General features: G+C 41.7%; 23 protein-coding genes and 5 pseudogenes across 28 annotated transcripts in view; 14 read left to right on the top strand and 14 right to left on the bottom strand.

Annotated features, from left to right (window-relative positions):
* The window catches only part of LOC117263078 (uncharacterized), an 11154-nt gene extending 1096 nt beyond the window's left edge, over positions 1-10058 (top strand). The window contains exons 2-6 of one of the 3 annotated variants that reach the window (XM_078168214.1): positions 3949-4062; positions 5077-5192; positions 6107-6631; positions 7050-7366; positions 9446-10058. In XM_078168214.1, coding sequence (XP_078024340.1) covers positions 5078-5192; positions 6107-6631; positions 7050-7366 — 957 coding nt within the window. In that variant the 5' untranslated portion in view covers positions 3949-4062; position 5077 and the 3' untranslated portion in view covers positions 9446-10058. Of the gene's footprint in view, positions 1-3948; positions 4063-5076; positions 5193-5820; positions 6632-7049; positions 7367-9445 lie in introns of all 3 variants that reach the window. The other 2 variants (XM_078168212.1, XM_078168213.1) reach the window with 2 other exon arrangements.
* An 11461-nt stretch (positions 10059-21519) lies between these two features.
* Positions 21520-22560, top strand: LOC144463581 (histone H2B 1/2-like). Its single transcript, XM_078168325.1, has 2 exons — positions 21520-21711; positions 22411-22560. Exons 1-2 carry the CDS (start codon positions 21520-21522, stop codon positions 22558-22560), a joined length of 342 nt encoding a protein of 113 aa, XP_078024451.1.
* A 2235-nt stretch (positions 22561-24795) lies between these two features.
* LOC117259228 (histone H2B 1/2-like) lies at positions 24796-25751 on the bottom strand. The gene has a single exon (XM_033630477.2). It carries the CDS (start codon positions 25730-25732, stop codon positions 25358-25360), a length of 375 nt encoding a protein of 124 aa, XP_033486368.2. The 5' UTR covers positions 25733-25751; the 3' UTR covers positions 24796-25357.
* A 7007-nt stretch (positions 25752-32758) lies between these two features.
* LOC144463529 (histone H3-like) lies at positions 32759-33557 on the bottom strand. Its single transcript, XM_078168218.1, has one exon. The coding sequence runs from the start codon at positions 33551-33553 to the stop codon at positions 33143-33145; it is 411 nt and encodes a 136-aa protein (XP_078024344.1). The 5' UTR covers positions 33554-33557; the 3' UTR covers positions 32759-33142.
* A 188-nt stretch (positions 33558-33745) lies between these two features.
* On the top strand, positions 33746-34308 carry LOC144463533 (histone H2A). Its single transcript, XM_078168222.1, has one exon. It carries the CDS (start codon positions 33922-33924, stop codon positions 34306-34308), a length of 387 nt encoding a protein of 128 aa, XP_078024348.1. The 5' UTR covers positions 33746-33921.
* Positions 34309-37448: 3140 nt separating this feature from the next.
* On the top strand, positions 37449-38173 carry LOC144463524 (histone H1 pseudogene; annotated as a pseudogene).
* A 2723-nt stretch (positions 38174-40896) lies between these two features.
* Positions 40897-41424, bottom strand: LOC117262527 (histone H4). Its single transcript, XM_078168230.1, has one exon. It carries the CDS (start codon positions 41247-41249, stop codon positions 40938-40940), a length of 312 nt encoding a protein of 103 aa, XP_078024356.1. The 5' UTR covers positions 41250-41424; the 3' UTR covers positions 40897-40937.
* A 1652-nt stretch (positions 41425-43076) lies between these two features.
* LOC144463536 (histone H2B 1/2-like) lies at positions 43077-43595 on the bottom strand. The gene has a single exon (XM_078168225.1). The coding sequence runs from the start codon at positions 43578-43580 to the stop codon at positions 43206-43208; it is 375 nt and encodes a 124-aa protein (XP_078024351.1). The 5' UTR covers positions 43581-43595; the 3' UTR covers positions 43077-43205.
* Positions 43596-45380: 1785 nt separating this feature from the next.
* Positions 45381-47400, bottom strand: LOC144463523 (histone H1 pseudogene; annotated as a pseudogene).
* A 44874-nt stretch (positions 47401-92274) lies between these two features.
* On the top strand, positions 92275-97378 carry LOC144463580 (histone H2A-like). Its single transcript, XM_078168324.1, has 3 exons — positions 92275-92307; positions 93201-93316; positions 96959-97378. Exons 1-3 carry the CDS (start codon positions 92275-92277, stop codon positions 97356-97358), a joined length of 549 nt encoding a protein of 182 aa, XP_078024450.1. The 3' UTR covers positions 97359-97378.
* A 3328-nt stretch (positions 97379-100706) lies between these two features.
* LOC144463525 (histone H1 pseudogene) lies at positions 100707-101469 on the top strand (annotated as a pseudogene).
* Positions 101470-101794: 325 nt separating this feature from the next.
* On the bottom strand, positions 101795-102284 carry LOC144463539 (histone H4). Its single transcript, XM_078168228.1, has one exon. It carries the CDS (start codon positions 102201-102203, stop codon positions 101892-101894), a length of 312 nt encoding a protein of 103 aa, XP_078024354.1. The 5' UTR covers positions 102204-102284; the 3' UTR covers positions 101795-101891.
* Positions 102285-103863: 1579 nt separating this feature from the next.
* LOC144463535 (histone H2B 1/2-like) lies at positions 103864-104541 on the bottom strand. Its single transcript, XM_078168224.1, has one exon. The coding sequence runs from the start codon at positions 104523-104525 to the stop codon at positions 104151-104153; it is 375 nt and encodes a 124-aa protein (XP_078024350.1). The 5' UTR covers positions 104526-104541; the 3' UTR covers positions 103864-104150.
* A 5674-nt stretch (positions 104542-110215) lies between these two features.
* On the bottom strand, positions 110216-110737 carry LOC144463528 (histone H3-like). Its single transcript, XM_078168217.1, has one exon. It carries the CDS (start codon positions 110724-110726, stop codon positions 110316-110318), a length of 411 nt encoding a protein of 136 aa, XP_078024343.1. The 5' UTR covers positions 110727-110737; the 3' UTR covers positions 110216-110315.
* A 336-nt stretch (positions 110738-111073) lies between these two features.
* Positions 111074-111510, top strand: LOC144463531 (histone H2A). The gene has a single exon (XM_078168220.1). The coding sequence runs from the start codon at positions 111098-111100 to the stop codon at positions 111482-111484; it is 387 nt and encodes a 128-aa protein (XP_078024346.1). The 5' UTR covers positions 111074-111097; the 3' UTR covers positions 111485-111510.
* A 3191-nt stretch (positions 111511-114701) lies between these two features.
* Positions 114702-115665, top strand: LOC144463526 (histone H1 pseudogene; annotated as a pseudogene).
* A 797-nt stretch (positions 115666-116462) lies between these two features.
* LOC144463540 (histone H4) lies at positions 116463-116792 on the bottom strand. Its single transcript, XM_078168229.1, has one exon. It carries the CDS (start codon positions 116790-116792, stop codon positions 116481-116483), a length of 312 nt encoding a protein of 103 aa, XP_078024355.1. The 3' UTR covers positions 116463-116480.
* Positions 116793-118734: 1942 nt separating this feature from the next.
* On the bottom strand, positions 118735-119144 carry LOC144463537 (histone H2B 1/2). Its single transcript, XM_078168226.1, has one exon. The coding sequence runs from the start codon at positions 119132-119134 to the stop codon at positions 118760-118762; it is 375 nt and encodes a 124-aa protein (XP_078024352.1). The 5' UTR covers positions 119135-119144; the 3' UTR covers positions 118735-118759.
* Positions 119145-123153: 4009 nt separating this feature from the next.
* On the bottom strand, positions 123154-123675 carry LOC144463538 (histone H4). The gene has a single exon (XM_078168227.1). It carries the CDS (start codon positions 123657-123659, stop codon positions 123348-123350), a length of 312 nt encoding a protein of 103 aa, XP_078024353.1. The 5' UTR covers positions 123660-123675; the 3' UTR covers positions 123154-123347.
* Positions 123676-127108: 3433 nt separating this feature from the next.
* On the bottom strand, positions 127109-127714 carry LOC144463534 (histone H2A-like). The gene has a single exon (XM_078168223.1). The coding sequence runs from the start codon at positions 127525-127527 to the stop codon at positions 127141-127143; it is 387 nt and encodes a 128-aa protein (XP_078024349.1). The 5' UTR covers positions 127528-127714; the 3' UTR covers positions 127109-127140.
* A 170-nt stretch (positions 127715-127884) lies between these two features.
* LOC117262528 (histone H3-like) lies at positions 127885-128749 on the top strand. The gene has a single exon (XM_033635534.2). It carries the CDS (start codon positions 127899-127901, stop codon positions 128307-128309), a length of 411 nt encoding a protein of 136 aa, XP_033491425.2. The 5' UTR covers positions 127885-127898; the 3' UTR covers positions 128310-128749.
* Positions 128750-144125: 15376 nt separating this feature from the next.
* Positions 144126-202956, bottom strand: nlrc5 (NLR family, CARD domain containing 5). Of its 3 annotated transcripts, none has more exons than XM_033635812.2 (54): positions 202857-202956; positions 200646-200974; positions 197548-197637; positions 196218-196403; positions 195786-195940; positions 192735-192866; positions 191861-192176; positions 183043-183520; positions 181686-181827; positions 180400-180530; positions 177535-177766; positions 177184-177425; positions 174994-175077; positions 174187-174270; positions 173922-174005; positions 173716-173805; positions 173334-173384; positions 173164-173193; positions 172871-172954; positions 172353-172436; positions 172012-172101; positions 171289-171369; positions 170131-170214; positions 169705-169788; positions 169246-169335; positions 168114-168161; positions 167985-168014; positions 167771-167854; positions 167605-167688; positions 164688-164777; positions 164487-164546; positions 163859-163942; positions 163643-163726; positions 163317-163406; positions 163095-163160; positions 161660-161743; positions 161150-161233; positions 160645-160731; positions 160434-160493; positions 160195-160278; positions 160007-160090; positions 159843-159926; positions 159608-159682; positions 158581-158664; positions 158331-158414; positions 157574-157672; positions 157388-157471; positions 154586-154669; positions 151742-151825; positions 151562-151645; positions 151381-151458; positions 147517-147600; positions 147175-147258; positions 144126-145797 (listed from the first exon to the last, which is right to left on the bottom strand). In XM_033635812.2, the coding sequence occupies exons 2-54, from the start codon at positions 200956-200958 to the stop codon at positions 145716-145718; spliced, it is 5730 nt and encodes a 1909-aa protein (XP_033491703.2). In that variant the 5' UTR covers positions 200959-200974; positions 202857-202956; the 3' UTR covers positions 144126-145715. The 3 variants fall into 3 exon arrangements, with proteins under 3 accessions (XP_033491703.2, XP_078024336.1, XP_078024337.1); XM_078168210.1 differs by lacking the exon at positions 202857-202956 and adding an exon at positions 202697-202827; XM_078168211.1 differs by lacking the exons at positions 144126-145797; positions 147175-147258; positions 147517-147600 and adding an exon at positions 147616-148193.
* Positions 202957-206233: 3277 nt separating this feature from the next.
* Positions 206234-217954, top strand: LOC117262772 (myosin heavy chain, fast skeletal muscle-like). The gene is made up of 41 exons (XM_078168208.1): positions 206234-206297; positions 206549-206591; positions 207238-207459; positions 207534-207677; positions 207770-207926; positions 208012-208039; positions 208127-208226; positions 208336-208428; positions 208519-208582; positions 208655-208753; positions 208849-208952; positions 209078-209216; positions 209329-209447; positions 209735-209884; positions 209985-210155; positions 210247-210547; positions 210679-210752; positions 210848-210935; positions 211057-211174; positions 211258-211381; positions 211998-212134; positions 212221-212476; positions 212565-212807; positions 212892-213068; positions 213149-213294; positions 213386-213476; positions 213581-213970; positions 214067-214193; positions 214281-214399; positions 214485-214681; positions 215005-215188; positions 215300-215465; positions 215576-215700; positions 215803-216111; positions 216198-216401; positions 216507-216632; positions 216716-216886; positions 216971-217075; positions 217175-217270; positions 217508-217639; positions 217849-217954. Exons 3-41 carry the CDS (start codon positions 207253-207255, stop codon positions 217867-217869), a joined length of 5802 nt encoding a protein of 1933 aa, XP_078024334.1. The 5' UTR covers positions 206234-206297; positions 206549-206591; positions 207238-207252; the 3' UTR covers positions 217870-217954.
* Positions 217955-221445: 3491 nt separating this feature from the next.
* Positions 221446-233998, top strand: LOC144458320 (myosin heavy chain, fast skeletal muscle-like). The gene is made up of 41 exons (XM_078168209.1): positions 221446-221473; positions 221624-221664; positions 221977-222198; positions 222273-222416; positions 222509-222665; positions 222751-222778; positions 222867-222966; positions 223076-223168; positions 223257-223320; positions 223395-223493; positions 224847-224950; positions 225076-225214; positions 225317-225435; positions 225768-225917; positions 226017-226187; positions 226279-226579; positions 226711-226784; positions 226880-226967; positions 227105-227222; positions 227306-227429; positions 227759-227895; positions 227979-228234; positions 228322-228564; positions 228649-228825; positions 228906-229051; positions 229143-229233; positions 229338-229727; positions 229844-229970; positions 230059-230177; positions 230263-230459; positions 230842-231025; positions 231310-231475; positions 231585-231709; positions 231815-232123; positions 232210-232413; positions 232647-232772; positions 232856-233026; positions 233111-233215; positions 233319-233414; positions 233538-233669; positions 233893-233998. The coding sequence occupies exons 3-41, from the start codon at positions 221992-221994 to the stop codon at positions 233911-233913; spliced, it is 5802 nt and encodes a 1933-aa protein (XP_078024335.1). The 5' UTR covers positions 221446-221473; positions 221624-221664; positions 221977-221991; the 3' UTR covers positions 233914-233998.
* Positions 233999-236721: 2723 nt separating this feature from the next.
* On the top strand, positions 236722-250944 carry LOC144463521 (myosin heavy chain, fast skeletal muscle-like). The gene is made up of 39 exons (XM_078168204.1): positions 236722-236943; positions 237018-237161; positions 237254-237410; positions 237496-237523; positions 237612-237711; positions 237818-237910; positions 237999-238062; positions 238137-238235; positions 239587-239690; positions 239816-239954; positions 240057-240175; positions 240508-240657; positions 240757-240927; positions 241019-241319; positions 241455-241525; positions 241614-241701; positions 241839-241956; positions 242040-242163; positions 242493-242629; positions 242713-242968; positions 243053-243295; positions 243380-243556; positions 243637-243782; positions 243879-243969; positions 244074-244463; positions 244580-244706; positions 244795-244913; positions 244999-245195; positions 246769-246952; positions 247064-247229; positions 247339-247463; positions 247569-247877; positions 247964-248167; positions 248401-248526; positions 248612-248782; positions 248867-248971; positions 249076-249171; positions 249295-249426; positions 250844-250944. The coding sequence occupies exons 1-39, from the start codon at positions 236737-236739 to the stop codon at positions 250862-250864; spliced, it is 5799 nt and encodes a 1932-aa protein (XP_078024330.1). The 5' UTR covers positions 236722-236736; the 3' UTR covers positions 250865-250944.
* Positions 250945-253788: 2844 nt separating this feature from the next.
* LOC117250901 (myosin heavy chain, fast skeletal muscle-like) lies at positions 253789-264722 on the top strand. Its single transcript, XM_078168207.1, has 41 exons — positions 253789-253818; positions 253939-253972; positions 254295-254516; positions 254591-254734; positions 254827-254983; positions 255069-255096; positions 255185-255296; positions 255391-255483; positions 255571-255634; positions 255709-255807; positions 255902-256005; positions 256131-256269; positions 256372-256490; positions 256791-256940; positions 257040-257210; positions 257302-257602; positions 257738-257808; positions 257897-257984; positions 258122-258239; positions 258323-258446; positions 258778-258914; positions 258998-259253; positions 259343-259585; positions 259670-259846; positions 259927-260072; positions 260169-260259; positions 260364-260753; positions 260870-260996; positions 261084-261202; positions 261288-261484; positions 261860-262043; positions 262155-262320; positions 262430-262554; positions 262662-262970; positions 263057-263260; positions 263367-263492; positions 263577-263747; positions 263832-263936; positions 264041-264136; positions 264260-264391; positions 264619-264722. The coding sequence occupies exons 3-41, from the start codon at positions 254310-254312 to the stop codon at positions 264637-264639; spliced, it is 5811 nt and encodes a 1936-aa protein (XP_078024333.1). The 5' UTR covers positions 253789-253818; positions 253939-253972; positions 254295-254309; the 3' UTR covers positions 264640-264722.
* A 1703-nt stretch (positions 264723-266425) lies between these two features.
* LOC144463522 (uncharacterized) lies at positions 266426-271471 on the bottom strand. The gene is made up of 2 exons (XM_078168205.1): positions 271037-271471; positions 266426-266727 (listed from the first exon to the last, which is right to left on the bottom strand). Exons 1-2 carry the CDS (start codon positions 271322-271324, stop codon positions 266671-266673), a joined length of 345 nt encoding a protein of 114 aa, XP_078024331.1. The 5' UTR covers positions 271325-271471; the 3' UTR covers positions 266426-266670.
* A 563-nt stretch (positions 271472-272034) lies between these two features.
* Positions 272035-283454, top strand: LOC117262529 (myosin heavy chain, fast skeletal muscle-like; annotated as a pseudogene). The gene is made up of 34 exons (XR_013491644.1): positions 272035-272058; positions 272167-272259; positions 272348-272409; positions 272484-272582; positions 272677-272780; positions 272906-273049; positions 273084-273188; positions 273520-273669; positions 273769-273939; positions 274030-274330; positions 274466-274536; positions 274625-274712; positions 274834-274951; positions 275035-275158; positions 278156-278292; positions 278376-278631; positions 278722-278964; positions 279049-279225; positions 279306-279451; positions 279548-279638; positions 279743-280132; positions 280249-280375; positions 280464-280582; positions 280668-280853; positions 280966-281131; positions 281241-281365; positions 281469-281777; positions 281864-282065; positions 282171-282298; positions 282382-282552; positions 282637-282741; positions 282844-282939; positions 283063-283194; positions 283419-283454. The product of XR_013491644.1 is annotated as a myosin heavy chain, fast skeletal muscle-like (transcript).
* The last annotated feature ends 310 nt before the right edge of the window (positions 283455-283764 follow it).

Genomic DNA, 283764 nt, shown 5'->3' with positions numbered 1-283764 from the left:
ATTAAGATTATAGTCAAGGCTGCAGAGAGGTTCCTGGGAGTAAGAGGACTAGGTCTGGAAAATATAGAGAACATGCTGGGGACTGGGAGTAGTCAATCTCAGTCATGGGGTGAGGGGTCTCCATGGTCTTAAAGATCCTTCAGTGGAATGCCAGAAGCCTTATCTCAAATGGTCAAGAATTTAAACATTTTATATCAACAAAATGTGATAAGCCTGACTTGTTATGTGTCCAGGAAACGTGGCTGAGGCCTGAGTGGGACTTTGTGTTACAGGGATATGCAGCTGTCAGGAGAGATCGAGCAGAGGGCAGAGGTGGGGGTGTTGGAATATTTGTACGTACGGGGGTGAAATATAGTGTTATGAACTTAGGGAAGGAACAAGAGTCAATCAGGGTGAAAGTATGGACAGAGGAGGACGAGGTAACAATTATTAATTATTATAATCCGTGCCAGAAATTAAGTCTGGATGTATTAAATCAGATTGGTGGGGAGATGCGGGGCAAGCAGATATGGTGTGGGGATTTTAATGGTCACAGCACACTATGGGGAAGTGAAAATACTGATGCTAATGGTACCTGCATAAAGGAGTTTATAGACAAGGAAAGGCTAGTGTGTATTAATAATGGGAGCGGTACAAGGTATAACAGTGTAAGGAACACAGAAAGTGCAATTGATTTAACGTTAGTCTCACCTGAGCTAGCAAGTGTCACAGAATGGGAGGTGCTTAACATAGTAACAGTGGGCAGTGATCATTATCCGATAATGATTCGAGTAGGAATGAAACTGGGACAGGAAGAAGTGGGAGGTGTTCGGCGATGGAAATTTGGTAGTGCTAACTGGGATGAGTTTCAGAAGGTATGTAAGGCCAGGTGTGGGGAAATATCCAGAGAAAGTATGGAGGATGTGGACAAATTTAATGCGGAGCTTGTAACAGCAATCATACAGTCAGCAGAGGAGACAATCCCAAAGTGTGGTGGGAGTAGGAAGAGAAGGGCTGTTCCATGGTGGGATGAGAGCTGTGGGGAGGCGGTAAAGGAGAGAAATAGAGCATTCAGGCGTCTGAAGACACTCCACTCGATGGAGACGTTAATACAGTATAAACGGGCCCAGGCAGGAGTTAGGAGAACAATAAGAACAGCAAAAAGGGCATACTGGAGAAAGTATTGTGGCAGTATAGGTAGAGAGACCAAGTTACCAGATATTTGGGGAATGATAAGAAGAATGAATGGCATTCGTGGGTATCATGAGATTCCAGTACTTCAGGGTGATGGAGCAGTAGCAGTAAGTAGTGCTGAGAAAGCAGAGTTGCTGGCCCAAACTCTGGTGAAAGTGCACGGTTCAGAGAACCTGTCAGATTTAGCAAAGCAACAGAGAGAATCAACACTAGCGAGTAATCCTAACGTTATGGTGAGGAAGGTAGCAACAGCTGACAGCTCAGACAGTAAGTTTAGTTTGTTTGAACTAAAGAAAGCCATCTCAAGTGCCAGACAATCTGCTCCAGGGAAAGATAGTGTATGTTATAGCATGCTGGTGCATATGGATGATGCCTCGCTGATGGTGGTGCTGAAGCTGTTCAATCTGATATGGGTTGAGGGCAGAATTCCAAAAGCCTGGAAAGAGTCTGTTATTGTGCCTATATTAAAACCAGGGAAAGATCCCTCAGAGGCATCTAGTTATAGGCCCATAGCGTTAACATCTCACTTAGGGAAGACAATGGAGAGGATGGTAACGGAGAGACTGAGTTATATAATGGAAAGCAGAGAGTTGTTCTCTCCATATCAGAGTGGTTTTCGCAAAGGGAGGAATACTATGGACTCTATTTTGTGTTTGGAGTCAGAAATTAGAAAGGCTCAGACAAACAAAGAAATGGTTATCGCAGCTATGTTTGATATTGAAAAAGCGTATGATATGTTATGGAAAGAAGGTTTGCTGATAAAACTGGAGGCGATGGGTATAGAGGGCAGGATGTTCAATTGGATTATGGACTTTTTTCAGGGAAGAGTGGTGGAGGTTAAGGTAAAGGAATATCACTCCAGGATGTACCCAGTGGAGAATGGAACCCCACAGGGCAGTGTCTGTAGCCCTATATTGTTTAATATTATGATTAATGATGTGTTTGCGCAGGTTGATCGGAGCATAGGGAAGTCCCTTTATGCAGATGACGGGGCCCTCTGGGTCAGAGGCCGGAATTTGGCATACATGCAAGGGAAAATGCAAAAAGCAATCCAGGCGGTGGAACAGTGGGCAAATAAGTGGGGCTTCAAGATGTCAGTGGCCAAGACTCAGGTAATATGCTTCTCTAAGAGGCATAAGCCAGTATCACTAAAACTGCATGATCAGATCCTAGAACAAGTAAGCGTAGTCCGATTCCTTGGCGTCTGGTTTGATGAAAAACTGACGTGGGGTCAGCATATAGGGAAAGTCAAAACAAAATGTAAAAAGATAAATAATCTGCTGAGATGTCTCTCAGGGCAGGACTGGGGGGCGTCCAGAACAGCCTTACGCAACATCTACTGGGCTCTTATGAGGGCAGCACTGGATTATGGGTGTTTAGCGTACATGTCTGCTGCTGAGTGTCACCTGAGGAAGCTGGAGGTGGAACAAGCCATGGCCTTAAGAATATGCTGTGGAGCCTTCAGAACCTCTCCAACAGCTGCAGTACAGGTAGAGATGGGTGAGATGCCTCTGCGTCTCAGAAGGATTAAGTTAATGCTATCGTACTGGGTCAGTCTGCAAGGACATAATGATATGCATCCAGGAAAGGCGGTCTTGCTTGACTGTGCAGAACACACAAAATCAAATTTTATGAGTTTTGGGTGGGTATGCAACAACAGGGCAAAGAGTGCAGGCCTGCAAAATATCCAGTACTGTCTTAGGGGCACATATACATTCCCACCCTGGTCGGTCGTTCCAACGGAGGTGGATATGAGATTGCAGGGGGAAATTGAAAAGAGACCGAGGCAGGTGTCCGTGCCATTTGTAGTGCAGAGGTATCTGGAGAGGAAATGTGTAAATAAAGTAATGGTGTTTACTGATGGGTCCAAGGATCCCAAAACTGGGCGAACGGGCGCTGCGGTTTATATCCCAGAGGAGAGGGTCACTATTAAAAAGAGGACTACAGACGAACTGGCAGTGTACACCACAGAGCTGATAGCCATCATGGTTAGTTTGGAATGGGTTAAAACGAATGGGCGCCGGAGCTCTGTGGTGGCATCAGATAGTATGGCAGCACTGGCCAGCATCAAATCTGGGAAGTCCTGCAGACAAGACATTCTTTGCAGAATATACAGTATTATTTATGAACTAGACCGGGAGGATATTCAGGTCAGCTTCATCTGGGTCCCAGCACATATGGGTGTGGATGGTAATGAGGGCGCCGATGCATTGGCAAAACAGGCTCTCAAGTCGCAGTATATACAACTAGATGTGGCGTTGAGCAAATTGGAGGCAAAAAGTATAATTAAGAACCATATGCATATAACATGGTAGGAGGTGTGGGATTTTTTAGACACAGGTAGGCATCTGTACAACATCCAAAAACAGGTGAGCGGTGGGAGGAGAGTCAGTAGGAGGAGGAGAGAAGAGGCGATTATTACTCGGTTGAGAATAGGGCATACAGGACTAAACAAGACGTTGAATATGATAGGCAAGCATCAAACAGGAAAGTGTGAGTGTTGTGGGGAATTGGAATCTGTAGAACATGTGTTATTGTTGTGTCCAGCATATGAGGAGGAGAGGAAGAAAATAAAGGAGGCAGCAAAGCAAGCAAGAGTATGTTTTTCCTTAGAGAGTATCCTCAATGAATCATCCAAGATGTATGGAAGGGTATTGGTATTTTTAAGAGAGACAGGGCTGGAACGAAGGATTTAAATGGTTTTTTTTTGTTTGTTTTTTTTTTGTTTGTTTTTTTTTTATTTTGTTTCCTGTTACTCTCCTGTTCACACTCCAGTCCAGAGGGTGGCGGTAATGCTCCAGTAAGTTGGTTGCCAACCGCCGTAAAACCAAACAGAAGAAGAAGAAGAAGAAGGAATGGTGCAAGAAACGTCACAGGACGAAAAAGAAGGTAAGCTACATGTTTGTCAAACGTTATATGGGTAAAACTTTGCAACATTTAGATGGTGAGTACTTATATTGGTTCTGATACTTTCTGAAGGAACTGGTCGGCATATGTGGCAAATAGTTAAGCTGGCTAGCGAGGCTATAAGCCAGGACCACATGTGGCTCTGAACTTGTTATGGCGCGTGTGTGTGTGTCCACGAAGCGCCAGCGTCCTCTTTCAGTTGTTACCAGTGAGCAGAGAGCTATGCCTCTCTTTTCAGAGCGCTCTGAGTGCTTCTAGTTGAAGATACGTCGTGAACTCTTCAGAAAGGCGCTGGTGTCTTCACTGCTACTCTTGCGACTTGTCACCATGGTAACCAAATGCCCCCACCTAAATGCCCACTTTATGTAAATAACATGCAGTTTGGGAAAAAGGATGTAATTTTTTCATTTGGTAGGAATATGTGTTTGTTTCTTTCGCCTATTCTAGAAAGGTGTATTTGATTATTTCTACACACAGCCGGCCCTAAACTGTCCTGCAGTTACATAAATCATATATGACTGGAAAGCTTAGGCTCTTGTTGTTCCAGGGAGCCAAAAGTGTATGTGATGAGCTTATCTCCCATAGTAGCTATTGCATTGTAGTGAGACCATTAAGACCATTTCCTCTAGATTCATGCAGCTAACATATATAAACTTGAGATCTAGGGCATTGAGAAAGTGAATCTGTCCAAGTTATGTTATCAATAAGCAGGAGTTTCTGAGCAATGTCCAGAACAGAAGAGCTCAGCAACTTTTCCCAGTAAAATGCAGTTTTAACAGAAATCTCAAAAACATCAAATGTCACAGCCTGGATTTTAGATTGAGTGTTTCAGTTCTTGAGTGGTCTGATTATGGCTAAATTAGCACGATCTGTGTATCCAAAGGTATCAACAAGTTGCTGTACCAAATTATGTCATATGACATAATGACACGATAAAACAGTAAAAGTAAGAAGTTGAACCACCTTTTTAAATAAAATTGTACTTTTATTTAACAGAATGGATGACCCAGCAGGAAATACTAAAAAAGAGATGCCCAAAAGAGCGCGAAACCCACCGAAGAAGATAAGATGTTATGAACCAGACCCTGGCTCACCCAGAGATGACCCGGATGGTAGTTGAGTTATTATTTTACTACACGGCTTAGCTATTTTTAAAGATATTGTTATTTTTAACTTACTTTAGGTGATACTATAATAATCAAAATCTTTGACAGTCTCTAGTCTCTTATCCCCGGGATTATTATTATCAATATATTGGCAGCTTCAGGCACAAACACTGATTTACAGGAATTCGGAAAAGTGAGAGTAATCCTCGCTTGAAACTGTGCACATTTTACTGACAGAATTTTGCAGCTCTGTAGGTCAATTTATCACTACACTTGGGGCTGGAAGATTGATCTCAAGTTGTTGATACCTGCAGAGACTCTGTTGCCACTTGATTGCTGTTTTTAGGATTTAATTGTTTCAAATGTATTGACAATTTACTGAACAGTTTCAGCAGCCCAACATTAATAAAAAAAAAAAAAAAAAAAAAACGCAATTTGAGACAAGGTGACAAAAACAGAAGAACATGAAGAACAAAAATAGAGATAAGAAAGATATATTTTTAGTTGTGCTAAGGTCTAAGAGGATTAGAATTGAGACCAATAAGATATAGTGGCATGTTTAAGTAAGATTATGATTTTTAGCCTGTACTGGTTTACTCAAAATTTCCATTATTTACTCTGTGTTCATTTTCAGGATGTTTCGTATTTTTGACATTTGAAGATGGATACACAACAAAGATTTTTAATGCCTGTGATATACTAAGCAAAAATGATAAACCCATTGCTTGCTTCAGAGATCTGAAGCCAGGAGAAGAAGTACTTGCAAGATGGTCTGACAGCAAGTTCTACAATGCCACAGTGGACTTCGTTGGAACAGCTGACAAGACAGTGGATGTCAAGAATAGCACAAAGAAGGACATGGAAAAAAAGAGATGCAGCTGCTCAGAGATTCTTCAACCTTCCATTTCTGTCTCAAGCAGGTCAGTCCACCTCTGCACAGCATCACCCAAATACTGTGGACCACAGTGTCATCCAGCCTCCAACTGCCTGGCCAGTGTACCAACCTCCACCTACCAAGTCATCTCCACCTACCCAGCCACATCACTGGCCTCCACCTATCCAGTCATCTCCACCTACTAAGCCACAGCACCGGCCTGTAACTGCCTGGCCACTGTACCAGCTTCCAGTTACCCAGTCATTGCCACATACCCATCCATATTACCAGCATCCACCCATCCAACCTCTCCACACCAATACACACAAAAACCCTGCTGTTCTTGGGGACCAGAGCCAGGTTAGTAGGTCTAAACTTGAGAATTCTTCAAGCTCAACTGCAGATACTATAATCATCGAGCGTGATCCAATACCAGATTATGGAGAACCAATTCTCAGACCGCCTGAATCAACAGAAGACAGATCATGGAAGCCATGCGGGGCATGCAAGGCAGAGGTGGCAAAATTAATGGAGGAGAAGGACAAACTGCAGGATGTGCTGTGTGTTATCAGTAAGTACATTTTGTCTCTCTGTTGCAAATTTACGCAATTTCAGGATTTCATTGTTCCTTTAACACTGTTCATTTTTTCTCTCACTATTTTCCTAAGGTAAGCTATTCAGTACACACAAGCACTGTAAAATGAGTTATAATGCAAAGAGTGTGGGCAATAATCAAGTGTCACTGATTGTGGAACATTAAATTCTAATTATGTTTAATATTGATAAATGTAAAGTTCTACTAAATTTTGTTACTTTGGACATTTGGGAGTTATTGGGTGCTTAAGCTCAAACTTAAAAGCTTTAACTTGTTTGGTAAAAATCTTAGCCCATGATGAAATCTTTGGATTTTTTAAAACTTGTCCCCTCCTTTTCTTGACTTTATGAATGCTGCTGTGTCCCTGTAAAGTAATTGATCTTTTGTGTCACAGGTGGTGACCACATCAAGGCGTTAAAAAGCTTTCTGGACAAAGTGGAACAGATCCAACCTCAGACTGGTGTTTGGGCTCTAAAAAAAACAGATGTGGGAAGCAAGAGCTGTATCCAGAAAGTGGCCTCTTCCTCACCTCTACCCGCCTGGCTGCAATCCGTGCGGAAGCAAGGAAGGACTGCCTTTGCTTATTCCATCTTCTTTTCGGTGAATTCTTTAATGCAGAGGAGTGCCAAAATGCTGTGGCGTTTGGGAAACACGGAAAGGTGCCAGATGGTAAGACGGTGCTGGATAAGTCCAAAGTCGTTGGGATTCTAAGTAAGTACATTACTCATTTGAGAGTTAAAAAAATTTATGGAAATGTAATGGAAAAGTTTTGGAAATTCATTGGTAAAAATGTGTGGCAACCCAATATAGAGAGCCAAAGCCACACCCACGGTGGATCCCTTGGGACCTTATTTTGGAAAAAAAAATACGTATGCAGTGTTTCCCACAGGATTTTGGGAAACTATGGGGGGGGACATAGTTTCGTTAATTAATGGGAAACACTGTGTATGGCAGTGAACGGCAAGAGACAACTAATCTTTTGATCCTGTTTGAATTGTGTCATGAATTACACATATGATGTTTGTCAATTTACAGTATAACTTTACAACTCTAAAAGTCACAGTTTGTTGACAAACTGTATAACATTGTGAAAATATGTAATTAGACTACACACTACACAGTTGCATAAGTTTCATCATGCTACCCAGAGCTGCTGAAGCTAGCGTTAACACAATGCCTGCATGTTTAGTTCCAGCATGTAGTCAGACATAGATTGGGTCTTGCTTGTTCTTTGGTACCCCAGCTGAAAAGGAACAGGAGTCACTGGATAAAACACATCAGGCAAGATACATTTGTGTGTGTAACAGGTAAGTTGATGCTATTGACGTATACATTCATGCTTATTTTTATGCTTTTTTTTTATATCAGGTAACATTAGAATATTGATTAATATAAAATGACAAACATCATATGTGTAATTCATGACGCAATTCATGGGATCAGAAATCAAGTTGTCTCTTGCCATTCACTGCCATACATATTAGGGGTGTCATGATTCTCCAAGTCCTCAATTCGATTTGATTTTCGATTTTAAGGTCACAATTCAGTTCGATTCTCAATCTCTTTTTCTGTTTTTGCACAAATGGTATGCCACTTTAAGACTAGTCTAATCTGGGATCTTGGTTTTATGCCATGATAACTCATTTAATTTTTAATTCTTATTTCAAAAGATGGTCTACATGGTGTCATGAGTGATATAATCTCCATTATTTGTTTGCAGTGTACCACACTATGGCCTTTTTGTCAGATTTAAATAATTTATTAACAATATAATGTAAGAATAAGTTGTTTCACCAGTCAGTTGGGAAATAACTAAAAGGTTTTATTGCTGACAACACTAACGACAACCTGAGCCTCTAACCCAAAGCGGTGCTAGAGTTCTATATTTGGCCTTAAAGAAGCAGGAACAAGAGATTTTTTTCCACAAAAATTCTACTTGTTTAATTTTAATTAACAACTAATCAACCAATAGTTACAGCTCTAGAAAATCAGTTTTAACATCAATTTAAGTGTTTTTGTTTGTTTGTCTTCAACGACCTCAAGTACTGCTTGAAGGTAGGATCTGGAGGATTTTCAAACAAAACAAAATATAGACATATACAAATGAAATCCTGCTTAATCATCACCTATGGGCTTCTACTCATGTGTGGTGGTGACTCTGTCAGAGCTCCTGCCCTTTAACTGTATTTTGATGTTTTTGTGAGCTCGGACCGCTTCTGGGCGGAGATTTCCCCAGCCAATGAGAGAGCGCAGGTGCCGTGCCCGAGCGTGTCTGAGCGTGCACCAGCGCGAGCGTGCCTGAACCTCTCCTGTGAAGCCTTCTTTCGTACCTCCGGGCTCCGTACACCCGGGAGAGTTGAGCCTGATAGGAGAGGCCAAATTTGAATGTGTGTTTACAAACAGCAACTGGAAAATCCTCCAGACCCTACCTTTAACATGCATCCAACCATCAACTTTTTCAACCTAAAGAAGTGCAAATCATTTTCAAAAATGAAGTTGTCCTAATTCTAGTTTTTATTTCTAGTTTGTTTTCCCTCTTTCTTCTGCCCGTTCTCCTCACATTCAACACCATCTCTGGCCAAATTTGTATCACGTAGCTACATTTAATTTTGTGATTGTTCCAGTGTCCTCACAGTTTTACTGAATTTCCTCATGTGTGAATCATAGAGATATTACAATATGACTTTTGTGATATCAGGATAAAAAAAAATCTCAATACTGTTGTGGTAACTGCTGTTACATTATGCAGTTTGTAATTTGTGCTTTCTTTTCTTTCTTTTATTCTTGCAGCTTACATCATGCGCTGTAGTACACTGGATGGATGGACACCAGTTGAGAAAAGTAAGATCAAAAAAGCTTTCATAAACAAATGCCGCATGAGGGGCACAAACACTGTAAATTCTTGAATGTGGTATACTGGAGTGATGGACATTTGTTGAGGTGACCCTGTTCAAGAAAGCCCTGTATACAAATTCTGCATGAGGGCCTTAAAGACTGCAAGTTGTTGAATGTTGTGCATTGTTGTAAAGCTGTGCTGATACTGCTCAAAATACTGTTAGAAACACTGTTACACTATTTTTAAAAACATAGCTTTACTGAGAAGAGGCACATTTATGTTCAGATTTTATAATGATGACAATGTTGGAGTAGCTTTTGCTTTCTTTAAAGTGTTAACATGTTATTACAGCTACCTTTAATACTCAATTGTGATTGATTAGTAAGTTAAAAGTGCAGTTTTTGATCATTTGAAAAAGCTAGCACCTTATATTCCATACTAGAGTGATGGACATTTGCTGAGGTGACCCTGTTCAAGAAACGTTGGTTACGTACTGTAACCCCAGATTCTATGAGTACAGGCGCAGCCCTCTAAGAGCTGTCGCTATTGGGTTTATCCCCCCGCGCATGCGCAGTCGTGAAGATTTTCTTTCGCGCCACTGTGCCCTGCACAGTTGCCTCTCTCAGGTCCGCATACAGGGTATAAAATACCTGCGTGACCAGAGATCTGCTCCCTAATAAGCCAGCTTTTTCTTCAGCTGACGTTGGTGGGGCAGTGGGGCCTGGGTCTTAGAGGGCTGCGCCTATACTCATAGAATCTGGGGTTACTGTACGTAACCAACGTTCTATTTCGTATAGGCTTCGCCCTCTAAGAGCTGTCGCTATTGGGTTAAGGGCGAAGCTGATGTGGTCAGTGCCCCACTGTGCCACCACAGTCCACAAGCACTTAAACACACACCAGTTCACAACCCATCAGTGCAGAGCACAATAAAAATACAAGGACATAAAACCATGCTGTGTTTCCCCTCTGTTCTCGCCCTGAGTGAATGGTCAAGTGAAAAGCATCACACTCAATCACCTGGCACACCTGCTGCTGTGGAGAGTGAGGACGATAATTACGCACTGTAAAAAGTCCCACACGTGAGCAGAGCAGGTGATGAGAGGGCGAAACGGCTCACTAATCCATGATGACGTGAGTGGAGTAGGGTACACATGGCGCGCGTAGTTGCGCACAAAGAGCGCATACAAGCGCATCTAACACACAGCGAACTTATGTTGGGTTAACATGTGAAATGGTCTCTTCATTATGGATTTGTTGAAGAGAGAGAGGTCGAGAATCGGTCTCATTCCGCCTGTTTTCTTCGGCACTAGGAAGTAACGAGAGTAATAACCCTCGTTCTCCTGGCCTGAGGGAACCCAGGAAATAGCCCCTTTTTCCAGGTTCTCCAACAGCTCTGTCATCAGAGCAGCTATCTCTGTCCGGGATGACATGATAGTCTCCAACACTCTGTTGAACGGAGGGGGGGGGGTCTGGCGAACTGGAGAGTGTAACCCCTCGTAATTAATCTTTCCATCCACTCATTCACGGAAAGCAGATTTCGCCACACTGAGCAGCGCTCTGAAAGTGGGCGTGCAAATGTCTGTGGAGCCTCTGTGGACATTACTGACAGCCACCGTAACGCCCTCACCGCCGCTGTGTGAAATGAGTGACCGCTCGACACAGCCCATGGGAGGGCAGGGATGAAAGGGCTGCGAGGGGGGACGTGTGACAGTGTGTGGGTCGACATCCACACACTGTCACAGACTCTGAGTCTGTTTCACGCCATGGCGAAAAACCTCCACTAACTCGCACCGATGGGTGTGAGGTAGGGAGGCCGCAGAGAGGCGGAGAGCGTGTGTAGGCTGTTGTGCACACTTGGGAAGAGGAATGATACTCCCTCATAAAAACGTGAGAGAGGGACAGGACTGCATCAGCGACTGACGCACTGTGTGTGTGCGCAGCGGAGGTAGCATTTGTGTGGGGGACGTGTGTCTCGGTGTAAACAGGCGCTGAATGCTCAGTGGAGACAAAAGCGGACTGTTCGAAAAGAAACTGCTCTTCAGTGACAGGTGAGTGGCTCTTAGAAGAGCCGTTGTGTCCGGCAGTTCCCTGAGAGAAACACACTTCTCCCGCGTCCCGTCAGTACCACGGCTGCTTGCGAGGAGGCTCAGCCGGCGGGTTGGACCAGGTGCAGGCAGCGCGCCGGCCCCTGGCAGCATGACGGCGTGGGGGAGCCGTGGCTGGAGGAGGGTGCCGAGGAGGAGGAGGTGGTGGTAGTGGAGGAACGGGAGCGGACCGAGACGCAGCTGCAGCACTGGCTGTGGGGCGCCTCTGTCTGGGGCGTGCATCCCGGCGATCACGCCCAGAGCCTTGAGATTGCTGAGGGCGTGGCGCTGCTCTGCTCCACGAGGTGTGTCTCCTCACTCTGTCCGCTTCCTCAGACGCATTCTGCAGGTGGGTGGTGGCGCTCTGGAGGAACGGCCCAAACAGCCCATCGGAGCTGATGGGACCGCCCAGCAGCTCCCCTCTGATCTGTGCCGGGAGCTGGGACATGTGGAGCCACATGTTTCGCTGCAGCATTGTCTGCCACGCCATTATACGAGCCTGTGCCACCGTCGTTGCTGTGGAAAGGGTCAAAATGGCAGACATGGCCTTCCCGATCTCTGTCGCCATCTCGGGAGGGAGCGTGCCGGGCTGTGTAGCTACAGCGGAGACAGCAGAGGCGAGCAGAGCGACGTTATTCACCGCCGCCACCGACTGTGCAGCACACCGGTGCGCACGGTCGGAGAGGCGGACGGTAACCTGATCCCTGGGAGAAGGTGGCGTTGGTTTCCGCCTGCCGAAGAAAGTGGCCGTCGGCAGCAAAATAGTGGCCAGGCTCTCCTCCAGCTGTGGGACGGTGGGGAAACCATGTTCCATGTCTCCGTTCACCCTGGTGAAGGGGTCATAGCGGGCCACCGGCGCTTTGAGTTTTCCGGGCTCGGAAAAGGCAGCGTCGATGAACGGCTGTAGCTCCGTGACGCGAGGCCACACAGGGAAATGCTTGGGCGCTGGCTCCAGTGCATAGATGTCACCTCCCAGAACGCTGTGAACAGGCGCAGGTGGATCGGCTGGCACAGGAACACTCTTTAGATCAGCCGCCCACCTGATAATGCCTGGAAGATCCTGTAGGAGCGCTTTGGCAGGAAGATGGCCGGCAGGCTGCGGAGAGGTGGGAGATGGCCGCATGAGTGGGGCTCTCCTCTCATCCACATCGTCGTCTATTCCAGGTCTCCCAGCGGGGAGAGGGGAGAGCCGGGGGGGGGCAGCGATGGAGGGAGCTGAGTCATCGGACCCGTGCCCAGCACCGTGGACCCCTCCCGGGCCGGAGCGATCGAAAAACTGTACAGCTTCTTCAACCGTGAAGCTAGCATGGTCGGCCCAACTGTCGTCTCCATCACCATCTGGCATCAGCGCTGCGAAGGCATCCGCTCGTCTCTGTAGCTCTTCCATGGGCAAGCGAGTGCAGAAGGCACACGCGGCCCAGGTGGTGAGAGCTATCCCTGCGTGCTCGGGACCGAGACACGTCTCGCAGCAGGGATGGCATGATGTAACCGACCTGGCAGCTGGGGCACAGACGGACCGCTCCGGCGGGGCGCTGAGTCTCGCTTGAAGACATGGTTCTTCCGTACTGCATGCAGACGCTGAAGAAAAATGGGGAGCAGATCTCTGGTCACGCAGGTATTATATACCCTGTATGCGGACCTGAGAGAGGCAACTGTGCAGGGCACAGTGGCGCGAAAGAAAATCTTCACGACTGGGCATGTGCGCGGAGATAAACCCAATAGCGACAGCTCTTAGAGGGCGAAGCCTATACGAAATAGAAGCCCTGTATACAAATGCTGCATGAGGGCCTTAAAGACTGTAAGTTGTTGAATGTTGTGCATTGTTGTAAAGCTGTGCTGATACTGCTCAAAACACTGTTAAGAGACACTGTTACACTGTTTTAAAAACATAGCTTTACTGAGAACAGGCACATTTATGTTCAGATTTTATAATGATGACAATGTTGGAGTAGCTTTTGCTGTCTTTAAAGTGTTAACATGTTATTAAAGCTACATATTGCCAACAAATTGACCCCTACACAAAACTCCAAATCTTACCAAGTACATTTATCTAATTTCTTGTCAAAGTTTCTGATGAGACACAATCACCAAAGTCATTGAGATACAGTGGCAGAGACAATGCCGACAATGCACCTTAGTGAAAGCAAATTTTACTTCTTCTTTTTTTTTTTTTTTTTTTGTATAAAGTATTTTTAAATTAAGTGTATTCTTTGACAAGAAATTAGACAAATATGCTTGGTTAAGATTTTTGGTTTTTGCAGTGTAGGTAGTCATTGTACTTGTACATTGTACAAATTGACTACTGCTCAATAAAGACATATTTGCTCCAGAATTTGTAAGTATTGTGTGTGTGTGTGTGTGAGGCTTACATATTGCTCCATAGTAGCTCCAGTATTGCTCATTTTCTTTTCCAAAGGAGAAACAAAGGAGCCATTAAAAACACTGAATCGAGATTAGCAAGGTATCTCTCTTAAGTCTCAAGTATGACTCCCTCTCATTATTCTGTCTCACCTGTTTCTCCTAGTGAATTTTAGGAGAAACATATGAGAAACATTTCAGACAAAATAGAAACTAAAATGAGGCTGAGATGAGAATCTCAAATTTGTCTCCCGAGCTGTAGAAGAGCAAGCTTTGGGCAGTAAAATTTTCCTCTGGGTGTTCTTTACTTATGAAGGGACTGTTCTTTACTTGTATTTATTTTATTTTGATCCCCCCTATGTTAATCACTTATTGATGCTGTTTTTGAAGTATGAATAAGTCAGTTGAAATATCATTGATGTATTATAGAAAAGTGATTTATCTTTTTATAAATGACAAAAGGCACATCTGCCTCATTCTTGCTGTGGTATCGTGATACTACTCAGAACCGTGATACTTTCACTGTTATCGTACCGTGGGTCCCAATTTTGGTACCGTGACAACACTAGATGTCACAACCATTCTATTCGGAGTTGCGCAGTGAGGCGGCTCGGGTGCCGCTTAAAAGTGTTCCCCTACTTCTAATTTTACAAATTAAGCACTGCCTGGTGTGATAGGGAGCACTGATGGAACCCACATTCCCACCATTGCTCCCTCACAAAATAAAGGAGACTATGTGAATAGGAAGTCCATTCACAGCATTAATGTGTAGGTAGATTGACTGTCTCAAAATGTCAGACTGCATCACACTGCAAAAACTCCAAACCATACCAAGAATATTTGTCTTATTTCTAGTCAATATGTCTCATTTCTAGTCAAAACAAATCACACCTAAAAGTAACTTGTTTTTAGACAATTTTCACTTGTTTCAAGCACATTTTCACTTGAAAAATAATTAGAAAAATCTGTCAGTGGAGCAAGTTTGTTATTTCTACTTATTTCAATTGAAAATGTGCTTGAAACAAGTGAAAACTGTCTAAAAATAAGTTACTTTTTAGGTGATGTGTCTTAAGTGTAAAGCCATTTGATTTGATTAAATATGAGAAATGTAGACTAGCAACTAACATCTTTCATTCTCTGCACTGTCAAGATCATATGTGATGCAGCCCACATTATCACTAATGTGGAGGCCAAGTGGCCTGGGTCGGTACCCCGATTATTATGCTGAAGTCTTACCTGTTTGAAAGGTGTTTTTATATTTCATCTTGAGCTGCTTTCACGTTCTTTTTTGCCGGTGGGATTGCATCTAAGTGAACTAAATTTTAGCTTTAAAACCATTCCATCTGTTTGCATGTGTAGCCTAATATTATTGTGATTGCATAAATGTATCCACCTTATTTTCAAACACGGAAGTAAATAGTGATCAACTTCCGTTTTTTTGTGCGTGACTTCCGGTCAGCCGCTTTCCCTCATGCTTTCCCTTACCGGAGCTAACGGTGCAAGCTAATTTTTTTTCAATTTTCAATTGTTTATGTTAGTCAATCGGTTAGTTAGTTAGTTAGTCTGTGTATTTTGTATAACGTTAGATAACTGTGCCCACGTTTCCATTATAACGGAAATTTATTCCCTCTAAACACGAATAAATCGCACGTCAATCATAAACTATGAACCAAAAAAGCACAATCTATCCCGAGTGAGACAAACTGCTTGATCCCCGTCTCCAGTGTACCAGCAGAGAACTTGCAGAACCGAATCAGCGAAAAAACACACTGGGCTACACAGCCTCTCTACCTGAGCAGCTGAAGCTGCGGCTCGCACCCTCGACACACAGACACACAGATGGTGCTTCTGCATGCCAGCCAAACGTGTGCGCAACTGTGAGAAATAAATACAGTACAGGCCAAAAGTTTGGACACACCTTCTCATTCAATGCGTTTTCTTTATTTTCATGACTATTTACATTGTAGATTCTCACTGAAGGCATCAAAACTATGAATGAACACATGTGGAGTTATGTACTTAACAAAAAAAGGTGAAATAACTGAAAACATGTTTTATATTCTAGTTTCTTCAAAATAGCCACCCTTTGCTCTGATTACTGCTTTGCACACTCTTGGCATTCTCTCCATGAGCTTCAAGAGGTAGTCACCTGAAATGGTTTTCCAACAGTCTTGAAGGAGTTCCCAGAGGTGTTTAGCACTTGTTGGCCCCTTTGCCTTCACTCTGCGGTCCAGCTCACCCCAAACCATCTCGATTGGGTTCAGGTCCGGTGACTGTGGAGGCCAGGTCATCTGCCGCAGCACTCCATCACTCTCCTTCTTGGTCAAATAGCCCTTACACAGCCTGGAGGTGTGTTTGGGGTCATTGTCCTGTTGAAAAATAAATGATGGTCCAACTAAACGCAAACCGGATGGGATGGCATGTCGCTGCAGGATGCTGTGGTAGCCATGCTGGTTCAGTGTGCCTTCAATTTTGAATAAATCCCCAACAGTGTCACCAGCAAAACACCCCCACACCATCACACCTCCTCCTCCATGCTTCACAGTGGGAACCAGGCATGTGGAATCCATCCGTTCACCTTTTCTGCGTCTCACAAAGACACGGCGGTTGGAACCAAAGATCTCAAATTTGGACTCATCAGACCAAAGCACAGATTTCCACTGGTCTGATGTCCATTCCTTGTGTTTCTTGGCCCAAACAAATATCTTCTGCTTGTTGCCTCTCCTTAGCAGTGGTTTCCTAGCAGCTATTTGACCATGAAGGCCTGATTGGCGCAGTCTCCTCTTAACAGTTGTTCTAGAGATGGGTCTGCTGCTAGAACTCTGTGTGGCATTCATCTGGTCTCTGATCTGAGCTGCTGTTAACTTGCGATTTCTGAGGCTGGTGACTCGGATGAACTTATCCTCAGAAGCAGAGGTGACTCTTGGTCTTCCTTTCCTGGGTCGGTCCTCATGTGTGCTAGTTTCATTGTAGCGCTTGATGGTTTTTGCGACTCCACTTGGGGACACATTTAAAGTTTTTGCAATTTTCCGGACTGACTGACCTTCATTTCTTAAAGTAATGATGGCCACTCGTTTTTCTTTAGTTAGCTGATTGGTTCTTGCCATAATATGAATTTTAACAGTTGTCCAATAGGGCTGTCGGCTGTGTATTAACCTGACTTCTGCACAACACAACTGATGGTCCCAACCCCATTGATAAAGCAAGAAATTCCACTAATTAACCCTGATAAGGCACACCTGTGAAGTGGAAACCATTTCAGGTGACTACCTCTTGAAGCTCATGGAGAGAATGCCAAGAGTGTGCAAAGCAGTAATCAGAGCAAAGGGTGGCTATTTTGAAGAAACTAGAATATAAAACATGTTTTCAGTTATTTCACCTTTTTTTGTTAAGTACATAACTCCACATGTGTTCATTCATAGTTTTGATGCCTTCAGTGAGAATCTACAATGTAAATAGTCATGAAAATAAAGAAAACGCATTGAATGAGAAGGTGTGTCCAAACTTTTGGCCTGTACTGTATGTGAGGTGTACGCTGCTTTTCTATCTTTTTTTCCCTTTTCTTTCTTTCTTTCTGTCAGCGACATACGCTCCTAACACAGGACGGGTTGTTTTAATTGACTGAGTTGATCGTTAAGCCATAGTGATGCGCGGATCGGCTCTGATAGCACCTGAATCAGCATGTACGCATCAACCATCCAGCCATTACAACATGATTGAGCTAGCAAAGCAGTTTTGTGTTGCTATGTGTGGTATTTATTCAGTTTTGGGAAATCACGATATCTAGAAAGCATCAGTGGCTGCAGCTGACAGGGACAGCTAACGTTAACACTAGCAGCAAAGCTAACATCAGGATCGTCATCCGTTAAAAGCCTCCCGTTGTCGGATACGACATGAAACTACTCCAATTAGCTCAATAATGTTGTAACTAAGACATCCGCTGGAGAAAATATTTTTTTCATGGGCCACTTTGTGAGTTTAGTGAGTTATTACAGACACGGCTAACGGCTAACAGCTAATGGTTAGCCCAGCTAATCTACGATAACCATGTTATTAATTACACACAGAGAAAATACTAATGTTTGTTCAGTCATTGTGTTTATAGACTGTAATGCAGTAATTTTCTCCCACGCCGACTTCCTTCGCTGCTGCAGCTGTGTTACTCTTCTCCCTGAAAACAACTTAAAATTCGCTGTGTGAGTGCATTAAAATAACCAACTCCAGAGGAGTAAAAAATGCAGACCTTTTCTTGTCGCTTGTTGCCATGGTGAATCGTGGTATCGGGGCTCCATTGATGACGGCTTTTTAAAGTCGTGGTGCACGTGCTTAACTCAGAGTGAACAAACTCTGTGTAGATTGAACCGATTGAAATCACCTGTTCTGAAACCCGTAACCCAGAGTTTCCCATCTCAGAGTTACTCAACTCAGAGTTCAGGGTTAAGCTCAGAGTTTGTTGAACCTCCTTTCTGAAACGGACCCCTTGGGTCCGTTGTGTGGTTTCCTGGCCATCAGGTTCATTGTGATACAAACGGCCAAGAGAGAACGAAAAACTCTCATGTAACGTAACCTCTGGTACACATTTGTATCACAGTTTACAAGGGACATAAAGATGTTTCATTAAAAAAAAAAAAAAAAAACCTGTTTCAACGTCATTTAATTCCTCGTTTAACTATCATTGAATGAGCACAAATTCAATAATATGCATTTATGAAACAACCTTTAAAATAACCCTTCACATGTAAATCATGTTTACATTAAATTACATTACATTAAATGACTGATGAATGAACGGTATTCTTTGGTCACTAACAGGCTGACCGTGGTCCGAGTCCGGACCCAGATGCCGTCCTATATGGACCCTGACCTATAACGAGAAAATTATTAAGGGATTTTAAATTTTCAATCAATCGATCAATTCAGTCAATTTTGACGTGAGGTTTAAATTTAAACCGGCGCAACTTTTATAGTCTTTACGGCACCGGTTTAGCTGATTTGGAAATGCACAGGACATTGCATGCAAGTTAAGCCATCCCATGTGATGCCACCCAGCAAATCAAATCTCTACATTCCAGTCAATTACCATTGCGACTCTGCATACAGACAGATGAGAGAGGTGAGAGGCGAGTGACTAGCAGAAAGAGGATAGAAAAATAGAAATATAGAAATAGAAAGAAAGTGATACAGGAAGAGAAGATGGACAGACGAGTGAGCGAGAGACTGGGAGAGAAGACGGAGAGGAAGGGGTGAGTGAGCGAGAGACAGGGAGAGAAACAGAAGAAGCTTTCACAGGTCTGAGGAAAGCAGCCCTGTATGTCTTAACCTTGTTTGGCACCAAAAACAGCTGCGATGCAGCTTTCCCCACAATGAACATTATAAAAACTAAATATTGTTCCAGGCTCACTAATGAGCACCTGCACATGTGTATGAGAGTGGCCCTGACACCATTCCAGCCCAGATTTAAAATCCTAGCAAGACAAACTTGAGCTCAGTTCTCTCACTGAACAACAAAAAGTGGGGAGAGTGAGGAAAGAGAGAAAGAAAGAGAAACTGTAAAACTGTTCAGTTGTTATTCATTTATTGAAAAATTGGTTGAGACTGTTAAGACAAGATGTGAAACAGTTAACAAAGAAAAAGGAAAATTCAAGCTGTTGCTACACTTAATTTTATTTTTTCTAAAATTACGCACTGTATTTTAAGGTGCCCAATTTTTTTAAACTACTTCATTTATTTTCTACATTTTATTTTTTAAATGTATATCTGTATAGTTCAATGTCAAGTGACAATAAATAATGTCAAAATCGTACTTTCTTTATTTGATTTGACAGTCAGATGTTGATTACATGCAGACGTTGATACAACTACGAGGCTACTTCAGTATGTATCACACGAAATCATATCGCAAGTTAGACATTATGATGTTCCGGACCTTTGCTTTAGGAAATTTTCTCTAACCGGACCTCTTTAACTTTTAGTTGAATACCTGACCTAGTATGTCAAAATATTTAGAAATTACATTAAGTGATTATTTTACAAAAGTTTCAGATTTAAAAAAAAAGAAATAAATACCAGCACGATATTAAAGGAGCTATATGTAAGAAATCTAAAGCAAACAGTTGTAAATTCATCCTAATATGTCACAGAGACTAAGGAATAATGTTCATATAACATACTGATCTCACCAACAACAATAGTACAGCCAGAAAATTTGCATTTAAAAAACATTTTTACAGTCCGCAAATCATGTTTATGTTTTGAATTTGTGTTTTGGCCTGTTGCGCCACCCACCGCCGTCTACCAGTCACACAGTCAGTAGAGTCTCAGCATCAGTTACAGTTACGACTGAGCTACAGCAGCACGGCAAGCAGCGTTAGCAGTGTCCCGGTACATAGCATTAGCAGCCGGTTCTCCTCCGCTGTATCCCGGCAGCAGCGTTAACAGCAGAGAAGCCGGACTTGCTCGAAGGGTCCGCTGGAAAACCGAAGATCATGGACGCGGCAACACGGCCCTGCCACGGCAGCCGCCCGTGGGCAAACAAATCAGTCTCCAGCATGCCGCTGTCCAGCAACCTCGAATCTGTAGGGGAGGGGGGGCGGACACGACTCGCGGCAGTATTTTGAATTTGAGTGCAGTAACCGTTTTGGCCGCATTCTTACATACAGCGCCTTAAGATACCAAAACATATTTACAAAAAAGTGTCTCATTATTTTGAGATGTCATTAATTTTTAGATATTTTTATAACAAGTGACATAATATATAAGCTGATGTTGTCATCTGGAGGTAGAGGATGGTGGATGGCAGGACACTTCAGCAAGACTTCTATCAAGCTAAGGACCACTGTCAAACAACAAACTAACAAACCGACACCAGTTGTCTTTTTGGCGACAGGTAGCATCATACCCACCAGTGTTTGTGGCAGCAGTCCTAATTGTTGTAGTGACACATCACAGCGTTTCCCAGCTGCATTTGAACCACCAAACCTAGGGCTGGGCTAACCTGAATCGGGGTGTATTTCACTGACCCTTCCCTCCTTTTCCTGCAGCTTTTGCTCCATCAAATGAGAGCATTTTAGGCCAAAACATGATCTTTCCTGACCATAACCAAGTGGCTTTTGTGCCTAAACCTTATTTAGATATTTAAGATTAAGTTTCTAAAAGCCTCTTTTTATCATCACCCCCACACAAGCACACAGGACAGAGGCTTTCATTACTAAGTGATCAGAATAATCAGTCACTACTGTAACATATTCAGTCTATCAAATGTGAGAAGATATGTTTATTCTAGTTTTTGTTTTAGAGTCCGAACACCTTGGATGGATGATGTGAGGATTTAAAATCCTGTACAGATCAGAAAGAGAAGCTTTTGAACAGATTTGATCTAATAATTTCCTTCTTGTGTAATTTGAACTTTTTAAATGTCTGGATTTCCTGTCCCCACCCACTGTATTGTCCCCCTGCTACAGAAGCTGACCAATCCTGTGCGGGCAACAGCACAGTGGTATTTGCATCACATCAGGTGAATAAGAAGACACCGCTCTGTGGTAAGAGACATCATCAGTTTCTTGGAAAACACGTCCAGTGTATAGACCATGCCTGAAACCACCGTGAAAGCGCCCAAGAAGGGCTCAAAGAAAGCCGTGTCTAAGAGCGTCAGCAAGAGCGGCAAGAAGAGGAGGAGGACCAGGAAGGAGAGCTACGCCATCTACGTTTACAAGGTGCTGAAGCAGGTCCACCCCGATACCGGCATCTCGTCCAAGGCCATGGGCATCATGAACTCGTTTGTGAGCAACATCTCTCTCTCTCTCTCATATTCTATTACTGCATCTTGCTAACTCGGCCATTCTGGATGTCACTAACTCGGCTTCTTCTCCGGAGCCTTTGTGCTCCACTGTCTCTCAGATTAACTCATATTGCAGCGGTGCCTGGACAGCATGACGTGTGTGGTTGTGCTGCTGCTGTGGTCCTGCCAGATGCCTCCTGCTGCTGCTGCCATCATTAGTCATTAGTCATACTTCTACTGTTATTATACACATATGACTATTGTCACACATGTATACTGCCAGATATTAATACATACTTTCAACATATTGTACCACAGTAGCCAGAACTATAACTATAATATTATTACTTTCAATAATGTTGTTGTAAGCTACTGTCATTTCCTGCATCTCTCTCTCTCGCTCTCTGTCTCATTGTGTCATACGGATTACTGTTAATTTATTATGCTGATCTGTTCTGTACGACATCTATTGCACGTCTGTCCATCCTGGAAGAGGGATCCCTCCTCAGTTGCTCTTCCTGAGGTTTCTACTGTTTTTTTTCCCCGTTAAAGGGGTTTTTTGGGGAGTTTTTCCTTATCCGCTGCGAGGGTCATAAGGACAGAGGGATGTCGTATGCTGTAAAGCCCTGTGAGGCAAATTGTGATTTGTGATATTGGGCTAATAAATAAAATTGACTGATTGATTGAAATCGCCGGTGAGGCCTCTCGTCTGGCTCACTACAACAAGCGCTCCACCATCACTTCCAGGGAGATCCAGACCGCCGTCCGCCTGCTGCTGCCCAGTGAGCTGGCCAAGCACGCTGTGTCTGAGGGCACCAAGGCCGTCACCAAATACACCAGCTCCAAGTAAACAGTCTTGTTCCCTCTGAGTCTAAACCAACAGCTCTTTTAAGAGCCACCCACTTTATCTGAAGACTTTTCCAAAATGTTTATATTATTCGATCAATCTGTCTCTGAACATTTGAGATTAAATCAATATTCAAACAATACTGAGTAAGTGCTTGTTCTATTTCACTGGAAGATCTCTCAAGTACTCAATTCTATATTGTTAAAGGGAGAGAAATCCAAAGCTTAATTAAATCAACATTAAACACCCACCTAGTTTCTCATCATGTGAACATCAGAATATTTCAGGGTTTTGTTGAATCATCTAATGGAGTTCAGTCCTCATTATCCACCTCTCCCAAATCACACATGACACAATCTGTTTTCCTCCTGATTATACTTTGATTAACCAACAGTTAACATCTCACTGTTTCTGGAGAATTCGAGTTTGTTAAAATAACTGTTAGACTCTCTGACCGGGAGTCAGCAGGTCGGAGAACTCAGAGCTCGGGCTTTCGCTGGCGCTCTCGAAGCTGCTTTCGTCACTGCTTTCTTCAACATCAATATCGGTATCAATTACTAAGCCAGTGTTGTTCTCACCTGATGAGGTGGGAGATTCATCGGGGGCGGAGCTGCAGAGTGGCGGCTGACTGAGGAGCCGACTGTTGCTGCTGATTAACAGGCTTTGGTCTGGGTTATTGATGCTGGGCAGGTTGGGTTAAAACCTGCTGCAGCTGGCCTCCAGGATCAGATCCGCGCTGCTGCTGCTGCTGCTGCTGCTGCTGCTACGGTGCTGAAGGCTGGCTGTGGGGTCTCCGCTGAACCTCAGGCTTGGCATGGGGCTTCTGCTGCTGTGCAGGGGGCAGGCTGCAATGTCACCAATGGTTCACGGGCTCGAGGGCCAGGATCTGCTGCCGTCTGTGCTGCTGTTCAGCAGAGGGATGTCCACCAGGGCCAAGCTGCTTTCTCTGCTAATGACGCTTAGCTGGAGGTAAGTTTAGGGGCTGCTGGAAGGTGGGCTGCTGCTGATGCTGCTGGTCAATCGGGCCGGTCTGTCTCAGCTGCTGGTCGCAGGGCTCAGGCTGCTGCTGATCTCCGGAGCCACGTTGTAGCTGGGCAGGGCCAGGCTGCTGCTGGGAAGTGGAGCTGGGCTGCTGTTGGGCCGAGGAGCCACGCTGCTGTTGGTTCGTGGAGCTGGAGCCAGGCTGCTGCTGGGTAGAGGAGCCACGCTGCTGCTGGGAAGTGGAGCTGGAGCCAGGCTGCTGCTGGGCAGTGGTGCCGGGCTGATGGTGGGCTCTGGCCTGGTTGGTGTATGAGTGTGGGCAGTTGAAGAAGATGTGGCCATTTTGACCACACAAATTGCATAGACTCTCCGAAGTGCAGGTCGTAGCTTTGTGGACGAGGCCGCCACATTTCCAACACTTCTCCGTTGGGCACTGCTTTACTTGATGGTCAGGGGAACCACATATGAAGCAACATGTGGTCTGCCCCAGGTATATAATACGCCTGTTGTAAGGGCCCATGGAGATGCAGTTAGGAATCTGTTTAACTTGGCCACCAGTGTCTTTGTGCAATTTGACTTTATATTTTCTCACTCCATACCAGATGCCGTGTTTATCTAGTGGTTTGTTTATTTGGAGGATGTCACAGAAACGTGATAGGTAAAGTTCAACATCATTATCTGGCACCCTTCCAGTCCAGAATTTCACCACCAGATTGACAATATCGAGCTGGGTGGCTGACTCTACCATCCATTCTCGCCACTTTGGCTCACCTTGTTTAGTAGAGTAGACATCCAGGAAACGTCTCATAGGAGCCTCTTGAAGGAAGATGAGCTGGAAGTCGTGTTTGTTTGGTAATGCTATGAATGAATAGACATCAGACGTGTTTATCCAACATAAGTCAAATATCAGTTCATCACCGACATAATCGCGGGTAGGAAGCTCTCTGGTGCCTATATACTTTAGGCGAACCAAGAATTTTCCATGCCTGGAGGCATACGTTGGCATTCTGCCGAGGGGAACCATTGCGGTTTGCTGCCCAGCCGGGCGCAGGGGAGAGGGGGAGACAAAACAACTATTTTTCTCCCTTGCTTTTTTTTTTCTTTGCAATATGGTGACAGCCAATGTCTTCTCCAGTTTCTTCTTTTAGACCTCCAGAAAAAAACTTGTCTCTTGGTGCAGTTTCATGCTTTCTTTGAAAAAATAAATAAATAAATAAAATCAGTGAATATTCTTATTGTAACACTTTATTAGCTTAATTCCATCAAACATCAGTAAACACCATGTTATATTAATCTAATATCTCAAATGGTTTTTCATAAATTGAGTTAAAACATTGAGAAAAGCATGAGTCAAAGAAATTAAGTCTCTGAAAGATACTGGAAAAACTGTATAGACAAACTGTTCATTGTTTCTCTTTGGAACCATTTATTAAAGGATACATTTGTTTCTGAAATAGTGAAATTTTAAGTGTAGAAAATAGGACTTATCACTAAATGATTCAACAAAACCAAAAAGTAATATGTTCACATGATAAAACACTACAATCTGTCAATACACCAAATGTAAATGGTTAGATATAAAGAATATGTGCTGCTTACTGTAGTTTACTTCTGATTCTTTCAAAAGAGTAAATTTATCTGTATTAGAGAAGAGATAGTGTTAAATTAAAATTCACATTTAGCATGTGTGTACAGTTGGCCATACATTGTAAATACATCATTAACATAGCAACACTAAATACAAAGGGAACTGATCTTCAGATAAAGTGGGTGGCTCTTAAAAGAGCCGTTGGTTTAGTCTCAGAGGGAACAAGACTGTCTACTTGGAGCTGGTGTACTTGGTGACGGCCTTGGTGCCCTCAGACACAGCGTGCTTGGCCAGCTCACCGGGCAGCAGCAGGCGGACGGCGGTCTGGATCTCCCTGGAAGTGATGGTGGAGCGCTTGTTGTAGTGAGCCAGACGGGAGGCCTCACCGGCGATGCGCTCAAAGATGTCGCTCACAAACGAGTTCATGATGCCCATGGCCTTGGACGAGATACCGGTGTCGGGGTGGACCTGCTTCAGCACCTTGTACACGTAGATGGCGTAGCTCTCCTTCCTGGTCCTTCTCTTTTTCTTGCCGGTCTTGCTGACGCTTTTAGACACGGCTTTCTTTGAGCCCTTCTTGGGCGCTTTCACGGTGGTCTCAGGCATGATCAGGACGGTAAGCTTCTTCTCAAACGTATGAAGTCTCTTACTGCAGAACCGCGTATTTGTATGCATCTGATGCAAATACCACTGTGCTGTTGCTCGCACAGGATTGGTCAGCTTCTGAGGCTGGGGAGCAATACACCGGGTGGTTGGGGGGAGGAAGACGAAAGAAAATACAGTTATTTAAAAAGAGAAAAAAAAAACAGTTACTGTTGGGTTTGATATAATACTATGTTACGATTTCAGTACATTCACTGATATTTTCCACTATATTCACTGACACAGTGTTAAGAATATGGGGGGAGAGTGTAGCAGTCCTCTATTGTTTGGTACCTACTATTAAAACCATTTCTCTGTTCATTCTGGCCGAATATCACAGCTCCCCGGAGTTGAATGGAGGGTAATTCAGGTCACCTATTGTGCAGGGTGTGAGTACTGACTCCTGATTAAAAATTAGAGCTGCTTTGTGCTTTTCAACACCAACCATCAAGGTGTGACGATGCCCTTCCTAAGGCTAAAGAGAGCTGAGGAAACACACACCCAGGAAATTATGACCCTTCCTCAATCAAATACTGATGCCATGTTAGCAAACATTGTCAAACACAAACTCTGGTCTCTAGGCCCATTCAAAAATTCAGTGATGTCTTTTGCTGAGCTGTTGGAGGGTGATTTTGAGCATCTTAAAACTTAAGTGGAGGGAATATTAAAGAATCCCTTTACTCTAGGTCACCTGCATCTGAGCTGTTTTTGAGCAAAAAGTTTAATTTGCCAAATGCTCACTTAACACCTGCAGGCCTTAAATAGTGATTTTATTTATGGTTTTATTTCACTGAGACACAACATAACCCCTGGCCCATATATAAACACATATGTTCCTTATCAAAGAGGATCAGAACCTTAGATTTGGATCCTTACATTAAAAAAATAATAATAATATAAGCTTTGTTTTGTTGATGTTTACTAAACAATTTACTAAACAATTGCTGAATATTCAAAAGGAGCTTGGAAGCATGTAAACGTGTATCTAATGTAGAGTGTGTCCAGATAACACAAAAGGTCAAAGACAAAATCTTGTCTGAAAACCTCTGTGACACAATGTGGCTGAAAACACAGGATGTGAAAATCAGTGTGGAGTTTAAAATCAACTTTTTCTTGCCTAAATCTACAAGACTACAAACCTGTCTCACTCCTTCACAACCAGAGTTGTTGAAGAGGAGGTCACATGACAGCTGGATTGAGGAGCAGAGAGGAGCACACTCCCTGGAAGCAGCCACAGGTGTGCTAACTGAGCATCTGACACAGGTGCATTGAGTATGCTGACTGAGTTCATTCATTGTGTGCTGAAAGTCAAAACCCCTCAACATCCAACTACCCTGTCTGAAGGAAATAACTGCTTTAAAGTCAGTCTGCTGACTGCTTCTCCATCCTCACTCATATCAGTTAAGTCAGCTCAGCTGCTTCTCCTCAACTAAATGATCCTTCCAGCCAGAGTTATAAATTAAGTCTTTGATGATGGGAACAACTTTAACCAAGCCACTATGCAGGCCCCTGGTCTGCCCATGGCTCACTCTCACCAGAAGTCTGGAGCAGTGACACAGACCGACCATTCAGGAGCCAGGCTAAAACTAACACCATCCTGAAGCAGTAGAGTGCAGCAACAAAGGCGTCCACCAGTCAACCTCAAAGACTACATCACTATGCCATCTTGCGGAGCTGAACAGAACCCAAGGCTATTCAAAGAAGGCTGGGACACACTGTTTAACCCCATGGCAGCTGGGGAGTATGACACATGTGAAGAGTAACTGGAACTGTGATGTTGGAGGGCCAGGCTGCAGCTCATGCTTTGTTGTCGTATAAAGCAGGGCAGGTGAAAATTTTGGATGAGCCAGGCCTGCACAGATTCAATCACCGGTGATCACTGTAAGATTGTTTAGATGTTCTTGCACCCTTCCATCTGGCCTCCACAGAGATGTCAGTCGAAAAGCATGTTTCTGCCTCAAAAGTTATTCCACTTATTAGAATGGTACAGCACAAACTGGCTGTAAAGGCATCAGCCATTAAACACCAAACATCTTTTAAAACAACTGCAGTATGTGCTGGTCAAATGATGCAAAATTGAAAATGTTAGCATTCTGGCCTTAGCCACCATCTTGGACCCACAATTTAAAACATTAGCTTTTGGCAGTGAAACACATGCACAAGAGACCATGTCAAAATTGACTGCAGAATGCGCTGGGGCCGTGAGGGCTGGGAGAGAAATGCTGTCAACATCACAGGTAGTGTACCATTTATTATTATTATTATTATTATTATTATTATTATTATTATTACGGTGTTTTCCACACCTTTCTAGTAACATGTATAAAATGTTATCAATTCCATCGGTCAGCTGCCAAGGAAGAACATGGGCCATCAGCAAAGGACAACTTGTGGGATCTTTAGGACAACAGAGTTGGTTTGTATTATGGCCTGTTATTACTGTTTGCATATTTTTTCTTTTTATGAAAGATGGCTAATTTCCCTTTTCTTTTTGTTTAGGTAAAACACAACAATCTCAAAGTGCAACAGCAGATGCTACAGTGGAGGTTCAAACATATGTGTCTGAGCCTTACCTCTCCAGAGGAGAAGACCCACTTACTTACTGGGCATCACGCGAAAGAAGAATATACCCGAACCTCTTCAAGATGGCCAAAAAGTATCTCCCCATGCCAGCAACATCTGTGCCATGTGAGCGGGTCTTCTCCAAAGCTGGAGAGGTTGTCAGCCACAAAAGCAGCAGACTGAAACCACACACTGTAGAAATGCTTTTTTTTGTTTGTTTGTTTTGTGTTTTTTTCTCCCTGGTTTACTTTTTTTTGCAAGACAGAATTTATCAGCATACAAATTAGATAAGGCAATACAATACATGACAACAACACAACCAAAAGGATGGGAAGTGTCCTTTAGTCAGAGTTATAGATCCAAGATGTGCCAGGGGAGGCACTTAGATTTGTCCTCCGGAGGTCTGTGAGTACCTGCCTCACGACCATGTTGCTGTCTATGACAGTCTGATGTAGAGTCATGGCACATCTTGTTTTCCATATTTTAACACAAACTACACTGATGATCATTTGAAACAGCTCTTTGTGTTTCGGGGGCATCTTCTCATCCAAGAGTCCATACATAACAGATTTGTAGCATATTTTAAAATTCACACCCAGACCTTTTAAAATGCTCCACACCTCTTGTGCTCTGTAACAGTTCATTAGCAGATGTTCTTGAGTTTCAGGCTCGGAGCAGTTGATCATTGGACATATTTTGGTGGTAACGTAACAACTCCATGAAACAACTGCTCTCACTGGGAGTCTGCCCACTGATGTCAGCCATCTGTTGTCTCTAATGCTCTCTGACATGGTTTTATTTTTTAATATATTTATCACTTCATTGCTATAATTATCAGATATGTGTTTATATTTTATAAGGCCTCCGTATTTATAATTATTAATTGTATTAAAAATATGTTTGCTGGATGAACTACTCCAATCAATATTTAAATGTTAGTGTTCCATTAGATAAACAGCATATAATAATTTATAATATGGGCCAGTTCTGTCTCTCCCTCTCCTTTTTCTCCACAGTGATCTGTTCCCTATCCAGAGAGCATTTCTGAGGAATGCAGCAGACACATTTCTAACAAAAGCGACCTTTAATTTAATGCCCAGGTCTACAGTCCCCAAAGCCCCATATTCCTTACCTTTAAACATTATTTCTCTTTTAGTGACCTCTCTGGTTGTACCCCACACTAGATTAACACACTGTTTAATTTCATAATCATTTTCTCTGACGGAGGAAAGATGTTAGCCAGAAAGAGGAGGTTGGACAGGATGAAAGTTTTAATGATGTTGATTCTGGTTTTATAACTGGTACCTTTGTTCTCCCATTTTTTTACTTCTTCTTTGGTGTCAGTCAATTTTTGCTCCCAGTTTCTTTCACTACAATCATTACTACAGAATGTTATACCCAAAATTTTTATTTCATGATTAATTTGAACATTAATGTTAGGTTTGTCCCTCTCGTCTCCGATCCAAACTCCCTCTGTTTTACTATGATTCAACTTAGCACCAGATGCTAGTTCATACAGATTTAAATGATTAGTTAGAACGTCCATTTCCAATTGTTTTTTTTATAATAACAGTGACGTCATCAGCGTAAGCCATTGCTGTAAACTTGGGCATGTGACCCACACATATACCAGAGATTAAACTTTCAGAGTTGATTATTTTGATTAAAGGGCTTATGGCCAGAATGTACAAAGCAGCACTAAGAGGGCAGCCCTGTTTGACCCCTCTCTGGACCTCAAAGGGCTCAGATAAAACACCATTTACATTAACACAGACACTTGACTTCACATACAGACACTTATCTACGTGAATAAAGTCACCAGGGAAACCATAAGCCTTCATAACAGCCCAGAGATAATCTCTGGAAATGTAATCAAAGGCTTTCTTTTGATCCAGCCCAATGATAAAGAATCCTTTGTCTGGTTTGTACACAGTTTCTCTAAGGATGCTCAGGTTATCCCACATTAATCTACCTTTAATTACACAGGTTTGTTCTTTTTCTATAATTTTATGTAATATATCATGTAATCTATTCATAATTATTTTAGCAAGTATCTTATAATCTGTATTCATAATAGTTATATGTCTGTAGTTATCTATGTCAGTGTCATCACCTTTTTTATACAACAAACATAAAACTCCTTGATAAAATGAGTCCCCCATACAGCCGCTGTTTAAACCTTTGTTAAACATCGCAGTGAGGAGGTTAATTACATCATCGATATATACAGTACAGGCCAAAAGTTTGGACACACCTTCTCATTCAATGCGTTTTCTTTATTTTCATGACTATTTACATTGTAGATTCTCACTGAAGGCATCAGAACTATGAATGAACACATGTGGAGTTATGTACTTAACAAAAAAAGGTGAAATAACTGAAAACATGTTTTATATTCTAGTTTCTTCAAAATAGCCACCCTTTGCTCTGATTACTGCTTTGCACACTCTTGGCATTCTCTCCATGAGCTTCAAGAGGTAGTCACCTGAAATGGTTTCCACTTCACAGGTGTGCCTTATCAGGGTTAATTAGTGGAATTTCTTGCTTTATCAATGGGGTTGGGACCATCAGTTGTGTTGTGCAGAAGTCAGGTTAATACACAGCCGACAGCCCTATTGGACAACTGTTAAAATTCATATTATGGCAAGAACCGATCAGCTAACTAAAGAAAAACCAGTGGCCATCATTACTTTAAGAAATGAAGGTCAGTCAGTCCGGAAAATTGCAAAAACTTTAAATGTGTCCCCAAGTGGAGTTGCAAAAACCATCAAGCGCTACAACGAAACTGGCACACATGAGGACCGACCCAGGAAAGGAAGACCAAGAGTCACCTCTGCTTCTGAGGATAAGTTCATCCGAGTCACCAGCCTCAGAAATCGCAAGTTAACAGCAGCTCAGATCAGAGACCAGATGAATGCCACACAGAGTTCTAGCAGCAGACCCATCTCTAGAACAACTGTTAAGAGGAGACTACGCGAATCAGGCCTTCATGGTCAAATAGCTGCTAGGAAACCACTGCTAAGGAGAGGCAACAAGCAGAAGAGATTTGTTTGGGCCAAGAAACACAAGGAATGGACATTAGACCAGTGGAAATCTGTGCTTTGGTCTGATGAGTCCAAATTTGAGATCTTTGGTTCCAACCGCCGTGTCTTTGTGAGACGCAGAAAAGGTGAACGGATGGATTCCACATGCCTGGTTCCCACTGTGAAGCATGGAGGAGGAGGTGTGATGGTGTGGGGGTGTTTTGCTGGTGACACTGTTGGGGATTTATTCAAAATTGAAGGCACACTGAACCAGCATGGCTACCACAGCATCCTGCAGCGACATGCCATCCCATCCGGTTTGCGTTTAGTTGGACCATCATTTATTTTTCAACAGGACAATGACCCCAAACACACCTCCAGGCTGTGTAAGGGCTATTTGACCAAGAAGGAGAGTGATGGAGTGCTGCAGCAGATGACCTGGCCTCCACAGTCACCGGACCTGAACCCAATCGAGATGGTTTGGGGTGAGCTGGACCGCAGAGTGAAGGCAAAGGGGCCAACAAGTGCTAAACACCTCTGGGAACTCCTTCAAGACTGTTGGAAAACCATTTCAGGTGACTACCTCTTGAAGCTCATGGAGAGAATGCCAAGAGTGTGCAAAGCAGTAATCAGAGCAAAGGGTGGCTATTTTGAAGAAACTAGAATATAAAACATGTTTTCAGTTATTTCACCTTTTTTTGTTAAGTACATAACTCCACATGTGTTCATTCATAGTTTTGATGCCTTCAGTGAGAATCTACAATGTAAATAGTCATGAAAATAAAGAAAACGCATTGAATGAGAAGGTGTGTCCAAACTTTTGGCCTGTACTGTAACTGATAAAACTCAGTGGGCACTCCATCCTGACCAGGACTTTTACTAGAGTTTAATTGTTGAATAGCATTCACCACTTCATCTTTTCGGATATTACAGTGAGTTCAGTGAAGGTCAGAGAGCTGTATAAATGGACATGTTTTAACAAAATATTTACACAGTCAGTGTCTATTTCTATTTTTTTATATGCATCAGCACAAAGGTCTCTGATCACTTCTCTTTTCTGCTTTTCACCATGGACAGTATCTATGTATCTATATCCTAAATTATTTTTAATGGATTTAATAAATTTATCCCTGGTTTACCAGTGCACCCCATTTATATTACCACAATGGCAGAGGCACTAGCATTAACTTCTAAATCACATAACACTTGTGTATTATACAAAGTAGCACGAGCACATTACTTTCCCCTGCTCCCTCACGCTATATAGATATACACTGTTTTTAAAACATTTGTTAAATACCAGTACAAAGCAGTATGTGACAGGCAGTCTGAGGGTTCAGGTCTTCCACCTAGATGCAGTTCTGAAACAGCCAGCAGATGTCGCTCTTCTGACTGTATGAAATGCTTCGCAGCTGTTGTGTCAAAGTGGTTCACTGCTTTATCAAGCTTCGATTTCCAACCTTAAGTTAGAGGCCTCCAAAGGTTCACAAGGTCAATCTGAGGCATCTGACATAATAACTGGGAGAGAAGAGATGATGAGATAATAAATATCAGTGTTATAAAAATGTATATTTTTTTTCCCTTTGTTTTAATTTATAGGGGCATTGGACTGTACATATAGTTGAGGCTGTGGGAAATCACTTTAATTTGACATGAACAAAAAAAAAAAAAAAAGTCTGTTAGATTTAATAGTGAACCGTGTGTTGTGAGTAGAGGAGTGAGCTCTTGAGTGAGGAGTGAGGTGGCTCTTAAAAGAGCCGTTGTGGTTTGTGGAGCAGCAGCAGAGAGTTTAAGCTCTCTCTCCGCGGATGCGACGGGCCAGCTGGATGTCTTTGGGCATGATGGTGACTCTCTTGGCGTGGATGGCACACAGGTTGGTGTCCTCAAACAAGCCCACCAGGTAAGCCTCACTGGACTCCTGCAGAGCCATGACAGCGGAGCTCTGGAAGCGCAGGTCGGTCTTGAAATCCTGAGCGATTTCTCGGACCAGGCGCTGGAAGGGCAGCTTGCGGATCAGCAACTCCGTGGATTTCTGGTAGCGACGGATCTCTCTGAGAGCCACGGTACCGGGCCTGTAACGGTGAGGCTTCTTCACGCCGCCGGTGGCCGGGGCGCTCTTACGGGCAGCCTTGGTGGCCAGCTGCTTCCTCGGAGCTTTGCCTCCGGTGGATTTACGAGCGGTCTGCTTGGTTCTTGCCATGACTTCTTTCTCTGTGAAAGAGAATGATACGGTGAAACGAGGTGATGCGCTGCTCTTAAACTCTGAGAGCGGCTGTGAGATGGTGACGCTGCTTCAAACCTCCGGCTCCTGATTGGTGAGGGACTCCTACGGAGCTCAGCACCGCCTGAAGGAGCGACCCACCGCCCGAGACTCCGCTGCTTATTGGCTGGAAATCCTTTCAAAAGGTCCGCCAAAATTCAGGCTGGGCCGCCCTCTGCTGCTCTGCTGAAGCCTCTTTTCTGGTTGGTCTGGCAGGAACCGTCCCGCGCTCCGTGGATATATAGAGGAGGGTTTCAGCTGCTGAGAGAACACTTCTCTTTGTCCCGACTTTAGAGAGCATCTGAAAAATGAGTGGCCGCGGAAAAACCGGTGGCAAAGCCAGAGCCAAGGCAAAGACCCGCTCCTCCCGTGCTGGGCTCCAGTTCCCAGTCGGCCGTGTCCACAGGCTGCTGCGCAAAGGAAACTATGCGGAGCGTGTCGGTGCCGGCGCCCCCGTCTACCTGGCGGCTGTGCTGGAGTACCTGACCGCTGAGATCCTGGAGTTGGCTGGAAACGCTGCCCGCGACAACAAGAAGACCCGTATCATCCCTCGTCACCTGCAGCTGGCTGTCCGCAACGACGAGGAGCTCAACAAGCTGCTGGGCGGAGTGACCATCGCTCAGGGCGGCGTGCTGCCCAACATCCAGGCTGTTCTGCTGCCCAAGAAGACCGAGAAGGCCGTCAAGTCCAAGTAAACCTGGACACTCTGACTGCTGGAAACTGGCCCCCAAAACGGCTCTTTTAAGAGCCACACAATCACCTCAAGGAGCTCTGATTCTCATGTCGCACATGTAAATAACCCATTAAGTCAATATTCTGCTGTTTGTATGATCTTTGACAATGGAAAAACACAATGATCATAGATGTGTTGAAAAAGCAGTCTTTTGATAATAGTATCAGTAAGTGATTCATACTGATTAGTAATACCAAAGGCAAAGACATTAAACTGCTCCTTTTAAACATCAGAGTTCTTACAGAACTGGTCGATTAGGACAACTTTCATAAAGCAACTAAACTATAAACTTATGAAGTTTAGTTGTTAATCATTGTCCTGTTGTTGTCAGTCAATAAATCACCTCACACCTCTGTTTCTACAGTAAATACATCTGATCACAGGTGACATATTTTGCACATGCTCAGTCTCACTCAGAAGAAACCCAGGTGAGCAGGTTGAAAAAGTAAATTGCTTACTAACCCAAAGGAGATAAACGCTTGCTTCAGGGACTTCTACAAGAAATTGTATTCCAGTAGAGTAAATGCCTCTGAAGCTGATTTTTCAAACGTTTTGCCAATCTAAAGCTTCCTCAATTAGAAAGTGCATCACGAGATGATGGATGCTCCAATTTCTAGAAGTGATGTCTTGAATGCTATTCAGGCCTTCCCCTCTGGAAAAGCAGCTGGCCCAGAAGGCTTTGGCTGTGAATTTTACAAAGCATTTCATGAAAAACTTGTCCCTTTCATGCTTAGGATGGTGAATGACTCCATGAGAAATAAGAGGCTCCTCAGCTCATTGTATGAAGCAAATATTTGTTTGCTTCTAAAAAAGAGAAAGGAAGAGTCTGACCCTGCAAGTTATAGGCCTGTTGCTCTTAAATTGTGATCAGAAAGTAATAAGTTAATTTCTAGCTAAAAGATTGGGTAATCATATTTCAACAATTGGTGAAATACTTCACGGGGTGAAGTTTGTTGATCTTGAATATATACACGGATGATTTACTGATCTGTTTATCGGACCCAGTAGTCTCTGTTCCCGACCTCCTGACCTACATTAAATCATTAAGCAGACTGTCAGGATTACAATCAACTGGGAAACATGTGAGTTTATGCCTTTGAAGAATAATTTGTCCTGTAGTCTTGAAATCTTTGCCATTTAAATTACTCATTACCCACATTAACTATCTTGGACTTAAGATTCATAGAAAAGCCAAATCTTTATTCCAATTGACTTTTTTGGATATGATGGACAAGCTAAGAGCTAATATGAGGAACTGGAGGTTGCTTCCCCTTTCAATGATTGGTTGCATCAATGCTATTAAGGTGGTTGCACTTCCAAGGTTCTTAAATCTTTTTCAAAACCTTCCTATCTGTTGACCAGTGTCTTTCTCTAAATAACTCCCCACTTAATTAATATGTGTTTTGTCTGTGGGTGTGAACATGGTGACTTTGTCTCAATCCATTTTCTTTTCTGTAAATCCATGTGATCATCGATTGATGACCCAGGTCTATTTCAAAGTCATGAAATCAACCAGACTTGATGTTGTTCGCTCGCAGTAGCTCCAAACAGCTTTATGACACAGATTCTGATTCAGTCTGTTTGGTTAATTCAAGACAGGCTGTTTATAATAAGACCTGCTTTTCTGAGTCACCTCAGAGGAATACCAGCACAGTATTGTAATTCAGGAAGAGATCAAATGTACAAATACAGTAGAGTTCTGTGACGAAGCTGTGATGCACGAATTATGCTGCTATTAAAAAATGGGCTGTATATGTGGGACATCCCACACAGAACTTTAGAGTGTGAAGCACAGATCTGTTTTTAAAGCACCAAAGAGCAGCTCAGTCGCTGTCCAAGGTCCTGTTTCATGACATCATCACTGAGTGTTTGTTTCTCATCATGGTTGTTTGAGTTGACAGTGAGCTGTGATGCTGCCACCAGGCTGCAGTCTTTGTATTGGACCACAGACACTGACACATAACATGTGGAGCAAAGGGAAATAAGAAACAGAGATGTCTTCACCTCAGGATGATCAATAAAGTCCACACAACATGTGCTCTGGATTTACTCTTTTTCCAAAAAAGGGAAAAACACTGTGACAGGCTGTGACAAATTCAGGGTAGAAACAGACTGAAGGACAGGGAGTCAGAAATGAGAGGTCAGATTATATAAAGGTTTGTTGGAGAACAGGGCTGTGCAGGGTGCTTGTGCACACTGAGTGACTCCTACATATATATATATATATATATATATATATATGTACACCTTTCCACATCAGAGCCTCTTATAAATCCACTCAACATGTGTGTCCTTCAAACTGGTTTCTATGGCAGGCAGTTTATCTGAGCTGCTGTTACTCTGTGAGTTTTGAAGGAAGTCCAAATCTAAATTTCAGTCAGTCCTTAGGCTACTTTGAACCGCAGCAGAAAACACTGAACACACTCAATAACTGTTGTGTTACACTTAACGAAGTCTTTTAATATTCATGACCGATCTATGTATCAGTGAAACAGTGTCAGTGTAACATTTAAAGTCACTTACTACTTCCACAGACAGATGACATGTATTTGTCCGTGTGTTTGATCATTAATAGTACAGTCTGGCTGAACTGCACCATGAGCCTCGCCCATCATCAGTGTGTTTGCTGCGACCAGAATAACTTCAGTTTATTCCGAAGTCATCAACAGCTGATGGTTGTTTTTACACCGAGTCCCTGAACAAACATGTGGGCTGCTGGAAAACGGCTTTGGTGGAGCTGTGGTGCATTTGAAGTCATTTTAGGAGACAAATGAGTGGGAAAAGCCGCTGAGCAGTGCTGGCCACGGCGGTGAATAGGTGAGGTTTGGAGGCTCCACAGACAAAATGCAGAGAGCATCAGAGCTCTACATGACTTGAATATGAAGAGACACAAGTCCGCTATCGGCTCCCTTCACTGTCAGCCTTCAGCACTTGTCCCACATTTAGTTTTTCACCTTTTCTCAGTCAAGAGAAAACACAAGTGCTCCAGCTTTCACACTGCACAGAGGAGCCACGGGCTGGGTTGAGTCTCCACGGTTCTCATGCTGTGTTTATGTACAGCCTTCTACTCGGAACTTTCAACAGTCCAGTCAGACACTCCCGTGTGTAACTGAGCAAGAGTAACATTACTACAGAATATGGCAGAAGTAGCTCCAGCTCCAGCCGCCGCGCCGGCCAAAGCAGCCAAGAAGAAGGTTACCAAACCGAGGAAGGCCGGTCCCAGCGTCAGCGAGCTCATCCTGAAAACTGTGGCCGCATCCAAGGAGCGGAGCGGCGTGTCTGCGGCCGCCCTCAAGAAGGCTCTGGCTGCCGGAGGCTACGATGTGGACAAGAACAAGTCCCGCGTCAGGACCGCCATCAAGGCCCTGGTGGCTAAGGGCTCTCTGGTCCAGACCAAAGGGACCGGGGCCTCCGGCTCCTTCAAGATGAGCAAGAAGACTGCCGAACCTAAGAAGGTCAAGAAGCCGGCCAAGAAAGCCGCTCCTAAAGCCAAGAAGCCCGCGGCGGCCAAAAAGCCCAAGACAGCGGCAGCGAAGAAGCCAGCAGCCGCTAAGAAGTCTCCCAAGAAGGCCAAGAAACCCGCAGCGGCCAAGAAAGCAGCCAAGAGCCCCAAGAAGGCTGCAAAGAGCCCGAAAAAGGCCACCAAGAGCCCCAAGAAGGTGGCCAAAAAGGCCCCTGCAGCCAAGAAAGCCCCCGCAAAGAAGGCAGCCAAGCCCAAAGTCAAGAAAGCAGCAGCCAAGAAGAAGTGAGCTGTCATCAGTCTCATCAACAAACTACTCACTAAAAGGCTCTTTTAAGAGCCACCCACACCATCTTTAAAGAGCATTCTTCTGTTAATACTAGGACCCTAACTTCTCCAGCTATAATGGGGGTAAATTAATCATTAATTAATAGGCTATGAGTATTTTCATATTATAGGCTATTTCTGCATCTCTTTACTCCATTACATTTATCTGACAGCTTTAGTTACTTTGAAGATTTAAATGACTTATACAACATATCAACAAATAAATGATGAGGTATTATCAAACTACCCATATGATATAATTAAAATGTACATCTTGTCCAACTAGACAAACGATCAAGAAGGCCAGCTCTGTCCTCGGTTACTCTGTGCAGGTGGTGGGAGACAGATAACAGCTCGGCTGTCATCCTCCTGAGGACTAACACTCCCATCCCCTGCATGAGGAGATCAAAACTCTGGAGAGTTCCTTCAGCGATAGACTGATTCACCCAAAGTGTGTGAAGGAACGTTATCGCAGGTCCTTCATGCCTGCTGCTGTCAGACTACTAACCAGCACTGCTGACAATCAGCTGCACCATGGACACTTTAGAAACACCATTATATTTTATATATATATTACTGTCCCCCTTGTTGTTGTTTTTTGCACATACAATCACTTTGCACTAGATATGCTCTCTTTAATCCATTGCTCATTATTATTATTAATTGCAGTTTCTTATGTATTCATATTTTTGTACTTTTTTTGCATGCCTTGTTAAGTTTTGAATTTTTGATATTTTTTTATCTGATTCTTTCTCCTTGGCCACTGTAACTTCTGAATTGTGGGATCAATAAAGGTGTATCTTATCTTATCGCTACAGCAGATAAAATGATTAACATTAATGCGCCAGTAATTGCAGACTAATAATTTTATAAATAATTTTCGGAATTGGTAATTCTGCATCATGAGAGGGTTAACTTTTACTTTTTGTATTTTCAGTAGTGATGCTAATAAGTGAGGGAAAAATATGAATGTCGGACTTGCAACAATATATTTTCACTCTGACTACATAAGATGGTACTATGGAGACTTTCCCCTTAATCAATATGGACTCAGGGGAAACTGCGTAAATTTGGGAACATACAGTACAGGCCAAAAGTTTGGACACACCTTCTCATTCAATGCGTTTTCTTTATTTTCATGACTATTTACATTGTAGATTCTCACTGAAGGCATCAAAACTATGAATGAACACATGTGGAGTTATGTACTTAACAAAAAAAGGTGAAATAACTGAAAACATGTTTTTTATTCTAGTTTCTTCAAAATAGCCACCCTTTGCTCTGATTACTGCTTTGCACACTCTTGGCATTCTCTCCATGAGCTTCAAGAGGTAGTCACCTGAAATGGTTTTCCAACAGTCTTGAAGGAGTTCCCAGAGGTGTTTAGCACTTGTTGGCCCCTTTGCCTTCACTCTGCGGTCCAGCTCACCCCAAACCATCTCGATTGGGTTCAGGTCCGGTGACTGTGGAGGCCAGGTCATCTGCCGCAGCACTCCATCACTCTCCTTCTTGGTCAAATAGCCCTTACACAGCCTGGAGGTGTGTTTGGGGTCATTGTCCTGTTGAAAAATAAATGATGGTCCAACTAAACGCAAACCGGATGGGATGGCATGTCGCTGCAGGATGCTGTGGTAGCCATGCTGGTTCAGTGTGCCTTCAATTTTGAATAAATCCCCAACAGTGTCACCAGCAAAACACCCCCACACCATCACACCTCCTCCTCCATGCTTCACAGTGGGAACCAGGCATGTGGAATCCATCCGTTCACCTTTTCTGCGTCTCACAAAGACACGGCGGTTGGAACCAAAGATCTCAAATTTGGACTCATCAGACCAAAGCACAGATTTCCACTGGTCTAATGTCCATTCCTTGTGTTTCTTGGCCCAAACAAATCTCTTCTGCTTGTTGCCTCTCCTTAGCAGTGGTTTCCTAGCAGCTATTTGACCATGAAGGCCTGATTCGCGCAGTCTCCTCTTAACAGTTGTTCTAGAGATGGGTCTGCTGCTAGAACTCTGTGTGGCATTCATCTGGTCTCTGATCTGAGCTGCTGTTAACTTACGATTTCTGAGGCTGGTGACTCGGATGAACTTATCCTCAGAAGCAGAGGTGACTCTTGGTCTTCCTTTCCTGGGTCGGTCCTCATGTGTGCCAGTTTCGTTGTAGCGCTTGATGGTTTTTGCGACTCCACTTGGGGACACAGTTAAAGTTTTTGCAATTTTCCGGACTGACTGACCTTCATTTCTTAAAGCTAATGATGGCCACTCGTTTTTCTTTAGTTAGCTGATTGGTTCTTGCCATAATATGAATTTTAACAGTTGTCCAATAGGGCTGTCGGCTGTGTATTAACCTGACTTCTGCACAACACAACTGATGGTCCCAACCCCATTGATAAAGCAAGAAATTCCACTAATTAACCCTGATAAGGCACACCTGTGAAGTGGAAACCATTTCAGGTGACTACCTCTTAAAGCTCATCGAGAGAATGCCAAGAGTGTGCAAAGCAGTAATCAGAGCAAAGGGTGGCTATTTTGAAGAAACTAGAATATAAAACATGTTTTCAGTTATTTCACCTTTTTTTGTTAAGTACATAACTCCACATGTGTTCATTCATAGTTTTGATGCCTTCAGTGAGAATCTACAATGTAAATAGTCATGAAAATAAAGAAAACGCATTGAATGAGAAGGTGTGTCCAAACTTTTGGCCTGTACTGTACAACAATATTAAATCAACAGAAAGGAGCTCTTGAGATGTTGTGGGTGGCTCTTAAAAGAGCCGTTGTGTTGCAGTGAGATGAGACGGTGATTTAACCTCCGAAGCCGTACAGAGTGCGACCCTGCCTCTTCAGAGCATACACCACATCCATGGCGGTCACAGTCTTCCTCTTGGCGTGCTCGGTGTAGGTGACGGCATCACGGATCACATTCTCCAGAAACACCTTCAACACACCGCGGGTCTCCTCGTAAATCAGACCGGAAATACGCTTCACTCCACCACGGCGAGCCAGACGGCGGATAGCGGGTTTGGTGATTCCCTGGATGTTATCACGGAGAACTTTACGGTGACGCTTAGCGCCTCCTTTACCGAGTCCTTTTCCTCCCTTGCCGCGACCACTCATTTTTTCAGAGTTTAGATTTTTCCGATGTAAAACTGAAGGTTAGAAACTGTGAACGTGGATATTTACATCCTCTCTGCGGACGTAGTTGAGCTCTGCTGGGCGGAGACATTTGTTCTAACAATAGAAACTAGGACACTGATGAACCCTTCACCTTCACAGTAGAGGCGGGAAATTACTATTCTACTGTGAATCACTCATCTATAAACCGCCTTTTTTTGAACATATACAAAACATCAGGTAGTTAATAACAGCACATGTAAAAATATAAAACCAAAAAGTGTTCCATAATTATTTATAAAACATATGAATTCAGATTCATATTCAGAATACTTTATTAATCCCCAGGGGGGAATTGTTTTTTGTTCCAATGCTCTGTGCAAAGTAGAAATAGAAATACAGCATGAATGGAAACAAGAGATAAAGATGAAGATATCAATAAAATACTAAAATAGACAATGAAATAAATAAAATAAAATATTAAAGTAGACATTAAAATAGAATAAAATAAAATATTAAATTAGACAATAAAATAAAATAAATAATAAAATAGTAAAGAATAGTAAAGAATAACAGTGTTTCAAGACGATTGCGTAAAAATAACACAAACAAAAGAGACAAGAAGATGCAAAGACGTTTTTAGGAACCAAAGAATAACTGAGTGACTTGAGAAGAGTCTTGAATTTTATGACAAAAGCTAAAAATTCACTAAAATTCATTGACTTAAATAAAGTGTTCTTGTAAGTAAAAAGTTGAGCATTTAGAAAAAACAATATCAATGAGATTCAAGAGCGCCTTTCTCTGGATTATCACAATAACAAAAATGTCCCTGAGGTTCAAAGAGAAATATTTTCTATATTATTTTTACAAAAGGAGCAGGAGGCATTATGGTCTGTAACTTTGGCAATAAGATAATTGGCATGGTAGTTTTTGTGTAAAATTCTGAGGTGTACGTCTTAAGCCTTATTTAAGATGCATTACTCATAAGGTAACAGCCGAGGTCTTCTCCAGTTTATGTTCTTAATTTTAGACCTTCAGAAAAATTTGTCTCTTGGTGCACTTTCATCACTTTCTTTGATCAGTGAATTTTCTTATTGTTACACTTTTTATCTGTTATCTTAATTCTATCCAACGTCAGTAAAGGCCGTGTTATATTACTCTCATCATATCTTAGATGGTTTTTCATAAGTTGAGTTAACACATTTAGAAAAGCAAGAGTCAAAGAAATTAATTATCTGAAAGGAACTGGAAAAACTGTGTATAGACAAACTATTCATTGTTCATGCCAAATTCATCAAAGAAATAATTTATCTCTTTGGAACCATGTATGAAAGGATAAATATTTGTTTCTGATAAGTTCATCACAGTTGTTCCAGAGAGAAGTTTTATGTCCAATCTGCCTGATGTAGGAATTGTGTCAAAATAAAACACAAACGAAAACCAATACTGACGATGGATGCTCCTTAGTTGGTAAACAACATTCTTGTTTGGTATCAAATCTCCATTAGCAGGATATGCAACTCTATATTTAATCTGAGGCTTTATGTCCTAGTCGCCTTCATCTCTCATACTTGACAACCACCTATCCAGAAATTGTGAGATTTGAACAGTTTGGAAAAGGAGGACTGAATTTACCATTAAATGAATCAACTAAACCTAAACATAATATATTGTAATATTCACACTATTAATGGTTAAGTTTTGTTTAAGTTTGTTGGATTTGTTTAAAAATCAGATGGATTATTAAGAACAACAAAACAGTTGATGGGTGAAACAATGTGTCAATACAGAAATCGAGTATTGAGTCTGTACACCATTAAAATTGTATTTGGCATGTATAGAATTGGCCTGGTGTAAGTTTTTCATAACTGTATCACCACGACAACAGGATTGATCTTCAGATAAAGTGGGTGGCTCTTAAAAGAGCCGTTGGTTTAGTCTCAGAGACAACAAGACTGTTTACTTGGAGCTGGTGTATTTGGTGACGGCCTTGGTGCCCTCAGACACAGCGTGCTTGGCCAGCTCACCGGGCAGCAGCAGGCGGACGGCGGTCTGGATCTCCCTGGAAGTGATGGTGGAGCGCTTGTTGTAGTGAGCCAGACGGGAGGCCTCACCGGCGATGCGCTCAAAGATGTCGCTCACAAACGAGTTCATGATGCCCATGGCCTTGGACGAGATACCGGTGTCGGGGTGGACCTGCTTCAGCACCTTGTACACGTAGATGGCGTAGCTCTCCTTCCTGGTCCTTCTCTTCTTCTTGCCGCTCTTACTAACGCTCTTAGACACGGCTTTCTTTGAGCCCTTCTTGGGCGCTTTCACGGTGGTTTCAGGCATGGTCGGAACAGCAAATTTCTCCTGTAACGCATGGCGTCACTGTCCCCAGGGGGGTCATTTTATATCCGCCTGATGCAAATATCACTGTGCTATTGCTCACACAGGATTGGTCAGATTCTGAAACAATAGAGTGGGTAGTTGAGGGGGAGAAAGAAGAAAGAAAATCCTGTTATTTAAAAAGTTAAAAGAAACAGTCGGTGTTGGGTTAAACATAAAATTATTAAGTTATTTCAATAATAAATGATATATGGGTGATTCTTTAACTAAGGTACTTTTTCTCTCCCCAGGGTATAGATTTTCAAGAAAAAAATTGTTAGGATTAGGTTGTTGTCAATGAAAAAAATAATTGTGTCTCAATGATGACATTTTAATACTTTTTCAGTGTGTTGAAAATTCAAATGTGCCAGAGTTCACTGTTGGGCTTGTCCCCAACCCAGACTTTTTGACATCCCCTCTAAAATAAAGTAATAAAAAGTGTTAAATTCATTAAAACTTTACTTTACATTTCATCATAACAACTTAAAAAGACATTTTTCAAATTCATTTAGTTCATGTTCAATTTTCAATTTTTTAATAGTAAAATATTGCTGTCCCTCATACATCTGTCATTACCATCACACCCAGCATTTTAGAGAGCAATAAAGTTTCTACAAGCAGTTACTTACATTGTTGCATGCAAACTACATGTACCAGAAGAACATTCCCAGTCATGAGGCAGAAGCCTGACTTTTTCATGCCCACAAATGTAAGTAATTTGAAGTTTTATACATCCTGGTCTGAGAGTATGTTTATTAGGCGTCATTACCAAACAAGTTACTATTTGAGTATTTTAATTCAGTAATGGGGAATTTCACTTTATTTACATATATTCAGTGTGCAGTGTATGCTAGCTAACCAGTTAGCTTAGCTAGGTCTAAAACCTAGCCAACTTTTGGCTCCAAAAAGTGATAATTGTCATTACCATCACACAAGTGGCTGTGATGCTAATGACAATCAGTGATGGTAATGACAACTTATCTGTTTATTATCTTATAACTAGAATACATTAGCATAATTTACCATTGGACACCCTAACAATTTTTTCTTGAAAATCTACCCTGGGGAGAGAAGAAGTCCCTTAATTGAAGAATCACCCATATATCATTATTATTGAAATAGCTTAATGATACCTTATTAAACAGTGACCAACTGTAATTTACATAATTTTTTATTTGACATTGTTAACATCGCCCCAGCTAAACCAGCTCAACGGTCAAAAAAATACAGAGACAAAATCAAGGAAGATCCTGAGAAATATCAGCAGTATCTTGAAGGAGAAAAAGAGAGATACAAAAAAACACTACATAGCCTATGTCTCAGAAATGCTGAGGAAAGCCTAGGGCTGCTGATTTCATCTGTTGCTGTGCATTGATAAAAGTGCTACACATTTAGCCTATTTGTGAGTGCTAACGACTTTATTTTCTATTTTTGCTCATCATACTATAGGACATTTGAGTTGAGCATGCCAATTCTTTTTTTATCGCTATGCTTTTTTATTGTTTGAACCTTTTTTATGTCTCAAACAAGCCAGCTGGCCATAAGAAGATAGTTACGTAAGAAATACTGTGTTAGTTTACCAAGTGATTTATTTGAAAGGAGGGTTAAGTGTTGAAAGGTGTTGTTTTTAAAAGGTAGTATTTTCTTTATCTTTTGTTTGTCATAAAAAAAAAGAAAAACACCAGTGTTAATTTTTATGGCATTACCAAAACATGTTGTCATTACCATCACAATACATTTTTTGATCGATAGAAAAGGTTGTTTTTTGTTATCTTGGGTCTTATCTCAACCATCGTGGTAATGTTAAAAAGTCTAAATTTGCATTTTCTGAAAAGATGTACATTGCAAATCAAATATTTTGATTAGTACACAACATTTCATTGTTGAGACAAGGTTCAAGTTTTATTAATGTCCCAAAGGGCAATTTAGGTTGCAGCAGCAGGAGGTACAAATACACAAGACATACAAGAGAAACAGACAGGTAGCATGCGCACAGACTACTGACACAGACACAATCACCGAGCAGTAAGCAACAGGACTAAAGCAGGACTAAAATAGCTAAATTAAATTCTGGGCACACAGTGTGCAATAAAGTGCGTGAGTGACAGTAAATTGCACATGTCCCATAAATGCAATCAATCTAAAGGGAGATAAAGTGCGCAAGTGACACATTAACTGCACAAAAAAGTACAAGGCAATATATTAAAATGTTAGAGAGAACATGTTGTTAAAATGTATTTTAAATGTACTTACAAATATTTAGAACATACTTCTTAAAGAGCATGTGTTGTATTTACTGGAATGATTGTGAAAACTTTGCTTGTCATATCATTTTGTATTAAAATCAGTGTTTTGTGATGGTATGACATTTTGCTGTGACAATTTTGAAAAAAAAAGCATCATAATATCAAAAGTATCATGAAGTATGATCAAAGCTATGTTAAGATCGTTGTTCCAGACTAATTAATAAACCTGTTGAAACACTTTAAAAAGTTTAAAGAATATTATTTTTTCAAAATTCCAAGAGTGCCCTGAATTGAAGAGTCTCCCATATACCCTGATATAAATAGTATTTGTATTATCCACTTGGTAAGAAAAAATGCCCGAGTGATAGAGTCGAAAATACGCTTTTTTCTTTTGTTTGTTTCGTCTCATCTTTTGATGTAAGGAAAACCTTTCCTGTGACGTTGATTGTAAGGTCTTACTTTCAAAAAAATAAAAATTTTACAATAAATAACAGAATGCTCTTTAAAGATGGTGTGGGTGGCTCTTAAAAGAGCCTTTTAGTGAGTAGTTTGTTGATGAGACTGATGACAGCTCACTTCTTCTTGGCTGCTGCTTTCTTGACTTTGGGCTTGGCTGCCTTCTTTGCGGGGGCTTTCTTGGCTGCAGGGGCCTTTTTGGCCACCTTCTTGGGGCTCTTGGTGGCCTTTTTCGGGCTCTTTGCAGCCTTCTTGGGGCTCTTGGCTGTTTTCTTGGCCGCTGCGGGTTTCTTGGCCTTCTTGGGAGACTTCTTAGCGGCTGCTGGCTTCTTCGCTGCCGCAGTCTTGGGCTTTTTGGCCGCCGCGGGCTTCTTGGCTTTAGGAGCGGCTTTCTTGGCCGGCTTCTTGACCTTCTTAGGTTCGGCAGCCTTCTTGCTCATCTTGAAGGAGCCGGAGGCCCCGGTCCCTTTGGTCTGGACCAGAGAGCCCTTAGCCACCAGGGCCTTGATGGCGGTCCTGACGCGGGACTTGTTCTTGTCCACATCGTAGCCTCCGGCAGCCAGAACCTTCTTGAGGGCGGCCGCAGACACGCCGCTCCGCTCCTTGGATGCGGCCACAGTTTTCAGGATGAGCTCGCTGACGCTGGGACCGGCCTTCCTCGGTTTGGTAACCTTCTTCTTGGCTGCTTTGGCCGGCGCGGCGGCTGGAGCTGGAGCTACTTCTGCCATATTCTGTAGTAATGTTACTCTTGCTCAGTTACACACGGGAGTGTCTGACTGGACTGTTAAAAGCTCCGAGCAGGAGGCTGTCCTTAAACACACCGTGAGAACCGTGGAGACTCAACCCAGCCCGTGGCTCCTCTGTGCAGTGTGAAAGCTGGAGCACTTGTGTTTTCTCTTGACTGAGAAAAGGTGAAAAACTAAATGTGGGACAAGTGCTGAAGGCTGACAGTGAAGGGAGCCGATAGCGGACTTGTGTCTCTTCATATTCAAGTCATGTAGAGCTCTGATGCTCTCTGCATTTTGTCTGTGGAGCCTCCAAACCTCACCTATTCACCGCCGTGGCCAGCACTGCTCAGCGGCTTTTCCCACTCATTTCTCTCCTAAAATGACTTCAAATGCATCACAGCTCCATCAAAGCCGTTTCCCAGCAGCCCACATGTTTGTTCAGGGACTCAGTGTAAAAACAACCATCTGCTGTTGATGACTTTGTAATAAACTGAAGTTATCCTGGTCGCAGCAAACACACTGATGATGGCTGCAGTTCAATCAGACTTGTATCAGAGCTGCTGTGACCGTGAACATGTCCTCTGCTGAGGACTACTATTTATTAAAATGATCATTAGTTTTCCTTTTTGTGATCAAATACATTTACATAGGACATAGGAAACATAGGAGGCTTTAAATGTTAAAGTTACACTGTTTTACTGATATAATTCCAGAATACTAGAAAACCTAATAAAGTGTCAATTATTATTATTATTATTATTATTATTATTATTATTATTATTATTATTATTATTATTATTAATATCATCATCATTAGATTTGAAAGGACTCACAGGCTGTGTAACAGAACAGAAATGTGTTTAATAATAGAAATAAATGAATACATTTATGGTAGCAGAAATGCCTCCTGTCTGTGTGCACAAGCACCCTGGATAGCTTCCTCATACAGAGGGCCATGTACTGTGTGTGTGATTATATGTCAAATACATGCTCTCATCCCCATTCCTCTTTGTCCACTTGTGGTGCAGTGTCTGCAGTCGGACACATTTTGGGTTTGAATTGTTGCAGTCTGAGCTGGCTGATTCACTGTAACCAAAAAAAAACAAAATTCAACATGTTGTGTGCATTTTATTTACCATACTGAGGCGAAGGAGTATCTGTATTTTTGATATACTAATGTTACACATGCACCCATGACCCAGTGATGCACTGAAATATCCTTAGTGACCAAAATCAGTGCAATAAACAAAACAAAACACCTCTCTCCAGTGTGTTACAGGTAAGCTGCAACCCCAGCGTCATCAATGACACGATAAGTCAAAAATGATTATAATAATAACAAACTTAAGTTTTCTGTCAGTTGGATTATGTTACTTTTCTCTGCAAGTGATACAACAGCCCCAAGATGGTGAAAATTCAGTTTAAATACCTCCACATTGCTGTCTGTTCTGAATGTGTCATGAATGGATTTCTGGCTGTCTTTTATTGTTTGTTTTGTTTTTAAACTTAATTTACAGAGACAGAAATTGTTTATTAATGAGGCAACATCCAAATGTTTACCAGCTTTGTACTAACTGTAGTGGATTTTAAAGTACACATGTTGAGTGAAATACTCTATAAATATTTTAGAGTTAAATAAGATGAGCTCAGATTTTAACCATGTGTTGAAGTGCATCATGTGTGATGTACTGCAATCTGACTAATTTTCACAGTGCAGCAGTAAAGACAAACCTTCAGGAAGGAACCTTTGACAGAACACAGTGTCTGTCAGGTCGACCTGTTGTTATTTCAGTCTACCTGAATCAGTGTGCATGATATTTCCTCCTTCATCTCACTGCCAAACAGTGTTTCTGTCAGGAGGCTCCTCTCTGTTACACAAATCTTCTTCTCTAAAACTAACTTTAGATTTTGGACAGGCAGGATCTCAGATTGGGATATTAAGTTGTTTTTAAAAAATAAATAAACTTAATAATTTAATTATATTTATTGATTCACTTTCTGGGACATTTTTATATTTAATAATTCCACCATATTTATAATTATTTATTTTATTAAATATTGTTTTTCCCTGAGTCACTAGTCCAGTTCATTTGTAGGTTAATATATTCAGTTACAAAATCAGCATAGATTAATTTATAATAAGGGCCTTGTCTTGCCCTGCCATGTTTTTTGTCCCAATTTTTGGTGTTTCCAACCCAGAGAGCTCATCTAGAGATACCAGCTGACACATTTTTAATAAAGGCAACAATTAACTGAATACTTAGGTCGACAGCACCCAGACCACCATGCTCTCTGCCTTTAAATAAGAGCTCATGTTTTGTGACCTCTCTAGTAGTGCCCCAGACCAAGTTTACACACTGTTTATTTAGTTTTCTAACAATGGTGGGGGGAGGAGGAAAGATATTTGCTAGAAATAGGAGTTTGGATAGGATATGCGTTTTAATAATGTTGATTCTTGATTTATAATTAGTGTTTTTATTTTGCCACTTTTTGACTTCTTATTTTACTATAGTCAGTTTATCATTCCAGTTATGTTCACTACAGTTATTGTTACAAAAAGTTATACCAAGTATTTTAATTTCTTGTTTTATTTGAATATTTAAATCAGGTTTTTTGATTTCAGATCCGATCCAAACTCCCTCAGTCTTCCTGTGATTTAACTTGGCACCAGAGGCCAATTCATACAAACTCAAATGGTTTCATAATACATCCATTTCTAACTGATTTTTAATTATGACCGTGACGTCATCCGCATATGCCATGGCTTTAACATTAAGGTTGTTATTTACATATTTGCCCGCTATTAGCGGATCAGAGTTAATAGATTTAATTAACGAGCTTATTGCCAAAACATATAAAGCAGCACTCAGTGGACAGCCTTGTTTTACCCCTCTTTCCACTTTAAAGGGTTCAGTTAAAATACCATTTAAGTTTATACACACATTTGATTTTAAATACAAACACATGATCACATGAATAAATGCATTTGGGAAACCATAAACTTTCATCACAGACCACAAATACTCTCTACATACATAGTCAAAGGCTTTCTTTTGATCTAAACCTATGATATAAAAGTCACTCTTGTGTAAGAGCTCCCTCAAAGTGCACAGGTTATCCCACATAAAGCGTCCTTTGATTGCACATGTTTGTTCTTTTTCAATAATAACATCCATTTAGTCTATTCATTATTATCTTAGCTAATATTTTATAGTCTGTATTCATAATAGTTAAGTGTCGGTAATTATTTATATCAGTCTCATCCCCTTTCTTATATAATAAACATAGCACACCTTCATAAAAAGAGTCACCAAATACACCACTGTGTAAACCTTCATTGAACATAGATGTGAAGAGATCTAACACGTCATCTAAGTATAACTGATAAAATTCAGTAGGGAGACCATCAAGTCTGGGGCTCTTTCCAACATTGAGTTGCTGGATAGCCTGAACTACCTCGTCCCTTTTTACTTCTCCTATTAAAACATCAGGGTTAACTGAGGAGAACCTGGGTACGGACTCCAATAGTAATTTAACACATCCTGAATTGATGTGGATGTTTTTATAGGACTTTGCACATAATTCTCTAACCACCTCTCTTTTCTTTTTTTCATCATGAAATACATCTCCATCTTGGTTTTTTTTATAGCTTTAATAAATTTACTTTGAGTTTGTTTTTGTCCTGAATTGAGTGCATATATTAAATTCCTTCTATTTTCTATTTCAGTATCTTTACATATATTATACAACAATTCATTATTTAACTTATCAATATCAGTTTTTAAGACAGATAAAGTGTCATCTTCTATTGAGTTTCTTTGTTTTTTCTATTTTAAGTGTATGTAGCGTATTGTTTAACTAATGAATCATATTTTACATTTTTAAGCTGATTTAATTCCCTACATTTAAATTTGAAGAAGTCTTTTAATCTATGTTTTAATATTTCCCATAGTTTAATATTAGATTTGGTTATGATATTTAATTGAGTTATTTTATGTATTTCACTTTTCAATTCTTCTACAATATGATTATGTTTTAAAAACGGTGTGTTTAGTTTCCAGAAACCTCTGTTTACTGAGGGTTCAGAAAACACAGATGTTCTAACAAGGAGGTGGTCAGAGAAGTTATTAAGGATAGTTGAGTAATGATTAACTTTAAAATTCGATGAGACATAAATTCTGTCGATATGCGTTTTTTGTTTTGGAGTCGAATCTGGTAAATTCAAATCCTGATGGATTAAGTGATTGACATACATCTATTAATTTAAAATCCTCAGTTATCTGAACCCGGAATCCGGAAAGGTGCCAGAGGTGGAACGGCAACACAGAGCACTACGCCCGAGACCGGGACCTGATGATCCAGCGAGGCCGTACATTGTCCGCATGCTCAAGTGGATTGATAGACAGCGCATCCTGACAGCAGCGAAGGCGAAAAAAGCTTTGAAGTGACACGGGAAACCTTTCCACGTATTTCAAGACCTTGGAGATACAACAGCAACGCGCCGCTTACACAGATGTGAAAAAAGCCCTCAGGGGTGCAAATATTCGCTTCGGGATGCTTTATCCTTCCAGACTGCTGGTCACGCTGCAAGGGGAGAAATTAATCTACAAAACCCCCGAGGAAGCGCGTCAAGATCTGCGTAAACGGGTCCCATCGGCCTTTGGCTAAGAAACGGGACCAAGACAGGTTAGTGAACTAACCATCAAGCAACATAATGACACTCTTTTTGTTTACGGGATGTTGTTTAAATAAGTGAACTCTGTTGCATCTTTATTTATCCAGGCTACCGTGGGTTGTTATTATTATGGGTTAAACATGACATTTAAAGTGTAAGAAAGGTCTGGAACACTAGACTGATACGCACATGTTTGGTTCATGGACGAGGGACAGACATTTTGTCCCTGTGTTATTTGTGGGATAACCACCCATTGTGATGGTCTTTTTTTTCCCCCCTTCCTACCCGCTATCATGGTTGCAGTGCCTTTTTTTTCATACATTCAGCGCATTACGCGCATGTATATATCCGCTCACACATACACACACACGTACACATGCGCTCATGCGCTCGCTCACACACACACACACACACACACACACACACACACATATGGACATACAAACCCCTAATGTGTGTAAACTTTGTTAGCAAGAAGTTATGTCTACTTTAAGGTTGATAAGTTGGAATGTTAAGGGGATTTCTAATAAAACAAAGAGATATAAGATGATTACACATCTGAAATCCCTAGAATGTGATGTAGCAATGTTGCAGGAGACTCATTTGAAGGATGCTGAGTGTGTTAAACTGAGACAGAGATGGGATGGCCAGATCTACTCGGCACCAGGTTCTGGAGCCTCTAGGGGTGTTTGCATTCTAATATCAAAGTGGGTGTCATTCAAACTCTCCCAAATAGTCACCGATAAGGAAGGTAGATTTGTTATCATCTCAGGTTATTTACAAAATGTAAAATGCACATTAGTCAATGCTTACGCCCGAATATAGGTCAAGCTGAATTTTTATCCAAGCTGAACTTGGTTTTGTCTCAATTTTCATCAGATCCAATATTAATGGGAGCAGATCTTAATCTTGTTAATGACCCCTTGGTGGACAGATCAGGCCGCCCTCTGCCTTCAGATGCCTCACTATCAGCAGGACTGAAAGAGTTTCAAGCCTCTCTGGCAGTGTCTGACATCTGGCGTATAGTAAACCCATCTGCCCGCGAATACACGTTTTATTCCAACGCTCATAACTCCTATTCTAGGATTGATTATTTGCTGTTATCACAAGCTATGGTAGAAAATGTTAGACAGTAAAATACACAATATCATTATATCCGATCATGCCCCGCTGTCAGTCTTGTTTGTCTTGTCTGTAAATGATCATAAATGTAAACTATGGAGATTTAATAATTCCTTGCTGAATGAAGAGATGTTTGTATCCACATTAAGGGGAAAAATAAGTGAGTTCATAAACTTTAATTTGAACTCTGTGTCATCAATACAGACAGTGTGGGAGGCATTTAAAGTAACTTGCAGGGGTTGGATAGTTAGTTATGCCACGATGAGAAAGAAGGAAAGGGTATTAAAGAAAAATAGACTAATTTTGGAGCACAAACATTGGAATCCCAGCATATGCTGGACCCCAATAATGTAAGACTTAAAAATGCAATGCTGATTGCCAAAACAGAACTGCAATCACTTATTCATGAGGAGACATCTTTTGCATTATTCAGACACCGTAGAAAACATTTTGAATCAGGTGATAAAGCAGGAAAAATGCTGGCACTAAGATTAAAACAACTGGAAAACCAACAATCAATACCTTTTATTTGTGATGATTCAGGATCAGCTATTTTTGAGCAAACTCAAATCAATAAAGCCTTTAGAGAATACTATATTAAACTTTACCAGTCAGAGGGCTCTATTGAAGAGAAGGACATGGACATCTTTTTCAAGGACATTTCCCTACCAAGTCTAAAAGAGGAAGAGAGAGATAGTCTGGAGTCACCAGTTAGTGAATATGAGATTATTTCTGCCTTAAAATCACTCCCAACAGGGAAGTCACCAGGCAACGATGGCTACACTAGTGAATTTTACATGTGCTCAACAAGATTTAGCCCCCCTTCTTAAATTGTTATTTGATGATATGATAGCTAACAACTCTATGCCACATAGTATGTCCCAAGCTTTAATTTCATTACTGCCTAAACCAGGAAAGGACCATTCACAAATGAGCAGTTTTCGTCCTATAAGTTTATTAAATAATGATTATAAGTTGTTTGCCAAAATTCTTGCAAGGCGTTTGGAGTCTGTAATTCCCTCATTGATACAACTGTCCCACGCTCCATGGATATATAGAGGAGGGTTTCAGCTGCTGAGGGAACACTTCTCTTTGTCCCGACTTTAGAGAGCATCTGAAAAATGATTGGCCGCGGAAAAAACGGTGGATAGTGGTCTTTCTCTACCCCGCGTGCCTCACGCCTGACTGGGCAGTGAGTCAGCATGGCTCCTCTTGGCAAGACGCCTCCATATGCCTCCAAACATGGACATACTGGGCTCGGCTGAGATTTGTCGGCAATGGTGAGCCTCCAACACGTGATTATGTCAGTGACAAACTACTGTTTGATTCCTGCTGGATAAATGTCACGGATGTACAGTACAGGCCAAAAGTTTGGACACACCTTCTCATTCAATGCGTTTTCTTTATTTTCATGACTATTTACATTGTAGATTCTCACTGAAGGCATCAAAACTATGAATGAACACATGTGGAGTTATGTACTTAACAAAAAAAGGTGAAATAACTGTAAACATGCTTTATATTCTAGTTTCTTCAAAATAGCCACCCTTTGCTCTGATTACTGCTTTGCACACTCTTGGCATTCTCTCCATGAGCTTCAAGAGGTAGTCACCTGAAATGGTTTCCACTTCACAGGTGTGCCTTATCAGGGTTAATTAGTGGAATTTCTTGCTTTATCAATAGGGTTGGGACCATCAGTTGTGTTGTGCAGAAGTCAGGTTAATACACAGCCGACAGCCCTATTGGACAACTGTTAAAATTCATATTATGGCAAGAACCAATCAGCTAACTAAAGAAAAACGAGTGGCCATCATTACTTTAAGAAATGAAGGTCAGTCAGTCCGGAAAATTGCAAAAACTTTAAATGTGTCCCCAAGTGGAGTCGCAAAAACCATCAAGCGCTACAACGAAACTGGCACACATGAGGACCGACCCAGGAAAGGAAGACCAAGAGTCACCTCTGCTTCTGAGGATAAGTTCATCCGAGTCACCAGCCTCAGAAATCGCAAGTTAACAGCAGCTCAGATCAGAGACCAGATGAATGCCACACAGAGTTCTAGCAGCAGACCCATCTCTAGAACAACAAGCAGAAGATATTTGTTTGGGCCAAGAAACACAAGGAATGGACATTAGACCAGTGGAAATCTGTGCTTTGGTCTGATGAGTCCAAATTTGAGATCTTTGGTTCCAACCGCCGTGTCTTTGTGAGACGCAGAAAAGGTGAACGGATGGATTCCACATGCCTGGTTCCCACTGTGAAGCATGGAGGAGGAGGTGTGATGGTGTGGGGGTGTTTTGCTGGTGACACTGTTGGGGATTTATTCAAAATTGAAGGCACACTGAACCAGCATGGCTACCACAGCATCCTGCAGCGACATGCCATCCCATCCGGTTTGTGTTTAGTTGGACGATCATTTATTTTTCAACAGGACAATGACCCCAAACACACCTCCAGGCTGCGTAAGGGCTATTTGACCAAGAAGGAGAGTGATGGAGTGCTGCGGCAGATGACCTGGCCTCCACAGTCACCGGACCTGAACCCAATCGAGATGGTTTGGGGTGAGCTGGACCGCAGAGTGAAGGCAAAGGGGCCAACAAGTGCTAAACACCTCTGGGAACTCCTTCAAGACTGTTGGAAAACCATTTCAGGTGACTACCTTTTGAAGCTCATGGAGAGAATGCCAAGAGTGTGCAAAGCAGTAATCAGAGCAAAGGGTGGCTATTTTGAAGAAACTAGAATATAAAACATGTTTTCAGTTATTTCACCTTTTTTTGTTAAGTACATAACTCCACATGTGTTCATTCATAGTTTCGATGCCTTCAGTGAGAATCTACAATGTAAATAGTCATGAAAATAAAGAAAACGCATTGAATGAGAAGGTGTGTCCAAACTTTTGGCCTGTACTGTATACTCGTTCATATCTCTGCCAAACAAAAGAGATTTCGAGTTAACATTTTTCCAAGAGGCTCTTTTAAAACGTTTCCTGGAGGTTTACACCTCCAAACAAGGTGAGCCTAAGTGGAAAGAGTGGACAATGGAGTCCTCCACTCAGCTGGATGTCATAAATGTTGTTGTCAAGTTCTGGACTGGCAGGGTGCCAGATAGTGATATTGACTTGTTCCTGAAGCGGTATTGTAACATCATACAGGTCATTAAGCCACTGGACAAGTATGGCATCTGGTATGGTGTTCGAAAATACAAGATTAAACTGCACAAAACTTCTAACGGGCAATATAAACAACTTCCCAACAGTATTTTTCTCGGCCCATATAACGGGCGCATTATTATTAGGGACAAACCACCACCTGCTTCATCTGTGGCTCGGATGACCACCAGGTGAAGCAGTGTTTGACGGTTAAATGCTGGAGATGTGGCAAGCTTGGCCACAAAGCAAAATCATGCACCCTGGAAGGCTTCTGTAACCTGTGTGGACAAAATGGCCATATTTTTTTTTCCTGTCCAAAATCATATTCCAACCGAGTCAGATCTCAGAAGCAGCAGCCTGGTTCCTCTGAGCAGCCCCCTGACGAACAACATCGGCAGCAGCAGCTTCTTCAGCAGCAACAGAAGCAGCCTGGATCAATCATCCTGCCCTCTGTTGACCAGCTGCAGCTCTAGCGGCCTGGAACCACAGTCCAGCCCTCTGATGATCTGCAGCAGCAGCTCCATCCTTCTCCTGCTCAGCAGCAGCAGCAGACCCAGCAGCCCCCTGGTGGTCAGCAGCAGCAGCAGCAACAGCAGCAGCTCCATCCTCCAGTCCAGCAGCGGCAACAGAACCAGCAGCTCCCTGGTGGTCACCACCCATCTGGTCGACAGGAGCAACAGGGCCCCAAGGCAGCGGATCATCGGCGCACTCACAGCCAACCGCCACCTCAGCAGCTGAAGCCCGGCTCCGATTCTGCGACTCTGCGACGGTCCCACAGCCAGCCTCCGTCTCCAAAGCTGCAGCCCAGCTCCAAGAATGTGCCTCACTCTTCCACCCAGAGTCCACATCAGCAGCGTGATCCAGCAGACCAGCAGCCCTGCAGCCGGCGAGCAGGTCCCAAGCCCGCAGCTCTACAGCCTCATCCTGGCCCCAGTTCAACTGAGCCCCGCAACAACTTCTCCCCAAATTCTCCCCTCCATTCTCAGGTGAGACCAGTCCTGAACTCGTAATAAATACTGACGTTGAATGTAGTGGTGATGATGATGATGAAGATGAGTACAGCTATGAGAGTGCCAGTGAGTCTCCGATCTCTGATCTCTCTGACCCACTAACAGCTGGTCAGAGAGTCAGTAGTACTCCCCTTCTTTCACCTCTCGCTGAGCTCATCCCCCCCATCAGTAAGCTGGACTCTTTTTCCACCACACCTGAGTTTTCTGCTCCCTTGAGTGAAACTGAAGAACATTTTCAACTTGTTAAAAAAAAAAGAAAATCACGTTTTGTGAAAAAAAAAAAAAAAAATAGTAAACGGCATGACAACAAACCCACACCTTAGACTTTTATGTTATGTGCTTTCTTAATGTCGCTACCTTGAATGTACGTGGCATAAAATCCAATGTTTTCAGACAGCAAAAAATTGATTATTTGTTGAATACCAACTTTGACATATTATGTACTCAGGAATTGCGTTTGACAACCGATGAAGATGTTAAGAATGTGTGTGATATGTGGTCTAAAGGTAAAAGTGTTATTTCAATTGGTGAAAGTAGTGCAGATGGGGTAGGAATTTTCTTTAACACTCAAGAGGTTAATATCATTAGGACAAGAGACATAATTCCAGGTAGGCTTCTCATGATAGATTGTTTTTATAGAAAAGATAAATATCGAATTATTGATGTATACACTTCACCCGAAAGAACTAAAAAAAAAAACAACTTTTTAAAAGACTTAGAGAACTCCTCTCAATAGGATATAATACCATTTTATGTGGGGATTTTAATACAGTTACATCAGAAAATGACAGGCATAGTGCTGTACCTTTTACCTTGACATCTGAAGGTAAAGTATTAAAAGAAATATGTGAGGAGTTTAAATTAATTGATGTGTATAGATCTTTGAATCCTTCTGGGTTTGACTTCACTAGATTTGATGCAAAAACAAAAACACGCATAGACAGAGTATACGTATCATCTAATTTTAAAGTAAATAATTATTCAACTGTTCTGAACAATTTTTCTGATCATCTTCTTGTCAAAGCATCAGTGTCTTCCGAAACCTCTGTTCAAAGAGGCTTCTGGAAACTGAATACACAGTGTTTGAAATATAACGATATAGTAATTGATTTAAAATCTGAAATTAATAAAATATCTCAATTAAGCATTATAACCAAATCAAACATTAAACTGTGGGAAATATTAAAATCCAGGGTGAAAGATTTTTTCAAATTCAAAAGTAAAGAATTAAATAAACTTAAAAATATGAGATATGATTCACTAGTTAAACAATATATAAACTTAAAGCAAATGAAACAAAGATCATCATTTGAAGAAGAAATCATGTCCAATTTAAAATCAGAAATAGATAGCATGAATAATGAACTGTTGTTTAATATTTATAAACAAACAGAAATAAACAACAGAGGTAATGTATTATATGCACTGAAATCAGGACAAAAGCAAATTCACGATAAATTTATTAAATCTATAAAAAATCAGTCTGGTGATGTTTTTCTCGAAGAAAAACAGAAAAGGGAGGTGATCAGAAATTTATGTGAAGAATCGTATAAAAAGATTGATATTGATTCTGGTTGTGTTAGTTTATTATTCGATTCTGTTCCCAGAAGCACTGCACTTAACGATAATTTTCTGTTAGGAGAAGTTAAAAAAGAGGAGGTGATTCAGGCTATCCAACAGTTAAATGTAGATGAAAGTCCTGGTCCCGACGGTCTTCCTACTGAGTTTTATCAATTACATATAGATGATATGTTAAATCTCCTCACACATATGTTTAATGAAGGTCTGCACTCTGGTACTTTTGGTAACTCTTTTTATGAAGGCGTGTTGCACTTATTATATAAAAAAGGAGACAAGACAGTGAAGTGTCAAAAATCGGTGCCTGGAAGTGGGCCTGTAGGCTCCCGACCTTGAACCTCTTGTCTCTTATCAGGTGTCCTCAGATGTCGTATTGGTACCTTAGGCTCAGCTGGCAAATACTTAAAGAAACACTGGAAACAGGCAAAGTCCGACGCAATCAAGTTTAATGTGTCAACAGGCTTTAACACATACAACTTAGCGAGTCAGACTCCGGAGTGTGACTGAAAACCTGCTCTCAGAACCCTGGCTTATATGCTGGTGGAGATTCAAATGAGTCTCCACCTCTTTTTGCTAATCTTTCCCTCTTAAGACCAATTCTATTGGTGGAAAACCTTTCTTTGTGTCCAATTCTGATTGGGCCCATTTTTAATGGTGTAATGCAGCCTGGAATTTCCCAAGTTTTCTTCCCTTAGGTCTGGTTTCGCTTTCACTCTATTTTTAAAAAACATGTGTATTTTGGGGACTTTCTATACAGACCTCAGTGCTCTCAGTCTTATGCAAGGTGAACCTTTAGAGTGCAATCTGTGAATGTGTATATGTATTACAGCATTTGAGTATGTGTTTCATCGTTCAGCAAGATACAGTGTGTTCTTTCAGTAGGTGCATACAACATGATTACATAGTCTGGTGCTATGGTGCTATGAGTACTTTGACACATACCGTAATGTTTTATCATATTTAAATGTAGATCAAAGAACTTTATAATGCCTTATACATAAAAACATGATTATATGAGTTTCTTAATCGATTTATACATCTTAACCTTACTGTTTGATCTGTTGGCACAAACTTTTACACTACATTCCCCCCTTTGGGGCTACAATAGTCCCATATAATACTTTAATCACAGAGGGAGAGAAAAATATATATTCCCCCCTTTGGGACTTTATAGTCCCATAACTCATGATTAAGATTAAGTATTACCATACTTGAATCATCTTCAGTGATTAGCAATAAGGTTAACACATAAATCAGATTTCATCAATTATCATTTTGTCACACATATCTGTATTGGTGAATAACACACGTCATATATCTTCTTATGAAAGAGCAAGCATAATCATCAGTACCTTTAGGTTTCATCATCAGTCATTATTACTTATTATCCAATCATCATGGCATTAACATGCATAAACTCCCTTTTGTCGATTCATCATGTCCATATCAGTCCTTGTGACTTAAGAAGTGTTGAACCGCCACCTTCCCTCTCAGCAAAGAGACCTCCGCCATGAGGGTGTCTCGGGACTCAGTCATTTCTTTGAGCTGGGCCCGCAGCTTCAGCAGCTCCTTGGCGGTGTGCTGCTGCTGCTGTCGGCTCAACACATGATTCTCACCCTTTCTGATTTCATAGGTGTCACGGCGAATCCTGCGCATTTTTTCACGCAGTACTGGGGGAAGACTGCGCATCAACATGCGATAAGGTCCTTGGCCAACTGCGTGAAACTGGTTATGCAGTACAGCCTCAATTTCACGATCTTGCTTAGTTTTGGCCTTCCCCTCAGGCAATAGCCACAGATTGGCCTCAACGAATTCTGGGACTATGTCATACTCATCCTGTAGCCTGTTGCGCATATAGGTGTGCAGTGGTTGTACTGGCGCGGGACCTAGCAGTCTGCCCCGTGCACTCCTTTGTTGTTTAGCTGGCTCTGGGGGGGGGGTCAGGAGTAGTAGGTGAGTAACTTAGTGACTCGGTATCCTCGTCCGTTACATCACACCCACGGTATTGGCAAGGAAGACATCCACTCTGACATGGCATTTGTGGGGAGGTGGGAGTTTGGACCTCTCTAGCACCTGCTCGTGAGGTGGAAGGCCCTTGGGCCCCCGCGACATTCTGCATGAACTCTAACTGGGAGTATGGCGGGTTTGGGTTCTTTGGAATGGGATGAACTGGGGCCTGGCCTCCCCAAGTGGAGGATTCTGCTTCTGGATTGGCACCTTCTTGGGGATTGTCGGCATGACTGGGGACTATTGGTGACATCAGCAGCTGGCGAATGGTACGTGCAGGTGCAGGGTCATCCAAGACTGCAGTGAAGACCTGTTGCGGCGTCATCATGTAGGGGTTGGAACTGCGTCGTCCGCCCGTCTGGACACCTTCACCGGGGTTGCAAAGGGGCACCAGGCGACTGCCCACGGGGTAGGGTGGCGGAGGTGGACGAGGAGGTCCCATCACGCCTGGCGCCTGCTGTTGATACTGGAATACGGGCTGGTCCTCTGGGTTCTGCTGGTATGGATGTGGGGTTCTCCAAGGCTCAGCCATGGTTTATATCTATCTTAAAAGTTTGTAAAGGACATCTTTAATGTGCTATCCCTTCTTTGTTAGTACGGTGTCTGTCCCTACAGCATTTGATATTGTGTACAAGCCATGCAAGCAAAATCACTGCGTCTAATGGTTAAATATTAGTGGGGTTGGTGACAGCAAGACTCCTAGGTGTTCTTACATTATCTCCTCGTACTCTCCCTCGACTGACCCCCATTTCTGATCATCAGGGCCTAGTATCTCATCTGACGTCATCATTTCATATTGGTTTCCCTCGTTCAACCCTGTGCTCTGGTGGAAATCGTTAAGCTCTTTCCCTTCAGGGCCACCCATGTCTTTATATAATTCTGTGATTGTCTTGGGATGGGAGCCTTGATCTATTATAATAAATTGTCCGGCAACACTTGCCATCGTTCTTCTGATGAGGAGTTGTACCAAGGGAAGAATACAACAGGCTAGTACAAAAAGGGCCAGTACTACAAATCCCAACAACATCCCCATCATGTGTAAAATCTTTTCAGGGGATAACTTTGATAACCAGTCCCAAATTGAGGAGATTTTAGTGTTCCAATTTGAGTGCTGTACGTGTTGTTCTCGCAGGGTACGTATGCTATTTAGAGCTTTAGTTAAATTGCCATCCTCCCCGGTGTGCATGGGGATGACGGTACAACAATGTTCTCCAACTACATCACAGATCCCTTGGTCTTGAGCGAGCATAGTCTCGATGATGAACCTGTTTTGCAGTGTCATCAGGGATGTAGCATGTAACTGCTCGCTCACCCCTTGTAAGGCTTCTATAGTCCAATTCACAAATCTTTGTTGGTTATACCATAAGTAATTTATCCAACGGCTATTACGAGCTATATACTGGGCATTAGCTATGGCTCCCCAGATCGGCCAGGAGCCTAACACTCTACCTGTCTCTATCCATTCATCTGATATAGCCTGTGTGTCCCTGGGAACCCCTTGTGGCACCTGATCCCATGTGATGTACACACTAGCATCCTCCTCCCAGGAGAGAGTTGGAGAATTGGTAGACCTGCGAGACCGTGAGTGATTATTGTTATTTTGGCTGTTATTCAGACTCATGATTGTGATTTGTCCTGTTAACATTACTGGGGTACAGATTCCTGTCCAATTCTCTGGCAGCACAGTTTTCACCTGAAGATCATTTTCACACATCCAAAATATATCTGCCAGTGGCACTGTACCATTAGTTAGGTTAAGTGTCAAAATCCAGGTGGTATCGTTATAATTTCGTCCCATAACCATTGAATCGTTCCCACCATTGACCACCTGATGGCACTGAATTTTAGCCTCTTGAGTTGTGTTACATACTTTCTGTACCCCCGTGAGCTGTACCCTACCCGCTGATGAAGATACGTTTCCCACAATCTCCTCATACCGACATTGGATCAGTCTCTCTGCCTCCTGGGAAGAGTTAGTAGAAGTAACATTATTTAACCAATGTTCTATATTATCTCCCCATGCCACACAAAAGGGGAACACAAGATCTGGTGCCAAATGTACTACTGGGGGCACGTGAAACTCTTGCTGGAATTTGTCAGAGGCATTTTTAAGATTTCCCGGACAAATAGCAGTTGTGTTGGTCCACCTGTCTCATCCTGCCGCCATCCACATGACACATGCAGCAAAACATGTACTGTGCTCCCAGCACTTATCTATGTTTGGGAGAGGCTTAACTGTGGGTATGCCCCTCCTTCTATGGCATGCTACGCACGTGATGTTAGTTACCTGTTTTGCGGAGTATTCTAACCACTGGTAGAACATGTTAGACGTCCAAGTAGTTGTTCTGATTATCTCAACCTTTTGCATTACCACGTCTCTTGGCTTTCTTTGGGACCTTGAGTCCAATCTTAGCCATTTACGGGCCACTTTCACAGATAAGGTAAGCCCTGTTTCTATATTGGTACAACCTCTCATGTTACACCAAACTCTTGCCGTCATCATTCCCTCTGCAGTACAGTGTGGACTTATGGACTGACCATGCAACCTGATGTTTCCTGGACCCTCCACCAAGATGTCATCATAAGCATGTGATTTATAGTAGGTTAGTTGTATCATTTCCCTGTGTGGTATCTGTCCCTGTTTTGCAGCCATAGTTCCTAATGCCACTAAGCAGTCACTTGTCTGCATCTGATGTCGATTGCCCAGTTCTGCTCCTGCACTCTGCCTCACTTTCAGAATAAGTAAGAGGGTTAGTAGCACTGCACCTATCACTCCCACATTAGCTCCTCCTTGCCTGATCTTCAGACCCTCCTGCTTGCCGGGGGGCTGTTCCTTCTTCAGGGTCTGATTCTCTTGTGTCTGTGTCTCTCGAGTCTGAGTCTGAGCCTGAGTCTGAACCTGTGCCTGTGTCTGGTGCTGGGCCTGTGTCTGAGCCTGATGCTGGGCCTGTGCCTGAGCCTGACGCTGGGCCTGTGCCTGAGTCTGATGCTGAGCTCTCTTCTCCTTCTTCTCCCTCCGTCTCTGTTCCCTCTCTCTCCTGTCCTTCTGCCTCTGCAGCCACCTCTCTCTCTGCACTTGTCCTCTCATGATCTTCCCTATCTCTAGCAGATGATGACTCATGAGGTTGAGATTGGCTGCCAGTCCTGGAGGCTGAGGAGCTCCTCTCTGATGAGCTCCCTGCCACTGTTGATACCCTCTCTGGTAGCGACCCGCTGCTCTCACTCTGGGTTGAACTGCTGCCATCGCCCTGGGTTGCCTCTGCCCTGCGTCTCTGTGCAACGCGTGCTGACCTTCTTGTCCCCTGTTCCTGTGGGGAGGCGTCGCCATCCCCTTCTGGTTGATCTCTCTCTGCCCTTGGGGCGGCCTCGCCGTCCCCTTGTGGATCTGGGGGAACTGCTCTCTGCCTGCGTCTGGGCCGGGGTATGGGTGGTCTCTCTGGGACTTGTGGGTTAGCTCTGCAGCAGTGGTTAAGGTGGAACCAAACGTCCTTACCTTCAACTTTCAAGGCAGTTGGTGTGGCAAGTATCACCTTGTATGGACCTTCCCTTCGTGGCTGGTCCCACTTTCTTTTGAACACCTTGACGTACACCAGCTCTCCTGGACGTATTCTTTGGAGGTCTCTTGGGATGTCGACCCCTCTGTTCTCAGTGGCACCCTTCACCTGCTGGAACACAGCCCTGTGGATACGAGTTAGACTTCGTAAGTATTCAAACATTTCGCCTTGTAGTTGTTCCAGGGACGGTCCCTCATGGGGACCTCTTAAGTATGGTAGCGGCATGGGCCGGCCCGTAAGCATTTCATGCGGTGTTAGATGCGTGACTCGGCTGGCTTGTGAACGCATGGACATTAGTGCAAGCGGTAAAGCATCCACCCAGTTAAGCTTATTTCCACTGTCTGCTACTATTTTAGCTATTTTGGTTTTCAAAATACCATTCGCCCTTTCTACAGCTCCCTGTGATTGGGGATGGTATACGCAGCCAAATTTTTGTTTGATCCCTAATTGTTTCAGTGTCTCCTGTATGACGTTAGACACAAAATGGCTACCGTTGTCTGATGATATGGTATCTGGCATTCCAAATCTTGGGAATACTTCTTGACACAAAAATTTTGCAACTGTTCTGTGGTCTGATTTTGCTGTAGCTTTTGCCTCCACCCATCTACTGAATCTACATATGACCACCAAAACGTATCTCATTCCCCTAGCTCTTGACTGTGGTCCCATGTCTATGTAGTCTAACATGATGTGTCTAAAGGGACCGTCTGGGGGTGGTATGCGTGCCAATGGAGCTGAAAAAACTTTCCTGATGTTGTGTTGTGCACAGATGTCACATTCATTTAGTACCCTATCCACTGTAGCTGCCATAAATGGTGACCACCATACTGCTTGTAGTTTCCTTAGTATCTCCCCCCTTGCGCAATGGTCACTACCATGCGCCCAAATTATGGCATGTCTCAATAATAAGGTTGGTAGTACAAAGCGGCCATGGGCATCTAGCCAAACTCTGTGCAATGGCCCTGGTCTCATGTTTTTTACAGCACCCCTTTTTATCCATAAACGTTTTTCAGCCTCCTCCACTCTATCCTGAGTGGCTTTAAGCGAGGGCAAGGAAGTGAGGGATTCACAATCTTGTATGGTAAGTATAGGTGCCATTACTGCACCTATTGCTGCCCGTTTAGCCGCCTCATCTGCCAGATTATTACCTTTTGCTATCAATGTATCAGTTTTTTGGTGTGCTGGACATTTAATTACAGCTAGAGCTTTGGGAAGCAACATGGCTTCTAAAAGGTCAAGAATGGCAGCTCCATGGGTTACCGGAGTGCCGTCTGCTCTACGAAACCCTCTTTGTTTCCAGATGTTAGCATGAACATGGCATACGCCATAGGCATATGCTGAGTCCGTGTAAACATTCAATGATTTCCCCTTTGCCAATTGACATGCCGCTGTTAAGGCTTTTATTTCTGCGAGTTGGGCCGAGCAGGGCTGAGCAAGGCTACAGGATTGCAGTGTGACAAAACTTTGATCAGTGTTATTGAGCTGAACAATACCATATCCTGCGTGGCTGCCAGTGCCATCTCGAAAACAAGAACCGTCAACAAACAGTGTGAGATCTGCAGGAATTGGTTGGTTATGTAAGTCTTCCCTGGCGCGCATGAAATTGTCTGTCTCATGAATGCAATTATGTGGTGCACCTTCTGTTGGTAACATCAGCTTTGTGGCGGGATTAACAATGGTGCAACGCTGTATATTAAGTTCAGGGGCTGACAAAACAACTTCATAGCCCGTACGTCTGGCTTGCGTCAGAACGAAACGTGGACTTGTTAGTAACGCATGGATTTGATGAGAAGTGTACAGTGTCACAGGATGTCCCATGGTCAGCGATGATGCTTTCTGAAAGGCAAAAGCAGCTGCCGCCAATCCCTGGTAGCAGGGTGGCAACCCAGCCTCTATGTTGTCAAGTTTGGTGCTGTAATAGGCTAGTGGTTGTTTACCTGTGGGTGTGTCTTGCATCAGGACAGCACACGCAAAGCCAGATTTTTCTGCAACATAGAGGTGAAAAGGTTTAGCATAATTAGGAGTCCCTAACGCAGGGGCAGATTGCACGTCACTCTTTAAGGCTTGGAACGCTCCCTCCGCCTCATCTGTCCACTGCAACTGTGCTGCGTTGTTCATTTGTCCTGCTGCCCTAATCAGAGCCCTGAGGGGAGCAGTTTTTATGGCATAGTCACAAATCCAAGGTCTGCTGTAACCTGTCATACCCAGAAAAGACAGCATCTGGCCAACCGTTTGCGGTTGAGGGGCCTTGATTACTGCTTCCAATTGCGAGGGTGCAATAAACCTTTTATCCCCACATAATTGTCTCCCCAAATACTCTACTGACTGCTGGCAGAATTGCAGTTTGTTTTTACTGACTTTATGTCCTCCTTCTGCCAAGGCTGTAAGTACAGCAATGGAGTCTTTTTCACACTGTTCTTTGGTTGCACTACAGATAAGCAAATCATCCACATACTGCAACACAGTGCTTGGCACATTCAAACTTGCCAAGTCCTGTGTCAGCGCACGGTTGAAGAGCGAAGGTGACTCGGATAGGCCCTGCGGGAGGCGCTTATATGTAAATTGCCGACCTTCATACGTGAAGGCAAACAAATACTGAGAATCTGGGTGTAGTGGTACACTGAAAAAAGCTGAACACAGATCAATGACTGTGTACCACTGGGTGTCTGGTGGAATATTTGAAAGCAACGTATGTGGGTCTGGAACGTGTGGTATTTCCCCGTCTATTACTGCGTTTACAGCTCGTAAGTCGTGGACCAAACGGTAGTCTGTTGAATTTGGTTTTCTTATGGGGAAGATAGGTGTGTTACAGGGGCTTCTAGTCTCAACCAATACCCCTGCCTCTACCAACCCCTTAATTGTTGGTCTGATACCATCAATGGCATGTTGCTTGAGAGGATACTGTTTTTGATATGGTAAGTTAACGTGTGGTTTTAGCTTAATGTGAACTGGCTGAGCTGATTTAATTAAACCCACGTCTGTTTTGTGAGCTGTCCACAGTTGTGATGGGACTTGATTTAACATCTCCTCATGTTCTGTTGCAATTGCCATTTGGGTGGATGTGGCTACATCTACCACTACCTTGTCTGCTAGTGCCTCATCACCTACTTTAAGTGAGATTCTGATGAACTGTTTGTCCTTAGAAATATGAATGTATTTGCTTTGTGTAGGTATCCACTCTTGCACCTGCATGGCACGCTTGACCATGGGACCAAGATGATGAGACTCATAATTTTCTGCCACCAACAATGTGACATGTGGCGTGGAGTTTGGTACCTGAAACCACCCACACACGATCTTAGCCTTCAAGGGACATAAAATGTCTCTTCCTAACAAATTTACTGGGGTGTAGGCTCAATATAGCAAAGGAGCACAAATGACTCTTCCTGCAATGAGCATTGGAACGGGCTCTGTCAATGGTATGACTTGTGATTTCCCAGAGAAGCCTATTGTTTTTATTGATGATGTAGAGAGGGGGAGCCTTGAGCCTTCTTTCCCAATGCATGAATATGTGGCTCCTGTGTCTACCATGAAAGGATACTCACGGTCCTGGATGACAACAGGTATGATGGGTTCGTCATGTGACTGGAGTGATATAGCTGGTAACATTGTTTCCCCCTCAGGCTCCTCTGGGCACCCCTACCAGGGGCGTGGCTGTTCTGTACAGGGCCAATTCTGTGCCGGACCTTCCCATGGATTGCTAGGGCACTGAGCTCGTATGTGACCTGGCTGTCCACACCCCCAACAGAGGTTATCAGGTGGAGCCTGATTGGTTCCTGGTTGTTGATTGAACTGCTCCTGATAACCCTGCTGGTTGCTTGGTGTGTAATTTCTGCCTCCTCTCCATCCCCGGTTTCCTCCTCGGCCCCTCCCTCTGGGGGGTCGTTGGCCGCCACCACCTCTTGGTGTTTGTGACTGATAATAATGATGGTGATGTGTGGCATTGACTGCAGTGTCTTTGCTTGCTGCGTTGGAATCAGCAAGGGCTGGCTGTGGAGAAGCTTGGGGTTGGCCGCCCTGTGGTACTGCTTGGGTGGCCATTACCATGGGGGCTTGAACCTTGGCTTTCTCTTTTTCTTTTTTCACCTGTTTGCTCAACTCACCCAGCTGTAGCTGAGTCAGTTTGCTGGCCAATTGTTTATCATCTTCCTCCTTTTTCTTTTTGTCCTTCTTATAGAGTTCTACATGATGAACGATGTGCTCTGTAAACAGTGGCCATTCCATCTTCATCAATCCTACCACACCCTCTAGGCGTCGCTGTACCTCCTCAGGCATGGCCTTTTTTACCATCATCTTAAAGAGGCTCTGGGTGGTTTTGTTTGCGTTCCATGCCTCTCCCGTTTCTTCCTTCCATCTTTTCTGGAAATTGTGCAGGAATTTTGAGGGACACTCATCCTCCCCCATGGTTTCTCCTTCCAGTTTGGATGGGTCTCTTTTTGCTGGGTAATGTTTTCTTAGCTGTTCCCACACACGAGCGCGATGGCGCCCAAATTCCGCTCCGTCATTAATATTGGTCCCAAACGCTGCATTCAGTCCAGCGTCTGTAAATATCTCCTTGGTGGTCTGCTTTCCTGCCACATACATGAGGATGGCTTTGATGTCTCCTATCGCCAACCGTATGCCAGCTGTGGTCTCTTCTAGGGCCAATATCCACTTATCAGCGCCATCTGTGAGTGTTGGTAGACGTTCTGCCAGGCCTATCATGTCCATGAATGGCCAAGGTTCGTACTGCAATCTTCCACTGGTTTTTGTTATGATAGGGCACATGGGGGATTCCTCGCCATCCTCACTCTCTTCTTCCGCCATTTTGAGTACTTTTAGGACTCTCCCATTTCTTAGTGTCATACCTGCTGGACTCAGACCGCTGCTGTGTGCTGCGCCGTTGTATGACGTCAACTCGTTGTCTGTATCCTGTATGTCCTCTGTTCGTGCCTTGTCAGTTTCCAGAGTGCCCTGAAGTCGTATAGTGACATGTTCTTTGGTGGATTTGGTGCTAGGTTCTTTGTGTCCTTGCCTGGGGCCTTGGGGTTGTCTAATTCCTTCCTCTAAGGCCTCTATTTCTTTGGACATGTGGTCCAGTTTTTCGTTAGTTTTGTCAATTAATCCTTGCATTTGTTGAACCATATCCCCATAGCCACTCTCCACATTGGGACTCTGGCTGCTCCTGTTGGCCTGCATGGTACTCACCCCGTTATTTAGGTCAGGTGGTGGGCTAAAGGCAGCCTGTCGCCTGCGCCACTCCTCTTCGAGGTGTTCCATCTCTTGTTTCATTAATATCTCTATTTCCGGGGTGCTCCGGTGTCTCAGCAGCTGCTCCTGCTTTGCTTTTTGTGGGTGTCTAATCTCTCCAGTAAGGAGATCATAGCAGCTTGAGTGGTGGGGCTTGGTGTCTCTCACCTTTGGTTGTCTGCGTCTCTGCTCTTCATGTCGTCTCATAGGTGGGACTTGTTCTTCACTGGGAGGAGCTTCCCCTTGGCTGACAAGTCCTGTCAGTTCCATGTCTGTGGTCCAAGCGCTATCACTGCTTCTCCTGTTGTGAGGTGCTTGTCGGCGCAGATCTGTCTCTGGGACCCCAGCCTCTTCATCCTCTTCATCAGCTATTGACCCATCAGTACTTTCTGTGTCTGAGAGGAGAGCTTTCTCCATTGGTAGCCGTTTTCTCGGAGCTAATGGTTTTCTCCGTTTGGGTTCTTTCTTAGCATTCTTGGTTAAAGTTACTGTAAAAGTCCCTTCCATTTGACCTCCCAGTTCTGTGGTTTCTAACAATGCATACTGTCCCATTGTTGGTTGCGTCGGCTCTTGTGGGTATGGGGGTGGTGGTGGTGTGGGTAGGGGCGGGGCTGTAGGCATTGTAGGGGTTGTGGGCGTCACCTGTTCTTTTGTCTGCTCTTTGTCTTTTTCTTCCAATTGCACCATCATTCTTGACCCTGTTTGTTTGAACCATCCCAAAACCTCTCTCTCCTTTGCACGCTTGTTTTTTAGTGTGTAACTTGCCTTAATGTCGCGAGCCTCAACGTGTCTTAATTCTGACTCCACCTCATCACAGCATGCCAGGTTGAAGGTACCCTCCATAGGCCAACGATGCCTGCCTGATGTTCTTTTCTGCCATTTGGCTACACACCGTCGGATTCTTTTAGCTCGAGTTGGATGTTGTCTTATTACTACCTCTATGGGGGTTAAAGCCCCTTTCTCCATTTTATCCTGTCTGGCTCCCATGAAGCCTTGTTTGGCTTCACTGTTTCTGGAGATCTCTGGTTGTTCGTCTGTTTCTGTAGTGCGTATCAGCACCACTATCTTGCCTACTGTTATAGCAGGTTTGTATCGTGTTCCCCCAACTGGGTTATATTCTAATTTATGCGACCCGTCCCCCTGTGGAACTTGTACTATGCACCCAAATTTTCCTGTCTCCCACTCAACTTTTCTGGGTACTACAGTAATCTGCAGCCGTGGATGATATATCTCTCCAGTTCTACTCTGTATTCTTATCTGTTGCAGAGGCAGTGAGGCTACTGGTGCACCTTCATAATTTTCACACAAGTATTGCAATAGTGTGTGTAATGAAAAAGGATTCCACAATTTGCGCAAAATCGCTTCCCACGAGGCACCTGGAAACAGTTCTTTTACTCTTTTCAAATTTACAAATTTAGTGATTTGCCAAAGCTTCTGCTTAATTTCTTGCTCGTCTTGCCAGTGCTCGACCCCCTCGCTGTCGTAGTATGATCTCTCTATCCAAAAATGTGTTCGTATTCCCCTATATTCTATCGGGCCCTCGTTTAAACAGTGTTCTTCTCCCCAAATCTCGTCTTCAACAATTTCTCCCCCATCCATCTATTTTTAGCTGCTTAATGTTTTGTCCTTCAGAGCTCACCTCCCTACTGCAACAGGTTGATTTATTAGTTTAATTTCTTTTCTGTTGGCTCTACTCCATCCAGCTCTCAACAGCTTGATTTCAACCTCTCTTTTCTCTATTTACTTTATTTTGTCATAAACTAAGACTCTTTATCATCTATAATGTACAATTTTCTTATTTTAAACTATACTTGTCACTTATTTTTGTTTTTCTCACAATAACAAATATCTTTTTTCTAATCTCCCCTTAACAGCCAACCAGTTTGTATGGAATTCACCCGAGCAACTGGTCCAATCAGTGAAACACGTGGACTTTTGTTGGCACCGTTAGGTTACCCTTATTTGGTTTTGTTTCACTGAGACACTGTTAATAACTACCTCATGTAACAAAGCTTTGATGAAACAAATCACATAAAACAAACACACATATACCCAAAATGTCTATTTTCCTTTGTGATGACTTTTTAGCCCAATAGAGGTCAGAATCAAAATATCAATTTTAACAAAGCTCTATTTGCGTAAGCCTTTTTTGTTGGCTACGTTCCTTACTCTATACTGGCTGTATTTCTCATCCCCTCCTTTTGTGCTCTCTGCTTAGTCAGTCTCCCAATGATTTGCCAGTCTTTTTCCTTTTTTCCTGCTACATTTTATTTGACACTCTACTGTATTTACAACACTTTATACAATGCTTCATGCATTACCTTGAATAGATTTTATTGTGTTTACTCTAACTTACTGCTAAATATATGTACAGCAACTTTATAGCTTACAGTTAGATTTTTACAGTTTTTACACTTTTGATCGATCTGTTAACTGTTTTGACTTGTTTTTGTCTTTTTTTTTTTTTTTTTTACTTTTCCTTTATCTCTTTGGTTGCAACTTTTTAAGCGTTCTGCCCGTGTCAGACCTGTTCTGTCTACGGTGACTCCCCTCCTTCTTGGCCGGGAGGTCACTTTCCTCAAAACAGCGGTATCCACAGAAGCTTTTTACTTTAGGCCTTTCCTTAATCTCTATTTTCTAAGCTCCCCGTCTAAGCAGTCCCAGCGGTTGACTCACACACACCTGCCCCTACAGGCTTAAAGGTGTGCGTGGCAAGTCGCTAGCGGTATCCACGGGTTCGCTTTTGAGTACCTCTGACTCTCTTATTTTTGCATTCCGCCCGAGCAGCCTATTGGTTGGCTCAACGCCCCTGCCTTTACAGATTTAAAGGGTACGTTGGTCAAGTCAATAGCGGTAACCACGGATATGCTTTTACATCTCTTTACTCTTTTACCGGTTTTACTTCTTATTTTCTCAATACTTTAAATACTTTAACTATCTTTTCTACTTTTGTTACCTCTCACATTCACACACACATGCACTCTTCCCGCACCAAGATCACATATATTGCATCAAACTTAGCCGTTTCCCAGTGATGTTAGTTGTGACTCAGTAATGTTCTTGATAATTCAACCAATTCAGTGACACTTTTAGCAATTCAATTAATTAAATCGTTATAACTAGGTTCTTTAGAGGAGGAACAATGCCAAATACCTTCGACCTGGGCGGCTCCAGCACTGCACCCCAGACACACCCGGTTTAGGCAGAAAAAGACTCTGCTTACCTTAGTTTGGTGGCCACCTGTGTGTCTGGCGTACAGCCCAGTGCTCCTGGTCTCCGGCCCCGACACGTCCTTCTCTCCTGGCTGGCAAATCGCCACTTGAAGTGTCAAAAATCGGTGCCTGGAAGTGGGCCTGTAGGCTCCCGACCTTGAACCTCTTGTCTCTTATCAGGTGTCCTCAGATGTCGTATTGGTACCTTAGGCTCAGCTGGCAAATACTTAAAGAAACACTGGAAACAGGCAAAGTCCGACGCAATCAAGTTTAATGTGTCAACAGGCTTTAACACATACAACTTAGCGAGTCAGACTCCGGAGTGTGACTGAAAACCTGCTCTCAGAACCCTGGCTTATATGCTGGTGGAGATTCAAATGAGTCTCCACCTCTTTTTGCTAATCTTTCCCTCTTAAGACCAATTCTATTGGTGGAAAACCTTTCTTTGTGTCCAATTCTGATTGGGCCCATTTTTAATGGTGTAATGCAGCCTGGAATTTCCCAAGTTTTCTTCCCTTAGGTCTGGTTTCGCTTTCACTCTATTTTTAAAAAACATGTGTATTTTGGGGACTTTCTATACAGACCTCAGTGCTCTCAGTCTTATGCAAGGTGAACCTTTAGAGTGCAATCTGTGAATGTGTATATGTATTACAGCATTTGAGTATGTGTTTCATCGTTCAGCAAGATACAGTGTGTTCTTTCAGTAGGTGCATACAACATGATTACATAGTCTGGTGCTATGGTGCTATGAGTACTTTGACACATACCGTAATGTTTTATCATATTTAAATGTAGATCAAAGAACTTTATAATGCCTTATACATAAAAACATGATTATATGAGTTTCTTAATCGATTTATACATCTTAACCTTACTGTTTGATCTGTTGGCACAAACTTTTACACTACATTCCCCCCTTTGGGGCTACAATAGTCCCATATAATACTTTAATCACAGAGGGAGAGAAAAATATATATTCCCCCCTTTGGGACTTTATAGTCCCATAACTCATGATTAAGATTAAGTATTACCATACTTGAATCATCTTCAGTGATTAGCAATAAGGTTAACACATAAATCAGATTTCATCAATTATCATTTTGTCACACATATCTGTATTGGTGAATAACACACGTCATATATCTTCTTATGAAAGAGCAAGCATAATCATCAGTACCTTTAGGTTTCATCATCAGTCATTATTACTTATTATCCAATCATCATGGCATTAACATGCATAAACTCCCTTTTGTCGATTCATCATGTCCATATCAGTCCTTGTGACTTAAGAAGTGTTGAACCGCCACCTTCCCTCTCAGCAAAGAGACCTCCGCCATGAGGGTGTCTCGGGACTCAGTCATTTCTTTGAGCTGGGCCCGCAGCTTCAGCAGCTCCTTGGCGGTGTGCTGCTGCTGCTGTCGGCTCAACACATGATTCTCACCCTTTCTGATTTCATAGGTGTCACGGCGAATCCTGCGCATTTTTTCACGCAGTACTGGGGGAAGACTGCGCATCAACATGCGATAAGGTCCTTGGCCAACTGCGTGAAACTGGTTATGCAGTACAGCCTCAATTTCACGATCTTGCTTAGTTTTGGCCTTCCCCTCAGGCAATAGCCACAGATTGGCCTCAACGAATTCTGGGACTATGTCATACTCATCCTGTAGCCTGTTGCGCATATAGGTGTGCAGTGGTTGTACTGGCGCGGGACCTAGCAGTCTGCCCCGTGCACTCCTTTGTTGTTTAGCTGGCTCTGGGGGGGGGGTCAGGAGTAGTAGGTGAGTAACTTAGTGACTCGGTATCCTCGTCCGTTACATCACACCCACGGTATTGGCAAGGAAGACATCCACTCTGACATGGCATTTGTGGGGAGGTGGGAGTTTGGACCTCTCTAGCACCTGCTCGTGAGGTGGAAGGCCCTTGGGCCCCCGCGACATTCTGCATGAACTCTAACTGGGAGTATGGCGGGTTTGGGTTCTTTGGAATGGGATGAACTGGGGCCTGGCCTCCCCAAGTGGAGGATTCTGCTTCTGGATTGGCACCTTCTTGGGGATTGTCGGCATGACTGGGGACTATTGGTGACATCAGCAGCTGGCGAATGGTACGTGCAGGTGCAGGGTCATCCAAGACTGCAGTGAAGACCTGTTGCGGCGTCATCATGTAGGGGTTGGAACTGCGTCGTCCGCCCGTCTGGACACCTTCACCGGGGTTGCAAAGGGGCACCAGGCGACTGCCCACGGGGTAGGGTGGCGGAGGTGGACGAGGAGGTCCCATCACGCCTGGCGCCTGCTGTTGATACTGGAATACGGGCTGGTCCTCTGGGTTCTGCTGGTATGGATGTGGGGTTCTCCAAGGCTCAGCCATGGTTTATATCTATCTTAAAAGTTTGTAAAGGACATCTTTAATGTGCTATCCCTTCTTTGTTAGTACGGTGTCTGTCCCTACAGCATTTGATATTGTGTACAAGCCATGCAAGCAAAATCACTGCGTCTAATGGTTAAATATTAGTGGGGTTGGTGACAGCAAGACTCCTAGGTGTTCTTACATTATCTCCTCGTACTCTCCCTCGACTGACCCCCATTTCTGATCATCAGGGCCTAGTATCTCATCTGACGTCATCATTTCATATTGGTTTCCCTCGTTCAACCCTGTGCTCTGGTGGAAATCGTTAAGCTCTTTCCCTTCAGGGCCACCCATGTCTTTATATAATTCTGTGATTGTCTTGGGATGGGAGCCTTGATCTATTATAATAAATTGTCCGGCAACACTTGCCATCGTTCTTCTGATGAGGAGTTGTACCAAGGGAAGAATACAACAGGCTAGTACAAAAAGGGCCAGTACTACAAATCCCAACAACATCCCCATCATGTGTAAAATCTTTTCAGGGGATAACTTTGATAACCAGTCCCAAATTGAGGAGATTTTAGTGTTCCAATTTGAGTGCTGTACGTGTTGTTCTCGCAGGGTACGTATGCTATTTAGAGCTTTAGTTAAATTGCCATCCTCCCCGGTGTGCATGGGGATGACGGTACAACAATGTTCTCCAACTACATCACAGATCCCTTGGTCTTGAGCGAGCATAGTCTCGATGATGAACCTGTTTTGCAGTGTCATCAGGGATGTAGCATGTAACTGCTCGCTCACCCCTTGTAAGGCTTCTATAGTCCAATTCACAAATCTTTGTTGGTTATACCATAAGTAATTTATCCAACGGCTATTACGAGCTATATACTGGGCATTAGCTATGGCTCCCCAGATCGGCCAGGAGCCTAACACTCTACCTGTCTCTATCCATTCATCTGATATAGCCTGTGTGTCCCTGGGAACCCCTTGTGGCACCTGATCCCATGTGATGTACACACTAGCATCCTCCTCCCAGGAGAGAGTTGGAGAATTGGTAGACCTGCGAGACCGTGAGTGATTATTGTTATTTTGGCTGTTATTCAGACTCATGATTGTGATTTGTCCTGTTAACATTACTGGGGTACAGATTCCTGTCCAATTCTCTGGCAGCACAGTTTTCACCTGAAGATCATTTTCACACATCCAAAATATATCTGCCAGTGGCACTGTACCATTAGTTAGGTTAAGTGTCAAAATCCAGGTGGTATCGTTATAATTTCGTCCCATAACCATTGAATCGTTCCCACCATTGACCACCTGATGGCACTGAATTTTAGCCTCTTGAGTTGTGTTACATACTTTCTGTACCCCCGTGAGCTGTACCCTACCCGCTGATGAAGATACGTTTCCCACAATCTCCTCATACCGACATTGGATCAGTCTCTCTGCCTCCTGGGAAGAGTTAGTAGAAGTAACATTATTTAACCAATGTTCTATATTATCTCCCCATGCCACACAAAAGGGGAACACAAGATCTGGTGCCAAATGTACTACTGGGGGCACGTGAAACTCTTGCTGGAATTTGTCAGAGGCATTTTTAAGATTTCCCGGACAAATAGCAGTTGTGTTGGTCCACCTGTCTCATCCTGCCGCCATCCACATGACACATGCAGCAAAACATGTACTGTGCTCCCAGCACTTATCTATGTTTGGGAGAGGCTTAACTGTGGGTATGCCCCTCCTTCTATGGCATGCTACGCACGTGATGTTAGTTACCTGTTTTGCGGAGTATTCTAACCACTGGTAGAACATGTTAGACGTCCAAGTAGTTGTTCTGATTATCTCAACCTTTTGCATTACCACGTCTCTTGGCTTTCTTTGGGACCTTGAGTCCAATCTTAGCCATTTACGGGCCACTTTCACAGATAAGGTAAGCCCTGTTTCTATATTGGTACAACCTCTCATGTTACACCAAACTCTTGCCGTCATCATTCCCTCTGCAGTACAGTGTGGACTTATGGACTGACCATGCAACCTGATGTTTCCTGGACCCTCCACCAAGATGTCATCATAAGCATGTGATTTATAGTAGGTTAGTTGTATCATTTCCCTGTGTGGTATCTGTCCCTGTTTTGCAGCCATAGTTCCTAATGCCACTAAGCAGTCACTTGTCTGCATCTGATGTCGATTGCCCAGTTCTGCTCCTGCACTCTGCCTCACTTTCAGAATAAGTAAGAGGGTTAGTAGCACTGCACCTATCACTCCCACATTAGCTCCTCCTTGCCTGATCTTCAGACCCTCCTGCTTGCCGGGGGGCTGTTCCTTCTTCAGGGTCTGATTCTCTTGTGTCTGTGTCTCTCGAGTCTGAGTCTGAGCCTGAGTCTGAACCTGTGCCTGTGTCTGGTGCTGGGCCTGTGTCTGAGCCTGATGCTGGGCCTGTGCCTGAGCCTGACGCTGGGCCTGTGCCTGAGTCTGATGCTGAGCTCTCTTCTCCTTCTTCTCCCTCCGTCTCTGTTCCCTCTCTCTCCTGTCCTTCTGCCTCTGCAGCCACCTCTCTCTCTGCACTTGTCCTCTCATGATCTTCCCTATCTCTAGCAGATGATGACTCATGAGGTTGAGATTGGCTGCCAGTCCTGGAGGCTGAGGAGCTCCTCTCTGATGAGCTCCCTGCCACTGTTGATACCCTCTCTGGTAGCGACCCGCTGCTCTCACTCTGAGTTGAACTGCTGCCATCGCCCTGGGTTGCCTCTGCCCTGCGTCTCTGTGCAACGCGTGCTGACCTTCTTGTCCCCTGTTCCTGTGGGGAGGCGTCGCCATCCCCTTCTGGTTGATCTCTCTCTGCCCTTGGGGCGGCCTCGCCGTCCCCTTGTGGATCTGGGGGAACTGCTCTCTGCCTGCGTCTGGGCCGGGGTATGGGTGGTCTCTCTGGGACTTGTGGGTTAGCTCTGCAGCAGTGGTTAAGGTGGAACCAAACGTCCTTACCTTCAACTTTCAAGGCAGTTGGTGTGGCAAGTATCACCTTGTATGGACCTTCCCTTCGTGGCTGGTCCCACTTTCTTTTGAACACCTTGACGTACACCAGCTCTCCTGGACGTATTCTTTGGAGGTCTCTTGGGATGTCGACCCCTCTGTTCTCAGTGGCACCCTTCACCTGCTGGAACACAGCCCTGTGGATACGAGTTAGACTTCGTAAGTATTCAAACATTTCGCCTTGTAGTTGTTCCAGGGACGGTCCCTCATGGGGACCTCTTAAGTATGGTAGCGGCATGGGCCGGCCCGTAAGCATTTCATGCGGTGTTAGATGCGTGACTCGGCTGGCTTGTGAACGCATGGACATTAGTGCAAGCGGTAAAGCATCCACCCAGTTAAGCTTATTTCCACTGTCTGCTACTATTTTAGCTATTTTGGTTTTCAAAATACCATTCGCCCTTTCTACAGCTCCCTGTGATTGGGGATGGTATACGCAGCCAAATTTTTGTTTGATCCCTAATTGTTTCAGTGTCTCCTGTATGACGTTAGACACAAAATGGCTACCGTTGTCTGATGATATGGTATCTGGCATTCCAAATCTTGGGAATACTTCTTGACACAAAAATTTTGCAACTGTTCTGTGGTCTGATTTTGCTGTAGCTTTTGCCTCCACCCATCTACTGAATCTACATATGACCACCAAAACGTATCTCATTCCCCTAGCTCTTGACTGTGGTCCCATGTCTATGTAGTCTAACATGATGTGTCTAAAGGGACCGTCTGGGGGTGGTATGTGTGCCAATGGAGCTGAAAAAACTTTCCTGATGTTGTGTTGTGCACAGATGTCACATTCATTTAGTACCCTATCCACTGTAGCTGCCATAAATGGTGACCACCATACTGCTTGTAGTTTCCTTAGTATCTCCCCCCTTGCGCAATGGTCACTACCATGCGCCCAAATTATGGCATGTCTCAATAATAAGGTTGGTAGTACAAAGCGGCCATGGGCATCTAGCCAAACTCTGTGCAATGGCCCTGGTCTCATGTTTTTTACAGCACCCCTTTTTATCCATAAACGTTTTTCAGCCTCCTCCACTCTATCCTGAGTGGCTTTAAGCGAGGGCAAGGAAGTGAGGGATTCACAATCTTGTATGGTAAGTATAGGTGCCATTACTGCACCTATTGCTGCCCGTTTAGCCGCCTCATCTGCCAGATTATTACCTTTTGCTATCAATGTATCAGTTTTTTGGTGTGCTGGACATTTAATTACAGCTAGAGCTTTGGGAAGCAACATGGCTTCTAAAAGGTCAAGAATGGCAGCTCCATGGGTTACCGGAGTGCCGTCTGCTCTACGAAACCCTCTTTGTTTCCAGATGTTAGCATGAACATGGCATACGCCATAGGCATATGCTGAGTCCGTGTAAACATTCAATGATTTCCCCTTTGCCAATTGACATGCCGCTGTTAAGGCTTTTATTTCTGCGAGTTGGGCCGAGCAGGGCTGAGCAAGGCTACAGGATTGCAGTGTGACAAAACTTTGATCAGTGTTATTGAGCTGAACAATACCATATCCTGCGTGGCTGCCAGTGCCATCTCGAAAACAAGAACCGTCAACAAACAGTGTGAGATCTGCAGGAATTGGTTGGTTATGTAAGTCTTCCCTGGCGCGCATGAAATTGTCTGTCTCATGAATGCAATTATGTGGTGCACCTTCTGTTGGTAACATCAGCTTTGTGGCGGGATTAACAATGGTGCAACGCTGTATATTAAGTTCAGGGGCTGACAAAACAACTTCATAGCCCGTACGTCTGGCTTGCGTCAGAACGAAACGTGGACTTGTTAGTAACGCATGGATTTGATGAGAAGTGTACAGTGTCACAGGATGTCCCATGGTCAGCGATGATGCTTTCTGAAAGGCAAAAGCAGCTGCCGCCAATCCCTGGTAGCAGGGTGGCAACCCAGCCTCTATGTTGTCAAGTTTGGTGCTGTAATAGGCTAGTGGTTGTTTACCTGTGGGTGTGTCTTGCATCAGGACAGCACACGCAAAGCCAGATTTTTCTGCAACATAGAGGTGAAAAGGTTTAGCATAATTAGGAGTCCCTAACGCAGGGGCAGATTGCACGTCACTCTTTAAGGCTTGGAACGCTCCCTCCGCCTCATCTGTCCACTGCAACTGTGCTGCGTTGTTCATTTGTCCTGCTGCCCTAATCAGAGCCCTGAGGGGAGCAGTTTTTATGGCATAGTCACAAATCCAAGGTCTGCTGTAACCTGTCATACCCAGAAAAGACAGCATCTGGCCAACCGTTTGCGGTTGAGGGGCCTTGATTACTGCTTCCAATTGCGAGGGTGCAATAAACCTTTTATCCCCACATAATTGTCTCCCCAAATACTCTACTGACTGCTGGCAGAATTGCAGTTTGTTTTTACTGACTTTATGTCCTCCTTCTGCCAAGGCTGTAAGTACAGCAATGGAGTCTTTTTCACACTGTTCTTTGGTTGCACTACAGATAAGCAAATCATCCACATACTGCAACACAGTGCTTGGCACATTCAAACTTGCCAAGTCCTGTGTCAGCGCACGGTTGAAGAGCGAAGGTGACTCGGATAGGCCCTGCGGGAGGCGCTTATATGTAAATTGCCGACCTTCATACGTGAAGGCAAACAAATACTGAGAATCTGGGTGTAGTGGTACACTGAAAAAAGCTGAACACAGATCAATGACTGTGTACCACTGGGTGTCTGGTGGAATATTTGAAAGCAACGTATGTGGGTCTGGAACGTGTGGTATTTCCCCGTCTATTACTGCGTTTACAGCTCGTAAGTCGTGGACCAAACGGTAGTCTGTTGAATTTGGTTTTCTTATGGGGAAGATAGGTGTGTTACAGGGGCTTCTAGTCTCAACCAATACCCCTGCCTCTACCAACCCCTTAATTGTTGGTCTGATACCATCAATGGCATGTTGCTTGAGAGGATACTGTTTTTGATATGGTAAGTTAACGTGTGGTTTTAGCTTAATGTGAACTGGCTGAGCTGATTTAATTAAACCCACGTCTGTTTTGTGAGCTGTCCACAGTTGTGATGGGACTTGATTTAACATCTCCTCATGTTCTGTTGCAATTGCCATTTGGGTGGATGTGGCTACATCTACCACTACCTTGTCTGCTAGTGCCTCATCACCTACTTTAAGTGAGATTCTGATGAACTGTTTGTCCTTAGAAATATGAATGTATTTGCTTTGTGTAGGTATCCACTCTTGCACCTGCATGGCACGCTTGACCATGGGACCAAGATGATGAGACTCATAATTTTCTGCCACCAACAATGTGACATGTGGCGTGGAGTTTGGTACCTGAAACCACCCACACACGATCTTAGCCTTCAAGGGACATAAAATGTCTCTTCCTAACAAATTTACTGGGGTGTAGGCTCAATATAGCAAAGGAGCACAAATGACTCTTCCTGCAATGAGCATTGGAACGGGCTCTGTCAATGGTATGACTTGTGATTTCCCAGAGAAGCCTATTGTTTTTATTGATGATGTAGAGAGGGGGAGCCTTGAGCCTTCTTTCCCAATGCATGAATATGTGGCTCCTGTGTCTACCATGAAAGGATACTCACGGTCCTGGATGACAACAGGTATGATGGGTTCGTCATGTGACTGGAGTGATATAGCTGGTAACATTGTTTCCCCCTCAGGCTCCTCTGGGCACCCCTACCAGGGGCGTGGCTGTTCTGTACAGGGCCAATTCTGTGCCGGACCTTCCCATGGATTGCTAGGGCACTGAGCTCGTATGTGACCTGGCTGTCCACACCCCCAACAGAGGTTATCAGGTGGAGCCTGATTGGTTCCTGGTTGTTGATTGAACTGCTCCTGATAACCCTGCTGGTTGCTTGGTGTGTAATTTCTGCCTCCTCTCCATCCCCGGTTTCCTCCTCGGCCCCTCCCTCTGGGGGGTCGTTGGCCGCCACCACCTCTTGGTGTTTGTGACTGATAATAATGATGGTGATGTGTGGCATTGACTGCAGTGTCTTTGCTTGCTGCGTTGGAATCAGCAAGGGCTGGCTGTGGAGAAGCTTGGGGTTGGCCGCCCTGTGGTACTGCTTGGGTGGCCATTACCATGGGGGCTTGAACCTTGGCTTTCTCTTTTTCTTTTTTCACCTGTTTGCTCAACTCACCCAGCTGTAGCTGAGTCAGTTTGCTGGCCAATTGTTTATCATCTTCCTCCTTTTTCTTTTTGTCCTTCTTATAGAGTTCTACATGATGAACGATGTGCTCTGTAAACAGTGGCCATTCCATCTTCATCAATCCTACCACACCCTCTAGGCGTCGCTGTACCTCCTCAGGCATGGCCTTTTTTACCATCATCTTAAAGAGGCTCTGGGTGGTTTTGTTTGCGTTCCATGCCTCTCCCGTTTCTTCCTTCCATCTTTTCTGGAAATTGTGCAGGAATTTTGAGGGACACTCATCCTCCCCCATGGTTTCTCCTTCCAGTTTGGATGGGTCTCTTTTTGCTGGGTAATGTTTTCTTAGCTGTTCCCACACACGAGCGCGATGGCGCCCAAATTCCGCTCCGTCATTAATATTGGTCCCAAACGCTGCATTCAGTCCAGCGTCTGTAAATATCTCCTTGGTGGTCTGCTTTCCTGCCACATACATGAGGATGGCTTTGATGTCTCCTATCGCCAACCGTATGCCAGCTGTGGTCTCTTCTAGGGCCAATATCCACTTATCAGCGCCATCTGTGAGTGTTGGTAGACGTTCTGCCAGGCCTATCATGTCCATGAATGGCCAAGGTTCGTACTGCAATCTTCCACTGGTTTTTGTTATGATAGGGCACATGGGGGATTCCTCGCCATCCTCACTCTCTTCTTCCGCCATTTTGAGTACTTTTAGGACTCTCCCATTTCTTAGTGTCATACCTGCTGGACTCAGACCGCTGCTGTGTGCTGCGCCGTTGTATGACGTCAACTCGTTGTCTGTATCCTGTATGTCCTCTGTTCGTGCCTTGTCAGTTTCCAGAGTGCCCTGAAGTCGTATAGTGACATGTTCTTTGGTGGATTTGGTGCTAGGTTCTTTGTGTCCTTGCCTGGGGCCTTGGGGTTGTCTAATTCCTTCCTCTAAGGCCTCTATTTCTTTGGACATGTGGTCCAGTTTTTCGTTAGTTTTGTCAATTAATCCTTGCATTTGTTGAACCATATCCCCATAGCCACTCTCCACATTGGGACTCTGGCTGCTCCTGTTGGCCTGCATGGTACTCACCCCGTTATTTAGGTCAGGTGGTGGGCTAAAGGCAGCCTGTCGCCTGCGCCACTCCTCTTCGAGGTGTTCCATCTCTTGTTTCATTAATATCTCTATTTCCGGGGTGCTCCGGTGTCTCAGCAGCTGCTCCTGCTTTGCTTTTTGTGGGTGTCTAATCTCTCCAGTAAGGAGATCATAGCAGCTTGAGTGGTGGGGCTTGGTGTCTCTCACCTTTGGTTGTCTGCGTCTCTGCTCTTCATGTCGTCTCATAGGTGGGACTTGTTCTTCACTGGGAGGAGCTTCCCCTTGGCTGACAAGTCCTGTCAGTTCCATGTCTGTGGTCCAAGCGCTATCACTGCTTCTCCTGTTGTGAGGTGCTTGTCGGCGCAGATCTGTCTCTGGGACCCCAGCCTCTTCATCCTCTTCATCAGCTATTGACCCATCAGTACTTTCTGTGTCTGAGAGGAGAGCTTTCTCCATTGGTAGCCGTTTTCTCGGAGCTAATGGTTTTCTCCGTTTGGGTTCTTTCTTAGCATTCTTGGTTAAAGTTACTGTAAAAGTCCCTTCCATTTGACCTCCCAGTTCTGTGGTTTCTAACAATGCATACTGTCCCATTGTTGGTTGCGTCGGCTCTTGTGGGTATGGGGGTGGTGGTGGTGTGGGTAGGGGCGGGGCTGTAGGCATTGTAGGGGTTGTGGGCGTCACCTGTTCTTTTGTCTGCTCTTTGTCTTTTTCTTCCAATTGCACCATCATTCTTGACCCTGTTTGTTTGAACCATCCCAAAACCTCTCTCTCCTTTGCACGCTTGTTTTTTAGTGTGTAACTTGCCTTAATGTCGCGAGCCTCAACGTGTCTTAATTCTGACTCCACCTCATCACAGCATGCCAGGTTGAAGGTACCCTCCATAGGCCAACGATGCCTGCCTGATGTTCTTTTCTGCCATTTGGCTACACACCGTCGGATTCTTTTAGCTCGAGTTGGATGTTGTCTTATTACTACCTCTATGGGGGTTAAAGCCCCTTTCTCCATTTTATCCTGTCTGGCTCCCATGAAGCCTTGTTTGGCTTCACTGTTTCTGGAGATCTCTGGTTGTTCGTCTGTTTCTGTAGTGCGTATCAGCACCACTATCTTGCCTACTGTTATAGCAGGTTTGTATCGTGTTCCCCCAACTGGGTTATATTCTAATTTATGCGACCCGTCCCCCTGTGGAACTTGTACTATGCACCCAAATTTTCCTGTCTCCCACTCAACTTTTCTGGGTACTACAGTAATCTGCAGCCGTGGATGATATATCTCTCCAGTTCTACTCTGTATTCTTATCTGTTGCAGAGGCAGTGAGGCTACTGGTGCACCTTCATAATTTTCACACAAGTATTGCAATAGTGTGTGTAATGAAAAAGGATTCCACAATTTGCGCAAAATCGCTTCCCACGAGGCACCTGGAAACAGTTCTTTTACTCTTTTCAAATTTACAAATTTAGTGATTTGCCAAAGCTTCTGCTTAATTTCTTGCTCGTCTTGCCAGTGCTCGACCCCCTCGCTGTCGTAGTATGATCTCTCTATCCAAAAATGTGTTCGTATTCCCCTATATTCTATCGGGCCCTCGTTTAAACAGTGTTCTTCTCCCCAAATCTCGTCTTCAACAATTTCTCCCCCATCCATCTATTTTTAGCTGCTTAATGTTTTGTCCTTCAGAGCTCACCTCCCTACTGCAACAGGTTGATTTATTAGTTTAATTTCTTTTCTGTTGGCTCTACTCCATCCAGCTCTCAACAGCTTGATTTCAACCTCTCTTTTCTCTATTTACTTTATTTTGTCATAAACTAAGACTCTTTATCATCTATAATGTACAATTTTCTTATTTTAAACTATACTTGTCACTTATTTTTGTTTTTCTCACAATAACAAATATCTTTTTTCTAATCTCCCCTTAACAGCCAACCAGTTTGTATGGAATTCACCCGAGCAACTGGTCCAATCAGTGAAACACGTGGACTTTTGTTGGCACCGTTAGGTTACCCTTATTTGGTTTTGTTTCACTGAGACACTGTTAATAACTACCTCATGTAACAAAGCTTTGATGAAACAAATCACATAAAACAAACACACATATACCCAAAATGTCTATTTTCCTTTGTGATGACTTTTTAGCCCAATAGAGGTCAGAATCAAAATATCAATTTTAACAAAGCTCTATTTGCGTAAGCCTTTTTTGTTGGCTACGTTCCTTACTCTATACTGGCTGTATTTCTCATCCCCTCCTTTTGTGCTCTCTGCTTAGTCAGTCTCCCGATGATTTGCCAGTCTTTTTCCTTTTTTCCTGCTACATTTTATTTGACACTCTACTGTATTTACAACACTTTATACAATGCTTCATGCATTACCTTGAATAGATTTTATTGTGTTTACTCTAACTTACTGCTAAATATATGTACAGCAACTTTATAGCTTACAGTTAGATTTTTACAGTTTTTACACTTTTGATCGATCTGTTAACTGTTTTGACTTGTTTTTGTCTTTTTTTTTTTTTTTTTTTACTTTTCCTTTATCTCTTTGGTTGCAACTTTTTAAGCGTTCTGCCCGTGTCAGACCTGTTCTGTCTACGGTGACTCCCCTCCTTCTTGGCCGGGAGGTCACTTTCCTCAAAACAGCGGTATCCACAGAAGCTTTTTACTTTAGGCCTTTCCTTAATCTCTATTTTCTAAGCTCCCCGTCTAAGCAGTCCCAGCGGTTGACTCACACACACCTGCCCCTACAGGCTTAAAGGTGTGCGTGGCAAGTCGCTAGCGGTATCCACGGGTTCGCTTTTGAGTACCTCTGACTCTCTTATTTTTGCATTCCGCCCGAGCAGCCTATTGGTTGGCTCAACGCCCCTGCCTTTACAGATTTAAAGGGTACGTTGGTCAAGTCAATAGCGGTAACCACGGATATGCTTTTACATCTCTTTACTCTTTTACCGGTTTTACTTCTTATTTTCTCAATACTTTAAATACTTTAACTATCTTTTCTACTTTTGTTACCTCTCACATTCACACACACATGCACTCTTCCCGCACCAAGATCACATATATTGCATCAAACTTAGCCGTTTCCCAGTGATGTTAGTTGTGACTCAGTAATGTTCTTGATAATTCAACCAATTCAGTGACACTTTTAGCAATTCAATTAATTAAATCGTTATAACTAGGTTCTTTAGAGGAGGAACAATGCCAAATACCTTCGACCTGGGCGGCTCCAGCACTGCACCCCAGACACACCCGGTTTAGGCAGAAAAAGACTCTGCTTACCTTAGTTTGGTGGCCACCTGTGTGTCTGGCGTACAGCCCAGTGCTCCTGGTCTCCGGCCCCGACACGTCCTTCTCTCCTGGCTGGCAAATCGCCACTTGAAGTGTCAAAAATCGGTGCCTGGAAGTGGGCCTGTAGGCTCCCGACCTTGAACCTCTTGTCTCTTATCAGGTGTCCTCAGATGTCGTATTGGTACCTTAGGCTCAGCTGGCAAATACTTAAAGAAACACTGGAAACAGGCAAAGTCCGACGCAATCAAGTTTAATGTGTCAACAGGCTTTAACACATACAACTTAGCGAGTCAGACTCCGGAGTGTGACTGAAAACCTGCTCTCAGAACCCTGGCTTATATGCTGGTGGAGATTCAAATGAGTCTCCACCTCTTTTTGCTAATCTTTCCCTCTTAAGACCAATTCTATTGGTGGAAAACCTTTCTTTGTGTCCAATTCTGATTGGGCCCATTTTTAATGGTGTAATGCAGCCTGGAATTTCCCAAGTTTTCTTCCCTTAGGTCTGGTTTCGCTTTCACTCTATTTTTAAAAAACATGTGTATTTTGGGGACTTTCTATACAGACCTCAGTGCTCTCAGTCTTATGCAAGGTGAACCTTTAGAGTGCAATCTGTGAATGTGTATATGTATTACAGCATTTGAGTATGTGTTTCATCGTTCAGCAAGATACAGTGTGTTCTTTCAGTAGGTGCATACAACATGATTACATAGTCTGGTGCTATGGTGCTATGAGTACTTTGACACATACCGTAATGTTTTATCATATTTAAATGTAGATCAAAGAACTTTATAATGCCTTATACATAAAAACATGATTATATGAGTTTCTTAATCAATTTATACATCTTAACCTTACTGTTTGATCTGTTGGCACAAACTTTTACACTACAACAGATATAAATAATTACAGACACCTGACTATAATGAATACAGATTATAAAATATTAGCTAAAATAATAATGAATAGATTAAATGATACTCTAGATGATATTATAGAAAAAGAACAAACATGTGCAATTAAAGGACGACTGATGTGGGACAACTTGTGCACATTGAGAGAGACTCTACAAAAACGAGACTTTTTCATAATCGGGCTGGATCAAAAGAAAGCCTTTGATTATGTCTCTAGAGACTACCTGTGGTCTGTGTTGGAAGCATATGGCTTCCCTAATGACTTTATTCATATGTGTTGTGTGACTATCAGAACCAAATTAGTCACTGAGAGGAGAAAGCAGGGCTCTGTCTGACACGCTGAGTCCAAGAATGAAACTTGAAGCCATTACTGCAGTTTCGGGGGTGTTTATTCTAACCCTTTCAATAAACATACATTTTATGCAGATGGACTGAATGGACTAGACTGTGAAGGAGAAATAGCCTTTGCGGTCAACAGAAATATCGGCACCCTACCTCACCCTGTCTCTGTACCAAGCAAACAGATTCACAGGCAGGTGCAGGTGATATTCATTTGGCAATCAATCAGCCTCACACACATAACTCTGCCCACACACATAACTCCGCCCACATACACACACAGCCACACCCACTACCCCAGGTGACGAGTGAGAAACACATCCCTGCCTCTACATTCCGGCCCCTAATTATTATAACATAATAATTACTGAACAATAGAAGCAGCACAGAAAAATTCAATGCAAAATACATCAAATCAAATAAGTTGATCATTAAATTTTTTTCCTCTTTTTTTTTGCAAATATAAGAATAGTTCGTTTTCAATGTCCTTGGATGAGCAGATTCTTCACATGTCTTCAAGTGTCCCTAGGCCAGAGGTTCCAGAACTTTCAGAGCCTAGACAGAGTGTAATATGTGTCAAAAATCATATTCAAAGTCAAGTCATGTAAAAACAAGTCATGTCAACAAGTAATCCTATCAGGTGTCCTCGGCCTCCTGAAGCAGACACATCTTGGTGACAGGCCTGTCCAGACAGCTTGTCCTGGTCTTGATCTTGGCTTGTCGAACGAGTCCTCTTTTATCTTGGACAACTTTGACAACTCTCCCCATAATCCAAGAGTTGCGGGGTGCAGAATCATCCACAACAAGCTCAATGTCTCCTGGAACAAAGTTGCGCTTGATCTTGTTCCATTTTTGGCGCTCCTGAAGCTGCGGTAAGTATTCCTTTGTCCATCTTTTCCAGAACAGGTTGGACATATACTGTATTTGTTTCCATCTACGCACAGCATACAAGTCGTCCTTTTGGAAAACACCAGGTGGAAGAGATGGCTGACCCTTGAGGAGGAGAAGATGGTTGGGAGTCAGAGCCTCTAGGTCATTAGGATCTGTGGATGCTTTTGTTATTGGTCTGCTATTGAGAATAGCTTCAATTTCGCACAGCACAGTGTGGAGGCCATCTTCATCCAGAGTTTGTACTCTCAAGGTAGAGTTGAGGACTTTCCTGATTGAACGAATTAATCTCTCCCAGGCTCCCCCATGATGGGAACCACTTGGAGGATTAAACCTCCACTTTATTCCTTTCTGTAGGAGTTCATCTTGGATCTGAGTCTGATTCCACTGTTCCAAAGATCTTTTCAACTCTCTATCAGTGCCAACAAAGTTGGTTCCATTGTCTGAGCAGAGTTCCTTGACTTGGCCTCGTCTTGCTATGAAGCGACGTAGGGTGTTGATGAAGGAATCAGTCTCCAATGACACAGCTACTTCGATATACACAGCCCTTAGACCTAAGCAGGTGAATATCACTCCATATCTTTTCACCTTTGATCTTCCATGTTTCACCTCAAATGGACCAAAACAATCAACCCCACTAAGGTGAATGGTGGTTCATCTGGAGAAATCCTGTTAAGCGGCAAATCTGGCTGGCACTGCCAGAACCCATTGGCAGACAACACACTTGGCCAAGATTTTTCGTATGGCCACACTGGCCCCAGTAATCTAGTATTTCTGGCGTAGCCTTGCCAACATGTGGGTTCTTCCACCATGGCCGACTTCTGTGTGTACGTGTCTTAGAATGAGGTCCGAAATATGTAGGTCTTTGGCCAATATGACTGGATGCTTTGATTCTTCAGGCATTGCTGCCCTACTGAGCCTCCCACCGACTCTCAAAATGCCATTATCAAGTACTGGGTGTAGTTTGTATATGTGACTTGTCTGTTTCACAGTCTGATTCTTTAGGAGGCTGGACACCTCCTCTGGGAATCTTTTTCGTTGGCAAGATCCAATTATCTCCAACTCTGCCTCTCTTAACTCCTCCACAGTGAGAGAAACATGAAAAGAGTCTCTAACACTCTGCAGCTCTTTGCTCAGAACATCCTTTTGCTCCCTCTCATCTGTCTTTAAGTGTGACAGAAGCGCCTTGACCTCCTTCCTCTTCTTCCAGAGACTCAAGAGTCTGTTTTTGAATCTTAAGACCCAACCCATCACTCTTTTCAGACGGATCCAAGATGAGGTACGGTCAATCAGTTGAGACACTGAGTCAACTTCTTCTTTGGCTGAAACAGCATTAGCAACAATGCTGATTTTGACCTCAGGATCATCTAGCTCTGATGGTTCTTCTGAACAGTCTGGGTTTGTAGGCCACTGCTCCTCTGATAGTAGCAGAAATTGTGGGCCACACATCCACTGTTCATCCTTGAGGAACGACTTCACTCCAAGTCCTCTGGAAGCAAGATCTGCTGGATTGGACAAGGTGCTCACATATCTCCACTGAGCTGCATGAGACGCTTTAAGGATCTCCGAGACCCTGTTGGCCACAAATGTTCTAAATCTGGAGGTCTCATTCTTGACGTACTTTAGCACTGAGGTGCTATCAGTCCAAAAGACAGAGTCAGGCAATGGCATCTGCAGCTCCCTTCTCCACAATATGTCCATACGTGCTGCAACTACTGCTGCTGTTAGCTCCAGTCTGGGAATGGTAATTGGTTTTAAAGGAACCACCCTAGACTTTCCCATGACAAGGGTGCTGCACGGCTTTCCATTGGCGTTGCACAGCAGCAGGTAGGTAGCTGTTCCATAACCCACCTCACTTGCATCTGAAAAATGATGTAATTGGGCAGAAGCTACAGTGCCAAAGTCCGCAGGCTTGAAACATTTGCTGACCTTGAAATCCTCCAGTAGGTGGAGCTCCTGTATCCAATTTGTCCACTCCTGTGCAATGGGTTCAGGTACAAGATCATCCCACCCAAGACCTCTCCTACACAGATCCCGCAAGATCAGTTTGGCCTTTAGCACCACTGGCACAAGCACTCCAAGTGGGTCGTAAATGGAACTGACCACAGATAAGATCCCTCTACGGATCAAAGGTCGATCTTGGATTGAAATCCTGAACTTGAATGCATCTGATTGCACACACCATTGCACTCCCAGAACTCTCTCAACAGGAAGTGTGTCATGGTCCAGATCCATCTCCTTTACATCCACTGCCCTCTGCTCTTCAGGAATTGCAGCCAACACATTTCGACTGTTATTTATCCACTTCTTTAGTGGAAAGCCACCTCTGGCACAAATGGCTCGAAGATTGTGATAGAGAGCAACAGCCTCGGACTCAGAGGGCACAGAGACAAGACAGTCATCTACATAGAAGCTGTGCATGATGGTGTCCACCACCTGCTGACTGAAGGAGTTGCTGTTATCCTCCGCACACTTTCGCAAAGCAAAATTCGCACAGCTTGGTGATGACGTTGCCCCAAAGAGATGGACACACATCCTGTACTCCTCCATAGGTTGAGAGAAATCCCCACCTGGCCACCAGAGAAACCTCAGCAAGTCACAGTCTTCAGCTGGCACACGCGCCTGGGGATACATGGTCTCAATATCTGCCATCAAAACAATGGGTTCTTTCCTGAATCTGGTTATGACTCTAATCAATGAACTAGTAAGATCGGGTCCCTGCAGCAGCTGTGTGTTCAATGATGTACCTTGGAATGATGCAGCACAATCAAAGACCACTCTGATCTTCTTCTTTTGCGGATGGTATACACCATAATGTGGAATATACCAGGTTTTGCCATGGTTACATTCCAGATCTTTAACAGGCACCTTTTCGGCATAACCACAGGAAATGATGTTGTGCATAAATGTGGTGTAGTCTGCATGGAATAAGGCATCCTTTTGGAACCTTCTTTTCAAACTCAAGGCACGTTGCTCTGCTAGCTTGTGGTTATCAGGCATGCACACATTTCCTCTTTTCAAAGGCAAACCAATGGTGTAGTGACCATCCACCAGCTTAACAGAGCTTTTCACCATTTCCATAAACTGGCCATCTTCTCTTGATGGCCCCAGTTGCTCTTCATGGCTGCGTTCAGGGAAGTCGAGTTGAAACTGCTGCTTCCACAGTTCATCCAGTTTCACCACAGAGATGCGGTTAGCAGTGATGCTGGGTTGTTCCAGGTCTGCTTCACCAAACATTGGCCCATTGACAGTCCATCCCAATGTGGTCTGAACAGCGTACGGCCCTCCGTCTTCGCTTGGAATCACCTTTATAGGTTCCAGAGCTTTAGGTGCATTTAAGCCGATCAACAGCTCAATGTCTGCATCAATTTCAGGTAGGTGTACCCCACACAAATATGGCCATCTGACCAAATCCTGCTCCCGTGGTATGTTGCTCCTGCACACAGGCATTTTCTTCTGTGTAAAGACATCTGGCAAGTCACAGTAGAGATCATTTTCCAGACCAGCTACCTCCAGATCTGACACAATGCAACATCCCACAAGCTTTTCCTGACCCATAGTACGTAAGAGAATTTTAGTTCCTCTTCCTGAAACATTCAGCTTGTTCATCAGACTTGACGTACAAAAGGAGCCAGAACTGTCTTGGTCCAGAAAGGCATAAGTTTCCACAACTTTGTGACCCTTTTTGGACTTGACCTTGACTGGCACGATGGAGAGCTTACAGCCATGGTCACCGGCCCCAGTGAGACCACTACTTTGCACCGCTACCACAGAGCTGCCCATTGCTGTGTTTGTATCTGCTGCAACTGCTAGATCTTTCTCTTGCTCCTTGTTCTTCGAATGAATATGAAGCATGCTAGGGTGTTTAGCTCCACATGTTTTACATGACAGTCACCTCCTGCAGTCGTTACTTATGTGCCCTATGCACAGACAGCCAAAGCAGACTCCATGTTCTTTCAAAAAAGTGATCTTGTCATTATGCGCCCTCTTTCCCAGTAGAGAGCACAACTCCAATGCATGTTCACCCTTGCAGTATAAGCAGGTCCTTTTGTCCAGTGGGGCTCCTTCCTTTTTCACATGGGCCTTTCCATTAACTGATGTTACTGTAGTAGCAAAACTTCCTTGGTTTTTTGTGTGACGCTGACAGCCGCCTTTGCTGCCATTTTTGGTTTGCATTGTCTTTGGAGTGTCCTGTATATTTCCAAATACAGGGTCTGCTGCAATTCTTACCTGACGTTCAATGAAACTGACAATGTCAGGGAAAGTAGCTCTTCGACAACGGGTCTCTTGAATATCACAAGCTACTGTCCTCCATTTGTCTCTCAGCTTATACGGTAACTTCTTGATCACTATCATCATGTTCGCAGGCATGTTAAGCTCAGACATGTACTGTATGTCATCCATTGCATTACAACATCCTCTTAAGAAGAGACCATATGCTTGGAGAGATTTAGCATCCTCTGCTTTAACCACAGGCCATGAGAGTGCTTTGTCCAAATAAGCAGAAGCAATCTTTTGCTCATTCCCAAAATGTTCTTCCAACAAAGCCTTAGCCTTTTGATATGCTCTGTTTGGAGGCATTTGCTGACAGCTTTGAACAAGCTCTTGTGGTTGTCCCCTTGTGTATTGTGCCAGGAAGTCCAAGCAGTCTCCAGCATCACCTGTCCTTTCTTGAACATTGTGCTCAAAGGCTCTCATAAAGGCATGATAGTGAAGAGGATCTCCATCAAACACCTGGATCTCTCTCCTTGGCAAATGAGAGATGTTCTGTTGTCGCGCCAGCAGAGCAGAAATTTCATTTTGCCTTGCCATAATGGATAGCAAATTGTTACCGTCATCAATGACTGGCATCTGAGCATGTGGACTGGCTGCAAACTGAGAAGCTGAAACATTACTATTCACATTAGGAGCCATTGGGAGTCCAGGCGGCCTCTGCTGGACTATTTGAGAGCCAACATCAACAGTAACTTTCCTTTCATTCGGCTTTGTTAAATGAAATTTAGATGTACTTTGACTGTCATACACTCCATGGCCACCAGGCACAAATGAATCAGCCTCAGCATTAAGAGCAGCATGGGCCCCTTTGGCCAGAAAAGATTCCATACCATCTGATTTTTTATGTCTGGTGCCTTTCACACTCTTCCTGAGACTCTTAGGACCTCCATCCGAGCCTGAGCGGCTGCTATCTCCACTTCAAGCTTAAATCTCTCTTTCCTCTTCCTTATTTCCTCCTCGTGCTGATCCAGCTCTTGCTTTTGTTTGAGTAATTTTTGACGAGCGAGAAGAGCAGCCATTTCAGCTTCTGCTTTGACACGAGAGGAGGAAGTAGAGGAGCTTGAAGTCCTTGAAGTCCCAGTTTTTGATCCATGTTTTTTGCTTCCAGCATTTGAGATGCTGTCCTCTGGCTGAATGTCATCATGCACTAATTCAAATGTGGCATTCTCCTCCACATTGTCATTTGTTGCATGTCCTGAGACTGGTCTCTTAGTTTCAGAGAGCCACTGTGTCACATCCTCAATAAATCCTTTGTTGTATTTATTGATACTCGCAAACCACATTTTTTGTTTATCCTTTTCCACCTCTGGTACTATTTCCACCAGTGACTCATGCAGGGAAGTTGTCTCCTCGTGTAATTGCACCAAAATGTCCAGTTGAGTTTTCACCCGTGAAACATTATCATCATTCTCCATGAGCTCCTTTAAAGCAATGATGATACCTTTCATTTTATTCACTCTTGCTTGGCGGTCTTTTTGAAGCATCTCCATTTTGCACCCCAAGGCTTTTTCAGTGAGAATGATTTTTCTTCTGACAGTTTCATTGTTATCAGTTTCATTTGCATTTGAACCAGCTTTTGATCCATTCACTTGTGAACCAACTTTTGATCCACTCATCATGACATCCAGCGATGTGTGCACCACGAACGTTCAGAAAGCATATGTCACAATCCACACTTCATCATGAATCCACATTCAACCTTGTTGCTTAGTTTTGGCAGAAATATGACTCCATACATGAACAATCCAATGTTGCTTCCAAATCCACATCCAACATCACTCCTTTAATGTGCACAAAACAAGCAATCCACTTTTAAACAGGTTAATTCAATCTTGAGCAGTAATCAAAATGACAGCCACAGCATCCATGTGCATCCAATATGCAGCAGTAAGCAGCATCAACTGTGTCCAGGCAAGTATAAACTTCACAGTATGAATGAACTGAGTTTCACATACCATGGGTTGTGCTGCGCTCCTTCATTTCATTCAAATTTACTCACGGTCACCATCCAAAGTGGTTGAGTGGTCCAAAGTGCACAAATCCAGCAAAGCATCAGAAGGTAAGTGTCGAGTCTGTAGCCTTTTTCTGTTGACAATGTTGTGTGACTATCAGAACCAAATTAGTCACTGAGAGGAGAAAGCAGGGCTCTGTCTGACACGCTGAGTCCAAGAATGAAACATGAAGCCATTACTGCAGTTTCGGGGGTGTTTATTCTAACCCTTTCAATAAACATACATTTTATGCAGATGGACTGAATGGACTAGACTGTGAAGGAGAAATAGCCTTTGCGGTCAACAGAAATATCGGCACCCTACCTCACCCTGTCTCTGTATCAAGCAAACAGATTCACAGGCAGGTGCAGGTGATATTCATTTGGCAATCAATCAGCCTCACACACACAACTCTGCCCACACACATAACTCCGCCCACATACACACACAGCCACACCCACTACCCCAGGTGACGAGTGAGAAACACACCCTGCCTCTACAATATGATCAAATGTCTGTATAGAAAGTCATGTGTCCGTATAAATGTGAATGGTGTACTTACTGATTCTTTTAATGTAGAAAGAGGTGTAAAACAAGGCTGTCCATTGAGTGCTGCTTTATATATCTTAGCGATCAGCCCTTTAATCAAAATAATAAATGCTGACCCTTTGATATCCGGTAAACTTATAAATAACAGTTGCAATGTTAAAGCAATGGCATATGCCGATGATGTTACCGTCATCATAAAGAATCAGTTAGAAATGGATATTTTAATTAATCATTTGTGTCTTTATGAACTGGCGTCTGGTGCTAAATTAAATCATGAAAAGACTGAAGGAGTTTGGATAGGAACAGAGAGTAAAAAACCTCACTTAAATATTCAAATAAAAGAAGAAATTAAAATTCTTGGTTTGACCCTCTGTAATAATGATTGTGGTCAACGAAATTGGAATGAAAAACTGAATATTGTTAAAGAAGAAATCAATAAATGGAGAAATAAAGATACTAATTATAAATCTAGAATAAATATAATGAAAACATACATTCTATCCAAACTCCTCTTTCTTGCCAATATATTTCCGCCAACTCCCAGCATATTAAAACAACTAAATAAACAATGTGTGAACCTGGTCTGGGGAACCACCAGAGAAGTCACTAAACGTGACCTTTTGTTTAAAAGCAGAGAGTATGGAGGCCTTGGCGCCGTTGATTTGAGCGTTAGAGTGATGATTGCTTTTGTTAAAAATGTGTCAGCGGCCATCTCAAGAAAAGCACCCTGGGTCAGTCTTGTTAAAAACTGGGGAAAAAAAGGGGCAGTGCAAGACAACACCCTTATTATAAATTATTATATTCAGATTTCTTACACGAACATAGATGTATACAAATAAACTGGGTAAGTGATACAAGTAAAATAATTTTTAATAAAATAAATGACGTTAAATATGGTGGTGTAATTAAATATAAAAATATCTTGGAGAGAGATTATATGAAAGTAATCAAAATAATAAATGACAAGAGATACTCAGAGAGCATCAGGGACGTCCGCTGGCTCATTTCAGTCTCCAGGCTCCCTGTACGTGCTATTGTTTCATGGAGCTGTTATGTCACAACCACAGAATGTCCGATGATTTATTGTAATGAACAAGAGACACAACAACATCTGTTAATTGACTGTTATAGATCTCAGCAAGTGTGGAACATTTTACAAGGACTTGGTCTATCCTGTGACATCAATTACAACTCAGTAACTTACGGACTCATAACAGAAAACATCCCACAGAAACACAAAGAACTGTATCAACTGGTCATTATCATCACTACATACAAACTTTGGAAAACCAGATGTGCCATGTCCCTCCAACAGACTGTTATAGATGGAGACATGGTAATAAAACACATCCAGGCTGACCTCCGGAGGAGAAAGACATTAGATAAGAATCAAACTCTTCCGTGGAACATTTTGCTCCTTTAATGCACTTTATTACATGCACCTTGTTGCCTACTTGCACTTTATTATTGTAAATTGTATTTCATTGTGAGTCAGGGGTGTTTGTCATGTCTGATTCTCTGTGTTTTGGTACATGATTTGGTTGTTGCAGTGTAATTTTTGAATGGAACTCAATGAAGTATTTTGGTTTTTTTAAAAAAAAAAAGAAAAACCGGTGGAAAAGCCAGAGCCAAGGCAAAGACCCGCTCCTCCCGTGCTGGGCTCCAGTTCCCAGTCGGCCGTGTCCACAGGCTGCTGCGCAAAGGAAACTATGCGGAGCGTGTCGGTGCCGGCGCCCCCGTCTACCTGGCGGCTGTGCTGGAGTACCTGACCGCTGAGATCCTGGAGTTGGCTGGAAACGCTGCCCGCGACAACAAGAAGACCCGTATCATCCCTCGTCACCTGCAGCTGGCTGTCCGCAACGACGAGGAGCTCAACAAGCTGCTGGGCGGAGTGACCATCGCTCAGGGCGGCGTGCTGCCCAACATCCAGGCTGTTCTGCTGCCCAAGAAGACCGAGAAGGCCGCCAAGTCCAAGTAAACCTGGACACTCTGACTGCTGGAAACTGGCCCCCAAAACGGCTCTTTTAAGAGCCAAACAATCACCTCATGAAGAGCTCTGATTCTCATGTCGTAAATGTAAATAACCAATTAAGTCATATTTCTATCTAATGTTCTGCTGTTTGTATGATCTTTGACAATGGAAAAACACAATGATCACAGATGTGTTGAAAAAGCAGTCCTTTGATAATAGTATCAAAGTAAGAATTAACTAACGACTAAAGAGGTTAATAGAGGGGCATAGAATGCTTCAAAAATAGTTAATCTTTCTGAAATAATCGCCAGAGGATCTGAATAATTTTAAATGATTCATACTGATTAGTAATACCAAAGGCAAAGACATTAAACTGCTCCTTTTAAACATCAGAGTTCTTACAGAACTGGTCGATTAGGACAACTTTCATAAAGCAACTAAACTATAAACTTATGAAGTTTAGTTGTTAATCATTGTTGTCCTGTTCTTGTCAGTCAATAAATCACCTCACACCTCTGTTTCTACAGTAAATACATCTGATCACAGGTGACATATTTTGCACATGCTCAGTCTCACTCAGAAGAAACCGAGGTGAGCAGGTTGAGAAAGTAAATTGCTTACTAACCCAAAGGAGATAAACGCTTGCTTCAGGGACTTCTACAAGAAATTGTATTCCAGTAGAGTAAATGCCACTGAAGCTGATTTTTCAAACGTTTTGCCAATCTAAAGCTTCCTCAATTAGAAAGTGCATCACGAGATGATGGATGCTCCAATTTCTAAAAGTGATGTCTTGAATGCTATTCAGGCCTTCCCCTCTGGAAAAGCAGCTGGCCCAGAAGGCTTTGGCTGTGAATTTTACAAAGCATTTCATGAAAAACTTGTCCCTTTCATGCTTAGGATGGTGAATGACTCCATGAGAAATAAGAGGCTCCTCAGCTCATTGTATGAAGCAAATATTTGTTTGCTTCTAAAAAAGAGAAAGGAAGAGTCTGACCCTGCAAGTTATAGGCCTGTTGCTCTTAAATTGTGATCAGAAAGTAATAAGTTAATTTCTAGCTAAAAGATTGGGTAATCATATTTCAACAATTGGTGAAATACTTCACGATGTGAAGTTTGGTGATCTTGAATATATACACGGATGATTTACTGATCTGTTTATCGGACCCAGTAGTCTCTGTTCCCGACCTCCTGACCTACATTAAATCATTAAGCAGACTGTCAGGATTACAATCAACTGGGAAACATGTGAGTTTATGCCTTTGAAGAATAATTTGTGTCCTGTAGTCTTGAAATCTTTGCCATTTAAATTACTCACTACCCACATTAACTATCTTGGACTTAAGATTCATAGAAAAGCCAAATTTTTATTCAAATTGACTTTTTTGGATATGATGGACAAGCTAAGAGCTAATATGAGGAACTGGAGGTTGCTTCCCCTTTCAATGATTGGTTGCATCAATGCTATTAAGATGGTTGCACTTCCAAGGTTCTTAAATCTTTTTCAAAACCTTCCTATCTGTTGACCAGTGTCTTTCTCTAAATAACTCCCCACTTAATTAATATGTGTTTTGTCTGTGGGTGTGAACATGGTGACTTTGTCTCAATCCATTTTCTTCCCTGTAAATCCATGTGATCATTGATTGATGACCCAGGTCTATTTCAAAGTCATGAAATCAACCAGACTTGATATTGTTCGCTCGCAGTAGCTCCAAACAGCTTTATGACACAGATTCTGATTCAGTCTGTTTGGTTAATTCAAGACAGGCTGTTTATAATAAGACCTGCTTTTCTGAGTCACCTCAGAGGAATACCAGCACAGTATTGTAATTCAGGAAGAGATCAGGGAAACACATTTGGGCACTAAAGATACGTCAGTGCCTCATCGGGTCATTTGTACAAATACAGTAGAGTTCTGTGACGAAGCTGTGATGCACGAATTATGCTGCTATTAAAAAATGGGCTGTATATGTGGGACATCCCACACAGAACTTTAGAGCGTGAAGCACAGATCTGTTTTTAAAGCATCAAAGAGCAGCTCAGTCGCTGTCCAAGGTCCTGTTTCATGACATCATCACTGAGTGTTTGTTTCACATCATGGTTGTTTGAGTTGACAGTGAGCTGTGATGCTGCCACCAGGCTGCAGTCTTTGTATTGGACCACAGACACTGACACATAACATGTGGAGCAAAGGGAAATAAGAAACAGAGATGTCTTCACCTCAGGATGATCAATAACATGCGCACAACATGTGCTCTGGATTTAATCTTCTTCCAAAAAAGGGAAAAACACTGTGACAGGCTGTGACAAATTCAGGGTAGAAACAGACTGAAGGACAGGGAGTCAGAAATGAGAGGACAGATTATATAAAGGTTTGTTGGAGAACAGGGCTGTGCAGGGTGCTTGTGCACACTGAGTGACTCCTACATATATATATATATATATATATATATATATATATATATATATATATACACACACACACACACCTTTCCACATCAGAGCCTCTTATTAATCCACTCAACATATGTGTCCTTCAAACTGGTTTCTATTCAGAACAATGACAGACAGTTTATCTGAGCTGCTGTTACTCTGTGAGTTTTGAAGGAAGTCCAAATCTAAATTTCAGTCAGTCCTTAGGCTACTTTGAACCACAGCAGAAAACACTGAAAAACACTCAATAACTGTTGTGTTACACTTAATGAAGTCTTTGAATATTCATGACCGATCTATGTATCAGTGAAACAGTGTCAGTGTAACATTTAAAGTCACTTACTGCTTCCACAGACAGATGACATGTATTTGTCCGTGTGTTTGATCATTAATAGTACAGTCTGGCTGAACTGCACCATGAGCCTCGGCCATCATCAGTGTGTTTGCTGCGACCAGAATAACTTCAGTTTATTCCGAAGTCATCAACAGCTGGTGGTTGTTTTTACACTGAGTCCCTGAACAAACATGTGGGCTGCTGGAAAACGGCTTTGGTGGAGCTGTGGTGCATTTGAAGTCATTTTAGGAGACAAATGAGTGGGAAATGCCGCTGAGCAGTGCTGGCCACGGCGGTGAATAGGTGAGGTTTGGAGGCTCCACAGACAAAATGCAGAGAGCATCAGAGCTCTACATGACTTGAATATGAAGAGACACAAGTCCGCTATCGGCTCCCTTCACTGTCAGCCTTCAGCACTTGTCCCACATTTAGTTTTTCACCTTTTCTCAGTCAAGAGAAAACACAAGTGCTCCAGCTTTCACACTGCACAGAGGAGCCACGGGCTGGGTTGAGTCTCCACGGTTCTCACGATGTGTTTAAGGACAGCCTCCTGCTCGGAGCTTTTAACAGTCCAGTCAGACACTCCCGTGTGTAACTGAGCAAGAGTAACATTACTACAGAATATGGCAGAAGTAGCTCCAGCTCCAGCCGCCGCGCCGGCCAAAGCAGCCAAGAAGAAGGTTACCAAACCGAAGAAGGCCGGTCCCAGCGTCAGCGAGCTCATCCTGAAAACTGTGGCCGCATCCAAGGAGCGGAGCGGCGTGTCTGCGGCCGCCCTCAAGAAGGCTCTGGCTGCCGGAGGCTACGATGTGGACAAGAACAAGTCCCGCGTCAGGACCGCCATCAAGGCCCTGGTGGCTAAGGGCTCTCTGGTCCAGACCAAAGGGACCGGGGCCTCCGGCTCCTTCAAGATGAGCAAGAAGGCTGCCGAACCTAAGAAGGTCAAGAAGCCGGCCAAGAAAGCCGCTCCTAAAGCCAAGAAGCCCGCAGCACCCAAAAAGCCCAAGACAGCGGCAGCGAAGAAGCCAACAGCCGCTAAGAAGTCTCCCAAGAAGGCCAAGAAACCCGCAGCGGCCAAGAAAACAGCCAAGAGCCCCAAGAAGGCTACAAAGAGCCCGAAAAAGGCCACCAAGAGCCCCAAGAAGGTGGCCAAAAAGGCCCCTGCCGCCAAGAAAGCCCCCGCAAAGAAGGCAGCCAAGCCCAAAGTCAAGAAAGCAGCAGCCAAGAAGAAGTGAGCTGTCATCAGTCTCATCAACAAACTACTCACTAAAAGGCTCTTTTAAGAGCCACCCACACCATCTTTAAAGAGCAGCCTGTCATTCATTCATTAAGTAATTAATAGTATTTCTTTATTTTTTGACCGTATCACTCGTGCTTTGTTTTTGCTATAGTGAGCAATACAAAATAGAGACATCTGACAGCTAGTTACTTGAAGATTTAAATGACTTGTACAACATGTCGACAGTAAATGAAGAATACCCATATATTTAAGTCATCGCACTTTTCAGACACAGTCCACGCAATGAGGTGTGTTTAAAGCCCGTTTGTGACACCCTACGATCAGTCCAGGCCTGCTCTCAAATAATATGTAGGCTATCAATATTGTTACTGGCATTAGGAATGTCATATAGAGGGCACTATAGACACCTTTCTCTTAATCAATATGGACTCTGGGGAAACCACGTCAAATAGAAATATTAACTGAAAGGAGCTCTTGAGATGTTGTGGGTGGCTCTTAAAAGAGCCGTTGTGTTGCAGTGAGATGAGACGGTGATTTAACCTCCGAAGCCGTACAGAGTGCGACCCTGCCTCTTCAGAGCATACACCACATCCATGGCGGTCACAGTCTTCCTCTTGGCGTGCTCGGTGTAGGTGACGGCATCACGGATGACATTCTCCAGGAACACCTTCAACACACCGCGGGTCTCCTCGTAGATCAGACCGGAAATACGCTTCACTCCACCACGGCGAGCCAGACGGCGGATAGCGGGTTTGGTGATTCCCTGGATGTTATCACGGAGAACTTTACGGTGACGCTTAGCGCCTCCTTTACCGAGTCCTTTTCCTCCCTTGCCGCGACCACTCATTTTTTTTCAGAGTTTAGGTTGTTCCGATGTAAACCTGAAGGTTAGAGATCGTGAACGTGGATATTTACATCCTCTCTGCGGACGTAGTTGAGCTCTGCTGGGCGGAGACATTTGTTCTAACAATAGAAACTAGGACACTGATGAACCCTTCACCTTCACAGTAGAGGCGGGAAATTACTATTCTACTGTGAATCACTCATCTATAAACCGCCTTTTTTTGAACATATACAAAACATCAGGTAGTTAATAACAGCACATGTAAAAATATAAAACCAAAAAGTGTTCCATAATTATTTATAAAACATATGAATTCAGGTTCATATTCAGAATACTTTATTAATCCCCAGGGGGGAATTGTTTTTTGTTCCAATGCTCAGTGCAAAGTAGAAACAGAAATACAGCATGAATGGAAACAAGAGATAAAGATGAAGATATCAATAAAATACTAAAATAGACAATGAAATAAATAAAATAAAATATTAAAGTAGACATTAAAATAAAATAAAATATTAAAGTAGACAATAAAATAAAATAAATAATAAAATAGTAAAGAATAGTAAAGAATAACAGTGTTTCAAGACGACTGTGTAAAAATAACACAAACAAAAGAGACAAGAAGATGCAAGGATGTTTTTAGGAACCAAAGAATAACTGAGTGACTTGAGAAGAGTCTTGAATTTTATGACAACAGCTAAAAATTCACTAAAATTCATTGACTAGTAGAAAAAAGTTTAGCATTTAGAAAAAACAATATCAATGAGATTCAAGAGCGCCTTTCTCTGGATTATCACAATAACAAAAAATGTCTCTGAGGTTCAAAGAGAAATATTTTCTATATTATTTTTAAAAAAGGAGCAGGAGGCATTATGGTCTGTAACTTTGGCAATAAGATAATTGGCATGGTAGTTTTTGTGTAAAATTCTGAGGTGTACGTCTTAAGCCTTATTTAAGATGCATTACTCATAAGGTAACAGCCGAGGTCTTCTCCAGTTTATGTTCTTAATTTTAGACCTTCAGAAAAATTTGTCTCTTGGTGCACTTTCATCACTTTCTTTGATCAGTGAATTTTCTTATTGTTACACTTTTTATCTGTTATCTTAATTCTATCCAGCGTCAGTAAAGGCCGTGTTATATTACTCTCATCATATCTTAGATGGTTTTTCATAAGTTGAGTTAACACATTTAGAAAAGCAAGAGTCAAAGAAATGAATTATCTGAAAGGAACTGGAAAAACTGTGTATAGACAAACTATTCATTGTTCATGCCAAATTCATCAAAGAAATAATTTATCTCTTTGGAACCATGTATGAAAGGATAAATATTTGTTTCTGATAAGTTCATCACAGTTGTTCCAGAGAGAAGTTTTATGTCCCATCTGCCTGATGTAGGAATTTGTGTCAAAATAAAACAGACGAAAACCAATACTGACGATGCTTCTTAGTTGGTAAACAGCAATTTTGTTTGGTATCAAATCTCCATTAGCAGGATATGTAACTTTACATTTAATCTGAGGCTTTATGTCCTAGTCGCCTTCATCTCTCATACTTGACAACCACCTATCCAGAAATTGTGAGATTGTAACAGTTTGGAAAACAAGGACTGAATTTACCATTAAATGATTCAATTAAACCTAAACACAATATATTATAATATTCGCACTATTAATGGTTAAGTTCAGTTTAAGTTTGTTGGATTTGTTTAAAGATCAGATGGATTATTAAGAACAAAACCGTTCTGTCTTAGGTTTTGTTGATGGGTGAAACAATGTGTCAATACAGAAATCGAGTATTGAGTCTGTACATCATAAAAATCGTATTTGGCATGTATAGAATTGGCCTGGTGTAAGTTTTTCATAACTGTATCACCACGACAACAGGATTGATCTTCAGATAAAGTGGGTGGCTCTTAAAAGAGCCGTTGGTTTAGTCTCAGAGGCAACAAGACTGTCTACTTGGAGCTGGTGTATTTGGTGACGGCCTTGGTGCCCTCAGACACAGCGTGCTTGGCCAGCTCACCGGGCAGCAGCAGGCGGACGGCGGTCTGGATCTCCCTGGAAGTGATGGTGGAGCGCTTGTTGTAGTGAGCCAGACGGGAGGCCTCACCGGCGATGCGCTCAAAGATGTCGCTCACAAACGAGTTCATGATGCCCATGGCCTTGGACGAGATACCGGTGTCGGGGTGGACCTGCTTCAGCACCTTGTACACGTAGATGGCGTAGCTCTCCTTCCTGGTCCTCCTCTTTTTCTTGCCGCTCTTACTGACGCTCTTAGACACGGCTTTCTTTGAGCCCTTCTTGGGCGCTTTCACGGTGGTTTCAGGCATGATCAGGACGGTAAGCTTCTTCTCAAACGTATAAAGCCTTTTACTGCAGAACGACGTATTTGTATGCATCTGATGCAAATACCACTGTGCTGTTGCTCGCACAGGATTGGTCAGCTTCTGAGGCTGGGGCGCAATACACCGGGTGGTTGGGGGGAGGAAGACGAAAGAAAATATAGTTATTTAAAAAGAGAAAAAAACAGTTACTGTTGGGTTTGATATAATACTATGTTACGATTTCAGTACATTCACTGATATTTTCCACTATATTCACTGACACAGTGTTAATCATACCAAACCATTTCTCTGTTCATTCTGGCCGAATATCACAGCTCCCCGGAGTTGAATGGAGGGTAATTCAGGTCACCTATTGTGCAGGGTGTGAGTACTGACTCCTGATTAAAAATTAGAGCTGCTTTGTGCTTTTCAACACCAACCATCAAGGTGTGACGATGCCCTTCCTAAGGCTAAAGAGAGCTGAGGAAACACACACCCAGGAAATTATGACCCTTCCTCAATCAAATACTGATGCCATGTTAGCAAACATTGTCAAACACAAACTCTGGTCTCTAGGCCCATTCAAAAATTCAGTGATGTCTTTTGCTGAGCTGTTGGAGGGTGATTTTGAGCATCTTAAAACTTAAGTGGAGGGAATATTAAAGAATCCCTTTACTCTAGGTCACCTGCATCTGAGCTGTTTTTGAGCAAAAAGTTTAATTTGCCAAATGCTCACTTAACACCTGCAGGCCTTAAATAGTGATTTTATTTATGGTTTTATTTCACTGAGACCCAACATAACCCCTGGCCCATATATAAACACATATGTTCCTTATCAAAGAGGATCAGAACCTTAGATTTGGATCCTTACATTAAAAAAATAATAATAATATAAGCTTTGTTTTGTTGATGTTTACTAAACAATTTACTAAACAATTGCTGAATATTCAAAAGGAGCTTGGAAGCATGTAAACGTGTATCTAATGTAGAGTGTGTCCAGATAACACAAAAGGTCAAAGACAAAATCTTGTCTGAAAACCTCTGTGACACAATGTGGCTGAAAACACAGGATGTGAAAATCAGTGTGGAGTTTAAAATCAACTTTTTCTTGCCTAAATCTACAAGACTACAAACCTGTCTCACTCCTTCACAACCAGAGTTGTTGAAGAGGAGGTCACATGACAGCTGGATTGAGGAGCAGAGAGGAGCACACTCCCTGGAAGCAGCCACAGGTGTGCTAACTGAGCATCTGACACAGGTGCATTGAGTATGCTGACTGAGTTCATTCATTGTGTGCTGAAAGTCAAAACCCCTCAACATCCAACTACCCTGTCTGAAGGAAATAACTGCTTTAAAGTCAGTCTGCTGACTGCTTCTCCATCCTCACTCATATCAGTTAAGTCAGCTCAGCTGCTTCTCCTCAACTAAATGATCCTTCCAGCCAGAGTTATAAATTAAGTCTTTGATGATGGGAACAACTTTAACCAAGCCACTATGCAGGCCCCTGGTCTGCCCATGGCTCACTCTCACCAGAAGTCTGGAGCAGTGACACAGACCGACCATTCAGGAGCCAGGCTAAAACTAACACCATCCTGAAGCAGTAGAGTGCAGCAACAAAGGCGTCCACCAGTCAACCTCAAAGACTACATCACTATGCCATCTTGCGGAGCTGAACAGAACCCAAGGCTATTCAAAGAAGGCTGGGACACACTGTTTAACCCCATGGCAACTGGGGAGTATGACATATGTGAAGAGTAACTGGAACTGTGATGTTGGAGGGCCAGGCTGCAGCTCATGCTTTGTTGTTGTCGTATAAAGCAGGGCAGGTGAAAATAGGCTCGTTTTGGATGAGCCAGGCCTGCACAGATTCAATCACCGGTGATCACTGTAAGATTGTTTAGATGTTCTTGCACCCTTCCATCTGGCCTCCACAGAGATGTCAGTCGAAAAGCATGTTTCTGCCTCAAAAGTTATTCCACTTATTAGAATGGTACAGCACAAACTGGCTGTAAAGGCATCAGCCATTAAACACCAAACATCTTTTAAAACAACTGCAGTATGTGCTGGTCAAATGATGCAAAATTGAAAATGTTAGCATTCTGGCCTTAGCCACCATCTTGGACCCACGATTTAAAACATTAGCTTTGGGCAGTGAAACACATGCACAAGAGACCATGTCAAAATTGACTGCAGAATGCGCTGGGGCCGTGAGGGCTGGGAGAGAAATGCTGTCAACATCACAGGTAGTGTACCATTTATTATTATTATTATTATTATTATTATTATTATTATTATTATTATTATTATTATTATTATTATTATTATTATTACGGTGTTTTCCACACCTTTCTAGTAACATGTATAAAATGTTATCAATTCCATCGGTCAGCTGCCAAGGAAGAACATGGGCCATCAGCAAAGGACAACTTGTGGGATCTTTAGGACAACAGAGTTGGTTTGTATTATGGCCTGTTATTACTGTTTGCATATTTTTTCTTTTTATGAAAGATGGCTAATTTCCCTTTTCTTTTTGTTTAGGTAAAACACAACAATCTCAAAGTGCAACAGCAGATGCTACAGTGGAGGTTCAAACATATGTGTCTGAGCCTTACCTCTCCAGAGGAGAAGACCCACTTACTTACTGGGCATCACGCGAAAGAAGAATATACCCGAACCTCTTCAAGATGGCCAAAAAGTATCTCCCCATGCCAGCAACATCTGTGCCATGTGAGCGGGTCTTCTCCAAAGCTGGAGAGGTTGTCAGCCACAAAAGCAGCAGACTGAAACCACACACTGTAGAAATGCTTTTTTTTGTTTGTTTGTTTTGTGTTTTTTTCTCCCTGGTTTACTTTTTTTTGCAAGACAGAATTTATCAGCATACAAATTAGATAAGACAATACAATACATGACAACAACACAACCAAAAGGATGGGAAGTGTCCTTTAGTCAGAGTTATAGATCCAAGATGTGCCAGGGGAGGCACTTAGATTTGTCCATTGTTTTCCTCCTCCGGAGGTCTGTGAGTACCTGCCTCACGACCATGTTGCTGTCTATGACAGTCTGATGTAGAGTCATGGCACATCTTGTTTTCCATATTTTAACACAAACTACACTGATGATCATTTGAAACAGCTCTTTGTGTTTCGGGGGCATCTTCTCATCCAAGAGTCCATACATAACAGATTTGTAGCACATTTTAAAATTCACACCCAGACCTTTTAAAATGCTCCACACCTCTTGTGCTCTGTAACAGTTCATTAGCAGATGTTCTTGAGTTTCAGGCTCGGAGCAGTTGATCATTGGACATATTTTGGTGGTAACGTAACAACTCCATGAAACAACTGCTCTCACTGGGAGTCTGCCCACTGATGTCAGCCATCTGTTGTCTCTAATGCTCTCTGACATGGATTTATTTTTTAATATATTTATCACTTCATTGCTATAATTATCAGATATGTGTTTATATTTTATAAGGCCTCCATATTTATAATTATTAATTGTATTAAAAATATGTTTGCTGGATGAACTACTCCAATCAATATTTAAATGTTAGTGTTCCATTAGATAATCAGCATATAATAATTTATAATATGGGCCAGTTCGGTCTCTCCCTCTCCTTTTTCTCCACAGTGATCTGTTCCCTATCCAGAGAGCATTTCTGAGGAATGCAGCAGACACATTTCTAACAAAAGCGACCTTTAATTTAATGCCCAGGTCTACAGCCCCCAAAGCCCCATATTCCTTACCTTTAAACATTATTTCTCTTTTAGTGACCTCTCTGGTTGTACCCCACACTAGATTAACACACTGTTTAATTTCATAATCATTTTCTCTGACGGAGGAAAGATGTTAGCCAGAAAGAGGAGTTTGGACAGGATGAAAGTTTTAATGATGTTGAATCTGGTTTTATAACTGGTACCTTTGTTCTCCCATTTTTTTACTTCTTCTTTGGTGTCAGTCAATTTTTGCTCCCAGTTTCTTTCACTACAATCATTACTACAGAATGTTATACCCAAAATTTTTATTTCATGATTAATTTGAACATTAATGTTAGGTTTGTCCCTCTCGTCTCCGATCCAAACTCCCTCTGTTTTACTATGGTTCAACTTAGCACCAGATGCTAGTTCATACAGATTTAAATGATTAGTTAGAACGTCCATTTCCAATTGTTTTTTTTTATAATAACAGTGACGTCATCAGCGTAGGGAATTGCTGTAAACTTGGGCATGTGACCCACACATATACCAGAGATTAAACTTTCAGAGTTGATTATTTTGATTAAAGGGCTTATGGCCAGAATGTACAAAGCAGCACTAAGAGGGCAGCCCTGTTTGACCCCTCTCTCGACCTCAAAGGGCTCAGATAAAACACCATTTACATTAACACAGACACTTGACTTCACATACAGACACTTAACTACGTGAATAAAGTCACCAGGGAAACCATGAACCTTCATAACAGCCCAGAGATAATCTCTGGAAATGTAATCAAAGGCTTTCTTTTGATCCAGCCCAATGATAAAGAATCCTTTGTCTGGTTTGTACACAGTTTCTCTAAGGATGCTCAGGTTATCCCACATTAATCTACCTTTAATTACACAGGTTTGTTCTTTTTCTATAATTTTATGTAATATATCATGTAATCTATTCATAATTATTTTAGCAAGTATCTTATAATCTGTATTCATAATAGTTATATGTCTGTAGTTATCTATGTCAGTGTCATCACCTTTTTTATACAACAAACATAAAACTCCTTGATAAAATGAGTCCCCCATACAGCCGCTGTTTAAACCTTCGTTAAACATCGCAGTGAGGAGGTTAATTACATCATCGATATATAACTGATAAAACTCAGTGGGCAGTCCATCTGGACCAGGACTTTTACTAGAGTTCAGTTGTTGAATAGCATTCACCACTTCATCTTTTCGAATATTACCAGTTAGTTCAGTGAAGGTCAGAGAGCTGTATAAATGGACATGTTTTAACAAAATATTTACACAGTCAGTGTCTATTTCTATTTTTTTATATGCATCAGCACAAAGGTCTCTGATCACTTCTCTTTTCTGCTTTTCACCATGGACAGTATCTATGTATCTATATCCTAAATTATTTTTAATAGATTTAATAAATTTATCCCTGGTTTACCAGTGCACCCCATTTATATTACCACAATGGCAGAGGCACTAGCATTAACTTCTAAATCACATAACACTTGTGTATTATACAAAGTAGCACGAGCACATTACTTTCCCCTGCTCCCTCACGCTATATAGATATACACTGTTTTTAAAACATTTGTTAAATACCAGTACAAAGCAGTATGTGACAGGCAGTCTGAGGGTTCAGGTCTTCCACCTAGATGCAGTTCTGAAACAGCCAGCAGATGTCGCTCTTCTGACTGTATGAAATGCTTCGCAGCTGTTGTGTCAAAGTGGTTCACTGCTTCATCAAGCTTCGATTTCCAACCTTAAGTTAGAGGCCTCCAAAGGTTCACAAGGTCAATATGAGGCATCTGACATAATAACTGGGAGAGAAGAGATGATGAGATAATAAATATCAGTGTTATAAAAATGTATATTTTTTTCCCTTTGTTTTAATTTATAGGGGCATTGGACTGTACATATAGTTGAGGCTGTGGGAAATCACTTTAATTTGACATGAACAAAAAAAAAAAAAAAAGTCTGTTAGATTTAATAGTGAACCGTGTGTTGTGAGTAGAGGAGTGAGCTCTTGAGTGAGGAGTGAGGTGGCTCTTAAAAGAGCCGTTGTGGTTTGTGGAGCAGCAGCAGAGAGTTTAAGCTCTCTCTCCGCGGATGCGACGGGCCAGCTGGATGTCTTTGGGCATGATGGTGACTCTCTTGGCGTGGATGGCGCACAGGTTGGTGTCCTCAAACAGGCCCACCAGGTAAGCCTCACTGGACTCCTGCAGAGCCATGACAGCGGAGCTCTGGAAGCGCAGGTCGGTCTTGAAATCCTGAGCGATTTCTCGGACCAGGCGCTGGAAGGGCAGCTTGCGGATCAGCAACTCCGTGGATTTCTGGTAGCGACGGATCTCTCTCAGAGCCACGGTACCGGGCCTGTAACGGTGAGGCTTCTTCACGCCGCCCGTGGCCGGGGCGCTCTTACGGGCAGCCTTGGTGGCCAGCTGCTTCCTCGGGGCTTTGCCTCCGGTGGATTTACGAGCGGTCTGCTTAGTTCTTGCCATGACTTCTTCTTTCTCTGTGAAGGAGAATGATACGGTGAAACGAGGTGATGCGCTGCTCTTAAACTTTGAGAGCGGCTGTGAGATGGTGACGCTGTTTCAAACCTCCGGCTCCTGATTGGTGAGGGGCTCCTACGGAGCTCAGCACCGCCTGAAGGAGCGACCCACCGCCCGAGACTCCGTTGCTTATTGGCTGGAAATCCTTTCAAAAGGTCCGCCAAAATTCAGGCTGGGCCGCCCTCTGCTGCGCTGCTGCAGCCTCTTTTCTGGTTGGTCTGGCAGGAACCGTCCCGCGCTCCGTGGATATATAGAGGAGGGTTTCAGCTGCTGAGAGAACACTTCTCTTTGTCCCGACTTTAGAGAGCATCTGAAAAATGAGTGGCCGCGGAAAAACCGGTGGAAAAGCCAGAGCCAAGGCAAAGACCCGCTCCTCCCGTGCTGGGCTCCAGTTCCCAGTCGGCCGTGTCCACAGGCTGCTGCGCAAAGGAAACTATGCGGAGCGTGTCGGTGCCGGCGCCCCCGTCTACCTGGCGGCTGTGCTGGAGTACCTGACCGCTGAGATCCTGGAGTTGGCTGGAAACGCTGCCCGCGACAACAAGAAGACCCGTATCATCCCTCGTCACCTGCAGCTGGCTGTCCGCAACGACGAGGAGCTCAACAAGCTGCTGGGCGGAGTGACCATCGCTCAGGGCGGCGTGCTGCCCAACATCCAGGCTGTTCTGCTGCCCAAGAAGACCGAGAAGGCCGTCAAGTCCAAGTAAACCTGGACACTCTGACTGCTGGAAACTGGCCCCCAAAACGGCTCTTTTAAGAGCCACACAATCACCTCAAGGAGCTCTGATTCTCATGTCGCACATGTAAATAACCCATTAAGTCAATATTCTGCTGTTTGTATGATCTTTGACAATGGAAAAACACAATGATCATAGATGTGTTGAAAAAGCAGTCTTTTGATAATAGTATCAGTAAGTGATTCATACTGATTAGTAATACCAAAGGCAAAGACATTAAACTGCTCCTTTTAAACATCAGAGTTCTTACAGAACTGGTCAATTAGGACAACTTTCATAAAGCAACTAAACTATAAACTTATGAAGTTTAGTTGTTAATCATTGTTGTCCTGTTCTTGTCAGTCAATAAATCACCTCACACCTCTGTTTCTACAGTAAATACATCTGATCACAGGTGACATATTTTGCACATGCTCAGTCTCACTCAGAAGAAACCGAGGTGAGCAGGTTGAGAAAGTAAATTGCTTACTAACCCAAAGGAGATAAACGCTTGCTTCAGGGACTTCTACAAGAAATTGTATTCCAGTAGAGTAAATGCCTCTGAAGCTGATTTTTCAAACGTTTTGCCAATCTAAAGCTTCCTCAATTAGAAAGTGCATCACGAGATGATGGATGCTCCAATTTCTAAAAGTGATGTCTTGAATGCTATTCAGGCCTTCCCCTCTGGAAAAGCAGCTGGCCCAGAAGGCTTTGGCTGTGAATTTTACAAAGCATTTCATGAAAAACTTGTCCCTTTCATGCTTAGGATGGTGAATGACTCCATGAGAAATAAGAGGCTCCTCAGCTCATTGTATGCAGCAAATATTTGTTTGCTTCTAAAGAAGAGAAAGGAAGAGTCTGACCCTGCAAGTTATAGGCCTATTGCTCTTAAATTGTGATCAGAAAGTAATAAGTTAATTTCTAGCTAAAAGATTGGTTAATCATATTTCAACAATTGGTGAAATACTTCACGATGTGAAGTTTGGTGATCTTGAATATATACACGGATGATTTACTGATCTGTTTATCGGACCCAGTAGTCTCTGTTCCCGACCTCCTGACCTACATTAAATCATTAAGCAGACTGTCAGGATTACAATCAACTGGGAAACATGTGAGTTTATGCCTTTGAAGAATAATTTGTCCTGTAGTCTTGAAATCTTTGCCATTTAAATTACTCACTACCCACATTAACTATCTTGGACTTAAGATTCCTAGAAAAGCCAAATCTTTATTCCAATTGACTTTTTTGGATATGATGGACAAGCTAAGAGCTAATATGAGGAACTGGAGGTTGCTTCCCCTTTCAATGATTGGTTGCATCAATGCTATTAAGATGGTTGCACTTCCAAGGTTCTTAAATCTTTTTCAAAACCTTCCTATCTGTTGACCAGTGTCTTTCTCTAAATAACTCCCCACTTAATTAATATGTGTTTTGTCTGTGGGTGTGAACATGATGACTTTGTCTCAATCCATTTTCTTTTCTGTAAATCCATGTGATCATTGATTGATGACCCAGGTCTATTTCAAAGTCATGAAATCAACCATACTTGATGTTGTTCGCTCGCAGTAGCTCCAAACAGCTTTATGACACAGATTCTGATTCAGTCTGTTTGGTTAATTCAAGACAGGCTGTTTATAATAAGACCTGCTTTTCTGAGTCACCTCAGAGGAATACCAGCACAGTATTGTAATTCAGGAAGAGATCAGGGAAACACATTTGGGCACTAAAGATACGTCAGTGCCTCATCGGGTCATTTGTACAAATACAGTAGAGTTCTGTGATGAAGCTATGATGCACGAATTATGCTGCTATTAAAAAATGGGCTGTATATGTGGGACATCCCACACAGAGCTTTAGAGTGTGAAGCACAGATCTGTTTTTAAAGCACCAAAGAGCAGCTCAGTCGCTGTCCAAGGTCCTGTTTCATGACATCATCACTGAGTGTTTGTTTCTCATCATGGTTGTTTGAGTTGACAGTGAGCTGTGATGCTGCCACCAGGCTGCAGTCTTTGTATTGGACCACAGACACTGACACATAACATGTGGAGCAAAGGGAAATAAGAAACAGAGATGTCTTCACCTCAGGATGATCAATAAAGTCCACACAACATGTGCTCTGGATTTACTCTTTTTCCAAAAAAGGGAAAAACACTGTGACAGGCTGTGACAAATTCAGGGTAGAAACAGACTGAAGGACAGGGAGTCAGAAATGAGAGGACAGATTATATAAAGGTTTGTTGGAGAACAGGGCTGTGCAGGGTGCTTGTGCACACTGAGTGACTCCTACATATATATATATATATATATATATATATATATGTACACCTTTCCACATCAGAGCCTCTTATAAATCCACTCAACATGTGTGTCCTTCAAACTGGTTTCTATGGCAGGCAGTTTATCTGAGCTGCTGTTACTCTGTGAGTTTTGAAGGAAGTCCAAATCTAAATTTCAGTCAGTCCTTAGGCTACTTTGAACCGCAGCAGAAAACACTGAAAAACACTCAATAACTGTTGTGTTACACTTAACGAAGTCTTTTAATATTCATGACCGATCTATGTATCAGTGAAACAGTGTCAGTGTAACATTTAAAGTCACTTACTGCTTCCACAGACAGATGACATGTATTTGTCCGTGTGTTTGATCATTAATAGTACAGTCTGGCTGAACTGCACCATGAGCCTCGGCCATCATCAGTGTGTTTGCTGCGACCAGAATAACTTCAGTTTATTCCGAAGTCATCAACAGCTGATGGTTGTTTTTACACTGAGTCCCTGAACAAACATGTGGGCTGCTGGAAAACGGCTTTGGTGGAGCTGTGATGCATTTGAAGTCATTTTAGGAGACAAATGAGTGGGAAAAGCCGCTGAGCAGTGCTGGCCACGGCGGTGAATAGGTGAGGTTTGGAGGCTCCACAGACAAAATGCAGAGAGCATCAGAGCTCTACATGACTTGAATATGAAGAGACACAAGTCCGCTATCGGCTCCCTTCACTGTCAGCCTTCAGCACTTGTCCCACATTTAGTCTTTCACCTTTTCTCAGTCAAGAGAAAACACAAGTGCTCCAGCTTTCACACTGCACAGAGGAGCCACGGGCTGGGTTGAGTCTCCACGGTTCTCATGCTGTGTTTATGTACAGCCTTCTACTCGGAACTTTCAACAGTCCAGTCAGACACTCCCGTGTGTAACTGAGCAAGAGTAACATTACTACAGAATATGGCAGAAGTAGCTCCAGCTCCAGCCGCCGCGCCGGCCAAAGCAGCCAAGAAGAAGGTTACCAAACCGAGGAAGACCGGTCCCAGCGTCAGCGAGCTCATCCTGAAAACTGTGGCCGCATCCAAGGAGCGGAGCGGCGTGTCTGCGGCCGCCCTCAAGAAGGCTCTGGCTGCCGGAGGCTACGATGTGGACAAGAACAAGTCCCGCGTCAGGACCGCCATCAAGGCCCTGGTGGCTAAGGGCTCTCTGGTTCAGACCAAAGGGACCGGGGCCTCCGGCTCCTTCAAGATGAGCAAGAAGGCTGCCGAACCTAAGAAGGTCAAGAAGCCGGCCAAGAAAGCCGCTCCTAAAGCCAAGAAGCCCGCAGCACCCAAAAAGCCCAAGACAGCGGCAGCGAAGAAGCCAGCAGCCGCTAAGAAGTCTCCCAAGAAGGCCAAGAAACCCGCAGCGGCCAAGAAAACAGCCAAGAGCCCCAAGAAGGCTGCAAAGAGCCCGAAAAAGGCCACCAAGAGCCCCAAGAAGGTGGCCAAAAAGGCCCCTGCCGCCAAGAAAGCCCCCGCAAAGAAGGCAGCCAAGCCCAAAGTCAAGAAAGCAGCAGCCAAGAAGAAGTGAGCTGTCATCAGTCTCATCAACAAACTACTCACTAAAAGGCTCTTTTAAGAGCCACCCACACCATCTTTAAAGAGCATTCTTCTGTTAATACTAGGACCCTAACTTCTCCAGCTATAATGGGGGTAAATTAATCATTAATTAATAGGCTATGAGTATTTTCATATTATAGGCTATTTCTGCATCTCTTTACTCCATTACATTTATCTGACAGCTTTAGTTACTTTGAAGATTTAAATGACTTATACAACATATCAACAAATAAATGATGAGGTATTATCAAACCACCCATATGATATAATTAAAATGTACATCTTGTCCATCTAGACAAACGATCAAGAAGGCCAGCTCTGTCCTCGGTTACTCTGTGCAGGTGGTGGGAGACAGATAACAGCTCGGCTGTCATCCTCCTGAGGACTAACACTCCCATCCCCTGCATGAGGAGATCAAAACTCTGGAGAGCTCCTTCAGCGATAGACTGATTCACCCAAAGTGTGTGAAGGAACGTTATCGCAGGTCCTTCCTGCCTGCTGCTGTCAGACTACTAACCAACACTGCTGACAATCAGCTGCACCATGGACACTTTAGAAACACCATTATATTTTATATATATATTACTGTCCCCCTTGTTGTTGTTTTTTGCACATACAATCACTTTGCACTAGATATGCTCTCTTTAATCCATTGCTCATTATTATTATTAATTGCAGTTTCTTATGTATTCATATTTTTGTACTTTTTTTGCATGCCTTGTTAAGTTTTGAATTTTTGATATTTTTTTATCTGATTCTTTCTCCTTGGCCACTGTAACTTCTGAATTGTGGGATCAATAAAGGTGTATCTTATCTTATCGCTACAGCAGATAAAATGATTAACATTAATGCGCCAGTAATTGCAGACTAATAATTTTATAAATAATTTTCGGAATTGGTAATTCTGCATCATGAGAGGGTTAACTTTTACTTTTTGTATTTTAAGTAGTGATGCTAATAAGTGAGGGAAAAATATGAATGTCGGACTTGCAACAATATATTTTCACACTCAAACCACGTAAATTTGGGAACATACAACAATATTAAATCAACAGAAAGGAGCTCTTGAGATGTTGTGGGTGGCTCTTAAAAGAGCCGTTGTGTTGCAGTGAGATGAGACGGTGATTTAACCTCCAAAGCCGTACAGAGTGCGACCCTGCCTCTTCAGAGCATACACCACATCCATGGCGGTCACAGTCTTCCTCTTGGCGTGCTCGGTGTAGGTGACGGCATCACGGATGACATTCTCCAGGAACACCTTCAACACACCGCGGGTCTCCTCGTAGATCAGACCGGAAATACGCTTCACTCCACCACGGCGAGCCAGACGGCGGATAGCGGGTTTGGTGATTCCCTGGATGTTATCACGGAGAACTTTACGGTGACGCTTAGCGCCTCCTTTACCGAGTCCTTTTCCTCCCTTGCCGCGACCACTCATTTTTTTTCAGAGTTTAGGTTTTTCCGATGTAAACCTGAAGGTTAGAGATCGTGAACGTGGATATTTACATCCTCTCTGCGGACGTAGTTGAGCTCTGCTGGGCGGAGACATTTGTTCTAACAATAGAAACTAGGACACTGATGAACCCTTCACCTTCACAGTAGAGGCGGGAAATTACTATTCTACTGTGATTGACTCATCTTTAAACCGCCTTTTTTTGAACATATACAAAACATCAGGTAGTTAATAACAGCACATGTAAAAATATAAAACCAAAAAGTGTTCCATAATTATTTATAAAACATATGAATTCAGGTTCATATTCAGAATACTTTATTAATCCCCAGGGGGGAATTGTTTTTTGTTCCAATGCTCAGTGCAAAGTAGAAACAGAAATACAGCATGAATGGAAACAAGAGACAAAGATGAAGATATCAATAAAATACTAAAATAGACAATGAAATAAATAAAATAAAATATTAAAGTAGACATTAAAATAGAATAAAATAAAATATTAAATTAGACAATAAAATAAAATAAATAATAAAATAGTAAAGAATAGTAAAGAATAACAGTGTTTCAAGATGATTGTGTAAAAATAACACAAACAAAAGAGACAAGAAGATGCAAGGATGTTTTTAGGAACCAAAGAATAACTGAGTGACTTGAGAAGAGTCTTGAATTTTATGACAAAAGCTAAAAATTCACTAAAATTCATTGACTTAAATAACGTGTTCTTGTAAGTAAAAAGTTGAGCATTTAGAAAAAACAATATCAATGAGATTCAAGAGCGCCTTTCTCTGGATTATCACAATAACAAAAATGTCCCTGAGGTTCAAAGAGAAATATTTTCTATATTATTTTTACAAAAGGAGCAGGAGGCATTATGGTCTGTAACTTTGGCAATAAGATAATTGGCATGGTAGTTTTTGTGTAAAATTCTGAGGTGTACGTCTTAAGCCTTATTTAAGATGCATTACTCATAAGGTAACAGCCGAGGTCTTCTCCAGTTTATGTTCTTAATTTTAGACCTTCAGAAAAATTTGTCTCTTGGTGCACTTTCATCACTTTCTTTGATCAGTGAATTTTCTTATTGTTACACTTTTTATCTGTTATCTTAATTCTATCCAGCGTCAGTAAAGGCCGTGTTATATTACTCTCATCATATCTTAGATGGTTTTTCATAAGTTGAGTTAACACATTTAGAAAAGCAAGAGTCAAAGAAATGAATTATCTGAAAGGAACTGGAAAAACTGTATAGACAAACTATTCATTGTTCATGCCAAATTCATCAAAGAAATAATTTATCTCTTTGGAACCATGTATGAAAGGATAAATATTTGTTTCTGATAAGTTCATCACAGTTGTTCCAGAGAGAAGTTTTATGTCCCATCTGCCTGATATAGGAATTTGTGTCAAAATAAAACACAGACGAAAACCAATACTGACGATGCTTCTTAGTTGGTAAACAGCATTTTTGTTTGGTATCAAATCTCCATTAGCAGGATATGCAACTGTACATTTAATCTGAGGCTTTATGTCCTAGTCGCCTTCATCTCTCATACTTGACAACCACCTATCCAGAAATTGTGAGATTGTAACAGTTTGGAAAACAAGGACTGAATTTACCATTAAATGATTCAATTAAACCTAAACACAATATATTATAATATTCGCACTATTAATGGTTAAGTTCAGTTTAAGTTTGTTGGATTTGTTTAAAGATCAGATGGATTATTAAGAACAGAACCGTTCTGTCTTAGGTTTTGTTGATGGGTGAAACAATGTGTCAATACAGAAATCGAGTATTGAGTCTGTACATCATAAAAGTCGTATTTGGCATGTATAGAATTGGCCTGGTGTAAGTTTTTCATAACTGTATCACCACGACAACAGGATTGATCTTCAAATAAAGTGGGTGGCTCTTAAAAGAGCCGTTGGTTTGTTATTTAAGACAGCAGGACTGTCTACTTGGAGCTGGTGTACTTGGTGACGGCCTTGGTGCCCTCAGACACAGCGTGCTTGGCCAGCTCACCAGGCAGCAGCAGGCGGACGGCGGTCTGGATCTCCCTGGAAGTGATGGTGGAGCGCTTGTTGTAGTGAGCCAGACGAGAGGCCTCACCGGCGATGCGCTCAAAGATGTCGCTCACAAACGAGTTCATGATGCCCATAGCCTTGGACGAGATACCGGTGTCGGGGTGGACCTGCTTCAGCACCTTGTACACGTAGATTGCGTAGCTCTCCTTCCTGGTCCTCCTCCTCTTCTTGCCGCTCTTACTAACGCTCTTAGACACGGCTTTCTTTGAGCCCTTCTTGGGCGCTTTCACGGTGGTTTCAGGCATGATCGGAACAGCAAATTTCTCCTGTAACGCATGGCGTCACTGTCCCCAGGGGGGTCATTTTATATCCGCCTGATGCAAATATCACTGTGCTATTGCTCACACAGGATTGGTCAGATTCTGAAACAATAGAGTGGGTAGTTGAGGGGGAGAAAGAAGAAAGAAAATCCTGTTATTTAAAAAGTTAAAAGAAATAGTCAGTGTTGGGTTAAACATAAAATTATTAAGTTATTTCAATAATAAATGATATATGGGTGATTCTTTAACTAAGGTACTTTTTCTCTCCCCAGGGTATAGATTTTCAAGAAAAAAATTGTTAGGATTAGGTTGTTGTCAATGAAAAAAATAATTGTGTCTCAATGATGACATTTTAATACTTTTTCAGTGTGTTGAAAATTCAAATGTGCCAGAGTTCACTGTTGGGCTTGTCCCCAACCCAGACTTTTTGACATCCCCTCTAAAATAAAGTAATATAAAGTGTTAAATTCATTAAAACTTTACTTTACATTTCATCATAACAACTTAAAAAGACATTTTTCAAATTCATTTAGTTCATGTTCAATTTTCAATTTTTTAATAGTAAAATATTGCTGTCCCTCATACATCTGTCATTACCATCACACCCAGCATTTTAGAGAGCAATAAAGTTTCTACAAGCAGTTACTTACATTGTTGCATGCAAACTACATGTACCAGAAGAACATTCCCAGTCATGAGGCAGAAGCCTGACTTTTTCATGCCCACAAATGTAAGTAATTTGAAGTTTTATACATCCTGGTCTGAGAGTATGTTTATTAGGCGTCATTACCAAACAAGTTACTATTTGAGTATTTTAATTCAGTAATGGGGAATTTCACTTTATTTACATATATTCAGTGTGCAGTGTATGCTAGCTAACCAGTTAGCTTAGCTAGGTCTAAAACCTAGCCAACTTTTGGCTCCAAAAAGTGATAATTGTCATTACCATCACACAAGTGGCTGTGATGCTAATGACAATCAGTGATGGTAATGACAACTTATCTGTTTATTATCTTATAACTAGAATACATTAGCATAATTTACCATTGGACACCCTAACAATTTTTTCTTGAAAATCTACCCTGGGGAGAGAAGAAGTCCCTTAATTGAAGAATCACCCATATATCATTATTATTGAAATAGCTTAATGATACCTTATTAAACAGTGACCAACTGTAATTTACATAATTTTTTGTTTGACATTGTTAACATCGCCCCAGCTAAACCAGCTCAACGGTCAAAACAATACAGAGACAAAATCAAGGAAGATCCTGAGAAATATCAGCAGTATCTTGAAGGAGAAAAAGAGAGATACAAAAAAACACTACATAGCCTGTGTCTCAGAAATGCTGAGGAAAGCCTAGGGCTGCTGATTTCATCTGTTGCTGTGCATTGATAAAAGTGCTACACATTTAGCCTATTTGTGAGTGCTAACGACTTTATTTTCTATTTTTGCTCATCATACTATAGGACATTTGAGTTGAGCATGCCAATTCTTTTTTTATCGCTATGCTTTTTTATTGTTTGAACCTTTTTTATGTCTCAAACAAGCCAGCTGGCCATAAGAAGATAGTTACGTAAGAAATACTGTGTTAGTTTACCAAGTGATTTATTTGAAAGGAGGGTTAAGTGTTGAAAGGTGTTGTTTTTAAAAGATAGTATTTTCTTTATCTTTTGTTTGTCATAAAAAAAAAAGAAAAACACCAGTGTTAATTTTTATGGCATTACCAAAACATGTTGTCATTACCATCACAATACATTTTTTGATCGATAGAAAAGGTTGTTTTTTGTTATCTGGGGTCTTATCTCAACCATTGTGGTAATGTTAAAAAGTCTAAATTTGCATTTTCTGAAAAGATGTACATTGCAAATCAAATATTTTGATTAGTACACAACATTTCATTGTTGAGACAAGGTTCAAGTTTTATTAATGTCCCAAAGGGCAATTTAGGTTGCAGCAGCAGGAGGTACAAATACACAAGACATACAAGAGAAACAGACAGGTAGCATGCGCACAGACTACTGACACAGACACAATCACCGAGCAGTAAGCAACAGGACTAAAGCAGGACTAAAATAGCTAAATTAAATTCTGGGCACACAGTGTGCAATAAAGTGCGCGAGTGACAGTAAATTGCACATGTCCCATAAATGCAATCAATCTAAAGGGAGATAAAGTGCGCAAGTGACACATTAACTGCACAAAAAAGTACAAGGCAATATATTAAAATGTTAGAGAGAACATGTTGTTAAAATGTATTTTAAATGTACTTACAAATATTTAAGATCGTTGTTCCAGACTAATTAATAAACCTGTTGAAACACTTTATTAAAAAGTTTAAAGAATATTATTTTTTCAAAATTCCAAGAGTGCCCTGAATTGAAGAGTCTCCCATATACCCTGATACAAATGGTATTTGTGTTATCCACTTGGTAAGAAAAAATGCCCGAGTGATAGAGTCGAAAATACGCTTTTTTCTTTTGTTTGTTTCGTCTCGTCTTTTGATGTAAGGAAAACCTTTCCTGTGACGTTGATTGTAAGGTCTTACTTTCAAAAAAATAAAAATTTTACAATAAATAACAGAATGCTCTTTAAAGATGGTGTGGGTGGCTCTTAAAAGAGCCTTTTAGTGAGTAGTTTGTTGATGAGACTGATGACAGCTCACTTCTTCTTGGCTGCTGCTTTCTTGACTTTGGGCTTGGCTGCCTTCTTTGCGGGGGCTTTCTTGGCGGCAGGGGCCTTTTTGGCCACCTTCTTGGGGCTCTTGGTGGCCTTTTTCGGGCTCTTTGTAGCCTTCTTGGGGCTCTTGGCTGTTTTCTTGGCCGCTGCGGGTTTCTTGGCCTTCTTGGGAGACTTCTTAGCGGCTGTTGGCTTCTTCGCTGCCGCTGTCTTGGGCTTTTTGGGTGCTGCGGGCTTCTTGGCTTTAGGAGCGGCTTTCTTGGCCGGCTTCTTGACCTTCTTAGGTTCGGCAGCCTTCTTGCTCATCTTGAAGGAGCCGGAGGCCCCGGTCCCTTTGGTCTGGACCAGAGAGCCCTTAGCCACCAGGGCCCTAATACTGGTCTATTTAAGAGTTAAATAAGATGAGCTCAGATTTTAACCATGTGTTGAAGTGCATCATGTGTGATGTACTGCAATCTGACTAATTTTCACAGTGCAGCAGTAAAGACAAACCTTCAGGGAGGAACCTTTGACAGAACACAGTGTCTGTCAGGTCGACCTGTTGTTATTTCAGTCTACCTGAATCAGTGTGCATGATATTTCCTCCTTCATCTCACTGCCAAACAGTGTTTCTGTCAGGAGGCTCCTCTTTGTTACACAAATCTTCTTCTCTAAAACTAACTTTAGATTTTGGACAGGCAGGATCTCAGATTGGGATATTAAGTTGTATTTAAAAATAAATAAACTCTGCAACAACCTACCATTAAACCTTTCCATGTGTATACTAAGAAGTCTGCACACACATTTTTTTTAAATTGCATCTATTTTTAATGTAATTTTTCTATTTGATATTTATGTTCTTGACTCTCACTGAACTTTGCCTTTTTCAAATTTCCTCTTATTGTAAGCACCAAACACCAAGACAAATTTCTTCTAAGTAAAATAAACAAATGTGGCAATGAGCCTTATTCTGATGACAACCTTCATTACTTATGGGTCTCCCTACTCGAACAACACTTCTGGTATAAATTTACACAGAACTCCTCAATTCTTAGCTGCAGCATTCCTGTCTCCTCATTGTTCATATGAAGTTCGCCTAGAAGCCACAACCCTCCAGTTATCAAACAGACCATCCTCACTAACATAAATCTGGACAAACCCTGGTTCAGTCTTTTGAGATCATGCAGGGGTGGGACACACAAACACACACTGTTAATTATTGTTATGTTAATTGCTCTCACCGTAACGTGCTATATGTTAACGTCAGTTTGTCTACGTTGTATTTATGACTGCCCACATTTTCACTCACACACACACACACACGAGTACCAACCTCTCTTCTCTCTTCATAGCATTGTTTTATTTTTAATTCAGATTACATTGCATCAAAGGAAAACATAATTGTGATGGGAACGACTGTATATACTCTATTATTTTACAAAAGGTAACAGTATTTTATCACGAGAGAGTCGCTCTCTAAAGAAGTACGTGGGTGGCCCTTAAAAGGGCCCTTGGTTTCCAATAACGAACAGTTAGTGTTTAACCTCCGAAGCCGTACAGAGTGCGACCCTGCCTCTTCAGAGCATACACCACATCCATGGCGGTCACAGTCTTCCTCTTGGCGTGCTCGGTGTAGGTGACGGCATCACGGATGACATTCTCCAGGAACACCTTCAACACACCGCGGGTCTCCTCGTAGATCAGACCGGAAATACGCTTCACTCCACCACGGCGAGCCAGACGGCGGATAGCGGGTTTGGTGATTCCCTGGATGTTATCACGGAGAACTTTACGGTGACGCTTAGCGCCTCCTTTACCGAGTCCTTTTCCTCCCTTGCCGCGACCACTCATCTTGTCACAGTCTAGTTTGTTCTGAATAAAACTGAAGGTTTGCGACTGTGAACGTGGCTATTTACATCCTCTCTGCGGACGTAGTTGAGCTCTGCTGGGCGGAGACGTTTGTTCTGACAATAGAAACTAGGACACTGATGAACCCTTCACCTTCACAGTAGAGGCGGGAAATTACTATTCTACTGTGAATCACTCATCTATCCACCTTATTTTCAAACACGGAAGTAAAAAGTGATCAACTTCCGTTTTTTTGTGCGTGACTTTCGGTCAGCCGCTTTCCCTCATGCTTTCCCTTACCGCAGCTAACGGTGGGCTCGCCAGGCTCGTGGGCTGCCTGCTAGGCTAAAACATCGCTCTCACTCACGGAGAAGAGGAGGAACGTTAGTGTTAGCTCCCAGTGTTAGCACTAGCCGGGTCGGCTCGCGGGCTGCTCAAGCTCCAGACATTAACCCATCCCGGTGTTTCCTCCGCAGCCTCCACTTCACCCAGCTTCACTCAGCTGCCCGATAAACCTGCTGCTTCTTCCTACTTTAACCTGAAACGATGTTTTAGCCTAGTGGGCAGCCCGCGAGCCAGCTGCCCGCAAAACATCGCTCTCACTCACGGAGAAGAGGAGGAACGTTAGAGTTAGCTCCCGGTGTTAGCACTAGCCAAGTCGGCTGCCACCGGCTACTGGAGTAACTTACAGCTATGGAGTGCTTCTATCAGCTCTTCTAGTCACTGAGCCTCGCCTCCATCTCAGCAAATATATCACAGGCTACATTTTACAATGCTAATTGAAAATGTTAGCTGGGCTGCCGGGCTAACTTACTCACTTAACACAACCGTAACGCCTGACCCATTGCTGGGACCGAGCCACTAATAACTCAAGCTCCAGACATTAACCCATCCCAGTGTTTCCTCTGCAGCCTCCACTTCACCCAGCTTCACTCAGCTGCCCGATAAACCCGCTGCTTCTTCCCACATTAACCTGAAAAACAAACCAATCAATCAATCGATCAATCAATTTTATTTACAAAGCCCAATATCACAAATCACAATTTGCCTCACAGGGCTTTACAGCATAAGACATCCCTCTGTCCTTACGACCCTCGCAGCGGATAAGGAAAAACTCCCCCAAAAAAAACCCTTTAACAGGGGAAAAAAACGGTAGAAACCTCAGGAAGAGCAACTGAGGAGGGATCCCTCTTCCAGGACGGACAGACGTGCAATAGATGTCGTACAGAACAGATCAGCATAATAAATTAACAGTAATAGAGAAAAAGAGACAGAGACAACACGCGTCAAGTGCCGCGTCAACCGGATTTCTATTGCACACTCCAGTCCGCTAGGCTGGGAAGTACAAAATAGCGTTTTTTCAAGGGCGGCCACGCTGGAAAAATAGGACAATAGCGTAAAGTGCCACGACGCGGCAGGTCAACTTGCATCGAGCCGCCGCCAGTATGGGTCTGTAAATAGAAAATAATGGGGGCGGCTGTTTTGACGCGCGTAGTATACAATATACACAATACAAAACATAGTATAGCATATTATGTATAGCACACCTTTGTGCACATATTCACTTTTCCACCAGCTGTGCTGCAAATATCCCCTGCTGCTCATCCTTCTGTATCTTTTTTCAAATTATCTTGACCACAGTCCCATTTTCATAGTTATAATACCAATACCAAAATTAATTTCAGTGTTTATGTAAATACTGAAAATGTTTTTTTACTACTTTAGAGGGATCACAGCAGTCAGTGTAACAAGAATAAGAACAACTTTATTAATCCCCGAAAAGAAAATTTCAAAGAAGTCTGTAAGATCATCTATTTAACAAACAATTATTAAGTCTGGTGGCTGTGGGTATAAAAGAGAGTGGGTGTGTGTGAGAAATAAACTCAATCAACAATAGAGCTTTTTCTTTATTAAAATATATTAATAAATTTATTAATATGCTATACTATGTTTTGTATTGTGTATATTGTGTGTATATTGTGTTTATACAGTATATACAGTATAGCCTATATATATATATGTGTGTGTGTGTATCTATCTATATATCTATCTATTTATATATATATATATATAGATAGATACATATATCTATATATTTATACATATAGATAGATAGATAGATTGATAGATAGATAGATAGTTGAAAATTCAGTGAGTTATTCTATTTTACTTGTGCATTCAATAGAAGTGAATGCACTGTGGAGGCGAAGCGAGACCCATCCAAGATGGCGGCTGGCGAGGACGCGCTCAGGCAGTCGATGCGGCGTCTATTTCATTTAATTTTAAATGGGAATCGTTAATTTGTTAATGTGTTTATATGATTTAATCTCGACTACTACTATATGCTTAGGAATTGTTTGTTGCAATTAAAAACGATTTTGACTAGCCTACTATTTGGATGTTGATTATTTGAAACAAATTTCCTTGGGCCTATAAATGAACGCCACTGAATCATGAAAGTAATATCTCAAGGGTTTTTTTGCACATCATCCTCTGACCACCAGAGTCTGTAACACACAAGCGGTAAGAAGAGCACTGGCTTTCTGAAATAATCATCTTCTGAATAATATCACGTAGCCTAACATTTAGCCATCATCTCACTTCCCTTCACTGATCAGAGTCGCTATGCTCTCTACACTGCGGCCACAGCGGGTTTCCATGGCAACGCCTGTGAACTACAGAGATTAAATAGTCCGCTCAGCTGTGGCTTGTGAAAAACTCATGATTTTAACTGTAAAACACATTAAAGCATAAATAATTGATTTCATATTCATTTCTTTGGTAAGTGACCATGGTATAAGCGGGTTAACGCCCTTCGAGGTATCCATTATCAGGAATTAATGGACTTCGCGGAAGCAACCGTCCGACGCGAGGTTCATGCCTCCACATCGTCCATTAATTCCTGATAGTGGACACCTCATCGGGCATTAACCCTTACGTAGCTAATTATTCATGTGTAAATCACAAATGAGAATTGCTGCTGTTTCAGGTGGAGGTAATATATAATATATAAAGATTATTAAACCGGGAAACGTAGAGTTACTGATTAAAAATTATGATGTTTGGGAGGTGTTGATATAGCCTAGCTACATTTGTCCCCACTCCGTTTATATCCGCCAAGAATCATAGGAATAGCTGTCTGTATGCGTGGAGTAGCAGCTGAGTGTAGCTGCTGTATATTCCTCAGATCAGAACTAATTAGGCCGTTTAGTTTATTCCTGACTTGGTGACCAATTGAAATTAATTGATAAATCAAATGTGATAAAATAGCCTGTTTTGCTTCCATTATACTTTAAACTTGACATTTTTGATGTTTCATGCCTTCATTTCTGCAGGTCTTCAATTTCGCTCGTGCTTCCAAGGGTACCTTTTTATAAATGTATTAATGAGACACGAGAATCAGAGCTCTTTATGAGGGGAGTGTGTGGCTCTTAAAAGAGCCGTTTTGGGGGGCTGGTTTCCAGCAGTCAGAGAGTGTCCAGGTTTATTTGGCCTTGCCGGCCTTCTCGGTCTTCTTGGGCAGCAGAACAGCCTGGATGTTGGGCAGCACGCCGCCCTGAGCGATGGTCACTCCGCCCAGCAGCTTGTTGAGCTCCTCGTCGTTGCGGACAGCCAGCTGCAAGTGACGAGGGATGATACGGGTCTTCTTGTTGTCGCGGGCAGCGTTTCCAGCCAACTCCAGGATCTCAGCGGTCAGGTACTCCAGCACAGCCGCCAGGTAGACGGGGGCGCCGGCACCGACACGCTCCGCATAGTTTCCTTTGCGCAGCAGCCTGTGGACACGGCCGACTGGGAACTGGAGCCCAGCACGGGAGGAGCGGGTCTTTGCCTTGGCTCTGGCTTTGCCACCGGTTTTTCCGCGGCCACTCATTTTTCAGATGCTCTCTAAAGTCGGGACAAAGAGAAGTGTTCTCTCAGCAGCTGAAACCCTCCTCTATATATCCACGGAGCGCGGGACGGTTCCTGCCAGACCAACCAGAAAAGAGGCTTCAGCAGAGCAGCAGAGGGCGGCCCAGCCTGAATTTTGGCGGACCTTTTGAAAGGATTTCCAGCCAATAAGCAGCGGAGATGTGGGCGGTGGGTCGCTCCTTCAGGCGGTGCTGAGCTCCGTAGGAGCCCCTCACCAATCAGGAGCCGGAGGTTTGAAACAGCGTCACCATCTCACAGCCGGTCCCGCAGTTTAAGAGCAGCGGGTCTTTACATGTTACCATATCGTTCTCCTTCACAGAGAAAGAAGAAGTCATGGCAAGAACCAAACAGACCGCTCGTAAATCCACCGGAGGCAAAGCTCCGAGGAAGCAGCTGGCCACCAAGGCTGCCCGTAAGAGCGCCCCGGCCACGGGCGGCGTGAAGAAGCCTCACCGTTACAGGCCCGGTACCGTGGCTCTCAGAGAGATCCGTCGCTACCAGAAATCCACGGAGCTGCTGATCCGCAAGCTGCCCTTCCAGCGCCTGGTCCGCGAAATCGCTCAGGATTTCAAGACCGACCTGCGCTTCCAGAGCTCCGCTGTCATGGCTCTGCAGGAGTCCAGTGAGGCTTACCTGGTGGGCCTGTTTGAGGACACCAACCTGTGCGCCATCCACGCCAAGAGAGTCACCATCATGCCCAAAGACATCCAGCTGGCCCGTCGTATCCGCGGAGAAAGAGCTTAAACTCTCTGCTGCTGCTCCACAAACCACAACGGCTCTTTTAAGAGCCACCTCACTCCTCACTCAAGAGCTCACTCCTCTACTCACAACACACGGTTCATCTACATAACAGGTCGATTATAAGAGACATGTAAAAATAGAAATCATTAAATATAAAGTAAAAAGTGTTTATTTTTTAACACTGTTTTCCTGAATATTGGAACATTTCAATAAGTGTCAAGCATTATCATTTTGTAATAATAGTTACCATCATTAAATTTAAAAAACAAATATTTCCAAACCTAGAATAGCTTTATTGCCTTGCACAGGAACAAAAGGATGCTATGTAGACAACGAAAATGCGGGGGCCACTTCTAAGGTGCAAGTACAGATAATTAGCGTTTGCAAGGCAAACAACGTTTATGCAACAAAATTGTTGCATAACACACATTAAGACAATAAATAACAATGGAAAATAAGTAGCATCTGTTGTGTCTGTGCACACTTGAATGCACACTACAATACCCTGGGCCATACAGTGTGGGCAGCAGTCCAAAACAATACAATTCAAGAGACACTGATCTGGGGCCTGTATTACGACACGAGATCAACCTTTCCTGGGTTACTTTTTTTTTTTATAAACTTTATTTAATTTCAAATACAAGTACAGACGGAATTTATCAGCATACAAATTAGATAACGCAATACATGACAGCAATACAACCAAAAGGACTGGAAGTGTCCTTTAGTCAGAGTTATAGATCCAAGATGTGCCAGGGGAGGCACTTAGATTTGTCCATTGTTTTCCTCCTCCGGAGGTCTGTGAGTACCTGCCTCACGACCATGTTGCTGTCTATGACAGTCTGATGTAGAGTCATGGCACATCTTGTTTTCCATATTTTAACACAAACTACACTGATGATCATTTGAAACAGCTCTTTGTGTTTCGGGGGCATCTTCTCATCCAAGAGTCCATACATAACAGATTTGTAGCACATTTTAAAATTCACACCCAGACCTTTTAAAATGCTCCACACTCTTGTGCTCTGTAACAGTTCATTAGCAGATGTTCTTGAGTTTCAGGCTCGGAGCAGTTGATCATTGGACATATTTTGGTGGTAACGTAACAACTCCATGAAACAGCTGCTCTCACTGGGAGTCTGCCCACTGATGTCAGCCATCTGTTGTCTCTAATGCTCTCTGACATGGATTTATTTTTTAATATATTTATCACTTCATTGCTATAATTATCAGATATGTATTTATATTTTATAAGGCCTCCATATTTATAATTATTAATTGTATTAAAAATATGTTTGCTGGATGAACTACTCCAATCAATATTTAAATGTTAGTGTTCCATTAGATAATCAGCATATAATAATTTATAATATGGGCCAGTTCGGTCTCTCCCTCTCCTTTTTCTCCACAGTGATCTGTTCCCTATCCAGAGAGCATTTCTGAGGAATGCAGCAGACACATTTCTAACAAAAGCCACCTTAAATTTAATGCCCAGGTCTACAGCCCCCAAACCCCCGTATTCCTTACCTTTAAACATTATTTCTCTTTTAGTGACCTCTCTGGTTGTACCCCACACTAGATTAACACACTGTTCATTTAATTTCATAATCATTTTCTCTGACGGAGGAAAGATGTTAGCCAGAAAGAGGAGTTTGGACAGGATGAAAGTTTTAATGATGTTGAATCTGGTTTTATAACTGGTACCTTTGTTCTCCCATTTTTTTACTTCTTCTTTGGTGTCAGTCAATTTTTGCTCCCAGTTTCTTTCACTACAATCATTACTACAGAATGTTATACCCAAAATTTTTATTTCATGATTAATTTGAACATTAATGTTAGGTTTGTCCCTCTCGTCTCCGATCCAAACTCCCTCTGTTTTACTATGGTTCAACTTAGCACCAGATGCTAGTTCATACAGATTTAAATGATTAGTTAGAACGTCCATTTCCAGTTGTTTTTTTATAATAACAGTGACATCATCAGCGTAAGCAATTCCAGGGTTACCCAGACCTATCCTGGGTTGACTAACCCTAACAATGGCAATCAGGTTAATCGGTATCACGACGCTGGATATCAACTCGGTAACTCAACCCAGGGTTGCTTTATCAAAAGCCGTGAACGCGCACGCAGTGGACCAATCACAATCATGAGAGAAGCGCAGCGTCACTGAGCGTCCTCACAGAGCGCCGTATGTGAGGGGAAAAACGTATTTCACGTGAGGATCAGAGATTAATTCTACTAAAATATGAGGAGGAGAAAAGCAACATTAGAGAAAAGACCAACACCGTGGCAGCTGCAGGAGGAGGAAACATGTGTGGCAACGCATAACAGGATGAATAATGTTTAGTTTTAGTTTAGATTAGTTTATTTGCACATAATGTTAAAAATAAGATTTACAAGATTAAAAAAAAGAAAAGTGCCGGAGAGGTTAGAAGCCACTAAAAGCTTATCAAAGAAATTCCCCTGTCAAAACATCAATGAAATCACATGATAGAGAAGAAAAAAAACGGGTGAGGAAAGAAGAAATAGAGGAGGAGAGAGGGAAAAAATCAAGACAAAACAAGGTAGCAAATAAAATGATGTGTAGGTTAAATTACTCATCACTGGTTCAAGTAGCTACAGTACCTGTACCTGTACATCTGACACTGATCACACCCTTGAATCCCATGAAATCAATGCTGCGCAGATGAATTGCGTGTATTACAATTATCGTCTAACATCATTGCGTCTGATAAATTGGTCTTCTTTGTCATAACGTTATATATGCTACAATAAAGCTTAAAGCTGACGCCACAATGAAATCATATCAACACCAAACTGATAGTCTGAATAAAATCATCCTGATATTGAGCTGTGTAAGAAATTAACAGCTGCGCAAAAATATACCTCTCCCTCTTTAAAAAACAAAAAGGAAAATCCCTCAAACACCATGAAGTGTAGACATGATAGGCTACTTTCCACATTTCCAGCAGCAAAGCTGTCAATTAGGCCCATTATCTTTAACAGGGATCATTTCCTCCAACAAAACAAAATGTTGGCACTAATTAATGGTGCTATTAAGTGTCCGCAAATGATCAGTTTCTTTCTTATGAAGGGGTGGGATGAAAGTTCGAATTCTTTCCACTCCTTTTTGAACAATCTTTTCATTGTCTGTTGTTGTTGCTTTCTTTTCTTTTTTAATGTTCAAAATAAACTTTCAAATCAAAATCAATCAAATGAATTAAACTTCCCGTCATGACTGGGCTGCATTTCTGTCAGCGGAGTCATTTTTTTCTGAACAGCTGATTGGCCAGTGGGTGGTGATTTTTATAGGATCAGATTCAACCCTGAACTTACCCTGCTCTGGAGAAGGACAGCCGTTCAGACTAAGTTACCATGGTGATCTACCCCGATAAGAACTGAACCGGCTTCGTGAGACCGAAAACCCAGGGTTAACCCTGAAGTTACCTCGCTAAGACAAAATCCTGCTTCGTGATACAGGCCCCTGGAAAGGTAGGCTATAGTTTTGATTGTTTTCTTTCTCCCTGTTACACAGGCTATGTAACAGAACAAAAATGTGTTTAATAATAGAAATAAATGAATACATTTATGGTAGCAGAAATGCCTCCTCTCTGTGTGCACAAGCACCCTGGACAGCTTCCTCATACAGAGGGCCATGTACTGTGTGTGATTATATGTTACAGTTTTTCTCAATCGCTTTGGTGCATTTCTCAAATCACTATTAACATTTGCACAAGAGTTAGTGCATTTCTCAAAACAATTAGTGCAATCTGCAAAACCTAGTTGATAACCTGCAAAACTGTGTCACTTGCTCAAAATGGATAGTTCATTCCTCAAAAGCAAGTATTCATGTCAATGAAAGTGTCAGTGTCATCAAAATAAAAAGTCCTGACACCACTGTTTATGAACAAGAGTCAAATGGCTTTGTCATGTTTTCATTATGACAGTTTACTCTGTAAGTGTTTTTCAATGCAAAAAAATCAGATCTTGGCGACACTACCTGAAAATACTCAAGACAGCACTATACACTATTCGCACAGTCATTTGAAAACTACAGTAAAGTAACAAATTACTGTATTTAGTGAGGTAACAGAGTACAAGACACTGAATATGTATGTTTCACATTTTTACTGCAATTCTCATTTGTTCACAGCATTGTGCAAAAGTAAAATACAAACTTACTTATTGACAACAAACATAAGAAACACCCTTTGGGTAGAGCTGTGCATAAACAATATTGCAGTACATATGGGAAAATACAACATACACAGTATCATTCACGCACATCCAGACGTTCCTGTCTGTCTGGCCACATATTCTCGTCTATATCACACCGAATATCATCTCTTGCAATGCAGTGAGGAAAGTATCTCCTGGAGTGGCGAATCCACTCTCTGCGGGACTCTGCTGTGATGTCTTCACATGCTGCATCCATGGCCGCTAGCAGGGCCATTTGGGCATGTGGATGCCGGTCATATACCTTCAACCTCCAGGCAGAGAAAAACTCCTCTATCGGATTCAGAAATGGGGAGTAGGGAGAGAGATATTCCACCAGCATCCTGTCATGTGCCACAAACCACTGTCTGACCAGATCTGAGTGGTGAAAACCCACATTATCACAAACAACACCACACTTATTCAGAAAAGAGTGTCTAAAAAGGTCAGCAGATGTTGTGTGTTGTATGGACCGAGATGGGGGGATATGGGTGAGGACGCCGTTTTCTGAGATGCCTGCACACATTGTAATATTCCCTCCTTGCTGGCCTGGGGCATCAATAGTTGCTCTCTGTCCAGTGCGATTTCTTCCACGCCTTCTACCTTTTGCCAGATTGAAACCTGCCTCATCAAGGTATATGAATGTGTACAGCGGTTCCCTGGCCTCCAGCTCCAGTACACGCTTTATCCCAGGAGAGAGAGAGAAAAAAACTATAACAACTTTTCCTGTGTAACATAATGCATTTTGGACAACATATTGTACAGTATGTACTGTGAATACACATACACAGAACTGTCATGTAAGTGTACTGCATGGCACTACACAAAGTAAACAGTTTACAGCACTGAACATCAGAGTATGCATAGAACACATACATGTTTTACCTGTACATACTGGTGATGGATCTCTTTCACTCTGACGCTGTTCCGTTCAAATGGCACATTGTACAATTGTTTCATGCGCATTTCATTTCTCCTGAGCACTCGGTCAATCGTGGCGATTGAAACAGATTCAATATTCCCAAAGATATTGTCATCCTTTGTAACAGCGCTTTGTATCTCTCTCAACCTTATGGCATTGTTTGCAGTTACCATTGCACAAACAGCTTCCTCTTGTTCCAGAGTAAAAAGGGGCCTTCTTCCACCTCTGCGAGGTTGTCTTGCAATCCTATGTGGTGCAGAGTAAAATTACAGTAATGTACAGTAAACATGAGATACACTGCATTAACCCATAATACTTTAGTGTACAATAACAGTGCTTCCCACTTGTAAAATGCTGCAGTACAGTTCCATACTGTAAATATGGCAAATCTTTACTGTAACACTACTGTACACTATAATACAGTAATTCTTTGCTGCAGTAAAGCCGTAAGTCTAAATGTAAAATGTAAAAAGTGACAAGTTCTTGTCCCACTGTAAGTTTCACGTATAACACAATGACAGTAGTGCAGTGCAGATTGTTTAGTGCTGATTTACTTTCCAATATACACACCTGTTCTCCCGACGAAATGTTTGAATAATTGAATTTACAGTGGTTCTCCCAACATTTGGCTGCACCCTTCGACCAGCCTCAGCCATTGTGAGGCCGTGATTGACAACGTGATTAGTTTTATAGGGAATGACTATTCAGCATTCATAAGTATAGTTCATTTTGACTGACATGACATGGGCAAATGATAATGTTATAAAACAGCAGAGAATTGTATGAAAGCAATTGATGCATGTCCAAAACCATTTGCAATTTGTTGGAAGGAATGAGAAACTGCTATTATGATGTGCACAAATGACTAAATGTTGTGGAGGCTGAACTAACAGTTATGAGAATTTTAATTCTGATCAGAGAAATGCACTAAAGCAACTGAGAAAAACTGTAAATACATGCTCTCATCCCCATTCCTCTTTGTCCACTTGTGGTGCAGTGTTTGCAGTTTGAGCTGGTTAATACACTGTAACTGGATAAAAAATATTCAACATGTTGTGCACATTTTATTTACCATACTGAGGTGAAGAAGTATCTGTATTTTGATTTTAATTTGAATATACTAATGTTACACATGCAATGTGTCAGTGTCTGTGGACCATTACGAAGATTATATATAACCTGGTGGCTTCATCACATCAAAGATTCTTCAAAAATTCAGATTTATTTTCCATTATGTGTTATTTATTGCCAAGCAGCATCAAGTTTTAATGATTATTCAACAACATGTTTAAATAGCCTCTGCTGCTATTATCAGACACAGCAGATACTTTATCAGTTTCAACTGTGTGTCAAGAAAGTAAGGAAAAAAGAGAATGGCAAGCACTTGGACTGCAGATGAAACACAAGCCCTGCTTGCCTTATGGAGTGAGAAGACCATGCAGGGTGATTTGGTGCAGCAGGCATTTTAAGCAAGCTGGAGGAGATGGGGATCCTGTGTACATTTGTGCAATGCAGGGAGAAAAATAAAAAATCTGCGACAAAAGTAGGAAATAATTGTTGACCATAATAACACCAGCAGGGCGGACAGAAAAATATTCTGCTGGTTCAACACAATGGACACGGTGCTGAGAGGATGGCCTGGAACATATGGAGGCCAAAGGTCACAGTCTGCACATGTCCTTCTAAACTTGATTTGTGGCGAGACAGAAGAGACTGGTAAGTTTCAAGATCAATATTAACAAAATGCTGTGTTTCGATAAATAGTTTGGGGGAAACTCCAAAAATGCTGTGGTTGAGTAACAAAGGCTAACGTTACCATGTAGCTTTACAGCCATCATATGAACAAAAGCTGAAGGACGTCTGAAGGGGAGGACCTCACCTGTGCCAACCCCTCACCAGAGCTGCTGTTTGATTTTGTTCTGTCTCTGCCCACCCAACATACTGTTCAACTTCTCAGCAGCAGACTTCACCCCACTTCATAAATAAGCAACCTACCATATTTAACATTCATATTGGTAATCTGTTTTTGGCATTGTATGTGTTGTATTTATTGAATTGCACCTTGTTTGCACCTTACTGTTATCTCATTTTTATGTTTTGCAACTTAAGCACCTTTCCCACTGCACAAAAAACCCACTGACACCTGCAAACATCCTGCTTGTGTATGTAATAAGAAAGCTCACAGTCAGCATTCACGCCTTGGTCATATGACTCTGCAGTAGTCACGTGGGTATTTATTGGCTCCAGTTATGATTGGCAGCAATGGAAACACAACACCCAGGTAAACATGCTAATGCTAGCCCATTTACCAGCGAGATTTAATGACACACCGCCAAAAAGTACAGTCCCCACCCAAGCAGTGCTCAAACAACGACCCAAATTACATTGCACAGAGTTTGAAAGGGAGAGTAATTAAGTAACCAACATATAATTTTTTTTTAATTTTTTTTTTATTTTTTTAAAGTAACCACCATAACATTTTTACTGGCCTTCGTTCTTCTTTCTATTGTTTACTAACCTAAAGGCAGGCTCCTGTGCAGCAGAGCTGTGTGCACAATGTAGTCTACTGGCAATGAGAAAGGAGTCTACAGCCTGTTTTTAGTGGGGTTTCCCATGTTTACAAAAGCCCATGTACATACACTCATTTTGGTGGAAAAGGGGTGTTAGTATTGCAACCACTACACACCAAGTTCTCTTTGGGTAAATAAAGTTCCATCTTATCTGACAGGTCCTGACCTGGGAGATGATAATGTATAAAAGGAGAGTAACTGAGATGCATACAGGTAGGTAGGTAGGTAGATGAAAAACCTGAAACCCGTCTCTTCACATTGAACAAATACAGTTCATCACATTTTGTATATAGATCAAATTTGCTTTTAGCACCTTGCAAACACACACTGTCTGTTTTATTTGTTTTACACATTTAAACCACTGAATATTAAATTGATGAGTTTCAGTCGTGGTTAACACATTAGAATAATGACACTATTAATTACTGAGGTCATATCACACAGAGTTGGTTATCATTCATGTGCATTATTTGGAAATCACTGTGAAAGTTAAAGGTTAAAAAGTATATGAGCAATTCTCAGTAGGCATGACATTAATAGAAACTGGATTTAGTTTGCTTCCTCATGAAGAGTTGTGGCCGTGTTTTTAACTCTGTTTACTATTAACTATTGATTTTGATGCACATTTAGCAATAAACTTTGGGTAAGAAGTATAAATTGAATATATGTAGTTTGCAAATAATTTGGAAAAACTTCACTGGATGATAACTCAAACAAGGGCACACAGCCCAGCAAACAGGAGCATACCTATGTATTAACACACACATGTTAATGTGGTTACAAGAAAGAGGTTCCTGCTTTTCCTCTGGAATTGTCCACCATCAGTATGCTAAGGAAATACATGGAGGTGGTAATCATGTACATTGTGACACAAACGGCCAAGAGAGAATGGTAATGTTTCATGTAAATTAAGCTCTTTAAAAGCTTGTGTCACAATGAGCCTAATGGCCATTCTGTGGTTTCCTGGCCATCAGGTTCATTGTGATACAAATGGACAAGGTGAGAATGAAGAACTTTCATGTAAAGTAACCTCTGGTACACATTTGTATCACAATTAACAAGGGATACACCAAAACTGTTTTTAAAGGGTGGATCAATGCACTTCTCCCTGTGTGGTGTCAGCTGGAGCTTTCTTTGATACCATGGCTTTTGGCGTGGAGGCTGATCTATGGAGCGCCATCAATGCAAAATATTTCTTTGACTCTTTACTAATTTAACTTCACTAGAAACCCATTACACTGTGTTTTAAAGGAGAAGTGTGTGAGTGTAGAGGGGTAGGGGGATTTAGTGGCATCTAGTGGTGAGGATTGCAGATTGCAACCAGCAGGAACCTAAGTCCTTCAGTGTTTATTGCTCAGGAGGTTTTTACCCTGAGCTGAGTTATCTGCAGAGGTGTCTTCCTCTCCAAAACAAATTGATGATTTAAACTATTAAAAAAACTGAATAAAGCAGTTCCATGTTACAAATCACTGTTCCTCCTATGAATAATGCATTTTCATATTTAAAAATCTCTGTGGATGAGGACCCGCTCCATATGCAGCTATAAAGGTCTTTTTTAAGGTAATGAAAACACATTCTTATTTTCAGGTAATTATACTCTGAAGAAGTCGTATTCATTATTCCATTTCAATGCCACTATCTCCCTAAATCCTACACACTGGACCTTTAAACAAAACTCAGTGCATTTGTTTCTGTGCATTATAACACAAGACTGTACCACACATACCTTAAGCAAGCATACCTTGCATTCAAGTTGTTGTATACAGCAGTCTTGAGGTCCTTATTGCTGCGGAGTCGTGCATGATACTGCTCATCTCCTCCATCAGCAATGAGTACAGAGGCTTAATGATGGAGAGAGTTGGGAACTTTTCCTCAGACATTACCACTGTGGCTGCCCTCAGTGGCTTTAGAGCTTTCACCACATCTTCTGCGACCGTATTTCAACATCTGTCAGAGTGCAGAAATTGCTTTCATTCCTGTGCACTTCAGCTGACAGCAGAGCTGCCAAAATCACTGGTTCCTGCTCCAGGGAGCATTCCAGCATTTCCAGAGTGCTGTTCCACCATGTCACTGCATCAATCATCAGCTTTTGTGCAGGCGGCTCCAGTATCCGTTCCTTTTCTTTGAGCTTGTGGCTTGCCTTAGTACTTCCAAGTGATGCAATGCGCCCCAGTCATCTTTGATGACTGAGAAGTAATTGTCAGGTATAAATTTGTTGTTCTAGATGTCCAGCTGACACAAGCAATTCTCTCTATTGACTTCAGTGAACCTTATGTTTCACATCTACATACAGGTTTGTGATGACCACTTCAGTCAAATGTTTGAGTGTTTGTAATACGTAGCGTGTTTCTAGTGTATTCATGAGGCATCAGAAGCTATCATTTTCAACAATGCTGGAGGGGCATATATCCTTGCACAGAAAAATTGTTATCTGGTTTCTGAGGTTTGTGGTATTTCCACAATATTTCGCTTTAGTTCTGCAGATTTTACATATCCACCTTATTTTTCACGAAAACACGGAGGCAAAACAGAACGCAGTCAGCTTCCAGTTTTTTGTGCGACGCTTTCGATCCAGCACTCTTGAACACTGTGTAAATGGGAATTGTCATGTTGTTTACCTGCTGAGTTTAGCTAGGCCTATATATACATATATATATATACATATATATATATATGTCATGTTTTTCACGTCACTATATCACCGTTTAGACTAATCTTATGTTTGTAAAGTCTATAAACACAATGATTGAACAAACATTAGTATTTCTGTGTGTGTAATTAATAACATGGTTATCGTAGATTAGCTGGGCTAACCGTTAGCTATTAGCTGTTAGCCGTTAGCAGTGTTGTGTGTAATGCGTTACAGTAACATAACTACTTTTATTGGGTAAAAAGTAGTGTAACGCGTTACTACTGAAAATATGGTAACAGAACGTAGTTACTTTGTCAGTTGGGCACAACGTTACTTTTTCCGGCTACAGATTTGACAGTGACACTGCCTGTTTGCCTCAGCTGCGCACTAGGCAGGAACTGTGACAGTTGCAATGTCAACAGTACAGACAGGAGCGCCAAACTCAAGAATCCTATGAGGAACATGGAAGATACACACGCCTCCTCGGATTATTTTAACGGTTTGTCAACCGAAGACAGGTTAACTTATTGTAATAAGCTAACAATTAGCAACGGAGTGAGGTTCCCTGACCTCCTGGGAGAAACCCAGCGTTTATACGCATGAAAAACTCAAGGCATATAAATCCCTTGATGTGTATAATTTTGTACTTTGCGGTCAGGTCCAAGATATTGAATACCAGGATTTATCTGATGGTTTTTGTGCTCTACGGACCGAAGTACTGCCGAGCCAGCGACAAGGACACAAAACAGTAACGTTAACTAATGTGCAAGACCTGGGCGATTCTGAACAAGTCGACCAACTATATACTGACAGCGAACTGCACTTGTATGGCTGGGTAAGTGTTGTTTAATGTAACGTTAACCTCGCTAGTCAGACCTCAGACATGGGCAACATACGACCCCGGAACCTCAAAGGAAATCAAAACAACCCCCAAAACATTGATAAAATGCAGCATTGTGTTAACAGAAAACAGAACAATCATAACCTGCCTACCTTCCTGGCGCTGTGTGAACGGCAGCCTGTTGCAGCAGCTCCTATTTTGTGTATTTTAAATTGCTGCTGTGACATTGAAATTTCCCCCCGAGGGGTTAATAAAGTACCTACCATACCATACCAGAAGAGAAAATGAATTAATTTATTCGTGCAGGTCTGTAGCTTACTGCAAAGTATGAGTCTGTTACACAAACACAGTCTCACAGTTACACACGTAATAACAGAACAGAAAATGATTTATTCATGAATATGACACTATTTGTTCAAAGATAGTGTCTGTGAATATTAATATTTTCCTCATTCAGTGATGCAGCAGGTCTGGCAAATAGGCTATTAGTAGTAGTAATCTGTCATGTAACAAATTCATGTAGCCTAGTCAACACAAATTAACTCTCACTCTTTAATCTTTATTTTATCACCAAAGTGGTAAATACCAGTGGGAAACTCGGATTTTTTCACATTTAGGAAATGAGATTGGGTTCTACCCAAAGTCAAGCACCATAAAAGTAACTTAAAAGTAACGAGTAACGTAAAAAGTTACTTTTCACAGAGGGTAACTAAGTAAAGTAAGGGATTACTTTTTTTAAGAAGTAACAAGTAACGAGCAAACACTACTTTTTAAAAGTAACTTCCCCAGCACTGGCCGTTAGTGGTGTCTGTAATAACTCAATAAACGGTCGTTGAAAAAAATATCTTCTCCAGCGGATGTCTTAGTTACAACATGATTGAGCTAATTGGAGTAGTTTCATGTCGTATCCGACAACGGGAGGCTTTTAACAGATGACGTCCTGATGTTAGCTTTGCTGCTAGTGTTAACGTTAGCTGTCCCTGTCAGCTGCAGCCACTGATGCTTTCTAGACATCGTGATTTCCCAAAACTGAATAAATACCACACATAGCAACACAAAACTGCTTTGCTAGCTCAATCATGTTGTAACGGCTGGATGGTTGATGCGTACATGCTGATTCGGGTGCTATCAGAGCCGATCCGCGCATCACTATGGCTTAATAATCAACTCAGTCAATTAAAACAACCCGTCCTGTGTTAGGAGCGTATGTCGCTGACAGAAAGAAAGAAAGAAAGAAAGAAAGAAAGAAAAGGGGAAAAAAAGATAGAAAAGCAGCGTAAACCTCACATATTTATTTCTCACAGTTGCGCACACGTTTGGCTGGCATGCAGAAGCACCGTCTGTGTGTCTGTGTGTCGAGGGTGCGAGCCGCAGCTTCAGCTGCTCAGGTAGAGAGGCTGTGTAGCCCGGTGTGTTTTTCGCTGATTCGGTTCTGCAGGTTCTTTGCTGGTACACTGGAGACGGGGATCAAGCAGTTTGTCTCACTCGGGATAGATTGTGCTTTTTTGGTTCATAGTTTTTGATTGACATGCGATTTATTCGCGTTTAAAGGGAATTATTTTTACCGGCAATTACCAAATAATGGAAACGTGGGCACAGTTATCTATATAAAATACACAGACAAACTAACTAACTAACTGATTGACTAACAAAAACAATTGAAAATTGAAAAAAAAATAGCTTGCACCGTTAGCTCCGGTTAGGGAAAGCACGAGGGAAAGCCGGAAGTCACGCACAAAAACACGGAAGTTGATCACTATTTACTTCCTTGTTTGAAAAAAAGGTGGATAGCTTTGCTTTTGTCCAATTCTTTCTCTTCATAGGTTTAAATTTGAATTGCAACCAGACATGTGATGTTTAAGTTCACTTCTCTCCAGATCTCAGTGCAAGAAGAACCAAAGGCTGGTCACACACAACTTACTGTATTAAAGCTTCACAGATTAAGATAAAAGGCAAATATTAAAAATTGCAACCATGAATGAAATAATTTATCATTTTGATAATAACAATCATTCTCCCACCAAGCAACATGATTCTTCAGCCACATTTAGTTGAGTGGTTGCCAAGCAACTTACAGATGCAGTGGAAAGTGCCAGCTGCTTTACAAATTTGTAGCAACTTGAAGCCAACAAAGCTCACTCCCATGGGCTCTAGCAAACCTAACATTAGGAGAAAGACAAATAAGTTCTCATCATGTCGCAGTTACATTATGACAACATATGTATCTACCATCAGCAACTCACCTTCATCCAGCCATTGTCACTTGTTAGCGATGTCATTTTTGTTACAGTGTAGCTTGCTTAATTGCTGAGTAACCAAGTTAACATGTCACTGTACAAAAAAAAATGCTAATGCTAGCAACTTACAACATAGCCAGAGAAAAGTGAGTATAATAGTCTATAAATAAAAGCATGCAATCTATTTTCAGTTACATCATTAACTCACATAGATCATTGCTGTAATTTGTCCACTTTGAAATATGGCAAAAGGCTGATGGATTGCGCAGTAGCAACAACGGGTAATATTCTAACAAAGCGAAAGGGCACAGTATGTTCCCTGGCAACTCAAACATAAACCCCTGTGGTCTTGGATCACATGCATTTTTTGTAAAGTCTTAACTGTAACTAGTACCTACAGCTGTCAAATATTGATTTATTTAGAGTTACAAGACCCTGCCAAGAATAGCAGCATCACAGAGTTCCAACAATTAACAAAAAAACATACATAAAATATAGTGGAGTCATGGTCGTAAATGTAGATGGTGCAGGCAGTGCTTGCAAGTGATTCAACTTGCCACCTCAGAAATACACCTGTGGTCAAAAAAAAAAACGCTAAAACTTAAATGCTGTTATCTGCCATATATGCCCTTGAGAAGGCAAACCCATCTCTGTCAGTTGCTTTTTTTCTTTTGTTAAATAGTAAGTAAGTAAGTAAAACTTTATTTATATAGCACCTTTTTTAACACAGGTTATAAAGTGCTTTACACTGACATTGGGACACAAAGAAAAGAGGACACAAAAACCATAAAAGACACATTCAAGAACACATGCAGACATCACACGCATACAATACGAGCACAGCAAGCATACAGTCATCACCCAGAGCACACACTTGAATTTATCAAATGTTATGAGAAAGCCATTCTAAAAAAGTAGGTTTTTAGGTGTTTTTTTGAAACAGTCAACAGACTCAGCTGATCTGATGGAAGTGGGGAGATTGTTCCAAAGTCTGGGTGCCAGGACAGCAAAAGCACAGTCACCTTTGGTTTTTAGTTTGGCACATGGTATGGCCAACAGGTTTTGGTTAGAAGACCTAAGTGACCGCTCGGTAGTATACAGGCTTAGTAGCTCGGACATATAGGCAGGAGCTAAACCATGTAAGGCCTTATAAGAGATTAAAAGAATCTTGAAATCAATCCTGAGCTTCACTGGCAGCCAGTGCAGTGAGGCTAAAGCAGGAGTGATGTGGGATCTATGGCCAGTCCTAGTTAATAGCCTAGGTGCTGCATTTTGTACAAGCTGAAGACGTGACAGATCAGCTTGGCTAAAGCAAGTGAAAAGAGAGTTGCAGTAATCGAGACTGGAAAAAATGAAGGCATGAATGATATGTTCTAAGTCAGAAGCTGACAATAATGGTCGGATTTTTGCAATGTTCCTGAGTTGAAAAAAAGCATGATCGAACCATTTTATTGACACGTTCAAATTTCAATTTAGGGTCAAATATAACACCAAGATTCCTGGTGTTAGTTTTGACATAGGGGGCAAGTGGGCCAATATGCTGAATGATGCCTTTAGCAGTATTTTCAGGGCCAAAAATGAGAAGCTCAGTTTTGTCAGAATTTAGTTGAAGAAAGTTGACAGACATCCAGTCCTTTATTGCAGCTAAACAGCTGTGAAGAGTGTTAAGGTTGCTAAAATCATCTGGTTTTACTGAAAAATATAGCTGAGTGTCATCCACATCGTCATTTGAACTCTGTTTTTAGCCTCATTGTAGCCTGCAGCTCTAACTGCCTCTCTGTACACCGTGCTCACGTGTGCGCGCCATGTCTCACAGTCTCGCGCAAGTACGCACACGTGAGCACGGGATACACAGGACTCTATAACTTCACCTGAGCCTCCCTTTTCATTTTTGGGTGCACTATCCCTTTAATACAGCAGAGGGGCAGAAATGGCACCACATTTGCACCACCTGTCCCAACCACCAGAGAGTGCCAGATTAACATACTGTAAATAAAGGAATGGGAGTCCTGTGAATGTGTTTGGCCAAAGAACATGACTGACAAGGACAGCTGTCATTTCAGCTGCTCTTGTTGGAATTAGTCCAAAGGAATTAGTCCAAAGGAAAACACTGGTTCATAAAACACACTTTGTGGAATGTGTGGGGAGAAACTGACTTGTGTACTCCAGAAACTAGGTCATATTGACATGTCATCTGAGGTAAGAAATAACAAAACAAAGGAGAAAATAAACAGCAAAATGTATATCAGTTGATAATTAACTCTTAGTTAGGTAAACACAATATGTATCTATAAAAACAAAAAAGTAGGAAGAAAGCAAGTAGAGAGAAATAAAGAAAAAGAAAGAAAGAAAGAAAGAAAGAAAGAAAGAAAGAAAGAAAAAGGAAGAACAATTGTAAAGTGTAAATAATGGCCAATGCTGTTTTTTTTGTATGTTTGTTTAATGTCAGCTGACATTTCAGTGCAAGTCAGAATGAATTAATGTCAGGGACAGAGGCAATTTGTCATGTGAGAAGTAAAATCTTAACACAAACTATAAAATAAAACCATTTTTAACAGATGAGCTACAGCACCACACGTCATTCCTGTCTGTGCTCATTGGCATGTTGTGTTTTTCTCAAGATCATAATGGAACTGTTACATCTGTTACTCTTAGTGTGTGGTGTTTCACACTTCTTGTTCAATCTAATTATCATCTCATATGAACATAAAAGTTTGAATTACATAAATAACTTCCCATGATAACATCGGAAATAAATACGCAAACTGGATAGTGACCACAACCTAAAATGACCATAAGAGCAGAGAACAGGGGGGAGGGGTCCTCCCTTTCAGCTCTTTCTTTACTGTGAGTTCATGAGTTATTGTGTTTTTACTAATGTGGCCTCTAATTATTGTAAACACATTACAGTGCAAAGTGACTCAGTGTATCAGAGTCTGCATACATATGATTATAAATTATTATATAATTTTATCAAATGAAAAACCAAGGAATTCTTTACGTCATGGCCTCTAGGTTCATGGCAGTGTTGGATGGTGTGAAGTCTGACAGTAATGAGACTGAAAAGGTGGGGCTGATCCAAATTAATAAATTTTGTGGGTTGTCCCTCCATCAGCTATCTCAGACAGTGAGATCATACCCTATCACAGTTTTACATCACTTTGACATCTGTATAATTTCAGTTCAACAGCTGAAAACACACAGTTCATTGTTAGAAAATAAAACAACGGGTCATACAACCTCAAATTTGTATTTTGTTCCTTAGGTAGCTTATGTAACCAAATCCATTTCCATGTTCAAACAAATAAACAGTAAGCGCTGACTGTAAATATATTGGATATATTGGAAATATATTGTAAATAATATTCTACCAATATTCCTTTTTACATGCAGTTTACATGTTACACCCGTATCAAATTCGAAATATTGTCATATTCAGAATAATAGTGGAATATTAGTGTGCATGTAAACGTAACCATTGCCACACTGGCAGCTGATTACACCTGTTTACTACTGTGAAACTAGAGGCCAATAAGTGCACTCATACATTTAAATAGTCTCAAAAATAGATGCTTTTCTCAAAAATAATACCTTAGAAACATTCAGCAGTACAACTGTACTTATTCACATCATTCCCCAGTGAGACTTTTAACATTATAAACACCAATATATTTTGGGGAAATACCAAAAGGGATGAGAACTCTTTCATACAGTAAAAAGAAAATAGTAGACCACATAGTAGTCACACCATTACAGACACCAATTGCTGCAGTCATCGGACACACAAATGATTAAGGGTTTTTAAACGTAAAATGTTACACTGAGATTTTATAACATCACTCTTCATGCTTTTCTGATGGTCATACTGCAGGGAAAACGCATTTTAACTTCTGTGTGGCTGAAGCGGTTGCAGTGATTCACCTCTGCATGTTTTGATGAAGTGGAATGTTTCTTCTTCCTGCCGCCGCCACCGTCCAACGATACACATCATGTTAGGTGGGTGAGAAATTTAGCCTCCTGTCCTTCAGACTGAGCCTCTGGGCTTCACTGGACAGGACATTGTTCCTCCACAGCCTGAAAAACCAAGCAGTGTAACATTTAATATCCTCAGTGTTTAAGTATATAATACATAAAGCTGATTTTAAACATGTAATGGGCAGTAACAAGACATCATAAGCTGTAGTGAAAACAAGCAAAGAGCAGAATGTGCTCTCGGCATATAGTGAAGGTTACAAACAATGGCCGCGTTTCCCAGATCACTCTTAGCGCTAAGAGCTTCTTAAGAACACTCTTAAGCCTCCCGTGAAAGAAAAACACGTTTCCCAGATCGCTCTTAGCTTAAGAAGATCTTTCACTAAGAAGGAGTTGTAAGATCGAGCTGACCCACTCTTGACAGTCTTCTTAGCGACCAAACGCTCACAGATCCAGCCACAGCAAGCACATTAATATTACACTAAGCAAGAACACGTTAAAACAGTGCGCACAGTATATATTTTGATCTATTTTATACTTTAGATTTATATTGTTTAGCATTAATTGGTGACAGAAAAGAACAAATTTCATTCTGCAGGGAAAAACGTGTCCTTACTGTGTGTATGACAATAAACACTTTAAATCTTGAATCTATATGCTTTATTAAGACCCTATGTGCGCTCAAAGCTGTGGCACAAGTTACGCACTGAAATCTGGCTGCAGAAAAATAATAATAAGACGAAAAATAAGTATGAGCAATAACAAGTGTGTTCCTGTATGTGCTGTGCACATCAGGCACACAAATAAAATGAATCATCATGACAATCATTTATCATAATTTGTCCGCACATATCCCACATCTGACAGAAACACATCCACCCTCCAAACCTGTGACATTTCACAGTTATCAGGCAACTGACAGGTGTAATTGAGCTCTTTTTACGCAGTGGGGAGCTTCCTGGAGGTGGTGGGAGACAGTACCGCCTTCAGCAAGGCGTCTGTGTTTTTTTGTTTAAATATAATACATTTCCTTATGATTCTCTTACCAAGACTGCTTCTTATTTAGTTGTAGTCTTGTTTTTGTCATGAAAATAGGTCAATAACAAATATTTATCGTCTTCGTTTTTCATTAGAATTATTAGAACACACATACACACGAGCAGCAGGGAATTAGTGCGTTAGGCAGCAGCGCTGTGTGTGACTTATGCACTGATGAAGTGGGTGATCGATGTGTCTGACATCGATTGATCGCGGTAGTGGCCAGCTCCTGTTAAGAGCGTCTAAAAGAGCGATCGTAAGAGCGATCCTAAGAAGGGCATTAAGAAGGCATCTGGGAAACACTCTTATCTTAGTGACCCTTCTTAGCTAGGACGTTCTTAACTGTGCTCTTAAGTCTTAAGATCGCTCTTAACTAGGAAACGCAGCCAATATCTACAGGTGCCTGTATGAGCCAAACTTTGCCTGAGACTATAAGTTTACCTGATGAGCTGTACGGCAGGACACAACTGTAAGGCTCTACACAGGGCCTCCGCTCCAAAAACACTCACAGCGTTTGACTCCAAACTAAGAGAAATAAACACACACATACATACTCATTTTTATTCCATTGAGCATGTGGTTGACAAGTCAGTTAGCTAAAGGAGGTACTGAATTTAAACTGAATTGCAGTAAAGACAAAAAAAATTGATTACCAAACAAACTCAAATGAAAGATAGATAAAGTAATACAGAAATGGTAAAGCTATCTGTGAGACTGCAGGAAAACTAAAAAGAACTCTGTGTGTGCGTATGTGCGTGTGTGCGTGCGTGTTCACAAACTCACTCTATTCTGGTCAGCTTCTGACAGACAGGCATAACTTTGGCCAGCTCCACAGCCACTTTATCTCCACAATTATTCCATCCCAGGCTAGAGACAGAGAGAGAGATGCAGTTTTATGGTCTTTAAAAAAAACAGTCCATTCAACATTCAGATCAGGGCTGACAAACCTCACATTTGGAGTCAGAATCAATCGTGTTTATGTGTAACATGTATATGTGGCTTAACCATATGGGCCCTAGGCGTTTTTGGGGTATTTTTACTGCCTTTACTTTTAAGCTCATATCACAGTCATTATAAAGGCTACATACACATGCTATATCTTGTTTTGTTTTTTTCAGGACAATCTGGGCTATCCAGATTTGCCATCATTTCATGTCCTTCTATGTGCCTGCATTTTATATTAATTTTTATATCAATGAAAAAAACAAATCCGTGTGACTAAATTCTTACATTTTTACATGTATCTCACCATAGCAAGTTGGAAGTTGACATATTCTGCCATATATGAAGAGGGGAGACTCTCTGGAATCTGGCAATATGAGAACCATGATGCTGGGACATTCTGTCACTTCACAGCTGTCCAAAACATGTGGTTTGTGCCATGCAGACATGATTGCCAGTATTTTTTCATTATTGCAAAAATTCCATTGACTCATTCACAAGTCAAAAATGTGTTTTATCTGAAAGAAACATGCAATATTTACATCTAAGATCATAGAAAAATAGTCAACCAAGTGCAATGAAGATAATATTTGCCACTTTGTTTGCAGTAAACAAAGTTTGTTGTTGTTTTTCAGTTTCAGTTATATATTGGGGGGCATTTTGGGCACTGGGGGGCACATGTCCCCCTCAATGTATATGGTGACTATGGCCCTGTCATGCATGCATAATTAGGCCTCAGTTGTCTGGGTGGGCAAAGGTGAAGTGGCTGATCTTGTCATACAAAGTTTGATGGAGTGTCAACTGGACAATATGGAGATATTTGCATCTTGAAAGCCGGACTACAAATGTGGATAGACAGGGAGAAGCACGCACAAGCCTAAGATGTGGTAAGATATGATATTCCTCACTATTTGAAGTGACTGATAACAAAATCTGTACAATGGATTGTAAAGAAATTCGTCAGGTTTTTATTTTGTAGACAATTAATCTGGATTTATAGCATGATCGGATGACAGCACAATGATGTGTGTGGTATCACTGGAAAGCTCTGCTCCTGCGCTTTCATGTGATATGCGTGGCATTTCTGTGCGAGCCTGCAATCGTGAGTAATCCATCCAAGAGTAATGTGTGTGCAAAGCTGTATGAAAGCTCTGTTATACATAATTTTTATTATAATTTTTTTTCGCTGTGAAAACATTGGACTACCGACTTGGTCTTGTCGGAAAGCTACAATTCCGCTGTTTCACGTGATGTGCGTGGCTTCTCACTATGACGCACGGTCGCGGAGAAAAACTATAGAGAAGAACAGGTGTGAATTTGCGTCGTTCGGGCCCATAGGGTTAAAGCTGCTTTTGAGCCGTCACAACAGAGAGTGAAGAGAAATGCAGTCGCATGGTTATAGAGCTGTTTCATCTGTCGGAGACCCCTCAGTCGACTGAGATTCTTCAAGTTGAGTAGTTGTTTATTTATTTTTTGTTGCTGTTGTGATGGGTTTTTTTTATTTGCTTGTTTTATTGGTGTTGTTGTATGTCAGTGTGCAGTTTACTTCTGGGTGTGTTTCGGTCCCGAAATGTAGCATCAGAGTCAGTGCTCCTTGCTTTCACACTGCTCCCTTGTACAGGAAGCTGCTGACCCAGATCCAGGGCGAGTCTGAGGCCCTGTCTATATGCATACAGATATTTTTGTAAACGCATAGTTTCCTCTACATTTAGACCTTTGGCTAGACACAAACTCAGCTTAAGGTTACAGAAGCCAAAATTTTGTGGCGCCGCAGCAGCAAAGCTGTCTGTGTGAACACTGCATGCATGCAAACATGTAGAGTTGTTTTTGTGTTCTATTGTGGAATCTAGATATTTTGTAAAACGAAGAGCGTGTGGACAATTATTTTTTAAAACAGAGAAAATACCCGTTTTCAAAAACATCTGTATACGTGTAGACAGGGGCTGAACGAGATGGAAGCAGCTGCCCAGGGAAGGAGAGGCTTTGCACGGACTCCAACATAACATTATCCTCTGCCTTCTCCTCATAGAGGTGGTGAATTTACAGCACACAGCAATTTAATACAATACAGTCTCTGGTAGGGGTGGGGGAAAAAAACATTTTTAGATGCATCAAGATTCTGTCTTGAACGATGCGAGCATCGATGTGGAAAACTGATAATCGATTTTTTTAAATTTATAATATCTTTACAACCGACGCTGTCGCCCACGACAGGAAATGACATGCATTTTTCAAATTACCGTAGCTCCTCGACCATTCAAGCTATCGACATAATTCTGAAAGCTGAGAAGCGGAGCTTTCCAGATACATTACGGTAGTGACGTCATTACCTGGGGAGGAGGGGAGGGAAGTGAGCACAGTAGGAGTGACAGCTGACAAGGAGTATTTTAGCAGCGTTTTCTTTGTAAATAATATTTAGTGTTGTAAATAATAGTATTTGTGTTTTTTTGAAAGCTTTTGAGTTTTTTTTGCTGTGTTTTTGTCGTGTTTTCACTATAGGTCATAGTTTTGCCATCGTTCGTCTTTTTGCAATAGTTTGTGTTTTTATAGCTCATAGATAGTTATAGTTAGTTATAGTTCTGTAAATACTGGAGGTGAAATGTCGAGGAGGTCGACGAGGGACGGGGGAGTTTTTCCTTATCTGCTGCGAGGACAGAGAGATGCAGTATGCTGTAAAGCTCTGTGAGGCAAATTGTGATTTGTGATACTGGGCTTTATAAATAAAATTGATTGAATTGATTGATTCAGGAGAGTCCCGTTGAAATTTGTGGATGAGGAGGATGGACCGGAGAATGATGGAGCGTCGTCATTTCAACCACAGTAAGTAATACAGTTTGTATGCACTGGATATGTATTCCCAGCTTTATTACAATAATGTTTTTCAATATCTAGTGTAAATTTTATTATTGGCTCATTTTAGAATCAAGAATCGTTTTAAAATCGAAATCGTTGTCCTCGGAATCAGAATTGAATCGAATCGTGAGGTGCCTAGAGATTCCCACCCCTAGACACTGGCTTTGTTTGATTTACCGTGTGGGCAAAAAATGTTGTTACACATTTCTGATCCATCATTAGCATAGTTGGCATGCATTAGCTCGGATGGCTAACTTGACTTATTTACTATATTACATGAATGTCACTGTCACACTGAACGTCTCGCTGAACCCTGTTCAAACTCTCAAACTCTACAAGGAAAAAAAAGAACCAACAGCTGAATATTTTCATTGAACAGCCAAATCTGATTCCACTGACGTAACTCTGAGTCGGGTATGGCCGTCCTTTTTTTGTAATTATATGCAGTAATGACAGCGAGCTACCTTTCTGGATCTAAAAACAAAGCTTTACCAGAGAATCAGTGTATGAAACCGTTGTTGCAAAAACAACAGCCTTCTTTATTTTGCACCCCACGGTGTCACTGCCCCCGAAGAGATCAACACTGTTAACACAGTTTGCTAGTGATCATTAGTGCAAATGTATATGTTAAAGTGCCCTGGTTATACTCACAGTAAATAGCCTACTTTGCTGCCTCTGATTGATTCCATGAGGGCAAGAGGAACGTGTTGCATGTTATTTGATGCCAGTAAACTGCACATAGCCCACTCATGTTGTTCTGTGAGCATTTAAGGAGGTACCTAAGTGATGCCTGTAAAAATTGTCTTAATCATAATGCCCTGACAATGTATGATATGATCATTTATATCTTACCCCACATCCTGTATGAGGGGACAGCAGGCCAGACTGGCAGCTACAGCACACAGCTCTGAAGTCCCAACAGAGGTCAGACTGACAGACCACAAAAGAAACAGAAACATGTTAAGTTAATAATCAGCCATCATCCACCCGGGCTGTGATTCCTTAAACAGCAGGAGGAGCTTAAGAGTCTTACTGAATCTTGGTGAGGTTCTTCATGTGCATCATTGCTTTGGACAGATTCACTGACCCCTCATGTCCAACACTGTTGTCTGAAAGACTAGAGGAGACACAAGTGCATAAAATACATAAACTGCAGGACAAGTGTGACAATTGTAATAAATGTCAGTAAGAAATTTGAATGTGTGTGACTTACTCCAAGACAGTGATGTGTGTCAGAGACGGCAGAACAAGGGCCATCCTGGCAGCAGTGAGATCACCAAGGCTGTTACTACACAGACTGTAAGAAAGCACAAAGTAATGTTTATATTCTGTTCTTATATAAATATGCAAACATTTATGTTCTTCTCTTTAACAAAAATACACACAATACAACAATACACTGAAAAAAATGCAATTAAACACAACACTTTTGGTTTTGCTCCCATCTTTCAGAGGTTTAAGTTAAAGATCTAAGACTTTTTCATGCATTCAAAATAAATATTTATCTCAAATTTTGGTTGTAAATTTGTAAAAATTCATGTTAGTGATCCCTTCTCCTTTTCCACAATAATCCATCTATCTGACAGGTGTGACATATCAAGATTCAAGATTCAAGACCTTTATTTGTCCCCGAGGGGCAATTGATTCTGCCGCAGTAGCAATAAAAACAACAACAACAAACAATGACAACAACAAGGTTGACACACACAAGGCAACAGTCACATAAAATCAGTCGTAACTAAATAAATAAAAACGCATACTTGTATAAAATGTGAACTAATGATGATGCTACCTGTACTGTACAGAGTTAAGCAGTGAGATGGCAGAGGGTATGAAGGAGAATTTGTATTTGTTAGTTTTGGCTAATGGTTGTCTGAGGCGGGAACCAGAGGGCAGGAACTTAAATTCTGAATGCATGGGGTGAGTGCTGTCGGACATGATGGATTTTGCCTCCTTTGATAGCTGGTTATTGTACAGTTCTGAAAGGGTTTTTTTGCTGAGTGCCAATGATTTTACTGCTGACTTTTGTTATCTTGGTTAATGAGTTTTTCTGTTTCAGATTGAGTGATGCAAACCAGCAAATAAAAAAAAGGTGACAACAGACTCAATAAAAGATCTATAAAACACTGTCATCAGGGATTTGCCTGGAACTTGACCTGGAACTTTGCCAACTTCCTTAGACAAAACAGACGCTGCTGGCTTTTCTTGATCAGCATGTCGGTGTTTTCCTCAAAAGTCAGTTTATCGTCAATTATGATGCCCAGGTACTTGTACGAATCGACAATCTCCACAATTTCTCCATTTACAGTGGCGTTTACAGGGGCAGGGTGGTTGTGTCTAAAATCAATGCACATGTCCTTTTTTGTGACATTCAGTTCCAAAAAGGCTTCAGTGCACCACTTTAAAAACTCATTTAAAACAGGACCATGTGACATTTCAGTGTCATTTAACAGGCTCACAATAACTGTGTCATCTGCAAATTTAACATTATGATGGTTGTCAAATTTACTACGGCAGTTGTTTGTGTACATGATATAAAGGAGAGGAGAGAGAACACAGCCTTGTGGGGATCCAGTTGATGTTTTTGATAGTGTTGATATGTGCTCATTTATTCTAACCCTCTGAGAACTGTCAGTGAGAAAGTCCAAGATCCAACCCACAATGTTACAGTCCAACCTGAAATGTTCGGTGAGCTTTTCCACCAGCAGGTGGGGCTGAATCGTATTGAACGCTGAGGAAAAGTCTACAAACCAAAGTCTGGCATGGTTTTTGCTGCCCTCTAAATGCTTGTGTATGAGGTTAAGAAGAGTGATGGTGGCATCCTGCACCCCCCTGTGGGTGCGATATGCAAATTGCAGAGGGTCCAGAAGATGTTCAATTTTGCCTAAAAGTTCCTTTTTTATGAGTTTTTCCAGTGATTTTGTTATTAGTGAGGTCAGGGCAACTGGTCTGTAATCATTCAGGGATTTAGGGCGGCCCAGTTGGTAGGCACAGTGCATCAGCAAACAGCTGCCAATATTGTCAGGGCCAGGGCTTGTGTTCATTTTGCAGTGCTTAAAAGTATTCACAAGGTCCTGAACAGAAAAGGAGGGAGTAAAATCACTGGAGCTCAGAAAAGTTCTTTTAAAAACACTACACTACTAAAATCATGGATATCAAGAAACAGCATCATTACTACACAGGTGTGTGTTAGGATAGGTACAGTTAAAGGCCACTCTAAAGTGTACCATTTAATCACCCTCAAAAACTTTTGAGGGGGCATACTGCCTGACTGCAAGAATGTCCATCAGAGCTGCTGCCTGTGAACTCGATGTTCATTTCACTACCATAGTCATCTCCAATGTCGTTTCCGTTATTTTCGCAGTACATCCAACCAGCCTTACATATGGAGGTCCCAAGGTGCTGTGGCTACATGTGGTCTGTGGTTGTGAGAGGATGTACTGCTAAATTAATGGAAACGTCTTATGGTAGTGAATGAACATTTAGCTCACAGGCAACAGCTTGTTGCAAACTTGTGACCAAAATTTTAGAGAAATATACCTACTGAGTGCATCAAAAAAACCTTAAAACTTAAACCTGTGAAAAATGGGAGCAAAAAAAAAAAAAGGTTTTGCATTTAAATTTTTGTTCGGTATGTATAACACAAAATATAGCTGAAATGTTTATATGGAAAACTAAACTTCTCCCAGCAAAGAACACTACTCTGAGGACTAATAGTCTTTACATGTTGTAATAAAAAAAGTGTTTATTATACCAAAATGTTATATAGCTTAAAACAGAGTTTGGATGAATTAGGTGTTTCTCATTTCCTGGATAGCAAAATGGGGACTGGAGCACACTAACTGATTTTGCGCTAATAATAATGTAAACAGATTTTCAACACTACTGTCTTAATCAGTCCCCTTTGTTTTCTTTGAATGCTACATACCGCACAAGCAGTGCAAATGTAAAATGAATGCATGACAGAATTTTCACTTCTGACAAGCTGTTTCATTGTTTTTCCACAACACTATCTACTAGAATGAGGTGCATATAAAAAATGCCATCATGTCCTTACTGGAGCTCCTCCAGGTGACTGCAGATGTTCAAAGCTTCCAGTAGCTTGTCTCCTGATTGGTCGCTGATAAGGTTCTTTGACAGACTGGAAGACAGAGACATTCGCACATACACAACATTAAATGTAAAATAAGCATTCTTTCAATAATTCATCACAGGCAGACTGCTCCTAAAGTGTCTTCTTTAATATTACCACTAGATGGTGCTACACATATAGTGATGTTTTCAGGAACCATGAAGCAATTTGCAGCCAAAACACACTATAAAAGATATGCATGCACCACAACAACACGTCAGGAGTAAATACATACAGCAACACCTGATGATGGCCACACTCTGAGGCTGTGAGTCCTACACTTGAATAAGAGAAATCTGCTGCTAACGGAAACAGCTGGTCCCCATAAACAAGGTGATGACAGTCCAATAAAAGGGCTGATATGTTACAAGTGGGTGTCGCTTCACACATGCAGATCAAAGTTATGCCTATGATCTTCATGTACAGCATATCTCACACATGCATGATCAAAGTTATGCCTATGATCTTTATGTACAGCATATCTGTACTCTTGAGGTCATCTAAAAACACCTAAGCAGCAGATTATTTTATCATTTCAAACATTTAGAAAAGTAAATAGCAATTATTTGTTTTTGCTTAATGAATACATGACTTTTATCTTTTTTTATCTTTTTTCACTTATATTGTCTTGTAGATGACTGCTGCATGAATAGTTTGCAGTGGACACAAAGAAAAGTGTGCTCACGGGACCTAAGACATTCTTTTTGAAAACTAAACAAAGTCTTTGTTGTCATCAAGAACCATACAATTGCGATCTGCAGGATTAAAATAACATGGATGAGGTATATGTCCGTAAAATAAAGTTGAGAGAGTAATAACAGATCTAACATTACAGAGAAATAAGTAAATAATATTATATATATTTAATTTCAATAGACTACAGTTACCACCTCAGGGTTGTATGCCTCTGCAAAACAGTCATGTTGTAGTTACAGTTAAATCCATGTCTGTCCAAACTCACATGTAGCCATGACAGCAGAAAACAGTTAGACGCAACAAATTCTAAAACATGGACGCTTCACACACATCTTAAACCCAGCAGCACAGAAGAGCCACACTCTGGGACTTCAACTGGGGGTCCAGGGCCCTTAGGGTGTCCTCTGAGTTGCCATGGGGAGGCCACCCATTTCTATTTTTATTTTCATATTAGAATATGTATGAAAATACTCATTAACATGAATACAACATATTATTAGCAAAGATACATTGGTCATAGATGTATAATAATGCCTAGATACCAGATCCCAACATGGCATCTATTCATTCCATTCAATGGAGTAGCTCGCCTTGAGCATACACCAAAAATAAAATGGCTGCAAAGATGAACTGTGTTGCTAAGGGCCTGTATACAGTATACAAAACTGATGACAGGCAAGCTTGATCCATGTACAATTATGAGTTAGCTAATGCTAAATCAGTGTGCAGCACCCGTGCTAACAGTTATGTACTATTGAAACATATTGGCCGATTAGCTGTATTATTACTCCAAGTGTATGGACATTCTTGTGAGCCATAATGTAAAGTCTGACATACTGTCTACCTCAGAGACAAACATGGTGTATATGACTCTGTCAGTAATTATTATTTTAATAGCTTCATATTCTATGCACCATAAATGGGAATGTTTTTACATAACGCTTTAGGCCACCCGACATGTTACTATAGGCCAGGGTGGCCAGCTTACACTTTCAGGCTCTGTCTCATGCTCTCATGACACCAAGGCAAATCTCACGCCAGAACACTGCGACAGTAACAGAGCTGAACAATCTTGTATTGTCAGGGCTGCAAATTCTCACATGCTGACAGTGACACTCATGTAATTGACACTTGTCACATGTTGCACCCCACACATGCATTTTCTCACACAGGGAAAAACAAATGTGTGTAATCCCCGATGTGATCGCCGATCACACAGCTGATCGATCGATCAGAGCAGAATGACAGCGCAGTGCGAGAGGCAGATAAAGAGCAGAGCTTTTCCTCACAGCACCAAAGTGTCTGAATTAACAAACGGTCAAATGTTCAGCAGTGGAACAATTTTATACAATACATATAGTTAAAGGTCCCTCTCTTTCAGCTTAGTGGTCCTTGGCCTGACAAACATTAAAGACCCCTGATCTACATAACAGCACAGTTTCAAGGCTGGCACCAAAGATTAGTGCCACCACTTCAGTATCAGACCAGATGTCTCCCCTTCTGTTCCTGAGTTATAGCAGTGAATAATGGCCAGAAAACATTAGTGAAGTGAAGTTGACCTTTGACCTTTTGGATAAAAAAATATAAAAAAATATATATCTTACGCTAGTAGACATTTCTGTGAAATTTTGTCATAATTACTGTATAAATTCTTGAATTATGGCTAAAAAACATTTTTTGTGAGGTCACAGTGACCTTTGACCACCAAATTTCACCAAATCAGTTCATCCCTGAATCCAAGTGCCACATTTGTGCCAAATTTGAGGAAATTCCCTCAAGGCATTTTTCATATTTTGCTGGAAAGACAGACAAACCGAAAACATAATGCCTCTAGCCAGGACTGTCACCAGCATAGAGGTATAGTATTATCAGAATATGCATAGCGACACACCAGACGGACAAGATGGGTATCCAAAAGTTTTAAACATGACACATAAATCACAATCTGTTGATAAAAGAAAATACAGTACTGTTAAGTGTCTACCATGGGGTTCATCTACCCTTTTTTGCCAATACCATCTTCCTGCCTACCTGATCTTCTTGAGCTCCTTCCAGATAGGAAGCAGTCTGGTCAGCTGCTCTATTCCTCTATCAGCCATCCTCCAGCCCTCCAACCTGGAACAAGAGAAAGAACACATCCAACAACACTGATGACAGCTGTCTTCCATGAAGACGGACATGAGGTCAACCACAACTGCTTATGTGCAGCATGCTCACTCTATCTCCTCCATTTGTCTGAGTCCCTCTGTAGCAGCCAGGAGATCTAGCAAACCATTTGCTCCTAATGGTCCCATCACTGTGGCAATCTTATTCAGCCTGGCACACACACACACACACACACACACACACACACACACACACACACACAATGAAAAAACAGAGTCACTTTTAGTGTTCAGCTAAGCAATCTGATCCTCTGTGAAAGTTTTATTGGTGCCAGCCTAGAAGTGGATGTCTCCGAAAGTATGATATGTATTTATATACTGTGTAAACAGCATTGACATCAGCAGTCTAAGTTCTGACCTTGCAGCTCATCACTGAGTCAGACTTTACAACTTAGCACTATGAGCAAACAGGGAATGGTAATTTCTTCCGATGGGGGGTGTGTGGGATCAGACCTCCTTCATGTATGTGAAGTTCATGTGCAGCTGATGACAAGCTGGTATGAAGAGCAGCGGCAACAGTGGCTGCAATGTGAGCAGTGGCTTTGGCAGTGATGGTGAGAACGAATCATAAATAGACCAGATTATTAGAATGGCACTGGCTATGTCTGAGTAGAGTGCATGTGTATGACTGGAGCAGTAGATAGAAAGACTGCTTGGAATAGCTTGGCAGGCTTAGCTTCATATTAAATAAATACAGATACTTAATGAGCAGTTATAAAGAGGCCAGATTATACTTGTTAGTCTTAAGAATTATTTGGAAAGGTCAGAAGTGATAAAATGGCTACAGCAGAACAGATCATGTTTCTTACTTGAGACTGCGGATAGAGTTGATATTCCTTAGTGCCTGTGCCAGGTACATCGTGCTCTCCTCATTCAATTTCAAGGAGTCCAGACTTGGGGTGCACGTGGAAACACAAACACACAAATCCACACAGACACATGAAGGGACAAGACACGTGGGCCTTCTTAGAACTTCAAGACATGATCGAAGCCACTTTATCTGTAGTTAGACATTATTGTACAGATGTTCATGCGTATGCATGTGTGTGCATGTCTTACCAAAGGCCCTCCAGAACGTCACACTCTCCCAGATTTTGAACGAGCTGCAGCCCTCCCGCCACTGACCACACACAATGAGACAGACTAGAGAAGACAAATGAAATGGTAACATTGTCTAATATTTACACATTTTTACACAATCTCATAAAGGTCCGGAGTGGAGAATTTAGGGGGATATACTGGCAGAATTGGAATATAATTTAATACAATAAGTATGTTTCCTTTAGTGATTTATCACCTGTAAAAAATAATTATTGTGTTTGCTTTACCTTAGAATGAGACATTCATATCTACATAGGGACTCGTTTACAGAGTTCACCATGTTACACTGTCATGTTTCTACAGTAGCCCCGAATGAACAAACCAAACACTGGTTCTAGATAGGGCCATTTGCATTTTTGCGTTTTTGTAGTTAGCAGCCCTTGCGGAACAAACTGCATTGGAAAAACACTGACTTTTTTGAACATGAAACTACTTTATTCAGTGTTTCTATTCATTTAAATCACTGGGTTAGTTCATTTTGGAGAGGACTAAACCTCTGCAGATAATTCAGCTCCCAGTAAAAACCTTTTTAACACCTGGATCTTAAATTATAAGAGAAAAAAAGGTGAGCACACGTTAGCATGTACTGGGCTTGTTAGAGAAGCACCGATTTGTCATGTGGAACTGCTTTATTCAGTATTTTACTGGTTTGAATCACCAAGTCTGTTTGCTTTGGAGAGAAAGAGACCTCTGCAGATAATTTGGCTCCCAGTGAAAACCTCCTGAACAATTAACACTGAAGGAAATCTAACCAATAGAAGTCTCAGCAGGTTGAAATGTGTAATCCTCACAGCGAGATGCCCCAAAATCCCCATTACACACTGTTCCTTTAAGTATGTACAACATTATAAGCACTTTATATCTATATCTATATATATCTATCTATATATATATATATATTATAGTGGTGACTGATCTGTGAAAATAATAAACACTTCAAACTACTCTACAAAAATATTAATCTGCTGGATGTTAAAATGCTTACTTGAGTGATCTCAGACGGGGCAACATTCTGGTCATAATCAGAGCTGCTGTGTCACTAATCACATGACCTGATAGACTGGGAGAGAGAAAAAAATTCATTATAATTTATGAACATAAGATAAAAAAGTGCTAGCTATCTGTAAAATTTAACCCTGTCATGCAGTGCTACAGTTTTTTTTCCAAAATGAAAACACACCCAACAAATAATGAAATGTGTTTGTGTATGTGTTGCTTACTTTAGGCACTCAATGGCTGTAGCCTGCAGCAAGGCCTCAGAGAGCTTTTCAACCACAGTCACACAAGCCTCTTTGGACCCAATACTACAGAAGACAAATTAGCTGCTTATCACTCTAGAACTTTAAAACAGGCAAGAGTGACAAATGTGGAAAAAAGCTCTCACCTGAGAGCAGTGAGATGTGGCAGTGAGGGCAGGACACAACAGAGAAACTCAGCTCCCTCTATACCCAGGCTGTTGTGGGAGAAACTGTGAACAATTAAGAGAAACACTGTTTATATTTTCTTAGTTTCTTTTTTGTCTTTCTATCTCCATATATGCAATGCAGGGAAAACTAAATAGAGAGTACTAACTCCAGCTCTGTCAGTAAAGGACACCGCAGGATGATGCTCTTCAAAGATTCAAGCTGGTACCCCTCTACTGCACAGTCCACGAGGCTGGAGGAGAGGAGAATGTTTCCACATCATTCAACTGGCTTCAAAACAAGTTGTGATGTCAAAAAATCCCGCTGTTTTAAGTTTAGATTAAAGTGAAGCACATATAAACTTCCCCACAATAAAAGATGAATGTATTATAGTGTCAATGTATTTACCTGACTGAGGTCAGTTCAGTGGACCTCATCAAAGACAGGTGTAGTGTGGTGTGGTGAACCCTGCAAAGTAAATGTGTATAGCACTGTAAGACATAACAACATACATGTGGTGCTGTGGGACATTCTTCAGTGAGTTTGAATATGTGTTCACTACAAAGAGTGTACAGTCTTCCAATGTGTGTGTTCATTTGCATGCATTTGCGTATCTCACCTGATAGTCTGTATGTTCCTGCTGACGTCCAGACAACGACACACCAACCTGACAGCTTCCTCAGCTCTGATCCAACGTTCATCAATACTGACAAGACAGAGAGAGTGTGATACAGGTCAGTATTTCAGCAATATAATTCAGCAGTTCAACACATTTTATAAGCTTTTTAAACAGAAACAGAGATGTGTTTAGCCAAGACTAAGAAACAATATGGATTGTATGCTGAGAAAAAGCAAACCTAAGAGCTCCATCACTGAAAATTTAAGAGGGAATACTGACACAACTTACTTTTAGATTAGTAAGTCAATAGCGTTGAAGTGGAAGAAACACAGAATGATTCCCACACAACGACACAGGCTTTACAGTGGCGTGAAAAAGTCTTTAATTTAGTGCCTTTTGGAAATCAGGTCATCTTTAACTTGCTTTGCTATTCACGGTAAAGGAAATGTTGACGAGGGGTGTCCAAACTTCTGCAAGCAACCAAATCTACTGCAGTCCTTCTTACCTGACACTGAATCCTTTCTGACTGCTGTTAAACAGTTTCACAAAGTCTTCAATCCAGTCTGACTGCAGGGAATTGTTCTTGAAACTGTGGACCAAGCACAGAGTAATAAAATAAACACTGGACATTCTGACACACCAGTAGATGTCCTTCTGATCAGTTTCTATAAGCTCAGTACTCATTACATTTGTCAAGAAAGACATCAATAATGCTAATAATAAGTCACTTGAATGAAAGACAAACACCTTAGGTCTCATTGTTTAGACCTTGTTTAAAAGGGTAATTCTTCAGTCAAGTTTTATTTGTATAGCCCAGTAACATATATCACAAATTTGCATCAAGGGGCTTTACAATCAGAGGGTTTTGAGAGGCTTTCATAATACAAAGAGTTTTCATTAAAGCAATTACATAAAAATATGATATCTGTTTTCCTTCAATTCCTCAAAAGCTGAAGTTGTAAAGTTGTAAATAAACTACAGTATAAAGTGGTCTTGAAGACAGAGGTGTACTTACTCCAGTTTGGTCAGACTGGGGCAGGTAGACACGATCTCTGCTAATCTGACCAGATGATCACGTTCCAAACTGCTCTCTCTGACACTGGCAGACAGGCAGAAAAGTTTGGAGGAAGAAGAACAAACAAATAACAACTCAAAACATGAGGAGGTAGGTCAAAGGTACATACTGCCTAACTGATAAATGCCATGTGCACTGAAACTTTTAAATTACTTTGATAGACAACAAGAAGAGAGATGTATAAATGTAAAAAATCAAACAGCAGTGTTGCTCTGACTTATTGTAACATTAATAGTGGCACCGTGTGATGATGACATATGGTGACATTTTGTGCTTGTCTTGGCTGATTGTTCTGGTCTGGTTCCATCTGTCAATGTTTGCTACTGTGGGAGCAGGCAACATGCTTTTAGGGCAGATCAAGGAAAGGAAACCTGACACCTCTAATGTGTCCTGTGCTGAAATATAAATTATTGAGGTTTAAACTGTGTAGAAATTTCACAGAAGAATGTGTGCAGTTATAACTGTATTTAGGTCATCACAATGAGTTTAGTGAAAGGAATATTTTACCCCCCCAAATGACCATTGGCATATCAGTTACTCACCTCATGTTACATTGAATTAGCAAAGAAAACTTTGTTTTTCTTGCATTCCTCCAAAGTGAATGAGGAATCCAAAAATGGAGAAAACTCATGATGAGTTTAAGTCATAGATGACCAAACACAGCAAAGCTATATCAGGAAATATCAGTTACCAAGCTCTCATACAATTCATGCAGTATAATCAGAGTCTCGTTTATCAAGTTGTGTGTTCGGTACTTCCTAAACAAACAGCGCTTTCCGACAGGGAACTTAACAAAAGTGAAACTTGTCTATGCTGTCTTCAAAGCCAGACTCCATTGACAAAAACTGCAGGTCTTCTGCCTCGATCAGTTAGTTTTTGCCTGCTATTGAGTAACTTTGGAGTTTTAAAGGGTTTGCTCAGATTTACAGAAGTCACACAGTAACACAAACAAACCACAGTGCAAGGCAGAAGTAGACTAGGTGACTCGGTAAAGTAAATTTACTGTTTTTGTCCATAGAGTCTGGCTTTGAAGAGAGCCTAAATAAGTTTCACTTTCAGTTCAGTTACCCGTTTGAAAGGGCTGTCTGTTCGGGAAGTACCAAGCATACTGCTTGATAAATGAGACTTGGATCACACTGCATGAGCTGTGTGAACATTTGTCAACGGATGTTTTGATAATAGTTTTGCTTTCGTTAAATACAGACCTCTATGACTTAAACTGATCGAGATTTGTTTCAGTTTTTGGAATCTTTCTCCACATGCAAGTAAAACAAAGCTTTCTTCACAAATGCATTTGGGGGGTGAAGTATTTTTTAAGTGGGGTGCTACCTGTGCTAGTAACTTGTATTATCAGAATTTTGGATTTTTGTCCTACCTCAGCGTTTTTACACAACCTTCATATTGTGTAAACCAGATGAGACACCTCTCCTCTTCCTCCAAACTACCAGCAGACATCAGAAAGTGGAGGCCATGGACAAAAAGACAGACAGGGAGGAATACTTTGTTAATTCTGCAGTTTTTCATGCTTTCATGAATTAATTTAATTGATTTCTTTCTTGGCTCTTTGTTCATCGATATCCACACTGCACAAACTCACCTGACTTCCACACTGCAGACGTTGTTAGAGGTGCACAGTGTGCTGGCCACTTCCAACAGCCCCTGCTGGGTCAGGCCATTGTTGCTCAAACTGTGGATAAAGACACATTGAAGACCAGGAAAGTGTTTTCATTTTTTATATCTAACCTATTTACTATTATATGTTCTAGATTACTGCCAACTTTTCTCCATCTACATACTGTGAGTGACCTTTGTTGTTCATTCCCATATTGATGTTTGAGAGTAATAGAAAAACATCTGATAACTATGTATTGGCTTTCTCTATATAGAACTGAAAATTGCAAACATCAGTATTTCATATCTTACTTTGCGTAGCTGGTGATTTTAAGCTCTTGTAGAGAATCCAAGAAACGCTTGACTCCTTCATCTCCCAGTTTGTTACTTGACAAACTGCAGTCAAAGGAAAGCATCCAAACCAACAGTGTGTAAAAAAGTACTGATGCCAGTAGATATGCATAGTATGTGGGTGTACGCTAATGCATGAGACTTGGTTTGTGTGTGAGTTTTGTGGGTTACACATACTCCAGGTCAGACAGCTGAGGACCCTGCTGTAGGATCTCGAGCAGTTTCTCCAGGTTGTCACTGTTGAGGCTACAATGAGTTAACCTGTGTGTAAACAGTCAGTCAGTCAGACAGAGAGACAGACAGGGCATTAAGGTGCGGTTAATGGTGTGGTCACGCTTGTCTTTTCTTTTTCTTTTGCTGAAAAAGCACTTCTTTGTTTTCTGCTGATCAAGAAAAATATGCCACACAACATGCAGAGTAAACAGCTCCACCAAATGAACTTCGAACTGACACTTCATAATAAGAGAATCAGTCACTCATCTGTAAACGATCATGACCTGCTTCTTATGTGCCATAAAATCTTTGGGGTTTTTTTGTTTTGTGGTGGTTAACATGATGTGTGCTGCCCGTTTAGCAGTTCAGGCAGCAAAAAAAGGCAGCAGAATTTGCCATTTTTGCCTCCGTTCTCCATTTTCAGTTGTTGTAGACGGCAGAGTTTTATGATCATACTGAACCACACACACTGACAGTCAAACGGAAACAGAGACTAGAAGAATCTACACAGTCTGTTGAAGCAAACACCCACACATTTTTTTTGTTATATGAGAAGACAGTGCACTTAAGATGTTGATTGCTGATCACAGACCTGCAGCTGGCTTGCTCTGATTTCACACTGTCAAAATGGATGAAAGCTTCAGTCTCAGGCCTGAAGAAGATTTTGAAACGGTGTTTAACAAAAACATTATCAGTGACAGATATTAATTAATAACAAAGTGAGGAGAATTACTCCTTTTTATTGCACTACAACAAAACAGACTGCCATGATACAACAAAAAAACAGTAATACCTGAGCTCCACAGATGTGACTCGCTGACTGACAGTCAAACATTTGACCAACATCAGTGCTTCAGTTGTGGATGTGACGCTGTGGCTGACACTGAAGAGGAGAAGAGGATAGGGTTGATTTAAATGAAACTAGAAGCTGGTAATTAATAATAATACACCAAATAAATGCTAGGTTCAAGATCTTTTAAAGTCATTGTTTTAAATTAACACTATTAGTACTGTTTTGTGATATTTCTCCTAAGCATACCAGTTTGAAATCAAACTGTGTGGTGAAGTTGATACTCGACTCAGCACAATCAGAAATTAGAATTACCCCCCTGTGGTTGTTTGTCTCCATGAACCAGTCAAGTTGAACTAACAGTTTACATCCATGTCTGTGGAAACATGGATGCTTCACGCACATCAGTTCACTATCTGACCAAATGTCTCCCCTTCTGTTCCAGAGATATGACGCTAAGTAATGGCCAGACAAGATCTTCTGCAGAACATTATGATGTCACAGTGAAGTTGACCTTTGACCTTTTGGATATAAAATGTCATCGCTTTATAATTTTATCCTTTTAGACATGTGAGTGAAATTCTGTCATAATCAGTGTATGAATTTTTGAGTGATGTCCAAAATGTTTTGTGAGGTCAGTGTGACCTTGACCTTTGATCTTGACCACCAATTTCTAATCAGTTCATTTGTGAGTCCAAGTGAAAATTAGTGAAAAATTTAAGAAAAATCCCTCAAGGCCTTCTTGAGATTTTGCATTCACGAGAATGACACAGACCCAAGGTCTCTGTGACCTTGACCTTTAAACATTATATTCTAATCAGTTCATTGTTGAGTCCAAGAGAACGTTTGCGCACAATTTGAAAAGGTTCCCCCGAGGTGACACCCAGGAGGCTGCAGGAGAGTGGTTGATGAGTTTATACTGGGCCACCACTTTTAAAGGTGTGTGTGTTTTGTAATGCCTCACGCCGGATTTCCACTGGATGCGTGTCCGTTGCGGAACGGCAGCACTGGTTATCCGCTGCATGCTCCGCCGTCCGTCAATACCCACCGGCTGCATTTGCTGTGCGGAGCGGTGCAGCTTCGCCGGAAGACATCTTGGTGCACTGCCATGATGAATATCTCCTCGTCCATGGTGTTCGCGGGGTGAAATGACGTCTGAAAACCTCTGACCTGTTGACTTCAGGCCTGCCTCTGCCCATTATGTAGTTTTCAAGGTGTAGTACAGGGAAATATGATCCGCGTGAACACTGTGTATTTTATTTTGAAAATTAACCGGATGTTTTATTGTGTTTCTGTGCACGACTTCCTGCCCCGCACGATCTGCTCTGTGCTGAATTGCTGCGTTGTGCTCCGGCGTCAGGCAAAAATAGAAGTCCTGCGTATCTGTTGTGGAGGGCTCCGGAGTGCCGGAGCTGAGACGGAGCCGGAACACAGCACAGCCGCAGCCGGTGGAAACACACACATTGACTAGAATTGAATCCTATCGGCTCCGCTGCCATGCCGGAGCGCAGACGCAACCAACACGCATCTGGTGGAAATAGGCCTTCAGCGCCAGCGATAGCTTTGGCCGGAGGCATTATGTTCTTGGGCTGTCAGTAAGTCTGTCCCATCCTTGTAACCGTGGTATCTCAAGAACACCTCAAAGGAATTTCTTCAAATTTAGCATAAATGTCTACTTGGACTCAACAATGAACTGGTTAGTTTTTGGTGGTCATAGGTCAAAGGTCACTATGACCTTGTCTATTTGATTCTCGTGAATGCAATATCTCAAGAACTCCTTGAGGGAATTTCTTCAAATATAGCACCAAGGCTGACTTGGACTTGAGGATGAACTACTTAGATTTGGATGATCAAAGGTCAAAGGTCAAAGGTCGAGGTCACCATGACCTTGCATCAATCTTATTCTTGTGAACATGATATCTCAAGAACACCTTAATGGAATTTTTTTTAATTTGACACAAACTTGGACCCACTTAGACTGAAGTATAAACTGATTAGAATTTTGTGGTCAGAGGTCAAAGGTCAGAGTCAGTGTGATGTGACAAGATATTTTTTTGGCCATAGCTCAAAAATTCATATGCTAATTATGACAAAATTTCACACAAATGTCAAATGGGACAAAATGATCAAATCATTACATTTTATATCCAAAAGGTCTGTGACATCATAATGTTCTGCATAAAACCCTTTTCTGGCCATTAACCAATGTAAAATACATAATCAACTCAGGAAAAGAAGGGGAAACATTTGGTCAGATCCTAAACTGGTGACACTAATCTTGAAACTGTGCTGATTGTATAAATGTTATGTGGTGCCAGGGGGAAAATATGTGTGAAATACCATGGTATCATTAAAACTTAATACTTAACACTGGTCAAGTGGCACATTGCTAAGTCACATTGCTTGCTTGTCTACATTGTTTCTTTCTTAAACTTCTAAATTTCTAGACTCATTTCTGTGTATATATGTTACTTGTATCATAAAACATTTGTATAATTTCTGGACAGTGCCATCATCTACATATGTTTGCCATCTTGATATCTGACATTCATGTCAGGACAGTTTTAAATATTCATACAGTGAACATGGTTTTACAATCTCTCTATACAATTCCTCCATCTGTTGAACTGACTGATGATGAACTCCTGAGCTCTGGAGCTGCACTCTTTGTCACTCACACCGCACTTGTACACTGTTTCTACTATCTGTTTAAAGCTGAATATTTTTGTGCATGTAAACGTATTCACTGTTGGACAGCTCCACTGGGATTGCTGTGCAGATAACAAATAAAGACTTCAAACTTGTTAATGCCCCCAACAGCAATTATTAAAGGTTCACATTAAAAAATCTGGATCCAACTAGAGAAATCTTTACTCCCACACAAAACCACCCACACTAATAATTCATGCATGTGTCTTACTTGATTCTCTGCAGTGACGCCATCTTTGGAAGGACTTTCAGCAGATTCTCAATGGCCTTGTCTGTTAATGAGCTGTGAGACAAACTGACACAACATCAAAGTATATTACTGTCTTCCTGTTTGGTCATAATCATGAAATATGTGGATGTACAATGATCAAACTTACTCTAACTCCAAATGGGAGTGACACTGGACCAGTCTTTTACAGAGTGTGGTTATATCGGATGGCATGAGGTGGCTGTTGTTTATCCTACAGCATTAAAGAAATTAACTGTAAAGTAACGACTGATGGTAGACTGTTTGTATTTTAAAGAAAACTCAAGGTAGGAAGCATGTCAAATGTGTATTTTATCCTCAAACTCTTCTTCGGCTTACTGTACCTGAACATCTTTAGCTGCTGTTTGTCATGCCTCAAAGAAGAGCACAGAATTAGCCTATTAGCTGACACATGAAAATACAGACAGTGGTATCAAGATGTGTGGAGGAATTCACAGAGGCAGCTTTTCTACCTTTTGTCAGGGCAGAACTTCAAGATCACCCGCTCTCTGCCTCCATCACTGTAAATCCAACGGGACACAACGGATTAACACCATTCATTTTTTTGCAAATTTCTATGGCATATATATACTTTATTTTAGAAACAGACAAAACTAAGCGTAATAGGGATACTTTGCCAAATTTCAACTAGCTTTGTGTCATCAGAATGTGGGTAGTATGTGTAAATGAACTGTGGTAAGCTTCCCTCCATCTTGCATGCCCCCATATCTCCCTGCTTGTTTGCTAACGGTAATCCAATTTTAGCTGTTGCTTCAACTATAGATTGTACCTCTTACTCTTTTGTATGTCCACTACCACCTAGGGCTGGGCAATTAATCTGACTTATTTTCAGTAACAATTCTGGCTTCCATTGATTTTCAAAACAAGATAACTGAGATAAAACAATTTTGTGCCACTTAACAAGTCTACCAATGTGGCCATGGATTTTGTAAATGAAGCCCCTTCCCAGCGGATGTGCTTGGCCCCTCCCCCCAGAGTCCAAACAGAAGTTTCAGCATGAGTTGACAACAGTGAATCACGACTCATCGCCTCTCTGGTTGCTTTGAAACTTTGTTGGTAGAGCTTGTGAGATGGCAGACAGAAAGCCGCTAGTCGAGAAGAAAGGAAAAGCAAACTCTGGTATGGAAACACTTTGGTTTCACTGAGTCAGACTTGGAACAAACTACAATCATGTGCAAGATGTGTTACACGGTCGTAGCTGCACCACAAAGCAACACCACCATTTTTTTCCAGAAATTGAAGTCTACTCATTAAGTGATGTATTACCAAGTAATAAAAGGACAAAAAGCATCAAAAAGTAAAGGCCCCATTACTCCTGCCACTGCATCAGTCTCATCACAGACATTCCAACACTGACATTACAGTAGCACTGCAATTTTTGTTTTGTTTTTGCATCTTTCTACTGCGTAGACAGCCCAGTTTTGTGAATAGACCATGTTTTCAGTAGTGAAATATTTCTTTAAGCAGCATTCATCAGCTGTTGTAGTTCTAACTGACAGCATGCCACACTGGTGAAACAGGTGTTCACTCAGTTCCTGCTTTTATATAACAATTACTTGCCAAAAAATGTCAGACAAAGAGTACCTGATGTGAATTTGTGTTAAGTTGTCATGGGAGCACAAAGCACCAGCCAGCATCACCACTCCCTCCATGCCAATCCCATTGTTACTGGCACTGAAAAACACACAGACACAAAATAACAATGAGCCATGGGAAGGACATTATCTAGCTCTGAGTGAGCCATTCACACTGAATAACACCCTGGGGTAAACCTAGCAGCTGTCAGCACTGAATCTGTTTTATTTTTGGAACCTGTTTGGTGACAAACTAACAGCTCTGCTTTTGCCAAATATTTTAGATTAGATCAACACAGACTCTAATGTTTCATTTAAAACACCTCCTCCACTCATTCTCATCAAATACATATCATACATCCTTATATTGTTGGCTTGCTATAAAGATCACCAGTAAAGTTTCAGATGTTTTCTTTTTTTCTACAGTTTTGTATTTATCTTTTGTTACCATTATATATGTGAGTCTTACATTACTTCCTGGATGCTACTAAGACGAGGAAGGACATCCAACAGTTTCCTCAGACCTCTGTTGCCCAAACAGTTACTGGACAGACTGACAGACAAGAATGTGGGATTAAAATAATAACAAAGACAAGAAAGGGCACAGCATAGGTAGCTGCTAAAATAAAAGACAAACAAATATAAACACAGGGCAAAGATCATAAATATAACATTGCATTACGACTTAGGCCAAATCTGTATTTACCATCCAGGCACATGATGACTGTTAATGAGGTACAACATGCCATTATAGGTTAAACAAGTCATCATCATTACATATAACTATAGACTATAAATGCATATGTTTGTTTTTCATAGCAGATTTTCATATATGGTGCATAAAGATTCACTGACAGGTAAGTGTTTTCTGATTATGTTTTTTTGTGTATCTTACTCCAGCAAAGTGAGATCAGACGAGGTTCCCAGACTCCTCAACACTCTCTCCAGATGTGTCGGCAGCAGAGCACAGCAGCTGAGACTGACGGAGGAAACAGCTTGAGAATCACCGTCATCTTCATCATCATCACCAGTGATAGTAATATTCAGTAATACATACAGTTATAAAATGAAGTTCCCCTCCGCTCAAACAATGTTTTGCTTGTTGCTGCTTCACCTGGATGTTTGAGCTTCACTGTGCAGTGATGCATGTGCAGAGTTTGACACAATAACATATTCATCTGTTACAGTGGGTAGGTTTCTCTCTGCTCACCTTTAACTAAGTTTAACAACCTGAAACCTACAGTGCACATACACTGAGTGAGAACTGACTTATCAGTGAAGGAGAAGACAACTTTTGTCTTGCTGTTAAACTTTTAATTAAACTTTTTGTGGGAAAACTATATGAAACATAAATCATTATTCCAAGCAGATTATTTTTTAATGTCTTTAAACATGTCTTCTCTTCCTGATAATGCATTATTTAACTGAGTGATCGCTATATATTCTGTTGCAACAGGATGCATCCAAATTTCCGTAATAAACTGTTACAGTGTGTCACAACCTGATTCTAGTTCCACATTTTCTATCTGCTTGCCATATACCAACTCTCCTGTCATTTCAGATCCTGCCACTCCCTCCTGCCCTGCAGTAACCTCTGTGTTACCACCATTTCCCATTCCCTGACCTCCCCTGCCCACCTGTTCGCACTTACCCCTTACCAGCCCACTCCCATTCATTCTCCACTAGATCATTTTAAGTGCTTTCAACTTAGGCCCTGTTCACACCTGGTATTAACATGTGCCTTGGGTGAGCAGAGTGGACAGCTTTAAGTCTGTCTGTTCACATCTGGCATTAGAGTGAGTCTCCAGCTGTGTCTAGCTTGACCATTTGTGATCTGATCTCACTTGCCTGTTAATGTCATCTTTGCCTGCTTTGCCTGATTACTGGATAAGTCTGCATTCCCTTCTTGCCTGTCTGGTACTGACTTTTATCTATTTTTGACCACAAGTAAAACTGAACTTTTAACTTAACTTGCCTGGTCTCTGAGTTGTGCTTTTGGGTTTAAACCTGGAAATACTGAGCTGTTACACAGAGACAATAATTTCATACATACCAGAGCATTTTAGATTTTTCATTTGCAGGTTTGTCTCTTCCTTTAGAGAACACTATGGACGCCTGGACAGGACTCTGTAGTCTGAAACATTTTTGAAAAAATCAAAGTTACATGGCCGTGGTGATGTCACTATTTATGTAGCTTCTCATAACTATACAATTTATGAGTATTTGTGAATGCTCCCAATGTTTTATGACAAAGTTTAATTTAAATATTGTTGGTTGTTTTACACAGTGACAAGATGTGAGTAACGAAAATCATGCATTTCTTGGTACAACGCTTCAAGGGAATACTTCAATAAAGAGAAAGAAAAATCTCACAACCACTAGCGCCCCTGTGCTGTTTATGTATCGGTGTTGTAAATACTAAAAATTTTTGTGAAAATCTATGTGTATGCGAAGTACTCAGCATAAAACTGGAAAAAGTAGACTTTATTTATGCTGCACGAGTCAAATGAGAGTATGCAGATGTTTTGATATAGTTTTGCTGTTGTTTAACATGGCCCCCAATGACTTCATTTGATCAACAATTTTCTCAGGTTTTTTTTCTATTTTGTTGTTCACTGCAGAGGCATGCAAGAAAAACAACGTTTTATTTCCAAATTTGAGGTAACACAGAATTAACTGCTATACAAATGGTCATTTGGGGGTTGAAGTATTCTTTTAAAAGTGTTAGCATGTGTGCAATTATAGTATATGATGCACATTACAAGTGTGTCTGTACCTGATGTTAAGTTCCACCACAGCAGGACAATCAGACAGCAGAGCAGTCAGAACCACCAAACCCTCCACTGAAGAGCAGCTCTCATTCACACTGAGGAGACGTACGACTATCAAACAAACTGCTGCTGTTCAATTCTGATAGATGTTGAGCTCTGTTAGTTGTACTCGCATATCCTTAACCACTACAAGTTAAGCAGTGCATTACATGTCTTCATGCTACTTTTTTGGATAGCATAAAGTGACATGGCATGTTGTGTAGGAAAAGTGAAAATCAGTCAAATGCAAAATACACGTAGCTTTTTGTCACTCTTGTGCTTTGTGATGGGTACTTTGCAGTCTTACATGATCTTGTTGGTGACGTTGAACTTTGGCAAAAACTGAGTCAGCGTCCTCAGACATTCAACATCCATATGGTCTCCAGACACACTAGGATGTACAAACACAAACAGAAATTCATTACTATGATTTGAATGATACTACTACATACTGTATATTAACAGTGTGGTGCTCTTACAAACGAGCCAATCTGATACACAGACAAAATTTAACCAGCCGTGCCAAATTATAGTGCTGGCTGTCTGATGATAACACACAAAATTTCAGTTATGGCAAACCCTGCTCTGATGACAAAAAGGGAAGTGATGACATTCATGAGAGACTTCTAACAACTACTTAGATTGGATGCTTGAAATGTAATTACTTTTTTTTACTTTTGGCTACTGTGTATAGTTCAGCCAGGAACTCTGATAAAACAATAAGTAAATGACTGGCTGTTGTCACTGTACTCAGTGCTGCATCTGTCTCTTTTGGTAGGTTGTATCACACTAAATTTAAAAAGAGGTGTACTAAGGGTTACTTACTCCAGGCTAGCCACGGCAGGGCAACGCGCCAATGACTCTGCAATTTTTTGCATCTCAGGTTTACTCCATTTCTGGTTCAACAAGCTGGCAAACAATCGTGCACAATATTAAAACCTATCAACAAATTTAAAAACATTGTTTGTTTTTTGTTTCAGGCCAAGATTAGAAAAAAAGGCAAGGTAGAAGCACCTTGTTCAAAGGAGGAGCAAAGTTCTTCAAGGAAACTGGCTGCGTTAGTAAAGATCTGGACAGTGGTCAACATTTGATTAGAGAGTTACTATCAAACATCTCACCTGATTGTTGGTTCAGACTTAGTTTTATGGCTGCAGAGTGGAAAGCATAAATAAGACATCAGTTCAGTATGTGCTGTATTGATTTGATCAAAATGGTATTCATAGACACACTGTATGGTTATTTACTGGTGTGTAGTTACTCATTATGTTTATCTGTCTGTGAAACTCACCTGATCAGATCAGAGTTTTGGGAGAAGGTTACTGTAAATTCCTTCTTCCCACTGTAAAAAACAAAACAAAAACATCTACACTGTATATGAGCTGTATAACAATGTTTACCTTCTTACTTTTTGATGTATTTTACTTAATTCCCTTGAGGTCTGCAAAGTAGGTTTGTAATATTCAAGGATGCATGTGACTGAGAAGATATTCTGGCTGCAAAAATGCTGACAGTGCCATACTGATAGCATGAAGTGTGTAGTCAAAAATTGAAAGTGTGATAGACAGACTTCATGATGGTGAGCCTCTGTGGATGTACTGTATGGCCTCTGTGCTAAAACTAACAACTAGTTGGCGCTGTGTATGTGGGCACGTGCTTGGGTGTGGTCATACTCTGCATGAAGGTGCTGGATGTTCAAACAGAAAGACATTTTCCCAATGAGATAGTCCACTGCTTCCAGTGAGCTGTTGTTTCGACCCAGCCTGCAAGATGCACAAACACACACAATTAAATCCTGTGCACGGAATCGGCTAAAAATCTGCAGATCTTGAGATATTAAGGTTATTGAGAAATACCATCTCTTTGGCAGTGTACTTACCTTACTGAGACCAGTCTTGAATGTTTGGGAAAAAAATCTGCTATGTGTTCAATTCCTCTATCTTTCAGATTGTTGTCACTCAGACTGCAAAGCAAACACAAAAGCTTGGTGTTAAAGTTTAGACCTGCACCCAAAATATTTCACCACTTTATCAGGTATAAGGAGTCAGCATCACAACAATATGCTCACTCAATTCCAACGAATTGAGGACCTTTACAAAGGACGTTATTTGCTGTAGCAGTGAAAGTATGTGAAGCAAATGTACTTGATTTCAGTGATGTCTGGACAGTTCTGTAGAGCAGAGGCCAAACAAGCCGCTCCTGTGGCGGTCAGACTGGCACCACAAAACCTTGAAAAGACAAAAACAAAATCATCCACTTATTGTCGTAGGAGTGTTAAGAGCTGACTGCTCCTACTGCATTCCGTATAGTATTTCAAAGACAATTACGTTGATTTGCAAGCAGGGGCAGAGCCGGATGTCGAAAACATTCGGGGCTCAGCCCAAACCTAGTGGAGCCAGGGGGCATGCTTTCCAGGGGCATTTTTTCCCCATTTATGATAGCTATATGCACTATTTTTCAAGCCATTTAAGATAACAGAATGACTAAAATCTACAATTTAGGAAGAGGCTGGTATTTGGTGTAAACAGCATAACTAAACTATTGTAGTTATCACTATACTGTAATAGAGTTCACAGAATCAGTATTTAGTTGACAAATGATCTACATTTAAATCCATGCCGAAATAATCTACGCTGCTCTATCTGCAAATCAACAATGCAGAGTAATTCTGTCTTCAATACTCTGAATTGAATATTAGGTCAACAGAAGAACGTTCATTCAATTTCATCAGATTTCTTCAGGGAATAGCAAAGATTCAGGGCTTCTGAAATAACACTTAAGGCTGGAGCCCCAGAAACCACCCCTGGCTCTGCCTCTGTCTGTGAGTATAGCCTGAAAGCATTTCAGGTACACCACACTTGCTAAGCTATATATGAATTAAAGACAGATTCTGAAGACGGACTGTGAAAAGGAAATAGAGAAAAAAGAAGACAAGAAAAAAAAAATCTTACTCTAGTTTTTTCAGGGTTGTGAATTTTGGCAGAATGGAAGACAGCTTCTCGGCAAATTTGTCACCATACTTGCGGCTGCGAAAACTGAAGGCACACAAATAGTGAAATGGAAAATTAATGAAACAAACCTTCATGTTAGATTGGAAGCTGACATACAAGACTCACATAAAGCATGTCAAATTTGTTGAGCAAACAAAAGAAAATGTCACTGAAAATTAACAAAACAGCTGAATCTGCTGGTTACAAACTTCTATAGTCAATATAATAATTACTACTGCTGCTGTATTTACATTACCAGTTCCATTTATTATACAGTTAGTCAGTGTGTTCACATGACAGTAGAGAAAAATGATTTATTGTGTTAGTCTGACAAAAAATGGACTTTTAAAATACATGTGAACATGTTGGTCCAACTGAAATCTTACTAAATTGAGTTTCTCAAAGAAATGTGATTGGGTGTTGAATTACTACTGTATGTATACAGTCAATTGGACCCAAACTGCCCTAGGCACTCTGTGCATGCCCTGGCCTTTTAGCCAGAGGTTGAATAGCATTAAATTCAAAATACAACAAAAAGCCAGTAACAACACGGCAAAATCGTCCTGTAGAGGCGTGCATTTTTGGATGGACGAAATGTATAGAGCTGTAAAGTTGTCCACATGGTACCAGTTTGCCACTAGCTAACCATAGCTAACTTGTTTGTCAATTGTTTGATCTGTGACGTAAGAGGCCAACCAGAAAAAGGTCAAATACTAACAAGCAGAAAGGGGTCATTACGCCACCTATGGTAACGGAGTCTGACAAACTTCGGCCAATAACTGATTCCCTTCCTGTGCTTGTATACTCGGACAAGGACAGTAGTCCAATTAAATGGCCTAGTTGAGCTATAACCATAGCTCGACTTAACTGTTTATGTAAACGTACTGATAGTTTAAGAGGGGCCCCTAAAGAGAGCTTCACCTCCCTTGATAGTTTGACAGTACACACTCCTGGGTGATAAATACTTTTTGCAACAAGCAAGGTATGACTGCATGGGAGCACTGTGACACCGACACTGGGATCAATAAAAAAGGGGCCTTGAGCACTTTTGGCAACACTTACTGCCGGTATCAACTTATGATCAAATTATGATTGCCGTTGGAGACTTGTCCATGCAAGTAGAAAAAGAGTAAAAACCTTTGTTTGCTGCTGTTTGAGTTTACTATGTCTAGTGTGCAGAACTCAAGAACTACAGCCTCAGTTCATTTTTCTCATGGAATCTGTTTGTACTTTTACAATTAAGTCAATGTACTGGCCAGTTTCCCTTTAATCCTTCTGCCTTTACTGTTTATTGTTTTATATTTGAGTTGAGTTACATGTGTACACAGTGTGTAGGTGTTCTTTTATGAGTTGGTCTAATAAAATGTCCCTTAATGGTGTCAGTTGTCCTTTTGCACTTGAGTCCGGGCTACTGCATGACTACTTGTTAAAGAGTGACTTAGCCAACAACAAGAACACAGCAGGAAATGAAGAGCTTTAGTCAGATTCACAGTATGTGGAACAGGTGGCCAGTCAGCTGAGGAATGTTACTGGCAAAGCAGCAGTTCTTTCCGGAGCCACATCCACTGCTGCCGTTTAACCATAAGCCCAACAGATTTCAGACTCTTCACAGCTCAACACCATCAGTCCTACTGTATCCCATACAGTGACACATTTCAACTGCTCCTCAAGCACACTTTTCCTCTGGCCATAAAATAGTTCTTAGCCTCACAATGCTAGGTGCTAGTTGCCAGCAATTTGTCTGTTCACACTTAGAGACAATGGCCTCTAGTTTCGCAGATCGGGCGAGGCGGAGGTGATTGCAGATAGTTGCATTGAATAGTGGTTTGTGTGGGTATTTACTGCATTGTTAATGTGCCTGCCATTCTGGAAACCTGCCTGTGAGGTTTTGGTGACGTGTGCGCACTGTCCGCCGATCAGCCAAACTTCCACTTACACCGGCTGCGCTCCGCCTGCGCTGACAGTAGACCTGGTTTCAGCTAGCGAACTTTTAGCACACCTTTGGCGAAGCCTTTTGGCACGAAACTGTCACTGCGCCAAGCTGGATCTGTCGACACCTCCCCCTGCTGCGCCGCCACACCCATCTCAATTTTGCTTCTGAAGCTATTTCAAACTGTTTGAATTTTTTTGTGTGTGTGTGTGTATTTGTACCTGAGGTATTGAATGTACTGACACCTTGGCAGCACATCTAAACACTCCAGCTCCATTGAACATGCTCCAAAGTCCAATCCAATGCCAATATCACCTACTGAGTTAACTACAAAAGCCAGAGCATCAATATCATTAGGTGACAGCCAGATGTTGCGCAGCTCCAGGGTGGGTCTCGTCCCCACAACCTCCTTAGCTAGTTGGTTGTCCTGGCTCTCCTGGACACAGTGGCAAAGCTCCAATATCTGGGGAGATGTAAGAATGAAGAATCAGAAACAGGAAAGAAACAATGAGAATGGGTTAAAGTTCAACAATACATTATTCTGTCAGAATTGACTTCAGTTTATATTCTACCTTTGGTCCAGTCAGGGTGTTGCTGTGACAGAGGTTTTTAAGCAGTTTTCGAACAAGAGCTTGTCGTTGTTGCACCCAACTTTGGCTTCCTGTTCCACCAGAGGTCTTGGCTAATTGAACTAAGGCTGCAGTGCAGTGTGGGGAAGCCAGACCACAGACATACTGGTGCAGGGAGTCAGTGAAGACTGTCCTCTGGTCTGACCTGGTCGTCCAGCGAGTTCTCAGACTGAATCTGAGAGAGCAGTGAGGAAGAGGACAGAGCAAAGTCAATATTTTATCTGGATTGATATTAAGGTACACACTTACATTATGTTGCTGTGTAGAGGATAGATCCTGGCCTTTCCAGCCAGATGAGAAGCATGACGTACAGTAGACACACTGTCCTGCTTTGACAAGTGATCGTCATATAACAATGACATATTCTGGCATGAGAAAAATGTTCATAGTTTTTATTTATGCACTTGTTAGTTTACAGAAGCAAACCACTGAGTAATTTTACTCAGAACTCCCAGGGTGTTCGCTGTTTGTATGAATGCTGTAAAAGGAGCCTCCGCACACTTTCACACCTGCTGATTGGTTCATTTGATCCAGACAAAGGGAAAAAAAACATTGGTAAATGAACGTTGCTGCACTCTAATTTTGGTCCACTTCCTGTTCAGACTGATTTTTAGAAACCAACTAACCAAGGGGAGTAAACATGAAGTTATACAAACTAAACAGAAATGTATTGGTTACACAGTTTTGGCAATTGTCATCCTGCCTTATTAACGCATCAGGGTACGTGGGTAAATGAAATTCAAGTGTGCTTCTAATGTGAATATTTATGTTCTCTGGAGATGTACAATTAGACTGCTAATTGATCATGTGTTAAGAATAATGACTGACACAGTTAAGATTTTAAAAAGGAGGAATATTCCAATAGGTGTTTCAGTGGGATTGCTGTCACACACATTTTAATGAAGTTAATGAACTATTAAGTGCACAGAGTAGGATACAAGTAAAGACCAAGGTTTTAATAGCTTTTGATTGTTTAACTGATCATACAACACTACACAAAAAAAAATCCTTTGCCAGACGTGACTGTTATATATATAACATATATAATTAAAAGCCGCGACAGCAAGTGGTCAGTGTGTGTGTGTGTGTGTGTGTGTGTGTCATAATGGCAAAATGTGGTCCTGTAGACACTTAATGTAATGGAAACTACCACAAAAGTGTTTTGAGTATTTGCCAGGTGTTTACATGTCTGTCTGTCTGTCTGTCTGTCTGTCTGTCTGCACAAAACTTTACAGGTGTATAGCTGAGATCATAAAAAAGATGAGTGCAAAGGTTGCTGTATGGTGTGAGCCTAAAGTACTTTATGCCCCTGGCCCACATTTATTATTAGTCACAGAAAGCTATACCTTAGAATTAATGAATCATTCCCGTCCACTGAACCAGTGCAATCTAGGACATGTAGAATAAATCTGGCACAGTTCAGCTGTTTTGCCAAACTTGCTTCTCTCATGTCATTTGTACCTTTGCACCATTAACAGTGATTTGACTTCCTGGCTGTTTTGATCCCAGCACAAGATGGTGTCTAGTATATAATGTGTCTATTCAGAAGAAGGCTTTTATAGGGTGACAGAAGTGACCTCCTGCTATGTCGGTGCTTTCCACTTCTGCTGACCCCCAGAGCGTCCACTGCTGTGATTGGACCATCCGCTTTGTGCCTGCATCAGTAAGTTTCTGGATTCCTTCTAGGGAGAAAGGACATCTCACGGTGTGCTCAGCTTACACGGCTCATCTTTTTCCATGGCTGGGTTATTCCTGGTATGTTCCCGGTAGAGTGTTACATTATATGCTGAAATTCTGTAGTGCTCTGCAACTTGTGTTGTTACTCAGAAAATGCAGAAGTACCTTTAGCACACTGACGATTTAGATACTTAGATACAACCTCCAAGATTGGTCAATGCTTGAAAACAATTATTAGGATTTTCTAAATGATTTTTCAAGCTCAAGGGTTCTAGTTTGGTGGCAGTGCACATGCAGCTGGCTTTTACCTGACCTGGTGTTGGGTGCACAGGTGTAAACAGAGTTTCATTCAATATAGGAAGCACAAAAGTAGGTATTGGTATTGAGAATATTTTGAAAATTGGATCATACAGCCAGTGCTATAATGTTATATACATCCATTTCCAGTGTGTCACTCAGCTGATAATTTGACGATTATGTCAAAAGGCACAAACTAAATATATGGAGAAAATGCAGAGCAAGCTGATAATGTTGTGTAAAAACAAGCTGGTTGTAATTATAACTGATTCTATGCACAGGTACAGGCACAGTGTGCAATTACTACAACTTAAAGAGGCTCTAAGTAAAATTCAGATCTTGTGAGTTGTCTGCACACAGCTCTCAACGTGGAAGTGCGTGAGTCAGAAGCTAGCAGCTAACCATGTGAGCTCCAGAAACAGTGCTAAACAATGGCAACAATTCTGAAGGGACAACTACTACTACGACACCTTGCCCATATCAGTGGTAATCACTACATAAGCACAGAACAAAGCGGCGGTGATGAGCTAGCCAGTGGGGTACACACATGTACTACCACTACAAACAACAGAGATGCTCGGATTACAACACACAGAGATAATGTGACTTCATTCACGGCTCAGGATGCCATAACTCCACTGTATCTTTACATAGCAAATAGTGGTTTACTGCTATATTAATTTTCTGGATGCTACATACAGAACTTTTAAGGAAAGTTTGTGTTTGTAAAGGTCATCTGATTGACAGCTCCGTAAAGGAAGCCTGCAGTTTCCTTGACAAATATAACCATGTTCTTTTCAGTCACATTTGGCTTTTATGAATCCAGTTCCCTACCTCTTCTTGAGCTGCATGTCACTAACATCAGTGCTGGTCATGATTCTGATTGCAGCCAAAAACTCCTGTAGTGTCAGATGAATGAAGCAGTAGCAGTTGACAAGCATCCCATCTTCACGTCTGAGCTCCACCTGACAGGATGATATGGACAACGTATTGTTATGAATGAAAGTTTTGGCCAGAGGGTAATGTCAGACAGTACATGACAGTGACATAAACTACATGAAAAGATTGATCATTTCATGAGCATGGAAGGGTTAAGATACGTGTGTAGCAGTAATAAAGGATTTGTGGCATCCAGCATAATGACAAAACACCAGCATGGCCAGTGATAATGGTAATTCAGACAACACAGCCTCCGCTAGCACTAAAGCCAGTTCATTTGGATATTGAAAGGACTTTTATGAACAAATCAGTAGAGATTTCAACAGAGAAAAATATCACATTTTTATGCAAATTGTGCCCATCGGTTCTGAGAAGAACGTTTCACGATGTCAGCCATAGCCACAACAAATTTGAAACGACGCCTTGAATTAAAGAATCTGAGCAGTCTTGGAAAATATCTTTGAGTAAATGATGATCACAACAAACCATTAACAGAGAGTAAGACCGCAAACTGACAGTGGCACAGTCCTGGTCTTTTTTTTTCCTATTTTTTCATTAATGCTTTCTCTAAATTTAAATTAAAACACATCTTTCAGCTATAGAGACTGCAATGAAGCCAGTGGTGGAGCCCACTTGGAAGCATATGAACTTAATTATTTGTGGATTTGAACTGCTGCATGATTTGGTTCAAGTAAAACTTCCATTGCATCTAAAAAAAAAAAAAAAAAATTGTTGAACCTCCTCGCTCTCTGCATAATATGCTGCATTGTTTAAGCGGTAACACCTACATAGGTTTTCCTTGGCTTTTAAAAGGATTCTCTGTCTGTGATTCTATGGTAGTACAGAGTGATTCATGTAGTTTGGGAAGTGGGCAGTGGAGGAGGAGATTCTACTTAAAACGAATAGCTCAGAAAATTCATTTGAAAAAAGAGAGGAAATTAATTTAAGCTAGATAATTTTTTGGAACCGTGAATTTAGTTCAAATATCAAAATCATTTTAATCTGTGTAAACTGAACTGAGCTAACTCTTGTGAAGTGTTGACTGACACCAACAGGAGCCACTCCCCAAAACAACACACACACACACCCCTCCCCAAACTCCTACCTCCTTCCAAAACTAACACTGCCCTCTAGTTTCAGAGGACATGTAGAGAATATTCACACATACAGCTAAGTCTGACCTGTGAGAAGAGCCCTGTCCTGATTGAAAACTTCAAAACATCCTGAGTGATATCTTCTTCCATGAAGAGGATCTTGCTGTCCTCCAAGCCTTTCCAGGCCAGCTGACTCAGCTCACACAACTCCGATTGATACTGACTCAGACTGGTCAGCGTACATGCCGATTGCACAAAGAGGCCGAAAACAGAGAACAACAACAAATAACAAATCACAAACATTTGCTGCATTGAAACTTTATATAATCAATAATGTAAAAGTGAAAACTGGGTAAAATGAAAGGAAAAGTTTGGATTTTTTGAAGTGGGGTTGTATGGGGTACCTTTCCATAGTCAGTTAATCACATACAGTAGACGTCTGTCAGCACGCCAACAGTTTGGAGAAGCCATTGGAGTGCTGACACAGAAACTATGCAATGAACTGCTGTGGAGGGGGAAGCAGCAAAACATGTTTTGCCACCTAAAAAAGACCCACCTAAAAAAATCAATATCACTTGAAGTGCACACTATATTGAGAATATTTTCACCCCTTTACCTTTCCGTCAGACAGCAAGTTCTGATGGGCTAAGGGCTTCAGTTCCTTATCTATGCTCTTGTCAAGGCCACCAGAGTCCATTGACAAAACAATGGTAAATTTGGCTCAATGATCATTAGAGGTGCTGGCCTACGGCTGCTTAAATAAGTTAGTTAGTTTGTGTGATTGTGTGATTTTGGTGAATCTGAAATAACCCTTTAAACACCGAAGTCACAAAATAACAAAAACAAACTAACTGATCAAGAACTCCAGTATTCAGTGATGTTAAATCACTGTTTTTCTCAAAGAGAGAGCTACAGTTCCTGTTGGAGATTGCAGTCTGACGGCAAAGTAAAGCAGTGAAAATTTTTGAAATACAACGTACACTAAACTGATATTGATTTTTTTCTTTTTCTTTTTCTTTTTGTTTGATGGGACTCTTTTAGGTGGCTAAAATACATTTTGTTGCTGGCCCCTCCACAGCAGTCCCTTGTTTAGCTACCGTTTCAGACTCTAGCCTGTTTCTCCAAACTGGGGGTGTGCCAGCCAACATCTACTGTATGTTATACACTGACTATTAGACTATGGATAAATACCTCATACAACAAGCCTCTCACTAAAATGAAGACATTGTACAATCTTTTTGTCATTTTTAAAAGACTCCTAAATCCTATGAAGGGTTTTCCTGGATCACTTCTCTCGTTTAAAATATTAAAATGCCTTAATAATGAAAGATCAAGCTCTGAATTCATCTTATCAATCAAATGTATTGAAAACTCTGTGTTATGTATGGTGTGTCAGTGGTGGGAAGTGGTGGTTTTCATGTTAAGTGCTCTACTTTACCCTCACCTCTGTAGAACTCTTGTGGTCTTTGGCTCGTCAACCCTTCCTCTTTTATCAGGGTCATGGCTCAGAAAGGCTCCAAGAACAGTGAGGTAGACCTGGGTGAGGGTGGAGGGTATCTGGACTTGTACAGGAGGCAACTGGGCTCTACCATTTGTCCCATCCATCATTATGTCTTCACTCCCCCTTCTTCCTCCTTGATCTCCCCTTTGTATGTAACTCCCTCCTCTACTGCCCTCTTCTCTTCCTCCTCCTGGAATCTGTACTCCTTCTTCATCTTTTACTCCCGCTTTTCTCCTTGTCTCACTTAGTGTTTCTTCTGGTATCTGCATCTTTCTTGGGTTTCCCCTTTCCAGCAGTAAATGCTCCAGACAGATGCAGCAGATGTTGCAGAGGGCAGGGAGGCATGACATGGCGAGTAAGTGTCGACTAGAGAGAAGCAGATCTGCTGCCTGCACTCCAACAGCTTTGTTTGCTGAGTGACCTTTGAAATTGAAACATAAATTAGTGTCACCTACTTTGCCTGATCAGACCTCTTCTATGACTGTGCAGGTGTGTTCACAGTGGGCTTTATTGACATCTCCCTGACTCTCCTCCTATGATTCTTATTACATGAAGTTTAGAGATCCTCCCAGCATACTGACACTCAGCCCAACATCAAGCTGAACAGAGGTCAGCTAGACTAACGTAAAACACGTGTGGGTGCGCTAGGTCAATTTCAAAATACACATGAGGAAACTGCATTATATGAGTTCAACCCACATCACTTGATTCATACTAGCTTTAGCTCATTCTGTTTGCAGGTCCTTTTAAAAGCTAATTTTACAACAATTATGCCAGACACACAATAATCTTAGCATTAAGTTTGTTCTTTTAGCTAAACATAACTGATCTAATATCCTCCGGAGTATTAAAGGGGTACACTAGCAATTTGGTGTTTCACACAGGGTATCTGCAGGTTTCAGTAAGTTAAATTTAAGACTTTTTAAGACCTTTTTAATGCCACCTTGAATGGAATTTAAGACCGAAAAAACTATAAATGTAAGCGATGGTTGGGGGATCCCTCTGTACTATAACCAGTGCTTAATTTGTAAAATTAGAAGTGGGGGAACACTTTTTTAAGCGGCACCAGAGCCGCTTCACTGCGCAACTCCGAATGGAATGGTTCTGACATCTAGTGTTGTCACAGTACCAAAATTGGGACCCACGGTACGATACCAGTGAAAGTATCATGGTTCTGAGTAGTATCACGATACCACAGCAAAAATGAGGCAGATGTGCCTTTTGTCATTTATAAAAAGATAAATCACTTTTCTATAATACATCAATGATATTTCAATGGAATAAATTACGTATTGACTTATTCATAGAAAAAAACAGCATCAATAAGTGATTAACATGGGGGGATTGAAATAAAATAAATAAATAAAATAAAAATCAACCAGCCACCCTCCTCCCCTGACAAGCAGTCAGTCCCTTCATAAGTTTAGAACAGTCCCTAAAGTGCGGTGAGGTTTGTGGACCGTTACCTGCCACAGAGAGAGAAATGTTAAGGGCTCGTTTCTCCTCTGACACGCCACATACCTGTGTGCCGCCACGGCTCGGTTGTCCAGGTACTACTGGGCAGTCATGACACCAACAAAGAGGAAATTAGGCTACTGGACCTGGGGTCAGATTTCTCTGTCGCCGGTAGGGCTGTACCCAGATATTCAGATATTCGAATATTCGTTTCTATGGGTAGGTATTCGTTATGAAAATTTGGGTAACACTTTACAATAAGGTACACAAAATTAGAGTAGTTACTGAGGAACGAATGAGGAACTAATGAGGAACGAATGAGGAACTAATGATGAACTATTGGTTAATGGTCAGTTCTTCATTAACTCATGATCAAATTTCACAGAGGGGTTAATCACGACTTAATAATTAGTGAACTAGTTACTTCATCAGTGCAGAATCATTACTCAATAACCCATCCATTAGTTAACCTTTTTATGTCCTAAAGTAAAGTGACACATAATGAGTAGTCTTTCATTACATTATCATCATCTTTACAATTAGTTCCTTAACAAAAATAATCAGACAGCAGGATTCTTGAGAAGAGTTTTATTCATTATTTTCAGACCACATACACATTAATATGACCATCCATGTTATTCTGTACGATGATGCCTTAGAAATAAATATGATAGTGTGTCACATTTTAGGTAGGCTAAGCTTAAAGAATTTATCATGGGGGCTGCGTGTAAAGTACTGTATACTGATCACACCGTTGTTCACAGTACAGTTGTTTGAGGTGCACAAAATTTAAAGTAGTTACTATGAAACAAATTTGGAACTAATGAGGAACTAACTATTAGTTAATGGTCAGTTCTTCAGTAACTCCTGATCAAATTTCAGTAGTTACTGAGGAACTAATGAGGAACTAACTATTACTTAATCATTACCTACCCTTTTTGTGTACCCTAAAGTAAAGTGAGACGGTAATGATAATGGTAATGATTACTGAATCATTACCTACTCATTAGTTACTCTTTTTGTGTACCCTAAAGTAAAGTGAGACATCAAAATGATTAGGTAATGATTACTGAATCATTACCTAATCATTAGTTACTCTTTTTGTGTACCCTAAAGTAAAGTGAGACGGTAATGATAATGGTAATGATTACTGAATCATTACCTACTCATTAGTTACTCTTTTTGTGTACCCTAAAGTAAAGTGAGACATCACAATGATTAGGTAATGATTACTGAATCATTACCTAATCATCAGTTACTCTTTTTGTGTACCCTAAAGTAAAGTGAGACATCAAAATGAGTAGGTAATGAGTACTGAATCATTAGCTACTCATTAGTTACTCTTTTGTGTACCCTAAAGTAAAGTGAGACATCAAAATGAGTAGGTAGTGATTCAGTACTCATTACCTACTCATTTTGATGTCTCACTTTACTTTAGGGTACACAAAAAAGGTAGGTAATGATTAAGTAACAGTTAGTTCCTCATTAGTTCCTCAGTAACTACTCCTCTGAAATTTGATCAGGACTTACTGAAGAACTGACCATTAACTAATAGTTAGTTCATCATTCATTCCAAATTTTCGGGTGATTGAGCATGTTCAGTCGGCGGCGGAGCTTGTCGATGAGAAAGATCCCTCTGACTGGCTGTTCAGGTGTTATATCCTCTTCCCTGTAGCGAGTGAATCTGCCTGTAGTGAAACCGGGGCTAACCGGTGCTTCCTCCTCAGGCTCCACTTCACTCAGCTGCCCGACAGATCCGCTGCTTCTTCCCACTTTAACCTCAATAACAAACCGGAGCTAGCTGGGAGCGGCTAGCGGAGCGTTAGCCGCAGCATGACCGGAGGGAAGCAGCCAGTTAGCCTCCGCTAGCTTCCCAGCTAACGTTAGCCCCGGCTCTCCGTTTGGATCCAACCGGAGCACCGAGCCCTGGTTTGTTATTCAGATTAAAGTGGGAAGAAGCAGCGGGTTTGTCGGGCAGCTGAGTGAAGTTGAGTGAAGTGGAGCCTGTGGAGGAAACACGGGGAGCATCTGGATGTAATAGTCCGTGGAAGTGCTGCGGTGCTCGGCTGCACAGATAGGAAACCCCTTGGCTGACAGGATGTATCACTCTGTCACTCCACGCTACTTTGTTGATCTCATGCATTCAACGGACTTCCGGTTTCCCTTTTTGCGTTATTTCCTTTCACGCAGGCGCAGAACGTATGTGCTACTTGGCCGTCGGATGTAGTCTTCTTTTTTTCCCCCACAACTTTATTTAAGACAGGAAGTTTACAGAATGCAGATCTTCAACATTACACATATATGTCATATAACAGGGGCCAGGGGGGATAAGAGTTTACAAGAAAATATTAAAAATATAAAATGTTTTCTATGTGTAAACTTACATTTGTGAATGTGAAATCTTGCCAAAAGTAAGATGAGATTAATAATAAATCTTTCAATGGGTTTTGCCATATTTCTGTTAAAGTCAAAAAGTCCGAACAGCACATCCCTCCAAAACAGCTTAAATTATTTTTTAATATTGTCCGCAATAAAATTACAAATATCACTCCAGAGTCTTTTGACAATGGGGCAGTGCCAAAATAAATGAGTAACAGTTTCAAGCGTTGGGTGTAGTCTTTGTGGTGTGTTCAAATGCAACTGACACAGGGTGACGTGAGGCGACGTAGACGATGCAACAGTTGGCTTTTGTTGCCGCTAGTTCTTTGATGTCGGTTTGGTGTGTCAGCACCTTGTACAGAATAACATGGATGGTCATATTAATGTGTATGTGGTCTGAAAATAATTAATTAAACTCTTCTCAAGAATCCTGCTGTCTGTGATTTTATTTGTTAATGAACTAATTGTAAAGATGATGATAATGTAATGAAAGACTACTTATTATGTGTCACTTTACTTTAGGACATAAAAAGGTTAACTAATGGATGGGTTATTGAGTAATGATTCTGCACTGATGAAGTAACTAGTTCACTAATTATTAAGTCGTGATTAACCCCTCTGTGAAATTTGATCATGAGTTAATGAAGAACTGACCATTAACCAATAGTTAGTTCCTCATTAGTTCCTCAGTAGCTACTCCTCTGAAATTTGATCAGGGGTTACTGAAGAACTGACCATTAACTAATAGTTAGTTCCTCATTAACTACTCCTCTGAAATTTGATCATGAGTTAATGAAGAACTGACCATTAACTAATAGTTAGTTCATCATTAGTTCCTCATTAGTCCCTCAGTAACTACTCTAATTTTATGTACCTTAGTTCCTCATTGACTACTCATTAGTTCATCATTCGTTCCTCATTCGTTCCTCAGTAACTACTCTTATTTTGTGTAGCTTAGTTCCTCAGTAACTACTCATTTGTTCCTCATTAGTTCCTCATTAGTTACTCATTAGTTCCTCAATAGTTCATCAGTAACTACTCTAATTTTGTGTACCGTAGTTCCTCAGTAACTACTCATTAGTTCCTCATTAGTTCATCAGTAACTACTCTAATTTTGTGTACCGTAGTTCCTCAGTAACTACTCATTAGTTCCTCATTAGTTCCCCAGTAACTACTCTAATTTTGTGTAGCTTAGTTCCTCAGTAACTACTCATTTGTTCCTCATTAGTTCCTCATTAGTTACTCATTCGTTCCTCATTAGTTACTCATTAGTTCCTCGTTAGTTCATCAGTAACTACTCTAATTTTGTGTACCGTAGTTCCTCAGTAACTACTCATTAGTTCCTCATTAGTTACTCATTAGTTCCTCAGTAACTACTTTAATTTTGTGTACCTTATTGTAAAGTGTTACCAAAATTTGGTATTCGATATTCGTTTTTTTATTTACTTATTTTTTAAATTTTTTTTTTGTGCTAAATGTAGTCTTTTTGTAGGTTATCAGTAAAAATCAAAACTTTTAACTTGCATTGTTGAAAATGTGAAAATATAGTATCGCCTACCAACTGAGCTTGTGCGCACGGCACGCTTGAGTGCATCCGTCTGAGGCTGTGGATCAATGCCAAGTTTTACCACTTTATCACTATTCTTTCTAACTTGTAGCTGTTTTTTCGTTATGTTTTGAATTTAATATGAATTATGAAACCGTTTTTGTCAACGTTTCTTTCCCCCGTTTTGTACAATAAATTGTTTAAAGTTTCAACAAGTTTCTTTTGGAGTGTGTGACACAAGTGTGTTTTGAAAACGACCGCGGACTGTCACCTGCTCAACGCATCAGTACCTTCGGATGCCATGACAGTAATAGATTATAGATTAATAGATTATAATAATAATAATGTCAAAATATCATTTACAGACCGATTTAACAGACGATCACTGCTGCCCAACCCGCAGGTCCATTTGCGGGTCCCGTGGGTTACGGGTCGACCCGCGCATCACTACTCAGCTCAGTCTATAAATGCTCCTGTACAACAGTAGACAATATATTCTATTCTCCTTATAATTAGGTCCGAAAAAACTCCGGAGGAGTGCTTCACAAGGAGTCTTTGAAAGGAGCCGAGCCTGGTGTAAAACTGGAGAGAGCAGGCAGCACGGCCACAGCACGCACCCTGTTCGTTTCTGCTGCTGGTTGAAAGCTGGACTCGCACTGTGTGCTGAATGATTTATTTTGCTGGCACAAAACTATTTTTAGTCGCAAATGCGAGTAAAATGCTCGCACGTAGAGCTATGCGGAAAACAAATCACTGCCGGCAAGTAAAAAGTCATAAATAGTAACATTCACTGCTCAAAGGTACTCACATGTCTGGAAAACAAACCACTACAGCAGCATATTGAGTGCCAGGTGGCCAGCACGCGCCGTTAAGCCCTTTTCACACAGAGCGCACAAAGCGCAGACCTCCGCCGACGAACCCATTCATTGTGTATGTGCTACCGCCAGCATGCGCCATTATTGGACGGCGCATGGACACACACAGAAAAGTGCCGCGAGAATAAAAAAAAGAAAGAAAGTCAGATTAAATATTCCTTCTGCAACAATTTTAAGACCTTTGAGTAATGAATGTAAGACCAATTTAAGACATTTCTAATGAATTTAAGACATTTTCAGGCCTTACTTTTAGATACATGAATTTAAGACTTTTTTAGACTTTTCAAGGATCCGCGGGTACCCTGTTCACATATACACCCAACATTTCCACAATTTGATCTTGTAATTCCTAATATGGTTCAAGCCAAGCGGCAACCTATGGGGCTGAAAAATAAAGTCAACACATTACTGCTAAAAACTGCAGTACTTCTAATAACAGTTGTGAGTCTCTATAGCTCCTTTCCCTATTCATTACAACTGTACAGAGGATGAATTTTAGTGTAACTCATACGTTTAAATGTTATTAAAGTGATAGTTCAGGTTTTTGGACATGAAGTTGTGTGAAACTACTGACAACTTCATGTCCAAAAACCTGAACTATCACTTTAAGGTAGCGTATTATCAGTATTGGGAAGTAACTAGTTAGATGTAAACAGATGAAATTGTAATCTGTTACTGAGAAAAAACATGTATTTAAATCACAGTAACTAATCAAAATGTTGGTGATTACAAAGGGTTTACATCCAAATACAGTTTTGTTTTTTTTTTCTCGGTAAAAAGTTTATAAGTACAGTGTAGCATTCATCCTGTTGTGTTGAATCTTTTTGCCATGCAGTTATGCCCTCTTATGCCACAGCCTATTTCCAAACATCAGCTTTTTTTGCAGTTTAAAGGATGTTAGAATGAAAAGTAATCAAATTTAAGTTACATTATGTTGATAATGTAATTAAAATGGTTACATTACTCTTTACTTTTTTAACAGGATAACTAGTAATCTTTAATCTTTTACATTTTAAAAGCAACCTTACCAACACTGCATATTATTGGATAACGCAAATCTGGCGTAACCCCAGATTTACAAAGTGCAGTAGCTGTCCCTGTTTAAGTGTATTAACAGTGCATTAAAAGTTAACTGTAACATTTTGGTAACCTACGAGTGTCTTGGTCAGCAGATATTCATTTTTTCTGGTAAATACATTTTGTTTTATTGGTTGTAAGCCTGTTTTTTTTTTTTTTTTTCGGTAGCGAATATTAGCATTTGCATTATCAAAATAAACAATAGCGGTAAATGCATCATGCTAACAAAGCTAGCAGCTATTATTAGGGTTACCTTCACCTTCCCATCTAAATGTGGTCACTTCTGGCTCCAAAAATCCAAGATGGTGACAGCCAAAATGCCAAACTCAAGGCTTTAAAACAGGAATCCACTAACCAACAGATGACATCACAGTGGCTATGTCCACTATTTAATACAATCTTGGTTAGAGCTCCAAGTACACTGGGAGCTAAACGTCCCATAATGCAACTTAATAATTTAAAGTCTCCCTAATGACATCATCATAGGTTATTTTCTCAAACTTTAGAAAGCAACACAACATATTTTTAAAACTGTTTTCATCAGTCACATCATACTCCTGATGACAAGTGAAGTTTGTATTCTCCCTTAATGTAACTATGTTTTAAAGGGACTTAAAAATAATGTTATTAAGCAATTTTCTGTAGTTACTGTTGACCACAACCAAGTTACCCAAATAACAACAGCCAACCAAACAACTAAGCAAGTTGTATACAGTATGTAAAACTAATGGAGGCACGGGGATGCAGTGGTTAGCACTTGTCACCTTACAGGTCCTTGTCCAGGTCCTTCAGTTTTCCACAATCCAAAGACACGTAAGTCAGTTTAACTGGTGACCCAAAATTGCTCGAAGGTGTAAATGTGAGCACGAATGGTTGGCTGTATCAAGTGTCAGCCCTGTGATTGACTGATGACCTGTCAGCAATGTCAGCTAAGATTGGCTCCAGACCCCCACCCCCTCCAAATCAAAAGTAACTGACCTTCATCTGCCTTTTTCCATCCATCCACCAGGTGCCTTTGGTCTTTCCCCATTACCTGACAACCTACCCATCTTCTTTTCTAACTTCCTGCATCTGGCCTTCCCTGTCCACCTCATCAGCTACTCTCTATATTCCAGCCCAGATTCTTTGTTACTCTGTCAAATTATCAAAATTGCAATGTAGTTTTCAGTCATTGCTTTTAAGCTTCTGTTATCTGTCTGCCTTATACTGCCTTGCCTGCTCTACTGCCCTCCCAGTTTGGTACAGACTACCTGTTTGTTTGCCTGCCTGTAAGCTATGTTTCATGAATAAACCATTGAAATTATCCTACTGCCTTAAATTGCATTTGGGTCTTTCTCTTGTTGCCACCCTCCCACACTGAATCATGACACTTTTTCTCTGCAGAATAACAAATACCGCAATGTAAATATAAAAGAATGCATGACATCACCTTTGACTCGAAAGAAGTTGTCCACATACTCCTTGATCTCGTGGTGGTCCCACCCCAGCAGCTGCCCTACTTTATCTGACATGCCCTCCAAATCAATGACATTGCGTGCTCGACAGGTGACCACCACAGTACATCCTGGTAGAAGCTGACGATTTAACAGTGCTGAGATGAGATCTGCAACAGGCAGAGGCTTTTCTGGGTCCAATAGCTCTCTCTGCAGCTCTTGTCTGGTGAGTTTGCTATGAAACTCATCATAGCCATCCAGCACCCAACAGGTTTGCTCTGGATTGGAAAGGAGGTAGTCCACAATGGCTCTCTGCTCAGAACACAGAATATATGAGGAATGTAAGAATAACAAAGGACATCGTATTAGTTCACCTCGTTATACTAGTAACTTTGTTCAATGTCAATTGCCTTTTTAAAAAATGGTTTAAAATACAACATCTGACTGGTGGACATGTTGAGCGGCAATATCATAAACCCTTTATTCTCTAAAGTCTCTCTACACAAGTCCTCTGACTGTACTACTGTTGAACAAAGATAAGATACACTTTATTGATTAAAAAGGAAAGATAAAAAGTGATTCAGTGATGACTAAAAAATTAACAAGATGAAAGAAACATGACAAAAACACAAATAAGATAAAATAAAAATAGCAGGATGGCACGGTGCAAGCCATTGGAAATAACAGGTTTGAGAGTGCAGTGGTTTCATTTTGTCTTGTGTCTGAAAGGGCCTTAATACAGATCATGGATGACTGCATTAAATAGATATGATAATACACACATTGTGTGTAGCATTGTACTGAAAAATTGCACAAGATAGTTGAATATAAAGGACATATATACATATATATATATATATATATGCATACCTTTTCATCGTCGCCCCCTTTTGGAGGGAGGTAGTGTCGAAATAGCAGCTCAGACACTGAGAGAGGATGGGACAATATGTTGAGCTGACGAAACTCTAGCAGGACAAACAGGTAGGATGAAGGGACAGAACCCTGGATGATACGAGAGTGAAGAGGATACAAACAATGAGAGAACAAAATAAAAACAAACTGAGAGAATAAACCAAGTATCAAAGGAACAGCTCAAGTCTGCATTAGCCACTGCAAGCATAACACTTGAATCTTCCACTGAACTGTTGGGGATCAGCTGCACTTTGGGTAATATCGGTGCCAAGTTTTTTTGTTTGGTTGTCTGCTTGTTTTTTGTTTGTTTTATCCTTTAAAAACCTGTCAATCATATGACTGACAATGTTGGAGGGAGTGAAATGCTAAATTGGCAGAATGCTCTTGTAAAATCATGTTTTTATCCTGACCCTGATCCAAGACAAGTATTGAAAACATTTCATATTAAACGTTGATCTGAAATGAATAAAGCCTTAGTCTTAATCTGTAGTAAGCTTAAAGGAGCAATAAGCGAAATTCATCATTTCTAGATTGAAGGAATTAAAAAATCGCTATGTCAAAACCAGAGGTGTAATTTCATCTGGAGTATAGCATGACCTCACACACCCTCTCTTTGTGTTGATCTCCAGCCCATTGTTCACAAGCCGGTCTGGCTGCGCGTTCATGTACGTTCATGTGAATCGCCGCCTCTTTCCTCCTCTCAGAGCCCTTGGCCCTCCCTCCCTATAAAAGGCTACAGCCAGTGAGCAATGGCAGCGCGTATTTTCAAAGCGAAATGGCGGGGAGCGGAACGAAACGTCCACCTGAAGACGACCAGGATCCGACATTACCTCTAAAGAAACAACGGTCGTTGGCGAAGAAGTTGTCAGATAAAGAAAGTGACAGAACCCGGATTAACATTGGCCTTGCATTTCCAAGGTGGAGAGCACTGCGAGAGCTAAAGGGGCTACAATCTGACTCGGAGCTAGCTCTTCTTCTCCTGGACAGGTAACGTTAAGTAACAACATAAAGTCAAATGTCTGTTTTAATTAGTGTTAGAGTAACGTTAGGCACATGTCGCTATGTCGATTCAATTAAATTTAATGTTACAATCGTAGCATGGGTTAATGTCTGGAGCTTGAGTTATTAGCAGCTCGGTCCCAGCAATGGGTCAAGTGTTACGGTTGTGTTAGGTGAGTAGCCCGGCAGCCCACCTAACATTTGTAATTAGCATTGTAAATGTAGCCAGGCTAAAACATCGCTCTCACTCACGGAGAAGAGGAGGAACGTTAGCATTACTTCCCGGTGTTAGCACTAGCTGGGATCCGGCGATGGCTCTAGCCGAGTCGGCTGCCACCGGCTACTGGATTAACTTACAGCTATGGAGCGCTTCTACCAGCTCTTCTAGTCACTGAGCCTCGCCTCCATCTCAGCAAGTATTGTATATTACATTTATTACAGGTACCATCATCATTGAAGTAGGCAGGGGAATAGCTAAACACAGCAGAGACCGAGAGTGAGTGAAAGACATCGCTAACTGCTAAACTAAGTTTAGACAAGGCGAGTGGGGGGGTGGGGGTGGAGAGCAGAGGTAGAGGGAGGTGTGACTCATGACACACTTTGTTTTGGTCTACAGGCAGTGCACAACAGCAAACCTAGCAGTGAAACGATTTCGCTTTTTGCCCCTTTAAGTTAAGTTTATAAACTCAGTTAAGTTTAAGTGAAACTTAATATGGGGAACCTTTATGTGTTTTTTACTGTGACAGAAATGATTTAGGCTACATCCACGCTAACACCTTTATATTTTGTTACATTTATGCCTAGCGTCCATACTGCAGCATTTTGAAACTCCTAAAAATTGAAAATGCTGCAGACCCCGTTTTAGTTTGAGAATCCGTGGGTTGCATTTGATTCTGGACGGGCTGAAACTAAGTCTTTTTTTTTTTTTTTTTTTTTTAAATGATGAGGCAGACACTCACGTTTGCTTCACGAAAGAGGCTTTTCAGTCACGATGTGTCGTCAAAACATTATAGCTAGACCTGCATACCTTTATTATATAGCAGTCTTAAGTGGGTACTCCATTTCCATTGCCATAGCTTCCTCTGGTGATGGATAACATTAATGCTCCTGGTACCACTCTAGTAAGTCGCTGTATTTGCTTTGTAACCACTTCCAATCTGTTTTTCACTGCCTTATACTCAAGTGTTGCTTTCATTAACAGTTCCACCTCTTTGTCAGCCCAAGCAAAATAAAATCTCTGGTCTTAGTTAGCATAGCATTTTCTGTAACGAAGCAACCAACTGCTGAGTAGACAGTCTGCTTCCTGTTTACATTGGTATGTGCATGTCCGGTCATGTGATATGTGTTTTCAGGCATGTCAGTATGGATGGTGATAATATCTGATACAGTGCTAAAATGCTGATGTGTACATAAATCCTTTTAGTTGTAAAACCATGTTAGAGTATGTTAAGCCCTTAGACAGCCTTTAGATGCCTGGGACATCACTCGAGGTAATTCAGATTTCACACAGCTCCCTCTGGAGACACAAAAAGGACTCATACAACTTTCTTCACATGTAATTCCCAAGACCTGCAAACAAACAGTGATGGTGGAGTTCCCCTTGAAGTGGAACTGGAAGCTGCTAAGGGTTTGTTTGTGCTGACTCCATAGTTCACTTGCTCAAAAAGCTGTGTGTTAGATAGTTTTCAGGTGAGTTTTTGCCTAATGTGTTATATGACTCAAAGATTTGGATTGCACAAATAAAAAATGTGCAGATCCCAACACATTCAAGAAGTTTGAAACTTGTGTACTTTTCTTATTTACTCAAAGGTCAGGTCACATTTTTGAAAGTTTGGCGTCATTTAGAAAACATCTAATGTTTCTGAGTAGCTGATTCTTTGCCTTGTCTTCTTCTTGATAATAATAGTTCGATCAGCCCTGACACCAATCCCAATTAGCGCAGAACATCCCTTATAGTGATGATTTTTTTTTTTTTTAAATGATTGAATGAAGACAAAAGGGTAAACGTACTAGTCCACGTGCCCACTGCTGTCCTAAGCAAGACATTAGCAGAGTTTTTCCAGATCCAGCCTGGCCAACGAGAACTGTCACCTTCCCTGCACATCCTTGGAGGAAGGTTTCCAATGTCACTCTGGAATCCGTAGACCCAAAATCTCCATCAGGCTCTGAGTTTGGTGGAATAAAAATGTTTAGTTAATGGAGTCAAGATTTTAAGCACGCATTAGAAGGATAGTGTACTGTCTGTATGGCCAAATCCCATCATAGGAGATGCACTGCTTTTCAAGTTTGATTTTTTTTTAACTCATTAAATGTCAGTTTTTTTCTTGCCTACATGTACCACACTGATGTATATTGTAAAACATTTTAACTTGAAGATTAGATTTGCAAGTAAATTCAGCATATTCTTGATATACAAAGGCAGGAAAAGGAAATCATGCTAACCAGGTGTTCTGCCCCCTTTGTCTGCTGGGCCAGGGGTTTGATCAGGCCTGTCCCTGCCTCTGTTCGATGTCCTTAGGCTGACCCACACATTCTCCAGCTGGACCTCCCTCACCAGGTGCTCACTGAGTATTTCCCACCTCCTTTGCAGTAAACTCACCACTGCAGCAATGTACTGCTCCCAGTGATCTGTGTAGAATGTAAAATTATAAACACATTATTTCTAGAGATTAGTTTCTATGCAGAGAAAATTGTTCTCCTTGAGGAGGTGCAAAGTTGCAATACACACACAAAAAACCCAGCAGCCTTAATTTTATAATATAATATGCCGCATCCCACAGGGCCAGATTGTTCCTTATTTATTTATTAATTCATATTTAACTTCAGTCTCAACAGACAAATTCCTGTTCATATGTGAACACACCACATTTTAAGAACATTTAAGAACACTGACCATTCAAAAAAGTCACAATACAAGAACCCGATTATTTGGTTTGAAAAGGTCTGTGTGTGTCTGCCAAATAAAATTACTCATGAAATCCAAAACACTTACAAAGTACTAAAAACTAAATCAGGTGCCTGGTATTTACAGTTCATGCACAGGGAGTTGGCTCTTGGTCATTCAAGTAAGCTGGTTTTGGTTCAGCACAATTAAACATGAGAACTGGTTAAGCCTGGTAATATGATCCTCTGTAAAAGAGGGATAGTTAAGATGCCTGGTTTACTCCCACAGTTAACACATTACTGTGGAATGGAGCCATCACTTGCTTTCACTTTTAAATTTTACTTTGACTTTTATAGTTATGGCCTGATGTTGGTAGGAAGCAACACTTACTAATAACTCTGTCAAAGTGTTTTATGTCCAGGGATTAAGGATAGTATGTCACAGGGTTGTGTTTTGTTGTTGTTGTTTTTTACTCTCTGCTTTCTTTCATATACCTCATGACGTGATTTAGTGTCATATACTTTACATGGAAAATTTCAAACACAAAAAGTGCTTTTCTCATCTCTGAGAAAATTTTACTAACATTAAATCTTTTAAAGTTTCACATTACAAAGAGAAACAAAAGATCTTGTGTTATTTTTGACATGTCATGTTAGCAGTTTTACAGCTACAGTATGAGGACAACTTTCTTTAATGAAAATGCTTTTATCGCATATAAGAATGTTTTTTATATATATATAAGTACATACTGCAATTGCCAGTACATTGGCAGTAAGGCTGACTCTGCCACACGGTATCTAGTTTTGGACTTTAACCAGTGAATGGCCTTTGCCACGTCAGTTTGTGGCTGCAGTGTAACAACACTGATGCATTGTGTGTATGCTCTACCAATCCGTGGACGTTTGATAGGCTGCTGCTCTGAAGGCGGCAATGTCAACTTCCCATCCGTTAAACTGGGGCTGGAATTTTCAAAAATATCTGCAGTGAAAAAAAAAACACAAACAAATCATACAGTGAATAAAAAATACCAGGGAATGCTGAAAAATATCCAAAAAGAATAATGTCATCAAGAAGCTTGCATATGTTGCATCCTATTCTTAGGCTCTCACTTTCAGTTTATACATCATCTACAAAAACTTCAAGGGGAATGCCGGGGATTACCAAAGGGAAAAAAAGTCATAAGAATTACTGAAGTTATGCTGAGTGTTGCTGTTTCTCACCGCAGCTGTCTTTCACTTTCACTTTTCTACTTTAGTTTGTCAAGAGGGCTCATCTATTGTGACGCACTTAATCCGTACAGAAGTACAGACACACGTTTCACCTAAAAACAGACCCCAGGGTCACTTGCCTTATATTGTATGTCGTTTATGTATTTTTCCGGATGAGCCACATTTCAATTATGGAGCTATTCTGGGTGTGCTAAATATGCAGATACACAACAGCAGAACAAAGTCAACAATACCTGAGTTTGTTTGGAAAAGATGGCAGCATACAATTTACACTATAAAATGTTGCCTTTTAAATCACTGGATGTATGACAAGATGTGTATGAATCAATAGAAAACACCTGGAGCCTGTTTAAGTATTTATGTATGCCAGTGCAGCCAGGCACAAACAAAATGTATAATTCTCTTTGCATATACATGCATGCATACATACATACACACAAATAGTCATACTGTACATAGGCCACTGAATATATTTGTTCATGCTTGCACAGACAGCACAACTGATAACTGGCTGAGACACTGGCTCTATAGCATCAGCTGAGCAAACAGCAAACAAAAAATTATACTGTTTGCTAGGTCAGCTCACAGACAGTTTTTTGTTTGTTTTTCCACTCCATATTGTGTTTGCCCAACTCAGCAAACAACCATTTGTGATTCAGTACTGTGCTGAAGTCACAATTTAATGAGAGCACACTACGCCTATGGTTTAACAGTAGATGGCTGGCCAGGTGCGGTAACCACAATGTTTAAATAATCATCAGAGTACCTCATTCAAATGAGTGACTATGCACAGATGGATTACATATTCCAAAAGTAAACAGGATTCTGATTAGACTGATTAGATTAATTTGTTAATTGTGAAATAAAGACTAACACTGTAAATGCAATGCTAGTGAATTACTTAGGGCAATGTGGGGTTGCACTTGCAATCAATGATGCAATAGGAGGCGCTTTCCATAACGCTCTTTTGTTTTAACGCCTAGAGAGAAATGAAGCCATGCATTAAACGGTGTCCAAGTAAAATATGTACCAACACATATATGCAGGTACTGGGGAACAAGAAGTGAAGTTATGGAATAACAATTTGGAATCTTATAAAAAACTCATTCTGTTGTTCTTTCTTAATTACTGATGACCTATTCTACTATACTATTCGACCTACTGAGCAATAATCTGGATTTTGGGAGGAATTTAGCGAGAATTTATATTGTAGTTATTATTTTACTACTGGGTATCAGTCCTACTACTATTACAGGCTACAGTCTGACCACAAAACTGAGCTTTTACTTCAGAACAAGTAAACCTGAAGTCTCAGGGGACAGTGTATTGTCATGGATACTGTCAGCTTCAGGGGACTGTCTGAGCTTCCAGTCACCTCACCACCTCATTTCATTACTGGATGTTGGTTTATGGCCTTGTGGCCCTGCCTGCCGTAGGAGGACAGAGTTCACCTAGCCTAGATGTCACACACGTGTGTTTCTCTGTAACCACATGTTGACCCCTGTGACTGCCCCCTTGTTACATTTAGTTACAGGGAATGCAGGCTGTAATCTAAAGCACTTGTATCTTGGAGAGAGAGACAGGAGAGACAGGGTGGAGAAAGAGGGGATGACATTCAGCAAAAGCCTATAGGCTGGAATCAAACCTGGGCTGCTACTGTAAAGACTCATCCTTACCTAGTGTGCTCTATCAGGTGAGCTACAAGGGCCACTGACAGTATTATACTGTTACACAACAACAACAACAACAACAACAAGTGAGTGATATCTAAGGTGGGTGAATTGTCTATGATGATGGCAAGCAGAGCCATAAACCAGCAGTGGGGTGAACAACAGCTGAGACTCTTGAGAGTCTTCAGAGGCCGATAGTATCCATGACCATACACTGTCCCCTGGACCTCTGCTCCCATGTAGACACACAGATTAACCCCATGGTCATCTTAAGCACCCTAAAATTATACAGTAACACTGTAGTTTGTCTCTTTCTATAGTAATACGGTCATTTTGAAATAAAATCACATCAGATTTATAAAGTGATGCAGAGGTTGTCACCCCATCTTCCCTGGAACGTCCAGATTTTGGCCCCACTGTATGCTCATACAGAACCCTGTGATAGTAATAAAATAGGTACAAAGTAGTTAATTAAAGGGAAATTTCGGTTTATTTCAACCTGTCTCCTATCGTCCTAAATTTGTTTCAAGTGACTAGCGACATAAAAATAATAGTTAGCATGTTAGCCGTTAGCCTAGATACAGCCAGGGCACATAGTAGCGTCAGACCTGTTAAAACGTAAGTGAACGGGCAACCTTCAAGTGCAAAGTTAGTCCACTAAACAAGCTTTTTTTCCACAAAGACCGCCTCATATCGTTAGGATAAATGTCGGAGAACATATAGAAAATGAAATGTAAACGTGTTGTCTTACCTTACCGGTGTGGTGCCATGTTTGTTTACCATTTAGCTCAGCTTTCCAAAGCTCTGCTGAAATATTGCGAGAACAAGCAGCAATCTCATACCCTGCCTGAAATCACTATGTTGCAGGCCGTAATCTGAAGTGTTACCTGTCATTTTTGTTAAGTTATCCTTTACTACACATACACATTAAGTTTTATTTGACATCATTTCTCTCTTGAATGGACTGTCCTTAAAACACTAAGCTATCTTTTCCCTAAACCTTGAATGAAACTAAACATAATGACTGCACTGAAGCCACTTAACCACTCAAGCATTACTTGTCAAAATAACATCATTTTGTACTCACTATTTGCATATCCAGCTATTGACATGAGCCTTGACTCCAGGTGCATGGGGATGTTCTCGCACAACATACACATGCTCTGGAGAAAGCTGCGGCAATCTGTAGCGTTGGCCACCCTGAAGTACTCCAACATGGCTTTGATTTGTTCTGTTGTGGGAGCCAGGTTGATGTTCCATCTAGCATCACTCGGCATCATTTGACATAGCTCCATTATGATCGCTGGTGACTGACTGCTAATGATGTGGAGCAGTTCTGAGGATTCCTGAGCCAAGACGAGGTTGACATTTTCATCGTCAGGGTCAACTTCCTTATCCATGGTCAGACTCCATCAGCTGACAAACAAACACGCAAACATGAACACAAGCACACATTCGTAAACTCACACAATCACAATCTCAATCTCACGTCATAGACAGCTTTAACTGAGGAAAAAATACAACAAAATAAAACTAATGGAGAGCCACCTACATTTTTGTAGGATTTCTGTTAGTCAGAAAAATGTAAGCATACATACTTTAAACACTTACACCTCAGAGGACTATCAACCTAATGACCACAACCAACATCAGCATCACACAGAAAGCCATTGCTTGCAAAGTGGACACAGAGAAGCAGATTATGCCATTTCATGTAAAGGAGTTAAACACAGTGCTCCTTTTTTCAGTTAGTTAGCTAGTTTTTTTGATGGAACTTCATTAATAGCCTAAAGGTATTTCACCTTCTACAATGAGTTAATAGACATGTTCAAGAGTCACAAATGACTTAATGGTGGCTGCAGATTCCTGTGCATGTTCTGTGTTAATGTTGTAGCATTTGACAACGCTGACCATTCTATTCTCATAGGGAGACTTAAACAGTGGGCGGGTATTACTTTAATCGCTCTGCAGTGTTTTGTTTTTACATATAAACAACAGGAAACTTTTTGTCTCTGCTGATTTTCCTCAAGAACTCCTCAGTCAAAACATGGAATACCACAAGGATCAGTATTGGGACGTGTTCTGTTCACACTATACTGTGGCATATCCCCAAATGTAGGTCACTTCCGTCCTTCAGTAACAGAGAAAATCACACATGCTCTTATATCCTCCCGCCTTGATTGCTGTAATGCCTTGTTCACCCGCCTAAACAATGGAGCTACACGTAAGTTCCAAATTATTCAAAATTCAGCAGCTAGACTTTTCTCCAAAACAAAACAATCCTTACACATCACACCTATTTTGGCTTCCCTGCATTGACTTCCAGTCTCTTTAAGAATCCATTTTAATCACATACAAGGCTCTTAATGATCTGGCACAGGAGTAAATATTTGACAAAACAGGCCCCACAGGTCTGCTAGTCTAGGTCTTTTTGCCTGTTCAGTTCTGGCTCCTAGGCTCTCAAAGAGCCTTCCAATGAGCATCACCTGACTCTGTTCAAGTCTTAAAACCTACTTTTACATAATGTTTCTTCCTAGCAGTTAACAGACTTATTGTGTATGGTGTGTACATATTTGCAGCCATATATGTGTTTGAGTGTATATGTAGGTGTGTGTATGTATGTGCTCATGTTTTATAAATCTCACTCTTGTATTGTATTTTCTTAACCTTGGAAAGCACTTAATGCTTTCAGCTCAAAAAATCTCCTGCAAATAAAGACATGTTCACTATCATTTAGCACTAAAACGTTTCACACACTTGCTCTGGTTGGTTTTAAATATATGTAATTAACTTACCATTATTGTATAGGCCCATTTTCTTGGGTTTTGTTTTATATTTTTGTTCAATTAAGATCAGTGTGACTATCAAATAATGTTGTCAATTAAAAAAAAACGAGGGTAAATTCAGCTAATTATAGTAATTACGAAAGAGGCACCTGAGATAACTGTGCTTAAGTCGACCCGAAATGTCGAACATACACTCGTTTGCGCAGCACCCTATAATGCCTTATTTTTTCAGTAGATAGCTCGTGCGCACAGGTTATATTTCATCACTTTTTGACGGCCATAAAGCTTAATGTCCTCAGTGTACATTAACTGTCCCAAAACAAGCCCATGAGGACAGAAAGAGTGCTTTTACCTGATGCCCTCCAGCCGAGGTCATTTAAGGTAACGAGCATCGCAGTGTGCCGAGTCTTTAACCTGCAGGGAGCTCTACAGAAACAAGGCTGCACTAAATGGTGAAGGTCCTATTCGTTTAAAAGTTAACTAATACCTATATAGGGAAAAAAGGCACTCACCAACAATTGTCGTCGTAGACCGCATATCTCTGCAGCCAGGGTATCTCTTATTTAAAAACAAAACCAAAGGCAGGGGATTTAGTTTTGGTTTCGTTTTCGCGCAGCAACTCAGATTCAAATAATAGCGGCAAGGCAGTCATTGTGCCCGGAGGCAGAGAGAGAGAGACACACACACACAGCATGCCTGTGTCAGTGACTACAAATTTAGGAAAGTATTTCACTGAAGAATGTGGGTTTCTGGCGGTGAGCGACATTTTGTTGTTCACAGCTCAGCCCACATCAAACAAGCACACGTGTGTGCTGCTGGGCTGAAAGACCTGTGGCTCCAGGTTTCATGAAAGCAAGTGTGTAAACAAGGATCAGACAGAGCTCGTGGTTAGGGTCACATGTGCCATTGCGTGGACTGATGTATGAGTTACGTCCTGCATTTGAATCAGGTTTAATTTACCATAATGGTAAGCATTGCATTAATTCGTAACAGCTAGGTGGAAAAAGCCAATGCTTAGTGACCAGCAAAGAGTCACGAACATGTTCAAGCACTAACTGGCGTCTGCATGTGCCTTGTAGGTTACTGTTTTGCTGCAGAGCCCCAGTCCACTTAAATCCACTGCAGAAAGTGTGGGGCTCTTGATTTTAGCTATGACTCAAAACGCAGAATAATACACAACCGTGGCTGTGATCTGATTTCAATCAGTCTGAGATTCTGAGAGATAACCTGTTATGATCTCTTTATTTGCCATGATCCAGAAAACCTGGACTTAATGGTAGCCTACCTGTAGCAATATACTATTGATTTCAAGTATTTTAATTTATCATAGAAGCGCCTCTGATCTATGTTCCTTGAGAAACATATTTTCTGCAATGCTCAATGCAAAAAGATGATCTGTAAGTGCTCTCAGGGAGACAGAGCAATCAAGGTGCCCCATCATTCTGCTCCTTTCCGCTCATCCCTTGGTGAGCTGCAGTCGCTTTTTATCCTCATTTTTTAGACACAAATAGATTACAGCACAAGTGGTTGAAGCGTTTCTACACTATGCTATCTCAATTTGGTAACTAGTCAGCAGGCTGGCTTTTTACAGAAGCTTCAACAACTGTCTTGTGCCTCAAATGTCTCACCCCCACCACACCACCCAACCTCTGACCTCCCAACCTGTCTTTTCCCTCTCAGTACTCCCGACACCTATCTAATTTCATTGAGCATGCGAAATGCAGCACGCGAAATGTTAGGTGAGCTTACATAAAAATAATAAAAACAAAAACATCAGCATGTTTATTACAAAAACAAATGATTTATGGACTTGCTCTCAGCGCAGGTAGACTGTTGAACAAGATGAGCATATAATGCCCATCTCTTTTGTTTTTTTAACTTCTAGTGGGACACCACTGGCAGCCACCACATACTTTAATTAGTTAATTAGCTAATTTTGTCACTTAAGACTTTGTTTTTAAAAGTTAATTTCTGAACACAGTAATTATTTCAGTCAAGAATTCAAAAAGCGGTCAACAAATCATTGTGTTTGGTAAGCATTAATGAATAGCAGAGCAAAATTGTAACTTTGACCTTTTTCTTTTCAAAGTAGCCAAAATAGCATGACTCTAACATCTGACCAAGTGAGGTAAACCCTGGAGTGGGAGGACTTGCCTGTGAGCCATCAATCAGCTTCATGCTCGCGCAACTGCCTGGGTGGGTAAACCATAACCTGAAAATCACAGCAAGTAATCTTAAACAGTATTTGATGAGAAACACGAATAAAAAACATTGTAGGAGTCAGTGTGTGTGTGTGTGTGTGTGTGTGTGTGACTGATTTTACCATCCCACCAAAACATTTAGTAAACATACTATTCAGTAAGATCTTAACAGAGACACAGTATTTCACTATTCTGTTTTTCTCTTCTCTGACGGAGCTTCAGTAGATTGTACATTTGTGTGAACATTACATTCACAGCATAGACAAACATATGTTCAATCCATTTCACATGATTGCATAACAGTTCACCAATAAAACACATTTTCTGACATCCAAGGTAAATCTCAAAGCAGTGCTGTGGCAATATTTTCTGTTAACAATTACAGTATGTCTTCTAATGTTTGGGGCTGTATTGCATATTGGTTCAAACATTATTTTTGCTTAATCAATATACAGTCAATCAATCCAGGGCGAGCTTTGTACCCTCCCACTCTTTGATGACATGAACACTTCCGTAACCTCACACAGCAACATTTAAAACTACTCAAATTACATGATGGAGTATGACAGAGGGGCCCTAACAAATGTGGCTCACAGAGAAATAACAAGTGTTCCTCATTGCACCCAAAGTTAGCTGACAACTGGCTCACTCTGACCGCTAAATACAACTCCCTCTGTAATATAGACTGAATGTCCTCTAAAAAGACACCATAGAGCTTGTAAAGCAATGACTGTATGTTTCAGGAGACAGCTACATTCCTGTATAATAGTGTTAAGTTAGTTAAGACAGCAATCATAAATGTGCAATTTATAAAGATAATTACATTCAATAAATGTTTTTGCTTACTTTGTGATTAAAGATATAACATAGTAAGTTATTTCTTGGTATGTTTACATGTGCACAATAAAGATCTCCATAATAATCCAATTTATGTGATAAAAATATTCTGATTATTCAGAAGAAAAGATTTTTATTGAGCTCAATACGGTTTCTTAGGATGCCTGCTGAACTTTTGGGTTGTGTGTGAGCAACATAAAGATTAATAATTATTAATTGACTAATTAATTAGTACATATTAGTTATAATCAAATAATGATTAATTATTCATTAATTAATGATTGGAAAATTGATTGTAACATCATGTCATGTCAAAACACGCACCAAAACTGCCGTGCCCCTAATCTGTTTCCAAAAAACAAAACCATCCTCTCATCTGCTCATCTCTACTCACCTGAGCACAAGCAAGTTTATTGAAGAAATTACCAAACAAGCTAAACCACAAAAAAGCAGGACTATAATGTCAGCTGTCATCTACCTCTCATGTAAGCCTATTTACTGTCTGACTGTCTGATATAAAATTTTAAATTCCTACTATAAATTTCAAATTTCACAGCATAGTCTAGCATTGAAGACTGTCAGTCAATCAATCAATCAGTCAATTATGAAACATCTTAAAGGTGACTTATAAGATGTGAGTTATAATATAACAGATCTCTGTTACAATAATTTTTAGCATTTTAACATATACATATGCATGTGTGTGTGTGTGTTAAGAAAAGAACTCAAAAGCTACTCCCAAATTTAGTACCAGCAAAATATTTCAAATGCTTCAAGACTCAGCTGTCATCCTTACCATATTTGGCATGTTAGTCTGCCTGAACCTTTGCTTTGTAAGCACACCAGACTGAATATAAGGGGTCCAAGGAGAGGCTCAGGGAGTGTGGTGGAAGACCAGTGAAGTTCCTGCTTGTGGTGAGGTGGTCTACTATTATGCATTGTACCATTTACATGTATTCCTCTTTTTTTAAAAGTAGTTTACAAAATATACTGTCATGTTAGACTGAAGGTATGTCTTAATATTCCATGCACTCTGTGCATCTTTGACACAGGATTAAATTTCTATTTTTTTTCCCATAACTTTACAATATAAATGTGTAGACAAAGTTCACACTTCATTTTTGATTATTTTTCCTGCACTAACTAATATATAATGTTTTCAATAGGTTTGTGGAATATAACATTCTTTTCACAAAGGGAAAGAGTAAGGTATGTACAACTTTTACTCTTGATTTTAACATATGTATAAATGTTGTGTGTTTAATCAGTAACCTCAGGTGTTGTGCATGCAATATGGACAAAACTAAAATAACAACTGGTGTTAATTGTAACAGGAATAAGCCAAGTCAATTTTATTTATATAGACCAATATCACAAATCACGAAATTTGCCTTAAGGGGCTTTACGATCTTTACGGCACAAGACACCGTCTGTCCTTAGAGCTTCAGACCACTTGAACGGGGAAAAATGGGAGAAAACTCATGCAACAGATGTTGTGTGTACAGAATAGACCAACAGTAAAAAAAAAACAAAAAAACTGCAGCATAGACAATCTCTGCTGTTGGTCTGAAAGGCTTTTATGAAGCAAAAGTAAAACATTATTTTGGTGTGAACATATTAGTTTAGTATAACACCAGGAACTTAAATCTTTTTTTTTAATTAGATTTTTAGAGGTGTTTTGCCTTTATTTGTTAGACCAGCTATAGCATGATGGGGGACAGACAGAAAGGGGGGATTGCATACCACTGTGGCAAGGACACAGCCTTTGTACAGAAGATGCATGCTCTACCAGGTGAGCTAGTGGATGCCCTGAAAACATAATTCTAAGATTGCTATTGTTTGATTTGCTACACAGACATAAGCCGCCACCATGAGTACAGACGCGGAGATGGCCATCTATGGCAAGGCTGCCATTTACCTCCGGAAGCCAGAAAAGGAGAGAATTGAGGCTCAAAACAAACCTTTTGATGCCAAGAGTGCCTGCTACGTGGCCGATGCCAAGGAGCTATATGTAAAGGCAACAATCCTCAAGAAAGATGCTGGTAAAGTCACTGTCAAAGTCCTGGACACTGAGGAGGTTGGTATCATCAGTCTGAGTAATCTGGGAATTCAGTATGATCAGTTCTGATTTTCACAAATGTTCTATTCCAGGAGAGGACAGTCAAAGAAGATGACGTCTCTCCAATGAACCCTCCCAAGTATGACAAGATTGAGGACATGGCCATGATGACCCATCTCAATGAAGCCTCTGTGCTGTATAACCTCAAAGAGCGTTATGCAGCATGGATGATCTACGTAAGACAATGTGCCTAATGACATAAGAGTATGGTTGGAAATACTTGACAGAAACATAGAGTTAACTGCTGAATCTCTGTGATCACTTTCAGACCTACTCTGGGTTGTTCTGTGCCACTGTGAACCCCTACAAGTGGCTCCCAGTGTACGATGCTGAAGTTGTAAGTGCCTACAGAGGCAAGAAGCGTATGGAGGCTCCACCCCACATCTTCTCTGTCTCTGACAACGCTTATCAGTTCATGCTTACTGGTAAGTCACTACCATAACAATGTCCAGTTTATATGAGGTTTCTGTTGCAGTAAAACATCATTAATTCTTGTGTTTTATTTAACAGATAGGGAGAACCAGTCTGTCTTGATCACGTAAGTTTGTCACATTTACATTGTCAACAATGTTTAACACAGTCAGATATCTTGTTCAGCTTCTTATAAGTCTGTGTCTATACCTAGTGGAGAATCTGGTGCTGGAAAGACTGTGAACACCAAGCGTGTCATCCAGTACTTTGCAACAATCTCAGTTGGTGGAGACAAAAAGAGGGACATGTCAAAGGTGTGTAACTCTGTAATGATCACAATTCAGTTATCTTTCAATACGACATATATTTCCTTGGGGGGAAATAAAGTCATTTTCTGATAGCAAGTTTAAACCTGGATTATAGGGGTCACTGGAGGATCAGATTATTGCAGCCAATCCCCTGCTGGAGGCCTACGGTAACGCCAAAACTGTGAGGAATGACAACTCCTCTCGTTTTGTAAGTATGGAGCGATTTCTATACATGAGACAGGTCTCGTTACAGATTGTCAGTGTCATGGGACAATAAAAATTCCTTTCTTCCAAACAGGGTAAATTCATCAGAATCCATTTTGGCACAACTGGCAAACTGGCTAGTGCTGATATTGAGACATGTAAGTAATAACACTCATATGAACGACTGGAATTGAGAATTGGCCAGGCTGTGACTTGAACAATATTTGTAGATCTGCTGGAGAAGTCTAGAGTGACATTCCAGCTTCCTGATGAAAGAGGCTACCACATCTTCTACCAGATGATGACCAACCACAAGCCTGAGCTGATTGGTAAGCAAACTGAGATTCTGCACAATGTGTAACCATATTACAACTTTTTTTATGAAACACATGTATTGACATTTTCACCCTTTTTTGATCTCCAGATTTGGCACTCATCACAACCAACCCCTATGACTTCCCCATGTGTAGCATGGGTCAGATCACTGTGGCCAGCATTGATGACAAAGTTGAGCTGGAAGCCACTGATGTGAGTGATCCCCACTTCAAAATGTTTAAATATATTTTGTGCATTAAATGTATCATCAAAAGTGCTTCTTCAGATGCAATTACTTACGTGATTATATTTTGTGTGGACACCTCTTTGGAATTTAGAATGCCATCGATATCCTGGGCTTCACCGGTGAAGAGAAGTCAAGTATCTACAAGATGACTGGTGCTGTGCTCCACCATGGTAACATGAAGTTCAAGCAGAAGCAGCGTGAGGAGCAGGCTGAGCCTGATGGCACAGAGGGTGAGTATTCAATGTCAGCTCACAGTGAACAGCTTGGAAACAACAGTGATGAAATTCTTAATAGCACTGGTTTCTCTTCATATCATGATGGATATCACTGAACTGTTTTCAGACGCTGACAAGGTTGCTTACTTGCTGGGTCTGAACTCAGCTGACATGCTGAAGGCTCTGTGCTATCCAAGAGTAAAGGTCGGAAATGAATTTGTCACCAAGGGACAGACTGTACCCCAGGTAAACAAGATATACAGGTATCTTTGTTTTAATTTACATGTAGCACATGTGTATCTATATTAGGAAAAATAAAACTGAGAAAACTGTTGGTCCCTCCTAGGTTTATAGCATCAAATGCAGTATGCAAGCTAGCTCTACTTATGATAATATCCATTTATGTCAAGAAATGACTGAGAAAAATACTGAATGATTTATCTCCTTACAACTTTAAAATATCTGTAATCCAGCATTTTACAAAATGGGTGGCTGTCTTAAATCAAATAACATTCTTGTTTTTTTTTTTTCAGGTGTTGAACTCAGTGAGTGCTCTGGCCAAGTCTATCTATGAGAGAATGTTCTTGTGGATGGTCATCCGTATCAACCAGACACTGGATACCAAACAAGCAAGACAGTTCTTCATTGGTGTCCTGGATATTGCTGGCTTTGAAATCTTTGATGTAAGCTTCATTTCCAACAAATCTGCAGCTGATTCTTTTCATGGCAGAATCATTCTTATTGCCTGCAAGAGACTATGCTGATTATTTTTCCCTCTCACAGTACAACACCTTGGAGCAGCTGTGCATCAACTTCACTAATGAGAAACTGCAACAGTTTTTCAATCACCACATGTTTGTCCTGGAGCAAGAGGAGTACAAGAAGGAGGGTATTATCTGGGAGTTCATTGACTTTGGCATGGATTTGGCTGCCTGCATTGAGCTGATTGAAAAGGTAATCACTTGATTTTGTGATTATATGTAGTTGTTCTCAATTTGACTTAATGTGTCACTTAATGACATACTTTTTCCAATGTTTTTTCAAGCCTATGGGCATCTTCTCCATCCTTGAAGAGGAGTGCATGTTCCCCAAGGCCACAGACACATCCTTCAAGAACAAGCTGTATGACCAGCATCTTGGCAAAAACAGAGCATTTGAAAAGCCAAAGCCCGCCAAGGGCAAGGCTGAGGCCCACTTCTCTCTGGTGCACTATGCTGGTACTGTGGACTACAATATCATTGGCTGGCTGGACAAGAACAAGGACCCACTGAATGATTCCGTTATCCAGCTGTACCAGAAATCCTCAGTGAAACTGCTGGCTATCCTGTATCCCCCCGTCGTTGAGGGTATGATAGTAACTACAGTAAACTAAAACCCATGTTGAGGTCAAAAATACTGTGTATTTTTAAATAACTGTAGCATGTGATCATATAAATTTTATGTCACATTCTAACAAAACATGTTTACCTATCAACAGAGTCCAGTGGTGGTGGCAAGAAGGGAGGCAAGAAGAAGGGTGGTTCTATGCAGACTGTGTCTTCACAGTTTAGAGTAAGGTTTAACATTGCGAACTTGTATATCTGATTACATACCCAAACTCACAATTGATGAACGTCATGCTAAGACTGATCATTTTGGATCTACAGGAGAACTTGGGCAAGCTGATGACTAACTTGAGGAGCACCCATCCTCACTTTGTGCGCTGCCTGATTCCCAATGAGTCAAAGACTCCAGGTACATAGAGAACATAATCTCAATAAAGTGTTTGAGGAGTGGTTATGGTCTATCATTATGGTTTACTTTATTTTAGAGACCATTTCTTCAAAGAAGTAATCTAGAAATGTCTGTTTTTCAGGCTTGATGGAGAACTTCCTGGTCATCCACCAGCTCAGGTGTAACGGTGTGCTGGAGGGTATCAGAATCTGCAGAAAAGGTTTCCCCAGCAGAATCCTCTATGCTGACTTCAAGCAGAGGTATCAGTGAATATTTCAACATAGTTTTGATGCAGATAATTAAAAGAAAATGCTCACACTGACCATTAACTCTCTCATAAAAGGTACAAAGTGCTGAATGCCAGTGTGATCCCTGAGGGTCAGTTCATTGACAACAAGAAAGCTTCAGAGAAGTTGCTTGGGTCAATTGATGTTAATCACGATGAGTACAGATTTGGACACACCAAGGTAGGGACTGTATTGTATTCTATACTTTAGTTTACGAACCAAGGATGGTCAGTCTATGTCTTTTTGTTTGTTTGTTAAAACATAGAGTACTTCTGAAACTTCTTACCCAATTTTTATTACTGGGATGGAAACCAGGTCATCAGCCAAGGACAAACAAAGGAAGAGAAACTGAGAAATTGCGCCATCACGTGGCCATTTAAAAAACAGTTTATATTTTGCCTTGTGCACTAAGTGATCCTGTAAAACTTGACAACATTCTGTCTATGGCTTCAGAAATACAAGGAATTTGAACAGTGATTTCAATGTCCGTAACATGGTTATTATAGGTGTGACTGGCTTGAAATTTGGGAAAATTCTGAAAAGTAAAAGTGCCCATACAGGACTGAAGTTTCGTCAACAAAGCCCAGCATCCATCAGATATTTAGCATGGTTGTCTTTCACCATCTACAGTATTTCGTTGCATATCCTAACCCTGATGCAGAATTTCTTAAAGGTTTCTTAATAATATTAGATATTTAGAAGATTGTGTGGGGTATAAGCTATCCAAGGCTGTTCTATTTTAATGTGTAGTGTATAGTGAAGACATATGGTACATTTTCATTTTGTCTTTGTTTAGGTGTTCTTCAAGGCTGGTCTGCTGGGTGTCCTTGAGGAGATGAGAGATGAAAAACTGGCATCTCTGGTAACCATGACTCAGGCTATGTGCCGGGGTTACCTCATGAGAACTGAGTTTGTGAAGATGACAGAAAGGAGGCATGTTGAAAACAGCAAATTTTGAATGCACAGTCATGGAATGAATAATGGGAAATGACATCCCTAACAGTAAATCTTTTCCACAGGGATGCCATATATACCATTCAGTACAATGTCCGCTCATTCATGAATGTGAAACACTGGCCATGGATGAAGGTGTACTACAAGATCAAGCCTCTGCTGAAGAGTGCTGAAACTGAGAAGGAGCTGGCAGCCATGAAGGAGAACTACGAGAAGATGACAAATGACTTGGCTGCTGCCCTGGCAAAGAAGAAGGAACTGGAGGAGAAGATGGTGTCCCTTCTGCAGGAGAAGAATGATCTGCAGCTGCAAGTGGCATCTGTAAGGAGGCTACACATCAACAGACAGTTGTGCTTTTTCAGGATTTCACTGTCAATGTGCTAACATGTTTTTTCTTAAAATTGATTAGGAATCAGAGAATCTGTCAGATGCTGAGGAGAGATGTGAGGGACTTATCAAGAGTAAGATTCAGCTGGAGGCCAAACTCAAAGAGACAACTGAGAGACTGGAGGATGAAGAGGAAATCAATGCTGAGCTCACTGCCAAGAAGAGAAAACTGGAGGATGAATGCTCTGAGCTCAAGAAGGATATTGATGACCTGGAGCTTACCTTGGCCAAAGTGGAGAAGGAGAAACACGCCACTGAGAACAAGGTTCCTAAATAATACTCTTTCCAGCAGATTAAGCAAAATTATGATGATTACCATTTATTGACAAAATCTTTCTCGCATACTTAGGTGAAGAACCTGACCGAGGAGATGGCCTCTCAGGATGAGAGCATTGCTAAGCTGACCAAGGAAAAGAAAGCCCTGCAAGAGGCTCATCAGCAGACTCTTGATGACCTACAGGCTGAGGAAGACAAAGTCAACACTCTGACCAAGGCCAAGACCAAGCTTGAGCAGCAAGTGGATGATGTAAGTGCACAACGTTGCTCAGAGTGGAAAGACAAGATTCTTCTTGAATGTGATGATTGAAAACTCATTATATTTCTCAGCTTGAGGGTTCTCTGGAGCAAGAGAAGAAGCTGCGTATGGACCTTGAGAGAGCCAAGAGGAAGCTTGAGGGTGATCTGAAATTGGCCCAGGAATCCATCATGGATCTTGAGAATGACAAGCAGCAGTCTGATGAGAAACTTAAAAAGTATATTTTTTTAATTTATCCAACAACCACTCAACAACCACATCCTGGGGGACTGCTTGAACTCTGTCTACTCTTTCTGCTACTTTCACAGGAAGGACTTTGAAATCAGTCAACTCCTGAGCAAGATTGAAGATGAGCAGTCAATGGGTGCTCAGCTCCAGAAGAAGATTAAGGAGCTTCAGGTGACATATTGTGCTACAAAAAACATCACTGCATAGTTTACATTTCCTGTGTTGTGTAGTAAAAGTGGAAGTTTACTGAAAGACATTACACCTACATTCAACAGGCCCGTATTGAGGAACTGGAGGAGGAGATTGAGGCTGAGCGTGCTGCTCGTGCCAAGGTTGAGAAGCAGAGAGCTGACCTCTCCAGGGAACTTGAGGAGATCAGCGAGAGGTTGGAAGAGGCCGGTGGTGCTACTGCTGCTCAGATTGAGATGAACAAGAAGCGTGAAGCTGAGTTCCAGAAGCTCCGTCGTGACCTTGAGGAGTCCACTCTGCAGCACGAAGCCACTGCTGCTGCTCTTCGCAAGAAGCAGGCTGACAGCGTTGCTGAGCTGGGAGAGCAGATCGACAACCTCCAGCGTGTTAAGCAGAAGCTTGAGAAGGAAAAGAGTGAATACAAGATGGAGATTGACGACCTCTCCAGCAACATGGAGGCTGTTGCTAAAGCAAAGGTTCACATGCTATTTTAATACCCAAATTAGTAAATTTGGTAATTAATATTACGAATAAAATCTGATCACTGATCTCATCTCTCTTTTCCTCATCAGGGAAATCTTGAAAAAATGTGCCGCACTCTTGAGGACCAACTTAGCGAACTGAAGACCAAGAATGATGAAAATATCCGTCAAATCAATGACACAAGTGCACAGAAAGCACGTCTCCTGACAGAAAATGGTATCTACAAGTTATCAGTGAATGATCTGTTGTGTGTCATTGAGAAACATAACACAAACTAATGTATCATGGCATCTCTTACACAAGGTGAGTTCAGCCGTCAAATCGAGGAGAAAGAAGCGCTTGTCTCCCAGCTGACCAGAGGCAAACAGGCCTTCACACAGCAGATTGAGGAGCTGAAGAGACAGATTGAGGAGGAGGTTAAGGTAGGAAACTGTTCAGGAAGTGTGTATTGGTATATATGTTTGAGATTAAGGAATTTTGTATATTCAATAATATTTTTTACACCAGGCCAAGAATGCTCTTGCCCATGGCCTGCAATCAGCCCGTCATGACTGTGATCTGCTGAGGGAGCAGTTTGAGGAGGAGCAGGAGGCCAAGGCTGAGCTGCAGCGTGGAATGTCCAAGGCCAACAGTGAGGTGGCACAGTGGAGAACTAAGTATGAAACTGATGCTATCCAGCGCACTGAGGAGCTTGAGGAAGCCAAGTGAGTAACATTCAAACATTAAAATGGCCAGTTCGAAAGCATAACATTTTAGTAAAACTTCAATGACATCTGTATCGCTTGTTTCAATACCTGCATTAAAATGAATGTATATAAAATATTTTTGTTGTTTTTTTTTGTCTGTGTTTGTTCACTATTCTACTCTCTAGGGGCACACATTTTTCATTACAGCACTGCTTTCACATGTCAATCTAGGTTCCCTAAATATGTTATTATTTATGTCACTTTTATGCAAAAATAACTGGAAAAAGTAACTGTAACTTAAAGAATTTCACTGAGAGACAAATCATTCCCTCTTCAAACAGGAAGAAGCTGGCTCAGCGCCTTCAGGAGGCTGAGGAGCAGATTGAGGCAGTGAACTCAAAGTGCGCCTCTCTTGAGAAGACCAAACAGAGGCTCCAGAGTGAGGTGGAGGATCTCATGATTGATGTGGAGAGGGCCAATGGGCTGGCTGCCAACCTGGACAAGAAGCAGAGGAACTTTGACAAGGTAGCATTGTTTACTTTATATGGCTCAGCCATACAAACAATGAAAAAGACACTTTCATTTGTCTTTATATTGCTGTGTAACAATCTGAACTGCATTAATTGTGTTATTCAGGTGTTGGCTGAGTGGAAACAGAAGTACGAGGAGGGCCAGGCAGAGCTTGAGGGAGCACAGAAGGAGGCTCGTTCTCTTAGCACTGAGCTGTTCAAGATGAAGAACTCCTATGAGGAAGCTCTGGATCAGCTGGAGACCATGAAGCGTGAAAACAAGAACCTGCAGCGTGAGTTCTACATTATCTAACAGTTACACTGTACTCACTGTACTTTTGGAATAAAGTCTTTATATTCTACATTTTAAGGCTTAACGATTTACACTTGTATCTATCTGCAGAGGAGATCTCAGATCTGACTGAACAGATTGGTGAGACTGGCAAGAGCATCCATGAGCTGGAGAAGTCCAAGAAGCAGGTGGAGACAGAGAAGGCTGAAATCCAGACAGCTCTTGAAGAGGCTGAGGTACTTTTTTTAAGAGATCTGAAAAACATTCTAAATCAGCGACAAATATATTATTAAAGGTTTGAAAGCAGAGATGGACGTTTCGTTCTTTGATATCATCAGGGAACTCTGGAACACGAGGAGTCTAAGATCCTGCGTGTCCAGCTGGAGCTCAACCAGATTAAGGGTGAGGTGGACAGGAAGCTGGCAGAGAAAGATGAGGAGATGGAGCAGATCAAGAGGAACAGCCAGAGGGTGATTGACTCCATGCAGAGCACTCTGGATTCTGAGGTCAGGAGCAGGAATGATGCCCTGAGAATCAAGAAGAAGATGGAAGGAGACCTGAATGAGATGGAGATTCAGCTCAGCCACGCCAATCGCCAGGCTGCTGAGTCCCAGAAGCAACTGAGAAATGTTCAGGCGCAGCTGAAGGTACTGTAAGACACAGAGCTGTTGCACAGACTGTGGTCAGTGACGGAAACATTTATGTGAACATTTTCCTGATATTTTTCCACTAGGATGCGCAACTGCACCTTGATGATGCTGTCAGAGCCCAGGAGGACCTCAAGGAACAAGCTGCTATGGTGGATCGTAGGAACGGTCTCATGATAGCTGAAATTGAGGAACTCAGAGCTGCTCTGGAACAGACAGAGAGAAGTCGCAAAGTTGCTGAACAGGAGCTGGTGGACGCCAGTGAGCGTGTTGGACTTCTGCACTCTCAGGTGAACAAACCCAGTCATTTATTCAATAATTTATTAAGCTAATGAGATTTAAAATAACCTGAAAATCAGGCATGTGATGACTCAAGTGCCTAAATCGTTTTTTAGAACACAAGCCTTCTGAACACCAAGAAGAAGCTTGAGGCTGACCTGGTCCAGGTCCAGGGAGAAGTGGATGACACTGTTCAGGAAGCAAGGAATGCAGAGGAGAAGGCCAAGAAGGCCATCACTGATGTAGGTTTAAACTTCATTTGTTCATAAGCCAATGTATTTTTTTCATCACATTTCTAATTAATGTTTTATGCTGTATTCTCTAGGCTGCTATGATGGCTGAGGAGCTGAAGAAGGAGCAGGATACCAGTGCTCACCTGGAGAGGATGAAGAAGAACCTGGAGGTCGCTGTCAAGGACCTGCAGCACCGCCTGGATGAGGCTGAGAACCTGGCCATGAAGGGTGGAAAGAAGCAGCTCCAGAAACTTGAGACGAGGGTAAGAAAGTCATGTTGAGATTTTTGCAGTTGAACAAATGTAAGAAAACATATGGAATCTAAATATTCTATGAATTTTATGAAGGTGCGTGAGCTGGAGGGAGAGGTGGAGGCTGAGCAGAGACGTGGAGCAGATGCTGTTAAGGGTGTCCGCAAATATGAGAGGAGAGTAAAGGAACTCACCTATCAGGTACGGTCACTTTGATATTTAACAAGTACAGTACAACATTATCTAATCTTGTTACCATTAAAAATATTTTAACATGCAAATCTGTATTTTCTATTACAGACTGAAGAGGACAAGAAAAACATTACCAGGCTGCAGGATCTGGTTGATAAGTTGCAGCTCAAGGTGAAGGCCTACAAGAGGCAGGCTGAGGAGGCGGTAAGGACAAAACATTTATATTTGATAATATGTCATAGTTAGTGAATTCAATGTGTTGGAAAAGATTGCTGCACACTGACATCTATGCAGTGTTTTACTTTTTTCAGAGCGTTTGGTCTATCAAACCTTCATTAAAGCATAGTTCTGTATCTGTACTTGATGTACGATCATTTCATGTGCAGTAGACCAATGGACTTTTTTAAACATTTAAACATTTTTTTCTGTTTTGTATTTCAGGAGGAGCAGGCCAATGTTCATCTGTCCAAGTGCAGGAAGATCCAGCATGAGCTGGAAGAGGCTGAGGAGCGTGCTGATATTGCAGAGTCCCAGGTCAACAAACTGAGAGCAAAGAGCCGTGATACTGGCAAGGTAATTATGTCAATTTAGTGAAAAATAACAATTATAATTCTTTGACATATACAGTATCAGTCAGTTTGTTAGAGCATATTCTTTACAGTATTATATTCACCTTACCAACCATCAGGTTTAGATTATATAAAATGAACTGATGTACGTTATTGTCACCTAAAGCTATTCAAACTCACGCAAACAATTTATCTGTTTTTTTTTTTTTACAGGGAAAAGAAGCAGCTGAGTAAAGCGCGCTGAGTGTTTCACCACGATGAATCATATAATATGATACAATTCATGATGAAACAATAAAGATTAAGCTGTTTATCTTAACTTCTGCCTGTAATACTTTCATCTCTTTGCTTTCCATGAAAGGTAGTTGGTGTGAGATTTGAAAAAACCTTTAAATACAAGGATCATACTAAAAACAAAAGGTACAATGGTTTTACAATGATTAATTAATGCAGGCAATATTTTTTGCATAACATAGAATAATATGTTTTATAACACATTTTTAAAGGCCCCTTAGATGGGATCCCTGTAACACTCCTACATTAGAAAGTTGTTAGCCAAACATTCTTAGTATTTGAGGTTAAGGTGGCATCTAACAAGGGAACAAACAAAAAAGGTAAATGTGTGTCAGTTCAGGCACTTAGATCCTAACCTGGAAAACAGGCACAAAAATAAAAATATTAATTATCTTATCCAAGATGAGCTCTTCCTTAGGAGCTATCTTTGGAGGCCACAGGTAGTACTTCAGTAGCACAATAAACTCTGGTATCCTAGAACAACAACTCTGGCTCTGATCAGAAACTTGCTCAGAACATCAACAAATGTTGTCATTATTTATTAAATCCAATTACATAAATATTGAATAAAATAGTCAGAAGGCAAACTAGTCAGATCATGTCCAATAATAATAACATACATTTAAATCAGGCACACCACAGAGCCAAGCATTGAATGATCCTGTATAAACGATTCAAAAATAATTTTGGATCATTTGGAGTAAAGTTAAAAAAGTAAAGTAAACATTCCTGAATGTATAATTCTTAATTATATATTTTTCAAATTGCAAATTATTAAGTTATGTCACTTTATTGGGTGATAATTTAAAGTGGAAATTTTTGGACTGTTTTTCATTTTGCAAGTTCAACACTACTGCCTGTGACATTTAAAAATGATATTGCTCAGCAGATTGACTTTCAAAGTGCAGTGCATGGAGCCAAAAATGGACTTGAAGCTATGTCTGCAGAGTCAGTCGAAGTGTTAATAGCTTGACATATGAGTGTGAATACCACAGACATATCTCTTACAGCTAATCACAAATAGTAGTTATTTTTCATTAATTAATTCTTGTGAAACTATATAATTTAAACAGTGTTGCTCAGCTCAAATGTGATATTTTGAAACATTAAGCTCCATTAGTGTTTAGGATTTTATTTTATTTTTTTTTTATTTTTTTTTTTTTTTGTTAATCAAACAAATTAAACAATCTGTGAGATGGATTTGAAAATCATGTTTGTCCAAAGAACTTAAATTAAAGTTACCTATTTTAAGCAGGGATGATCACAAATTCAGGATGTGCCTTTGCTGATGGAAAATCCTGAAACATAATAGGTATACAAGCAACAGGTGTCACAAACTTAAGCTACACAACAGATGTCATTCTTACCATATTTGGCATGTGTCCCATATTTAACTCATGCTTTGTAAGCGAAACATATCCACTACAGGGATTCCAATTCAAGTATGTGGGTGCAGTAGAAGACCTATGAAGCTCATGTTTGTGGTGAAATTATCTACTCTGATGCTTCAGTACACAGTAGTCCAAATACACAATACTTTAATCATGTGTATGAGAGCAATATGTTTTTATTAATTAAAAGTTTGATACTAATTATGAACTATGTTTCCTGCAGTTACTAAAGATAGGTATGCATAACAACTTTTGACTTATATTGCACACAATGAAATGGTTTAATGTGAAGTAACTATTGATTTTAGTTATTATAAACTAAATAATATAAATAGTATATATAATTAAGTATACGTGAAATTTTCAAGTCATTACTAGCTCTATCGCTGTAGCCCAATAAAAATTGCTTTGAAATCAAACAATGGGGTTCATCATACATTGTTTTCCGAATCTATTTCATATCTTGTACAACCCAATCACATAAACTTATAATAATAGTAGGATTAACACAGAGAAGTAACCCCCTGATATGAGTAGAGGCAGTCAACTGGTGGCAGGAATTTAGGATCTAAAGGATCCTCTAAAATAGACAGCGAGAGGTTGCCAAGTGTTTGAGCAGCTGCTGATGCTAGTGAGTGCATGCACTGGCTGCTAAGACTGAGAAGTAAACAGAGGCAAGAAGTACATTTATAAACAAAATTGTTTTGTTTACATTGACATTTAACACAAAAAATAAAACTAGGTATCACTGAAAAAAAATTAAAATATCCAAATGTATGTAATACTACAAAGTGAAGATTTAAGAATATGTGAATTAACTCAAGGTGAAAGCCTATGCGTACTAAACTCATCAACTTCTGTAACCACTGAGTCATTTATGGGACCTAAAACTGTAGTTACAGGAAAAGGCTGAGAAATCCTTACCTACATACATCAAGTTCTTGACAGGAACAAAGAGGGAAAGAAGGCAACTGAGAAATCAGTTTTTAGTAATTACAGTAGATGACTGTCTGTGTAGTTCATCACATTGTTTCTCCTGAGGAAAAAAAGTGAATTTATATTAAACCAATATGAAACACGACAAATCAAATTTTACATAAACAAATCTGCATTCCTCAAATAACAGTTAGCTACAACATCAAGCATGCATACTGTTTTTGAAAGCATACATAACATCAGCTGTTTTAAAGCTCATATGAGCTTTAATCAGAGGCAAAAGTGCCATTTATTCCTTACATGGTTTAGAGACAAACAATTTGCAAACAACATTAAATATCACTCATTTGCTTAGGCAACAACAGCTGTAGTCAACCTGATGACTTGATGGCAGCTGCAAAAGATTCCAATGGTGACCCTAAATCAGATAAAAAGACAAGTTTGACTTTATCAAAATGTTCACAGTTGCCAGTGTCTCAAATCATTCCTGCAGAATAATCCTTCTACATGTGTAGACTATTTTGATAAGTTTGTGTTTTACTGCTAATTACTGCTCTTTGCTTTCTTTTACTATTTTACTATTTAGAATACAACTATTTCAGTACAACTTTCTTGCCCCCTATTGGCTCAGTATTATTTATTAAAAAAAAAAAAAACACTTTGAAATGAAAATCATGCTCCTAGAAGGGCAGAAAATAGACTTAAAGCCTGTAAAGATGCTCAAGGTCATGGTAACACTTGTAAAGCATTAGTGAAATGTGAGATGTAACCTCTGTGAAAATCTTTATTAATTAAAATGAAAGCATATCTGTTCCATCAGCTGGACAGCTAAAAAATACTGCTGACAAGCATTCAGTGGTGATACAGTGTTAATCATTGGGACATGGTCAGAGGCAACTAGAGTTGCCTCATTAAAAAAAAAAAAAAACTGTTATAAGTGATGTAAAAGGAGGCTTTATGTGCAGACCTCCCCCTTCTCTTATGTTGATATGATACCATGAATTGTCATGCCATGAAAGACAAATTAGTTTCTCTCTGGCTCAAATTCAAAACAATATATGCGTACTAGGACCACCTGTTCCTATAGATGTGTGTTGTCCACATTTGGCATGCAGCCATGTTTAACTGTTGCTGCGTAAGCAAGGCAGATACAATATAAGCAGGTCCAGCAGAACAAGCAGTGTGTGGTAGAAGACCCTTGGAGACTTCAGCTTGTGGTAGGCTAATCTTCTGTCTGACTTATAGCATATTAATGTATTCATGATTTGAGAGATTAATTTATAATATCAATTAATATCTAACATATATTTTGCTTTCTTTGCTTTCATATTTTCACCAATAACAAAAACTATGTAATTTGTTCTCAGCAGGATTGCGGAATAATCACTTTTGAAAGAGAGTGGGTCAGGTATGAATCTTTTTAAAATATCTTAAATTTGTGTTTACCTTAAGTGGAACATTTCTTTCAGTTGCAAAGTTTTTAATGATCCAAGTTTGTCAAAACGAAGACTGTTGTTAATGTTAGCACTATCAACACAGTCTAGAAAATGAGCTTGAATGAACTGACATGAACTCACCTGAAATGATGCACAAACATCAATTTGATGATGATATGTTATTTAATTGGACTCTAAAATTCTGACCTGTTCATTCACAAGCCCTGAAAACATAAATAAATGAAAAAACAATACGATGACAATTATTTCTATTTAACTCACAGACATAAGCCGCCACCATGAGTACAGACGCGGAGATGGCCATCTATGGCAAGGCTGCCATTTACCTCCGGAAGCCAGAAAAGGAGAGAATTGAGGCTCAGAGCAAACCTTTTGATGCCAAGAGTGCCTGCTACGTGGCCGATGCCAAGGAGCTGTACCTGAAGGCAACAATCCTCAAGAAAGATGGTGGCAAAGTCACTGTCAAAGTCCTGGACACTGAGGAGGTTGGTATCATAAGTCTGAGTAATCTGGAAATTCAATATGACCAGTTCTGATAATCATAAATGTTTTGCTCCAGGAGAGGACAGTCAAAGAAGATGACGTCTCTCCAATGAACCCTCCCAAGTATGACAAGATTGAGGACATGGCCATGATGACCCATCTCAATGAAGCCTCTGTGCTATATAACCTCAAAGAGCGTTATGCAGCATGGATGATCTACGTAAGACAATGTGCCTAATGACATAAGAGTATGGTTGGAAATACTTGACAGAAACATAGAGTTAACTGCTGAATCTCTGTGATCACTTTCAGACCTACTCTGGGTTGTTCTGTGCCACTGTGAACCCCTACAAGTGGCTCCCAGTGTACGATGCTGAATGTGTGGCTGCCTACAGAGGCAAGAAGCGTATGGAGGCTCCACCCCACATCTTCTCTGTCTCTGACAACGCTTATCAGTTCATGCTTACTGGTAAATCATTACCATAACAACGTCCAGTTTATATGAGGTTTCTGTTGCAGTAAAACATCATTAATTCTTGTGTTTTATTTAACAGATAGGGAGAACCAGTCTGTCTTGATCACGTAAGTTTGTTACATTTACATTTGTTGACTCTCTCTAACATAGTCAGATATCTTGTTCAGCTTCTTATAAGTCTGTGTCTATACCTAGTGGAGAATCTGGTGCTGGAAAGACTGTGAACACCAAGCGTGTCATCCAGTACTTTGCAACAATCTCAGTTGGTGGAGACAAAAAGAGGGACATGTCAAAGGTGTGTAACTCTGTAATGATCACAATTCAGTTATCTTTCAATACGACATATATTTCCTGGGGGGGAAATAAAGTCATTTTCTGATAGCAAGTTTAAACCTGGATTATAGGGGTCACTGGAGGATCAGATTATTGCAGCCAATCCCCTGCTGGAGGCCTACGGTAACGCCAAAACTGTGAGGAATGACAACTCCTCTCGTTTTGTAAGTATGGAGCGATTTCTACACGAGGCAGGTCTTGTTACAGATTGTCACTGTCATGGGACAATAAAAATTCCTTTCTTCCAAACAGGGTAAATTCATCAGAATCCATTTTGGCACAACTGGCAAACTGGCTAGTGCTGATATTGAGACATGTAAGTAATAACACTCATATGAACAATTGGAATTCAGAATTGGCCAGGCTGTGACTTATGAACAATATTTGTAGATCTGCTGGAGAAGTCTAGAGTGACATTCCAGCTTCCTGATGAAAGAGGCTACCACATCTTCTACCAGATGATGACCAACCACAAGCCTGAGCTGATTGGTAAGCAAACTGAGATTCTGCGCAGCGATTAACCCAGTGGTGAAAATCGCATTTCATAGTTGGGGGGGACAATAAACAGTAAAATTTTAGAGAATAATTCCAGAGGGGGACAAGGAAAAAAAGTTGTAGCCTGTCTTTTATACAACATCTTTTACTGCAATTTGACGCTTTAATCTTTTCTCTATCTCTCCAACAGGCAGGGATAGGACCTTTCTTAGCACTGGCTGAGTCCACCTGCACATGTCCAGATTTAAAACAAAATGACTGAAATCAAATTAACATGTACACAGACAACAGTCAGGTGCGCCGTGCTGTCCAAGGTGCTGAGTGTGTCTGGAGCAGAGCAGGTCTCTGTCTCCCCATGCGCAGTAGTGTGAATATTTATGCTATTAAGTAAATGGAGAAAACGTGTCTCTCATTGTTTAATAGCAGCAAAACAAAAAGGCTTCATTCATCAAAGACCGAAACTCGATCTCTCTCCTTCTCTCCCTCTTTTTCATCTGGCTCAGGTGTGTGGAATGGATCCGTCATCTCTGGCTGGCTGCAGGAGCAAACCGTTTTGTTTGTTTTTTTCATTTTTTTACCGGCAGTGAGATAAACATTTCCTGCAATTAAACTGGTGAACTGGTTTATAAACAGTGTGCTGTGAGATCTGCTGCTGCGCACCTCAAAACCGTGCATAATTATCGCGCGTAATGGCCACTCCTCGTCAGTTAAACTGCACGTCTGTCATGTTTGTCTCACTGACAGGTGGAGAGCCGACAGATATTAACTACGAGCCACTCCATCACTGACTGCTCTCGTCCTGTCCTCTCCCTCTTCTTTCTCTCCTGTCCTCTCTGACTATCACTAAACTCTGGCTTTTGAACAATGCAAGAGAAATGTTGCAGGCAGTTTATATTATCAGCCTGGGCCTGGGGCTTGTTGTAACAGTAAATGGGATGTGTTGTAACTTGTGTAAGTTAAACTGTATCTGCGAGTATACATCTTACCCCGCGCAATGTGGGCAGCCGAGTCCAGCCACACACTGCAACTGCTGCCAAGTACTAACGGCTCCTAGCCCCGTCCGTTGGAAAGAGTGTGGGATATACCACTATTAGGAATTTAAGATTTAAATAGCACATTATTGCGCTTTTATAATGAGCACCGCTTACATTGTGCTTTTAATAAATACTACTGCATTGTTCAAAAATTATTAATTGTGTCTCAAATTATTCTAGGGGGGTACAGCTTTATTGAAGGGGGAGTCATGTCCCCCCTGTCCCACCCGGGATTTCCGCCCCTGGTGTAACCATATTACAACTTTTTTATGAAACACATGTATTGACATTTTTACCCTTTTTTGATTTCCAGAGTTGGCACTCATCACAACCAACCCCTACGACTTCCCCATGTGTAGCCAGGGTCAGATCACTGTGGCCAGCATTGATGACAAAGTTGAGCTGGAAGCCACTGATGTGAGTGATCCCCACTTCAAAATGTTTAAATATATTTTGTGCATTAAATGCATCATCAAAAGTGCTTCTTCAGATGCAATTACTTAAGTGATTATATTTTGTGTGGACACCTCTTTGGAATTTAGAATGCCATCGATATCCTGGGCTTCTCCGGTGAAGAGAAGTCAAGTATCTACAAGATGACTGGTGCTGTGCTCCACCATGGTAACATGAAGTTCAAGCAGAAGCAGCGTGAGGAGCAGGCTGAGCCTGATGGCACAGAGGGTGAGTATTTAGTGTCAGCTATTACAAAATACCTTGGAGCACAACAGTAATAACATTTTTAATCACACTGGTTTCTGATGGAAATCATTGAACTGTTTTCAGAGGCTGACAAGGTTGCTTACTTACTGGGTCTGAACTCAGCTGACATGCTGAAGGCTCTGTGCTATCCAAGAGTAAAGGTCGGAAATGAATTTGTCACCAAGGGACAGACTGTACCTCAGGTAAACATGAATTATTAACATCCCATATACTACTATTTAAAACAGATTATTTTTGTTGGTTGTAGTGAAATTATGTCATGTAATGTAAAAATAGTTTATTTGAAAGAAGAAATGCAGTGGAAGAGTTCAATGTATTACTACTCTTGATGTGTTTTATACATTGCATGCTAAATGCATGATGCAAATTAAGTCAAGATCCATCTCAGCTGTATTTTCTATTTTGGATCTGTTGTGTGATTTGTCTCATTAGAAGAAGTTTAAATTACCAGTAATCTAGCATTTTACAAAAGTGTTGATGGACTTTATAAAATGACATCCTTGTTTTTATTCAGGTGAATAACTCAGTGAGTGCCCTGGCCAAGTCTATCTATGAGAGAATGTTCTTGTGGATGGTCATCCGTATCAACCAGACACTGGATACCAAACAAGCAAGACAGTACTTCATTGGTGTCCTGGATATTGCTGGCTTTGAAATCTTTGATGTAAGCTTCATTTCCAAAAATTCAGCAGCCAATCATTTTCATGACGGAATCATCCTTATTGCCTGCAAGAGACTATGCTAATTATTTTTCGCCTCACAGTTCAACACCTTGGAGCAGCTGTGCATCAACTTCACCAATGAGAAACTGCAACAGTTTTTCAATCACCACATGTTTGTCCTGGAGCAAGAGGAGTACAAGAAGGAGGGTATTATCTGGGAGTTCATTGACTTTGGCATGGATTTGGCTGCCTGCATTGAGCTGATTGAAAAGGTAATCACTTGATTTTGTGATTATATGTAGTTGTTCTCGATTTGACTTAATGTGTCACTTAATGACATACTTTTTCCTATGTTTTTTCAAGCCTATGGGCATCTTCTCCATCCTTGAAGAGGAGTGCATGTTCCCCAAGGCCACGGACACATCCTTCAAGAACAAGCTGTATGACCAGCATCTTGGCAAAAACAAAGCATTTGAAAAGCCAAAGCCTGCCAAGGGCAAGGCTGAGGCCCACTTCTCTCTGGTGCACTATGCTGGTACTGTGGACTACAATATCATTGGCTGGCTGGACAAGAACAAGGACCCACTGAATGATTCCGTTGTGCAGCTGTACCAGAAATCCTCAGTGAAACTGCTGGCTATCCTGTATCCCCCCGTCGTTGAGGGTATGATAGTAACTACAGTAAACTAAAACCCATGTTGAGGTCAAAAATACTGTGTATTTTTAAATAACTGTAGCATGTGATCATATGAATTCTATGTCATATTCTAACAAAACATGTTTACCTATCAACAGAGTCCAGTGGTGGTGGCAAGAAGGGAGGCAAGAAGAAGGGTGGTTCTATGCAGACTGTGTCTTCACAGTTTAGAGTAAGGTTTAACATTGCGAACTTGTATATCTGATTACATACCCAAACTCACAATTGATGAACGTCATGCTAAGACTGATCATTTTGGATCTACAGGAGAACTTGGGCAAGCTGATGACTAACTTGAGGAGCACCCATCCTCACTTTGTGCGCTGCCTGATTCCCAATGAGTCAAAGACTCCAGGTACATAGAGAACATAATCTCAATAGAGTCATTGAGAATTGGTTTAGTTTTGTTGGTGTCGCTGATGTAATTTTGTGTTGCCTCAACAAGGAGATTATTTCATCAAAAAAGTTCATCAAGAAATTTCTGTTTTTCAGGCTTGATGGAGAACTTCCTGGTCATCCACCAGCTCAGGTGTAACGGTGTGCTGGAGGGTATCAGAATCTGCAGAAAAGGTTTCCCCAGCAGAATCCTCTATGGTGACTTCAAGCAGAGGTATCAGTGAATATTTCAACACAGTTTTGATGCAGATTATTAAAAGAAAATGCTCACACTGACCATTAACTCTCTCATAAAAGGTACAAAGTGCTGAATGCCAGTGTGATCCCTGAGGGTCAGTTCATTGACAACAAGAAGGCTTCAGAGAAGCTGCTTGGGTCAATTGATGTTAATCACGATGAATATAAATTCGGACACACTAAGGTAAGCACCTTTCTGTCTGTTTTTTTTTTTTTTTTTTAAATGAAGAATAATAACGTTGTCCAGTCCAGTGTGTTTGAGGGATTTTCTGTTAACAATATATTATGTACAAGACATATCTATTAATAATGAAGCATAACACCTTAAAACTACTCACCTGACTTTAATGAATTCAGTTCCAAGTGCTCAGATGTTAGAACAGATGTAAAACAGCCAGAATGTCTATATTCACAAAACCCCTTACACCTGAAAGGTCTTGAACCATGTAAGGTGGGTGAAGTAATCACAATCTGAGTTTATCCTGCATTTATTTTTAATTTTTGTTCGTCCAGGTTTTCTTCAAGGCTGGTCTGCTGGGTGTCCTTGAGGAGATGAGAGATGAAAAATTGGCAACTCTGGTCACCATGACTCAGGCTTTGTGCCGTGGTTACGTCATGAGGAAGGAGTTTGTGAAGATGATGGAGAGGAGGCATGTTGAAAACAGATCATTCTAAATGATGGTGTGAAAAATCACAAACAACATTGTCCATAACAGCAACATCTTGTCTGCAGGGAAGCCATCTACACCGTTCAGTACAATGTCCGCTCATTCATGAATGTGAAACACTGGCCATGGATGAAGGTGTACTACAAGATCAAGCCTCTGCTGAAGAGTGCTGAAACTGAGAAGGAGCTGCAAAATATGAAGGAGAACTATGATAAGATGACAAATGACTTGGCTGCTGCCCTGGCAAAGAAGAAGGAACTGGAGGAGAAGATGGTGTCCCTTCTGCAGGAGAAGAATGATCTGCAGCTGCAAGTGGCATCTGTAAGTTCACATCAACAGAAAGTTGTGCTTTTTCAGGTTTTTTCACTGTCAATGTGCTAACATGTTTTTTTTCATGAAATTAACTAGGAAGCAGAGAATCTGTCAGATGCTGAGGAGAGATGTGAGGGACTTATCAAGAGTAAGATTCAGCTGGAGGCCAAACTCAAAGAGACAAATGAGAGACTGGAGGATGAAGAGGAAATCAATGCTGAGCTCACTGCCAAGAAGAGAAAACTGGAGGATGAATGCTCTGAGCTCAAGAAGGATATTGATGACCTGGAGCTTACCTTGGCCAAAGTGGAGAAGGAGAAACACGCCACTGAGAACAAGGTTCCTAAATAATACTCTTTCCAGCAGATTAAGCAAAATTATGATGATTACCATTTATTGACAAAATCTTTCTCGCATACTTAGGTGAAGAACCTGACCGAGGAGATGGCCTCTCAGGATGAGAGCATTGCTAAGCTGACCAAGGAAAAGAAAGCCCTGCAGGAGGCTCATCAGCAGACTCTTGATGACCTGCAGGCTGAGGAAGACAAAGTCAACACTCTGACCAAGGCCAAGACCAAGCTTGAGCAGCAAGTGGATGATGTAAGTGCATAACGTTGCTCAGAGTAGAAAGACAAGATTCTTCTTGAATGTGATGATTGAAAACTCATTATATTTCTCAGCTTGAGGGTTCTCTGGAGCAAGAGAAGAAGCTGCGTATGGACCTTGAGAGAGCCAAGAGGAAGCTTGAGGGTGATCTGAAATTGGCCCAGGAATCCATCATGGATCTTGAGAATGACAAGCAGCAGTCTGATGAGAAACTTAAAAAGTATATTTTTTTAATTTATCCAACAACCACTCAACAACCACATCCTGGGGGACTGCTTGAACTCTGTCTACTCTTTCTGCTACTTTCACAGGAAGGACTTTGAAATCAGTCAACTCCTGAGCAAGATTGAAGACGAGCAGTCAATGGGTGCTCAGCTCCAGAAGAAGATTAAGGAGCTTCAGGTGACATATTGTGCTACAAAAAACATCACTGCATAGTTCACATCTCCTACATTGTGTTTTAAAAGTGGAAGTTTACTGAAAGACATTACACCTGCATTCAACAGGCCCGTATTGAAGAACTGGAGGAGGAGATTGAGGCTGAGCGTGCTGCTCGTGCCAAGGTTGAGAAGCAGAGAGCTGACCTCTCCAGGGAACTAGAGGAGATCAGTGAGAGGCTGGAAGAGGCCGGTGGTGCTACTGCTGCTCAGATTGAGATGAACAAGAAGCGTGAAGCTGAGTTCCAGAAGCTCCGTCGTGACCTTGAGGAGTCCACTCTGCAGCATGAAGCCACTGCTGCTGCTCTTCGCAAGAAGCAGGCTGACAGCGTTGCTGAGCTGGGAGAGCAGATCGACAACCTCCAGCGTGTTAAGCAGAAGCTTGAGAAGGAAAAGAGTGAATACAAGATGGAGATTGACGACCTCTCCAGCAACATGGAGAATGTTGCAAAAGCAAAGGTGCATAGTGCATTGCGTGCTATTTTAATAGCCAAATTAGTACAGTAAATAAAGTAATCAATATTATAGCCAAAGTAAAATCTGATCACTGATCTCATCTCTCTTTTCCTCATCAGGGAAATCTTGAAAAAATGTGCCGCACTCTTGAGGACCAACTTAGCGAACTGAAGACCAAGAATGATGAAAATGTCCGTCAAATCAATGACACAAGTGCACAGAAAGCACGTCTCCTGACAGAAAATGGTATCTACAAGTTATCAGTGAATGATCTGTTGTGTGTCATTGAGAAACATAACACAAACTAATGGTATCATGGCATCTCTTACACAAGGTGAGTTCAGCCGTCAAATCGAGGAGAAAGAAGCACTTGTCTCCCAGCTGACCAGAGGCAAACAGGCCTTCACACAGCAGATTGAGGAGCTGAAGAGACAGATTGAGGAGGAGGTTAAGGTAGGAAACTGTTCAGTAAGTGTGTATTGGTATATATGTTTGAGATTAAGGAATTTTGCATATTCAATAATATTTTTTACACCAGGCCAAGAATGCTCTTGCGCATGGCCTGCAATCAGCCCGTCATGACTGTGATCTGCTGAGGGAGCAGTTTGAGGAGGAGCAGGAGGCCAAGGCTGAGCTGCAGCGTGGAATGTCCAAGGCCAACAGTGAGGTGGCACAGTGGAGATCAAAGTATGAAACTGATGCTATCCAGCGCACTGAGGAGCTTGAGGAAGCCAAGTGAGTAACATTCATACAACTGAATTCAGAAGTGTTTCATTTTGGCATAAGTCAGCTGACAACTGCACTGCAAACATTAAAACTTGCATTTAAATAAATGTTTCCAAAATATTTTTATTTGCTAATCCAACACCTGTTTAAGAATAAGATGAAAAATAATCCCTACCCTCAGAACATTAAGCCTGGGCAGAACACCAGTGTTACATCTGTAACACCAGCAACTCCATTCAAATAGAATATTCCCTCTTCCCACTGGGGCCAAATGGATTCAGCCACCTGTTGCATAATGTGTTCAGAGCTCACATTGTAAATTCTTGTTACTGAGGCCTCAGGCAATTTCCCACCGTTCACTGGGAGAAAAAAACATGCCTTTTCCAAACAGGAAGAAGCTGGCCCAGCGCCTTCAGGAGGCTGAGGAGCAGATTGAGGCAGTGAACTCAAAGTGTGCCTCTCTTGAGAAGACCAAACAGAGGCTCCAGAGTGAGGTGGAGGACCTCATGATTGATGTGGAGAGGGCCAATGGGCTGGCTGCCAACCTGGACAAGAAGCAGAGGAACTTTGACAAGGTAGCATTGTTTACTTTATATGGGGCGCCTGACCAAAGGGCAGCCCCCTCACTCTGAGATCTCTCCACTTTGTGCACGTATAGGTGCTGTTTGTGCATGTGTGTGTCTTTCAGACCTGTTTGTAATTGACAAGCAAGAGTGAAAACATTGAATTTCCCCTCAGGGGGATTAATAAAGTGAATAAACTTAAACTTAACTCAGCCATACAAACAATGAAAAAGACACTTTCATTTGTTTTTATATTGCTGTGTAACAATCTGAACTGCATTAATTGTGTTATTCAGGTGTTGGCTGAGTGGAAACAGAAGTACGAGGAGGGTCAGGCAGAGCTTGAGGGAGCACAGAAGGAGGCTCGTTCTCTCAGCACTGAGCTGTTCAAGATGAAGAACTCCTATGAGGAAGCTCTGGATCAGCTGGAGACCATGAAGCGTGAAAACAAGAACCTGCAACGTGAGTTCTACATTATCTAACAGTTACACTGTACTCAACATGTTTTGGAATAAAGTCTTTATATTCTACATTTTAAGGCTTCACAATTTACACTTGTATCTCCCTGCAGAGGAGATCTCAGATCTGACTGAACAGATTGGTGAGACTGGCAAGAGCATCCATGAGCTGGAGAAGTCCAAGAAGCAGGTGGAGACAGAGAAGTCTGAAATCCAGACAGCTCTTGAAGAGGCTGAGGTACTTTTTTTTCTAAGAAATCTGAAAAACATTCTAAATCAGAGACAAATATATTATTAAAGGTTTGAAAGCAGAGACGGACGTTTCGTTCTTTGATATCATCAGGGAACTCTGGAACACGAGGAGTCTAAGATCCTGCGTGTCCAGCTGGAGCTCAACCAGATTAAGGGTGAGGTGGACAGGAAGCTGGCAGAGAAAGATGAGGAGATGGAGCAGATCAAGAGGAACAGCCAGAGGGTGATTGACTCCATGCAGAGCACTCTGGATTCTGAGGTCAGGAGCAGGAATGATGCCCTGAGAATCAAGAAGAAGATGGAAGGAGACCTGAATGAGATGGAGATTCAGCTCAGCCACGCCAATCGCCAGGCTGCTGAGTCCCAGAAGCAACTGAGAAATGTTCAGGCGCAGCTGAAGGTACTGTAAGACACAGAGCTGTTGCACAGACTGTGGTCAGTGACGGGAACATTTATGTGAACATTTTCCTGATATTTTTCCACTAGGATGCGCAACTGCACCTTGATGATGCTGTCAGAGCCCAGGAGGACTTCAAGGAACAAGCTGCTATGGTGGATCGTAGGAACGGTCTCATGTTGGCTGAAATTGAGGAACTCAGAGCTGCTCTGGAACAGACAGAGAGAAGTCGCAAAGTTGCTGAACAGGAGCTGGTGGATGCCAGTGAGCGTGTTGGACTTTTGCACTCTCAGGTGAACAAACCCAGTCATTTATTCAATGATTTAAAAAGCTAGTGAGATTACCTCCCAGTAGGACAAGGGATGGAAATTAGCCGCTTGGCTAGAATCTCTTACATATTTACATTGTTAATGTTCATTAATATGTTCTGTCCCATTTTTTAAACATAAACAAATACAAATAAATAAATTTAAAATAACTTGAAAATCAGGCATGTGATGACTCAAGTGCCTAAATTGTTTTTTAGAACACAAGCCTCGTGAACACCAAGAAGAAGCTTGAGGCTGACCTGGTCCAGGTCCAGGGAGAAGTGGATGACACTGTTCAGGAAGCAAGGAATGCAGAGGAGAAGGCCAAGAAGGCCATCACTGATGTAGGTTTAAACTTCATTTGTTCATAAGCCAATGTATTTTTTTCACAACATTTCTAATTATTGTTTTATGCTGTATTCTCTAGGCTGCTATGATGGCTGAGGAGCTGAAGAAGGAACAGGATACCAGTGCTCACCTGGAGAGGATGAAGAAGAACCTGGAGGTCACTGTTAAGGACCTGCAGCACCGCCTGGATGAGGCTGAGAACCTGGCCATGAAGGGTGGAAAGAAGCAGCTCCAGAAACTTGAGTCAAGGGTAAGAAAGTCAGGATAACACTTTTCACAGCTGAAACATGAGTTTTGAAGAGAAGATGGATACTCATTATCTTGTTTTCTGAAGGTACGTGAGCTGGAGGCAGAGGTGGAGGCTGAGCAGAGACGTGGAGCAGATGCTGTTAAGGGTGTCCGCAAATATGAGAGGAGAGTAAAGGAGCTCACCTATCAGGTACAGTCACTTTGATATTTAATATAGAAATCAACTTAACACAGCCTACTTCAAGTCAACATGTACATTTTTTTCTACTTCACTTTTAAATTACCTTGAACAGACTGAAGAGGACAAGAAAAACATCTCCAGGCTGCAGGATCTGGTTGATAAGTTGCAGCTCAAGGTGAAGGCCTACAAGAGGCAGGCTGAGGAGGCGGTAAGGACAAAATATACATTTTCAACACTCAAAACCTTGCTACTGTGGCAGGTTTATCTTACACAAAGTAGACTGTTGGTCTTTGTGGACATTAAAACAAGGTCAATCTCTATGGTTTTTCAGGAGGAGCAGGCCAACGTCCATCTGTCCAAGTGCAGGAAAATCCAGCATGAGCTGGAAGAGGCTGAGGAGCGTGCTGATATTGCAGAGTCCCAGGTCAACAAGTTGAGAGCAAAGAGTCGTGACTCTGGCAAGGTAAATACATACAAATTTCAGCTAAATGAAAATTAAATTTAGGTCATGCAATACTCTCATCATGACTGAAAATAATTACAATATTTGCCTTAAGCTTCATAATATAAACAACAGACAAATCCTTTACAGAGTATAATAAATGTGTGTGTGTGTGTGTGTGTGTGTATGAACTGTGTATTAATTTTCCTCTTCTTCCCCTTTTTCTTCTTCTCCCTCTCTACAGGGAAAAGAGGCAGCTGAGTAAAGCATTTCAGCTGATGGGCTGTTTCTTGTCATATAATATGATGTGAAATATTCCATAATAAAATAATTTTTGATCTTAAAATACATTGTCTGTGTTATTTTGACCTAAATATGTCCTCTCAGACGGAGCAGATGTAAGCAGATGCTGGCTACAAAAAATATGCTGCATAGTTTTTTGTTTTTTTTTTACATTTAGCCCAGCAAACTTTTTATGTTGAAAAGACATTTAGGAAAAAAAGAAAAAAACTTTTATGGTCACTGGTAAAAAGACATTGAGAATAGTTTCAAAAGTGAAAAGTTTTTCACTGATTATTTGAAGATGTTGATTGAATGTTTGCATTTCGATCTTATGTCACCAGGATTCACAATATTGAGATTTTTCATCCTCTACAGTGTCCAAATAATACACCTTTTAAACCTAAAAGTGTTCACTGTAATATAAAACAGTACAAGTGGTGCTGGCTTTAGGATGACAACAATAGCAGCATACAAGTTACATACTGTAAATACTGTAATATAAAACAGTACAAGTGGTGCTGGCTTTTGGATGACATCAATAGCAGCATACAAGTTCTATACTTAATCAAACTAACACATCATTAGTTTCCACTTATAAGACAAAGAAGACCATGTTTGACCTCCTTACTGATTACACCCCCTCATGGAACCTGCGGTCTGCTGACTTGGGTCTCCTCAACATCCCTCACACCAGAAGGCGAACTTTCGGGGAAAGAGCCTTCAGTGTGGCAGCCCCAACCCTCTGGAACTCTCTCCCCATGGAGATTGCTAGATTGTTATTTTTCTTGTTGTAAAGTGGCCTTGGTTATTTTTGTACTTGTAAGCATCCTTGGGCCTCTTGAAAGGCGCTATATGAGCCTAAATTATTATCATTATTATTAATATCATGTTACACATGCTTCAACAGATTTATATTTATTAAGCAACAATTTAAATATAACATGAAAAATGCTTTTTAAATACAATGAGATAGAACAATACATAATTGATGCAGGGTCCCTCTGGTTTGTCCCTCTGGTTGTAGGAAGAAGTTTGATATGATATGATGGAAACTTGTGAATAAAACAAGTATTATAAGGAAATGTAGTCTTGGACATTCAGACCAAATGTCAATCTGTTCTGAACTAGAATTCAACATTGAAATCCTGGTTGGTGCTCGCCGGCATGGGTTATTTACAAGTCATCCAATCATGTATTACTCTATCATACATTAATAACTGCTGGAACCATCTGTAACACTTGAGGACTGTGGTATGGAAAAACTAGTCAATGTGCCCCCACTGTGCATTAATAGGTCCCAAGCACAGGCATTTGAGAAGAGAGCCAAGACATTCCAGAGGTATTTTATTATGAAGAATGTCTCAGACCACTTTTAGACTCCTCTGGAGAAGTTGGAGAAACCATTTGAGGGAAATGGAAAAGAGTTTCAATATTGTCACTGTAATCCCAACATGAAAAATTTCCAAGAGCATGAATGAACAGGTGGCTGAAATCAAGATAAATTCTTGCTAAGAAGCTGTCTCTTGAGGCCAGCACTTTTGAATAAGGGAGTTCAATGAACTCTGGCATCCCAGAACAGTGTACCCCTTAGTGCTCACTCTTACCCCTGATCAAAATGCATCTAGGGTGTTAAAAATCTCAGAGACATTTGACAAAAACTTTCAGAGAATAATCAACCTTCATGCTCTGAAATCAGTGTTCTTCTAAGAGGCCTGATAATGTTTAAAATATATTTCTTGTTTTTAATGGTTTTACCCCCCCCCCCCCCCCCACCCCCCATTATGAGTCTTGATTACTGATTCTGCTGATTCTTGTTGTGCTTGTTTTGTATTATGGCCTTATGCTTAAACAAAACTGAAAAACTCAATAATGCTTAATAATAAAATAGAAATTTAAAAAAAAAGGTATTACTTCAATCATCCATGACATGCTAATGTTATTTTGTTTAAAATGTATGATCGGGAAAAGACTCTGTAAAATAATATTATATGGCTTATTATATAAAATTAATTACTTTTTAAAAAAGTAAATTGAACAGTTAAAGGAACATAGAACACTGATATTTTCATAAATTAGTATACCTTCTTTAAAATGAAGTAATGATTAAGAATAAACCAAGACTTGGCCATGACTGAAACCTGAAACATCACATGATATATGATTACAACATGTCTTTATGACTGCCTATATGTCCTACCACATTTGGCATGTATACCATATATAACTTGTGCAGTGTCATCAAACCTCATTCAATAAAAAGTCTGGTTGTGGACACAGTGTGCAACGCTGAAGACCTGTGAGTTCCTGCTTGTGGTAAAATGATTTTCTCTTAAGCTTTAGACCATATCAATGTGTCCTCAATTTAAGATATAAATTATATTAAGATTTTATGTCTTGTTTTTAAACCGTCACTTACCAGATTCTTTTTCAACAGGATTGGTGAATAGTGTTGAGAGAGAGGGGGTCAGGTAAGAACAACTTTTAAGTGTCTGAATTTAATTTACAATCATTTGGTAAATATGCAAAATATTGTTCTTTCAATCAATTTCCACAGTTCTTCAGACAGACTTTTAACAAAACAAAACAATATTAGTATAGGTTAGTTTATTCTCACTAATGGAGTCTGAAAAGGACTTTGAATGAAGTCGAAGACCACCTGCAAGAAAACACAGACATGTTTGAGTTTGGATGTATTAATCATTCAGCAGACATTTAAGTTCATGTGCTGTTTAATCACATGGACTTAAAAGCATTAGTTAATGATGGCAATTCCTTTGTAATTATCGACCAGACATCAGCCGCCACCATGAGTACGGACGCAGAGATGGCCATCTATGGCAAGGCTGCCATTTACCTCCGGAAGCCAGAAAAGGAGAGAATTGAGGCTCAGAGCAAACCTTTTGATGCCAAGAGTGCCTGCTACGTGGCCGATGCCAAGGAGCTGTACCTGAAGGCAACAATCCTCAAGAAAGATGGTGGCAAAGTCACTGTCAAAGTCCTGGACACTGAGGAGGTTGGTATCATAAGTCTGAGTAATCTGGAAATTCAATATGACCAGTTCTGATAATCATAAATGTTTTGCTCCAGGAGAGGACAGTCAAAGAAGATGACGTCTCTCCAATGAACCCTCCCAAGTATGACAAGATTGAGGACATGGCCATGATGACCCATCTCAATGAAGCCTCTGTGCTGTATAACCTCAAAGAGCGTTATGCAGCATGGATGATCTACGTAAGACAATGTGCCTAATGACATAAGAGTATGGTTGGAAATACTTGACAGAAACATAGAGTTAACTGCTGAATCTCTGTGATCACTTTCAGACCTACTCTGGGTTGTTCTGTGCCACTGTGAACCCCTACAAGTGGCTCCCAGTGTACGATGCTGAATGTGTAGCTGCCTACAGAGGCAAGAAGCGTATGGAGGCTCCACCCCACATCTTCTCTGTCTCTGACAACGCTTATCAGTTCATGCTTACTGGTAAGTCATTACCATAACAATGTCCAGTTTAAATGAGGTTTCTGTTGCAGTAAAACATCATTAATTCTTGTGTTTTATTTAACAGATAGGGAGAACCAGTCTGTCTTGATCACGTAAGTTTGTTACATTTACATTTGTTGACTCTGTTTAACACAGTCGGATATCTTGATCAGCTTCTTATAAGTCTGTGTCTATACCTAGTGGAGAATCTGGTGCTGGAAAGACTGTGAACACCAAGCGTGTCATCCAGTACTTTGCAACAATCTCAGTTGGTGGAGACAAAAAGAGGGACATGTCAAAGGTGTGTAAATCTGTAATAATCACAATTCAGTTATCTTTCAATACGACATATATTTCCTGGGGGGGATAAAGTCATTTTCTGATAGCAAGTTTAACCTGGATTATAGGGGTCACTGGAGGATCAGATTATTGCAGCCAATCCCCTGCTGGAGGCCTATGGTAACGCCAAAACTGTGAGGAATGACAACTCCTCTCGTTTTGTAAGTATGGAGCGATTTCTACACGAGGCAGGTCTTGTTACAGATTGTCAGTGTCAAGGGACAATAAAAATTCCTTTCTTCCAAACAGGGTAAATTCATCAGAATCCATTTTGGCACAACTGGCAAACTGGCTAGTGCTGATATTGAGACATGTAAGTAATAACACTCATATGAACAATTGGAATTCAGAATTGGCCAGGCTGTGACTTATGAACAATATTTGTAGATCTGCTGGAGAAGTCTAGAGTGACATTCCAGCTTCCTGATGAAAGAGGCTACCACATCTTCTACCAGATGATGACCAACCACAAGCCTGAGCTGATTGGTAAGCAAACTGAGATTCTGCGCAGCGATTAACCCAGGGGCGAAAATCGCATTTCATAGTTGGGGGGGACAATAAACAGTAAAATTTTAGAGAATAATTCCAGAGGGGGACAAGGAAAAAAAGTTGTAGCCTGTCTTTTATACTACATCTTTTACCGCAATTTGACGCTTTAATCTTTTCTCTATCTCTCCAACAGGCAGGGATAGGACCTTTCTTAGCACTGGCTGAGTCCACCTGCACATGTCCAGATTTAAAACAAAATGACTGAAATCAAATTAACATGTACACAGACAACAGTCAGGTGCGCCGTGCTGTCCAAGGTGCTGAGTGTGTCTGGAGCAGAGCAGGTCTCTGTCTCCCCATGCGCAGTAGTGTGAATATTTATGCTATTAAGTAAACGGAGAAAACGTGTCTCTCATTGTTTAATAGCAGCAAAACAAAAAGGCTTCATTCATCAAAGACCGAAACTCGATCTCTCTCCTTCTCTCCCTCTTTTTCATCTGGCTCACGTGTGTGGAATGGATCCGTCGTCTCTGGCTGGCTGCAGGAGCAAACCGTTTTGTTTGTTTTTTTCATTTTTTTACCGGCAGTGAGATAAACATTTCCTGCAATTAAACTGGTGAACTGGTTTATAAACAGTGTGCTGTGAGATCTGCTGCTGCGCACCTCAAAACCGTGCGTAATAATCGCGCAATGGCCACTCCTCGTCAGTTAAACTGCACGTCTGTCATGTTTGTCTCACTGACAGGTGGAGAGCCGACAGATATTAACTACGAGCCGCTCCGTCACTGACTGCTCTCGTCCTGTCCTCTCCCTCTTCTTTCTCTCCTGTCCTCTCTGACTATCACTAAACTCTGGCTTTTGAACAATGCAAGAGAAATGTTGCAGGCAGTTTATATTATCAGCCTGGGCCTGGGGCTTGTTGTAACAATAAATGGGATGTGTTGTAACTTGTGTAAGTTAAACTGTATCTGCGAGTATACATCTTACCCTGCGCAATGTGGGCAGCCAGGTCCAGCCACGCGCTGCAACTGCTGCCAAGTACTAACGGCTCCTAGCCCCGTCCATTGGAAAGAGTGTGGGATATACCACTACTAGGAATTTAAGATTTAAATAGCACATTATTGCGCTTTTATAATGAGCACCGCTTACATTGTGCTTTTAATAAATACTACTGCATTGTTCAAAAATTATTAATTGTGTCTCAAATTATTCTAGGGGGGTACAGCTTTATTGAAGGGGGAGTCATGTCCCCCCTGTCCCACCCGGGATTTCCGCCCCTGGTGTAACCATATTACAACTTTTTTATGAAACACATGTATTGACATTTTTACCCTTTTTTGATTTCCAGAGTTGGCACTCATCACAACCAACCCCTACGACTTCCCCATGTGTAGCCAGGGTCAGATCACTGTGGCCAGCATTGATGACAAAGTTGAGCTGGAAGCCACTGATGTGAGTGATCCCCACTTCAAAATGTTTAAATATATTTTGTGCATTAAATGCATCATCAAAAGTGCTTCTTCAGATGCAATTACTTAAGTGATTATATTTTGTGTGGACACCTCTTTGAAATTTAGAATGCTATCGATATCCTGGGCTTCACCGGTGAAGAGAAGTCAAGTATCTACAAGATGACTGGTGCTGTGCTCCACCATGGTAACATGAAGTTCAAGCAGAAGCAGCGTGAGGAGCAGGCTGAGCCTGATGGCACAGAGGGTGTGTATTCAATGTCAGCTGTTACAAAATACCTTGGAACACAACAGTAATAACGTTTTTAATCACACTGGTTTCTGATGGAAATCATTGAACTGTTTTCAGAGGCTGACAAGGTTGCTTACTTACTGGGTCTGAACTCAGCTGACATGCTGAAGGCTCTGTGCTATCCAAGAGTAAAGGTCGGAAATGAATTTGTCACCAAGGGACAGACTGTACCTCAGGTAAACATGAATTATTAACATCCAATATACTACTATTTAAAACAGATTATTTTTGTTGGTTGTAGTGAAATTATGTCATGTAATGTAAAAATAGTTTATCTGAAAGAAGAAATGCAGTGGAAGAATTCAATGTATTACTACTCTTGATGTGTTTTATACATTGCATGCTAAATGCATGATGCAAATTAAGTCAAGATCCATCTCAGCTGTATTTTCTATTTTGGATCTGTTGTGTGATTTGTCTCATTAGAAGAAGTTTAAATTACCAGTAATCTAGCATTTTACAAAAGTTTTGATGGACTTCATAAAATGACATCCTTGTTTTTATTCAGGTGAATAACTCAGTGAGTGCCCTGGCCAAGTCTATCTATGAGAGAATGTTCTTGTGGATGGTCATCCGTATCAACCAGACACTGGATACCAAACAAGCAAGACAGTACTTCATTGGTGTCCTGGATATTGCTGGCTTTGAAATCTTTGATGTAAGCTTCATTTCCAAAAATTCAGCAGCCAATCATTTTCATGACGGAATCATCCTTATTGCCTGCAAGAGACTATGCTAATTATTTTTCGCCTCACAGTTCAACACCTTGGAGCAGCTGTGCATCAACTTCACCAATGAGAAACTGCAACAGTTTTTCAATCACCACATGTTTGTCCTGGAGCAAGAGGAGTACAAGAAGGAGGGTATTATCTGGGAGTTCATTGACTTTGGCATGGATTTGGCTGCCTGCATTGAGCTGATTGAAAAGGTAATCACTTGATTTTGTGATTATATGTAGTTGTTCTCGATTTGACTTAATGTGTCACTTAATGACATACTTTTTCCTATGTTTTTTCAAGCCTATGGGCATCTTCTCCATCCTTGAAGAGGAGTGCATGTTCCCCAAGGCCACGGACACATCCTTCAAGAACAAGCTGTATGACCAGCATCTTGGCAAAAACAAAGCATTTGAAAAGCCAAAGCCTGCCAAGGGCAAGGCTGAGGCCCACTTCTCTCTGGTGCACTATGCTGGTACTGTGGACTACAATATCATTGGCTGGCTGGACAAGAACAAGGATCCACTGAATGATTCCGTTGTGCAGCTGTACCAGAAATCCTCAGTGAAACTGCTGGCTGTCCTGTATCCTCCTGTTGTTGAAGGTATGATAGTAACTACAGTAAACTAAAACCCATCTCAAGGTCAAACATACTGTATATTTTTCAATAACAAGCATGTGTTCATGTACATTTGACATCACATTCTAACAAAATATGTGTACTGTAAATTATAAACAGAGACTGGCGGTGGCAAGAAGGGAGGCAAGAAGAAGGGTGGTTCTATGCAAACTGTGTCTTCACAGTTTAGAGTAAGGTTTAACATTGCAAATGTATCTCATATATCTCAGTTTGTATGAAAACTCACTCGTAATAAGACTGATCATTTTGGATCTACAGGAGAACTTGGGCAAGCTGATGACTAACTTGAGGAGCACCCATCCTCACTTTGTGCGCTGCCTGATTCCCAATGAGTCAAAGACTCCAGGTACATAGAGAACATAATCTCAATAGAGTCATTGAGAATTGGTTTAGTTTTGTTGGTGTCGCTGATGTAATTTTGTGTTGCCTCAACAAGGAGATTATTTCATCAAAAAAGTTCATCAAGAAATTTCTGTTTTTCAGGCTTGATGGAGAACTTCCTGGTCATCCACCAGCTCAGGTGTAACGGTGTGCTGGAGGGTATCAGAATCTGCAGAAAAGGTTTCCCCAGCAGAATCCTCTATGGTGACTTCAAGCAGAGGTATCAGTGAATATTTCAACACAGTTTTGATGCAGATTATTAAAAGAAAATGCTCACACTGACCATTAACTCTCTCATAAAAGGTACAAAGTGCTGAATGCCAGTGTGATCCCTGAGGGTCAGTTCATTGACAACAAGAAAGCTTCAGAGAAGCTGCTTGGGTCAATTGATGTTAATCACGATGAATATAAATTCGGACACACTAAGGTAAGCACCTTTCTGTCTGTTTTTTTTTTTTTTTTTTAAATGAAGAATAATAACGTTGTCCAGTCCAGTGTGTTTGAGGGATTTTCTGTTAACAATATATTATGTACAAGACATATCTATTAATAATGAAGCATAACACCTTAAAACTACTCACCTGACTTTAATGAATTCAGTTCCAAGTGCTCAGATGTTAGAACAGATGTAAAACAGCCAGAATGTCTATATTCACAAAACCCCTTACACCTGAAAGGTCTTGAACCATGTAAGGTGGGTGAAGTAATCACAATCTGAGTTTATCCTGCATTTATTTTTAATTTTTGTTCGTCCAGGTTTTCTTCAAGGCTGGTCTGCTGGGTGTCCTTGAGGAGATGAGAGATGAAAAACTGGCAACTCTGGTCACCATGACTCAGGCTTTGTGCCGTGGTTACGTCATGAGGAAGGAGTTTGTGAAGATGATGGAGAGGAGGCATGTTGAAAACAGATCATTCTAAATGATGGTGTGAAAAATCACAAACAACATTGTCCATAACAGCAACATCTTGTCTGCAGGGAAGCCATCTACACCGTTCAGTACAATGTCCGCTCATTCATGAATGTGAAACACTGGCCATGGATGAAGGTGTACTACAAGATCAAGCCTCTGCTGAAGAGTGCTGAAACTGAGAAGGAGCTGCAAAATATGAAGGAGAACTATGATAAAATGACAAATGACTTGGCTGCTGCCCTGGCAAAGAAGAAGGAACTGGAGGAGAAGATGGTGTCCCTTCTGCAGGAGAAGAATGATCTGCAGCTGCAAGTAGCATCTGTAAGTTCACATCAACTGAAAGTTGTCCTTTTTCAGGTTTTTTACTGTCAATGTGCTAACATGTTTTTTCATGAAATTAACTAGGAAGCAGAGAATCTGTCAGATGCTGAGGAGAGATGTGAGGGACTTATCAAGAGTAAGATTCAGCTGGAGGCCAAACTCAAAGAGACAAATGAGAGACTGGAGGATGAAGAGGAAATCAATGCTGAGCTCACTGCCAAGAAGAGAAAACTGGAGGATGAATGCTCTGAGCTCAAGAAGGATATTGATGACCTGGAGCTTACCTTGGCCAAAGTGGAGAAGGAGAAACACGCCACTGAGAACAAGGTTCCTAAATACTACTCTTTCCAGCAGATCAAGCAAAATTATGATGATTACCATTTATTGACAAAATCTTTCTCGCATACTTAGGTGAAGAACCTGACCGAGGAGATGGCCTCTCAGGATGAGAGCATTGCTAAGCTGACCAAGGAAAAGAAAGCCCTGCAGGAGGCTCATCAGCAGACTCTTGATGACCTGCAGGCTGAGGAAGACAAAGTCAACACTCTGACCAAGGCCAAGACCAAGCTTGAGCAGCAAGTGGATGATGTAAGTGCATAACGTTGCTCAGAGTAGAAAGACAAGATTCTTCTTGAATGTGATGATTGAAAACTCATTATATTTCTCAGCTTGAGGGTTCTCTGGAGCAAGAGAAGAAGCTGCGTATGGACCTTGAGAGAGCCAAGAGGAAGCTTGAGGGTGATCTGAAATTGGCCCAGGAATCCATCATGGATCTTGAGAATGACAAGCAGCAGTCTGACGAGAAAATCAAAAAGTATATGTATTCTTTTACTTAGTCCAACAATGATTCTTGTACAAAAATTATATTCAAATACATGAACTCTGTCTATTCTATCTACTATTTTCACAGGAAAGACTTTGAAATCAGTCAACTCCTGAGCAAGATTGAAGACGAGCAGTCAATGGGTGCTCAGCTCCAGAAGAAGATTAAGGAGCTTCAGGTGACATATTGTGCTACAAAAAACATCACTGCATAGTTCACATCTCCTATGTTGTGTTTTAAAAGTGGAAGTTTACTGAAAGACATTACACCTACATTCAACAGGCCCGTATTGAGGAACTGGAGGAGGAGATTGAGGCTGAGCGTGCTGCTCGTGCCAAGGTTGAGAAGCAGAGAGCTGACCTCTCCAGGGAACTTGAGGAGATCAGCGAGAGGTTGGAGGAGGCCGGTGGTGCTACTGCTGCTCAGATTGAGATGAACAAGAAGCGTGAAGCTGAGTTCCAGAAGCTCCGTCGTGACCTTGAGGAGTCCACTCTGCAGCATGAAGCCACTGCTGCTGCTCTTCGCAAGAAGCAGGCTGACAGCGTTGCTGAGCTGGGAGAGCAGATCGACAACCTCCAGCGTGTTAAGCAGAAGCTTGAGAAGGAAAAGAGTGAATACAAGATGGAGATTGACGACCTCTCCAGCAACATGGAGAATGTTGCAAAAGCAAAGGTGCATAGTGCATTGCGTGCTATTTTAATACCCAAATTAGTACAGTAAATAAAGTAATCAATATTATAGCCAAAGTAAAATCTGATCACTGATCTCATCTCTCTTTTCCTCATCAGGGAAATCTTGAAAAAATGTGCCGCACTCTTGAGGACCAACTTAGCGAACTGAAGACCAAGAATGATGAAAACGTCCGTCAAATCAATGACACAAGTGCACAGAAAGCACGTCTCCTGACAGAAAATGGTATCTACAAGTTATCAGTGAATGATCTGTTGTGTGTCATTGAGAAACATAACACAAACTAATGGTATCATGGCATCTCTTACACAAGGTGAGTTCAGCCGTCAAATCGAGGAGAAAGAAGCGCTTGTCTCCCAGCTGACCAGAGGCAAACAGGCCTTCACACAGCAGATTGAGGAGCTGAAGAGACAGATTGAGGAGGAGGTTAAGGTAGGAAACTGTTCAGGAAGTGTGTATTGGTATATATGTTTGAGATTAAGGAATTTTGCATATTCAATAATATTTTTTACACCAGGCCAAGAATGCTCTTGCCCATGGCCTGCAATCAGCCCGTCATGACTGTGATCTGCTGAGGGAGCAGTTTGAGGAGGAGCAGGAGGCCAAGGCTGAGCTGCAGCGTGGAATGTCCAAGGCCAACAGTGAGGTGGCACAGTGGAGATCAAAGTATGAAACTGATGCTATCCAGCGCACTGAGGAGCTTGAGGAAGCCAAGTGAGTAACATTCATACAATTGAATTCAGAAGTGTTTCATTTTGGCATAAGTCAGCTGACAACTGCACTGCAAACATTAAAGGCCCAGTGTGTAAAATGGGTTGAAAACCGTTGAAAACAGTGACATCAGTGGTCAAATTCTAGATTGCAGGGCTCACTCGCTCACCCCTCCCGTCGGGTAAATGACGGTGGCCTCGTAGGGACAAAAAGCCTTGCGCACGAGTTTTTCAGGAGTGGGTCTATCTAGCGACGAGGTTAATGTTTATTTAGAAATCTAAACCATGTTACGATATCGTAATGAATCCCTCATGAGCAGGAGACCAGAGTAGCGTTCGGGAAAAAGGCCCGTTTATTTGAGCACTCCAGAAACTCTGGTAACACTCCACTCCGTCCCAAACTCTGACTCTTCTGGCGTAACAGACACACTTAATAACTTTACACACATACTTGTTTAAGATACTAAGTGGGGACCCCCTCCCCTCTCTGGTCCACCAATCTCCAGCCCGCACACTGACTGACAGGGTAGCCGGTAAACAGTGCTCAGCTGTTTATTTAGCCTAGCAATATCTCCGGACTATAGTAGCTGCAATGGACGACTTTGAACGCGATTTTGAAGAGTTTGTTGTAGCGGACACAGACCCAGAGCCATACCTGTTTGAGCCGGAGCACACAGATGAGGAACTCCATGTGTTTGATGCTGAGCGGGTGAGAAGAGAGGCTGAATGCACAGAATGGGATTCGGTGCTACTGCTGCCATCGTTGGGGAGATATCACCAGGAGGAAAAGCGCCGCAGAGAGTGCATCACAAGGAGTGAAGTTGCGTCTTCTTTTCCTCGCAGATGACGGTTTGGGTTCATTCTCTCCTGTTGCATGGTAAGTGTGGTCCATTCGCAAACTTTATAACTAAAAAAACTTTTCACTACTCTCTATCGACGAACTACTAACACTCTCTGCTGTTTCCTCCTCCTTCTTCTTTCCTTCCACTGTTTTCGTTGGTTCATTTATACACACAAAACGCGTTCTCTGGCTGGCTGGATTGTCCGCTCGGTCTGCCGTACATACATGGCGGCGCAAGATGGCGACCTCTCTAAAGCAAGGCCCTTGATATATATATATATATATATAAGCATAATTATAAGACTACGAAAACCAAACGAATTTTATTTTATAGCGATCATACACTTAATAAAAAACATATAATGGGTAGAATATTCAGATTCAGATTCAGATTGACAATAAACCATGCCAAATATTACACACTGGCCCTTTAAAACTTGCATTTAAATAAATGTTTCCAAAATATTTTTATTTGCTAATCCAACACCTGTTTAAGAATAAGATGAAAAATAATCCCTACCCTCAGAACATTAAGCCTGGGCAGAACACCAGTGTTACACATGTAACACCAGTAGCTCCATTCAAATAGAGTATTCCCTCTACCTACTGGGGCCAAATGGATTCAGCTACCTGTTGCATAATGTGTTCAGAGCTCACATTGTAAATTCTTGTTACTGAGGCCTCAGGTAATTTCCCACCGTTCACTGGGAGAAAAAAACTTGCCTTTTCCAAACAGGAAGAAGCTGGCCCAGCGCCTTCAGGAGGCTGAGGAGCAGATTGAGGCAGTGAACTCAAAGTGTGCCTCTCTTGAGAAGACCAAACAGAGGCTCCAGAGTGAGGTGGAGGATCTCATGATTGATGTGGAGAGGGCCAATGGGCTGGCTGCCAACCTGGACAAGAAGCAGAGGAACTTTGACAAGGTAGCATTGTTTACTTTATATGGCTCAGCTATACAAACAATGAAAACGACACTTTCATTCGTCTTTCTATTGCTGTGTAACAATCTGAACTGCATTAATTGTGTTATTCAGGTGTTGGCTGAGTGGAAACAGAAGTACGAGGAGGGTCAGGCAGAGCTTGAGGGAGCACAGAAGGAGGCTCGTTCTCTCAGCACTGAGCTGTTCAAGATGAAGAACTCTTATGAGGAAGCTCTGGATCAGCTGGAGACCATGAAGCGTGAAAACAAGAACCTGCAGCGTGAGTTCTACATTATCTAACAGTTACACTGTACTCAACATGTTTTGGAATAAAGTCTTTATATTCTACATTTTAAGGCTTAACAATTTACACTTGTATCTATCTGCAGAGGAGATCTCAGATCTGACTGAACAGATTGGTGAGACTGGCAAGAGCATCCATGAGCTGGAGAAGTCCAAGAAGCAGGTGGAGACAGAGAAGTCTGAAATCCAGACAGCTCTTGAAGAGGCTGAGGTACTTTTTTTTCTAAGAAATCTGAAAAACATTCTAAATCAGAGACAAATATATTATTAAAGGTTTGAAGGCAGAGATGGACGTTTCGTTCTTTGATATCATCAGGGAACTCTGGAACACGAGGAGTCTAAGATCCTGCGTGTCCAGCTGGAGCTCAACCAGATTAAGGGTGAGGTGGACAGGAAGCTGGCAGAGAAAGATGAGGAGATGGAGCAGATCAAGAGGAACAGCCAGAGGGTGATTGACTCCATGCAGAGCACTCTGGATTCTGAGGTCAGGAGCAGGAATGATGCCCTGAGAGTCAAGAAGAAGATGGAAGGAGACCTGAATGAGATGGAGATTCAGCTCAGCCACGCCAATCGCCAGGCTGCTGAGTCCCAGAAGCAACTGAGAAATGTTCAGGCGCAGCTGAAGGTACTGTAAGACACAGAGCTGTTGCACAGACTGTGGTCAGTGACGGGAACATTTATGTGAACATTTTCCTGATATTTTTCCACTAGGATGCGCAACTGCACCTTGATGATGCTGTCAGAGCCCAGGAGGACTTCAAGGAACAAGCTGCTATGGTGGATCGTAGGAACGGTCTCATGATAGCTGAAATTGAGGAACTCAGAGCTGCTCTGGAACAGACAGAGAGAAGTCGCAAAGTTGCTGAACAGGAGCTGGTGGACGCCAGTGAGCGTGTTGGACTTTTGCACTCTCAGGTGAACAAACCCAGTCATTTATTCAATGATTTAAAAAGCTAGTGAGATTACCTCCCAGTAGGACAAGGGATGGAAATTAGCCGCTTGGCTAGAATCTCTTACATATTTACATTGTTAATGTTCATTAATATGTTCTGTCCCATTTTTTAAACATAAAAAAATACAAATAAATAAATTTAAAATAACTTGAAAATCAGGCATGTGATGACTCAAGTGCCTAAATTGTTTTTTAGAACACAAGCCTTGTGAACACCAAGAAGAAGCTTGAGGCTGACCTGGTCCAGGTCCAGGGAGAAGTGGATGACACTGTTCAGGAAGCAAGGAATGCAGAGGAGAAGGCCAAGAAGGCTATCACTGATGTAGGTTTAAACTTCATTTGTTCATAAGCCAATGTATTTTTTTTTCACAGCATTTCTAATTAATGTTTTATGCTGTATTCTCTAGGCTGCTATGATGGCTGAGGAGCTGAAGAAGGAGCAGGATACCAGTGCTCACCTGGAGAGGATGAAGAAGAACCTGGAGGTCACTGTTAAGGACCTGCAGCACCGCCTGGATGAGGCTGAGAACCTGGCCATGAAGGGTGGAAAGAAGCAGCTCCAGAAACTTGAGTCAAGGGTAAGAAAGTCAGGATAACAATTTTCACAGCTGAAACATGAGTTTTGAAGAGAAGATAGATACTCATTATCTTGTTTTCTGAAGGTGCGTGAGCTGGAGGCAGAGGTGGAGGCTGAGCAGAGACGTGGAGCAGATGCTGTTAAGGGTGTCCGCAAATATGAGAGGAGAGTAAAGGAGCTCACCTATCAGGTACAGTCACTTTGATATTTAATATAGAAATCAACTTAACACAGCCTACTTCAAGTCAACATGTACATCTACTTTCTACTTTATTTTTAAATTACCTTTAACAGACTGAAGAGGACAAGAAAAACATTACCAGGCTGCAGGATCTGGTTGATAAGTTGCAGCTCAAGGTGAAGGCCTACAAGAGGCAGGCTGAGGAGGCGGTAAGGACAAAATATACATTTTCCACGCTCAAAACCTTGCTACTGTGGCAGGTTTATCTTACACAAAGTAGACTGTTGGTCTTTGTGGACATTAAAACAATGTCAATCTCTATGGTTTTTCAGGAGGAGCAGGCCAACGTCCATCTGTCCAAGTGCAGGAAAATCCAGCATGAGCTGGAAGAGGCTGAGGAGCGTGCTGATATTGCGGAGTCCCAGGTCAACAAGTTGAGAGCGAAGAGTCGTGACTCTGGCAAGGTAAATACATACAAATTTCAGCTAAATGAAAATTAAATTTAGGTCATGCAATACTCTCATCATGACTGAAAATAATTACAATATTTGCCTTAAAGGGATAGTGCACCCAAAAATGAAAATTCAGCCATTATCTACTCACCCATATGCCGACGGAGGCCCTGGTGAAGTTTTAGAGTCCTCACATCCCTTGCGGAGATCGGCGGGGGGAGCGGCTAGCACACCTAATGGTAGACGGCGCCCCAGACTAATGTCCAAGAACACAAAATTGAATCCACAGAGTACCTCCATACTGCTCATCCATAGTGATCCAAGTGTGCTGCAGCCGCGACATAAAAAGTTGTTTCGAAAACATCATATGAACTCTGTTTTTAGCCTCACTGTAGCCTGTAGCTCTGACTGCTCCTCTGTGCTCCGCGCTCACATGTGCGCGCCTGCGCGAGACCAGTGAAAGCATGAGCTTTGCTCACCCGTGTTTACATCACGTGACACGTGCACTGCAGGGAGAGACAACAGTAACCACAGTAGCTAAAAGATAATTTGCACTACGGTCTTTTAGCAAAAGACAGCCCAACATGTCTGAAGACTTTGAAACTGAGGAGGAACAGCATTTCGTTGTTGAGCCATATTTGTTTGAGTCCGAGTATACGCACGGAACTCAGGCTACTGGACGAAGCAGCCGCCGCAGCTCATGAGCCTAACCCTCAGCCAGCCGCAGAATACCGGAGTCCAGCGCTGGAAACCTGGTGGTGTAGTTGTTTCAAATGCAAAGCATTCCTCGGATGAGGAAAGTCTTTGCTGCTCAGACTGGGAATTGGTGATGCCTGCACTTGAGAATCTGGACATCAGTACTGACGAGACTGCTGCTCTTCAGAGATCACCCTGAGCGTGCGCACACATGAGCGCGGAGCACAGAGAAGCAGTCAGAGCTACAGGCTACAGTGAGGCTAAAAACATATGACGTTTTTCAAAACAACTTTTGATGTCGCGGCTTCACGACACATGGATCACTATGGATGAGCAGTATGGAGGTACTCTGTGGATTCAATTTTGTGTTCTTGGACGTTAGTCTGGGGCGCCGTCTACCATTAGGTGTGCTAGCCGCTCCACCTGCTGATCTCCGCAAGGGATGTGAGGACTCTAAAACTTCACCAGGGCCTCCATCGGCATATGGGTGAGTAGATAATGGCTGAATTTTCATTTTTGGGTGCACTATCCCTTTAAGCTTCATAAAATAAACAACAGACAAATCCTTTACAGAGTATAATAAGTGTATGTGCGCACACGTGAGCGCGTGTGTGCACACATGAGCGTGTGTGTGTGTGTGTGTGTGTGTGTGCGTATGCGAGTATGTGTGCATATGAACTGTGTGTATTAAGTTTCCTCTTCTTCCCCTTTTTCTTCTTCTCCTTCTTTACAGGGAAAAGAGGCAGCTGAGTAAAGCATTTCAGCTGATGGGCTATTTCTAATCATATAATATGATGTGAAATATTCCACAATAAAATAATTTTGGATCTTAAACTACATTGTCTGTGTTATTTTGATCTAAATATATCTTCACAGATGGAGCAGATGTAAGCAGATGCTGGCTACAAAAAATATGCTGCATAGTTTTTTTTTTTATTTACATTTAACCTAGCAAACTTTTTATGTTGAAAAGACATTTAAAAAAAAAAAAAAACAACAAACTTTTCTGGTCACTGGTAAAAAGATATTTAGAAAACGTTCAAGAGTGAAAAGTTTTTTCCTGACTATTTGAAGATGTTGATTGAACGTTCGCATTTCGAATTTATTTCACCGAGATTCGCAATATTGAGATTTTTCATCCTCTACAGTGTCCAAATAATACACCTTTTAAACCTAAAAATATAAAGCGAGCTGCTGAGGAAGGGGGCAGAGTGAAGATTGTCCCTCGCTGCGGGGAGAGGAGAGAGGGCTTTTCATTGTGCCAATGATGGCTTGGAAAACCCCCCCTAACTGTGTCACACGGGCAGAAGGGAAGGCGGCCAGAGCACAGCCGGTCCCCTTCTCCACACTTTGACTTATTTTATCCTACTTGATTCTATTTCTCCCTCTCTGGGAGCCTGGGCTCACCGCGCAGCAGCCCACCGCATCCATCCACCCCTCCCTCCCTCGTGCCCCGCACATATACCCCCGAGCGGCGCCTCTCCTTGACCAACTAAATACTATAAAGACACTACTAATTGTAAACCTACACTAAAATACACTATGCTAACAATACAATTCGACAAATTACTAGCTATTCTCTCTGCTCTACTACTCTCTCCGCTCTGATCCAACCTACTCACTATCAGTTTGATAACTGCGGACAGAATGGTTTTATAGTAAGGGGAGGAGTAAAGGGAGGAGGGCAGGCTTTAGCGTGGACGGTTAGTGACGTCATTCGCCTTGAAAAAGAGTCATTCGACTCCAATGTAATGTATTGTAAATTCAAATGTAGTAACCAGGTTTCAAGCTGTAGAGGGCACTCCATAGCACATTTTTAAAATAAAATGTAGGTTTTCAACAGTTTGCACTAAACTGTCAAGATTTTGAGCAGGATCAGTCAGTTACACTACTTTACAACCAGAAACAATGATTATCAGCCGAAAAAAATGGTTTTAGGGTTTAGTTACTCTTTAAAGTTACCAACTCCCTCTCCCATCCAATCAATGCATAGCCTCCCCTTGCTTTATATTTCTTTATAGATCTCAATTATGAGAAAAGATCTCGTAATTATGAGATCAGGAAAGGTGCCACATTGGCCACCGCTTCGCTCAGAACCACATACTGCACATCCACAAAGGGGGGTCGGAGCTACTGTAACCAGCTGCCACTCAGGCGGCGCCATCTTCACTAAATCCCATATCTTTATTATACTGTGTATATAATGTAAATAGTCTTGTGTGTGTGTACAGTAATTCAATTTAGTGCCTTACTTTTACCAAGGCTTTTATATATAAATATATATGTATTTATTTGTATTTATATATATATACATATACTGTATACACATTTTATATTGTTTAATGTTTAATTTTCTTTTATTCAAGCTACATTGTCACCCTCCGTTGTCTGTCTGTCCTTTGAGCTGCTGTGACATGTGAATTTCCCAAGTGTGGGATTAATAAAGTTTTATCGTGTCTTATCTTACCTTATATCTTATCTTACGAAGAGGTAAATTCATATACATCTCTGGGTAAATTAACAACTTGGTTTCTTTATAACTAGATGGTTCCATTGCCTCAGCTGTACTCTTTGAGGATCGAGCATTTTTAGCAGGTGCTGCACAGTTCTCTGAGTCACTACCAAACCAGCTTGGATGCATTTCAAATGCATGAATTTGTATCCATGAAGCATCCCGTGTTGGTTCAACTGCTCCTGCAGAAAGAGAGCGACATCCAACACGTCAGACTGGGCTTTCCGCCTGAACAATCCCAACGACTTGAGATGCCTGTGCATTGTTGACATAGTAATATTAATGCCATCCTCATTTTTAAGAAACATCAGTATTTCCCATTGTCTCACACAGAGAAGGTAGTAATAGCAGATCAACTGCAATAGCGCCATCATTTCCCACTGATTAGCGAGGATTTACAGGCGACAAGAACTTTTTCTTTATCTTATCTTGAAATTATGAGATCCTGATCTTGTAATTCCTCTGACATCCCAGAAGGACAGCCTCAGTGCTCACTCTTACCCCTGATCAAAATGCATCTAGAGTGTTAAAAATCTTAGAGAGCTCTGACAAAAACTTTCAGAGAATAATCAGCCTTCATGCTCTGATATCAGTGTTCTTCTAAGAGGCCTGATACTGTTTAAAATATATTTCTTGTTTTTAATGGTTTTACCTTTCCCCCCATTATGAGTCTTTACTGATTCTTGTTGTGCTTGTTTTGTACTATGGCCTTATGCTTAACCAAAACTGAGAGACTCAATAATGCTTAATAATAAAATAGAAATTAAAAAAAAAAGATATTACATCACTCATCCATAACATGCTAATGTTATTTTGTTTAAAATGTATGATTGGGAAAAGACTCTGTAAAATAATATTATATGGCTTATTATATAAAAATAATTACTTTTTAAAAAAGTAAATTGAAGCATCAGTTAAAGGCAAATAGAACACTGATGTTTTTTTAAATTAGTATGCCTTCTGTAAAATGAAGTAATGATTAAGAAAAAATCAAGACTTGGCCATGACTGAAACCTGAAACAGATGAATCAGATGATCTATGATTACAACATGTCTTTATGCCCGCCTATATGCCTTACCACATTTGGCATGTATACCATATATAACTTGTGCAGTGTCATTAAAACCTGATTCAATATAAAGGCTGCCTGAGGACACATTGTGCAACGCTGAAGACCTGTGAGTTCCTGCTTGTGGTAAAATGATTATCTCTTCACCTTTAAGCCACATTAATGTTCTTTTATTAATATCTAACTTATATTAACATTTGTTATCTTGATTTTACACCTGTTCTAACCAGATTACTTTTTTAACAGGATTGGTGAATAGTGTTGAGAGAGAGGGGGTCAGGTAGGAACAACTTTTAAGTGTTTGAATTGTCTTTATAATCATTTGATAAATATGCAAAATATTGTTCTTTCAATCAATGTCCACAGTTTGTCATGCAGACTTTTAACAAAACAAAACAATATTAGTATTAGTTAGTTTATTGTCACTAATTGAGTCTGAAAAGGACTTTGAATGAAGTTGAAGACCACCTGCAAGGAAACACAGACATGTTTCAGTTTGGATATGTTAATTATTCAGCAGACGTTTAAGATCATGTGCTGTTTAATCACATGGACTTAAAGCATTAGTTAATGATGGCAATTCCTTTGTAATTATCGACCAGACATCAGCCGCCACCATGAGTACGGACGCAGAGATGGCCATCTATGGCAAGGCTGCCGTTTACCTCCGGAAGCCAGAAAAGGAGAGAATTGAGGCTCAGAGCAAACCTTTTGATGCCAAGAGTGCCTGCTACGTGGCCGATGCCAAGGAGCTGTACCTGAAGGCAACAATCATCAAGAAAGATGGTGGCAAAGTCACCGTCAAGGTCCTGGACACTCAGGAGGTTGGTATCATAAGTCTGAGTCATCTGGAAATTCAATATGACCAGTTCTGATAATCATAAATGTTTTGCTCCAGGAGAGGACAGTCAAAGAAGATGACGTCTCTCCAATGAACCCTCCCAAGTATGACAAGATTGAGGACATGGCCATGATGACCCATCTCAATGAAGCCTCTGTGCTGTATAACCTCAAAGAGCGTTATGCAGCATGGATGATCTACGTAAGACAATGTGCCTAATGACATAACAGTGTGGTTGGAAATATTAGACAGAAACATAGAGTTAACTGCTGAATCTCTGTGATCACTTTCAGACCTACTCTGGGTTGTTCTGTGCCACTGTGAACCCCTACAAGTGGCTCCCAGTGTACGATGCTGAATGTGTGGCTGCCTACAGAGGCAAGAAGCGTATGGAGGCTCCACCCCACATCTTCTCTGTCTCTGATAACGCTTATCAGTTCATGCTTACTGGTAAGTCATTACTGTAACAATGTCCAGTTTAAATGAGGTTTCTGTTGCAGTAAAACATCATTAAATCTTCTGTTTTATTTAACAGATAGGGAGAACCAGTCTGTCTTGATCACGTAAGTTTGTTACATTTACATTTGTTGACTCTGTTTAACACAGTCGGATATCTTGATCAGCTTCTTATAAGTCTGTGTCTATACCTAGTGGAGAATCTGGTGCTGGAAAGACTGTGAACACCAAGCGTGTCATCCAGTACTTTGCAACAATCTCAGTTGGTGGAGACAAAAAGAGGGACATGTCAAAGGTGTGTAAATCTGTAATGACCACAATTCAGTTATCTTTCAATACGACATATATTTCCTGGGGGGGATAAAGTCATTTTCTGATAGCAAGTTTAACCTGGATTATAGGGATCACTGGAGGATCAGATTATTGCAGCCAATCCCCTGCTGGAGGCCTACGGTAACGCCAAAACTGTGAGGAATGACAACTCCTCTCGTTTTGTAAGTATGGAGCGATTTCTACACGAGGCAGGTCTTGTTACAGATTGTCAGTGTGGCGGGACAATAAAATTCCTTTCTTCCAAACAGGGTAAATTCATCAGAATCCATTTTGGCACAACTGGCAAACTGGCTAGCGCTGATATTGAGACATGTAAGTAATAACACTCATATGAACGACTGGAATTCAGAATTGACCAGGCTGTGACTTATGAACAATATTTGTAGATCTGCTGGAGAAGTCTAGAGTGACATTCCAGCTTCCTGATGAAAGAGGCTACCACATCTTCTACCAGATGATGACCAACCACAAGCCTGAGCTGATTGGTAAGCAAACTGAGATTCTGCACAACGTATGACCATATTACAACTTTCAAAGAAACATAAATCTATTTACCTTTCACACTTTTCTGATCTCCAGAGTTGGCACTCATCACAACCAACCCCTATGACTTCCCCATGTGTAGCATGGGTCAGATCACTGTGGCCAGCATTGATGACAAAGTTGAGCTGGAAGCCACTGATGTGAGTGATCCCCACTTCAAAATGTTTAAATATATTTTGTGCATTAAATGCATCATCAAAAGTGCTTCTTCAGATGCAATTACTTAAGTGATTATATTTTGTGTGGACACCTCTTTCGAATTTAGAATGCTATCGATATCCTGGGCTTCTCCGGTGAAGAGAAGTCAAGTATCTACAAGATGACTGGTGCTGTGCTCCACCATGGTAACATGAAGTTCAAGCAGAAGCAGCGTGAGGAGCAGGCTGAGCCCGATGGCACAGAGGGTGAGTATTCAATGTCAGCTATTACAAAATACCTTGGAGCACAACAGTAATAAAGTTTTAAATCACACTGGTTTCTGATGGAAATCACTGAACTGTTTTCAGAGGCTGACAAGGTTGCTTACTTACTGGGTCTGAACTCAGCTGACATGCTGAAGGCTCTGTGCTATCCAAGAGTAAAGGTTGGAAATGAATTTGTCACCAAGGGACAGACTGTACCTCAGGTAAACATGAATTATCAACATCCCATATACTACTATTTAAAACAGATTATTTATGTTAGTTGTAGTGAAATTATGTCATGTAATGTAAAAATAATTTATTTGACAGAAGAAATGCAGTAGAAGAGTTCATTGTATTACTACATGCTAGATACATGATGCAAATTAAGTCAAGATCCATCTTAGCTGTTTTTGATACTTTGTGTCATTTGTATCATTAGGAGAAGTTTGATTTACCAGTAATCTAGCATTTTACAAAAGTGTTGATGGACTTCATAAAATGACATCCTTGTTTTTATTCAGGTGAATAACTCAGTGAGTGCTCTGGCCAAGTCTATCTATGAGAGAATGTTCTTGTGGATGGTCGTCCGTATCAACCAGACACTGGATACCAAACAAGCAAGACAGTACTTCATTGGTGTCCTGGATATTGCTGGCTTTGAAATCTTCGATGTAAGCTTCATTTCCAAAAATTCAGCAGCCAATCATTTTCATGACGGAATCATTCTTATTGCCTGCAAGAGACTATGCTAATTATTTTTCACCTCACAGTTCAACACCTTGGAGCAGCTGTGCATCAACTTCACCAATGAGAAACTGCAACAGTTTTTCAATCACCACATGTTTGTCCTGGAGCAAGAGGAGTACAAGAAGGAGGGTATTATCTGGGAGTTCATTGACTTTGGCATGGATTTGGCTGCCTGCATTGAGCTGATTGAAAAGGTAATCACTTGATTTTGTGATTATATGTAGTTGTTCTCGATTTGACTTAATGTGTCACTTAATGACATACTTTTTCCTATGTTTTTTCAAGCCTATGGGCATCTTCTCCATCCTTGAAGAGGAGTGCATGTTCCCCAAGGCCACGGACACATCCTTCAAGAACAAGCTGTATGACCAGCATCTTGGCAAAAACAAAGCATTTGAAAAGCCAAAGCCCGCCAAGGGCAAGGCTGAGGCCCACTTCTCTCTGGTGCACTATGCTGGTACTGTGGACTACAATATCATTGGCTGGCTGGACAAGAACAAGGATCCACTGAATGATTCCGTTGTACAGCTGTACCAGAAATCCTCAGTGAAACTGCTGGCTGTCCTGTATCCTCCTGTCGTTGAAGGTATGATAGTAACTACAGTAAACTAAAACCCATCTCAAGGTCAAAAATACTGTATATTTTTCAATAACAAGCATGTGTTCATGTGCATTTGACATCACATTCTAACAAAATATGTGTACTGTAAATTATCAACAGAGACTGGTGGTGGCAAGAAGGGAGGCAAGAAGAAGGGTGGTTCTATGCAAACTGTGTCTTCACAGTTTAGAGTAAGGTTTACAATTGCAAATGCATTTCATATATCTCAGTCTGTATGAAAACTCACTCGTGATAAGACTGATCATTTTGGATCTACAGGAGAACCTGGGCAAGCTGATGACTAACTTGAGGAGCACCCATCCTCACTTTGTGCGCTGCCTGATTCCCAATGAGTCAAAGACTCCAGGTACATAGAGAACATAATCTCAGTAGAGTCACTGAGAAGTGGTTTAGTTTTGTTGGTGTGGTTTATGACATTTTGTGTTGCCTCAGCAAGGAGATTATTTCATCAAAAAAGTTCATCAAGAAATTTCTGTTTTTCAGGCTTGATGGAGAACTTCTTGGTCATCCACCAGCTCAGGTGTAACGGTGTGCTGGAGGGTATCAGAATCTGCAGAAAAGGTTTCCCCAGCAGAATCCTCTATGGTGACTTCAAGCAGAGGTATCAGTGAATATTTCAACATAGTTTTGATGCAGATTATTAAAAGAAAATGCTGACACTGACCATTAACTCTCCCATAAAAGGTACAAAGTGCTGAATGCCAGTGTGATCCCTGAGGGTCAGTTCATTGACAACAAGAAAGCTTCAGAGAAGCTGCTTGGGTCAATTGATGTTAATCACGATGAGTACAAATTCGGACACACTAAGGTAAGCACCTTTCTGTCCTTTTTCTTTTTTTTCCTTTTAAAATGAAGAATTCTAAAGTTGTTAATCCGAGCGTATTTGAGGGTTTTTCTGTTAATTATATATTATGTACAAGACATATCTATTAATAATGAAGCATAACGTCTGAAAGCTACTTACTTGACCTTAATGAATTCAGTTCCAAGTGCTCAGATGTTAGAACAGAGGCAAAGCAGCCAGCAAGTCTCCATTCACGAAACCCCTTGTGCCCTAGAGATCTTGAACTGTGTAGGGTAGGTGAAGTAATCACAATCTGAGTTTATCCTGCATTTATTTTAATTTTTTGTTTCTTCAGGTTTTCTTCAAGGCTGGTCTGCTGGGTGTCCTTGAGGAGATGAGAGATGAAAAATTGGCAACTCTGGTCACCATGACTCAGGCTTTGTGCCGTGGTTACGTCATGAGGAAGGAGTTTGTGAAGATGATGGAGAGGAGGCATGTTGAAAACAGATCAATCTGAATGATTGTTTGAAAAATCACAAACAACATTGTCTATAATAGCAACTTCTTATCCGCAGGGAATCCATTTATACCATCCAGTACAATATCCGCTCATTCATGAATGTGAAACACTGGCCATGGATGAAGGTGTACTACAAGGTCAAGCCTCTGCTGAAGAGTGCTGAAACTGAGAAGGAGCTGCAAAATATGAAGGAGAACTATGATAAGATGACAAATGACTTGGCTGCTGCCCTGGCAAAGAAGAAGGAACTGGAGGAGAAGATGGTGTCCCTTCTGCAGGAGAAGAATGATCTGCAGCTGCAAGTGGCATCTGTAAGTTCACATCAACTGAAAGTTGTGCTTTTTCAGGATTTTTCACTGTCAATGTGCTAACATGTTTTTTTTTTCATGAAATTAACTAGGAAGCAGAGAATCTGTCAGATGCTGAGGAGAGATGTGAGGGACTTATCAAGAGTAAGATTCAGCTGGAGGCCAAACTCAAAGAGACAAATGAGAGACTGGAGGATGAAGAGGAAATCAATGCTGAGCTCACTGCCAAGAAGAGAAAACTGGAGGATGAATGCTCTGAGCTCAAGAAGGATATTGATGACCTGGAGCTTACCTTGGCCAAAGTGGAGAAGGAGAAACATGCCACTGAGAACAAGGTTCCTAAATAATACTCTTTCCAGCAGATCAAGCAAAATTATGATGATTACCATTTATTGACAAAATCTTTCTCGCATACTTAGGTGAAGAACCTGACCGAGGAGATGGCCTCTCAGGATGAGAGCATTGCTAAGCTGACCAAGGAAAAGAAAGCCCTGCAAGAGGCTCATCAGCAGACTCTTGATGACCTGCAGGCTGAGGAAGACAAAGTCAACACTCTGACTAAGGCCAAGACCAAGCTTGAGCAGCAAGTGGATGATGTAAGTGCACAACGTTGCTCAGAGTGGAAAGACAAGATTCTTCTTGAATGTGATGATTGAAAACTCATTATATTTCTCAGCTTGAGGGTTCTCTGGAGCAAGAGAAGAAGCTGCGTATGGACCTTGAGAGAGCCAAGAGGAAGCTTGAGGGTGATCTGAAATTGGCCCAGGAATCCATCATGGATCTTGAGAATGACAAGCAGCAGTCTGACGAGAAAATCAAAAAGTATATGTATTCTTTTACTTAGTCCAACAACAATTCTTGTACAAAAATTACACTCAAATACATGAACTCTGTCTATTATATCTACTATTTTCACAGGAAGGACTTTGAAATCAGTCAGCTCCTGAGCAAGATTGAAGACGAGCAGTCAATGGGTGCTCAGCTCCAGAAGAAGATTAAGGAGCTTCAGGTGACATATTGTGCTACAAAAAACATCACTGCATAGTTTACATTTCCTATGTTGTGTAGTAAAAGTGAGAGTTTACTGAAAGACATTACACCTACATTCAACAGGCCCGTATTGAAGAACTGGAGGAGGAGATTGAGGCTGAGCGTGCTGCTCGTGCCAAGGTTGAGAAGCAGAGAGCTGACCTCTCCAGGGAACTTGAGGAGATCAGCGAGAGGTTGGAGGAGGCTGGTGGTGCTACTGCTGCTCAGATTGAGATGAACAAGAAGCGTGAAGCTGAGTTCCAGAAGCTCCGTCGTGACCTTGAGGAGTCCACTCTGCAGCATGAAGCCACTGCTGCTGCTCTTCGCAAGAAGCAGGCTGACAGCGTTGCTGAGCTGGGAGAGCAGATCGACAACCTCCAGCGTGTTAAGCAGAAGCTTGAGAAGGAAAAGAGTGAATACAAGATGGAGATTGACGACCTCTCCAGCAACATGGAGAATGTTGCAAAAGCAAAGGCGTGCAATGCACTGCATGCTATTTTAATACCCAAATTAGTACAGTAAATAAGGTAATCAATATTATAGCCAAAGTAAAATCTGATCACTGATCTCATCTCTCTTTTCCTCATCAGGGAAATCTTGAAAAAATGTGCCGCACTCTTGAGGACCAACTTAGCGAACTGAAGACCAAGAATGATGAAAACATCCGTCAAATGAATGACATAAGTGCACAGAAAGCACGTCTCCTGACAGAAAATGGTATCTACAAGTTATCAGTGAATGATCTGTTGTGTGTCATTGAGAAACATAACACAAACTAATGTATCATGACATCTCTTACACAAGGTGAGTTCAGCCGTCAAATCGAGGAGAAAGAAGCGCTTGTCTCCCAGCTGACCAGAGGCAAACAGGCCTTCACACAGCAGATTGAGGAGCTGAAGAGACAGATTGAGGAGGAGGTTAAGGTAGGAAACTGTTCAGGAAGTGTGTATTGGTATATATGTTTGAGATTAAGGAATTTTGTATATTCAATAATATTTTTTACACCAGGCCAAGAATGCTCTTGCCCATGGCCTGCAATCAGCCCGTCATGACTGTGATCTGCTGAGGGAGCAGTTTGAAGAGGAGCAGGAGGCCAAGGCTGAGCTGCAGCGTGGAATGTCCAAGGCCAACAGTGAGGTGGCACAGTGGAGATCAAAGTATGAAACTGATGCTATCCAGCGCACTGAGGAGCTTGAGGAAGCCAAGTGAGTAACATTCATACAATTGAATTCAGAAGTGTTTCATTTTGGCATAAGTCAGCTGACAACTGCACTGCAAACATTAAAACTTGCATTTAAATAAATGTTTCCAGAATATTTTTATTTGCTAATCCAACACCTGTTTAAGAATAAGATGAAAAATAATCCCTACCCTCAGAACATTAAGCCTGGGCAGCACACCAGTGTTACATCTGTAACACCAGCAACTCCATTCAAATAGAATATTCCCTCTTCCCACTGGGACCAAATGGATTCAGCCACCTGTTGCATAATGTGCTCACATTGTAAATTCTTGTTACTGAGGCCTCAGGCAATTTCACACCGTTCACTGGAAGAAAAAAACTTGCCTTTTCCAAACAGGAAGAAGCTGGCCCAGCGCCTTCAGGAGGCTGAGGAGCAGATTGAGGCAGTGAACTCAAAGTGTGCCTCTCTTGAGAAGACCAAACAGAGGCTCCAGAGTGAGGTGGAGGACCTCATGATTGATGTGGAGAGGGCCAATGGGCTGGCTGCCAACCTGGACAAGAAGCAGAGGAACTTTGACAAGGTAGCATTGTTTACTTTATATGGCTCAGCCATACAAACAATGACAAAGACACTTTCATTCGTCTTTCTATTGCTGTGTAACAATCCGAACTGCATTAATTGTGTTATTCAGGTGTTGGCTGAGTGGAAACAGAAGTACGAGGAGGGTCAGGCAGAGCTTGAGGGTGCACAGAAGGAGGCTCGTTCTCTCAGCACTGAGCTGTTCAAGATGAAGAACTCCTATGAGGAAACTCTGGATCAGCTGGAGACCATGAAGCGTGAAAACAAGAACCTGCAGCGTGAGTTCTACATTTTCTAACAGTTACACTGTATTCAAAATGTTTTGGAATAAAGTCTTTATATTCTACATTTTAAGGCTTGACAATTTACACTTGTATCTATCTGCAGAGGAGATCTCAGATCTGACTGAACAGATTGGTGAGACTGGCAAGAGCATCCATGAGCTGGAGAAGTCCAAGAAGCAGGTGGAGACAGAGAAGGCTGAAATCCAGACAGCTCTTGAAGAGGCTGAGGTACTTTGTTTTTTTAAAGAGATCTGAAAAACATTCTAAATCAGCGACAAATATATTATTAAAGGTTTGAAGGCAGAGATGGACGTTTAGTTCTTTGATATTATCAGGGAACTCTGGAACACGAGGAGTCTAAGATCCTGCGTGTCCAGCTGGAGCTCAACCAGATTAAGGGTGAGGTGGACAGGAAGCTGGCGGAGAAAGATGAGGAGATGGAGCAGATCAAGAGGAACAGCCAGAGGGTGATTGACTCCATGCAGAGCACTCTGGATTCTGAGGTCAGGAGCAGGAATGATGCCCTGAGAATCAAGAAGAAGATGGAAGGAGACCTGAATGAGATGGAGATTCAGCTCAGCCACGCCAATCGCCAGGCTGCTGAGTCCCAGAAGCAACTGAGAAATGTTCAGGCGCAGCTGAAGGTACTGTAAGACACAGAGCTGTTGCACAGATTGTGGTCAGTGACGGGAACATTTATGTGAACATTTTCCTGATATTTTTCCACTAGGATGCGCAACTGCACCTTGATGATGCTGTCAGAGCCCAGGAGGACTTCAAGGAACAAGCTGCTATGGTGGATCGTAGGAACGGTCTCATGTTGGCTGAAATTGAGGAACTCAGAGCTGCTCTGGAACAGACAGAGAGAAGTCGCAAAGTTGCTGAACAGGAGCTGGTGGACGCCAGTGAGCGTGTTGGACTTCTGCACTCTCAGGTGAACAAACCCAGTCATTTATTCAATGATTTAAAAAGCTAATGAGATTTAAAAATAAATTGAAAAAGCAGGCATGTGATTACTCAAGTTCCTACATTTTTTTTAGAACACAAGCCTTCTGAACACCAAGAAGAAGCTTGAGGCTGACCTGATCCAGGTCCAGGGAGAAGTGGATGACACTGTTCAGGAAGCAAGGAATGCAGAGGAGAAGGCCAAGAAGGCCATCACTGATGTAGGTTTAAACTTCATTTGTTCATAAGCCATTGTATTTTTTTCCACAACATTTCTAATTAATGTTTTATGCTGTATTCTCTAGGCTGCTATGATGGCTGAGGAGCTGAAGAAGGAGCAGGATACCAGTGCTCACCTGGAGAGGATGAAGAAGAACCTGGAGGTCACTGTTAAGGACCTGCAGCACCGCCTGGATGAGGCTGAGAACCTGGCCATGAAGGGTGGAAAGAAGCAGCTCCAGAAACTTGAGTCAAGGGTAAGAAAGTCAGGATAACAATTTTCACAGCTGAAACATGAGTTTTGAAGAGAAGATGGATACTCATTATCTTGTTTTCTGAAGGTGCGTGAGCTGGAGGCAGAGGTGGAGGCTGAGCAGAGACGTGGAGCAGATGCTGTTAAGGGTGTCCGCAAATATGAGAGGAGAGTAAAGGAGCTCACCTATCAGGTACAGTCACTTTGATATTTAATATAGAAATCAACTTAACACAGCCTACTTCAAGTCAACATGTACATCTACTTTCTACTTTATTTTTAAATTACCTTGAACAGACTGAAGAGGACAAGAAAAACATCTCCAGGCTGCAGGATCTGGTTGATAAGTTGCAGCTCAAGGTGAAGGCCTACAAGAGGCAGGCTGAGGAGGCGGTAAGGACAAAATATACATTTTCAACACTCAAAAACTTGATACTGTGGCAGGTTTATTTCAAATGAAGTAGACTTTTGGTCTTTGTGGACATTAAAACAATGTCAATCTCTATGGTTTTTCAGGAGGAGCAGGCCAACGTCCATCTGTCCAAGTGCAGGAAAATCCAGCATGAGCTGGAAGAGGCTGAGGAGCGTGCTGATATTGCGGAGTCCCAGGTCAACAAGTTGAGAGCGAAGAGTCGTGACTCTGGCAAGGTAAATACATACAAATTTCAGCTAAATGAAAATTAAATTTAGGTCATGCAATACTCTCATCATGACTGAAAATAATTACAATATTTGCCTTAAGCTCCATAAAATAAACAAGACAAATCCTTTAAAGAGTAAAATAAGTGTGTGTGTGTGTGTGTGTGTGTGTGCATATGAACTGTGTGTATTAATTTTCCTCTTCTTCCCCTTTTTCTTCTTCTCCTTCTTTACAGGGAAAAGAGGCAGCTGAGTAAAGCATTTCAGCTGATGGGCTGTTTCTTGTCATATAATATGATGTGAAATATTCCATAATAAAATAATTTTTGATCTTAAACTACATTGTCTGTGTTATTTTGATCTAAATATGTCTTCACAGACGGAGCAGATGTAAGTATCTGCTGGCTACAAAAAATATGCTGCATAGATTTTTTATTTACATTTAGCCCAGCAAACTTTTTATGTTGAAATGACATTGTGGAAAAAAAGAAAAAACTTTTATGGTCACTGGAAAAATGACATTTTGAAAAGGTTCAAAAGTAAAAAGTTTTTCACTGACTATCTGAAGATGTTGATTGTACATTCGCATTTCGATCTTATGTCACCAGGATTCACAATATTGAGATTTTTCATCCTCTACAGTGTCCAAATAATACACCTTTTAAACCTAAAAGTGCTCACTGTAACATAAAACAGTACAAGTGGTGCTGGCTTTAGGATGACATCAATAGCAGCATACAAGTTACATACTTAATCATACGAACACATCCATAGTTTCCACTTACAAGACAAAGAAGACCATGTTTGACCTCCTTACTGATTACACCCCCTCATGGAACCTGCGGTCTGCTGACTTGGGTCTCCTCAACGTCCCTCACACCAGAAGGCGAACTTTCGGGGCTAGAGCCTTCAGTGTGGCAGCCCCATCCCTCTGGAACTCTCTCCCCATGGAGATTGCTAGATTGTTATTTTTCTTGTTGTAAAGTGGCCTTGGTTATTTTTGTACTTGTAAGCATCCTTGGGTCTCTTGAAAGGCGCTATATAAGCCTAAGTTATTATCATTATTATTAATATCATGTTACACATGCTTCAACAGATTTATATTTATTAAGCAACAATTTAAATGTAACATGAAAAATGCTTTTTAAATACAATGAGATAGAACAATACATAATTGATGCAGGGTCCCTCTAGTTTATCCCTCTGGTTTGTCCCTCTGGTTGTAGGAAGAAGTTTGATATGATATGATGGAAACTTGTGAATAAAACAAGTATTATAAGGAAATGTAGTCTTGGACATTCAGACCAAATGTCAATCTGTTCTGAACTAGAATTCAACATTGAAATCCTGGTTGGTGCTCACTGGCATGGGTTATTTACAAGTCATCCAACAATGTACTACTCTGTCATAAAGAGGTTTCAATATTGTCACTGTAATCCCAACATGAAAAATTTCCAGAAGCATGAATGAACAGGTGGCTGAATTCAAGACAAATTCTTGCTACGGAGCCAGCACTTTTGAATAAGGGAGTTCAATGAACGCTGGCATCCCAGAACAGTGTACCCTCAGTGCTCACTCTTACCCCTGATCAAAATGCATCTAGAGTGTTAAAAATCTCAGAGACCTTTGACAAAAACTTTCAGAGAATAATCAACCTTCATGCTCTGAAATCAGTGTTCTTCTAAGAGGCCTGATACTGTCATACTGAAAAATGATTTTCTCTTAAGCTTTAGACCATATCAATGCGTCCTCAATTTAAGATATAAATTATATTAACATTTGATGTCTTGTTTTTAAACTTACCAGACTCTTTTTCACCAGGATTGGTGAATAGTGTTGAGAGAGAGGGGGTCAGGTAAGAACAACTTTTAAGTGTCTGAATTTAATTTACAATCATTTGGTAAATATGCAAAATATTATAATAATAATAATAATAATAATAAATTTTATTTGTAACGCACTTCATATTTAATGAAAAATCTCAAAGTGCTACAACAGCAAGAAAAGAAAAAAATAAGTTAAAACAAGAGTTAAAAGCAGTTATCAAAGTAACACGAGCAAAAATTACAGAGTAAAAGATTTATTAAAAAGGTACGTTTTAAGGCCCTTTTTTTTTCAATTGACTGTGGAACCCTCAGGTGTTCTGGGAGGGTGTTCCACAGTCGAGGAGCAGAGGAGCAGAAGGCTGGATCTCCCAGTCTGCGGCTCTGGAAATATTGTTCTTTCAATCAGTGTCCACAGTTCTTCACGCAGACTTTTTTAACAAAACAAAACAATATTAGTATTAGTTAGTTTATTCTCACTAACGGAGTCTGAAAAGGACTTTGAATGAAGTTGAAGACCACCTGCAAGGAAACACAGACATGTTTGAGTTTGGATATATTAATCATTCAGCAGACATTTAAGTTCATGTGCTGTTTAATCACATGGGGCTCTAGTTTTGCAGACCGGGCGAGGCGGGGGCACAGCGCACCTGCACTTCGCCAACTGGGTGTGCCCAGGGAGATTTTGCAAGTTTGGCACACCGTGCGCCTGGCGCAGCTACTCCTCTATCCCACCTCCGTCCCTCCTACTGGCGCAAGTCGGAAAGAGGGAGGAGAGAAGGCGTGGAGTGGGTTTTACACAGCCCATTCACATCACACCAATCAAATGAGCCCCTCTCCTCGCCCTTAAATGCGCCACCCAAAGGCGTAATGAGAGTTTACTCAATTCGCCATGGCAGAAGAAAGCAGCAGCGTCAGACGGCCAAACTTCTCCCAGGAGGAAACTGATGTTTGGGCAAAGGTAGCCTGGGAGGAGGTCACCACAATTGTAAATCAATGTTGCATTTCTCTCGTGCGCGCGCGCTCTCTCTTTCTCTCTCGCTTTCTCACTTGGTTTATTTTCTTTTGTCTTTTCTAAGATGACAGATGCTGAATATATACTCCTTATCTGATGCTGTGGCTGTTTGTGGTTGGCTGAGAGGGATGTGAACTCATTAGTTTGCAGCTGTGTTAATCAAATCAGGTTGGGTTTCCATTACGTGTGCCAAACGTGCCAAACGGTGCCAATCCCCTTTGATCTGACATCAGATGTGATGGGACAGTCGATATAGAGATACATTTAAGTGCTGATTGCAGATAGTTGCATTGAATAGTGGTTTTTTTGGGTATTTCTTGCATCATTAATGTGCCTGATATTCTGGAAACCTGCCTGTGAGGTTTTGGTGACGTGTGCGCACTGTCCGCCGGTCAGCCAAACTTCGGCTTACACCGGCTGCGCTCCCCCTGCGCTGACAGTAGACGTGGTTTCAGTTGGCGAGCTTTAAGCGCACCTTCGGCGAAGCCTTTTGGCACGAAACTGTCACTGCGCCAAGCTGGATCTGTCGACACCTCCCCCTGCTGGGCCGCCACACCCATCTCAGCGCACCTCGGTCTGCCAAACTACCAAACTGAGTGCGCCTCGGGTTGCGCTGCTCGAAACTAGCTCTGCGTGGGGTCCGCCACCCTGCACCACCCTGCGCTGTGCTGGGAAACTAGAGCCCAGAGACTTAAAAGCATTAGTTAATGATGGCAATTCCATTGTAATTATCGACCAGACATCAGCCGCCACCATGAGTACAGACGCAGAGATGGCCATCTATGGCAAGGCTGCCATTTACCTCCGGAAGCCAGAAAAGGAGAGAATTGAGGCTCAGAGCAAACCTTTTGATGCCAAGAGTGCCTGCTACGTGGCCGATGCCAAGGAGCTGTACCTGAAGGCAACAATCCTCAAGAAAGATGGTGGCAAAGTCACTGTCAAAGTCCTGGACACTGAGGAGGTTTGTGTTCCATAGGTGTGACGTGCGATATGAAAAAACTGACTGCCCAAAAGCACTTTTTCTGAATGGGACCAGACAGTCACCTCTAGATCCTGATCTAGTCGATCGATTTAAGTTTGTCTTTATAAATTCTTTTAGTGGAGGTGGAGCGAGTCCATGGAGAATCTTGTACACTAAGGAAGCATCTGCATAATTTATTATATTTTCCCAACTCAGCAATTCATGTTTCTTTAAGATGTTACAATGATGGTGTGTGTTGGGTTTTTTGTCTAAGACTTTTAGAGCTTGCTTGTATGCAATTTCGACAGGCTTTAATGTGGACTTGCATGCCGATGCCCAAGTTGTTATACAGTAGGTAATATGTGGCATGATCATTGCATTTAGATATAATTTTGCAGAGTCAAGAGTTAAGTTATTTCGAATGTATCTAAAATTCGACAGGTTGTATTTTATTCTATTCACAGTTTTTTTTACTTGTTGTTTAAAACATAGCTGTGAATCAATGATAATTCCTAGATATTTAAATTCCTGTACAACTTCAAGCTTTGTTCCATTTACATACACGTCGGGAGTTATGTCAGCATTTGCCTTCTTAGAAAAAAGACATACAAACAGTTTTTGACACATTAAGATGCAGATGAGAAAGATTCAACCAGTTTGACACTTTGGACATAGCAGCTGATAGATCTTGTGCAGCTTGGCATTTAGTTTTTGCATGCACATACACAACAGCATCATCAGCATACATCTGGAACGTTACGTTTGACGGACAGCTATTTGGCAGATCATTAATGTACAGACTGAACAACAATGGTCCCAAAACCGAACCTTGAGGTACACCAAGAGTATTATCAGAAGTTTCAGATGTAGTATTGTGTACTCTAACACAGTGTTTCCTCTGCACAATATATGATTCTATCCATTGCAATGTATTTACCGACAAATTAAAATAAGACAGCTTAGTTAATAAAATTTGATGATTCACAGTATCAAACGCCTTCTTCTAGTCAAGTAAAACAGCTCTTATAACACCACCGCTATCGATTTTAGACTTTAAATTTTCCACAAAGAAACAAATTGCCGTCTCAGTAGAATGGTTTTTTCTGAAGCCAAACTGCATTGGGTTTAAGTTGTATGGACTATTATTCAAATGTTTAATGAACTGCTCTGCCACCAGTTTTTCAGCTACTTTGGAAACTGTAGGGAGAATGCTTATCGGTCTGTAGTTACTGATTGTTGCAAGGTCTCCTGATTTAAAGATTGGAGTAATAACTGCAGATTTCCATGAGTTTGGAAATTTACCTTCAATTATAGATTTGTTAATGATGCTGGTGATTGGAGCAATGAGCGATTGTTTATGAGTTTTGAGAAACATTGTGTCCATATAAAATGCATCCTTGGCTTTTGAGTTCTTCAACCCACAGATAACTCTATTTACATCTAACTGAGACACTTCATTCATATTAAAAACCGGAGTAGCGGTATTCAGAGGCATTGTAAGTTGGATTTGTGGACAGGAGTTAGTGGCCAAATCTTTCACAGAGTCAATATAGTATATGTTTAGGGCTGTTGCAATCTCATTTGAATCATGAGTTAGTTTTCCATTTATTTGCAACTCTCTAATGTTCTTATTTATATTATCATTTCCTGTTAGTCTCTTTATGTTTGTCCAAATCTCCTTAGCATTGCCTCTGGCATTGATTATGACATTAATAAAAAAGTTTGCCTTTGCTGTTCTGATTTCTTTAGTCACTTTATTCCTTAGTGAGGTGAACTTATGTCTATTTTGTGTTGATTTCGTCTTAAGGGCTATCTTAAGTGCATGATCCCGCTGTTTCATCAGTGACCATATTGTACTATTCAGCCAGGGAAGGTGGTTTCTTTTCTTCAGTTTCTGTTTAATGTTTTTAATAAAACCATTCATTGTTTTTTGAATCACTGACATAAAGATGTTACAATTGTCATCCACCCGTTCACATATGAGGTGCTCAGACCAATTTATCTCACTCAGGACAATTTCTACATTTTTTATTTCAGTCTTAAGTATTCTTAATCATTCTGACTTTTCGCAGGAGGGACAGTTGAGAGAGTTACCATGACATTGTTTAGTTAGTTTTCTTGAAAAGAAAATTATATTGTGGTCTGATAGGCTGGTCAGATAATTGCAAGTTTTGTTAATTCTCTAAGATTTATTCATGAAAAGCAGATCTATTCTGGTTTTAGAGTGGTTAGTAATTCTAGTGGGCTGTTGCACAAGCTGTGAGAGGTTATATTGATCTGTGATCTGTTTAAGGTTTATCCTACCCTTTTTATCATCCCAATTAATATTTAGATCTCCAAAAACAATAACTTCCTTGTTAAAGTCACAGGCATTAAACAGAGATTTTAACTGAACATAGAAATCTACCTTTGCAGTTGGATGGCGGTACAGACAGATCAAAACAAAGGACATCTCAGTTGATAATGTAACCTACACCCCAACACATTCTAGCTCAACTTCCTCTGGCCATTCAATCTGTTTGCATTGCAAGGTGTTTTTAATGTACAACAGAACGCCCCCACCCTTTCCTTTAACCCTGTCCTTTCTAAAAACATTGTAGTCTGGCATGTTAACCAGAGCTTCTGGAGGCGTGCGTTTAAGCCAAGTCTCTGTCAGTACCAAGCAGTCAATGTCTGAATTAACCAGTAGATGTTCTAGCTGTTCGTGTTTGTTAACCATGCTTCTGATATTTAAATGTCCACAGAACAGTCCTCTAACTTTGCGCCGTGGGTCCCACACTATTTTGGCCTGATTAAATGTCTGAAAAAATTCGGTGGAACGGTGTTTTTTTAAAAACTGAGTTTCTAGTTTTTACCTCTGTGGAGGACCGGGGTGACAACCGACTATGAGCTGCTGGGCGTTGTTGTGCCGTCAACGCGGCACCGCTGATAGCCGGGGTCGGATGGTCTTGCAGGAGAGCGCCGTTGTTGTCCTGAGACCCGCTACTACATCCCAGGGTGGAGACTGCCTGGAGCACAGCCGATGTCCGTCCAGACGGATGACCGTCATCAGGCAGCGAGCCGACGGTGGTGGTGGTAACCGGTGTGCTGCTAGGCGTTGTGCCGTCAGCGCGGCACCGCTGATGGCCGGGGTCGGGTAGCATCGCTGGGGAGCGATGTCACTGGTTCCCGGGGTCCTGTCGCGACGCGCCGTCTTTGAGGTCTGGAGCGCCGCCGGTATCTCACCCGACATCGGATTACTGCCATCAGGCTTCATGCCGTCGGGACCGACGACAGGGAGACACAGCCGCTGGAACACTGGTGGAGGTAGGTGAAGCCAAGCTAGCAGGGTGCTAGCTTGGCTGGTTGTTAGCGGCCAGGCTAGTTGCCGCTGGATGTTGTTAGCTGGCCTACTAGTCCAGCTATCATGTGTCAAAGGCGCAACAGTCATCCCGATGCTGACAGATCCTGGACCTAGATGTGGGTGGATGTCGCTGGACAGAAGCAGGCACAAGGAGATAATTACATGAAAATCTTCCCTTCCTCTCCGTGTTAGTGGACGCAGCGAGTGCCGCCCCAGTGTGTCATAAATCACCGCATGTCCATACCCGAGATGTTTCACTCCTGGGAGATCTTCCTGGATGTAAAAGTTTGGAAAGTTTTCCATACTTTCTCCAACAGGTACTTTTGGGGTTGGACTGTTTCGTAATTGTGTAAGGGCAGTTAAAATCGTTAAGATTAAACAAAGTCTACGGACTGTGCAAGACGCCGTACTCCCTGCCGTACTCCCTGCTGCTGCCAATATGGTGCTGGAAAGACTGTGAACACCAAGCGTGTCATCCAGTACTTTGCAACAATCTCAGTTGGAGGTGGAGACAAAAAGAGGGACATGTCAAAGGTGTGTTACTGTATAATGATCACAACTCAATTATCTTTCAATACAACATATATTTCCAGGGGGGAAATAAAGTCATTTTCTGATAGCAAGTTTAAACCTGGATTATAGGGGTCACTGGAGGATCAGATTATTGCAGCCAGTCCCCTGCTGGAGGCCTACGGTAACGCCAAAACTGTGAGGAATGACAACTCCTCTCGTTTTGTAAGTATGGAGCGATTTCTACACAAGACAGGTCTTGTTACAGATTGTCACTGTCATGGGACATTAAAAATTCCTTTCTTCCAAACAGGGTAAATTCATCAGAATCCATTTTGGCACAACTGGCAAACTGGCTAGCTGATATTGAGACATGTAAGTAATAACACTCATATGAACGACTGGAATTCAGAATTGACCAGGCTGTGACTTATGAACAATATTTGTAGATCTGCTGGAGAAGTCTAGAGTGACATTCCAGCTTCCTGATGAAAGAGGCTACCACATCTTCTACCAGATGATGACCAACCACAAGCCTGAGCTGATTGGTAAGCAAACTGAGATTCTGCACAACATGTAACCATATTACAACTTTCAAAGAAACATAAATCTATTTACCTTTCACCCCATTCTGATTTCCAGAGTTGGTACTCATCACAACCAACCCCTATGACTTTCCCATGTGTAGCCAGGGTCAGATCACTGTGGCCAGCATTGATGACAAAGTTGAGCTAGAAGCCACTAATGTGAGTGATCCCCACTTCAAAATGTTTAAATATATTTTGTGCATTAAATGCATCATCAAAAGTGCTTCTTCAGATGCAATTACTTAGGTTATTATATTTTGTGTGGACACCTCTTTTGAATTTAGAATGCTATCGATATCCTGAGCTTCGCCGGTGAAGAGAAGTCAAGTATCTACAAGATGACTGGTGCTGTGCTCCACCATGGTAACATGAAGTTCAAGCAGAAGCAACGTGAGGAGCAGGCTGTAATAAAGTTTTTAATCACACTGGTTTATGATGGAAATCACTGAACTTTTTTCAGAGGCTTACTTACTGGGTCTGAACTCAGCTGACATGCTGAAGGCTCTGTGCTATCCAAGAGTAAAGGTCAGAAATGAATTTGTCACCAAGGGACAGACTGTACCTCAGGTAAACATGAATTATCAACATCCAATATCCTACTATTTAAAACAGATTATTTTTGTTGGTTGTAGTGAAATTATGTCATGTAATGTAAAAATAGTTCATTTGAAAGAAGAAATGTAGTGGAAGAGTTCATTGTAATACTACTCTTGATGTGTTTTATACATTGCATGCTAAATGCATGATGCAAATTAAGTCAAGATCCATCTTAGCTGTATTTTCTATTTTGGATCTGTTGTGTGATTTGTCTCATTAGGAGAAGTTTGAATTACCAGTAATCTAACATTTTACAAAGGGTTGATGGACTTCATGAAATGACATCCTTGTTTTTATTCAGGTGAATAACTCAGTGAGTGCCCTGGCCAAGTCTATCTATGAGAGAATGTTCTTGTGGATGGTCATCCGTATCAACCAGACACTGGATACCAAACAAGCCAGACAGTACTTCATTGGTGTCCTGGATATTGCTGGCTTTGAAATCTTTGATGTGAGCTTCATTTCCAAAAATTCAGCAGCCAAAAATTTTCATGACGGAATCATTCTTATTACCTGCAAGAGACTATGTTGATTATTTTTCCCCTCACAGTTCAACACCTTGGAGCAGCTGTGCATCAACTTCACCAATGAGAAACTGCAACAGTTTTTCAATCACCACATGTTTGTCCTGGAGCAAGAGGAGTACAAGAAGGAGGGTATTATCTGGGAGTTCATTGACTTTGGCATGGATTTGGCTGTCTGCATTGAGCTGATTGAAAAGGTAATCACTTGATTTTGTGATTATATGTAGTTGTTCTCGATTTGACTTAAGTGTCACTTAATGACATACTTTTTCCTATGTTTTTTCAAGCCTATGGGCATCTTCTCCATCCTTGAAGAGGAGTGCATGTTCCCCAAGGCCACAGACACATCCTTCAAGAACAAGCTGTATGACCAGCATCTTGGCAAAAACAAAGCATTTGAAAAGCCAAAGCCCGCCAAGGGCAAGGCTGAGGCCCACTTCTCTCTGGTGCACTATGCTGGTACTGTGGACTACAATATCATTGGCTGGCTGGACAAGAACAAGGACCCACTGAATGATTCCGTTGTGCAGCTGTACCAGAAATCCTCAGTGAAACTGCTGCCTGTCCTGTATCCTCCTGTCGTTGAAGGTATGATAGTAACTACAGTAAACTAAAACCCATCTCAAGGTCAAACATACTGTATATTTTTCAATAACAAGCATGTGTTCATGTACATTTGACATCACATTCTAACAAAATATGTGTACTGTAAATTATCAACAGAGACTGGTGGTGGCAAGAAGGGAAGCAAGAAGAAGGGTGGTTCTATGCAAACTGTGTCTTCACAGTTTAGAGTAAGGTTTAACTCTGCAAATGCATTTCATATATCTCAGTTTGTATGAAAACTCACTCGTGATAAGACTGATCATTTTGGATCTACAGGAGAACTTGGGCAAGCTGATGACTAACTTGAGGAGCACCCATCCTCACTTTGTGCGCTGCCTGATTCCCAATGAGTCAAAGACTCCAGGTACATAGAGAACATAATCTCAATAGAGTCATTGAGAACTGGTTTAGTTTTGTTGGTGTCGTTGATGTAACAAGGAGATTATTTCATCAAAAAAGTTCATCAAGAAATTTCTGTTTTTCAGGCTTGATGGAGAACTTCCTGGTCATCCATCAGCTCAGGTGTAATGGTGTGCTGGAGGGTATCAGAATCTGCAGAAAAGGTTTCCCCAGCAGAATCCTCTATGGTGACTTCAAGCAGACGTATCAGTGAATATTTCAACATTGTTTTGATGCAGATTATTAAAAGAAAATGCTCACACTGACTATTAACTCTCTCATAAAAGGTACAAAGTGCTGAATGCCAGTGTGATCCCTGAGGGCCAGTTCATTGACAACAAGAAGGCTTCAGAGAAGCTGCTTGGGTCAATTGATGTTAATCATGATGAATATAAATTCAGCCACACTAAAGTAAGCACTTTTCAATCCTTTTTTTTAAAAAAAGAAGAAGAATAAAGTTGTTCAGTCCAGTGTGTTAGAGGGTATTTTTGTTAACAATATTTTATGTCCCGAGAGCCAACTTCCGTAGCCGAGGATCAGACCACCAAGGCCCCCGCCTTGGTCTGCTGCCCGATCCACACTACACCAAACCCTTCTGTATCCCTCTGCGGGTGGTGGGCCTGCAGGGGGACGAGCCCATGTAGCCAGTTCGGGCTGGGCCCGGCCGGACCCCATGGGCGAAGGCCCAGCCACCAGGCATCCACGGGCCCCAGCCCCAGGCCCTGGTAACCCTCCGGGCCGGGTATCCCCCTGCTCCTTCAGGGAAGGAGCCAGAGCTTGTGGAAGAGGTTGAGTGCTACAGGCTAGATATAGTCGGCCTCACCTCGACACATAGTTCCAGCTCTAGAACCCAAGTCCTTGAGAGGGGTTGGACTCTCTCCTTTGCTGGAGTTGCTCCGGGTGAGAGGCGGAGGGCCAGGGTGGGCTTTCTGATAGCCCCCAGACTCTCTGCCTGTACGCTGGGGTTCACCCCAGTGGACGAAAGGGTTGCGTCCCTGCGCCTTCGGGTCGGGGAATGGGTCCTGACTGTTGTCTGTGCTTATGCACCGAACAACAGTTCAGAGTACCCACCCTTTTTGGAGTCCCTGGGACGGGTGCTAGACAGTGCCCCGACCGGGGACTCCATTGTTCTGCTGGGGGACTTCAATGCTCACGTGGGCAATGACAGCAGGACCTGGAGGGGCGTGACTGGGAGGAACGGCCTGCACGATCTGAACCCGAGTGGTGTGCAGTTATTGGTCTTCTGTGCAGGTCGCAGTTTGGCCATAACTAACACCATATTCGAGCCTAAGGATGTTCATCGGTGCACGTGGAACCAGGAGAGCCTAGATTGCAGCTCAATGATTGACTTTGTAGTCGTATCATTGGACCTGCGACCATATGTTCTAGACACTTGGGTGAAGAGTGGAGCAGAGCTGTCAACTGATCACCACCTGGTGATGAGTTGGATCAGGTGGCAGGGGAGGACGCCGTGCAGACCTGGCAGGCCCAACCGAGCAATGAGGGTCTGCTGAGACACGCCTGGCAGAAGAACCAGTCAAGATGATCTTCAACTCCCACCTCCGGGAGAGCTTCGACCGCGTCCCGAGGGCGGAGGGTCCGAATGGGCCTTGTTCCGCTCTGCCATTGTCAAGGCGGCTGTTGCGAGCTGTGGCCGCAAGGCCACGGGGGCCAGTCGCGGCGGTAACCCCCGAACCCGCTGGTGGACACCAGAGGTGAGGGGAGCCGTCAGGCTGAAGAAGGAGGCCTACAGGGCATGGTTGGTCTGTGGGTCTCCAGAAGCAGATGACAGGTACCGGCGGGCCAAGTGGAGCGCAGTAGCGGCAGTTGCGGAGGCAAAAACTCGGGCGTGGGAGGAGTTTGGTGAGGCCATGGAGAAAGACTATCAATCGGCTCCAAAGAGGTTCTGGCAAACTGTCCAGCGCCTCAGGGGGGAAAGCGGCAACTTGCTCACACTGTTTACAGTAGGGGCGGGGAGCTGCTGACGTCAACTGGGGACATTGTTGGGCGGTGGAAGGAACACGTATTCCAGTGAGGAAGCAGAGCCGGGGGTCTCGGGGGTGGGTCGTCCAATTTCTGGGGCAGAATTCGCTGAGGTAGTGAAGGAACTACGTGGCAGCGGAGCCCTGGGGGTGGACGAGATTCGCCCTGGATATCTCAAGGCTCTGGATATTGTAGGGCTGTCCTGACTGACACGCCTCTGCAACATTGCGTGGACATCGGGGGCAGTGCCTCTGGAGTGGCAGACCGGGGTGCTGGTCCTCATCTTCAAGAAAGGGGACCAGAGGGTGTGTTGCAACTACAGGGGGATCACACTCCTCAGCCTACCCGGTAAGGTCTACGCCAGGGTGCTGGAGAAGAGGGTCCGGTCGATAGTTGAACCTCGGATTGAGGAGGAGCAATGTGGTTTTCATCCCGGACACGGAACCGTAGCTCTTTACCCTTGCCAGGGTGCTGGAGGGGGCATGGGAGTTCGCCCAACCAGTCCACATGTGTTTTGTGGATTTGGAGAAGGCTTACGACCGTGTCCCCAGGGGCATCCTGTGGGGGGTGCTCCGGGAGTATGGGGTTGGTGGCCCTCTGCTAAGGGCCATCCAGTCCCTGTACCGAAGGAGCATGAGTCTGGTTCGCGTGGCTGGCAGTAAGTCGGACCTGTTCCCGGTGAGGGTTGGACTCTGCCAGGGCTGCCCTTTGTCACCGGTTCTGTTCATAACTGTCATGGACAGAATTTCTAGGCGCAGCCGAGTGGTGGAGGGTGTCGGGTTCGGGGACGGGAGGATCTCGTCCCTGCTCTTTGCGGATGACGTGGTCCTCCTAGCTCCATCAAACAGTGACCCTTAGCTCTCGCTGGGACGCTTCGCAGCCGAGTGTGAAGCGGCTGGGATGAGAATCAGCACCTCCAGCAGTGATGCGGGCGCTTAACTGGTCCGTTGTGGTGAAAAGGGAGCTTAGCCTGAAAGCAAAGCTCTCAATTTACCGGTCGATCTATGTTCCAACCCTCAACTATGGTCACGAGCTCTGGGTAGTGACCGAAAGAACAAGATCGTGAGTACAAGCTGTCGAAATGAGTTTCCTCTGCAGGGTGGCTGGGCTCAGCCTTAGAAATAGGATGAGGAGCTCGGACATCCGGGAGGGACTCGGAGTAGAACCGCTGCTCCTCCACATCGAGAGGAGCCAGTTGAGGTGGTTCAGGCATCTGGTAAGGATGCCTCCCAGACACCTCCCTTGGGAGGTGTTTTGGGCATGTCCAACCGGAAGGAAACCTCTGGGCCGCCCCAGGACACGCTGGAGGGATTACATCGCCCGGCTAGCCTGGGATAGCCTCGGGGTTCCCTCAGAAGAGCTGATGAAGGTGGCTGGGGAGAGAACTGTCTGGGCTTCTTTGCTGAGGCTGCTGCCTCAGTCCAGGTTTTCTTCAAGGCTGGTCTGCTGGGTGTCCTTGAGGAGATGAGAGATGAAAAACTGGCAACTCTGGTCACCATGACTCAGGCTTTATGCCGTGGTTACGTCATGAGAAAGGAGTTTGTGAAGATGATGGAGAGGAGGCATGTTGAAAACAGATCATTCTAAATGATGGTGTGAAAAATCCTGAACAACATTGTCCATAACAGCAACTTTTTCTCTGTAGGGAAGCCATCTACACCGTTCAATACAATATCCACTCATTCATGAATGTGAAACACTGGCCATGGATGAAGGTGTACTACAAGATCAAGCCTCTGCTGAAGAGTGCTGAAACTGAGAAGGAGCTGCAAAATATGAAGGAGTACTATGATAAAATGACAAATGACTTGGCTGCTGCCCTGGCAAAGAAGAAGGAACTGGAGGAGAAGATGGTGTCCCTTCTGCAGGAGAAGAATGATCTGCAGCTGCAAGTAGCATCTGTAAGGAGGCTACACATCAACAGAAAGTTGTGCTTTTCCAGGATTTTCACTGTCAATGTGCTAACATGTTTTTTTCATGAAATTAACTAGGAATCAGAGAATCTGTCAGATGCTGAGGAGACATGTGAGGGACTTATCAAGAGTAAGATTCAGCTGGAGGCCAAACTCAAAGAGACAAATGAGAGACTGGAGGATGAAGAGGAAATCAATGCTGAGCTCACTGCCAAGAAGAGAAAACTGGAGGATGAATGCTCTGAGCTCAAGAAGGATATTGATGACCTGGAGCTTACCTTGGCCAAAGTGGAGAAGGAGAAACATGCCACTGAGAACAAGGTTCCTAAATAATATTCTGTCCAGCAAATCAGGTAAGATTATGATGATTACCATTTATTGACAAAATCTTTCTCGCATACTTAGGTGAAGAACCTGACCGAGGAGATGGCCTCTCAGGATGAGAGCATTGCTAAGCTGACCAAGGAAAAGAGGGCCCTGCAGGGGGCTCACCAGCAGACTCTTGATGACCTGCAGGCTGAGGAAGACAAAGTCAACACTCTGACCAAGGCCAAGACCAAGCTTGAGCAGCAAGTGGATGATGTAAGTGCACAAAGTTGCTCAGAGTGGAAAGACAAGATTCTTCTTGAATGTGATGATTAAAAACTCATTATATTTCTCAGCTTGAGGGTTCTCTGGAGCAAGAGAAGAAGCTGCGTATGGACCTTGAGAGAGCCAAGAGGAAGCTTGAGGGTGATCTGAAATTGGCCCAGGAATCCATCATGGATCTTGAGAATGACAAGCAGCAGTCTGATGAGAAAATCAAAAAGTATATGTATTCTTTTACTTAGTCCAACAATGATTCTTGTACAAAAATTATATTCAAATACATGAACTCTGTCTATTCTATCTACTATTTTCACAGGAAGGACTTTGAAATCAGTCAACTCCTGAGCAAGATTGAAGATGAGCAGTCAATGGGTGCTCAGCTCCAGAAGAAGATTAAGGAGCTTCAGGTGACATATTGTGCTACAAAAAACATCACTGCATAGTTTACATTTCCTATGTTGTGTAGTAAAAGCGACAGTTTACTGAAAGACATTACACCTACATTCAACAGGCCCGTATTAAGGAACTGGAGGAGGAGATTGAGGCTGAGCGTGCTGCTCGTGCCAAGGTTGAGAAGCAGAGAGCTGACCTCTCCAGGGAACTTGAGGAGATCAGCGAGAGGCTGGAAGAGGCCAGTGGTGCTACTGCTGCTCAGATTGAGATGAACAAGAAGCGTGAAGCTGAGTTCCAGGAGCTCCGTCGTGACCTTGAGGAGTCCACTCTGCAGCATGAAGCCCCTGCTTCTGCTCTTCACAAGAAGCAGGCTGACAACGTTGCTGAGCTGGGAGAGCAGATCGACAACCTCCAGCGTGTTAAGCAGAAGCTTGAGAAGGAAAAGAGTGAATACAAGATGGAGATTGATGACCTCTCCAGCAACATGGAGAATGTTGCAAAAACAAAAGTGTGCAATGCATTGCATGCTATTTTAATACCCAAATTAGTACAGTAAATAAGGTAATCAATATTATAGCCAAAGTAAAATCTGATCACTGATCTCATCTCTCTTTTCCTCATCAGGGAAATCTTGAAAAAATGTGCCGCACTCTTGAGGACCAACTAAGTGAACTGAAGACCAAGTATGATGAAAACGTCCGTCAAATCAATGACACAAGTGCACAGAAAGCACGTCTCCTGACAGAAAATGGTATCTACAAGTTATCAGTGAATGATCTTTTGTGTGTCATTGAGAAACATAACACAAACTAATGGTATCATGGCATCTCTTACACAAGGTGAGTTCAGCCGTCAAATCGAGGAGAAAGAAGCACTTGTCTCCCAGCTGACCAGAGGCAAACAGGCCTTCACACAGCAGATTGAGGAGCTGAAGAGACAGATTGAGGAGGAGGTTAAGGTAGGAAACTGTTCAGGAAGTGTGTATTGGTATATATGTTTGAGATTAAGGAATTTTGTATATTAAATAATATTTTTTACACCAGGCCAAGAATGCTCTCGCCCATGGCCTGCAATCAGCGGAGCAGATTGAGGCAGTGAACTCAAAGTGTGCCTCTCTTGAGAAGACCAAACAGAGGCTCCAGAGTGAGGTGGAGGACCTCATGATTGATGTGGAGAGGGCCAGTGGGCTGGCTGCCAACCTGGACAAGAAGCAGAGGAACTTTGACAAGGTAGCATTGTTTACTTTATATGGCTCAGCCATACAAACAATGAAAAAAGATACTTTCATTTGTCTTTATATTGCTGTGTAACAATCTGAACTGCATTAATTGTGTTATTCAGGTGTTGGCTGAGTGGAAACAGAAGTACGAGGAGGGTCAGGCAGAGCTTGAGGGTGCACAGAACAAGGCTCGTTCTCTCAGCACTGAGCTGTTCAAGATGAAGAACTCCTATGAGGAAGCTCTGGATCAGCTGGAGACCATGAAGCGTGAAAACAAGAACCTGCAATGTGAGTTCTACATTATCTAACAGTTACACTGTACTCAACATGTTTTGGAATAAAGTCTTTATATTCTACATTTTAAGGCTTGACAATTTACACTTGTATCTATCTGCAGAGGAGATCTCAGATCTGACTGAACAGATTGGTGAGACTGGCAAGAGCATTCATGAGCTGGAGAAGTCCAAGAAGCAGGTGGAGACAGAGAAGACTGAAATCCAGACAGCTCTTGAAGAGGCTGAGGTACTTTTTTTTACGAGATCTGAAAAACATTCTAAATCAGCGACAAATATATTATTAAAGGTTTGAAGGCAGAGATGGACGTTTAGTTCTTTGATATTATCAGGGAACTCTGGAACACGAGGAGTCTAAGATCCTGCGTGTCCAGCTGGAGCTCAACCAGATTAAGGGTGAGGTGGACAGGAAGCTGGCAGAGAAAGATGAGGAGATGGAGCAGATCAAGAGGAACAGCCAGAGGGTGATTGACTCCATGCAGAGCACTCTGGATTCTGAGGTCAGGAGCAGGAATGATGCCCTGAGAGTCAAGAAGAAGATGGAAGGAGACCTGAATGAGATGGAGATTCAGCTCAGCCACGCCAATCGCCAGGCTGCTGAGTCCCAGAAGCAACTGAGAAATGTTCAGGCGCAGCTGAAGGTACTGTAAGACACAGAGCTGTTGCACAGACTGTGGTCAGTGACGGAAACATGTATGTGAATATTTTCCTGATATTTTTCCACTAGGATGCGCAACTGCACCTTGATGATGCTGTCAGAGCCCAGGAGGACTTCAAGGAACAAGCTGCTATGGTGGATCGTAGGAACGGTCTCATGTTGGCTGAAATTGAGGAACTCAGAGCTGCTCTGGAACAGACAGAGAGAAGTCGCAAAGTTGCTGAACAGGAGCTGGTGGACGCCAGTGAGTGTGTTGGACTTTTGCACTCTCAGATGAACAAACCCAGTCATTTATTCAATAATTTAAAAAGCTAGTGAGATTTAAAATAACCTGAAAATCAGGCATGTGATGACTCAAGTGCCTACATTTTTTTTTAGAACACAAGCCTTGTGAACACCAAGAAGAAGCTTGAGGCTGACCTGGTCCAGGTCCAGGGAGAAGTGGATGACACTGTTCAGGAAGCAAGGAATGCAGAGGAGAAGGCCAAGAAGGCCATCACTGATGTAGGTTTAAACTTCATTTGTTCATAAGCCAATGTATTTTTTTCACAACATTTCTAATTATTGTTTTATGTTGTATTCTCTAGGCTGCTATGATGGCTGAGGAGCTGAAGAAGGAGCAGGATACCAGTGCTCACCTGGAGAGGATGAAGAAGAACCTGGAGGTCACTGTTAAGGACCTGCAGCACTGCCTGGATGAGGCTGAGAACCTGGCCATGAAGGGTGGAAAGAAGCAGCTCCAGAAACTTGAGTCAAGGGTAAGAAAGTCAGGATAGCACTTTTCACAGCTGAAACATGAGTTTTGAAGAGAAGATGGATACTCATTATCTTGTTTTCTGAAGGTACGTGAGCTGGAGGCAGAGGTGGAGGCTGAGCAGAGACGTGAAGCAGATGCTGTTAAGGGTGTCCGCAAATATGAGAGGAGAGTAAAGGAGCTCACCTATCAGGTACAGTCACTTTGATATTTAATATAGAAATCAATTTAACACAGCCGACTCTCTAAAATCAAGTCAACATATACAGTTACTTTCTATTTTTGCCTTTAACAGACTGAAGAGGACAAGAAAAACATCTCCAGGCTGCAAGATCTGGTTGATAAGTTGCAGCTCAAGGTGAAGGCCTACAAGAGGCAGGCTGAGGAGGCGGTAAGGACAAAATATACATTTTCAACACTCAAAAACTTGATACTGTGGCAGGTTTATTTTACACAAAGTAGACTGCTGGTCTTTGTGGACATTAAAACAATGTCAATCTCTATGGTTTTTCAGAAGGAGCAGGCCAACGTCCATCTGTCCAAGTGCAGGAAAATCCAGCATAAGCTGGAAGAGGCTGAGGAGCGTGCTGATATTGCGGAGTCCCAGGTCAACAAGTTGAGAGCGAAGAGTCGTGACTCTGGCAAGGTAAATACATACAAATTTCAGCTAAATGAAAATTAAATTTAGGTCATGCAATACTCTCATCATGACTGAAAATACTTACAATATTTGCCTTAAGCTTCATAAAATAAACAACAGACACAAATCCTTTACAGAGTATAATAAGTGTGTGTGTGTGTGTGTGTGTGTGTATGAACTGTGTGTATTAATTTTCCTCTTCTTCCCCTTTCTCTTCTTCTCCTTTACAGGGAAAAGAGGCAGCTGAGTAAAGCATTTCAGCTAATTGGGCTATTTCTAATCATATAATATGATGTGAAATATTCCATAATAAAATAATTTTTGATCTTAAACTGCATTTTCTGTGTTGTTTTGATCTAAATATGTCTTCACAGATGGAGCAGATGTAAGCAGATGCTGGCTACAAAAAATATGCTGCATAGATTTTTTTATTTACATTTAACCTAGCAAACTTTTTATGTTGAAATGACATTTAGGAAAAAAAGAAAAAAACTTTTCTGGTCACTGGTAAAAAGACATTTAGAAAAGGTTCAAAAGTGAAAAGTTTTTCACTGACTATTTGAACATGTTGATTGA

Source organism: Epinephelus lanceolatus, chromosome 5, assembly GCF_041903045.1.
Source record: "Epinephelus lanceolatus isolate andai-2023 chromosome 5, ASM4190304v1, whole genome shotgun sequence".
Lineage (NCBI taxonomy): Eukaryota > Metazoa > Chordata > Actinopteri > Perciformes > Serranidae > Epinephelus > Epinephelus lanceolatus.
Note: the sequence above shows the minus strand (reverse complement) of the source record. Positions and strands in the feature narration are given on the sequence as shown.

What these genes read in the sequence shown, in the direction of transcription:
- LOC144463581 (XM_078168325.1), top strand. Translation starts at nt 21,520, where the DNA reads ATGCCTGAAACCACCGTGAAAGCGCCCAAGAAGGGCTCAAAGAAAGCC. An exon ending in TGGGCATCATGAACTCGTTT is followed by an intron (nt 21,712 to 22,410) that starts GTGAGCAACATC and finishes ATCGCCGGTGAG; the next exon opens with GCCTCTCGTCTGGCTCACTA.
- LOC117259228 (XM_033630477.2), bottom strand. Translation starts at nt 25,732, where the DNA reads ATGCCTGAGACCACCGTGAAAGCGCCCAAGAAGGGCTCAAAGAAAGCC.
- LOC144463529 (XM_078168218.1), bottom strand. Translation starts at nt 33,553, where the DNA reads ATGGCAAGAACCAAGCAGACCGCTCGTAAATCCACCGGAGGCAAAGCT.
- LOC144463533 (XM_078168222.1), top strand. Translation starts at nt 33,922, where the DNA reads ATGAGTGGCCGCGGAAAAACCGGTGGCAAAGCCAGAGCCAAGGCAAAG.
- LOC117262527 (XM_078168230.1), bottom strand. Translation starts at nt 41,249, where the DNA reads ATGAGTGGTCGCGGCAAGGGAGGAAAAGGACTCGGTAAAGGAGGCGCT.
- LOC144463536 (XM_078168225.1), bottom strand. Translation starts at nt 43,580, where the DNA reads ATGCCTGAAACCACCGTGAAAGCGCCCAAGAAGGGCTCAAAGAAAGCC.
- LOC144463580 (XM_078168324.1), top strand. Translation starts at nt 92,275, where the DNA reads ATGGAGAGCTTACAGCCATGGTCACCGGCCCCA. An exon ending in AGCCATGGTCACCGGCCCCA is followed by an intron (nt 92,308 to 93,200) that starts GTGAGACCACTA and finishes GTATTGTGCCAG; the next exon opens with GAAGTCCAAGCAGTCTCCAG. An exon ending in CACCTGGATCTCTCTCCTTG is followed by an intron (nt 93,317 to 96,958) that starts GCAAATGAGAGA and finishes AACTCAATGAAG; the next exon opens with TATTTTGGTTTTTTTAAAAA.
- LOC144463539 (XM_078168228.1), bottom strand. Translation starts at nt 102,203, where the DNA reads ATGAGTGGTCGCGGCAAGGGAGGAAAAGGACTCGGTAAAGGAGGCGCT.
- LOC144463535 (XM_078168224.1), bottom strand. Translation starts at nt 104,525, where the DNA reads ATGCCTGAAACCACCGTGAAAGCGCCCAAGAAGGGCTCAAAGAAAGCC.
- LOC144463528 (XM_078168217.1), bottom strand. Translation starts at nt 110,726, where the DNA reads ATGGCAAGAACTAAGCAGACCGCTCGTAAATCCACCGGAGGCAAAGCC.
- LOC144463531 (XM_078168220.1), top strand. Translation starts at nt 111,098, where the DNA reads ATGAGTGGCCGCGGAAAAACCGGTGGAAAAGCCAGAGCCAAGGCAAAG.
- LOC144463540 (XM_078168229.1), bottom strand. Translation starts at nt 116,792, where the DNA reads ATGAGTGGTCGCGGCAAGGGAGGAAAAGGACTCGGTAAAGGAGGCGCT.
- LOC144463537 (XM_078168226.1), bottom strand. Translation starts at nt 119,134, where the DNA reads ATGCCTGAAACCACCGTGAAAGCGCCCAAGAAGGGCTCAAAGAAAGCC.
- LOC144463538 (XM_078168227.1), bottom strand. Translation starts at nt 123,659, where the DNA reads ATGAGTGGTCGCGGCAAGGGAGGAAAAGGACTCGGTAAAGGAGGCGCT.
- LOC144463534 (XM_078168223.1), bottom strand. Translation starts at nt 127,527, where the DNA reads ATGAGTGGCCGCGGAAAAACCGGTGGCAAAGCCAGAGCCAAGGCAAAG.
- LOC117262528 (XM_033635534.2), top strand. Translation starts at nt 127,899, where the DNA reads ATGGCAAGAACCAAACAGACCGCTCGTAAATCCACCGGAGGCAAAGCT.
- nlrc5 (XM_033635812.2), bottom strand. Translation starts at nt 200,958, where the DNA reads ATGGATAAGGAAGTTGACCCTGACGATGAAAATGTCAACCTCGTCTTG. An exon ending in AGGAACATACAGACTATCAG is followed by an intron (nt 160,494 to 160,644) that starts GTGAGATACGCA and finishes TTTACTTTGCAG; the next exon opens with GGTTCACCACACCACACTAC. An exon ending in CCTGCCGTACAGCTCATCAG is followed by an intron (nt 145,798 to 147,174) that starts GTAAACTTATAG and finishes TTGGTTTTTCAG; the next exon opens with GCTGTGGAGGAACAATGTCC.
- LOC117262772 (XM_078168208.1), top strand. Translation starts at nt 207,253, where the DNA reads ATGAGTACAGACGCGGAGATGGCCATCTATGGCAAGGCTGCCATTTAC. An exon ending in TGCAGCTGCAAGTGGCATCT is followed by an intron (nt 212,477 to 212,564) that starts GTAAGGAGGCTA and finishes AAAATTGATTAG; the next exon opens with GAATCAGAGAATCTGTCAGA. An exon ending in AGAAGATTAAGGAGCTTCAG is followed by an intron (nt 213,477 to 213,580) that starts GTGACATATTGT and finishes TACATTCAACAG; the next exon opens with GCCCGTATTGAGGAACTGGA.
- LOC144458320 (XM_078168209.1), top strand. Translation starts at nt 221,992, where the DNA reads ATGAGTACAGACGCGGAGATGGCCATCTATGGCAAGGCTGCCATTTAC. An exon ending in TAGTGCTGATATTGAGACAT is followed by an intron (nt 223,321 to 223,394) that starts GTAAGTAATAAC and finishes CAATATTTGTAG; the next exon opens with ATCTGCTGGAGAAGTCTAGA. An exon ending in CCACAAGCCTGAGCTGATTG is followed by an intron (nt 223,494 to 224,846) that starts GTAAGCAAACTG and finishes TTTGATTTCCAG; the next exon opens with AGTTGGCACTCATCACAACC.
- LOC144463521 (XM_078168204.1), top strand. Translation starts at nt 236,737, where the DNA reads ATGAGTACGGACGCAGAGATGGCCATCTATGGCAAGGCTGCCATTTAC. An exon ending in AGCAGAGGAACTTTGACAAG is followed by an intron (nt 246,953 to 247,063) that starts GTAGCATTGTTT and finishes TGTGTTATTCAG; the next exon opens with GTGTTGGCTGAGTGGAAACA. An exon ending in AGAGTCGTGACTCTGGCAAG is followed by an intron (nt 249,427 to 250,843) that starts GTAAATACATAC and finishes CCTTCTTTACAG; the next exon opens with GGAAAAGAGGCAGCTGAGTA.
- LOC117250901 (XM_078168207.1), top strand. Translation starts at nt 254,310, where the DNA reads ATGAGTACGGACGCAGAGATGGCCATCTATGGCAAGGCTGCCGTTTAC. An exon ending in GTATCCTCCTGTCGTTGAAG is followed by an intron (nt 257,603 to 257,737) that starts GTATGATAGTAA and finishes AATTATCAACAG; the next exon opens with AGACTGGTGGTGGCAAGAAG. An exon ending in CCAAGAAGGCCATCACTGAT is followed by an intron (nt 263,493 to 263,576) that starts GTAGGTTTAAAC and finishes TGTATTCTCTAG; the next exon opens with GCTGCTATGATGGCTGAGGA.
- LOC144463522 (XM_078168205.1), bottom strand. Translation starts at nt 271,324, where the DNA reads ATGCTACCCGACCCCGGCCATCAGCGGTGCCGCGCTGACGGCACAACG. An exon ending in CACCCCGGTCCTCCACAGAG is followed by an intron (nt 266,728 to 271,036) that starts GTAAAAACTAGA and finishes GTTTCCTTGCAG; the next exon opens with GTGGTCTTCAACTTCATTCA.